General features: G+C 43.7%; 2 protein-coding genes across 6 annotated transcripts; both read right to left on the bottom strand.

The window, feature by feature from the left end:
• Nucleotides 1-56,824: 56,824 nt before the first annotated feature.
• MTR (5-methyltetrahydrofolate-homocysteine methyltransferase) lies at nt 56,825-182,317 on the bottom strand. Of its 4 annotated transcripts, none has more exons than XM_053604812.1 (33): nt 181,216-182,317; nt 168,856-169,070; nt 167,276-167,365; nt 163,688-163,757; nt 161,557-161,649; nt 159,899-160,005; nt 154,145-154,204; nt 152,576-152,670; nt 148,864-148,964; nt 147,494-147,555; nt 146,284-146,351; nt 143,721-143,800; nt 140,484-140,596; nt 137,122-137,262; nt 134,244-134,429; nt 116,537-116,716; nt 113,294-113,410; nt 112,847-112,987; nt 106,760-106,849; nt 105,411-105,563; nt 103,901-104,008; nt 102,622-102,722; nt 91,520-91,587; nt 90,805-90,925; nt 83,152-83,233; nt 71,641-71,739; nt 70,503-70,578; nt 67,730-67,885; nt 66,180-66,376; nt 62,532-62,732; nt 61,513-61,705; nt 59,722-59,834; nt 56,825-59,303 (listed from the first exon to the last, which is right to left on the bottom strand). In XM_053604812.1, the coding sequence occupies exons 1-33, from the start codon at nt 181,238-181,240 to the stop codon at nt 59,217-59,219; spliced, it is 3,789 nt and encodes a 1,262-aa protein (XP_053460787.1). In that variant the 5' UTR covers nt 181,241-182,317; the 3' UTR covers nt 56,825-59,216. The 4 variants fall into 4 exon arrangements, with proteins under 4 accessions (XP_053460787.1, XP_053460789.1, XP_053460790.1 ...); XM_053604814.1 differs by having other exon boundaries at nt 168,856-169,067; XM_053604815.1 differs by lacking the exons at nt 148,864-148,964; nt 167,276-167,365; nt 168,856-169,070; nt 181,216-182,317 and having other exon boundaries at nt 163,688-163,723.
• Nucleotides 182,318-200,692: 18,375 nt separating this feature from the next.
• On the bottom strand, nt 200,693-286,946 carry ACTN2 (actinin alpha 2). Of its 2 annotated transcripts, none has more exons than XM_053604817.1 (21): nt 286,605-286,946; nt 258,375-258,489; nt 256,836-256,955; nt 255,873-255,959; nt 250,140-250,227; nt 248,372-248,450; nt 243,652-243,733; nt 239,350-239,435; nt 238,036-238,128; nt 235,369-235,599; nt 223,794-223,941; nt 221,879-222,029; nt 216,780-216,888; nt 214,825-214,965; nt 212,910-213,092; nt 210,318-210,452; nt 209,179-209,358; nt 208,381-208,527; nt 204,626-204,691; nt 203,417-203,575; nt 200,693-200,910 (listed from the first exon to the last, which is right to left on the bottom strand). In XM_053604817.1, exons 1-21 carry the CDS (start codon nt 286,728-286,730, stop codon nt 200,752-200,754), a joined length of 2,685 nt encoding a protein of 894 aa, XP_053460792.1. In that variant the 5' UTR covers nt 286,731-286,946; the 3' UTR covers nt 200,693-200,751. The 2 variants fall into 2 exon arrangements, with proteins under 2 accessions (XP_053460792.1, XP_053460793.1); XM_053604818.1 differs by lacking the exon at nt 239,350-239,435 and adding an exon at nt 240,524-240,609 and having other exon boundaries at nt 286,605-286,918.
• Between the last annotated feature and the right edge of the window lie 1,412 nt (nt 286,947-288,358).

The raw sequence follows: 288,358 nt of genomic DNA, 5'->3' as shown, positions 1-288,358 counted from the left end.
CCCTGTGCTGCCTCCCAGCACAGCCCGATGCAGGACCGGTCACTCAGGTCACAGCAGGTCTGTGAAGAACTGTACTGAGGCTGCCTTTGCCAAATGACAAATTCTGAGCCTGGATTTTGTGGGATTTTGTCCTTGGGCTTAGTCCCATCTGCCCCTGTGTCTGAGCGCACAGGTGTTTTTAATCTTGTTGGTGGCGGCACTCATATCTTTTTAATATTGCTGCTATAGTTTGGAGGTGGCTTCTCCCCACCAAAACTCACACTGAAATTTGGCAGTGGGGGGAGGGGGACAGCCTCGTGGGAAGTGTTTGGACCACTGGTGCAGATCCTCCATGAATCGCTAGGTGTCGCTCTCACTGCGGTCAGTGAGTTCTTGCTCTGTCCGGAGTGAAGCTTTTTTTTTTTTTTGAGACAGGGCCTCAAGCTGTCGCCCTGGGTAGAGTGCTGTTGCATCACAGCTCACAGCAACCTCCAACTCCTGGGCTCAAGCAAGTCTCCTGCCTCCGCCTCCCAAGTAGCTGGGACTACAGGCGCCCACCACAACATCCGGCTATTTTTTTTTTTTTTGGTTGCAGCCGGCATTGTTGTTTGGTGGGCCAGGCTGTATTCGAACCCGCCAGCTCAGGTGTATGTGGCTGGCGCATTAGCCACTTGAGCCACAGGTGCCAAGCCCAGACTGAATCTTTTATTCCTATTTTCTTAAATGCCACCTATATCTTTTTTTTTTTTTTTTTTTGTAGAGACAGAGTCTCACTTTATGGCCCTCGATAGAGTGCCGTGGCCTCACACAGCTCACAGCAACCTCCAACTCCTGGGCTTCAGCGATTCTCTTGCCTCAGCCTCCCGAGTAGCTGGGACTACAGGTGCCCGCCACAACACCCAGCTATTTTTTGGTTGCAGTTCAGCCGGGGCCGGGTTTGAACCTGCCACCCTCGGTATATGGGGCCAGCGCCCATGCCACCTATATCTTAATGATTCCCAAATTTGGAACCCAGGCCAGACATCTTAATGATTCCCAAATTTGGAGATTTTGACCGGGGCTGGGTTTGAACCTGCCACCTCCGGCATATGGGGCCGGTGCCCTACTCCTTTGAGCCACAGGCACCGCCCCTGATTTCCAAATTTGGAACCCAGGCCAGACTCCTCTAAGGGCCAGGTGTATATACCCAACACTTCCTCTACTTCTCCACTTGGGTAGAATGTGAAAAACAGAACTGAGTCCTGTCCTGCACGCCTGCGCCTCCCTCGCCTTCTCCCTGGTCAGTGGTGTCTCTCTCCACTCACAGAGCGCAGGAGCCAAGAATCCAGGTACCATCCTCCCTCCCCACATCCTGCCCACCCTGACAACCCCATTCGTAAGTCCTGCCAATTCTACACCCAAACAAATCTGGACTCTGCCCACAGTTCCCACCTCACGGCCACCACCTGGCCCCAGCCTCCTTGATCTCCTACAAAAAAGACCCCCGTGGCTGCTCTTGCCCTCAGATTCTCTCTTTCCCACATAATATCCAGAGGTACCTGTTTTTCCTTCTTGAGACAGAGTCTTGCTCTGTTGCCCAGGTTAGAGCACAGTGGCCTCATCATAGCACACTGCAACCTCAAACTCCTGGGCTTGAGTGATCCTCCCACCTGGGCCTCCCAAGGCTAGGATTGCATGCATGAGCCACCACACCCAACAATTCAAATTCTCTAGATTCCTGCCCGATCTGGCCTCTCCCACCATTCTAATCCATCTTTTGCCACCCTGACCCTTGCTCCAGGTTCTCTCAGACTAGAATTGCTTCTAGAAATGCCTCCACCTCTGGTTCCTGCTCTTGCCCAGACTGTGCTTGGCTGACTCCAGCTCTTCCTTCTGGCTCAGCGTCCTGGACATCCCTTCCTCAGAGACACCTCCCTGCCACGCTCAGTAACTCTCTACCCCCCTCCTCTGCAGTTCCGTCCTAGACTCCATCACAGTCCTTATATTTTTCTTATTGCCTGTCTCTCCTTCCAGAATGAAAGTTCCATGAGAGCAGAGACGGGATCTGCCCTGTTCACAGCAGCATTCTCAGTGCCTGGCATGGGAGGTGCCCAGTCCACACACAGACATTGTTCAGTGAGTCAGTGCATCAGTCCCTGACCCTCAGGCCCTCACTGCCGGCTGCCACCAGCCTCCCTTGTCCTGAGCTTGGGGTACAGGAAGTCAGGTCCTTTCAGGAAAGTCTGGCACTGACTTGGAAAGTGATCTCAAGTGAATTACTTTACTCCTCTTATTTTCCATTTCTTTCCCATGAGATACTTTTAATCTACCTCAAAGAACCAAAAATGGAACATGTCACACGCCTGTGAAGCAGGCCGGGCCGTAAACAGAACCTCGTTTTCACGAACCCAAGATGTTTGCTTGCAGCCTCTTCCTGTGCAATGACTGTATTTATTCTAGAATCCGATTTAAGCGAGTTCCCAGGAGGGCCCTGGGTTCCGCTGCCATCTGTGATCCTAACTGCCTGAGTTGGAGCTACGGAGAAGGAAGCAGCCCCGTCCCAGAGCCCAGGGCCGCTTGTTCTTGAGGATTTCCACCACCGAGTCCCCTGTCAAAGCGCTCAGCATTCAGACACCTTTTGGGGTCATTAGGAAGGCCAGGGTCAGGCTGCTGCTGTGCTCCTCAGACACGTCACAGGGTAGATGCTGCTTCTGCGCAGGGCTCTGGGGTGAGAAGGGTCAGTGCTTCAAAAGAGACAGCGTGCCACTTACAAGGCCTCATCAGTAAACTGCAGCTGAGCATGACGGGACATGTCACGCTCCCCAGGCTGCATTTTCTACAGAAGACATTTTTATAACCTTAGAATATCTTCACTACAGGTGGGACCTGCTGGAAAGACACAGGATTGGAAAATGCCATCTGACAACATTTTAATATAAAGATATTTTTCTTCCTTTTCTTCCTCTTTCTTTCAGAGATGCCCTTAGCAGCATAATCCTGCAGGTATTTATGCATGTGTTTAGACCCTTCACCATGACCATGTGAAGTTATGATGCTCGGGCAAGGAGAAGAGGCTCAGCCCAGCAGAGCACCCAGGGAACACCAGGGACGTCAGCACAGCAGGCCAGGGTGCAGGCTCTGCCTCTGACTTCTGGCCTCCAAGTGTGTCTTCTGCTGCTTTGAATATCCATATGCTCTGATGTAGGTCACTCCTGGTTTACCTAACCCAGGAATTCCTGAAACTTAGGAATCTTGGATAAGGTCTTCAGTCTACACGTATGGCTTTTGGATCATGGATTTCAAGTTCCTATGAACTAAACCAGAGGTGTGAGCCCCGTGCGTGTGTGGTGACGTGCTTTCCAATTTGGAATGTTTTTGTTCCTACCCTCCCACACCAAACTCGCTCCATGGAAGCGGTAACCTCTGTTTCCCAGCTTTGTGAAGCCACTTCCAAATGGTGGGTGAGGAATGGATATAACTGGTGAGGTTTAGGTGCTAAGAACAGGTGTTCTCTTTCCTGGAAGATTTCTTCAGAAAAGAAACAAATTTTGAATTCTTGCTCAAAATGAGCCTTTCTCCAACGCCTAGGGATTATAAGTTCACCAATGTGAGCAAATTCTCTCTAAAGAGAGTCAGGTGTCGTGGATCTGTGCATGAGTTCATTGCTCTGACACTCAGCCATGTCTTTGTTCAATATTTATTACTCCCTAAGGCAGAAATCCAGATGCGTCATTGTCCTTAGGAAGGAGAGACTTGGTTTGGACTTCCTGAAAGGTCTAGATACAGTGGGAGACTTTGGATGGCAACAACAAGAAGGAAAGAGGAAGAAGAGGAGGTGAAAAGGCGAGTGTGAAAGAACTCAGCTGGCCAGCCATTTTCCTAGCGTCCAGGAGCTACTGGATGTAGAGGAAGGGAATGTCTGAGTGGATTCCCGTTGGCTGAAGCTGCCCCATCGAAATGCTCTGATGTGGGTAAGCTGCCTGGTCTGTGGACAAACCAAATCCTAGGAATCTTGGACGAGAGATCTTCAGATCTATAAGTAGAGTCTTTGTATCACTTATTTCAAGTTCGTAGGAACTGAACACAATCCATAAGCTGCTCAACCATGAAAGTTCCATGAACGTGAAAATTGATTCAACCATATCCATTGAGCATTGAGTCCATTTTTCTTCAAATACTCTTTTTTAAAAAAAATCTACACCCTTCCCTACGGCCTCCACTGCCCCTCATAACCTGTCCTCAGCTCCCTGCTGACCTTGGGTCACATCGTCCTCCTTGCTCACTGATGTCCACCCACAGTGCCCTTTCTACTCCTTGAACACAACTAAATTTGTACTCACCACAAAATACTTTTCTTGATGTTTCCCTTTCCTTGGATGCTCCTCCCTAGATCTTGATAATTCTGTCTTTCTCATTCAAGTTTTATTCCAAATGTTACTTCTGGAGTTTTTCTTCTGGAAATGATTCTCACACTGGAATAACTAGGAAGGCTGGTAAGAGATAACTGTATCTGCATGGAGGCAGCAGAAAGCTATAAAATCAGTGAGGAATTACAGGTCTGAGAGAGAGCAGAGGCCCAGAGATGAGCCTGGCATCCTTTTCTGCAGAATCGGATGCAAATTCTGAAAGTGGAAGTTGAGGGATTGAATAGAGTTCTCCATAAATCAAGGGAGTGTGGGTTTCAGAGGCTGCTGAGGGCAGGAGCCCTGGCTAATCACCTAAGGTCTCAGTTACCTTGAAGTAAGTGTGAACTGATAGACCAGCCCTTACATGATCTGAACCTTAGTTTCAAAGAATCCAGATCTCTGGCTGAATGAATGGGATCTGGAATTGCTAGTGTTTCTAGCCTAGGTGCCAGCCAGATGCAAAAGTACATACTCTCTGGAAGAATATAACAGCATTAAAGTCCTCGAATTATTTCTCTTATTTTTATATATCCTATCTGGCACTTAATGAAACATAATCAGACATGTAAGAAGATAAGACATGACTAAAAATGGAGAAAAATAGATGATAGAAACAGACTCACAAGGAGTTTAGATAATAAAGTAGACATGAACTTCTAAAGAACCATGATTAATATGTTTAAAGAAATAAAAGATAAGATTAAAATTTTTCATGAATAACTGGAAATCATGCTTAGAAACTGTAAAAGATAAGCCAGTGGAAATTCTAGTATAGAAAAATAAGAGTGAAACAGCCAAAGAGAGAATTAGTAAACTAGAAGCTAGATCAGAAAAAATATATATCTAAGATGAAACCAATAGATGAAAAGATAATAAATATAGAAAATGAAAGACAAAGAAGACACTGTGAGAAGTTCTAACATAGTTGTAACTGGTGTCCTAGATGAGAGGAGAGAGAGACTGGGGCAAAAGTAAATTTAAAGAGATACTACTTAACTGATGAAAATCGCTGGCTGGGTTTTGGTGTGTGGGTACATGATTCTCATAGCAATGTAACAGCTCAAGTTGTTTAGAAGTAGGGGCTTGGTGATGTAACTTCCCTGCCTGATCTATAGTACTGTCCAAAGCCCACCTCAGCTCTTCCACTGTGGTGACCATTGTCACCTCTTCTACCCAGGGCCTCCCACCCCATTGTCTTCTCAGTCTGTGATATTTGCTGGAGCACTCATGACTATCAGTCCTGCCACCCCAAAATTTTGGTCCTTTTTCCAAGCATGGTCAGATTTTACTTCCCCATCCCCTGAAAGTTAGATGTGGTCAGTTGTCTTAGCAATGAAATGCAACAATCATATATTTCCATTTTGGGTGGACACTTTAAGACCCGGTGTTCAGTATAAATTAACGTCTGTTCTTGTCCCTTTGCCTTGGTGTCATGATGGAGCCTCCACAGCTAGATAATTCCTAGATAATCAAAAGAGACAGAGCTTCCAGCTGACCTGTGAGGGCCCATTAGATGCACAAAAAAATGAGTCTGCATTGTTTGAAGCTGCTGAAACATTGGGGTTACTTGTTGCCGTGGCATGACACAGCTTATCCAGACACATGTTCCTCAGATCTGCTTTTTCTGTCCCCTTGTCACCATTCACCTCTTCTATCAATCCGTGTTCCGAAAGACCTTTGCCTTCTTTCTTTCTTTTGGGCAACAGAGTCTGACTTTTCCCTTAGGATCTTTTCTACAATACATCTGTTCTTATGTCCTATTCCTTTTTGCTGAAGGTGGTGATGCTCTTTATTCCCAAGAATGCCCCTTTTATCTTTTTTTCCAGACAGCTGGCAGCTTTACACAGGAATGAAAAGTTTCCAACAAATGACTAAAAATCATGTCCTACGGAAACCTCTTCATCCCTCATCTGACTGTCTGAAGTCTCCCATCCAGCCTTCTCTGAACTCAGGCCATTCTCCCCGCACAGGTCAGATGGCCACTGCAGGCAGACAGAGAAACTTCTCAGGTCTTGTCTGGCAAGACTGCAGCTGGTTATGGATTCAGAACCATCACCTAGCTGGCTGCTGCCATGCTGTAAACAGAAACACAACAGCCTTTGGATTATAATTTAAGAGCTGTATGAAAACTAAGGAAACTATCCTTCTTGCAATGGTGGGATATATGGTGAGCCTCACTTTCCGCGAACAAAGACGGAGCAAAATATTTTGCCTATTTTTTTAACACACAAAATCAGATGCATGTTAGGGTATGCAGGTAGGAAAGGGCATCCCTCTCTGATGAGCAAAATAAACTTCTTTTGTATTTGTATTTTTTTTTCTAAGAGCACTACCAGTGTCTGAATTCAAATCCTTATGCTGTTAAAATATCTGGCACACGCACACACACAAACCTATTTTCTACAAAGGGACAATGAAAGAAAGATTTCTGTCCTTTCCAGGCAAAGAAGGATGAGCCATGAATATCACATGAAGCACAGTCCAGTCTCTTCAGGGGACAGGTGGAGTTCCCGACATCCTCCCCTACAAGCAGCTGATACGTGCAGGGCTCAGCTCCCTGCTTTCTGCCAACAGCGCATTCCATATTCTAGCAATGAGTCTGAATTACTCAAGGCAGGAATCCTGTTCTTTTTGCAGAAAGCTAAAAAGCCCATTTCTCTTTTTCTTCCCCACAATAACACAGCAAGTTGTTTCTCTCTGACTCTCTGCAGTGGGAGCCAGGATTGGCTTCATGGTCCTGAGAAGTGGCAGCCGACCCACCAGGGTGGGTATTTTGTAGCTCTTATTTCCTTGGAGCCAAATAATGCCTCTCCCTGGATTATTCAACAGTTGGCCGGGCTGACAGCTAAATTCTCCAGGCAGAGCTGAAACATCTGCCACACAAGGAACTATTTTAAAAATATGGGTGTTCCTTAGAGGCAGGAAGTTGAGACTGGCTTATTTCTTTGGAATCCAGAAAGAAAATGAAATGCAGTCTGCAGTCTACTCAGTGCCAGCCGCGCTCGTGGGCAGAGCAGGTGGCTGCCTGTAAGTTGGTGTGTGAGGGGTGCTAAGCAGGTTTACGGCCAAAAATATCCCCCCACCACCACATCCAACTGGTCTTAAGATATTAAATCCTTCTTTAGTTATCCTTTGCTTTTAGGGTTTTCTTCCCTTCAGCATCCTCTTTACAGAGGCAAAGAATTTTAGGAGAGGATTATTTATCATTGTCTCCTTATCATGGGCTGTATTTTGTCTCCCCAAAATTCTCTAGCAGCTCAGAAAGTGATGATGTTTGGAGATAGGGGCTTTAAGGAGGTAATGAAGTTAAGTGAGTTCTTGAGGCAGGTCCTAATCCAGTCTGATTGGTGTTTTCACAAGCAGAAAACAGGACACAGAGTGAAGGTTGTGCAAAGACGGAGGGGGACTCAACCTTGCCACTCCTTGAGCTTGGGTTTCCAGCCTTCAGATAGGTAAGAATATAAATTCCTGCTTTTCAAGCCCCCTCAGCTGTGCTATGCTGCTAAGGTAGCCCCAGCAAATGGATATACTCCTTAAAGTAAATTAGTTTGCCCATCATCTGCTCTTTGCCAACTAGTCGAGGTTTGGAATAAAAATAGGAAACAGGCACTTCAAAAAGAGAAAGGTCTGGAGAAGAGGCCCAAGGAATTATTAGTATAAGGAAGCTGAGTGCAGGGGAAGGCAATAGACTGGTTTAGAAGGAAGAGTTAGAGCAGGGGTCCTCAAACGTTTTAAACGGGGGGCCAGTTCACTGTCCCTCAGACCGTTGGAGGGCCGGACTATAGTTTAAAAAAAAACTAAGAACAAATTCCTATGCACACTGCACATATCTTATTTTGAAGTAAAAAAACAAAACAGGAGCAAATACAATCACACCACCTCATGTGGCCCGCAGGCTGTAGTTTGAGGACCCCTGAGTTAGAGACAAGGAAGGAGGTCATTATAGCACTATCACCTGACACTTATGTAGACTTGATGGATTCCAAAGTGCCCTGGTGTTCACAATAGCATCTTATGCTGACAATAGTATTTGAGGGAGGAGCTGTCTCCATTTACAGATGGAACCAGAGACTCAAGAAAGATGTGTGGATTGCTCCAGGCCACCCCCACAGCCTTGGCGGAGGCCCCACGTCATCGGATCCCACTGAAAATGGACAGCTTCCCAAGGTGGCAGGGGCAGGTCCTGTGCCTCTCGCTGGGCTCATCCGTGACACAGCCACCAGCCTGTGGGATCTGGACCTTTCTAAGAACAACAGGCCAAACCACCCTTGAATCTAGCAGTTTTATATTGCAACCTGATACCTTTGGGGCCAGGCCTATGGCTCAGTCCCCCTTGAGGCCCTGGAGACACAGGCAATAGAGCCTTGCCCAGATCAGCAAAATATTTGCTGATCAAACCAATATGACACCCCCTTTATTTTCTGCAAGAACCAGATGTATTAATCCAAAGTACACACAAGGTTTTATCCCAAAACTCCACTAACCTATGCCCTGAAGGTTAAGAACAACCTGGCCAAATCTGTGAGGTTTTCACTGCTGCAAACCTGGCCAGAATTCTCTGTTATTCATAAAAAAAAGTGTCCAGCCTTATTGCAAGACCCCTGTATAAACAAAATAAATAAAACCAATCAAAAAATAACTGATACAAGGAGGCTGCTTCCTAACCCCGCCTGTCTGCAACAGAAACTTGACCTTGACACCCACTTAGGCGCTTTGTGCTGTAACAATCCCTATGAGGGTTCTTTAATGCGGAGCCTGACAGTAACAACAACAAAAGCTACTGATTAAGGACAGGAACCACTTTATAAAAAGAGCGGTATACAGCTTATTAAAGTCACTACATGTTTACACACACCTGTAATGGCAGGTGGCTGTGATGTGGTTTGGGCATGACCCCAATACCTTCTCACTATCTAGCACTGGCCCAGTCTCTTTGAGGGTCACATGCCCAGGTCTGAACTTTCCTCTGGGCTCTGCTGTATCCCTTCTCATTCCGTGAGGCCTAGCCTGGCTTCGTGGATGAGCAGCTGAGGTGGGACCATGCTGAACTTGATGGTCTGCTTGCTCTGTCTTGGAACTCTTAGTTCTTTTTGAATGGGGGGGCCCCATAAATCATGTCAATGGTTCTGAGAGAAGTTTCGCTGCTTTTCTCTATCAGGGTTACTGTATACAATGCAGGGAATTCCCAGCCTGCCTGCGTGTCATTCGGAAGGGCAGACGGGGTATTCTCAGTATGGGAGGGGGACACTAACCTGAACACAGGGACCTCCCAGTACAGCAGGGCGGGCAGCTGCCATCACGGAACCCAAGGGCTGCTGCTAATCTACCATCATGCTTATGGAAACCAGGAGTACCAAGGTCTGGAAAGGAGCCTGGTGACAATGGCACGGCTTCTCCACATCATAGGGTGCAGAAGCCAGAAAGTTCTGTCCAAAATTGGGAGCAAAATTCTCCCCCACCTCACCCTCTCCTGTGTTCCTTTCCACCTCCCCCTGTCTCTCTCCCCTGTGAAGCAGGGGCCAGCAAAAACCTGGCAGAGGAGGCCAGGGACCCAGCCCCCTAGGTTGAGGTTAGGGGCCAGACCTCCATCCCAACTAGGAAATGGGAAGGAAGCTGGAAGCCGGCCTGGAGCTCGGGCCCCTGGCCAATTCCGGCAGACGGAGTGGGGAGGGGAGCCCTGACTCTGTGTCTCTGTGGGGTCCTAGGCACCTGCTGAGCAGAGGTCTAACATCTGCAGGCTGAGCTCCCACTGACCACCAGCAGGCAAGGGCCTGAACCTTTCACAAGGATCATGCTGTAACAGCTGGGAGCTGGGGAAGCCCAGCTAATAGAGCCTAATTGAACAGATTTATGCTAAATCTGGAATTTTCATCAGCGGTCTCTATGGAGCTCCTTATCTGCTCTTATTTGCTGTCGTGTGGTTTTGTCAAAGTCCTAGGATTTAAGATGATGGCTCATCTCCAATGCTCGTGCTCCAGTTTCTCCCTCTGCCGTGGGAGTGAAAAGCCTCTCTCTCTCTCTCTCTCTCTCTCTCTGCTCCTTCTCTCCTCCCTCATTCCTTCTCCCCTCCTGTGTCCCTTTCCACCTCCCCCTCTCTCTCTCCCTCCCCTCCCTGGATCCAGTGGGTAATGAGCACCTCTCAGCCCAGTGCTCCTGGAAAGTCCCCCCATGCCCGCAGAGCTCCCGCACTTGCCCTCCTCCACCACTTGGCCCATGTAGCTGACATGAAACTTGTCCATGGGTTGCCTGGCGGGGCCTGGCTACTTCACTGGTTCCTTTCCACACATGTCCCGTGTCTACCCCAGACACGGAAGCTGTGCTTTGGGGGAGAAGAAATACAAATGGACACACGGGCACTACATCCTGGATTCTGTCTGGAGTTTACATTAAATGACCTCTAAGATTCCTGCCAGAATCTATCCCGAATAACCCTAAACCTGGAGTACAAAAATTTTACCTGAAGACTGTCCAACGTCTAAAACAAGTAATCTATGTACCCACGTGCATCCTGTGACTGAGTCTAATGATAAGTAGACCACAGCTAATGTTTATTGAACACTGACCCCAGGTCAGGCATGGTGCTAATGACATGTTCTCACTCCTCCCAGCAGCCCAGGAGGGATGTGGCAGTGTCCCCATGTTATAGACAAAGATCTGTAGTGCTCATGTGATTCACCAAGGTCACAGCTTGTAAATGAAAGGGCCCAGACTTGACCCCTGCTTCGTATCCATCTGACAGTCCCAGCAGGATGTGAGGACCCTGTTCCCAGACCCTGGGTGGGGAGGCTCTTTACCACAACAAGCTCTCAGAGGTGGGGGTGGCCCCCGGCCTGGAGCAGCTAAGCTGATGGGTTTTCTTCACCCCTGACATTGATAATTCTGACAGTTCATCCCGTTCTTTTTTTTTTTGGCCGGGGCTGGGTTTTGAACCCACCACCTCCGGCATATGGGGCCAGCGCCCTACTCTGTTGAGCCACAGGCGCCGCCCTCATCCCATTCATTTTATCTCTGGGCAGAGCCGCTGCCTCCCAGCCCTGACTATGTGCCCAAACAGAATATTTCCCCGAATCCCCTGGGATCAACAACTCAGAAGGGCACACCTGGTTCACACTCACGCCCACCTTTGCTTCTGTGCGTGCGCACCGGCCTTGGGTGGTATCTGCTGAAGTGGCTCACTCTGGAGGACTAGCTGGCCAGCAGCTCTGCTTTCTATTGATTAAGTCTGATGAGCCGCTATACTGTGGAATCCAATCTCATTACCTTTCCGCGTGTTGCAAGTGGCTTCTAAGTGATTTTCAGAAACTAGGACAAAGAAGCAAGTGTGTGCATGTGTGTGTACACACAGGCATTTATCTTATGTGTGTGCCTGCCCCACCGCGCCTGTCGTCTGGACTATGAATCCTGAAAGTCATCACCTTCAGCTCGCTGGCGCGCTCGCCCACACCCCTGGCTCACATGCCCACACCCCTCCCTCAGTCCTTGTTCCAGGGCTCTTGATCTCCTCTGTCCCAGACAATTCTGCCCATTTGTCCTGACCCAGGATCTCGCCTCTCTGACCCATTAATCACTTTAGTGCCTGAATCACGATCCTGACATCAGGGCAGCCGCATCCCAGGTCTTCTCAGCATCCCACAGGAATGGAAGCTGGAGCGGACGTGCGTAAGTGTTACATTCCAAGTCCTGCAAAATCTATCTCCAGATTTAACCTTCACCCTCCTCCTCCTCCGCTAAGGTGCACCTTAGAGTTAGTCCAGACAACCACGTCTAGAATCAACATTTACTGAGCCCCTGCTGGCGCCAGGATCCAGCAGCCCGCCGGGGTGTAAGCAGAACACGAGCTTGCCCTCAGCCCTGGCTGTGTTCTTCAAGGCCCACCGCACACAGTGTCCTCCCGGGACTCTGCCCAGCGCTGCCGCCGTTCCCTGCTCCTTCTCCAGACTGTTAAAATCATTCTCACCTTCCAAGTCAGCTGTCTACCTGCTGTGACCTTGATCCTAATACCCTCAGAATCCATCCCTTCCTGGAGCCTCAGTACTTGAGCTTGAACCTGGACTTCGCTACATTAATAGCTAGTTGTGTGACTTTGGGCAATTTTCTTAACTTCCCTCAGCCTCAGTTTCCTCTTTCCAAACAATGAGGTTAATAAAAATGCCTCCTAATGTGGTTGTTGAGAAGACTACATGTGATTTTTTTTTACTTAAAAGTATTTAGACAGGGCAGGAAATTATTTCCAGTATCTCAGCCCCGTTTAGGCCATTCTGCTTTCTCCTTCTTTCTGCCTCCTTTGCTCAATTTCAGTTCCTTGAGACCAGGGATGGCTATTATCTTTGCATTCAAGTCGCTGGCAGACAGCTTTGATCAGAGTAGATTTTTTTAAATGTTGACTTAGCTGAGTTCAATTGCTACACAATTATAGTTATGCTTGGAAACTATAAGGTCATTTTACCCTTTCCTCTGCCCTCGACTGGGGTTTTCCTGATTCTAGGTAGGTGAGAATGTGTCCTGCTGATGACTTTTTCCACTTTCTGGTATTTCAAACTGAAGGAGAACTTAGAGATCATTTCATGCAAGGATGACAAATAGTTGTCATTTTATGTGCTGAGCCAAATTGATTAGTAATGGCTTTCTCAAGTGCGGGGAGTACTGTAATTGATTAGTGATGTCTGCTCTTGGCATGAGTTGGGCATCTGGTAATGTGCATGTCTTGTAGTTGCCATTTCCAATTTAGTCCCTTGCTCTCATTTTCATATGAGGAAACTAATGTACGGAAGAATTGAATGACGTACTCATGGCCAGACAGTTAGTATCAGGGTACAAATGAGAAGTCAGGTGTTATGAACCCTAGGTCAGTATTTTTTAAAGAGAATGGAATTTGGGAAAGAAGAAGGGAATCCAATTATGTGTATGTGCCTCATTTCCCTGTAGATCTGTTTCTGCGGGCTGGGGAATTATGTCTTTGAAGCATAGCACAGGAGGGGCAGTAACCCTTTTCTTGGGCAAAGCTGAGTCCTGGGCTTCTTCAGAAAAGGGGCTATCACAGAGAAGTTTTCATGAATCTTAAACTTGTATAAAATAAGATTAAATAGATGGTATTTTTCAATGGGGAAAAATATTCTCTTCCTTATAATGTTGAATTTATGATTTTAATTCAAAATAGAAGCACTGAAAGGATTTCTTGGGGGAAGAGAAAAGCTATCCTGTAAAATACTCCTCCCCCCCAAAAGTTATAGCATTCAGAACCTCCAAAATAAGCTGAAATTTCCAAAGAATTCAGAATACATACCTTATGCTAATAGAATTTAGACTGTTGTGTAATAGATTGTGTAAATACTTAGGGAGAGAAGGGGAACATTGATACACACATACACAGAAAAAGTACTAGAAGGAAAAACCAGACATCTGTTCTCAGGAATCATTATTGTTCTAGCTGTAAACTTTATAGGCCCATAAAGTTACAGCACAACTGAATGACAACTACCACATAAAATATGGCAGGCTTAGTTGGACACGCCTCGTACACAAACACTGGTATGTAGAATCAAGGACTATTACAGCAGGAGAGGAAATTAAACCGTCATTACAGGTGTCCCTAAAAGGTGAGATGACCTACCCGAAGCCACACTGCCAGTTACAGGCAGAGCTTATCCATAAACCTGGGAATCTTCATTCAAAATCTTTCATTTATCTAACATGTATATTAGCATTACATGTATTCCATGGAAATTGGGATATACCATCAGAAGGAAAGTATCCAAGCAATTTTACTCATTTCAAAATACCAGTATTCACATCACCTGAGTTAATTCTGTATGTTGTTAACCTTTCCTTGGACACAGCCAAATAATTTTTATGCACCCACTACTGGGCCCCTGGAAACTCTCCTGGCTGCCTTGCAGATACAAGGAGGAAACAAATTCTAGTGGATTGCCTGTGATGTGCCAGAAGCTGCCCACATATGTCCTAAAACCTCACAATTTATTTTTAAGAAACTGATTCTTTGAGAGAGTCCAAGTCATATGATTAACAAATGATAGAGCCAGGATTCAAAGACAGTTCTTCCCACCTCCAAATGTTGTGGACTTCCATCTTAACTCAAATTGCCATAGCAAAAATATGTGGGTCACTATGAAAGTTTTGAGACAGACTGTGTTATGGTCCATTATTTCACCTCCAAGAAACACAGTGGACAGCGTCCTTTCTGATTCACCTGTGCAAGTTTCAACTTGTTCAGCTTATTGGTGTTGCTGAGAGGGCTTCATTTGTTTCTGTCTGCATAGATTTTACATGTCTTGATTTTTGTGTATCTCAAAGCTTTCCTAATGACCCACGTATCATGGCCTGGGTGGCTTACATAATAGACATTTATTTTCTCAAAGTTCTGGAGGCTGGAAGTCATAGGTCAGGGTACAAACATGGTGAGGTACTGATGAGGACTCTCTTCCTGACTTGCAGACAGCCACCTGCCACCTTCTCTCCATGTCCTCACATGGCAGAAATGCAAGAGAGCTGGGGTCCCTTGCATACATGCACTAATCCCATTATGAGGGGTCCACTCCCATGACCTAATCACCTCCCAAAGACCCCACCTCCGATACCATCACATTTGGCATCAGTGTTTTAACATATGAATTTCGGGGGGGGGGGGAGACACAAACATGCAGCCCAAGATAACTTTTTATAACACCCACAGGGTTGGAGAACATCTACCTTGTTATTTCAGAAGAGGGAGGGAGAGAAAATCAGAGCAAAGTCAGAACCCTGAATCTTTCTCTCCTGCGTGCTACAGCTCTGGAGTCACGAGGTGTGTCCCTGACTGTCCTCTCTCCTGAAGAACTGAGCTCGATCATGGATGGTGGTTAATTTCATGTGTCAACCTGGCTAGGCCACGGTACCTAGATAGTTGGTCAAATACCAGCCTAGATCACTAAGGTATTTTTTCTAGGTGAGACTCTAAAGCACATTGCCCTCCTTAATATGGGTGGGCCCCATTTCATCAGTTGAAGATCTTAAGAGAGAAAGACCAAGGTTCCCTAAGGAAGAAGAAATTCTGCCTCCAGAGGGCCTTCAAATTCAAGCTGCAGCATTAACTCTTTCCTGGGGTTCCAGACTGCTGGCCTGTCCTGCAAATTCTAGACTTCTCAGCCTCTGTAATTGCTTGAGCCAATGCCAATTTCTATTTTGACTCTCTCTTTCTCTCTCTCTCTCTCTCTCTATTCTGTTGCCTCATGAGCAGCTTTAGGTCTGGAGAAGATGTGCCCTCAGCAGTTCTCCTAGGCCCCACCCTGGCCTCTATATGGCCTTCTTGTTTTGGGGGGGTGGGATTTAGGGGAGGAAATCCTCCTACCTACTAGACAAAGGTCTGTCCCCACCTGCTCAGAGCACCAACTGTGAGATGGAGCCACCCAAGAGCACAGGGACCTAGGCTTGACAGTCCTTTGACTCCTCCCACCAGAAGATCTGTCTCTTTGACTGGGGCTTTGGTATCATGCCCCAAACTCCATTTTAACCCTAGAATAGATTTGAACTTCTATTCTGCTATGCTCTGAATATATGTACCTTTCCCCCCAGCAATGCATATGTTGAAATCCTAACCTCCAAGATGATGATATTAAGAGGAGGGACCTTTGGGAGGTGACTAGATAACTCCCTGGCCCCTTCTACCATTAAAGAAATAAGTCAACATCTACAAAGCAGAGAATCTGCTGGTACCTTGATCTTGGACTTCCCAGCCTCCAGAACTAGGAGCCACAAATTTCTGTTGTTGGTAAATTACCCAGTCCGTGGTATTTTTGTTACAGCATATCTAATGGAGTAAGGTGTGCCCCTGGAGAGCAGAGAGAGCATGGGGAGGCCTCTAGAGGTCAGAGCGTGAGCCCAGCTTACCCCAAGGAATATAACTTTACTCAGTCCACATTGTTCATATTTTTCTTTTTGCTAAAAGGGAAACTTCCACTGTGCAGTGTGGGCCACTACGGTGGGTTCCTGGTGCCAATACAGCAACCCCCAGTAAGAGCAAGAGACTGAGACAGACAGAAGAGATTGTGGTGGAATATTTTTTCCACTCCTTAGTTATTTGTTTTATGGTTGCTTAGGGGTTTTGTGAGTTCCTTCTATTTTAAAGTAATCTTGGAGTCCTGAGTGCCAAACCAAAGCAACTTACTAAAAACCTTTGCTTTTTTGGTGGTGCCTGTGGCTCAAGGAGTAGGGCACCAGCCCCATATATCGCAGGTGGCAGGTTCAAACCCAGCCCCAGCCAAAAACTGCAAAAACTAACAGATAATAAAAAATAACAAAAAATAAAACCCTTGCTCTTTTATCTATGAAATACCACTCCTTTTCCCTCTCTTGATTTGAAAGTTATACACAGGCAGTTCCCAGGTTACGAATGAGATAGTTTCTGTAGGTTTACTCTTGAGTTGAATTTGTATGTAAATTGGAACAGGTGTGTTTACCTATTACCTGTAATAGCCTCCAGTGATAAGTGAGAGTTGTACACAGATGTTTGTATTTTGGGGACTGCTTGTAGTCTTATTTCTCTTTTATTTGTGGATATTTCTGTGAAGTTAATTTGTATCTATTTGGTTGAAATTGCCAATATTAGGCCATTTTTTAATTTACAAAAATGGTAATTCCATATGGTTTAAACTGACACCATCTCCCTTAATGCAAGCCAGGAACTCTAGCACACTTGCCACCACTTTCAGATGGACAGACTTCGCGGTACCCACATCCTGTTTCTTTGCATACAACATTGATATTATTGGCAAATTTAGGTGTATATTTGTAATGAAAACCTTTTTTTTTTTTTTTTTTAATTTGGCCGGGGCTGGGTTTGAACCCGCCACCTCCGGCATATGGGACCGGCGCCCTACCCGCTGAGCCACAGGCGCCGCCCATGAAAACCTTTTTTTAAATAACAGGAATATGCTTTACTGACTTTTTCTCACTATTACACCTAATATAACACTTCTTGCTGCTGGATTCTTTTATCTTCTAACCAGGATTAATCCTCTGGTTATTTTTCAGTTAGAGTCTATGAGTGAGAACCTACTAAAGATCTTCTGTGTCTTAAAATGTCTTTATTTCACTCCCTGCTCTTCAATAATCACTCAGCTGGATACAGAATTGTAGATTCACATTTTTTTCCCTCAGACTTTTAAAAGTATCCCCCCGGCGGGTTCCAGGTTTGCCAGTGAGGAATCTGTTGCTATTGCAAAGTTGTATTTTCTGTTTCCAAGATAGCCAAAGAGTCTTTTTTCAAAGCAACATGTTCTTGTTTCATAACCACCTATTTTTACTTCATGGATATGACACCCTCCTTTATTTCTTTGAGGATTTTAAGTTTGCTTTGTAACAATCCTGTTCTGATCATTCTGTTAACTTAGTGCTCTCCTGTAAAGTTCAGTTTGTTGTCTCCCTTTTGTGGGGCTTTTCTCAAGCGTCTGATGATTCCCATTTGCATTCTCACCTCTGCAGTCCATTCCAGAGAGGAAGAGCTTGTTCACTGCCATGCCAGCTTGCTCCAGTTTTAGGGAGGGTAAGGTAACAATAGCCTGGGCAACGCGTGAGGCACACAGGTGGCTCTGGGGTCTTTGCAGTGTAGATAACACACTTTGGGCTCTGCTCTCTCTGTATCCCATGCCCCACTCTCACTGTTCCTATTTAGAGACAAGGACTCTACTTGTCACTGCTTGGTTAGGGGAAGAGAACAGAGAAAAACATAGGGAGAAGTTCCCTGGGGCCTGAGCTGTTAGTCTCAGAGGCAGATGTTCAGACCACACGTCTCACCACTCTGGAGCTGAGCACCGGATCACAGCACCCAGGCACACAAGTGTCCTCTGAGCTGCGCGTGTGCACATGCCTGTGTGTGTAAGTGCACGTGTATGCACCTGTGTGCGTGTGCATGCCTGTGTGTGTAAGTGCACGTGTATGCACCTGTGTGCGAGCGCCTGCCTGTGTATGTATGTGCCCGTGTATGCACCTGTGTGCATGTGCCTGCCTGTGTGTGTATGTGCACGTGTATGCACCTGTGTGCGTGTGCCTGCCTGTGCGTAAGTGCACATGTATGCACCGTGTGCGTGCGCCTGCCCGTGTGTGTATGTGCACGTGTATGCACCTGTGTGCGTGCGCCTGTCTGTGTAAGTGCACATGTATGCACCTGTGTGCGTGTGCCTGCCTGTGTGTGTAAGTGCACATGTATGCACCTGTGTGCGAGCGCCTGCCTGTGTATGTGCACATGTATGCACCTGTGTGCGTGTGCCTGTGTGTGTAACTGTACGTGTATGCACCCATGTGCGTGTGCCTGCCTGTGTGTGTATGTGCACGTGTATGCACCTGTGTGCGTGTGCCTGCCTGTGTGTGTAAGTGCACATGTATGCACCTGTGTGCGAGCGCCTGCCTGTGTATGTGCACATGTATGCACCTGTGTGCGTGTGCCTGTGTGTGTAACTGCACGTGTATGCACCCATGTGCGTGTGCCTGCCTGTGTGTATAAGTGCACGTGTATGCGCCTGTGTGCGTGTGCGCCTGCCTGTGTGTGTAAGTGCACGTGTATGCACCTGTGTGCGTGTGCATGCCTGTGTGTTTAAGTGCACGTGTATGCGCCTGTGTGTTTAAGTGCACGTTTATGCACCTGTGTGCGTGCGCCTGCCTGTGTGTGTATGTGCACGTGCATGCACCTGTGTGCGTGTGCATGCCTGTGTGTGTAAGTGCACGTGTATGCACCCGTGTGCGTGCGCCTGCCTGTGTGTGTAAGTGCACGTGTATGCACCCGTGTGCGTGCGCCTGCCTGTGTAAGTGCACGTGTATGCACCCGTGTGCGTGCGCCTGCCTGTGTGTGTATGTGCACGTGTATGCACCCGTGTGCGTGCGCCTGCCTGTGTGTGTATGTGCACGTGTATGCACCCGTGTGCGTGTGCATGCCTGTGTGTGTAAGTGCACGTGTATGCACCCGTGTGCGTGCGCCTGCCTGTGTGTGTATGTGCACATGTATGCACCTGTGTGCGTGCATCTTTGTGTGATGGAGGCTCCCTAAAGCACAGGACTGCCAGCTGAGGCATCCCTGTATTTCTCTAGGAGATTTCTCAAGTTTCTGAGTATTGTTAAGTTCTCCTTGTTTGGGGCGAAATGCACATTTTTCCACATGTATTTTCCATCATTTCTGTGGCCGTGGTATAGACAGGAAGCTAGTGCAGCGTGTGCCTCCAGTCGTTTGGGGATGCCTGAGGACTATGAAGATGAGAATGGGTGAGCGCACGCTGATGGGACAGACTACTGGTGACAGCCACCGCTGAGAGCATTGCTGTATGTGCACTGTGCAGAGCCCATTTCCACAGGGCTTATAGTCCATGGGGGACAGTCATCCCCATCCACCATGGAGTCGCTTCTGGGGCCAAACACGGCCACTTCTTCAATAGAGCCCAGCCCGGCCTCATCACCTCCAACTTCTAGAAGAACATTGTGACTCTCCTTCCACACTGATTAGGAAGCAGGCGCTGTGCTGAGTCTGAGCGCCTGTCTTCATCACTGGCCGGCTTCCACTCTGGCTCCCATGGTCATCTGAGCTGGCCAGTCGGAGGCTCAGGAGAGAGGAGGGGGCTGCCAGCGTGCAGCTGTGGGGCAGGGTCTAGCTCTGGACCCCCCACTGTACAGGCAGCACATTTTGCTCTGAAGTGCTTGCAACGTGCGTTGGGCTTTTCCCTTCCTTCCCCAGAAGGAAAATGTTCTGGGTTTTCAAAAATGCTTTAAAAAGAAAAGAGAAAGGTAAAAAAGAAAGAGGAGGAGGAAGGAAGGAAAAAGGCAAGCCATCTCTCTCTTCTTTCTCTCAAATCCTTCCCTCTCTGGATGCGTTCGTTGTCAGCCGTGGCAGCTGTTGGAAGTATTTGAGAGCTGGTAGCAGGCTCCAGTGAGAAAACAAAACTCTCTGCTCCTCCCGAGAACTCCATTAGTGAGATATTTCAACTGTGGCTTCACCTGACAGAGAAGAGAAAGCAACCCACGAGGAAAACTCCCATCTCCTTCGAGAGCTGTGAGAAGCAGCTGGTCCTGTTTCTCGGGCCTTGACAACACTTCCTACTCCTTTCCGCCTACAGAAACATTCTGGAAAAAGACATCAGTACACTCAAGACACTACCTCTCCTCCCATGCGCTACCTCACCCAGCAGAAAACAGCCAAATGCCTTTGTCAGAGTTCTTGGCAGGCTGAGAATGTCCTGGGGACAGAAGGGGAACAGAAATCCTGCCCTCGGGCGTAACCAACCTTGTACTCTGCAAAGCCAAGAATACACTAACTACTCATAAGAAGACCATTAAGTTTGGTGCGTCTGTACTCAGAAGTACAAATTTACATAGTACAAATATAGTGCAGAATAGTCTCAAATTTTTTTTTTTTTTTTTGTAGAGACAGAGTCTCACTTTATGGCCCTAGGTAGAGTGCCGTGGCCTCACACAGCTCACAGCAACCTCCAACTCCTGGGCTTAAGCGATTCTCTTGGCTCAGCCTCCCGAGTAGCTGGGACTACAGGCGCCCGCCACAACACCCAGCTATTTTTTGGTTGCAGTTTGGCTGGGGCCGGGTTTGAACCCGCCACTCTCGGTATATGGGGCCGGCACCTTACCGACTGAGTTAAAACCAGCAACGTGAGACAATTTTTGTAGCAGTTTATTTATAAATGTTATACCTGTTACAGATCCATATCAAAACCATGGAGGTGTGTATAATCAGTGACCCTAGAATCCCATTTCAAGGAAGGTGCCCTAAAACACTGATTCAATAGCAAAAAAAAGCCAAGATGTTTGATTATTTGTTGTTAAACTAAAGAATCAATGCCAACTGTGCCACACAAAGGTTAAAAAAGAGAAATTTGTGTACTGTAACATTACTCAAATATTAAAAATGATTATGGCTGGATGCGGTGGCTCACTCCTGTAATCCCAGCACTGGGGAGGCCGAGGTGGGTGGATTGCCTAAGCTCACAGGATCGAGACCAGCCTGAGCCAGAGTGAGACCCTCCCGCCCCCCGTCTCTAAAAATAGCTAGGCATGTGGCAGGCACTTGTAGTCCCAGCTACTCAGGAGGCAGAGACAAGAGGATCACTTGAACTCAAAAGTTTGAGGTTGCTGTGAGCTATGATACCACAGCACTCTACCAAGGGTGACCAAGTGAGACTCTGTCTCAAAAAAAAGATTATGAATGTCAATTATGGAGTTACATGGAAAATGTTTATGATATAATGTTGGGTGAAAGTCAGAAGATGTGTTGGGTTTGGGCCCCATGTTCACAATTTCAGCGAAATATTTATGTGTTATGTAACATATGGGCCCACTAAAAGGGTATCAGAGAGAAATGAAATTACTTTTATTAAAATAGTAGAAATAGTTCTAATAAATGGTGGTAGAAATGTGAATGTTACATTTTTGCATTATTATTATTGCTCAATATTTCATGCACAATTGTCTGATTTCTTTTCTGACTGTATTTATCTTCATTCGTTCTTTTTTTGTTGTTGTTGTTGTTGTGCGTTGCAGTTTGGCCAGGGCTGGATTCGAACCCGCCACCCTCAGTATATGGGGCTGGCGCCATACCCACTGAGCCACAGGACCACCCTTTTCATTCATTCTCTACGAGGTTTTTGTTTCTAGTCCTTATCTTAAACATTTGTTATTGTTATTAAATTTTAAGCCTTTTTAATTTTGTGAAGGCAAAAGGTGGAAACCAAATGAACACATGTGTATGTATAGAGAAAATTAAAAAAAAAGAAAAGATAGTTTACCAGAAAAAAAAATCGTAGAAATGTAAGTAAAGTTTTCTTTTGTTGGTGCTATATTTTTAAAATAAAGCAGAAACATAAAGCAATGAGAATGTTGATGGCTGCATCATGCAAAACAGCCCTTTTAACTCAGATATATTTATTCAGGACTAATAGCTCCTGAAGGACTAATAGTTCCAGGCTGCAGTTCTAGGGCCTGAAGGCAAGCTTTGCAGAAAGAAAATTAAAAAGAGAGATGAGGCGGGGACAAAAGAAGAACTGTGGAAAGGGGAGAGATGGAAGAGAAAATGGTGGGGAAAGATTTCCAACCACCTCATCCTCAGTCTTATTTGCTTTCAACATTTTATCTTACGCTGACCTCACTTCTCAGCTTCCTGAATCAATTTCTTCCTTAAATTAAAAATTTTCCCTGACTTCATATCTGGATACCATATTCTCTCTGCAATTAATGTTACTATAAAACCAAGATCTATGGGTTTTAATTAATTCTCGACCAAAAATCACCTTGGCAAACGAAAAAGCAAAAAGGCTCTTTCTTCTCTCCAGAGTCTTTACCCATCAGTTTTCTGTAATGGGGGTGATATTTTAAAGATTGGTAATACTGTATTTTTTGTCTTTCTTTTTTTCTCTTTTTAAAAAATGTTAATAGATTTAGGGGATACAAGTTAATTCTGTTACATGTATATACAGAGGGTACAGAGAAAAGGTATATGTATTTAAGAAAGGAAAAAACTATTACAATTGTAATACCTCAAGTCACATTTAACTTTTGCAATTACAAGAGGTGTTCAAACATGACTTATATTCATCTTTTGTTATCAGTACATCTACACATTTCCTATGCAGCTCCGTAATTGACATCATAATCATTGTTAAAATTTGCATGACTATATTACAATTTCAATGCTGTTTTTTCCTTTTTTAAAATATGTCTACACTTTTTTGGCAACCTCTCTCTGTACGGAGGTGAAGTCTGGCCCTCTGGTGTAGCCCTCACTTGAATAGTGTACGTTGTACCCCTATATTTTTTTGAGACAGAGTCTCAAGTTGTCACCCTGGGTAGAGTGCTGCGGTGTCACAGCTCACAGCAACCTCAAACTCTTGGGCTTAAGCGATTCTCTTGCCTCAGCCTCCCAAGTAGCTGGGACTACAGGTGCCCGCCACAACACCTGGATATTTTTTGGTTGTTGTATTTTTTTATCATTGTTGTTTGGCGGGCCTGAGCTGGATTCGAACCCACCAGCTCTGGTGTATGTGACTGGCACCTTAGCTGCTTACGCTACAGGCTCCGAGCCATGTACCCCTATTTTTTGTCTTTCTAGTTGCATAACCTTCTTCCTAGGTAATCCAGAGCAACCTTTTGTCTAGAGGCAGAACACAAGTTGAGCGAAGGGGGTGGAAATTGGGGGAAGATTAACAATGTCACAGAAAAACTTCAAAGAGAAAGATTTAATTGATATTCAGCTTTTGACCCATAAAGTGGGATTAAGTTTAAAGGCAACTAGGCTCCAGCTTTAATAAAGATTTTCTAAGTATCACTCCTCTGTGGCATGTTAGCCATCGAGCCTGTGACGGGTCACAGAGTCATCTCCACAATGAAGAGACGGTAACCCATTTACTCATGACAGCTACAGTGTGGGGGTAACTGTGACGTCTGTGGTGGAAGCGGAATATAACTGTTAGGAGTAGAGTTCTGTCCATCCAAACTTCATAGGTTGGAGTCCTAACACCCACCACCTCAGGATGGGACCTTATTATGAGATATGGCCTTAAAGAGGTTAAAACGAAGCCATTTAGGGTAGGCCCTGATGTAGTGTGACAGGTGTCCTTACAAATGGGGGAAATGTGGCTTCAGACAGCCATACGGGAGAGCTCCCCATGAACGTGAAGATCTACAAAACAGGGGGCCGCCCGAACAGCCCCTTCCCAGCAGAAGCCACCCTGTCCATACCTTCATCCTCTGGCCTTCACACAGTGCGTCTCTGCTGTTCAGGCTACCGGGTCTGTGGTACTCATGGAGCCACAGGAAACTAATGCAATGACCAAGGAAAGATAAAGAAAAGCTCTCCCTCCCACCCTGAGGGGCTGTGGGAGGAAGAGGAAAGGAAACTGCTCTTCTTCTCCTCCTCCGGGACTCTGGAAGGAAGCCACAGCGACAGGCTTCTCTGTACCAACCTGGGCTGCTGCTGTGTCAGAGGCATCTGGGCAGCATGGGTTGGCCGGATGAGCTCATCAGAGCCTTCCTCAGTTCAGGGGGCACTTACGAGACCTCAGGGAGTCACCTGGTCTGCAGGGAGGCGGCTGACCAGAGAAGGTCACAGTGGCGGGGACGAGGTGGATTTGCAGGGCTCCAGTAGATGCCCAGACCCAGACCAATGTGAGTTGGGGGTCGGGGGGCTTCACATCTAGACTGGAGAAGGATGAAGGAACACAGTCCCAGCAGGCCAATTCACAAGTCATACAGCTGTAGACCTCAGCTGCAAATGCAAGCAGGTCCCAGGAAGACCAGGGCCCCACTAAGCATCCCTACCACCTGAGATGCGTGCAAGCCTCACCCCTGCTCCATAGACCATCTTGGGGGAGTGAAGGGAGAACATGATTCTGAGGGAGAAAGCACTTTTAGCCTAGAGGAACTGGGCGCAACCAAAAGATCAGATCACACTTAGCTTTAAACCGGGTTGTACATGGCATGAATTTTTCCACATTGCCAAGTTGTATTATGTGTTTAAATCCCATCACACCTACACCAAGTGCTGCATTATTACAGGACTTTGGGGGGGAAGATAGAGGGGGCACCATTCACCATCAGGGTTACTATTTCAATGTAGCAACTTCAGAAACCCCTCACCGGGATGATCACGGTGCGTCCCTCTGTGTTTTCTGGAATATTGGATGTATTTCAGATTCTTCCAACTTTGTCCTATAAGTAGCTTCAGGTAACAGGGTCTCACAGCCTTGAGGAGTGCTAATTAAATTAAATGGCAGCTTGATCCCAACACCACACCTGTCTGTCAGCCCCAGTGGTGAGACTGAGTGGAGATGCAGATGGAAACTGGGCAGTGGGCAGAGCTGTGTGGGGCTAGTTAACGGTGACCACGACCTAGCTGAGGGGGGATGGGTAGAAGGTTTCCCTTCCCTTCCTGGCTGTGTTTGGGAGGACTAACACATCTACACTTCCAGCAGGAAAGGCTGTCAGCCTTAGGTCTTTTCAGATTGAGGATGTGCGTTTTCGTCTATGAAATGTTCGATGCAAACAAACAAAACAGTTCTTTGGACATGAAAGAAAAACAAACAACATGACTAATAGATGCCACATCAGCTTAAGGAGCCCTAGGAGGTACATGGCACATCTCCTGGGTGACAGGCACAACTACAACAGGGGCCTTACCTAACAAGCACAAACATTGTAACCCCTCCTGTGAATCTGAAATTAAAAAAAAAAAAAGGAGTGCTAGAATCACAACTCTTAATAAACCCCTTTCCCTGGAGGGGGACCAAGAATGGTTTACCCATTATTCATGCCCATTTCGTGTGGTCGCTACCAAGCAGTCATGGAGTAACTGCCAAGGCAAAGCGCCTCTCTCAGGGAGGGGCAGAAAAGATGACAGCTGCTTTTCTTTCTAGGCACTCTGGAACTCCCCCAGAGCTGGGCTCCTTGTGGGGTGGAAGAAGGATGTTCAGACGTACAGTCATTCTTCATGGATGATTCAACAGGCACTGACGGAACCTGAGTCATGTGCTGGATGTTATCTGGGTGCTGAAGACACAGCCACTGTACAAAACTAGATCCTTGCCTCTGGACCTTACCCTCTAGTAGAGAGTTAATACAGGAACACATGATATAATATCAGTGTTATGAAGAAAGCAGATTCAGGGGCGGCGCTGTGATTGAATAGGGGAGAGAGAAGTTGCCCTTATAGGGGTTGGCAGGTCATGCCTCTCTAAGTGGTGACCTTTGAGCAGAGACCTGAATCAAGTAGGAGGGTGTGGTGGCTGCATTTACATGTCAACTCGACTGCAGCGCAGGGTTAAACGTTCTTTCTAGCTGTGTCTGTGAGGCTGATTCTAGATGAGATGGGCATTGTTGGACTTGGCAGCACTCTGGGAGGCCGGGGGTGGGTTAGCCTGAGCTCAGGAATTGGAGACCAGCCTGAGCAAGAGTGAGATCTTATCTCTACTAAAAACAGAAAAACAAATCAGGCATAGTGGTGCGCACCTGTAGTCCCAGCTACTCAGGAGTCTGAGGCAAGAGGGTTGAAGTTACTGTGAGCTATGATGCCACAGCACTCAACCCAAGGTGACAGAATGAGACTCTGTCTCAAAAATAAACAAATACATACGTATATACATACATACGTATATACATAAATAAATTGTTGGACTCAGTAAAGCAGATGGCCCTCCTCGGCACAGATGGGCCTCAGCCAATCCAGTGAGGGCCTGAATAGAACAAAATGGTGGAGAAAAGAGGAATCTGCCCCTTTCTCTTCCTGCCTGATTACTTGACCTGGGAAATGGACCTGCTCTCTGCACCCGTGGTTCTCGGACCTTTGGGCTGGATTATACCACTGGCTTTCCTGAGTCTCCAGCTTGCAGACACCAGGTTGTGGGACTTGTCAACCTCCATAATCAAGAGAGACAATGCCTCACAATAACTCTCTTCCCGTACACAGGTGACCCTTGAATGACACAGGTTTGAACTGGGAGGGTCCATTCAAATGCATATTTTCTTCTGTCTCTGCCACAGCAAAACCAACCCCTCCTCTTCCTCTTCCTCAGCCTCCTCATCCTGTAGGTGGTGAGGACAGAGACCTTTGTGATGATCCACTTCCACTCAGAAAGTCCACCTTTTCTTCTTTGTGATTTTCTCAGTAATATTTTCTTTTTTCTAGCTTACTTTATTGTACAAATACAATCTATAATAATACAACCAACGAAATGTGTATTAAATGACTGTTCTTGGTAAGACTTTTGATCAACCATCATCTATGAGTTAAGTTTCAGGGGGGTTAAAAGTTATGCATGGATTTTCAACTGCATTGTGGGGGGCATGAGAGAGGGTGTCAGGGTCCCAAACCCGTGCCTTGTTCAAGGATCACCTATATATCCACCCTCTCTCCTCTCCTCATTCCCCACAGATTTCTTCTCCTTCGTTGTTCGTTCCTCTTATTTTATGTCCTCCTTCCTGCTCACTCGCCCTCCTCCACCTGTACACATTTCTCCCTCCCTCTTGTATAGAAGTGAGCACAGGTGCACCCCTGCCCCACCTGCCTGCCATGGTGTCCTCACAGTGAGTTGAGAAAATTTTCTCTCACTGATGAAGTAAAAACAATAGAGCTTGTGACTCTTATGTCATTCTCAGCTCACACTTATTCTCAGTACCTGCACACACACATCTCCCTTCATGGAATCTTCCAGATGTGTTCCTCAGACGTCCCTTCTTCAAACCTCCTATTTAAAAAGGCCTCAAGGAAGGCTTTGTCCCCACTTTCAGCAGATGAAGTTGTAAGAATCTGAGAAGGAAGGTTGATGGGAAGGCCAGATTCTCTTCCCAAGCCGTGCCCTTGTAATCAACACTGCAAGCTTTAGATTTTCCGGTATCACCCCTTCCACTCTCTCTACCACCTCCAAGCAACGCTAGACAGCAGCAGGAGTGAATCATGAAGTTTCCTTCCATTTCCAAAACAAACTTTTAACTTAGGATGAAGATGAAAAAATATATAGTTTTTCTGAGCCAACAGTGTAAACCAGCTGGACTGTTTTATAAAAACATAACACCCTCTGAATACTGCACTGGCTGATTTGCATGGGACAGGACAAGTTTCTTTTTCTTTCAATCAACTCAAGTAAATATACAACCCTGAGTCAAATTATATCCCCAGGCAGGAGGAGAGATTTTGAAACGTTTTCTTGTTAATTGTTTACCTGAATCTGTTTATGGTTTCTCAGGCAGGAAAGATAGATCATCATATCCAAGTTACCGAAGGGATTTTCAGGTGACGGACTGCAGCTGGAGGTTGGTTATGTGACTTGGGTTATATGGCTCATCCGGTTTTCAGGGTATAGCAGACACGGACTGATTAAGATGGAAATTGATTTGTGTGCTTAAGCATCCCAGACAAGCATTTCATGCTCTGGCTTGGAACAAGATCTTGTTGCTTCTTTGGGAATGCCTAGCTCCTGGTAGATGATAAGGACAGTTCACTTTTGTCACTCTGTGAATGTTGGAGTAAGTAAGTGCTCAACCCACAGAGCCTTGGAGCACATGTAATCCACTCAGAGAGATACTAATCCAGAAACTTTGATGCAACCTGACTTTCCCTGGACGTGCCCTGCTGTGAGGCAGCTGTTTGGGGTGGCTGTACGGGGTCTGAGTTGGAGATCACTCTCAGAGGCTTCCCTTTCTGAGCTCCTGATAAGAAACCACCCAGGGACTCTCCTCCTCTGAGACTCCAATTCTCCCATTAAGATCTGCTCCTCTGCAGTGAAGGGATGGTCCCCATTTTCCCGTTACTATTTAAGTAACCATTTTGTTACCATTTCATTATACCTCAGGATGCAACTTAAACAAGACCTACTCTTTCATCCACCAGGAGCTTACAATCTAGTTTATTAAATTTTAATGACTTTCAACTAGGTAAAATAGTATCCATTCTTTATGGTTTTTGTCAATTATACATTAATTTATCAAATACAGATTTATGAACTAGAAGTTACAGTCTAGTAGGGAGAGAACCTAAAGAAATCATTGCTGGTGCTGTAATAAACCACAGTTCATTTCCACGATACTTCTTAAGGCAATGATCCAGGGAACTCTTTCAGAGGTTTAACACAGAAAACCTAAGGGCATTGAACACTTATGAGGGTGGGAGTGGGATTTAGGGAGAGGATGCTGCCTGAAAGATCTCTTTTTGATTCTGTTCAGGGTTAGCCCAGCCATTCATTGATTATTGGAGTCCTTGAGCAACACCTGTAACCACTCTTAACCACTAATGTTGCTTGGCTAATGAGAGGTCTTGTGGTCCTAGCTTAATGAGTTGAAACAATTCAACCATAATTAGCACATTTATTATTTTAATATGAATCAGTACTTCCAAAACCTCTGAAAAGAACTAATCTTTACAATAAATCAAGCCCTTCCCACAAGCTCCTTCATACTACTAACCTATCTATTTTTTCTTCTCAGAATAAATCACAAACATCCCCCAGAAGGTTCCACTCATGGTCGATTGCAATAGCCAGGATAAAAGTAAGTTTTATTGCAAATTGCTGTCTGAGCTTTGCTGAAAATCTGAAGGCAAGGCCAGGAAGGGCAGATGTCCAGCTAGGATCAGATTCTGACTGATCCTGATGATGGAAGTGTGTTTTTGGTAAAACCAACAATGGTGCATTCTGGCCACAAGTCCTGCCCAACACAACCCGAGGTGCCTGGCAGCCAGGCTTGGGTTTTCACTTGTCCTCACACCTTCATCCATCAGGCTGAGCAGACAATCAATAACTAGTTGCCTAGCAGGATTTTTTAAGGTTATCACTCCCAGTCCTTCCTGTGATGGATGCTTAATGTTGATCAAATTGACTGAAGGTTGAAAAGTTGCCTTCTGCTGAAGATTTGATGAGTTACCACTTTCTGCCACATAGAGAAGTTTCTACAAAAGAAGAAAAATTACTTTTATGGGATCTGCTTTTGCTCTGCAGAAACAGAAATATAGCTAAGAGGCTTAGTGTGGAAATACCAGACAATTTAGGCCTCACCAAGGACTATGCCCGCTGTTGATGGGAAATTCCTCTTGTTCTATGTGTATATTTTAAAAACTGCTATTTCTTTTTGTAGGAAAGGATTTCTAAAAGGCATTCTTTGGAAACTCCAAAGCAAAAAAGGATCTGTTAGACACCTAGGATTTAGTCTTAGAATAATGCTAAGTGAGAATTAACATGTATCAAAAGATATAACTATTCTACTCTATTTTACAATGATTCCCATTTACCCAAGATGTTTCCAAATTCTGGAATTTTTTTTTTTTAATTCATAATAAAAAGAAAAGAGGTACCAAAAAATGCTGGCTTTGGAAATATTCTTTCCTCCTTTCCATATTGGTAACTACTTTCTCCAGTGGTGAGAAACATCTGTAACAAAAGTAGTTTTAGAATTCCTAATCCAAACCACTGCAAAAAGCAACTTTAGTATGTTGAGTTCAGTATTTGTTGGGGGTATTTTTCCCCTCAAGGTAAAATGTGCATACAGTGCAATGAAGAGATCTCAGGTGTATGACTCAATAGGTTTGATAAATATTTGCCTCATAGAATTATGGGTCCCACCAAGATATAGAGAATGTTTCTATTCTGCCAGAAATTGCTCTTTTGCCCTCCTCCAGTAATCCCCCATAGATGACCACTGATCTGAATTCCATCACCATGGAATACTGTGGCCTATTCTTCATATAAACTTCATATAAATGGAATCATGGAACTATGGGTTGCTCTATGTTTGGGTTCTTTTGCTCAATGGAATGACTTTGACGTTAGTTTATACTGTTGAGTCTGTGTCAGTAGCCCATGCTTTCTATTGCTGAACAGTATTCCATTGTCTGCTAGTCCACAATTTGCTCACCCCTATTCCTGTCAATGGACATTGGCTTTGCTTTTGTTTTTATTATGGTAAGAGCACTTACTGAGAGTTGTACCCTCTTAAAAAAATGTCAGGTGTACAATGAAGCATTGTTAAGTGTAGGCACAGGGTTGTGTAGCAGTCCGGAACTTACTCCAGAACTTACTCAACCCGCAAAACCGAACCTTCATACTTGGTGAACAGCAGCTCCCCATCTCCCCTCCCCGCGGCCCCAGGAAACCTCCATTCTGCTCTCTGCTCCATGACTATTTTAGATTCCACGCCCACGTGAGATCATTCCGTATTTGTGCTGCTGTGACTGGCTTCTTTCACTGAGCATGTGACAGTTCTTTCATGTTGTCACAAATGACTGGACTGCCGTCTTTTGATGGACATTGGTTTTATTTCCCTCAGGATTAGTTATTATGAATAAATTTCTCAAAAATATAAATTGGTGCAACCACTTTGGACAATTAGCTGACAGTTTCTTATAAAGTTATATATATCTACCCTATGTATGACCCAGCAATTCCACTACTGGGTATTTACCTAAAGGAATAAAAGTGTATTTATTTACACAAGAATACTTATAGTGATTTTACTTATACTTGGGAAAATCCATCAATGAAGCTATTTAGACTTGAATATCCGGCCTTCAGCTGGAATTCTATTCTTCATCATTAATTCTCTTGAATCTATGCATGAGCACCCACAATTTCAGCGTCTGTCTCTGTTAACTCACAGTAAGTGGATCATCTGTGTCTGCCTTTTCCCCACTGTTCTTGGCATCCTTGGTAAATTTTTTGTGTGTATCTAGTTCTAGATAATGTGATCATCTTTCAGAGAGATCTTATCCTGTTTTCTAGTAAGCAGATAAAGTGGTAGCTGGTCAGGAATTATTTTGAATTTTATTTTTTAAAGATTCCATCTACTTCTCATTTCCCCACACTGGGGACACTGAAGCCCCCCAGGCTTCTCAGCTGAGATCCAGGAGTGCTGACTGAGGCCCTTCTGCTTTAGCAGGTCCTGGATTCCAATACTGGCCTCCCCAGCACTGCAAGATGAAAGAAAACTCTATCCATTACTTGTTTTCTACCTTATTTCAAGAACAATTCAAGTATGCAAAAAATCAACATATCTCAGGAGGAGCAAACAGGAGTTTTTCAGGCACAAATGCACGATGTCTCCCTTGTTATCAGGATCTCAGCTCACCTCCACCCCAAACACGGGAGATTTATCAGCTCTGAATTCCAAGTTTTATGTTTCTGGTCCCGTGAGATTGCCAATATTTCTGCTGCCATCTCTCTTCTTCAGTAGCTTTCTGCCTAGGCCTTCTGCAGAGAATCTCATCTGCCATAATTGGGGGGGGGGAGAATGTAACCCCATGCCAAGTTGAGGAGCATCTGTACCCTAAAAATGTTATTCCAAAGTCTTCTGGTTCACATCGTTTCTGAGAGAAAATCTACTGTCATCCTTCTCTGTGCACAATGTCTTTGCCCCTCTTTGGCTTCTTTCTTCGTTATCACCAGTTTTATTTTTGTTTGTTTTATTTTATTATTTTATTTCTTCGAGATGGAGTCTCACTTTGTTGTCCTTGGTAGAGTGCTGTGGCAGCATAGCTCACAGCAACCTCAGTCTCTTGGGCTCAAGTGATCCTCTTGTCTCAGCCTCCCGAGTAGCTGTGACTACAGGCATGCACAACTCTGCTTGGCTAGTTTTTCTATTTTTTAGTAGAGATGAGGGTCTCACTCTTGCTCAGGCTGGTCTCAAATTCCTGAGCTCCAGTGATCCACCTGCCTTGGACTCCCAGAGTGCTGGGATTACAGGTGTATGGTACCATGCCCAGCCCTATCTCTAGTTTTAAGCAATTTACTTCCAATATGCTTTGGGGTAGTATTTTAAATCTTTCCTATGCTTGACACTTGTCAAGATTCTTGAATCTGTAGCTTTATAATCCTCATCCAATTTGGAAACTTTTTAGACATCCTTTTATTTTTTTGAGTTTTAAAAACAAGTCTATTGGAATGTAACTCACACCATACAATTCACACATTTAAAGTGTACAATTCAATGTTTTATGGTATATTCACAGAGTTGGGTAACCATCACTACCATCAGCTTTCATTACCCCCAAATAAACTCAATATCTATTGGAGGTTACTTCTCATTTACCCCCAACTCACCAAGCCCTCGGCAACCACTAATCTATGTTCTGTCTATACAGATTTGCCTATTCTTGGATTGAAAAAAAATAGAGTCACACAACATGTTTCTTTTGTAACTGGTTCTAACAACCAAATGTATTGTCTAACAGCTCTGTGTCCTACACCCCTGGGATTAAGAGGTCAGCAGGACTGGTTTCTTCTGAGACCTCTCCTGTTAGCTTGCACATGGCCTTCTGCTCCCTGCGTCCTCACAGTCTTACCTCTGTGTGTGTCTGTGTCTTAATCTCCTTTTCTCATATGGATACTAGTCTGCCTGGATTAGGGTAATGACTCACATAATGTCCTTTTACCTTAATTACCTTTGCAAAGATCCTATCTCCAAATACAATCACATTCTGAGTTACGAGGGGTTGGGCCTCAGCATGTGAATTTTGGGGAAATACGATTCAGCCCATAACACTGGGTAATGAGGACATTTGGGGTAAGTTTGAAATTTTCCATAAGAAAACATTTTAATCATGGAAAAAGCCCAAGTGCCCATCGATCCACGAATGGATTAATAAATTGTGGTATATGTATACCATGGAATACTATGCAGCCTTAAAGAAAGATGGAGACTTTACTTCTTTTATGTTTACATGGATGGAGCTGGAACATATTCTTCTTAGTAAAGTATCCCAAGAATGGAAGAAAAAGTACCCAATGTACACAGCCCTACTATGAAACTAATTTGGGACTCTCACATGAAAGCTATAACCCAGCTACAACTTAATAATAGGGGGAAGTGGGAAGGGGGGGTGGGTAGAGGGAGGGGGATCGGTGGGATCACACCTGTGGTGCATCTTACAGGGGTATTTGTGAAACTTGGTAAATGTAGAATGTAAATGTTTTGGCACAGTAACTGAGATAACGCCAGAAAGGCTATGTTAACCACTGTGATAAAAATGTGTCAAATGGTTTATGAAGCGAGTGTATGATGCCCCATGATCATATCAATGTATACAGTTATGATTTAATAAAAAAAAAAAAGAAAACATTTTAACTTTTTTAAAAGAAAAAGAAAATTGGAGACTTTATCTCTTACATATTTACATGGAGGGAGCTGGAACATATTCTTCTTAACAAAGTATCTCAAGAATGGAAGAAAAAGTATCCAATGTACTCAGCCCTACTATGAAACCAATTTATAGCTTTCTTATGGAAGCTATAACCCAATTATAGTCCAAGAAGAAGGGGAGAGAGAGGGAGGGGAGGAGGGACGATGGGTGGAGGGATGGCGTTTGGTGGGATTACACCTATGGGGTGTCTTACAAGGGTACATGTGAAACTTACTAGGTATAGAATATAAATGTCTTAACAAAATAACTATGAAAATGCCATGAAGGCTAAGTTAACCAATTTGATGAAAATATTTCAAATTGTATATAAAACCAGCACATTGCACCCCATGATTGCATTAATGTACACAGCTATGATTTAATAACAATAAGTAAATAATAAAAAAACAAGAAAATGATGGAAGAGAAAAACAAAACTAAGTCAGTGTAAACTACTCCAACAGCTCTAGATGGAAATGTTATCTAGAGCATTTTGTTTGTTTCTAATTAATGGCTGGACAATCCATGGGCTGACTAGCATATTTACATACCTGAGGCCCCTCCACCTCCAATGTCTAAGAAACCCAAAACTGTATCCAATGGGCAGCCAGACCAACGTGGGGCATTAGACAGACCTGGAGTCTTATTAGTTTACCACTGACTTAACTCTTGCTAACATACAATATTGCCATTTAAATATAATCATTTGGGGCGGCGCCTGTGGCTCAAAGGGGTAAGGCGCAGGCCCCATATGCTGGAGGTGCAGGGTTCAAACCCAGCCCCGGCCAAAAATCACAAAAATAAATAAATAAATAAATAAATATAATCATTTGTAATAAGGTGGACATCCTTACCTAGTACAGCAATAAAAGTGTTCCTAATGGTCTATGCCAGGCATGTTCAACCTCTGGCTGAGGCCACATGCTGATTTTGTGAGGATCTTTTTTTTTTTTTTTTTGCTTATCTGTGCCATTCAATATCACAAAAAGTACACATGAACTTTCTTTTGCTAATCAGCTTTCATTACTGTTTGGGTTTTTAATGTGTGGCCCAAGACAACTCTTATTTTTCCAACATGCAGCAAAGAAAAAAACGTTGGACACCCCTGGTCCATAAAAAGGTTGGACACCCCTGGTCCATATCATTGGCACAGGCTGAAATGTTTGAGGAAGGACAATTGAACGTCTCTGTGCTAGGATGAGCCACTACCCACGGACACCAAAGTTAAAATTGTTACTTTTCAGCTTCTTTGGGTTTACTTATATAATTTCTTAATAAGATGCTTCTGAAAGAAACTGTGGGGAGCAGGAGAAAGAGGGAGCAGGGAGGGGTTTGGGGGTCACAGTGTATGGCACACTCTTGAGGGTGGGACACAATTGTACGAGGGACTTTACCTAACAAATGCAATCTGTGTAACCTTTGTTCCCTCAATGAACCCCAAACAATAAAAAAATACAGTTCCAACACATTGTGAACTCAGCTCACCCAGATTGTGAAGGTGAAATAAGATAAACAGCCATGGTTAAGTAAATGAGAGAAGAGTGGTTAATAGTCATGGTCATAGAATTCATAGGGCTGACTTACTTTTCCTGCAACACAGCAACTTCATTAACTAAGAATCCTCCTACCTAAAAACACCTGGAAATGGTGGACAAAATAGAATAAACATCTTTTTATTGTTTGGGGGTTTTTTGGTTTTTGTTTTTGACCGGGGCTGGGTTTGAACCCGCCACCTCCAGCTTATGGGGCCGGCGCCCTACTCCTTTGAGCCACAGGCACCGCCCATAAACATCTTTTTAAATGAGTAACTAAACATGCAAGAAAATAAGAGAAATCCCTGGGAGCAAAGCCACCAATGAAACAGAAAGGCAGAAGTTCAGACTGCTCTGATGGATTCTGCTGAACTTGATGGCTTACAGGCTGTCATTTTAACAGCATGGCAGGACAGGAGCTAAAGCCCTGGCCACGCAGGGGAAAGATGGGCAGAGTTCTTATTTAGAGTCAGGACTCTCGAAGGCTTATAACTTCAATGAACGTGTAAATCAGGGATAACTTCCGCCCACTGGCAAAGAGATGTGACAGAGAGCTTTCTGGTCTCCTCTGTGCTCTATGTCAAATTGCCTTGAAAATCAATACTACTCTCAGAATTCGAATTATGTATCTTTTCTGTCCTGTATTTTCTGTTCAAATCCCCTCTGGTACACCTGATAGAAAGGAATGTCTTAAGGAACTGGCCTTTAACGTAATCCTGCAGAGTTTTAATAGCTAGAGCTCCACAGCACATAACTCACGATACATAATTACAGGATACACAAGAAAATTCTAGTATGAAAGCCATTCACACACAAGTGAATCATCAGAAACCAGAGATTTTACATAACTTGCTCAGAAGTCACATAGCATTTAGCGTAGAGCCAGATCAGAGCTGAAGTCTTGAGGTTCTTGCAAATTATTTTTTCCCTCCAGCAGTCTGCCTTCTTTTCATACAGAAATTCTATCTCTGGAGAATCTTGAGGAAATCTAGGTCTAATTGCCTTTAAAATCAAGATTCCAACTTTGAAAAATGAGCCTGTTTGCCCAACATCAGCAAGTGGGTTCGGCCACTGTGGTTCCTCAAGTCTCCATGTACTCCCCTCTGTGTTTTGGGGAGACTTTTCACCTGAGAAAATGTGTTTAAGATATCTCACTCAGCCCTCTCAGAGTCTGCTGATGAGAACACACTTTCAGAAAGCAATTTGGTTAAACACACCCATGGTTTTAAACGCAATGCTCCTTTGAGTAATTCATTCTGAGGAAATTCTCAGGTAAATGAATAAAGGCTTAGTGTTCAATTATACTCACACTATTATAACCTACAATGCTGGAACATTGGAAATGGCCTAATGTTCTACAAGAAGAAATGGTTACATAAATTATAGTACACATTTAGAATAGATTGTTATATAGGCATATTAAAACTGAGTGGGGAAAGTTGAGTTAAAAATATACATGTATATTGTTCTCAATCACTAAAAAAGCTAAAAAAAAAAAAAAACTAATCTCATGGAGATAGGGAATAGAAAGATTGCAGAGACTAGGACGGGTGTGTGCATGGGAATGAGGGGAAAAAGAGAGCTGGGTTAGTTGCTACGCATACAGATAGAACAAATAAGCCCCAATATTTCATAGCAAAGTAGGGTGACTATAGTTAGCAACAATGTATTACATATCTCAAAGCAGCCAGAAGAGAGAATTTGAAATGTTACCCCACAGAGAAATAATGAATCCTCAAGGTCATAGATACCCCAGATACATTGGCTTGATCATTACACATTCTACGCATGTAACAAATACATGTACCCCATAAACATGTAAAATATTTTGCAACAGGCTCAGCACCTGTAGCTCAGTTGCTAGGGCGCTAGCCACATACGCCTGAGCTGGTGTGTTCAAATCCAACCCGGGTCTGCCAAACAACAATAACAACTACAACCAAAAAATCGCTGGGTATTGTGGCGGGCACCTGTAGTCCCAGCTACTTGGGAGGTGGAGGCAGGAGAATTGCTTAAGCCCAAGAGTTGGAGGTTGCTGTGAGCTGTGACACCATGACACTCTACCCAGGGTGACACAGTGAGACTGTGTCTCAAAAAAACTTTTTGCAACAAAATATTATTTACAAAATTCGAAGGACATAGCATTTCCCTTTTATAAATAAAATTCTTTAAATTTTATATACCTATGGTCTCTTCTGAAAGTTTCAAATTTATAACTTGCTTATTAAAACATATATTCACAAAAATATATGTATAAACCACAAAATACAAATTTGCACCCATTAGGGTGACTAATATTAAAAAAAAAAAACAAACAAAAAAAAACAGGCCAGGTGCAGTGGCTCATGACCGTAACTCTAGCTCTCAGGAAGGCCTAGGTGGGTGGATGGCTTGAGCTCAGGAGACCATCACTCGAGACCAGCCTGAGCAGGAATGAGACTCGGTCTCTGCTAAAACTAGAAAACCTAGCTGGGCATTGTGGCCGGTGCCTGTAGTCTCAGCTACTCAGGAGGCTGAGGCAAGAGGATCGCTCAAGCCCAGGAGTTTGAGGTTGCTGTGAGTTGTAACACCATAGCACTCTACCTAGGGCAACAGAGTGAGACTCAGTCTCAAACAACAACAACAAAAAAAAAAACCCTCAAACCCCAGAAATTAATAAATATTGGTAATGATGTGGAGTAACTAGAAGGGACCCTTGTGTTGTGCTGGTGAGAATGTAAAATGGTGTAACTACTACAGAAAATGATATGATGATTCCTTAAAAACCAAACACGGAATTACCTTATGATGCAGCAAGTCTGAGTCTGTACCCAAAGAGATGAAAGCAGGGATAGAACAGATATTTGTATACCCATATTTACAGTGGTGTTATTCAAAATAGCCAAAAGAAGGAGGCTACCCAAGGGTTCATTACTCGATGAATGGATAAACACAACTGTCTACTTGCCTTTAAAATCAATACTGCTCTGAGAATTCCAACCATAGACCTTTTCTCTCCTGCATTTGCAGTTCAAATGTGTATGACCTTGGTGGTCTGGGAATGCCTTCCCTGAACGATTCACATAAAAAGCCCTCATAAAAAAGCCATCTCTGGCTGATAACACCTCTATATGCCCAAAAGAATAAATATCTAGAAGGACACGCCAACCCATATTATTTAGCCTTAAAAAGGAAGGAAATTCTGACCCAGGCTACAACATGGGTGAGCACTAAGCACATCCTGCTAAGTAAGCAGTCACAAAAGGACGAACGCCATGTGACCCTCTTACATGTGGTGCCGGCGCTGGACAAATCCATGGAGACAGAACACAGAACGGTGGGTTGCTCAGGCCAGAAGGAAGGCAGACTGGAGAGCAGGATGAAAACGCTTCTGGATGGGCGGCGCCTGTGGCTCAGTCGGTAAGGCGCCGGCCCCATATACCGAGGGTGGCGGGTTCAAACCCGGCCCCGGCCAAACTGCAACCAAAAAATAGCCGGGCGTTGTGGCGGGCGCCTGTAGTCCCAGCTACTCGGGAGGCTGAGGCAGGAGAATCGCTTAAGCCCAGGAGTTGGAGGTTGCTGTGAGCTGTGTGAGGCCATGGCACTCTACTGAGGGCCATAAAGTGAGACTCTGTCTCTACAAAAAAAAAAAAAAAAGAAAACGCTTCTGGAGACAGGTGGTGGTGATGGCTACACAAGGTGAATGTACTCAATGCCACAGAACTGTGTGCTTAAACATGGCTCAATGGCAAACTGCACATTAACATATATTTTATCTTAATAAAAAATACATGGAAACATGTGGATATATACATATGCACAGGGTGCGAAAAATGTGTACATGTTAAGAAAGAAAAATCTGTATTAAATTTGTAATACTCAAGTCGCATTTGACTCCTGCAACTACAATAGATGTTCAACGTCACTTACATGCATCTTTTGTTATGAGTAAATATTGAGAATTACAATTTTAATACAGCTTTTTCCTTTCTTAAAATGTATTTTTTGGTGCTCTCAGCATATACAGTAGCATGTCAGTCATATAAAAAAGATGTTGCTAGATATAAAAAGTGATAACTTTATGGTGTACTGGGTCCTTATTGCTGTTGTGTAACAAATGTCCATGAACTTGATGGCTTAGAACAACACATCTTTATTCTCTTACAGTTCTGGAGATAGAAGTCAGACTTCGAGGTGTCAGCAGGGCTGCACTTGCTGGAGGCTATAAGGGAAAATCCCGTTTCGCTTCTTTTTTGTGGTTCCTAGAAGCTGCCTGCATTCCTTGGCTCATGGGTCTTTCCTACATCTTCAAAACCAGCAACGCAGCTTCCTGTCTCAACCATGCTGAGTCTCCCTCTTCTAAGGACGCTGTGGTTGCACTGAGGCCCTGATGGATAATCCATAAAGATCTCCCATTCAGATTGTTAACTTAATCTCATCTTTTGCCTTATAAGTTTATATTAATAGGTTCTGAGGATTAGGGCATGAATGTCTTTTGACTAATGTTTACAATTTTTAAATATTTTTACTTTTACTTTTTTTTTTTTTTTTTCAGTTTTTGGCCAGGGCCAGGTTTGAACCCGCCACTTCCGGCATATGGGGCCGGCGCCCTACTCTTTGAGCCACAGGCACAACCCCTTTTACTTATTTTTTAATAAATTGTGTCTATTTATCGTGTGCAGTATGACATTTTCAGTTTGGATACATTGTAGAATAGCTAAGTCTAGTGAATTAACATGCTTTATCACACATAGTTATTTGGGGAGGGGGGTGCTCTAGATGCTGGAACTTTATTGTTGTGGGGCTCACACAGTTACTTTGTGGTGAGAACACTCTACATCACTCCATTAACATTATTCAACAATATACCATCTGGTTAACTACGGTCACTGTGTTATATGGTAGAGCTCTTGAACTTATTCCTCCTATCTAACCAAAATTTTGTGTCTTTGGACCAACAACTCCCCAACTCCCCCAGCCCTGGTAACCACCGTTCCACACTTTACTTCCATGAGATCCACCCATGAGTAAGATCATGTGCTTGTCTTTCTGTGCCTGGCTCATTTTGCTCAGCATAATGTCCTCCAGAACATGGGTGCTTTGGGGGACATTATTCAGCCTACCCACCCGTGAGTGGGGAGAAGGAAGGAAAGAAGGAAAATGAAAGACAATGGCAGGAAATATAATCAAAAAAATAGTAGTTAAGGGGTTCATAGAATTGTGAATTATTTTCCTCTACATAATTTTTTTTTTCAGACTGTCTCACTCTATTTTGCTGAGTGCTGTGACATCATAGCTCACAGCAACCTCAAACTCTTGGGCTCAAGTGATCCTTTTGCCTCAGTCTCCTGAGAAGCTGAGACTACAGGTACCCACCACGATGCTCAGCTAACGTTTTTCCTTTTTTTTTTTTTTTTTTTTAGCAGAAACAGAGTCTCACTCTTGCTCAAACTGGTCTCGAACTCCTGAGCTCAAGGTATCCACCCACCTCAACCTCCCAGAGAGCTAGGATTACAGGTGTGAGCCACTGCACCGGGCTCCTCTCTATACTTTTATACAGTACAAGCTTTTTGAAATGAGCAAGTTTTATAATGAAAACTACAACTTCTTTTTTTTTTTTTCAGGTTAATGTGAAGGTACAAACAACCAGTTCACAAAATTTGGATTTGTTAGGTAGAGACCATCTTGTAATTGTGTCCCACACTCAAAAGGTGTGCCCTATACCCCTACATTGTGCCCATTAAGTGTGAACACACCAATTCCTCCTCCTCCCTTCTCCCCCTCCCCCATTCTCCCTTCCCTCCAACTTAAAGTGAATTGAGTTTGACTCCTGTGTTGGCATGAATTAGGTCATCTACTGGCTTCATATTAGAATTGAGCATGGTGGATATTTGCTTTTCCATTCTTGTGATACTTTACTAAGAAGAATGTGCTTCAGCTCCATCTACGTCGATACAAAAGGAGTAATGTCTCCATCTTTTTAAGGTTGAATAGTATCCATGGTATACATGTACCACAGTTTGTGAATCCTTTCCTGAGTTGATGGGCATTTAGGTTGTTTCCACATCTTGGTAATTATAAATTGAGCTGCAATAAACAATCTACTGCAAATGTCTTTATGACAAAATGATTTTTTTTCTTCTGAGTAGATGCCCAGTAGTGCGATTACAGGGTAAAATGAGAGGTCTAATTTGAGCTCTTTGAGGATTCTCCATTCTTCTTTCCAAAGAGTGTGTATTAAGTTTGCAGTCCCACCAAAAGTGTAAAAGTATTCCCTTCTTTCCACATCTGTGCCAGCTTCTGCAGCTTTGGGGCTTTGTGATGTGGGCTAATCTTACTGTGGTTAAGTGATATCTCAAGGTGCATTTCTCTGATGATCAGGGACAATAAACATTTCCTCAAATGTTTGTTAGCCATTCACCTGTCTTCCTCAGAGAAGGTTCTGCTCATGTCTCTTGGCCAGTGATAAATGAGGTCGTTTGCTCTTCTTTTGTTGATTGAGTTCTCTCTAGATCCTAGTTATCAAGCCTTTGTCAGATTCGTGACATGCAAATATTTTTTCCCATTCTGAAGGTTGTCTATTTGCTTTAATTGTTGTGTCCTTAGTTGTGAAGAACCTTTTCAGTTTAATTAAGTCCCATTTGTTTATTCTTGTTTTTGCAATTACCACTGAAGTCTTCTTCATAAAATCTTTCCCTAGGCCAACATCCTCAAGAGTTTTACCCACACTTTCTTCTAGGATTTTTATTGTGTCATGCCTTAGATTTAAATCTTTTATCCATCATGAGTCAATTTTTGTAAGTGGTGAAAAGTGCGGGTCCAGTTTCATTATTTTACATATGCACCATTTATTGAATAGGAATTCTTTTCCCTAGCACAGGTTTTGTTTGGTTTATCAAAGATTAGATGACAACTAGAGATTGGTTTCATCTCTTGGCTTTCCATTTGCTTCCTTATGTCTGTCTCTACTTTTGTGCCAATACCATGCTGCTTTGATCACTGTAGACTTGTTTTTGCATCTATTGATGTGGTGAATTACATTATAGATTTGCATATGTTAAAAAAAACCTTACATTGCATCCCTGGTATGAAGCTTACTTCATCATGATGTATAATTTTTTTAATATGTAGCTGTGGTCTATTGGCTAAGATTTTATTGAGTATATTTGCATCAATATTCACTAGTGAAATTGGTCTGTAGTTCTCCTTTTTAGTTGGGTCCTTTCTTGGTTTTGGTATCAGGATGATGTTTGCTTCCTAGAATGTGTTGGGAATGCTTCCTTCCTTCTCAGTGTTTTGAAATAGGTTCTGCAGTATAGGTACAAGTTCATCTTTGAAGATTTAATAGAAATCTGATGTAAACCCATCTGGTCCACAGCTTTTTTGTTGTTGTTTTTGGAAGCTCTTTTACTGTTTCTTCAATCTTGGTTCTTGATATTGGTCTATTCAAGAGATCTATTTCTTCTGGGGTAAATCTAGGGAGAGGGTATAATTCCAGGTATTGGTCCATTTCCTCCCATTGTTAAATTTCTAGGCATAGAGTTTCTTGTAGTAGTCAGAGATAATCTCCTGTATCTCTGTGGTATCTGTTGTTATTTCCCCCTTTTCATTTGTGATTGAGGTTGTTAAAGATTTTACTTTTCTGTTTCTAGTTAATCTGGCCAAAGGTTTTTTGATTTTATTTATCTTCTTTTTTTTTAATTGTTGGGGATTCATTGAGGGTACAAGAAACCAGATTACACTGATTGCGTTTGTTAGGTAAAGTCCCTCTTACAATAGTGTCTTGCCCCCAAAAGGTGTGGCACATACCAAGATCCCACCCCCCCCTCTTTCCCTCTCTCTGCTCTTCCTTTGATTTTATCTTTTTGAAGAACGAACTTTTTGTTTCATTAATTTTTTGAATGAGTCTTCTGTTTTCAATTATATTTATTTCTGATTGAATTTTGGTTATTTCTTTTCTTCTGCTAGGTTTGGGATTAGATTGCTTTTCTTTTTGCATTGCCTTAAGATGATTCATTAGGTTATTGATCCACTCTCTTTCTGTTTTTCAGATGTAAGCATCTAATGCAATAAATTTCCCTCTTAGGATTGCTTTTGCGGTATCCCACAGATTTTTGTTAGCTTGTAGCTGCATTGTTGTTATGTTTCAAGAAGTTAATGAGGTCCTCCATTATCTCTTCCTTGACCAAACTCTCATTCAGCATAAGGTGTTTAATTTCCATGCCTTCCATGAAAGTTTTTGTTGGAGTTGAGTTTCCCTTTAATTGCCTTGTGGTCTGAGATGATACAGAGTATAATTTCTTTCTTTTTTTTTTTTTTTTGGTTTTTGGCCAGGGCTGGGTTTGAACCCGCCACCTCTGGCATACGGGACCAGCGCCCTACTCCTTGAGCCACAGGCGCCACCCATAATTCCAATTCTTTTAATTTTTGAGGTTTGATTTGTATTCTAGGATATGACCTATTTTAGAGAATGTTCCATGGGATGATAAGAACTTATATTCCTTAGCTTTGGGATGGTGTGTTTATGTATGCCTACTAATCCCATTTGTTCTAGGGTCACATTTAAGTCTCTTGTATCTTTGTTTAGTTTCTATTTAGAGGATCTGTCCAGTTTTGCCAGAGGGGTGTTAAGGTCACCAGCTTTATGGTGTTATGGGATATCATATTGCTCAAACCCATCAAGGTCTGTTTCATAAATCTGGGAGCATTTAATTTGGGTGCATAAATATTTAGAATTGAAATGTCCTCTTGTATTGTTCTCTTGACCAGTATGAAGTGACAATCTTCATTTTTCTTAACTTTGGTTAAGCTTAACTTTAGCTTTAAATCCACTGATTTCTAGGATTGCAACTCCTTTCTTCTGACTTCTGTTTGCCTGAAATATTGTTTCCCATCTCTTTACCTCGAGTCTTGTTTTGTCCTTCAAGGTTAGATGTGTTTCCTGGAGACGGCATATGAATGGATTGAGCTTTTTTATCCAATTGGCCACCCTATACCTCTTCAGTGGAGAATTCAAGTCATTTACATGTATTGAGAGAATTGATAAGTGTGGTGAAGTTCTATTCATCTTGTTTTGTGAAAGTCTATTGGTTAGTTTTATCCTTTGTGCTAGCGGGTTTTGTCCTTTAGTTTCTGGGTGTTAACTTTGCTGGTGGTCCATTGTGCAGGTTAGTGTGGAGAATAGGTCTAAGTATTTCTAGTAGAGCTGGTCTTGTTGTGGCAAATTACCTCAATGTTTCCATATCAGTAAAATATTTGATTTTTCCATTGATTTTGGAGCTTAGTTTAGCAGGGTACAAAATTCTGAGCTGAAAATCATTTTTGTTTAAGAAGGTTTAGGGTAGGTGATCATTTTCTTCAGGCTTGGAAAGTTTCAGCTGAAAAATCCCCAGTCACCCTGAAGGATCTGCCATTGTAGGTCAATTGGCACTTACTCCTGTGCTTGCAGAATTCTCTCTTTCATTTTGACTTTGGACAGATTCATGACAATGTGTCTTGGAGATGCTTTATTTGTGTTGAGATGACCTGGGTTTCACTATCCTTCTAAAAGGAATGTTTCAGAATCTTTCGTGAAAATTGAGAAATTTTCATTTATGATATCCTCCAGTAGGGCTTCCATTCCTTTTGGCTATTCTTCTTCTGGGAGTACCTATAATTCATATGTTTGAATGCTTTGTGAAGTCCCATGATACTCTGAACAAATGTTCTGCTTTCTCTCTCTTCTTTTCTGCCTCTTTAAATACCTGGGTTAGCTTTAGAGCTTTATCTTCTGTCTCTGAGATTCTTTCTCCTCCATGGTCTAATCTGTTATTGTTACTTTCTGCTGCATCTTTAAGTTCCCCGATTGACTCTTTTTTTTTTTAATTTTTCTTTCAGTTGGCTTTCAATTATCTTAGTTGGAAGTTTTTTTTTAATTTTCTTATTTATTTATTTAGACAGAGTCTCACTTTGTGGCCCTTGGTAGAGTGCCATGGCATAATAGCTCACAGCAACCTCCAATTCTTGGCCTCTAGTGATTCTCTTGCCTCACCCTCCCAACTAAGCTGGGACTATAGGCACCAGCCACAATGCCTGGCTTTTTTTATAGAACGGGGTCTCACTCTGGCTCAGGCTGGTGTCGAACCTCTGAGTTCAGGGCAATCCACCTGCCTTGGCCTCCCAGAGTGCTAGGATTACAGCCAGCCTGATTGACTCCTTCAATTCCTTAAGTTTCACCATATCCTTTCTATATTCTTCATATCTTTCACCAATTTTTTGGTTCTGTTTCTCCATGTTCTCATCAATTCCCTTTATTTCCTTTGCCATCTACTTTTTAAATTCCCTTTCTGTCATTTCCATTAATTCTTTATAGGTGGAATCCTCTGTAGCAGCTGTCTCATAGCCCTTTGTGGGGGGGGGGTTGCCATTTTTGGTTTTTCATGTGGCCACACCTCCTTATGTGTGTTTTCTTCTTATTTAATTCCCTCTCCTACTTTTTCCTTCTCACTACCTCCTTCACTTTTAGTGGCCTTTAGCATAAAGTGAAAAGGAAGAGAAGGTTAAAGAGCAAGAAGGGAGAAAGAAAAGAAAAAGAGAACGAGAAAAAAGAAAGAAGGGGAGTGAACAAAAAGGATTGACGAGAACAGAAGGAAGACAGAAAGAGAGAGAGCAACAGGAGAAATGATGATCAGAAAGGTGCTATGACCACACCTGCAAATCTAGGCCTTTGGGGGCCTGGCTGGGTGGGTCCCTTGAAGTCAAGAGCTCTTTACCAACCCGGGCAAAAGCAAGACCTCCCTCCACCAAATATAGAAAAAAAAAAAAAAAAAGGATAAGCACTATGTCACAGTGGGGACCTATAATACCGTCTTTCCAAAGGCCAAAGATAGAGGACACCCTAGACCATGAGCTTGTGACCTCCTAGAGGCAGACCAATGCCGTGACCTCCAGCCAGATCAATGCCATGACCCTGCAGCACTGAGAGAAAAGGAAGAACAATAATAACAAATAAAAATAAAGAAAATTAAAAATGCAAGTACAAAAGATGAAGAAATAAAAAAGGGATTATCTTAGCTGGTGAATGAGAAATCTATGTGGGAAAGATGAGAAATATAGAACAATCTCTACCAAAAGAGAGAATAAAGGAGAGAAGCAAAAAAGGAGGAAAGAATAAAAGGGACTGAAAAACTGTAACAAAAATGGAGGCACCCCTGCTATTGAAGAAAGTAAAAATGAAAAAATAAAAATACAACCAGACCAAAAAAAAAAAAAAAAAACTAAGAAAAAAATTGTGAAAAGGAGAAAAAAGTGGAAGAAATTTGTGTGTGTATGTATAAAAAAAAACATACACACACATATTACAATATATTGCCTGGACACCGGGTAGTGTTGTGGAGACAGAGAACACACATGCTGCTTTTGCTATATATAAAATGGCATCTGGAAGCCACTCTCTAGTTGCAGAGGAGATTGGGTCCTGTCTTCTTGACTTATTTGCCCTCAGTTAGGGCCTGGTCGCTTCATCAGCGTTCATCCCTGTGAAATTGGAGTCCTAAAGCTCTCACCAGCTTCCTTAGCAGGCTTGTCAAACAGTGCCCCCTAATAACAGTATGTCCTTCCTGAGGGTGCAGGGTCTGCTCAGCTTACCCCAAGCATGGTTTCCCAAGCTCAGCAAGCATGCCAGAGTTAGTTTGCACTAATACCCTGCAAACTGTTCCTCCGGTGCAACCTTCCTACAGTGGAAGCACCCAGTTGGCAGCCAGGTTGATGGGAGATCCACCCAGCCTAGTAATCAGTCTCGGACACTGAATGCTGTTCGAGTAGCCTCACTCATTTAAACAGTTTAAACTGCTTGCTGGAGCTGTTTAGTCCAAAATCAATAAACTGTAGGACAGCCCTTTCCTGTCCCCAGACCACCTGAGGGCTTGTCGGCCAGCCCCTATCCATACGCAAGCAAGTACTTGCCTTCTGTGTCAGCTCTCCTTAGCTCCAGACCTCCTCGCTAGCTCCTAGAGTCCACCACTGCTTCACTGTGCCCTCAGAGTGATGTCCCTGAGTAAGTTCCCCCACCCAGAGGGGGCTGGAGTTCTCGTTCCCCTGTCTCATTGTGAGGGGCTAGTAAGGAGCTGTTTCTAATTCCCTATCTGGCTCTGCCTCAAAACTGCAACATTTTAAAATGGGCTTTCTTAACACAAGTATAATTTAACATATTTGGGGTGTTTTTCCAAGAATGGAATGGGATCCACTAAACTACCCAGCATGTCTGGTATAATTAATTCTCCAAGTGATTAGAGTAATCCATTTGTAAGATGCTAGTTCTGTAACAGGAACATTATCTATACCCTGTTTCCCCGAAAATAAGACAGCCTCCGAAAATAAGACCTACTTACAGGAAAGATAAGACGTCCCCTGAAAATAAGACCTAGCGCATCTTTGGGAGCACACCTTAAAATAAGACACTGTCTTATTTTCGGGGAAACAGGGTAGTAGTAAAATCAAAGCAAGTTGCCTACCTCTGACTTTGCTCAGGAATGAATCCAGTCAAAATTAAAATAAAATCTCCTTCACAGAGAAGGTTAACATAGAAAAATGCAATGCTACAGTTATGATGATGAGACAGTTGGTAAAACCTAACTCTTCCCTAGATGTCTTCTCTTAACTTGCAGCATGGCCTTGCTATCACTTGTCAGACCATCTGAAGTTTACAGCTCCCTCGGGAAATTCTTGGTCTTACCACAGTTAGGTCTCCTGTCCCTAATCTTCTCTGGTACCACTGGCGTTCACAAGTCTATTTCCACACATTGCCTATCATGGGAGGTATATTTGATGTGGTTTTGTGTTCACTACTTTTTTATAAAGCATGGCTTTGGGGAAGAATTGGAAACATTAAACATTGCCCAAGGGTCTTCATTATTGTTGGTTGAAGACCTTCTTTTTTGGCCAGGCTTTGTGCTGAGCGCTTCCTGTGGACTACAGCACTCAAGTTCTTGCACTGTCCTGTGTGGTGAGTGCTAGCACTGGCGTCATTCACAGAGAAGATGCCGTGCAGAGGCCACCCGCCCTTGGCCACCTGACACAAGAGGGGAGGCATTTATGAGACAATACTGAATACTTTACACACTGCAGCTCACAGGCATGTCTCCTCCTGAAAAAATCAAAGACAGATCTGACCTGGAAGTCCCCTAGTGCAAACGTGAACTTCAGGTCCGACAACTGTGTGTCTGCTCTCTCCAAACTCTGTTTCTGAAACATGCAAAGAAAGTGGAAGAGACAGTTCTTGTCCTTTTAAATATCCTACAACCTAAGAGATAATACACTCTGTGGTGTAAGTAGAGTTACAGAGTTACACTTAAAAATTCAATACAGGTATGACCAAGGAGGGCCAAGTCAAAAAAGTGATAAGAATATGGGCGGCGCCTGTGGTTCAGAGGAGGGTGCCGGCCCCAGATGCTGGAAGTGGTGGGTTCAAACCCAGCCCCGACCAAAAACTGCACAAAAAATAAAATAAAATAAAATAAAACATGATAAGAATAGAGTTCCTCTGAGAAGGATATTTGGGGGTTAGAGGCATTCCTCTTTTCTAGGCATTTGAAGACATAGCATTAGTAGTTTATTTTTTAGATTTATTTATTTATTTACTTATTTTAGAGGTGGAGGTCTCCCTCTGTTGCCCACACTGGTCTTGAACTCTTGGCCTCAAGCAATCCTCCTACCTGGGCCTCGCAGAGAGCTGAGATTACAGGCATGAACCATGGAACCCAGTTAGCCATAGTGGTTTAATGTGATAAACAAAGTTCTTCTATAGATTTTAGTTATCATAAATATCCTTTATGATTGAATAAGAATGTTCTTTGAAGTGAATTAGGGCTTTTTTTTTTTTTTTGCTTATGTTAGTATGAAATTATTGACTCCTTGAAAGTTGTACCAATTTGCTCAAAAAGCAAATTTTTAGAAGAGAAAAAAAGAGGACACAAAAGGGACCCATAATTCAGAGCAGTGACAGGAAGACAAGCTGCAGCTGTAAATCTCAAAAGAGCAGTTTGTTAAATAAATGGTTTCTCTTTGGAAGGCAGATGTTTATCAGCAAATACTTCTCAGAAGCACAGCTTGGTAATCTGCAAGGGGAGATGTCTGGACACTTTTGTTCCCAAAAGGTGGTGATGAGATACGACAGGGGGAAGCTTGACAGCTGCTCTCGGATCTGTGCACGAGGCAGCCCTGAATGTGTTTACGCTCACGGCTAATCACAGACTTTCCTTCTCAGACACAAGATGATGTGCATCTGTGCACACACGCTCACCCCTTACCTGAGTCTCGCACAGCAATAAAGAGTTTACTATTCAGAGTTCTGCAGCTGGACGTTGCCCCAGTGTTTTCAATAGGAATTCTGGTCCAAAGCCAGGTTAAGCCAGAGGAAATGAAGCCATGCTTGCCTGAAAGTCTGAACTGGGCATCCTCAACCTGATACTTACTATTCAATTCAGGTTAAAATCTCCGTGAGGCAAAGGGGGATTATATTCTACGAACTCAGTTGTGAGATTGCTGTTCTCTAATTTACGTGGGTCTAAATTTTTTTTTTTAATTGAGACAGAGTCTTACTTTGTCACCATGGGTAGAGTGCTGTGGTGTCATAGCTCACAGCAACCTCCAACTCTTGGGCTCAAGCGATTCTCTTGGCTCAGCCTCCCTAGAAGATGGGACTACAGGTGTCTGCCACAACACCCGGCTATGTATTTATTTATTTATTTATTTACTTACTTATTTTTTGTTTAGCAGGCCGGGGCCGGGTTCAAATCCCCCAGCCCCAGAGCATGTAGCCGGCACCCTAACCACTGAGCTACGGGCGCCCCCGCATGGGTCTAAATTTTAAAAATAGGAATGAATCTCTTAGTAGCTGCAGCTTGTTGAGAGTATAAAACATTTTGAGCACAAAATACACAGCACATAACTTTTTGGATTGTGTATTTGCATAAAAAGGGTTAAAATACATTCTGTCAATTGTATTGTTCATTTCTTGTAAAGTAAAGGTCTTCCTGCGTTGGAGACTAGGTCCAGGGAGACCAGGTACATGTTAAACATGGGCTGCCTTAAAAGCCAAATAAAACAAACAAAAAACAATGAATTCCCAACAATAAAAAAAAAAAAATTGGAAAAACAAACAAACAAAAAAAATTTCATAATATTGTCCTAGAAAAAAAAAGTCTTGCAAATGTCCTGGAAATGAATTACTTATTTCCTTGAGAGTATTATGACTGTTACCAAGGACTCAGCTGGATTTAGGGCTCTCTTATAAAATTCCAGGCTAATATGAGGGAACATACGATTAGGTTACATTGTAAGGTAAAGTCTGAATTGCTTTTGCTTCCTTCACCCAGGAGGTGTGCCATATACCCCTACGTTGTTCCCGTGAGGTCAGAGCACACAAATCCTCTCCCGCTTCTCCCTTTCTTGAATTTAATTATATTTTTCTCTTGTGTGGGTCTGTGGTTGTTAATCCACTAGTTTCAACTCGGTATTGAGCTCCTGGGAGGCTTGAATGAGACAGATTTAGGGCTCTTCTTAATTGAGCACATAGAGAAAGGGATTCATTTGGTCCCACTTTAAAACATGAGAAGAGTAAGAGAGAAAAGTAAATGTGGAAATCATAAATGCTGCCTCACAGGATTATACTATTCTGTAACTCCAAGTGCTTTTCTCCTTACAAATTAAGTTTTATTATTGTTTGTGACACATTTTTCAATATTTGAATCTATTTTAACCACTTGATGTTCTAGATGTGTTTTTTGTCTGAGATATTTTATCAGAATGTTACTTGCCTGTATAATCTGAAATATGGGTTCTGGGAGTATCCCACTTGCTGTCTCTTAGAAGGTGAGACTTCATTTCTTTGAGCAAAAAGTTCATTTAGCAATGTAGTTATTTCAATATTTATTTTTGTTGCGGAATTTCTGGGGTTCAGCATGTAACTTTGTACATGAAATATATATAAATATATGTGAAAAAAATTTTTGAAACCGGAGGCGCTAAGGGTCAAAATGAAAGGAAGGTCAAAGTTTCCTAACTCCTGGTAGCTGCACTTAGCAGAAGCAGTAAAATCTTGGGAAAGAGGCTTAAAATACGCCTGGGCAATGTAAGATTCCTCCACGTAACACGCAGGAGACCAGGAGATGCCTCTTCTGCTTTTAACTCCGTGGCAGAGGATGAGTTTCAGCATTGAGCACTGCAAGGCACTGGAGGCAGTCCTTTCAGCACAAACTCTGCAGAGAATATTACTACAGATCAAGGTGCCGGCTTGGGCCTAATAAATGCACATATAAATGAACATGAATGAAGGCACAAAGGCCGTATTACGGCAAGTTCCCTCCTGAGATCTCAGCCAAGACAAAAGAAGAGGTGATCTGCCCAGCCAGCGTTTCCTCTGTCTAATTTCATTTGTTTTTTGAGACAGAGCCTCAAGCTGTTGCCCTGGGTAGAGTGCTGTGGCATCACGGCTCACAGCAACCTCCAACTCCTGGGCTCAAAAGATTCTCCTGCCTCAGCCTCCCAAGTAGCTGGGACTACAGGCGCCACCACAGCACCAGCTATTCTTTGGTTGCAGCCATCATTGTTGTTTGGCAGGCCAGGCTGGATTCGAACCTGCCAGCTCAGGTGTATGTGGCTGGCGCCTTAGCCGCTTGAGCCACAGGCACCGAGCCTCCTCTGTCTAATTTCATGACCATTGTTTGGACTCACTGGAAGAGAAGTTTATATGATAGACATATATGGTTTTTCTCCTATTGCTGCAAATCTCAGCATGGCTTTGGTCACTAGGCACCCATCAAATCTACAAAATAATAAAGTTTTCAGATTTTTTACCTGAAGGGATGAATAGAAATGGTCTATACTTGCATCAAAGTGACTGGTAACACACTCCTCCCCCTAAAATGAGCACCCTCAGGCCTCCTGAAGGCTTTATCCCCTCCTGTTTGGTAGGGTAAAATTACTCTGTTGAAGTCATTTCCACTCTTTACCCATTTTTAGGGCAGACATGACCCCATTACTCTTTTCTTCTCCCAAAAGTATGCCCACGAATGTTTGCTATTTATATTAGCAAACCCTATCAAATTCATTCTCACTTCCCCCATCCAGATATCTTAACTTTTCCCCATCTCCTCCAAGCCTACATATTTTTTGGGTAAAAATTTAGAGGTGACATCCAAAGCCAGACCTCACTTTTCACTTGATAAAACCCAATTACTCTGCTTTCTTAAGTCAGCTGCTCCTGCTAATCCGATACAAACTGTCCAAAATTAGTGCTTTCCTTCCCCCTCAATGCCGACAGCATCCAATGACTCAGCCTTGCCAGGCATCAGCCCCTTTAGCTTCCAGCCTTTGTGCTGACAACCTTGGCAGGACACACCCGTGTTTGGTGACCACCTTCTTCAGCATCTCTCATTTACCCTGAGAAGCCATCTCCTTCGCTCAGCACCCCTAGCCCCAGTTTAAACAGTGTTGAGCTTGGCTCTTCCGCCACCAAGCGATGGCAGTAGAAGCAGCTCTGCCATCTGCCGCAATAGGGGAAGAATTTTGGCTTCATCTATATTCCGGTTAAAAGACAGGGAACCCGTTTATCATACACTAGAGGCCAATCTTCAAACACAGTAATTGGCATGATACAAAGTACTTTATACTGAAGTTATACTGAATTTTTTTTTTTTGTAGAGACAGAGTCTCACTGTACCGCCCTCGGGTAGAGTGCCGTGGCATCACACAGCTCACAGCAACCTCCAACTCCTGGGCTTACACGATTCTCTTGCCTCAGCCTCCCGAGCAGCTGGGACTACAGGCACCCGCCACAACGCCCGGCCATTTTTTGGTTGCAGTTTGGCTGGGTCTGGGTCCGAACCCGCCACCCTTGGTATATGGGGCCGGCGCCCTACTCACTAAGCCACAGGCGCCGCCCTAGTTATACTGAATTTTAATGAGACTTGTGGTGACTCAGAAGGTATTGCAAGAATATTGCCATACTTATGAGTCATCATTATGAATATCGGCAATCACTGAAGTGTAGGTTTCAGAAAGGCCACCAATGGAGGCACCAGACTTGCTCCTGTGCGGTTGTTTACTTATATTGGGTAAGTGCAGCAAATCTCTGAATTTGCCTGATTAGCTCCAGAGAACATTAGCTGGCTGCTTGGTGTCTAGTCTGCTGAGATTACTTCACCCATTCAACAAAATTTTAAGTTCCTTCTTTTGAAATAGTGCAGAAGAATGAAAAATACCTAAATCTTGAGGTCCCCATCTCTGGTCCCCCAATCCCATTTCCCAGAGATAAGAATTTCTCCTCTTGGCTCCTGGACTTTTTCTATTTTTTTTTGTAAAGAGATGGGGTTTTGTCTGGCTGGCCTTGAACTCCTGGGCTCAAGTGATCATCTTGCCTCAGCTTTCCGAGTAGCTGGGATGTTATGCTATAGTTGTATACCACCTGCCCAGCTCTTCTAGACATTTTTAATGCATACTAACTAGTATTTCCTTAAGCACACACACAGAATCAAAATATACTTTCTGCTCTGTAATACATAGTTAATTTGTAGTAAGCAAGCCACAAAGGGAGGCAGCTTCCTGCAGGGCTGCCAATATGCCATCGTCATGGGGCAGTAAAGTGAACACCAGTACAGCCACTTCCGGTATGAAATCCCGAAGGTGCTTTGATGGCTTGGTCTCCCTCTGAGAGGGAGAAAACCATCACAGTTTCCCCTCTGCTCATTTAACAAAACTTTATGGAATGAACTCGCCCGTGGCTGGCATGAGCTAGGCTCTGGGGACTCTGAGCCTGGGAAGAGGGGCAGAGCCCCTGCCCTCAGGAAGCTTTACAGTCTGTTCTCCTTGAGAGGGTCTGCTCACTCATTCAAGACAACCTTTACTGAGCACCCATCATGGACCCCACACTATGTTAGACACCATAAATAAGAATATGAAAACTATAACCCAATTATAGCCCAAGAATATGGGGAAAGAGGAAAGGGAAGGGAGGTGCAGGGAGGGGAGGGGGGAGGATGTGTGGAGGGAGGGTGATTAGTGGGATCACACCTACGGTGCATCTTACAAGGGTACATGTGAAATTTACTAAATGTAGAATATAAATGTCTTAACACAATAACTAAGAAAATGCCAGGAAGGCTATGTTAACCAGTTTGATGAAAATATTTCAAATTGTATATAAAACCAGAACATTGTACCCCATGATTGCACTAATGTACACAGCTATGATTTAATTAAAAAAGAGAAAAGAAGACAAGGTTCTAAGCCTGCCTCAAGGAGCTACAGTGTAATGGGGAAATAAACTATTCTCTAACAGCAAGGGCAGTGTGACGTATGCGTGATGGTGTGACGGAGGCAAGAGGGGTCACTTCACTTAGCCTTGGGGTGGAGAGTGTAAGGAGGGGCTAGGAAGCTTTCCTAAATTGGGTGAAATTGGGGTGGGCTCATTCCAAAGGAGACATGAGCAGACGCTTCCTTCGGAGCACAAGAGTAACAGCAGCAGTCGAGGCTTCGGGGGCATGTGAGAGTCAGAAGGTGGAAGGCTTTACCCACCTCTGAGGAGCCTGGCTGTACCCAGGGCAGGGGCAGAGAATGATTCAGGCAGCAGCAAACTGAGACAGGGGTGTAAGGTCCAGAGAGCCACTGTCAGAGCTCTCGGAGGCCAGGAAGCCGTCCTGCCAGTGTTGCTGAGTCCAAAGGAGAAAAGATGAGAACCTGCACCAGAGCAGGGGTAGAGGAGACGGACTTCTGAGATGTTTAGCAGATAAAATCACTAGGGCTTGAGAAACCATTGGATATGAAATTTGAGAAAAAGAGGGGTGTCAGAGTCTGAATGTGTTCCTCCGTCAGATTCCTATGTTGAAATCTAATCCCCAACAGGATGCCGTTTGGTGGTGTCAAATTTTGGAGCTAATTAGGTTGTGAAGGTGGGGCCCTTATGCGTAGGATCAGCGCCCTTATAAGAAAAAGGGATGAGCTATCTTGCTTCCCTCCCACCATGAGAAAACTTAAGAAGTCGAGTATCTGCAAATCTGAAGAACCTGACTTTGTCAGTACCCTGATCTCGAACTTCCAGCCTCTGAAATAAACTGAAATAAATGTCTGTTCTTCATAAGCCACCCAGTCTACAGCGTTTTGTTATAGCGGCGAAGTTAACACAGGAGGGTAAAGCATGACTCTTGGGTTCGCAGTGGTTTTGACTGGCAGATGAAGTCCAGTCTCTCTGGAAGTTAGGTTAAAACATTTTTTTTTTATTAGAATTTTGCACCATCTGAAATCCCTTGTACTGGCACTACCTTTGGCATAAAAGCCTTTTTCTAGCTTAAAATAAACAAATCTTACCTTCCCCTCCAATCTCCTTTAAATGAACCCACGAATCTTCCACACCTCCCATTCAATCTTCAACTCACCGACGTCTGCCAAAGTCCCCCACCATCTCCTGAGGCTGCTCTTGCAAGGCTTGCTGTGAGTGGGGCCCTCTGCGATCCTCTTCCCACCTCTTTGCAGCACCGCATTCTGCTGACCTGCCTTGCAACTCTCTTGCTTTCCCCGGCATTGCAACCCACACTGGCTCCTCTCCCTATTCGCTACACCTGCAGTTAAATTCCACCTTGATTCTCTCCTCTCTCCTGGCTTCCTTCAACCCACACTGGCTCCTCTCCCTATTCACTACACCTGAGTTAAATTCCACCTCGATTCTCTCCTCTTCACATGTTCCACAAGCGATCCCATCCACGTCTTCCGCCTGACCTCCATTTCCACGCTGAAGTGTTCCAATTCCAAATACCAATATTCTTTTTAAATCCCAAAGTCAAGTATCCAACTGTCCATACTCAGGCCAGCTACATCGAGTCTGTCTTAGCAAATGGTTCTGCCAACCCACTCATTCCCTGAAGCCTGGTATCTAGGAACGACTGGCAGGTGCACAGATGCACCCCCACTGCCTTTCTATCTGCTGTCCACTGGCCTAAAATATTCTTTCTTTAAAAAAATGTAAAAAAAGGGCGGCGCCTGTGGCTTAGTTAGTAAGGCGCCGGCCCCATATACCGAGGGTGGTGGGTTCAAACCCGGCCCCGGCTGAACTGCAACCAAAAAATAGCTGGGCGTTGTGGCGGGCGCCTGTAGTCCCAGCTACTCGGGAGGCTGAGGCAAGAGAATCGCTTAAGCCCAGGAGTTGGAGGTTGCTGTGAGCTGTGTGATGCCACGGCACTCTACCGAGGGCCATAAAGTGAGACTCTGCCTCTACAAAAAAAAAAAAAAAAAAAATGTATTTGACATACACATTATGAACAAAATCATTGCACCAGCTTTTGGGTTATCATTCCACTTTGCTTTTATTTTTTACAAAATATTCAATGCAGGTATTAAGTACAGCACATTTAATACATACATAACTGTTATAATAAACACTCGTAAGCTTACACCTAAGAACTAGAACATTCCTCATAACTTGCATCTACCCTATGTTCCTCTCTCATCCCCTCATGAATAATCACCAGGCAAAATTGTGGTTTCTCATTGTTACTTCTTTTTCTTTTACAACATACTTCTATTGCACATGTATGCTTACATAATATATTCTTTGGTTGCTTTCTGAGCTCAATAAAAACCATATGCAGCTTCCTGCAACTTCCTTTCTTCTTACTACTTTCTGAGATTTGTATTTATTGTGAGGTATAGCTGTGGTTCGTTCATCAGTGAGTAGGGCGCCGGCCCCATATACCGAGGGTGATGGGTTCAAGCCCAGCCCCGGCCAAACTGCAACAAAAAAAATAGCCGGGCATTGTGGTGGGCGCCTGTAGTCCCAGCTGCTCGGGAGGCTGAGGCGAGAGAATTGCGTAAGCCCAAGAGCTGGAGGTTGCTGTGAGCCGTGTGACGCCACGGCACTCTACCCTCGGGCGGTACAGTGAGACTCTGTCTCTACAAAAAAAAAATAATAATAATAATACCCCCAAGGATGTTACTCAGCTCTTCTGCCGACAGACATTTTACTTTTTCCAGTTATTAAGTATTGTGATTATGTTACTGTGAACACTCCTGCACGTGCCTCCTGGTGGCCATGTGCCAGAATTTGTTGCCATACAAGTGGGAGTCGGGAGCTAGATCATAAGGTCTGCAAATGTTCGTTCAAGTTTGTAAGGTGTAATTGTTTTCTAAAGTAGCCGTGCCTGTTAAACACCCACATCAATGTATAAATTCCCACAGATCTTAACACCTGGTACTGTCAGAGCCAACTTTTGTAAACTTTCTGGATGTAAAATGGAATTTTAATATGGTCTTAATTCACATTTCCCTGACCATCAACACCGCATATCATTTTTCTATTTGTTTACAAGCTTTCTCTCCTGTGAAATCTTTTCAAGTCTTCTCTATTTTTCTAATTTTTTTTTAATAGGAATTCTCTATATATTATGATTACTAATCCTTTGTTAGTTATTTGTATTGTAAATGACTCTCAAATTGTGGCTTGTCTTTTAACTTAGTGTTTGACTTACATAAGCCCTTAGGTTTAATAAAGTTGATTTACTCATCTTTTCTTTTACAGTTGGTGCTTTGTGTCAAAAGACTGAATCTACAGATCAATTGTGGGAGCTCCAATGCCTTTAATATTCCTATTCATGAACAAAGATAGTTCTTCATTTGTTCCTCCCTGAGTCTTCATCTTCATCCTTCAAATTCCAAATCAGACCTCACCGGCTGCCTCCTCCAGACTGTGTCCACCACCAGCCCAACTAAAGCAGGACAATGTGTCTTCCATGTGTACATTTTTTACATAACTTGTACAATTTTCTTTTCATCCAAGAAAAAGATGGCCTGGGCTAAGTTTGAGCCTTGTGGTTGGGGTGGTGGCACCACTCTTCATTACTGAATACATCGAGAATTTAAGGAGAATAAAATGATAAGAAATAACTAGTGTTATGCTGCCCACCTGCCCAACTCTGCACACGGTATCACAGCTTAGCCAAGAACCTGCTCAATTCCAAAAATGATTAAAAAGATGTTAACCACCCTGTCTCTTTTCTTCCTCAAGGCAAGGGAATATGAAATTATAGGACAAAAATGCTCGGTGAGCATGACTTATTTGACCACTCTGGGGCAAACAGCTTGATTATTTCTGACAAGCAGGCAGCAAGAGAACGCCTTCTGCCAAAGGGAATTCCGCAATCATTTAATCGAGGCTCTGGAAAATGAGGTCTTCCAAAGACAGAGAACAGTGCTATATTTTCTTCCCTGCCAGAGTCCACTGTTATAACCATTTACACTAAAATGCCCCATTTCTCACAGCGTCATTTTGCTACAGGGTCACATCTGTCTATTCAACTGACTTTCAGGCTGTTTTTTCTCACAGGGGGAAAAAAAAAGAGAACTAAGTGGCCTCCCAGATTTAAGGTAAAAATGGAAAAAGCAAGCTGATTTGTTTTGAAATGCAAAAGACCTCTATCTCCAGTTTGTCTCAGTCTGAGCAGGACCAGAGATACCATCGGAGCCCTGCTCTTGACAATCCACTAAAGGACCTGAAAAAACAACACGTGTTTTCCAGAACTATAGGAAGACCCTGCTCCTCACCCTCCTCCCCCCAAACAGTCTTCCAAAACCAGAAGCAGGGGAGTGTCAGCCAGGTACACGTGGAAATTTTGTTATTATTTTTAAGGCACTTTGGATTATATTTCCTTGAAGACCACCAAGTATAGGAAAGGCAAAAAAAAGTTAGTCAGTATCATATCCCAAAATGGGTCCAAGCCATTTCTCAACCTCAGCCACAGACATGTTCTTCCTCAAAGCGTAATCCTCAATCTGTAAAAGATTAGAAGCATCAGATTAAGCCAAAGTGATAAGACATTTTGAGCTGAAATTTCCACAGGATTTGCCAAGAAACATTAAGACTTCTTGTCTTAATAGCAATTTACTGAATTAATTGGAGATATGTATGTTTACCAGGTTGCCCTATTGCAGAAAAACAAAACATAGTCAATATCTGATGCTTAGAAGCTGGCTCTGTGTATATGTGTGTGTGTGTGTGTTGTTTGAATGGGTGAGAGTTAGAATAGGTATAAATGGGTTGAAATCAAATTAAGACATTAACTGGGATAAATTTCTTCATCCTTTCCTCATTTTATTCTCATTTGCATTTATAATATGAGAGGCTCTAGAATTCCATTTCAAACAGGACAGGCATCCAGGAAAGACCCAAACAATGAAAATGCTGACTTACCTGATCCTTGGAAATTTTCCCCACAGCAAAATATTTGGACTTCAAGTTGGAGAAGTAGAGGCCTGACACTGCGGAGGCGGGTGCCATTGCTAGGGACTCTGTCAACTGAATGCCTGGAGAAAGTGACGTGGGGACCCCCATTTACTCGGTGCAGAGCAGCTGGCAGACACCCTGCCAACTCTTGCTGAACCAGTGAATGGAAGTGAACTCACGCCTTCTACAAAGACATGCAACACAGCACGAAAGCTGTGACCACAAACATCTAGCAAATCCCCCTCACGCAGCTAAACAGACAGGATAGGCTTAGCTCCTCTAACCCAGGGGGACAGGCCCAGACAGCTTACCCTTAGCCACCTAAGATGGGTTACAGAGGCCCTGATTTGCTACTAAGCCTGGGCTCTCTCACGTGGGAGCTGTAACCCTGGACATGAGAACTCCAGCTGAACAGTGTCCACTGGCTCTCTGGGGCCCCTGACACGAGAGATGACTGACAGTCAGCTCCAGGGAAGAAGGAACCCACAGTGGTGCTGAGAAAGAAGAGGTGCTCTTTCTTGGGATTTGAAGAATTCTAAGGGACCACCACGGCCGTCTATTCTAAGCCACTCATTTTATGGACAGGGAAATAGCAACACAAAGGTTGAGGGCTTTGCCAAAGGTCCCCCAGCTGGCTTATGAAACAAATGGGACTCGAACCCAGATCTCCTGACGCGGAGAGGGTTGTTTTTGTTGACCCAGTTTCAACACACTTCACAGTTCCTCACGTAAATCTCGATTCCTTTAACTTCATCAGCTCCGATGGCATGCTTTTGGCTAATTCCACTGAAAACTGTGAAGTTAGCCTGGACCAACTCAACCCCAGGAACTCTGTGGAAAGGGCTACAACCGGCACATGGATATGACAAGCCACACAGCCATGAACAATGCTGCTCCGGCCTGCAGGTGCTGAGGTCAGGGGCCTGGGCCCTCATCTCAAAAGGGTACATGCCAACTTCTCAACTGTTAGATTCAACCCACAGATAAAATGCAAGACAAAATTAGGATTACAGAAGAGCGTAAAAGTTAATAACAGTGTAAAAGGAAAGGGAGAAAAGGCTGAAGGAAGGCTGGGTGTCCTGCAAGGTTAGTGCCCAGAGATACCACCAACAGATGTTGGGATAAGAGCATGAGGTGGGTGCTGCTACTGACGGGGAAAGGCTGATCACCAGGAGAGATTAAAGACACTGCCACCCCTGTACCAAGAAACTGGGGCAGGAGAGGCATGGGGTGGCACTGAGTAAGCTAAATCCCTATTTGCTACAGGTAAAGAGAAAATAATTTATAGTGCTAAATCTAAAAATGGTGATGTAAGAATACCATTCAGTAATACATTGTATCAAAGCAAAATAGCAGAGTAGCTACGAGCGTGAAACAGTGAGATATGGGATAATGTAATTATGAGCCCTTCCCTTAAAAAAAAGTTTTAGACGGGGCACGGTGGCTGTAACCCTAGCACTCTGGGGGGGCCGAGGCAGCAGGATCCCTTGAGCTTAGGAGTTGGAGACCAGCCTGAGCAAAAGCAAGATCCCGTCTCTACTAAAAATGGAAAAAAACTAGCTGGGTGTTGTAGCAGGCACCTATAGTCCCAGCTACTGGTGAGGCAAGAGGATCATTTGAGCCCAAGAGTTTGGGCTGCTGTGAGCTCTGACACCACAGCACTCTACAAAGGGTGACAAAATGATATGCTGTCTCAAAAAAACAAACGTTAACCGTAGATCCCATTATGTTGATCCTGGTGTGTCTCCCAGGACGCACCTGTGGCCTGCTCGATGTCAGCCAGTCTCCACATGGACAGCTTCTCAGTGTGGTCGGGCTGGCTGGGATACCCAGGAGCTGGGCGGATGCCCTCATAGCGCAGCCTGCGCAGGTCTGCCACGTCCAACCGCTCGCTGCCGCAGTAGGCCCACAGTTCTCGGCGGACCCTTTCGTGGAGCTCTTCTGCAAAGGCCTTGGAATCCAGAGTGCCAGTGTGCTCAGGCAGAGGTGGGGCCACAGCACCAGTGCAGCCTCCACCCCGAACCAAAGCCAAGCAGAGCAGCCTCCCTCCTCTGGACCACAGCCAGAGGAAACTTGGCTAGAGGGTCTAGTCCGGACCACTTGTCTGTACATTAGCTGCTCGATTTGGGCCTCAACCTGGCTCTCAAGTGTCATACTTAATGATCTGAGATTGTAGACCCTTAGGGAAAGGGGCCGAGGCCATCCCATTCCATGCAGAGAAAGATAAAGGATCTACAGAGGATACCAATATTAGAATAAGGGGCTTGAAATGGAAATCTGTTTTTAATTTTTGGGGTCTTTAGGAAAATGTCACATCATAAAAAGCAAAGGGACAAAAACAAGATATAAGGCAAATAGGTCAAGGTTCTAAAGCCAGGAGCCAACTATGGCATTGCTGAAGGGATTTCGTTACCCAAACACTGATAATGAGAACAGTCTGGGGATTCACGGTTTAAAAATGCATGTAAGGGGTGGTGCCTGTGGCTCAAAGGAGTAGGCACGGGCCCCATATGCTGGAGGTGGTGGGTTCAAACCCAGCCCTGGCCAAAAACTGCATAAATAAATAAATAAATAAATAACACATGTAAAGTTAAAGTCAGCAGCATCCGACTCAAGGAGAAAAAGCAGACAGTGGTTCGAACTCTGAGCTCTGTGCTGGTGGTACAGTGGCTAGGATAGCTGCCTTCTAATACTGAGCGGTATTCAAGTGCCGTGGTCATGGGATCCCCACCCCCCAGGCTCTGTCCCAGCCCCTCAGAGCCCGGATGCCACCTCACCTCCGCCAGCCGGTCCCCCAGCGCCTTGACCATGATGCTGCTGTAGTCGTCACTGTCGTCCTCATAGGCCTTGCTCAGTTCTTCCACCCCAAAGCAGGCGACGGCAAACAGGCCCAGGTAGTCGCGGACACCGGAATGCAGAGGTGCAATGAAGTCTGAGAGGCAGCAGTACGGCTCCGTGCTGGCGGAGTCCTTCTCGGCCTTAAACCCAAGCAGTGGGCAGAGGGGTCATTAGCATGGCCACAGCCCTGGCACACATGGAAAGCAATCTGCTATCTTCTAATGAATACAGGCTTCACAACACAGGGATGTCTGCCAGTTCTATTCACTGCTATATCCCTGGCACCTAGAACAGTGCCTGATACATAGGAGGCACCTAATAAATATTTGTTGAACAAAACAATGAAATGAGATTTTTAAAAAGATATAACATAACATAGTCAAGAAACCAGTTAGTTTGCTTGTTCACTGGCTGACCAAACATTTACAAATGTTTATACCCTGTTTCCCCGAAAATAAGACATCCTCCTAAAATAAGGCCTACTTACAGGAAAGATAAGACATCCCCTGAAAATAAGACCTAGTGCATCTCTGGGAGCACACCTTAAAATAAGACGCTGTCTTATTTTCAGGGAAACAGGGTAGGTGCTGTGCTAGGAACTGGAACCTTAAAGGGTCATATGTTTAAAAAAAAAAAAAGCTTTTCCCCAAAAGTGTTTTCAATTAAGTTGAACAGTATATTCAAACACCGTCCTGTAAACCTACAATCCCCAATCCCCAGGCTGCTCGGCAGGAGGTGAGCAGAGCAGCAGGGAACAAGCGGACCTGCATCTGCACTTACAGCCGGTCCCCAGTGCTCACATCACTACTCGAGCCCCGCCTCCTGCTGGATAAACAGGCATTAGATTCTCACAGGAGTGCAAATCCTATTGTAATGCACTTAGAATCATCTGGAAGTTATACTCTTCCCCCAGGTCTGCTGGAACACTGTCTTCCACGAAACTGGTTCCTGGTACCAAAAAGGTTGGCGATTGCTGCCATAAATGTATACATCTCCATTTTGCATCAAGAGAAGCAGTTCAGCAAACTGCTGGGTCAGTAACAAAACACATGGGCCACGTGCTGCCTGTCACAGTGAACAGATAGCTAAGGACACCCCGGGCTGGCCAGACCCAAATCAAGAGCTTAGCAAGTTTGCTTCTGGATTCTCCCCACAGCCCACGGGTCTATCCTCATCCAAGTTTCACTCTCACCTGATGACTGACTCTTCCCTGCTACTAAGCTGACAAATAAGGTCTTACCTTAAATAATCAATAATATTTGCTGAGACGGTAAAAAGCCTATAACTAATATTTATTAAGTTCTTACTCTGTGCCTGTTCTTGGTGCTTTATATGAATTAGTATTTTAACCCTCAACAATCCTGCAACATAAGTGAAACCCTCAGCTCCATTATACAGACAAGAAAACTGAGGCACAAGGAGTTTGATCTACCAGCTCAAGGTCAGACCAGGGGGCTGATACCACAGCTAATGCTCTTCCTATATATCTGTCCAGCTTAGGACTGATAAATTCATCAACAAGTGGCCAACCCAGAAGCTTCAGAGGATTTGCCAGCCATGGAAGCAAGCACAGCCTAACCAACATGGGGCAGGAAATTGTTAAGTGCAGGCAAGGAGGTGATGGATACGGGCAAATAGAAATGTCCCAGCTCAGCGACATCTGTGCATGAGGAGCCATTTTCCAGGGGTACTCTGCCCATCAACTGTTCTCTGCAAAGAAAAGCCACAGGGGGAAATAAGGCTTCCCTGCCCCACAGGAGAGATGGGTCCCAGAGCCCCACAGTATTTTAGAAGAGAAAGTGATCAGAATCTATTCACAGCAGAAGACTCCCAAGGTACTGAGGCACTGCTGCCAGAATTTTCCAGAGTGTACTGGAGGAAAGCAACTCCTGGATTACATCTGTCTGGGTAGGTAATAAACGTACATTGCCAAGTTCTCCTTTCCAGGAATTATTTAAAAGGTGAATTCGGAGAATTCATTATATTAAATGCCCTAATATAACATGTCACAGACCGCCTGGACATGGATAGTACTGGAAATAAAAAGAGATCAGAGGACTCAGGACTTTAAAATGAAAGACTGGGTCAGAATGGAGGTTTTTGACCATAGTTACACCTGTAAAGAAAAGTCACCAATTCCCTAGGAAGGAGGGGCTGGAACTTCATTAGAACCCCACTCTCCTTTGTATTCTGGAGTGTCCCAGTCTGAGTACATACAGGAAAGATGTACTGAGCCTGAAGGTATACAGTAAGGATTTACTGAGCCTGAAGGTGTACAGTAAGGATTTACCGAGCCTGAAGGTATACAGTAACGATTTACCAAGCCCGAAGGTATATAGTAAGGATGTACTGAGGCCGAGTGCATATGATAAGGAGGTAGCTGTTCTTCTTTAACCCTTTATGGTACCGTTTAAGGGCCCAGATTTAAGAATCCCTTTAGATGTTATGGTCAAAAGATCAGCCATTGTGAATTATATTTTAGTTGCAATTAAAAGTAACATCATCATTTTTGAATGACTAAAACTAAACGGATAAGGGCTAGGTGCAGTGGCTCACGCCTGTAATCCCAGCATTCTGGGAAGCCGAGGCGGGTAGATTGCCTAAGCTCACAGGTTCAAGACCAGCCAGAGTGAGAACCCATCTCCAAAAATAGCTTGGTGTTGTGGCAGGCAACTGTAGTCCCAGCTACTTGGGAGGCTGAGGCAAGAGAATCACTTGAGCCCAGGAGTCTGAGGTTGCTGTGAGCTATGATGCCATAGCATTCTACCAGAGGCTACAAAGTGAGACTGTTTAAAAAAAAAAAAAACTAAACTAATAATTTATGCAAATTATTAAATCTGTTAATGATTCTGGTGAATTCTGGTTCCCATTCTTGATTTTCATAACGGCTAAAGTGACATTCACATTGTCAAAGGTGGGGCCATGAGAGGGAACCTGTTGTGAAGAACCCGTTCTCAGGCTAGGAAGCAAGGCCCACGCACGGAGTCAGCGGCCGTCAGGGAGCGCGGTCTGGCCCTCCGCTCACGCCAGGGAGCTCAGTGCCGCTGCCAGCAGCCCTCCTTTTCTCCTCTGTGAAATGGGAACACAGACTGCCTGACAACAGGGTCATGAGAAAAGTAAAGTGTGGCCTGTTGAGCCCCCTGTCACACACCTAGCACTTGGCTCACTTCTCACCAATGTTTCTTTCCTCTGTCTTCCGCCACCACAGCTAACCAATGTTAGCGTCTCTTGCTTTGGCCTCTAAAAAGCCAGAGAGACTGCTAATGCTGGCACGTGACACCTTGGGCAGCAGCAGCGTTCCTCGCCCGCCCGTGGAGCTCAGAAGCCAACCTCTCACTCCTGCTGCCGGGCCTTGCCTGAGAGGCCCTGCCTCTGACACCTGCCTGCCGCCTTCTCTCTGTCATCCTCATTGAGTGCCTTAAGCTCAGGCCTGTGACTCATCTGCGAGCTCAGGTCATTCGGGAAGAGGTGGAATAGACTCTTACCATTTATACAAAGCTCAGACTGCTTATTTAATTTTCATAGACGTTTTGTTTAGTGCTTAAACCCAAAAGTAGAAGTAGCATGTTGTCAATAAGCCTCCGCACCTGCTGCCTTAATCCGTGAAAGGTGGCAATGGGCTCTGCAGCCTGGGGCATGGCATCCTCTGCATACAGGTGAATATCGTCTTGAACACTCTGGGCTGGCCAGAATCCTACCACACCCCTGGCTTGGAGCTTCTTTTGACTAATCAGTGTGTTCAGCATATTTTGGGCATCATCATAGACCTTTCTGGCCTCTTCACCTATTAGAAAAATATAATAAAAATTAATTTAAAGATGTCAAAAATAACCAGCAATGATGGTTCTTTTTAAAACCACTATCCCTCCTGAGTCATCCTCCCCCTCCGCCCTTCTCAACCAGTGTTCACATTCTCCTAGCTCACGGAGGGGCAGCCAGGGTTTGGAGGCTCCTGCTGAGTGCAGCTCCCACAGTCTGCTCCCCTGCCCCAAGCCACTTAAATTTTTCCATTTAACAAAAGGCAGACAGCCAAGCTGTGGCTATCCCAAGCAGCCTGTCAGACAAAGGGTGAGGAAAAGCAGGCCAGATTCCTCAGTTGCTGACATTCCTCGTGCACATACAACTCTACTGATGTCACAGTGACCCCTGGGGACACAGCAGGGTGACAATGACAAGTGAAGTCTGGCCCCACATCCTCACAGTGGCTCCAGCACTGCATGTGGACAGCCCCCACCTGGATCTGCACAGTGGGAGCCGGACTGCCAGGACACCCTCCCTCTTGGTTTCCGTGTCTGCAGCACAGGGCTGCCTGGCCCCCAGCGAGGGGCTTGTCCTGCAGCCCCTTGGCTGCTCGGTTGTGACAACTCAGGGCAGTGCTGTGAGGACCCCTTGCCACTGCCATGTTCCTAACTACCCTGGACTTCTGAGTCGCAGCATTCTAACACAAAGATCCAAGACCCTGCTGGCAAACTGGCAAGAGGCCAGTTTCTCAGGTGCTTGTGGCCCTAACCCTGTGTTTCTGTGAGTCCACCCCTACATCTCACTCCGACCTGGCTCTACCTGTTCCTCTGAATGGTTTCACATTTTGATTCCATGTCTCTGGAGCTTCTCACAGTCTCCTGCTCAGAATGTCCTTTCCTCCACCGCCACCTCATGTCCTTAGTGTCAGCCTCAGTAACTCCCACTGTATCTTCAAAAAGCAGCTTCAATACCACCTCCTCCAAGAAGCCTTCCCCGGCCTCCCAGACCACATTCTATCTCCTCCTCTTGTGCCTGCAGGAGCCTGGACTCGGCCGGCAGCAGGTAATGGGCAAACACCCGTTACAGCTGCTGAGCCGGCTGGTTGGGTCCTGGATGGCAGGGATTAGACTGTCTTCTCTGTTTATCTCTCATGCCCAGCATAGAGCCCCACATCAATAAACATTTATTTAAAAAAATAAATGTAGTCAATATACTAAGGACTGATCTAGCAAGCTTAAAAACCACTAAGAAGTTGAGCAAATAAACAACATGAAAGCAGCTATATTCTACATAATTCACAATCCATATCCACTGCTCAGGAAGAATTCTTGTCTTCAAAGTCGCAGTGCGACATCTTGAACATCAGAGGCAGGAAGGAGGGACTCACTGAACTAACCTACTGTCTTGTCGTTAAATATCTTGGGAAAGCCTCGGTTCGGGTACTTGCCCCGGAGCTGCCAGACATCAAAGAAAGGCTTCCAGTCAATGTAGTCCACCAGCTTCTGCAGGTCATAATCTTCGAAGACCCGGGTCCCAGTAAACGTGGGCTTCACTGCAAGACAGAAACACGCTTGTCGACCCTGATGCAGGACCTGGGCTGAGCCCCCTGTCAAGGGCACCCTGCCTGAGAGAGGCGTCCTCGCCAGCTCCTCACTGCTCTGCCGACGCCCATGCTCTGCCTCCCTCCTGTCACTCGTAGGAGTTGTTTCGCAAAGAGGACAACTTTAAATTATCTCAGAGGAGTAATTCTGCACTGAATCTTAAATACAACTCTTTTTCCCGTGCAGTTGACGGACTTTACCACCCTTGGAAACTGTTCCCTCAACTCTTCCAGCCCCACCCTAGGCCCAAGAAGAAAACAAAGATCTAGGTTAATCTCCACTTGTACCAGTGAAGACAATGCTAACATAAAGAACACTGCAGAAAGACGGAGAGTTAGCTACAAATAGAAAGTTCCAAAATGAAACAATAATCTGTACTGCCTGCTGATACATGCATAGGGGAAAGCGTGGGGATGAAATCCCAAATTGAGGGTCATTTCTGCAAGAGAGGAAGGAACAAACATGGGACTTCCACTACACGTCTTATTTAAAACAACAAGAGGTGGTGGGTTACTTCTTCAGCTGGCTAGTGGGCAGACATGGATGCTTAATATATTGTTCTTTTGAGTCTAAAACATATAGTTTAAATAATGATGACAAGTTCAGAGACAGACAGTGCTACTGAGCTTTCTGGGACACTGAGGGCTGCAATAACCACCAGCCTGTGTGGGGTTGGCACCCCGGACTCAGGCCTGACATGGCAGGGCCAGGCCTGAGTCTGAGGTGCTGACCCTGCTGCCAGCTCCCACCTGCAACCAGGGAGAAGAGAACATCCCGATCTGCCAATATGGGTGCTCTCGAGCATGAAGAAGGCTCGACAGTATTTTTCTCATTTGACAGTAAAATGAGGCATGAGAGTGAAGGAAAGGTGTGAGCAGCTCCTCGATTCTGCCTGAACACCTCCACCTTTTCATGCTTGGTCGCAGGAGCTCGTTCCTATTTGCTCCCAGCCATTGCGTAGCTACACAGGACAACCCCCTCTTTGTAAATACCCCAATATGCCCATCTCTTTGGTAACGAAGTCTGTGCAGTGCCCTTAGCAGAGAAACTCAAAGTACGTACAGATACGTTCTTGACTAAAGAGTCCTCCTGCCTGTGAGGGCAGGGAGAGGATGCTGCAGAGTGTCAGCAGAGGGACTCTCTCTCGACCACAGTTGCCTGTCAGAGCTAAGAGATGCCTGCGGTTTTACCACCCAGGCCCTTGAGAGAAGACCAGCCTTTCTCCTGGAATCACCTCCCCTTAACTACCCAAAGGCAGGCTGTCCGCAAACACATTTCAGAGTGCTGTACCTCAGGGCTCCACACCCCTCAGGCAGCAGCTAGAGCTCTGCAGTGGCCTTAAGCTGGGGATTAAAGTGGCCACTCAAACAGCATCCCCACTGCTGCTGGGTCCAGTGTTCTCCTGAGAACTAGTTCCCTCTAAAACAGCAAAATATGTTTTGGCGGTCTGACTTGTCAAAACAGACTTGCCCTTGTGTTATTATTCCATTTCATAGTGAAAAATAACAAATAATCATGCTTGGACTAGATGGTGTTTATATTTTTTCAAAGGGCTTCATATAGCATCTTATTTTACCCTCACAGCATTTCCATTAGAAACTGTCAAATGTGGAACAAGGTCAAGGTCACTTAGTGAGTCATAACCAGAAGCCAGGATGAGAACCCCAGCCTCCCGGCTCCCAACATGGCATCTTTCTGCTAAACTGCACCAAAGTCAGCGGGGATGAAATTGGAGCCAAGCACACCTACATTTCCAATTTCATCCTCTCAACTCCACCGAGCACGTGCAGAACACAGATGTCGTAAGCAAAGAAAGCTGTTTTGAGATATTAGCTTGGAAATATGGATTCAATTAATACAATCCAGTTCTGCCTTGGTTTTCCATTTGTGTCTCTCGCCTCTCTGAGCTGTCAAAACATCTCACACATTTTACGAGTGAGTGCCTACCTGAGGCAAGAAAGGTGCCTAGAAATTTTGAAAGGGAAGAAACCAAATAAAAGAAATAAAAAGAGAAGGGAGCACCCAGAGACGGAATGAGAGACAGAACAAGAAACAGGAAACCCAGCTTTGCTGCAGTGTCCCAGAGACGTGTGAAATGGGAAGGCATTCCCTATTTCCAGACATTCCACGTCCGCCCTTGGGTGGGCCTGCCGGCGACTCAGGCCGGTCTCCACAGAGCCTACTTCAAGCTGCGGGAGGCCTGCGCTCTAGCACAGCACAGAGGGAAGAGGGGGAGTTTAGAAGACAGACCTGAGAATCCCAGAAACCTTTCAAGTTAGCAAGTCAGTTTCATCTGTTTCTTCAGATGAAAATGAAGACTAGTTAATTCCCACGTTCATTAATGGAGCTGTCTGAAGGACTCGGAGAGCTGCTACAAGGTCAACACAACAGGCTCAAAAATGGCACCTCTTTCCTTTTTTCAATCATCAAGCTCACTCAACATCATTAGACAAAGCTGAGAGCTACTAGCTGCTGGTTTGACTCGGTAGCCCAAGAAGTGCGACTATCTCCCCAGCACATCCTTAGAGATCACAGTCAGTCTTTCTCTAGTTAACGACCAAACCAGACCTGGGCGAGGTTCAGACAGCCAATCAATATGGAAACCATTTTTTCTGGCTTGACTTAGGGATAAGTATTTCTTCTCCTGTTATAAAAGAAAGAAAAGTTATTTAGTGAAGACTCTTAGCTTTTCCACTACTATTATGAAAAAAGATGTCTAAGAAAGCCAGTAATTGCAAGAAAACAAATGCTTTTACTAATGAAAATCCTTATCCTAAAAATCTTTTCTATCCAACATGGCTCACACTAGCACCAGAATAATAGATTCATGAGCCTTATTAATTAATTGCTGATATGTAATAAGGTGGCTCTGCAGCCTGAATCTGAGGTACTGGAGAGGTCTCTTGCCTGTACTTCTAGAACACTTGAGGGAGGGTGTTGGCTGGCCTGCCATGGACCTCTCTGAGGACCAGAGGGAGACAGAAGAAACTGTTCACTGTGGGCAAACCTAAAGAGAGAACCAACCGCCCACAGCGTCTTGGGCTCGCCAGCACCTCGGAAACAAAACGTCTGTTTTTTTCGTGCTGCTTATCTTACTTCACTTGCCTAGCAACTCCCAAAATTCCACCCACTCCCCCCACTGCTGTTCTGTCACAAGCCCAGAAGGCAGATAACCAGAGAGAAATAGCCCAGTCATTTCTAAAGAGTAATTATGCCTGTTCTCCATGGATTCCCTGAAGCTTATCTAGAGAGGGACAGTTCCTGAAATATTGTTTTGCACAGTCAGTGTTGGGCAGTCTGGGAGAGAGGCTTACAATGGTCCCGTCTCATGTCTCCATTTTCTCCCATTATTTCCTCAAGAACAGGGATCTGTGGGAGTATTTTGGAATCCTGTTTCAGCTCCTGTTCCCCTGCTGGGTAGGAGCTCATGTTTTATTCATTCCCGTTAACTCTGGTATCTAGCACAGTACTTAACACCTACTGCGCATCCACTAACTGTTTGCTGAATAAATAAAATTCATTTTAATATAACCAAAAATTATTTGGGAACTTAGACAACGAAGAAGTCTGACTTGAGCTAGAAAACAGAACTTCTCTCAAAAGACACTAGCCCTTTATTTCCCCAACACAGGTTTTTAAAAAGTCATTAGAAACTGTGGGATCATTTTATTGCCCAAACAAGCAAAGACTTGTTTCTGTCACTCACCTTGAGAGACTCATAATGGTCTTGTCTAATATCTTCATATTCTTCCATGATCTCCTCGAAGTAGTCATCCTTTAGATTTTCATCTAACAGTTGAGAACACTGAAAATGTAAGATGGACACAGAGCAGAGAGCAGCACAGGAAGATGAGACGGGGCAGGAACAGTAGCCAGCGCCTGACTTCCCTCCTCCCCCTTACCACCTGCACTCAGTCCTGCCTGATGAGCTGCACGGGGTGAACACAGTATGCTTGGGATGTTCAAACCCTGCACAAGCCAAAGCAAGGCCTGGCCCTTGACTGGTTCCTGGGACACAGGCCCTTGGAATAATCTGCCTGGTAAGAGCATCATTGTAAACCGGGGCCCATGCAGATAGTTTAAAGTCCGCCTGGGCTCGGACTTTACCTCTGGAGAGGTTGGAAAGTGATCAAGGCAGGCTAGACCTGTGCAGGTCCAGGCCCATGTGACCAATGCCCAGTAGAAACCAGGACACCAAGGCTCAGGGGACTTCTTGGCCGGTAATGCTTCTAATGTTTGTCATGTATCATTAGAGGAAGAATCAAGCACTACCCATATTATCCAACGGGGAGATGACACTTGGAATCTTGTGCCTGGTCTCTCCTGGATTCCTTATTATTATTATTTTTTTAGCATTTTTTTTTAACTTTATTTATTTTTTTGCAGTTTTGGGTGGGGCTGGGATTGAACTCGCCACCTGCGGTATATGGGGCCAGTGCCCCTCTCCTTGAACCACAGGCACCACCCTCTCTCCTGGATTCTATCTTATATGCCTTTTGGCTTTGCTGATTTTAATCTGTGTCTTTTCAGGATAATACGCTGTGTATTTGTTGTATAACAGCGTTTCTGAGTTCTATGTGTCCTTCATTGAACTTGAAGGTGGTGGTCCAGGACCCCGATATCCTGGGTTAGGTACCCCCCTGTAGTGTTTAATAAATACTCTGTTCATCTATCACTGCACATTCCACAGGCTTGTGGTATCAGCTTGTGTACCCACTTGCCTTACTAGAGAGCCATTTGAGAGCTGGAATCACATGTTAACTACCTGTGCGCCCCTAGTACCTGTACATACAAGGTGAATCCTGACTAAATGCTCAAGGATTGAGGCCTAGCTTCACAGTCAACCATGAACTTTCGTTAAAATAAAAAGGAAACCAGGGGCAGCGCCTGTGGCTCAGTGGGCAGGGCACTGGCCCCATATACCGAGGGCGGCGGGTTCAAACCCGGCCCTGGCCAAACTGCAGCAACAAAAAAAAATAGCCGGCGTTGTGGCGGGTGCCTGTAGTCCCAGCTACTCGGGAGGCTGAGACAAGAAAATCCCCTAAGTCCAGGTGTTGGACTTTGCTGTGAGCTGTGACGCCACAGTACTCTACCAAGGGCGACAAAGTGAGACTCTGTCTCAAAAAAAAAAAAGGAAACCAATAATCTGAGAAAATGTGAGGCTATACATCCAACTCTAAAACTAGAATCAGTTAAATGTTATTGGTAACTATGGTTATTAAGTTGGTAAAATAGGTACTATCTAAGCTCAAAATAAAAGTATAAAGAAGAAATGGCTGTGGGGCAGCTCCTGTGCCTCAAAGGAGTAGGGCACCGGCCCCATATGTCAGAGGTGGCAGGTTCAAGCCCAGCCCCAGCCAAAAAATGCAAAAAAAAAAAAAAAAAAAAAAAAATTAAAGAAATGGCTGCTACTGATCACATTTAAAAAAATCCACAGTCCTGCCCCATCCCTGCATTCTCCAGCAGAATTTTTCTAATATATAAAGTCTAGTATCTTCATCTGAAATTGAGGAAGTTAGATTGGATGTTGGCTAAAGCACCTACCAGCTTTAAAAATCTATAATCTGGCTGGCACAGTGGCTCACACCTTTGGGAAGCTAAGGTGTAGGAGGATAGCTTGAGATTAGGAGTTCGAGACCAGCCTGGGCAACATAGTAAGACCCAATCTCCACACACACACAAAAATAAATAAATAAAATTAGCCCAGCCTGTTACCACCTGCCTGTAGTCCTAGCTGCTAGAGAGGCTGAGGCAGGAGGATTGCTCAAGCCCGGGTGTTCAAGGCTGCAGCTATGTTAGTACCTGGGTAACAGACTGATATCATTTCTCTTAAAAAAATAAAGAGGAAGAAGAAAGTTTACAATCCTATGTGAGTTTTCTAAGTATTTCTAATAAAAATCCAATTACCTATCAGTATAAAAAGCAAAATCTCTTCATTAAGGCACATAATCAGAAAAGGCCACCGTGGCAGGTGTAAAAATGGGCTCACCAGATGGTGTTCATGGTCCCAAACACCCAGCCTTACGTTAAACTCACCTCAGTAGAGTCCACATTTAGGAAATCCAACACAGCTCAAGGAAAGCTGAGAGGATATACTTACTCTTGAATTCCCCAAAATAAATTGTAACCAATGTTTTAAAACATTGTTATATCCTGGTAGATTGTCACTCTAAGAAAAACCCAGATGTGCCCAATGACAAAAGAACTGACAACAGCCCAGCCCCGGTTCTACTAGGTAGACAGAACACACAGGACAGTTCACGGGTACTTTCTGCCTCTTCGTGGAGACCCTTGAGCCCAAAGCCACTGTAACAGGCCCCTTTCCTGTCCAGCCTGGCTTGCTTGAAGATAACAATTTCAGGGCCAATATCCGGACTAACCTATACAACACTTCCATTAAAAAGTCACAAAAAAAATCATGCCAACCACTGAGACATATTATAGCTTTTATTTTCCTTCATTCAAAAAGTATTTCTATAGCAATAGCCACACAATGAGAGGGAGTTATACCTTAATAAAATGAATTAAATATTGGGACCACATTTCTCTCTTTCTTTAGGGGGACAGAGTCTCACTTTGTTGCCGCTGGGTAGAGTGCTGTGGTGTCACAGCTCATAGCAACCTCAAACTCTTGGGCTTAAGTGATTCTCTTGCCTCAGCCTCCCAAGTAGCTGGGACTACAGGTGCCCACCACAACGCCTGGCTATTTTTCAGAGAAGGTGTTTCACTGTGGCTCAGGCTGGTCTCGACCCGCCTCCCAAATGCGGGGATTACAGGCGTGAGTCACTGTGCTCAGCCCCATGTTTTTTTCTTAAAGAAAGTAAAGAAAGCCAGGGGAACCCTCAGGTCTGAATCTCCTATCCCTAAGTATAGCTTTTGCTACAGCTTGTTAGAATCTTTCAAATACATGAGACAGTTGCTAAAGCGTGGTCCTGTTCCATGTTCATTTCAGTTAGATCAAAAGACTCTGAGCCAAGGAGCCAATAACCAACTGAAACAAACTATGCTAGTGTCTCCCCTCCCCCCCCACTAACAGTTACCAAAATGATTTATCGATCTGACTTACGTTTGAGTAATTTCAAAAAGGGGCCATTTCTTTATATGAGAAGAGCTAAATACTGCTGGCGGCCTGGCTGAACCAAACTGTGAAGGGTACAAGTGCTCACTCCTCACCCACTGCCTGGCCCTCAGCTAGGCTCCTGCTGCTCTAACTCTCGGAGGCTGTCCCCCTGCTGCTCTAACTCTCAGACGCCGGTTCCCCTGATGCTCTAACTCTCAGAGGCTGGTCCCCCTGCTGCTCTAATTCTCGGAGGCTGTCCTCCAAACGTGGAATCAGGCGGCTCACAGAAAATGTCAGCACTGTGTACGCTAATCACACTAATGGGTCCAACAGCCTTGTCTCCAAGTGGAAAATGTTCAGGGTTGTTCATTAGCAACATTTGAAAATAGCAACAAATGTTAAAAAAAAAAAAAAGAGGTCTATTGGCCACTCAACTATGGACTTGATATACCAGGGCTGTCTGCAAAGTATCCAGACATTGTTAACACTATTAACAGTTTTCATATTACATGGCTAGATACTTTCTGTCATTTGCCTCTATGAAACACAGTCCAAAAATAAGATATAAAAATTGTTTTACAACTCGGCACCTATAGCTCAAGCGGCTAAGGCACCAGCCACATACACTGGAGCTGGCAGGTTCGAATCCAGCTCGGGCCTGTCAAAGAACAATGACAACTACAGCCAAAAAATAGCCGGGCGTTGTGGTGGGTCCCTGTAGTCCCAGCTACTTGGGAGGATGAGGCAAGAGAATCGCTTAAGCCCAGGAGTTGGAGGTTGCTGTGAGCTGTGATGCCACGGCACTCTACCCAGGGCAACAGCTTGAGGCTCTGTCTCAAAAAAAAAAAACAAAACTGTTTTACAATTGAAGTATAGAAATGTGGCTTTATTTGCACATTAGCCTACATCAACAAAAAATTAAAAATTGCAATTCTATAATCCCAATCTGATTTAATGTTATCTTTTTCAATGAAGCAGAATTGTTAAATATTACTGGGAAACAAGTGTAATTAATTTCGCAGCGAATCAGATCACTTGCATTCAAGTCCCACATCCTTTATGGGGTGTGATCTGAGGACAGTGGCCTCTTTGTTAAGATAGGGATAATAAAAATATCTCATGAGGTTATTCTGAGGATTAAATAAAATCATCCATGCAAAGCACAGTATCTAGTGCACTATAATTTTCAACAGTGTTAGCAATTATTGTGTAACTTTCACGTAAATAAACCTACATGTCTGAAAGAATTCCCTCAGAAGAAGCTAAGAAAATGTGGGCACTACCTAGTCCAGGCTGCACGATGCCGCTGGAAGTCTCCCAGATCACAAGGCCTCCTCAGTAACATTTTTTTTTTTTTTTTTTTTTATTGTTGGGGATTCATTCAGGGTACAATAAGCCAGGTTACACTGATTGCAATTGTTAGGTAAAGTCCCTCTTGCAATCATGTCTTGCCCCCATAAAGTGTGACACACACCAAGGCCCCACCCACCTCCCTCCTTCCCTCTTTCTGTTTCCCCCCAACATAACCATAATTGTCATTAATTGTCCTCATATCAAAATTGAGTACATAGGATTCATGCTTCTCCATTCTTGTGATGCTTTACTAAGAATAATGTCTTCTACGTCCATTCAGGTTAATACAAAGGATGTAAAGTCTCCATTTTTTTTTAATGGCTGAATAGTATTCCATGGTATACATATACCACAGCTTGTTAATCCATTCCTGGGTCGGTGGGCATTTAGGCTGTTTCCATATTTTGGCGATTGTAAATTGAGCTGCAATAAACAGTCTAGTACAAGTGTCCTTATGATAAAAGGATTTCTTTCCTTCTGGGTAGATGCCAAGTAATAGGATTGCAGGATCGAATAGGAGGTCTAGCTTGAGTGCTTTGAGGTTTCTCCATACTTCCTTCCAGAAAGGTTGTACTAGTTTGCAGTCCCACCAGCAGTGTAAAAGTGTTCCCTTCTCTCCACATCCACGCCAGCATCTGCAGTTTTGAGATTTTGTGATGTGGGCCATTCTCACTGGGGTTAGATGATATCTCAGGGTTGTTTTGATTTGCATTTCTCTAATATATAGAGATGATGAACATTTTTTCATGTGTTTGCTAGCCATTTGTCTGTCGTCTTTAGAGAAAGTTCTATTCATGTCTCTTGCCCATTGATATAAGGGATTGTTGGCTTTTTTCATGTGGATTAATTTGAGTTCTCTATAGATCCTAGTTATCAAGCTTTTGTCTGATTGAAAATATGCAAATATCCTTTCCCATTGTGTAGGTTGTCTCTTTGCTTTGGTTATTGTCTCCTTAGCTGTACAGAAGCTTTTCAGTTTAATGAAGTCCCATTTGTTTATTTTTGTTGTTGTTGCAATTGCCATGGCAGTCTTCTTCGTGAAGTCTTTCCCCAGGCCAATATCTTCCAGTGTTTTTCCTATGCTTTCTTGGAGGATTTTTATTGTTTCATGCCTGAAGTTTAAGTCCTTTATCCATCTTGAATCAATTTTTGTGAGTGGGGAAAGGTGTGGGTCCAGTTTCAGTCTTTTACATGTAGACATCCAGTTCTCCCAACACCATTTATTGAATAGGGAGTCTTTCCCCCAAGGTATGTTCTTGTTTGGTTTATCAAAGATTAGGTGGTTGTACAATGTTAGTTTCATTTCTTGGTGTTCAATTCAATTCCAAGTGTCTATGTCTCTGTTTTTGTGCCAGTACCATGCTGTCTTGACCACTACGGCTTTGTAGTACAGACTAAAATCTGGTATGCTGATGCCCCCAGCTTTATTTTTGTTACAGAGAACTGCCTTAGCTATACGGGGTTTTTTCCAGTTCCATACAAAACGCAGAATCATTTTTTCCAAATCTTGAAAGTACGATGTTGGTATTTTGATAGGAATGGCATTGAATAGGTAGATTGCTTTGGGAAGTATAGACATTTTAACAATGTTGATTCTTCCCATCCATGAGCAGGGTATGTTCTTTCATTTGTTAATATCCTCTGCTATTTCCTTTCTGAGGATTTCATAGTTTTCTTTATAGAGGTCCTTCACCTCCTTCAGGTATATTCCTAGGTATTTCATTTTCTTTGAGACTATGGTGAAGGGAGTTGTGTCCTTAATTAGCTTCTCATCTTGACTGTTATTGGTGTACACAAAGGCTACTGACTTGTGGACATTGATTTTATATCCTGAAACATTACTGTATTTTTTGATGACTTCTAGGAGTCTTGTGGTTGAGTCTTTGGGGTTCTCTAAGCATAAGATCATGTCATCAGCAAAGAGGGAGAGTTTGACCTCCTCTGCTCCCATTTGGATTCCCTTTATTTCCTTGTCTTGCCTAATTGTATTGGCTAGAACTTCCAGCACTATGTTGAATAGTAAAGGTGACAGAGGACAACCTTGTCTGGTTCCAGTTCTAAGCGGAAAAGCTTTCAGTTTTCTCCATTCAGTAAAATATTGGCTGTGGGTTTGTCATAGATAGCTTCAATCAGTTTTAGAAATGTGCCACCTATGCCTATACTCTTCAGTGTTCTAATTAGAAAAGGATGCTGGATTTTATCAAATGCTTTTTCTGCATCTATTGAGAGGATCATGTGATCTTTATTTTTGCCTCTTTTAATATGGTGGATAACGTTTATAGACTTGCGTATGTTAAACCAGCCTTGCATCCCTGGGATGAAGCCTACTTGATCATGATGAATGACTTTTTTGATGATAAGCTGTAATCTATTGGCTAGGATTTTGTTGAGAATTTTTGCGTCTATGTTCATGAGTGAGATTGGTCTGAAATTCTCCTTTTTGTTTGGGTCTTTTCCTGGTTTTGGTATCAGGGTGATGTTTGCTTCATAGAATGTGTTGGGGAAGATTCCTTCTTCCTCAATTTTTTGGAATAATTTCTGCAGTACAGGAATAAGCTCTTCCTTGAAGGTTTGATAGAATTCTGGAGTGAAGCCATCTGGACCAGGGCATTTTTTGGTTGGAAGATTTTTTATTGTTTCTTTGATCTCAGTGCTTGAAATTGGTCTGTTCAGGAGCTCTATTTCTTCCTGGCTGAGTCTAGGCAGAGGGTGTGATTCCAAATACTGATCCATTTCTTTCACATTGTCAAATTTCTGGGCATAGAGTTTCTGGTAGTATTCAGAGATGATCTCTTGTATCTCTGTGGGATCAGTTGTTATTTCCCCTTTATCATTTCTGATTGAGGTTACTAGAGATTTTACTTTTCTATTCCTCGTTAGTCTGGCCAATGGTTTATCTATTTTATTTATTTTTTCAAAAAACCAACTCCTTGTTTCATTAATTTTCTGAATGATTCTTTTGTTTTCAATTTCATTGATCTCTGATTTGATTTTGGATATTTCTTTTCTTCTACTGAGTTTAGGCTTAGATTGTTCTTCTTTTTCCAATTCCATAAGATCTCTTGTGAGATTGTTGATGTGCTCTCTTTCTGTTTTTCGAATGTAGGCATCTAAAGCGATGAATTTTCCTCTCAAAACTGCTTTTGCAGTATCCCACAGGTTTTGGTAGCTTGTGTCTTCACTGTTGTTATGCTCAAGGAAGTTAATTGATTTCCTGTTTTATTTCTTCCTGCACCCATTCAACAGAAGATTGTTTAATTTCCATGCCTTTGGGTGGGGTTGAGCATTTTTGTTAGAGTTGAGTTCCACCTTTAGTGCCTTATGGTCTGAGAAGATACAAGGTAAAATTTCAATTCTTTTGATTCTGTTGATATTTGTTTTGTGTCCCAGGATATGATCAAATTTTGGAGAATGTTCCATGGGGTGATGAGAAGAATGTATATTCTTTATCTTTGGGATGGAGTGTTCTATATGCGTCTATCAAGCACAGTTGTTCTAGGGTCTCATTTAAGTCTCTTATATCCTTGTTTAATTTCTGTTTAGAGGATCTGTCCAGCTCTGTAAGAGGAGTGTTAAGGTCCCCTGTTATTATGGTATTATCAGATATCATCTTGCTCAGACTGAGTAAGGTCTGTTTCAAGAATCTGGGAGCATTTAAATTGGGTGCATAGATATTTAGAATTGAAATGTCTTCTTGTTGTATTTTTCCCTTGACCAATATAAAGTGACCATCTTTGTCTTTTTTGACTTTAGTTGCTTTAAATCCACATGTATCTGAAAATAAGATTGCAACTCCTCTTTTCTTCTGAATTCCATTTGCCTGAAAAATTGTCTTCCAACCCTTGACTCGGAGCTTTAATTTGTCTTTTGAAGCCAGGTGTGTTTCTTGCAGACAGCAAATGGATGGCTTGTGTTTTTTAATCCAGTCAACCAATCTATGTCTCTTCAGTGGGGAATTCAAGCCATTAACATTTATTGAGATAATTGATAAGTGTGGTAGTATTCTATTCATCTTATTTTGTGAGAGTCCATTGCTTAGTTTTATGTTTTGCATCAGTGTGGAGGTTAGGTTCTGTCCTTTAATTTCTGAGTTCTTACTTTGTTGCTGATCCATTGTGGTGGTCAGTGTGCAGAACAGGTTGAAGTATTTCCTGTAGAGCTGGTCTTGTTGTGGCGAATTTCCTCAATGTTTGTATATCCGTAAATGATTTGATTTCTCCGTCAATTTTGAAGCTTAGCTTCGCAGGGTACAGAATTCTGGGCTGGAAATTGTTCTGTTTAAGTAGATTAAAGGTAGATGACCATTGTCTTCTTGCTTGGAAAGTTTCATTAGAGAAGTCTGCGGTCACTCTGATGGATTTGCCCCTGTAGGTCAACTGGCGCTTACTCCTGGCAGCTTGCAGAATCTTTTCTTTTGTCTTGACTTTGGACAGGTTCATCACAATGTGTCTTGGAGAAGCTCGGTTAGAGTTGAGGCGACCTGGGGTCCGATAGCCCTCTGAAAGCAGTGTGTCAGAATCTTTGGTGATATTTTGGAAATTTTCTTTTATAATATTGTCTAGTATGGCTTCCATTCCTCTGGGGCATTCTTCTTCCCCTTCTGGAATTCCTATAACTCGTATGTTGGAACGCTTCATAAAGTCCCATAATTCTGACAGTGAACGTTCTGCTTTCTCTCTCTTCTTTTCTGCCTCTTTTACTATCTGAGTTATCTCAAAAACTTTGTCTTCTACCTCTGAAATTCTTTCTTCTGCATGGTCTAACCTGTTGCTCATACTTTCCATTGCATCTTTAAGTTCCCTGATTGACTGTTTCATTTCCTTCAGCTCTGCTATATCCTTTTTATATTCTTCATATCGTTCATCTCTGATTTGATTCTGTTTTTGGATTTCCTTTTGGTTATTTTCCACTTTATTAGCAGTTTCCTTCATTGTTTCCATCATTTCATTCATTGTTTTCAACATGTGTATTCTAAATTCCCTTTCTGTCATTCCTAACATTTCTGTATAGGTGGAATCCTCTGCAGTAGCTACCTCATGGTCCCTTGGCGGGGTTGTTCTGGACTGGTTCTTCATGTTGCCTGGAGTTTTCTGCTGATTCTTCCTCATGGGTGATTTCTTTTATCTGTTTCCTTGCCCTAATTTTCCTTTCACTTCCTCTTGCTCTTTAAGTTCTCGTGCCTGTGGAAGTTGTGGGCGGGTTTAGACGGATTGAACACACGCAACCACTTGCCGGTTTTCCACTGTTTTAGTCCTCCTCTTGGGGTCCAGAAGTCTCTCGCTGACTCCCTGTATCCTCTCAGGGGTGATGATAGGCAGATCCCACCAGCCAGAGATGCCTGGAGTCCTATCTCTCCAGACTCACGGTGCCCAGATGCAAGGAAGCTGTTACTCGGCTGCCATCTTGCTCTGCCACTCTGGCGCTCCCTCCTCAGTAACTTTTTTTGGCCTACAAAATGCAAAGGCTACATAGACCTTTTCCAGAGGTTTCCACACTGTGCTCTTTCAGTGAACACTAGGAATGGGACGAAGGGCGGAAGGGGCTACGTGGCTCTTTTCTGTACCACACTGAGTTTCCAGGTGAGATGTCACTTGCAGGGTTCTGCAGCTAAAACCAACTTGGAAACCTCTGGACCACATGGTCTCTGAGCTGCCCCCCAGTTATAACCTATTATTCAGCAAAAACAATGAAACCTGTAACAAGATAGAAAATGAGGCTCCACCAAGGGAGGAAAGCAGGTGACGACACTTGGGCGAGCTACGTATTTATCTGGAGACAAAGTCTCGCTTTGTCACCCAGGCTAAAGTACTAAAGGCCTCAGCCTAGCTCACAGCAACCTCAAACACCTGGGCTCACGCAATCCTCCTGCCTCAGCCTTCCAAGTAGCTGGGATGACAGGCATGAACCACCATGTCCAGCTACTTTTTCTATTTTTAGTAGACTCAGGGTCTCACTCTTGCTCAGGCTGCCTTGGCCTCCCAGAGTGCCAGGATTACAGGAGTGAGCCACAGCACCTGGCCACAAGTTCTTTATTATATTCATGGAGAAACAATTTATTATTCTGGGTTTTAAATATCCACTGAATGTTTTTCTGTCTTTGGGCAGCAGCAGCCAGGCTGTTCTCAAGTGACTGTTCTCTATATCTGTTCTCTATATCTATCTGGATATAGAAAAACACGTAAATAAACCCACATGTCTGGGGTTTTTCAAATCCTCCATTCCTCTTAACTCTGGCAGTGGTCACCTAAGTGCCTTTCGTATTTGTTAAATGGGTAAAATCTCTCTGCCTGGGTTGGTGTCCAGGTCAAAGGTACCTTGGGATCACCCCTGTGTCTGCTGCTCAGCTCTGCAGTGGTTGCTGAAAGGACAGGACTTGGTCACCTGAACCTCCTCCCAGGGAGGCAGATGCTGCAGGGCTCACCACAGGCTGCTGATTTACCTTTCTTTAATAGAAAGGAATGGAGGGCGGCAGTGGGTAGGGCGCCAGCCCCATATACCAAACCCGCCACCTGGCCAAACTGCAACAAAAAAATAGCCGGGCATCGTGGCGGGCACCTGTAGTCCCAGCTACTTGGGAGGATGAGACAAGAGAATTGCCTAAGCCCAGAAGTTGGAGGTTGCTGTGAGCTGTGATTCTATGGCACTCTAAGGGCAACAAAGTGAGATTCTATCTCTCTAAAAAAAAAAAAAAAGAAAGAAAGAAATGAATGGAAATGAGTAGGTCCTGAGTGACACCACGCCTCTTAACACTCTCTCTGTTCTCTCTTTACAACACATCTGACAAGAACATGGTCCCGTACTCACCACCACCACACTCTTGGATGCATCCAGGACGTGGATCACAGGCGCACTGTACCTCGGAGCTATTTTAACTGCTGTGTGGGTTCTGAAAAGAGGGTCAGAAAGAAACACACATCCATCAGCACTGACAGCCCCTACACAACTCTGGTTCAGAATTATTACAGATAATGTGTGTCCACAGTGTTTTCTAGGGACTTACTTACAAATATTGAATTTCAAATTTCCCTTGAAAAACATGAATGACAGATGGGGAAACCAAGCATAGGCTATATAGAAGTCTGTGACAAAATCAGAAAGATCTGTCCTCAGTTCTGCCAACCAGGGACTGAGCCCACAGCCCAGTGCTCATTAGCAGCCTATCTGACCTCAGAGAAGTATTTACCACCAAAAATTTGCCACCAAGGTCAAGTTGAATTCCTTCCTCCAAATGAGGTGAGATACCAGCCAGGGCCCGGGAGGAACCAGGAACCAGGCAGAGGACACAGGACACAAGTGTCACACAGCTGCTCCCCCGTTCATGGGGACACCTGACATTCGATGGCCCCAATCCTACACTGTAGTTAAAGTAAGGAGCCCCAAACCCGAAATTCAACAGAAAATAATACAGACAGGCAAAAGCAAGACAAATACTTTATACTAAGATTGGTTCAGCTCCAAATCCCAAACTTTGTTGCCAAACTTGAAAATGTTGGTATTGAGAAAAAGCACCCTTTAATCCTTAAAATTACCTAATTAACTAAACTGCAAGACAAATTGCTCTCTGATTACTCGACGTTTATAGCAATAGGGCAAGCTACATATCTACTGTTTCATGATAGAACATAACAAATTAAAATGATGATTGAAAAAGAGACCGGCATCCCTTACGGTAGTTGCACCGGAACCCTGGAGATGGGGACGAGTGTGGACTGGTCATGGTTCCACTTGGAGGTGCACCAAGCAGCAGGCCCCACAAAACACGCAGTCCTTTCTCCTCCCCCACCAGTGGCAGCAGTCTTGCCCCAAGTTGGGTGCTTTCGTAATCTTTCCCCTCAACTAAAATGTAGTTTTGTTTGGAATGTTATTCAGAATAAGCTATTACATGAAAAAGAAATAAAGTAGCAGAACATTATGTTTAACACAGTTTCATTTTCTAAAACACCTCCACTCTCAACCTGCCCCAACCAATATCATGCCTAAGTTTAAAAAACACAAAAGGATATACATCAAAGTATCCACGCTAGCTATTGGGCGGTTAGAGGTAAAACTGAAGGTGGGAAGAGAGACTCAATCCTACTTTACGTTCTTCTGAGTTGTTAGACATGTTCTAGTAAGTGTAGACTAAAGAGCTAATTTCTTTCTTTTTTTTTTTTTTCCCCACAGTTTTTGGCTGGGGCTGGGTTTGAACCCGCCACTTCCAGTATATGGGGCTGGCACCCTACTCCTTTGAACCACAGGTGCCACCCTAATTTAAAGCTAATTTTTTAAAACCAGGAGACTATTTTTAAAACACACTCACGTGTGTTTCTGGCTTCTCTGGGCCAGCTCTAGAGCTCTCTCATAATGAAACAGACAAGACCAATAAGACTTCACCTGTTTACAAATTAGCTCCCTTTGTAAATAGCAAGCAAAGGACTAAAGCCTTAAAGCAAGAGAAATGAGCTGTAAGACAGACACGCAGGCATAAACCAGCCTGTGCAAGAGACGTCTCTGGGACTGGGCGGCTGTGGGATAGGGCAGCTGGGGAGCCAAGCCACGGCCTGGAGCAGTCGAATGAACTCCACAGGACTTGTTTTGTGCCCAGGGAGAGCTTAGGGACCAAAGATTGGAAGATACCTTTGGTATTCTGTGAGCGGGGAGGATTTTCAAACAATAGGAAAAGTCAATGTGGAATTTAAATGTCTTAGCAAAATAACTAAGAAAATGCCAGGAAAGCTATGTTAACTAGTGTGATGAAAATGTGTCAAACGGTCTATGAACCAAGTGTATGGTGCCCCATGATCATATTAATGTACACAGCTATGATTTAATAATAAAGAAAAAAAATAGGAGAAGTCAGAAAGAAGATGTGCTTAAAGTTTCCAAACAGAACACAACTCAGACTAAGCTTGCTTTTTCTTCTTCAGACAGTAAACTCCTTGAGTACATGTATATAGCTCAATAAATATATTCATATAAAGTACATATTCTGCAAGGAAGAATTATTTTAAGTCTGATGAAGTGTCATTTAAAGACACTTACATGACCTGTCTCTTAAAGAGAACCAGTACAATTTTAAGTACCAACACAATATTTATTAAGGATTCACAGGTTCTGAGTCAATTCTCTTTGATAATCTTTCGGACAAGGACACTGAGGAGAAATGGATGGATTCCACTATTAATAAATAAATAAAAGAAAAGTGCTTCTTTTCAACATAAAAACTGAAAAGGCTAGATGACCAGAGGCATGAAATTTGAGTTTGCTTAGCCACTAAAAGTACTTCTGGTTTCCTCATAAATAATTTGACATTTGCTTTCCTTATAATTTGATTCCACTTTCTTTCTTCTAAGCTTCCATTTAATGCAAGCTTCTCCTGCTGGAAGACTTTCTTCTGAAGTCTATGAAGACGCAAAACATCCAGAATCTGTCCTGCCCTTCCTGCATACCAAGAGCAAAGGGCTAGACACTGAGGTGAATCTCAAATTCTGTCTCTGGCAAGTCATTCACGGGCACTTAGAATTTAATTAGTCACCTCCCACACTTGTCAAATGGGCCTGGTGGTATTAACCTCAGAAGATTATTTCCAGGCTTGGCACTTATAGCTCAGTAGTTAGGGCATACACTGAGATGGCAGGTTTGAACCCAGCCCAGGCCCACTAATCAACAATGACAACTGCAACAAAAAAAATAGCCAGGCATTGTGGCAGGCGCCTGTAGTCCCAGCTACTTGGGAGGCGGAGGCAAGAGGATCTCTTAAGCCCAAGAGTTTGAGGTTGCTGTGAGCTGTGACGCCATTGCACTCTACCAAAGGCAACATAGTGAAACTCTGTCTAAAAAAAAATGATTACTTTGAATACTATAAATATGAATGGGTATTCTAAGTGTTTATTTCATATCATACATACCCTATTCCAGAATTAATTTGTGGTCTTTTACATAAACATGGCGTGACCAGCAATTAAAATTCAGTGAGAAAAAGGAGAGAAATGGAAAATAAAGATGGGGAAATAAAGACAGAATCAGGAGTAAGGTCAGCATATAAAATTCACTCCATCCCATATACAAGCCTAAACTCTAAGTTTGCCTGTGGCCTAATGCAAAGAGAAAAATAAGTCCCTGAGATGATTCAGTATCTTATTTTCCAGCAATTAAAAAAAAGACTCAGAAAATTAACTCAATGTTTGATCAATATGACTTCTAACAAAGTTTCCAAAGTTATTTTTAAAAAAGAAAACAAAAACAACACAAAAAACTAAAAAAGACATTTTGCAATTATCAGTTATAAATCAGGAAAAAAATCAAAGGCTGACTGCTAGAACTTAGGCCCTTTAAAAGGCCGATAGCTAATAGGACCAGATTGCCATCAATGTTATTTCTAGTTTGTAATACTAAAACTATGCATATTACAGATAAGAGAGTATTCAGTTTTCTACCTGTAGCTAATGGTTAAATAAGGCCAGGTCAAGCATATTTCCACACATATTTCACTCCAGATCAGTAAACTCCTTCAACTTCTCCAAAGATCTACTACCCACTGGACATCCTTAATCCTCTTTGGGATGTCTTGGAGGAATAGTTTCAATTTTGTTCATGCTACAACAGGCTACTGGCATCTGGAAAAGCCATGGGTTATATCCCCTGAGAGATCTGTTTTCATAAATAGGTGGAGGTCCTGAGTTAGCTGTCATCTGTTCAAACACAGCAAAGGGAGGAGCAAGGCCACTGCTGAGTCCTTAACAGGTATGAAGGAAGTAACAAGGGCTCTCGGGGGGCTTCTGGGACTCTTGAAAGCTTTCTCACAGGGTGCCCACCTGCAGCCCACAGGCCACCTGTAGATTAGGTGAGGACTGTTTTGCTTATTTGTGGTATCAGGTATCACCGTGAAAAGTACACACAGACACCATTTCCTCTACTCATCACCTGTCATTAGTGTTTGCTTATTCAATACATGGCCCAAGACAACTCTTATCCTTCCAATGTGCAGCAGAAAAAAGATCATACAAACCCTCACGAGATGATTTTCTCATCTAGATACTAAAGGCATTAACCATAAGAGACTGATATATCTGACTTCATAAAGCTTTTGTTATCCAAAGACATTAAGACAGCAAAAGGCAAGCCATATTAGAAAAAATGTATTTGCAATATATATTTCTGATAAAGGGCTTGTATCTAATATAAATTAAAGGATGTGTACAAATCAATAAGAATAAGGCAGAATGCCCAGTTTTTTTCAAAATACATGCAAAATATACCCAATCGTCAATATATCTATGAAGCACCTGCTCAGCATCATTAATCAGCAGAGAAATGTAAATGAAAACCATAGCAAGTATTACTATACCCACTAAAATGAATAAAATGAAAATGTGGAGTAACTGGAACTTTCATCACTGTTACCATCACTCTGGAAGACTACCCAGCAGAAGCTAATGAAGATGCTGCCTGCGTAGCCTGTGAGCTGGCATTCTGTTTTCAGGCAGAAACGCAGACACACACAGGCATCCAAACTCATCTCATCTCCATAAACATTCCTGGCAGCATAGATTGTTATAAGCTCAAACTGGAAAAACCCAAACGTCCATAGTAGTCACAAGAGTATGAGGTCATAGTACTTCACACAGTGGAACACTACACCGAAATGAAAAAACCCCAAACTACTATAAAAGGTTGAATCTCACAGACAAGATGTTGAGTAAAAGAAGCCCAACACCAAAAAATACACAATCTGACTCCATTCTTCTATAAAGGTGAAATGCAGGCAAAACCAAACTATGCTAGAATAAGGAATAGTGGTTACTTTTTGGAAAAAATGATCGGCTGGGGGAACCTGGTGAGGTTGCTAGGATGCCATTAATGTTCTGTGTCTTGATCTGGGAATGGTTACATGGGTAAGTTCTCCTTTGTAAAGATCTGTCAAGTTGAACATCTATACGAGGTGTGTACCTTCTGTATGGCTGCTATACTTCTATAAAGGCGCTTACTGAAATAAGAGAGATGGGTGAGCAAGACTCCAGGTCTGAGACCTTATCCACTGTCCCCACCTGGAACGGAGTCAGAACAGGGAGGGGGATTATACCGAGTTCTTAGATGCGTGAGGCTGCTGCTCCGGTAACACAGTATACAAGGGGATGGTTCCTGGAAAGAAATGTTCTCTACTACCTTTTATTTTCCAAATAATTTTCCAGAACAGGCATGAAAGAGATGACCAGAAAAGGCAGAGCTCACGAAGAAAGCAAGCACTAGAGAAGTGGAAGAAACCTCAGAAAGTCAGGAGATCCTGCTTTCTGCCTTCAGGCCAAACATATTTACAGTTTCCTGGACGATGAGAATAGGTACTTCGCAGTAACTGACTTCCTATCCCAGCAATTCTAATTTGGTATGTCTGACTGAAGCTGGTAAGAGTCATGAATAGGCTAACTTTGCCAATGATGTATCCTGAGAGGCTAGTCAGGCTGCTTCTGAATGATTTTTTGTTTCTTTTATCTGGTAGCTCTTACCTGGTAAAAGATATAATAGAAGGACTATTTGGTAAAGTTCCAATTTACAGAAGTAGCAAACTTCTGATCTTGGATTTCTGAGTACGGTATCCTATCATATAAAAAGATGCTTATTTTGAAGCTAGCATCACATTTATATTTATTTATTTATTTATTTATTTAATTTTGAGACAGTCTCACTATGTCACCCTTGATAGAGTGCCGTGTCATCACAGCTTACAGCAACCTCAAACTCTTGGGCTTAAGCAATTCTCTTGCCTCAGCTACACAAGTAGCTGGGACTACAGGGACCCACCACAACACCTGGCTATTTTTTTGTTGCAGTTGTCACTATTGTTTTAGCTGGCTCAGGCCAGGTTCAAACCCGCCTGCCTCAGTGTATGTGGCTGGCACCCTAACCACTGAGCTATGGGTGCCGAGCCAGCATCACATTTATATAACTCATAATAAAGTTTAAATATTTATTCATTCTATTGTACAACAGTGGTTTTAAAACATCTTCCACTCTGAAGAGAACCTCCTATCATTCTCTTCATTAAGCTTCTCATCAGTCACCCAAGACCATGGTCATCCAAACTCCATCTGTCAAGGGTTGGTCACATCCCTTGAGGACAACTGTGCACACATCTTACTGCAGCCATGCAAATCCAGCTTTCTAAGGTGAGCAACAGCAGTTACATTATAGAGACCTTCAAGTACGAAGAAAGTTAATGGATAAAAGACATAACACTGTGGCTGCTTGTGAAAATGACCCATACAAGTTCCAAGTTGTAGGACGGCTAATTTTATGTGTAAATTTGGCTAGACCATAGTACCTAGTTTTTGATCAACCGCAGCTTCAATGTTACTGTAAAGGTATTTTTTAGATGTGATTAATATTTTAATCATTAGACTTTGAGTAAAGCAGATTATCCTTCAAACGTAAATGGCCCTCCTCCAATCAGCTGAGGCCTTAACAGAAAAGACTGAGGTACACGTCCACACCCCACTCCTGCAAGGAAGAAGAAATTCCACCTCCAGACTTCTTCACACTCAAGAAATCAACTCTTGCCTGGGTCTCCTGCCTGCAGATTTCAGTCTTATGAGTGAATCCATTCTTTACAAGAAATGTCTTACTCTTTCTATATGTAAACACATCTTATTGATTTTGTTTCTCTGGGCAATCCCGACTAATACAAATGGCTTTACATAGTTGTTTCTAGTGCAAAAAGTACTAGAATACCAGACTTCTATTATATTTTTACATCAGAAAAATAAACTAGATGCTATGGGACCATTGAGTTCAATGCTCCTGCTCGGTATTATTCCCTCCCAAAGCGAACTGTGTGGGGAATTAAAAGTCTAGTATCCATAATTAAGATATCTAAATAGTACTATGATTATTATCCTAGGGAAAATCTGGTAAACTAAATAATGGTTATGTGAACAAATCTGAACTTCTTCCTCTTTACATCTTCAACTCAAAGGTTCCCCAAAAGTTCCCCTTTCAGAAACAACACACCCCCTGCAAGTAATCCTTTAATTCATTCTAGCTAGATGGACTTTCGTCTCTAAACTATTACAAGGCATTTCTTCAAGGGAACCTGTCATTATTCAATCAGATACATGCTTCAAGATAAAGACTGGGCAAAACTTCAAGCAATGTTTTTGTGACAAAAACACAGCTTCTCCACTCAGTTTGATTTCAAGAGAGGTAAGAGTTCATTAGAATTCACAGGAACAAAATGGAGGGTGAAGCCAAAGGAATACAGGAAAAGGTAAGGGGCAGGAATCACAAAGAAGTTTCCTGTAACATGCTCCCAAAGTATTCTAGCTCTTGTCCAAGTGAAGACCAGAAAGTTTACGTTTTTAAGTAATCAAGAGCCAATGTACAAAGCATAAGGGAAACAAAACAAAACAGATTTTATTACTGTTTTTAAACTCCGGCGTAAAAGAGAACTTGAAAGTGAGCACAAAGCTCATTAGTATGACTTACCTCGAAGTGGTGGCCCCTCCAATCAACAATGGAATCTTTATAGCTAACCTCTCCATTTCCTTGGCAACAAAAATCATTTCATCCAGTGAAGGAGTGATGAGTCCTGACAAGCCTATTATATCTATTATTAAAAAAAAAAAAAAAAAAGGACAATGAGGAGGATGAGAGAGAAAGAAGAAAAAAAAATGAAGATTTTTTTTTTAATTTTATAATAAAGATCAAAAGACCTAACATCAATTCCCAATTTTGAATTCTAAGATATTTTTTCTGACTAGGTGATTTCAATTTATTGTTTGCTTTTGGTAGCAGGTAAGATTTAAAACTTAAAGTTCTAACAACACACGTACCACAGTTTTAGGAAACCATGCAATAGAAGCTATCTTTAGTTCACGATTTCCTAGACTCCAACATGTCACACAGTGTTGGGAGAAACATAAAAACTACTCCACGCAGAATACAAAAAGTCGGATACAATGGTTCTTTGATAAGAAGCCTGTCCCCAGGCCCCATCTCAGCACTCCAAAGCAGACCCAGGGTTTTGTCCACCAATCTTAACCCCAGTTGTAAGTGGCAACAAAAGCAGCCCGGTGCAGGAGCTGGCACCTGACTGTCTGCTGCCCCACAGACCCCTATTGGGCTGGGGCTTTACTACTCACTGACAGACACTTAGGGAGATGACGTTTAATGAAATGCCCACAGTCCAGCTGCCCAGTACCTGCTTTGTGGTCAATAGCGGCTTTCAGGATCTTCTCGCAGGGAGTCATGACTCCTAGATCGATAACTCTGGGGCACAGAAAAGACACGAGAGACAACAGCAGAGAACCATCAGAGACAAGGCTAAAACGAATGTCTATGTAAACTGGAAATCACTGAAATGCTCACTCCCAGCGATTATCACCACTACAGCTACCATTTATTAGGTTTCTAATATGCCAGGCACTGTTCTTTATTTTAGTGAGACATAATTCACATACAATTCATTCACTTCAGCAAATCAAAACTACTTTGAGATACCATCTAACTCCAGTGAGACTAGCCTATATCACAAATCCCAAGACCAGAGATGTTGGCGCGGATGTGGAGAAAAGGGAACACTTTTGCACTGCTGGTGGGAATGCAAATTAATACATTCCTTTTGGAAAGAGATATGGAGAACACTTAGAGATCTAAAAATAGATCTGCCATTCAATCCTGTAATCCCTCTACTGGGCATATAGCCAGAAGACCAAAAAGCACATCATAACAAAGATATTTGTACCAGAATGTTTATTGCAGCTCAATTCATAATTGCTAAGTCATGGAAGAAGCCCAAGTGCCCATCGATCCATGAATGGATTAATAAATTGTGGTACATGTACACCATGGAATATTATGCAGCCTTAAAGAAAGATGGAGACTTTACCTCTTTCATGTTTACATGGATGGAGCTGGAACATATTCTTCTTAGTAAAGTATCTCAAGAATGGAAGAAAAAGTACCCAATGTACTCAGCCCTACTATGAAACTAATTTAGGGTTTGCACATGAAAGCTATAATCCAGTTACAACCTAAGAATAGAGGGAAGGGGATTGGTGGTATTTCACCAGCGGTGCATCTTACAAGGGTATATGTGAAACTTGGTAAACGGTCTGTAAAGCTAGTGAATGATGCTCCATGATCATATCAATGTACACAGCTATGAATTAATAAAAAAAAAAAAAAATTCATTCACTTCAAGTACTCAATTCAGTGGCTTCTGTTACTTTATGCTTTTTTTAAACTATGGTAAAATATTCATCTTCTTTCCCACTTTAACCACTTTTAGCTGTGTGATTCAGTGGCATTAACTGGTTTCAATGTTGGGCAACCGTTACCACTGCTTATGTCCCAACTATCTTTTTTTTTTTTTTTTTGTACAGACAGAGTCTCACTCTGTCACCCTGGGTAGGGTGCCGTGGTGTCACAGCAACCTCCAACTCCTGGGCTTAGGTGATTCTCTTGCCTCAGCCTCCCAAGTAGCTGGGACCACAGACACCAGCCACAATGCCTGGCTATTTTTGTTGTTGTTGTTGTTGCAGTTTGGCAAGAGCCGGGTTTAAACCCACCACCCTCAGTATATGGGGCTGGCGCCTTACGGACTGGGCCACAGGCGCTATCCTATGTCCTGACTATCTTACCACCTCAAACAGAAACACTGTAACCATTTAGCAATAACTTCCTCTTCTCCCCTCCCACCCATCCCCTAGTAACCTCCGCTCTACTTTCTGACTCTATGAAATTCACTTTACCTAGACAATTCATATGAATGGGATCACACAGCATTTGCCCTTTTGTGCCTGGCTTATTTCACTTAGTATGTCTTCAACATTCAACCACATTTGAGTGTATGTCAGAATTTCAGTCCTTTTTTTTTTTTTTTGGCAGGGGCTGGGTTTGAACCCGCCACCTCCAGCATATGGGGCTGGCGCCCTACTCCTCTGAGCCACAGGCGCTGCCCAGAATTTCAATCTTTTTAAGGGCTGAATAATATTCCCTTGTAGATATAATGCACATTTGTTTATCAAGGCATCTGCTGGCAGACACTGTGCTCTGTGATGAGAGCGCTACCCTGAGCACCACCTAAATGAGGAAGGGCCCAGAGAGGTTAAGCACTTTGTCTAGTCACACGACTGAATAGCAGCAGAGATGGGCCTTCATCAAAACGCATTATCTCATCCACTTAGGACAATCAGAAATGCTGAGAAGGTTCTCAAAAACTATCTGTTGAACATGGAAGCCAACAGGGAGGATAATCAGGAAGAGTCAGGTCCTGCATGTGAAAACTGAGGACATGGAAATCCGGTTACTTAAGGCAGGGAAGGGACAGGGAGAAAGACTCAAGAAGCAGGTCACCGAGAGAGACGGAGCAAAACTCAAAGGACAGGCTGACTCTGGGCGGCACACGCAAGAGTGAGGACAGACACTGGGGCAGGGAAAGCCTGGCGCACATGCCCAGACAAGAGAATAATGCCAGAGGAATTATTCAATTACTCCTTTAATTCACGGAGGGCAGAGCTCCTGGGACAGAGAGGAAATGGGTGTCTAACCTGGAAAATGTTCTGTGTACTGCGCTTCTATTTTTAATTTAGAGAGTGCTCACAATGTCTGTCATTTTCATGATTTAATTTTATTAAGAGTATTTGTTCAAAGATGTTTAAAAACTTAGAGCATGCATTTTTACTTATTTCATTATGTCAACGATTCTTAAAATGAAATAGGCAAACATGTTTAAATAAGTTTTAAAAGAGGATGCTTAAGAACTACTACAAAACATAATATCAGCTGCTTATCAGAGCTTGAGGAGATTTGCTCCTCCCTATACGGACCTTTTAGATTGGACTTTTAGCCCATTCTCATGTAACTTTTTTTTTTTTTTTGGAGGCACAGTCCCATTCTGTTGCCCAGGCTAGAATGCCCTGGCATCATAGCTCACAGCAACCTCAAACTCCTGGGCTCAAGGGATCTACCTGCCTTGGCATTCCAGAGTGCTAGGATTACAGGTATGAGCTGCCACGCCCAGCACTCATATAAAACATTTTAGAAAAGGTTTTTTTAAAGTAGTAAGCCAGCACATATGGAATCTTCAGTAAAAAGAAAGACAATTTCAAATCCGTGAGTCAGCTTGTTAGCACTATTCTGGTAGCAAAGGAATGCTAGAGGTGTTAATTACATAACCACTGCAGGTTATAACGAGAGTGAGAGGGTACTACACGCTATTTGTTAAGACATATGAACAGAGTCTAGTAACTGGATCTTTTGTTAAACAATGACTAAGCACAGACCGCTGCATACAAAACTAGAGAAAATAGCATATTGCTTCAAAATCAAGGCAAAAAGGCATATGCGTCAAAGTTGATTTTTTCAATGTTTTATATGCAGAGGGTGCCAAAACAATGTGTACACATTTTAAGAAAGGAAAGAACTGTATTAAAATTGTGATACTCATATTTGACTTCCACAATTCTAAGAGGAATGAGATACAATATATAAGATTACAAATGTAATTAGTATATATTGAGTATTACAATTTTAATAGTTTTTCCCTTTCTTAATGTGTATACATTTTTTGTACCCTCTTTATTTTTAAAATTCAATTAAAAACCACCACTACAATGGCAAGAATCATCTGTTCTCACCGCTTTTTCTTGTTTTCAGTGGTGTTTCCCTCAGAAATGTCTTATACGCATGCTTGCCTTATTTTAGGAAGAGCAAGAAGATCATTGTGGCTCAAAGAGAAATGGGGAAGGAGTGAGTTGTAGGTAATGAGTTGAAAGGAGAAGCTGAGGCCACAGCCTGCAGAGTGCACATCAGAATCCCCAGAGAAGCTTTTCCCAAAACCAAATCAACTGAAGGTTGGCAGCTCCCAGGTTACACCCACTGATGGAGGGTCATAGACCCCTGTGAGGGCTCTGGGGTTTACTGAGTGAAAAGAGAAGTCACTGGAGGATTTGAACAGCAGAGTAAGAAATCTGCCTGCGATTTAACAGCTTTACTCGGGCCTGGAAGAATTCCAGGGTAGAAGCAGGGAGACGACTTGGGCTGCTGTAAAAATCCAGGCAACAAATGATAATGACTTGGCTCGGAGCAGAAGCAGCGTGGGCAGTCAGAGGTGGTCAGACCCTGGAAATACTGTGACAGCAGAACTGGTGGATTACGTGTGGGTTATGAGAAAAGAGAGAAGTCAAGATGACTCAAGGGTTTTGGCTTGAGCAGCAAGAAAAATGGAGTTGGCTTTGGGGAGGTGATAAAAGGGGGGGGGTGACAAGTTCAGTTTTTAAAATATTAAGTTTGAGGCTTCTTTAGATAACCAAATATAGCTCTCGGGTAGTCAACTGGATATTTAAGTCAGGAGTTAAGGGCAGCGATCCACATTGGAGATAAAACTGGGACCTATGGGCATATTAGATGATATTAAAGTCAGACGATAGATGACTGAAGCCTGCCCCAGGCCCTGTCACTCTAAGTATGCTCCTGTACCAGCAGCACCAGCATGACCCGGCAGCTCATTAGCAATACAGAACCACCAGCCCAGACCCACCATACTGAATGTGACTTTTAACAAGACCCCAGGTGAAGAGAAGGCACGTGAAAATGTGAGAAGCACTAAGCCAGACAGCAAGGAGACTCAGAAGAGGCCCAAGGGCTGAGCCTCGGAGCATCCCAGAAACCGGAAGAGGAGAGTGACAACCAATGGTCAGTAAGAAGAGGACTGGAGACAGGGAACTACGGGATCTAGGAGACAAGCTTAATTTCCAAATTACCCCATGGCTGACCCCCTCCTTAAGTTGACCTAATTCATGCACCACATGTCTGTATCAGTACAGTAGGCCTACTTCCCTATGATGACCACCTCTGTACGTTGACCAGGTTTCTATAGTCCCTCGGGTGGTCAACTTACAGAGCTTCTGCAGTACTAGCCTGCCTTCAGAGATGTCTTTTGGAGAGACAGTCAAATATGCCATTAATTAGAGGAGCACTTCTTAACATTTCTCACATTTAGAAAGTGATAGTTACGGTATTGGGATATACAACGGAGGTTGCTCATAGCCTTGGCAAGCTATCTAGAACTGAGGCCACAGCTCCAACCTCCAGCAGGGAAGTGGATGAGTTTCTTGGCACATCTGAGTTGAAAAACTGTTGGCAAGTTCTGAAATGGAACACAGTTTGGTAAGTGCTAACGCTGGAGGCATTTACAGCATGCCATGGGAGGCCTAAACTGAATGACAGTTAGAAGTTTGGGGGTGGGGGGTGTCTGAGTTTAATTTTGAAAAACTAAAAAGGTATTAGCTCAGTGGTTCTCAACCTTCTTAATGCCGCGACCCTTTAATACAGTTCCTCATGTTGTGGTGACCCCCAACCATATAATTATTTTCATCACTACTTCATAAATGTAATTTTGCTACTGCTATGAATTGTAATGTAAATATCTAATATGCAGGATGGTCTTAGGCAACCCCTGTAAAAGGGTCGTTTGACCCTTTAAGGGGTTGTGACCCACAGGTTGAGAACCGCTGTATTAGCTAGATGAAGGAAACAGTGGGAAGTCTAAGTAGAGATCAGCATGAAGGTCCAGAATCAGGAGGCACCTAGAAGTTTCTGGGGAACCTAAGGCCTGGAGAGGAGGGCGTGGGTCAGATCTAACCCTGCCTCCCACGCCTGCACCATTCTTCCCAACACCCCTCTCCACTCCCTCTCACCCTCACCACAACCTCCGGTTTCACCCCCCATAACTCCATCTTCCTTACTCTCCCCAGATCTCCCTTCAGCACTTGAGCCGCACTCCATGTCTGCAGGCTGATCCCTAGGTACATTCTCGTATTTTGCCACAGAAGAGACCAAAGAGAATAAAAACAAAAGTTGTGGAAAACAATTGACTTTACAGTCTTTCTAAAGTGCTTAGAACACAGCTATAATTGTATGCATTTAATTTGGGTTACTAATTCTGAAAAAAGTGTAAGCTGCACTAAATGCTTTAGCAAAGGCATCTATTAATACACAAAATTTAGAAAAAAAATATTATGAGGCAAAAAGTCTGATTCCTCTACAGAAGACGTTACAAAGGAAAATAAAACTGTACATTTGGGTCCCATTAAGGTGCCTATCTGCTGTCACTTTGCCTTTTTTGTTGTTGTTCAGACAGAGTCTCACTTTGTCACCCTGGTGGAGTGTTGTGGCATCAGCAACCTCAAACTCCTAGGTTTAAGTGATCCTCTTGCCTCAGCCTCCCAAGAGCTGGGATAGGACTACAGGCGCCCACCATGACACCCAGCTAATTTTTCTATTTTTACTAGAGACAGGGTCTCATTCTTGCTCAAGTTGGTCTTAAACTCCTGAGCTCAAGGGATCCTCCCTCCTCAGCCTCCCAGAGTGCTAGGATTACAGGCGTGAGCCACCGTGTCTGGCCACTTCACCCTTTATTTCTCAGTTAACTAACGAGGCAGCCTATTTGCTGCTCCTGCAATTCACATGCACCACCACCAGATGGCAGTGCCCTACCAGTCCACAGTCCCAGTCACGGTTTCGAACTTGCAGCTAAGCAGTGCTAAATGGGATCTGTTGTTACGTCAACTTTAAAAAATAAAAACAACATTCTTGAAAGTTGCTCCTCCAAAATATAATGGGTGAAAAGCCTTTAAATAATTATCAGTGATCATTTGAGGTACTCAGGAGAAACTGGATTTGTATATCCTTAACTTAAATATAGTCATTTTCCTCACTCAGCAAAACATCCAGTTCAAAACTGTTTTCATGATTCTTTTTTACCCATACTAAGAACCACCAGTTCAAATACTAATATACCTCAGTATACTTTTTACCAGTAAGAACCACCAGCTAAAATAGAAATAAGTCTCAATATACCTTTTACCACATCCACATTTTTTGAAGTACTATATGTACGGTAACATAATTTTAACATTTCTAAGGATATAGCATACTTTTTCTTATAGAAAATGCATGAAGTGTACATCCGTTAAATAGAAAAAGTCCACATTTGTCTTTTTTCTATAGTTAAATATCCTGATAAAAAATATTTCCAATTATAAATTATTTCTTAGGGGGAATGTAGACTATAGGCATAACTCAAAGATATTTTTATAGACCACTGCAATAAAGTTAATACTACAATAAAGCAAATTGCATGATTTCTTGGTTTCCCAATGCATATAAATGTTACGTTTACACTACACTGTAGTCTATTAAGAGTGCAATAGCTTTATGTTGAAGAAAACAATGAGTATACCTTAACTTAAAAGTACTTTATTGCTTAAAAATGCTAAGGCTCATCTGAGCCGTTAGTGAGTCATAATCTTTTTGATGATAAAGGGTCTTGCCTCTATGTTGACTGCTAACTGGTCAGAGTGGGAGTGTCTAAGGTTGGACTGGCTGTGGCAATTCCTTAAAAGTAACTGACTCTTCCTTTCAGGAAGGATCTCTCTGCAGCATGTGATGCTGTCTGACAGCATTTGTCCACAGTAGAATTTCTTTCAAAATTTCTTTCAATCCTCTCAAACCCTCCTGCTGCTTTATCATCTAAGTTTACACAATATTCTAAATCCTTGTTGTTTTACAAATGTTCACACCATCTTCACCAGGAAAAGATTCTATCTCAAGAAACTACTTTTTTGCTCAGTTATAAGAAGCAACTCCTCATCTGTTCAAGTTTGACCATGAAATTGCAGCAATTCACTCAGGCTCCGCTTCTATATCAAGTTCTCTTGCTATTTTCACCACATATGCAGTTACTCCCTCAACTCTTCAGTCAGCTGTGAGGGCTGGAATCAACTTCTTCCAAATTCTTATTAATGTTGATATTTTGGTCTCCTCCCATACATCACGAACGTTCTTAATGGCATCTTGAATGCTGAATCCTTTCCAGAATGTTTTCATTCCTCCATTAGAGGGAATCACTATCTATGACTGCTATAGCTTTATGAAACATAGTTCTTAATAAGACATGAAAATCAAAGGTATTCCATGGTCTGCAGAACGGTATGTGTTAGAAAACACGGAAACAACGTCTATCTTCATTAGCTCTCTTGAGTGACTGGGTGCATTGTGAATGAACTATAATATTTTGAAAGGAATCTTTTTTTCTAAGCAGTAGTTCTCAATAGTGGGCTTAAAATATTCAGTAAACCTGGCTATAAACAGACGTGCTGTCATCCAGCTTTTGCTGTTGCATTTACAGAGCACAGGGTAGATTTGGCATAATCTTAAGGCCCCTCCTAATGGTCAGTGAAAATTGGCTTCAACTTAAAAGTCACCAGCTGTATTAGTCCCTGACAAGAAAGTTGTCCTGTTCTTTGATGTCAGCCCTTGCCTTCCCCTCTCTAGCTATGAAGTCCTAGGTGGCATCTTCTTCCAATAGAAGACTGCTCTACATTGAAAATCTATTCCGTGTCACTACCTCCATCAATCATCTTAGCTAGTTCTTCTGAGTAACTTGCTATGGCTTCTCTGTTACCACTCGCTGCTTCGTCTTGCACTTTGACATCAGAAAAAGATGCCTTCTTTCCTTAAAGCTCATGGACCAAAGTCCGCTAGCTTCAAACTTTTCTTCTACAGCTTCCTCACTTCTCTCAGCCTTCACAGAATTGAAGAGAGCTTGGGCCTTGCTCTGGATCAGGTTTTGACTTAAGGGAGTGCTGTGGCTGGTTAGACCCATCCAGACCACTCAAAACCTCCAAATCAGCAATAAAACTGTTTCTCTTTATTATTTGAGTGTTCACTGGACTAGCACTTTTAATTTCCAAGAATTTTTCCTTTGCATTCACAACTAGGTTAACTGTCTGGCACAGAGGCCTACTTTTTGGCCTGTCTCAACTTTTGTCATGCCCTCCTCACTAAACTTAATTCTTTCTAGCTCTTCATTTGTGGGAGGCGTGTGGCTCTTCCTTTCACCTGAACACTTAGGGCATGGTAGGGTTATTAGTTGGACTAATTTCAACACTGTTATGTTTCAGGGAATGAGGAGATCTGAAGAGATGGAGAGAGATGAGGGAAGGGAACAGCTGGTTCGTGGAGCTGTCAAAAGCCATCAAAGTCAACGTTGTTTATGAGCCGAATAAATACCAGGAAGTAAAGTGACCCAGTACACAAAGTCCTCGCTTTTGAAAGACTCAGAAGCCCTGAATATGGTGGCCACTTGCTAGCTGTGAGCAATCACTGAAGTTCTGTGACCCTCACTTTTCTCATCTTTAAAATGAAACATAACAACTCTGATGCAGGTTTGATAGGATCAAAACCACGAAAAGAAAGGATGAAAGAAACAAGAGGAAAAGAACCAAAACAGACACAAAAACAAAAAAACTAAAACAACAAAAATGATTACGAAGAAAAAGAGCAATTACATAGAAGCCCTGTATAAAGTGTGAAGTGGTAAACAAGTATTAGGGATTAGCAGACATCCCTAGCTGGATGATTCCCCCAGCACACTGGCCTGGTGCTGACACTCAGCAAAAGCACACCTTCCTCCACAAAGCAATCTCCACTTGTCTACTAGCTGACACCATAAAAATAAGCTCATCAAATGCAAGAGTCCATGTGTTAGGAGATACAAGCTAAAGGGATGTTTGAGAGGAAGTCTGCATGTTCACTTATGTTCTTATAAAAAGAAATTAAAGTTTTACCAAAAAAGTTTCCCCAGTTAGACTTATTAGCAAAGATAAGCAAAGCTTCGATGATAAGACAGAGGAACTGGATGTGCTGCAGGAAAGCCTCAGGCTTAATAAGGAACCTTCAAAACTGCAGTTCCAGTAGCATCCTGGAGAAATGTCGCAATTCTCCATGGCCTTTTAAATTGTCTTTACTAAGGGAGAAACACACTCTTAGTATGATTCTCTCAGCTAAGTATCCACTGATCAAAATAAATAATGAGTAAAAACACGTGACAATGATTTCTCAACAAGCTTCCCTTTTAGGAACTTCATCGACAAGTCACTCTCAGTGGCTCCTGTCCCATTATCCAGGTTGAATGTGCACCCTACAGAAACTTCTTTAAAGGAGAAAAGTCAACTAAATCATTATGATGTCTCTAGCACAAAGCTAGGTATACATAACAGACAATTTATAAATATTATTAAATGAACTGGATTTTAACTGATTCTGACAAATACAAACAGAAAACAACATCAGGTTTGAAAAAGTGAAACAACAGCAGAAATATCTTGCGTATTTTAGGAAGTAAACGCCTTATTCAAACATATTATTAGGTAAAATCTCATTATAGCAACCAATCTCCAATATGTTTATATATTTTTTAAAAATAATAAATACATTATAGAATAGTATTCCTCACTTCTAGGACGAGGCAAGTCTGAAAGTAAGTGAGCAGGCAAATAGAAGTGCTTGCGAAAACAAGCAGAGCGAAATCTCACACCTTCCTGACCCTGGTCCTCCACTTCCAGCCTCCCCGAGTGGTTTGTGGCATTTAATTAGCTTGTAGGCAGAGATGAATAAAAATGTTGACAGTAGTGATGGGGCTTAAAGCTAACTGTTACTAAACAGCAAAGAAGAGAATCCTCAAGGGGCACAACTATAGTTCCAGTCAATTCTTGGCTTTTCTATCTAGAAAGAAGTCTGTGACTCAAAAGGATTGCTGGCTGGACATGGACCGGGGAAGGCATTAGTTATATTAGGTTGTTCATCATAAAGAATAAGTTCAAATCTGAGCAGAACATATACTAACTGTAAGTCATCAGTTCTCACATAGAATAACTTTGTTATATTTGTTCTTTATAATGGGATATGTCAGAGCGGGGTCTTACTTGTACAAAACATTCTAAAAAGTAGCTTTATCATTACCAAGAACCACATGGTCCTGCTCTAAGCAAAGTAAAGAGACACTTGTCTACAAAGTCTTCCTCTAAAACTCCATTTAGCCAACATCTCGTAAGAGTTTGGCTCTAAAATCTGCCAGTTAGGCTATGAGAAAAAAGATACGAGGAACACCACTGGCTACGGGAAGGAGCCTGAAGTTCTAGCCGTAAGAGCCTCAGTCCCAACGCCCATTTCCAGGAACCCTCCCAGCTGCTCCAATCCCTCCTGAATAGCTTTTACTACTATTCTTTTGTCCTTATGAAACACATAACAGATAATTACTAACTTATTTCATTTGAAATGCTACTGTGTATGTTCACTGTAGAAAAGTCTGAAAACACACAATGCAAAAAATTTAAAATAACCTCTAAAAATCCACTGACACGCCCTACCCCACACATGTACCTAGTCAAGAATTACTGTTAAAAGCTTTCATTTTTAAAAGGAAAGGGGGTTGAAAGAGGGGACGCCCTAACTTACCTGAAATTATTGCAGCCAAGGACTACTCCAACTATGTTCTTGCCTATGTCATGCACGTCTCCTTTAACAGTGGCCAGCACAATGGTGCCTTGGTAAGGGTCCTGGGAAGCAAGTTGAGCAAGGCCAGGGTTAGTTAAAGCCGATCACTGCCAGAGCCACAGAAGGTCAGCATTCAAGACGACTCAAAAGACAGACCCAGGACCCAAATCACATGCTCCACAAGCAGAATGCTGTAAGCCTGAGCCGTTCAAAGGAGGCCACCACACTGGTGGGCCAAGGGGCTTCAACAAAGATCATGGGTTCCATTATCTCAAAGAACAGCTGAAGTCCAAACACAAAACAACCCCACAGCTGAAGACTATATCCTTAACTGCAAAAAAAAATTTGACAAAAGTATATTAGCAGTTAAGGGAGAGGGAGGACAGAAAGGAAGGAGTTGGTTAACTAGATATACATGCTGAAAAACAACCATAACAGCCCGTACGGGACATTTGATTAGCTTTCCATTTAACACTGTTGTTCTTCATACTGTCAGCAGATCAGCATCCCTCTCCCTCAAAAAAAAAAAAAAAAATCCTCCTACTGGAACCTGTAATATATACATAAACATATACATAATGTAAAAAAAAAAAAAAAGAGGGAGAGAGAAAAGAAAAAAAGACAAGGAAGCAAGAGGAATTTCTATAAACACTACATTTGAGCCACTCACAAACCCAGGTCAATTTAAGAATTCAGAATCCTGAGGGCCAAAGCTAACTGAGCATTACAGGGAGCTAAACAAGGTCAAAAAGTTTAATGATTTACTCTGGTGGTACAGCCAAAAGAATTAAACTGAATCCAGAAGTGGTGTCAAGGACATCTCCAGGAAAGAGAGTATTCAGTTAAGAGTTTTCCAAAACCAAACATTACTCAGTTACCTCAAGGGCAGGGTCAGATCTTTGTAGCTAGTGTCTAGCACAGGAGTTGGCACATAGTAGAAAGGCACATAGTAGAAACTCTGTAAACAGTTAATGAAGGAATGAACTGGTTTTATCTTAAGAGCATGGGCTTTGATTGAAAAATTATGTCTATATTAAAAATTTCACAAAGCCACATTGAAAGGAAAATCCCTGAGTATTGATACTTGGTAGAAAAGGGAAAGATGTTAGATCCCATTTCTCTATTTCCCCTTCAGTGACAAATGCTGCCAAGCCAGACTGCTTGGGTCCCTACCCCACACCTCAACCAGTCTTCCAGGCCAACTCCTTAAAGGCCCACAGGCCTGGATGCAGCGACTTGCCTCTTCCTCGACAGTGCCATTAAGCACTCTGGTTTCTTCTCTTTCTTTCTCCATGAAGGGGATAAGATGGCCAACAGCCTTCTTCATAACCCGGGCTGACTTTATAACCTGAGGGAAAAAAGTAGAGTCACGCATCTTGACCAAACCACAGATGACTCTAATGGCCACCTGTGAAATTCCAGTGCAAATTCAGAATGTGTGCTTGGACCTCGGGCCAGCTACACTGAAGTCTGCTTTTGACAGAGTAAGGAATGAGTGAGGTCCCTGTAGGGAAAGCCAATGAGTGGGGTAGAGGGAAGGAAAACGAGTCTACAAATCCAGTGCAACACGGTCCTCTGAAATTCTGCTTGTTATTCTTTTCTCTAAGAAAAGTCCTCTATCATTTCTAGTTCTACATCTCCAGATTCCAAGCTTCTCGGCTACAAGCTCATGCCCAGCCTTCTCCATCCCAACATTGCAACTCATTTAAAATTGAGCCCAATCAACACAGCGAACCCTATAATGGCATAAATGTATTTATGATCTATGTACAAATGACTTAATAAAAAAATAAAGATAAATAAATAAATAAATAAAATAAAATAAAATTGAGCCCTAAGCAAGAAGGCCTTCTAGTTTCTCAGATGCCTCACCACCGCTAACCTAAGACACGCGACAAGTACTCTTTTTTTTTAATCAACATAATTTAAGTGTGATGCCGAAGTTTAACTATAGGTTCAAGTGTGCTGTGAGATAAAAAAGGTTGAAAAACATTGTGTTAACTGATGTGGTTAGTAGCTGCTGTAAATCAAAATCAGAGCTCCAGTTTTGCTTGAAATACATCATTTAATGTTTCATTATTTAAAACAGTAGTATTTTTCTCAAAGTATGCATCTTTAAAGATGAACACTGGCCAGTCAAACCAAATCTTAGAATTGGTAACTTTACATTTATCTTGGCTTTTATTTTACCTTTGGGGAGAGAAAGAAGCATTGGGGATGAGAAGTGGCCCTATTAGAATATAAATTAGAACATAAAGATAAAATTTTTCAAATAATCTCTAACCTCCACACCACTTTTTTTTTTTTTTTTGAGACAGAGTTTCACTATGTTACCCTTGCTTGAGTGCTGTGGCATCACAGATCATAGCAACCCCAAACTCTTGAGCTTAAGCAATTCGCTTGCCTTAGCCCCCAAAGTAGCTGGGACTATAGGCACCTGCCACAAAGCCCGGCTATTTTTTTGTTGCAGCTGTCGTTGTTTAGCAGGCCTGGGCCGGGCTTGAACTTGCCAACCTTGGTGTATGTGGCCGGCACTGTAACCACTGTGCTACGGGCACCCAGCCTCCACACCACTCTCGAGATAAATTTTTCCCGACTTGATTCCTAAATACATTTGGAGAAGGAATGACCAGATAATGCCTTTGGTCTCTGACCCAAATTAAAACCTAAGAAATATACCCCAAACCACCATTTATTAGAAGATATACCAAAGTTTCAATTAGGAAAATGTGTCCCCATCTTTTGCCAACCTGAGGCAGAAACATTTTTCCAGCTCCAAAAAGATCACCGACAACTTTCATGCCATTCATCAGAGGTCCTTCAATTATATTCAGAGGTCGGGGATATTTTTCCTGGTTTAACCTGGCTTCCTCAGTATCTTCAATAATATGCTTTTCAATGCCCTGCAAAAAAAAAAGAAAAAGATCACATCAAAAAATTTGTTTGAGTCTGAACAGACAATCAAGAATGAAACAGAGATGGTTAACAGCATGGGTTCTAGAATCAGGCTGCATAGGTTCAAATCTGGCTCCTAATACTAATTTTGGCAATTTATTAAGCCTCACTTTTCTCAATTAGAATATTATGACAGTTTTATCACTTGTTTATCTTGAAGATTAAATGAGATAACCCATGTGAAGTGCTTAGCTGGCTTTACTGATGCAAAGTCAATACCACATATACTTCAACAAAACGGTATGTTGTAAATGGTAAATACATAAAATTTTATGTGTTAACTTAAAAATGTTTTTAAGAAGTTAGTACCTCTGTAAAAGTGAGCAATTAGTGAGAGAATAAGGGATGGTAAATTCAGATCCATAATAAACACATTTTGTACTCTAGAGTTTTGACAGATGGTACACTAATAGATGTGTGCAGTGAAATCAGTGTGCTTTCTCACTGTAATGCTGTGGGGGTGGGGGAGGATAACCCTGGGCAAGCCCCTTGGTGAAGTTCAAATCCACGAAGCCCCTGCTGACTTCCCTGGTCTTCACTGACAGGACCTACTTACTCCTCCAGAGTCCCCAGTTTACCGATCCCTGGCTGGGGCTAATAGTTGCATAAACTGAAATCTGTGAATGTCAAAAGGTCTAAGAGTTAAAAGCTAAATTCTAGAGCCCCCCCAAAACTCCAAGATTTTCCAGACTCACAAATGAGGAAAATGAAGCCAAGAGATTACTTTTCTTGCCTAAATTCCAACAGCAGTGGAAGAGCCAGGACTGACTTGCTGACTGATGACATCTTGGTCTAGGACAAGGTTCTCAGTGTTGGCAATACTGACACCTGGGCTGGAAAACCCTCTGGGGTTTGGGGCTGTCCTCTGCACTGTAGAGGGCCGAGCACCAACCCTGCCCACTGGATGCCAGTAACACTTCCCACACACAGTTCCATGCACAGTTGTGAGAACCAAAAATGTCTCTGGACACTGTCCAACGTGCCAGTAGTGCTATAGGCAGGGGGCGGGGAGGACCTCCCCAGATTGCGAATCCGAGGTCTAGGGCATCCCCCTCTCTAGCTGCTGCTGGCACCGCACCTCTAGCAACAGCGTCAGCCAGCCCTGAGGAGCTGCCAGCCCTCCAGCTGGGCTCCCAGAGCTCACCTTCACAAGGGCATACTCCAGGCGTTCCTCGACAGGGCCACTCCGCCACTCGTCGGTCTGGATGACTTTCTTCCCTCCTTTGCCATGAGTCTGAATTGAAATGAGGACCAAGACATGGGTACAACGTGTTACTTACTGAACTGTTTGACAGCAGTAAAATACCAGTGTCTTATTCTTTTATAATTCCAGCCTCTAGCAGAGTATCCAGCATGAAATAGGATCTCAATAAATATATGAGGAAAGGAGAGAGGGAAAGAAAGAGATCCTATAGGATTTGAAGCTTCCATTTTTTTCCTTCCTAAAGATAACGACAAAATATTTCTAGGACAGTAAGAGCAGCTATACTACAAACTCCATGAGCTTTCCAGGCTCTCGACAAGATCATCATTGTTACCCACCAACAAACAAAGACAGGCCAGGACGAAGCTGTGTCAGATATCCTCCTGGAGGAGGGCACACTAAGAGGGGTTAAGACCTCAGCAAGATGCTCTGATGACTTTGCCATTTCTATGGCTGGACTGTATCCTCCCAAAGTATGTGTTGGAAACTTAATCCTCCACCCTCATGAATGGATTAGTGGATTAATGAGGGATGGAGCAATGTCACTGTCATGGGAGTGGGTTTGTTACCTCTCTGGCTCCCTTGCTCTTGCCCTCTTACCATGTGACGCCCTGGGCTGTTATGACGTAGTAAGAAGGACCTCATCAGATGCAGCCTCCAGATCTGTGAGCTAAATAAGCTTCTTTTCTTTATAAATTACCCAGTCTTTGTTATTCTGTTATGGCAACAGAAAACAGACTAGCACAGCTATATAATAAGGGAGCTGGAAAATACACTAAGACAGGTAAGCAAAACAGGGTACACATATCAAGTGCAATATGACCGCGTACAAAGGACTTTTAAGGCAGAAGTGGTCATCATAAAACCCAGGTGGTGAAGGAAGGCTTCAAAGACGCTAGGTCTTGAGAGGAGTGCAATGATCAGGGCACATGTGGTAACCAGCATTGTTTTATTGCTTTCTCTGGCCTCACCAACTGCCCAAAGCAGAAACCTAAGTGTCATCCTTGAATCTCCATTCATTCCTCACATTGTGTCGATCACCTAGTCCTAATGATTCTACCTCCTCAACATGCTTCTCTCTCACCATTTCCATTTTTACAGTCCAAGAACTAACTGGCTTCCACAGCCCAGAAGAACTGTGGGGTCTGATTCTTCTTCCACGTTGTGGCCAGAGGTGCCTTTCCAAAATGCAAATCTGATCAAACCACTCCCTGGGAAGAAATTCTTTATAAGCTCCCTCTTGCTCTCAGGACCTAGTACCAACTTCTTATCATGCCTCCCAATGCCCCCAATCTTCTGATGAAATCCTCATCTTCAGGCTGGGGGTGGTGGCTCACTCCTGTAATCTTAGCACTCTAGGAGGCTGAGGCAGAAGGATCCCTTGAGCTCAGAAGTTTGAGACCAGGCTGAGCAAGAGCAAGACCTAGTCTCTACCGAAAATAGAAAAAATTAGCCAGGCGTGGTGGCAGGCGCCTATAGTTCTATACTCTATATATGCTCAGGAGGCAGAGGCAGAAGGATCGCATGAGCCCAGGAATTTGAGGTTGCTGTGAGCTAGGCTGGGTGACAGAATAAGATCGTGACTCAAAAAACAAAAAGAAAAAGAAATCTTCAGCTTCAGCGTCATCTTCCCTCTTCAGCTTTTGCCTTCCCTGACAAACTGCAGCCATCTGGAACTTTTCCTTATATTCTCCTTATAACTTTTCCTTATCTTCTCCATAATCTTTCCTTCTCTGGACCTTTACATTGTTCATGTGGCAAACTTCATTCAGCACCTACCACGATGACAGACTCTGGCTAGACACAGAAACCCCTCCCCTGGCAGGCACCAGCAGCACCACATGCTAAACCCAGACCACAGCCTGGCTACATCTTCTTACCCTCTCAGATCTCACATTAACCATCACGTCCTCTGGGAAGTTTTCCCTGACCAAGGAAAGTGTCCATCTCAGCGTCCTCCCAGCATCCTCCACTTCCTCCCCACTGGACACACGGGATGGCCATGGCCTCTGTACATTTCTGCAGAGTTGCAGAGTCTGAGAGGGTAGAAGCACATCTCTCTTACTAGTTGGATCCCTGAAGTTCAGTAAAGTACATGACACGAAGTGAGAGTTCAGTAAATATTAGCTGAATCAACTAACTCTGAACAAAAACTGACTTTGCTAGAGTAATGTTTGCTCAGGACGGTAGAGGCCAAGTCACAGGGGGCCAAAAATCTATGCTGTGGGGTTTGAATTTAATTTTCCAGACAACTGCATGAGCAGTGAGAGAAGATACTACTCAAAGTTCTGAAGCTATAGAGTAACATCCAAAGGAGTGTTTTTAAGGAGCCCTCCAAAAGGGAGAACAGCTCATGACGAAGGCCTGGACTCAGAGGTGGGAATAGGAAGGTAGGACAGGACAGACACAGAGCGTTAAGTAACTGACAGTGAGGAAGGAACTGCGGGGCACTCCAAGATTCAGAACCAGCGTAAGTGGGATAATGACAACAAGGGCTCTCACATATTGAAAAATCAAAACAAGACGGTTTATTTAAAAAGAAAAAAGTCTTTCTAATGCTCATATTTCTATCACTTGATACACGTAAACACCATGTTCTATTAGCCACAGACTTAGACAATGGCCTGGGGGATGAAAGTTGATGTGTAGAAAGAGGGCAGAGTGTTCCAACATTATTGAAAAAAGGATCCGGTGCGTTCACAGAAAAATGGCGAAATGTACCAGACTTACAGGGCAGGGAGGGGTCAATAAATATGTGACTCTGGACAGAAGCAGATGAGAATACAAAGGCTGTAAAGATTTCACTAAAGTGTTGGAGGCTGCCATGAATGTAAACTATCTCACCTGACAGGTATACTCCAAACTTGATGAACTTGATTCAGAAAATCAACACTTAAAGTGAAACAGTACCAATTAAAAGCAGCTATTTCAGAAGCAGAGGTGGCATGTCGAGCCTGGCTTAGTCTCTGGGTAGTTATTCAATGGGGAGTTCTCTAAGATGTAAATACAAGGTGCTGCACACCCCTGAAGACTGAAGTAGACCAGATCCAGGCTCTATGGTCAATAAAAAGAAGCTACAAAGCAAACTAACCAAGCAACTGTCACGTGCATCTGGCTACTCCTTGAGAAAACTACTTCCTTTAGAGTTTCTTCTGTCTCCTAGGAGCCTCCTGGTGATGTAGGTTATCAACCCAGATCAGCATCAGGGGGAGTCAACTGCTCCAGAGAAAGCCAAAGAGGAAAGTGAGCTCAGATGGCTAAGATCAAGGGCCAGTGACCTGAAGACATGAGGAACTTTCCCAGGGAAATACCAAGAATATTCTCAAGATCCAGGATCACTCAAGAGCTAATCTGTCCGGAGCAGTGATCCCACCAGTCCAAAGGAGGTGTGACCTCCACTGGGGTAACACTTAATAAAGAAACTCCACGTAAATTATATGGTACCATGACACCTAAAATTTTTTATTCCCCCAAATAACTTATCACAAATCAGTCTGTACCAAACTAGGAGAATGATTTTGCTGAACAAAAAAAGAAAAGAGGGCGGTGCCTGTGGCTCAGTGGGTAGGGCGCCGGCCCCATATACCGAGGCGGGTTAGAGCCCGGCCCCAGGCAAACTGCAACAAAAAAATAGCTGGGCATTGTGGTGGGCGCCTGTAGTCCCAGTTACTTGGGAGGCAGAGGCAAGAGAATCACCTAAGCCCAGGAGTTGGAGGTTGCTGTGAGCTGTGATGCCACAGCACTCTACCAAGGGAGATAAAGTGAGACTCTGTCTCTAAAAACACACACACAAAAAAAGAGAAAGTACATTACTTCCCAAATGTGGGATTAAAGAGCCTTAGAAGATAGAGGCAGTGCCCTTCCCACCATTTGCAAAAATGTATCAGACAGACTTAGACACAGATGTCACCATTTAATGATAAAAAGAGAAAATCATTCTCCCACCACGAAAAATAAAATTCCCCAATCCTTATTTACCTCATAATATTTCTGCTTTTCATGCTTCATTTGTACTCAGTGTATCCTGAGGAATTGCTACAGAGCTGGCAACTCCCAGGAGTTATCAGAGAATGCTTGTTTTGGTGATTAATTCCCTTAATGGCAATGGAGGTCAACTTGAATGTAGACAGCCTCCTGGACAGAGGGCTCAATGTCTTATACTAAGTCCTTGTAGTTACATTAAGAAGAAAGCAATCTTATATGATGGATTGGTAAGCTCTTGCAATTGCTATTAAGATTTCCCTCACTCTGGCGCTGCCTCTAGGAGCTTCTTGGCAGCTCAGCATGATAAATAAACAAAAACTTGTAAACAAAAGCTGAAAGTCAACACAGACCAAGAAGAATGCCCAAGAGAAAACACAGTGCCAACAAACCTTCAATGGGAATGGTCTTACAGACAAGGAGCCCTGTCCTACCTAAGGGAGAGAGCTGAGCTGCTTCCCCGGGCAGATGGGGTAAGGATGAAATAGCACATCACGTCCTGGGTTTAACCAAAACTCCCTGGGATGAACAACTTCCTGATTAGAGAAGCCTGGCCTTCTACACAGTTATTAACCAAGGGCTGCTACCAGGTGGAAGACCAGCTACAACTGAAAACTGAATGGGGTTTAACACCCATGTCTCGATGTGCAAAGAATCAGAAAGGGCTAAACGCTGTTTATGTGAACAGAAATGGTAATGGAAAAATCTAGGGGAGTGTTTCTTATGCAATGAGCTGAGATACAGAATTTGATTATATTTCCAACAACCAAGACCTGAGCCTTTCTCTCTTGGGCTACAGAGACGGCAGATAAGTTTTAAGGAACGGAGAGGAGGGGAATGATCATGTGGGCACAGCCTGGACTCCTCTCGGCTTTGCTGACCCTGAGGCTTCCACAAGCAATTCAGAAATCCAAGTCTTGCCACTAATAAGACTGATAAAACAAGCATGTAATTCGTCCTATATTATCCTATCCTTCTTCCAGAATGTTTTATTACTTTTCTGTGGAAGAGGAAGAGCGAGCCGTTCTATCAGAGTTAGTCATGTTCTAACATGGAAAACATTAACAAAGTTCACAACAGATACAAAAGCATCTACCACTTTCCCAACATGCTTGTGGAAAAAAGGTCTTTCTTTGCAATCACTCTCTTAAGCAGATTAAAATCCCAAGTTATTTTGAGATAAAGAGCTCATCTTTCCTTAAACTGAATTCCAGGAAACAACACTGGTAATAGACAACGTAACTAGGACTGTGCCCAGCATACAATAAGTGGGAAAGAAGAAACTGATTTGTGAATAAGCTATGATTATTTTCATTTTTATCAGTCAAATATGTACAGACCTCAAGCTTTCAACTGCAGGACTTTGCTACAGATGGACCAGATTCTATCATAAATAGCATAAAAACCTAAACATATCAAACACCAAGTAATACTAACACAGCCACACAAGAAAATCCAAAATATCCATTTTAAATGAGTTAGACAAGTATTAAAGTATTAAATAAAATGGAGACATGATCCCAATATACTGGTAAACAAAGATGTTACCAAAAAAGGCCCCTAGGGTATTGTTTTACTTTTGTTAAAAGTGTGTGTGCGTATGTGTATGGATATACCTATGAGTGTGTATTTATTTTGCAAAAAGAAAAAAAATCCCACAGAGTGGAAGGTTATAACAAAATCGCAACAGTGGTTAACTTTGGGTGATGGGATTATGAGTGACTTTCCTTTCCCTCCTCTGTTTACCTACAGTTTGTAAATTTTCTAGAATTAATATGTGTTACTTGGTACGGGAAAAATAAATTTTACATTTGAAAAGAAATGTAAAGAAACCTACATTCAGAACACCAAAGCAAGCTAGGTATGATGTGTTTCTCATTCCTCGTCCCTGCTACGACACCTCTGCTCTTCTCTGCAGACATCTTCAATGATCCAAAGACAGGACTAGATATCGGCTTCTATTCTACAATGAAGGTCTAGTGTTGCTAAGGGAGCCATAAATTCAAAGATAGGAAAAGAGCATCCATTGGAACATTTCCTCTCTACCTGGGCATAGCGTAAGAGCTTCTCAGTGGCTTCAGGGTCTTTATTCCAGATCAGATCCTCACAGAGCTGCAGAAGTTCCTTATGGATATCATCGTACACAGGCAGGTTTCCAGCATTGACTATGCCCATGTCCATACCAAACTGAGGGCAATAAAGAGAAAGGTGAGGATTTCCAAGTGATACCCAAAGCAGTCATCAGCAAACTTTTTCTGTAAAGCGCCAGATAGAAAATATTTTAGGCCACAGTCTCCGTCGCAACTATTCAACCTGCCATTGCAGCATACAAGCAGCCGCAGACAAGATGTAAATGGACAGGAGTGGCCTTGTCCCAACAAAATCCCATTTACGGAAACTGGGAGCAGGCCAAAGTTAGTCTGCAGGCCATGGTTTGAAACCCTTGCCCCAAGTACAAGACGGCTTCAGCAGGGCACACAGGTCTCTCCATACCTTGATCGCATGATAAAGGAACACCCCGTGCATGGCTTCACGAATGGCTTCCATTCCTCGGAAGGAGAAGGACAGGTTGGAAAGGCCTCCGCTTATTCTGGCTCCAGGTAACGTGTCCTGGCAAAAGTTTTAAAATGTGAAGACATTCCCCTATTTTGGCAAAAGCAGCAATCACAATCTCTTAAGCTTAACACAGGAATGGAAAGTAAAAAATATATTAAGTTCTAAGTAATTCGGAGCTTCTTGTTACTAGACACAGACCAAAACTTGCCATATTATGTTGTAACAAAGGTGCTCCTTCATGAATAGTTTTTCCTACTTGGCAAAACTCTACTTTATCTCTGTACATCTACAGTGATCGTGAGAGAGTATAATTGACAGTGAGGGTTCCATAAAATACTGGCTGGGTCAATGCCAAGGAGAGAGAGAGACAGAGAAGCACAGGCATATGAACATGCACCCTCCCCACCCGTCTCAGTCAATGGAAGCACCGGCTGCTAGACTAGAAGGCGTCCATGGCCTAAATTAATGAACTTCCCAGTTCACTGAAAAGACAAAGGGAAATTAAGGTTCCCACCATGCCTTATTTAAGCACCCACAGACATGTCGGATAACAGGAACTCTCATCTACTATTGTTTCGAGTACAAACAGGCTAGCATTTAAGGAGTCAGCTTATGAACCTGCTACTGTGACCCGACTACCCCACTTCTTGTATGTATTGGAGGTATGCTATGAGAAACTCAGGCCTGTGTCCAAGAATATTACAGCAGCACTGTTCATAAAATCCAGAAGCTGGGAACAAACCAGATGTTCACCAACAGAAAACAGGTGATTGTGGTATAGTTACACAACGAAATATTATACATTAACAAAAATGAAAAACCATAGCTTCAGTAAGACAGATAAATCTTTACAAGGAGGTTGAATAAGAAAAAAGCATTAAGAATCTTTTAATTCTATTTTTATTAGGCTCAAAAACAAAACTAAGGTGTATCATTTAGGTATTCAGTCAATTACTATTTTGTAGTAGTTAAGTTCTAAAGTCACCCCAAACTCTAAATTAGGGAATACAGGAACACTGCTCCTAGGGGAGACACATCATAACATTTTTATCAACCTTGTTTCATGTGTGTCAGCTCAAAGACACCTTATTTAATATGTACTGCTAATTTGTTAACATTGAACTCATGGCCCACAGTACCATAACTCACACCTGAACAAAGCGTGTCTAACACATGTATTTTCTCCATAAGGCACATCACAGCTGCCTTACATCTAAAAACACTAGACAGCACTAGTTCTATGCATTTTAAAATAAATTTAGTGAGTAGGTGGCGCCTGTGGCTCAGTGAGTAGGGCGCCAGCCCCATATACCGAGGGTGGCAGGTTCAAACCCAGCCCCAGCCAAACCTCAACAAAAAATAGCCCAGCATTGTGGCGGGTGCCTGTAGTCCCAGCTACTTGGGAGGCTGAGACAAGAGAATCGCCTAAGCCCAAGAGCTGGAGGTTGCTGTGAGCTGTGACACCATAGCACTGTACCGAGGGTGACAAAGTGAAACTCTGCCTCTAAAAAAAAAAAAAAAAAACAATCTGAAGAAAAGCAACATGGGAAGCCCAGGTGGGAGGATCACATGAGCTTAGGAGTTTGAGACCTGCCTGAGCAAGAACAAGATCCCCGGCTCTACTAAAAATAGAAAAATCAGCCAGGCGCTATGGTGGGTGTCTGCAGGTCCAGCCAATCAGGAGGCTGAGACAGGAGAATCACTTGAACCTAGGAGTTTGAGGTTGCTGTGAGCTAGGCTGATGCCACAGCACTCTAGCCTTTTTTTTTTTTTTTCTCCAAAAAAAAAACAAAGGCAACAAAGTAACATCATAAACTTCAGAATGAGAAGAGACACAGGGAGGCATTAGCCATGCTCCATTTCAGGACCTAAGGGACAGCTATCATATGTTCATAATTAATTACTATGGTGTATATTTATGTTTTATATATTCTCCTGTGTATTGTACTTCACAATTGTTTTTTGTACTTCATGACTTAAAACAATGGTTATGTAAAAGGGAAAAAATATATAAGGCCCCTAAATTTCATTTGAAAAATGAACTAAGAACAAATACGTCGAAGTGCTTATCATAGCACAATTCACAACTGCAAAGATAGGGAATCAGTCTGAATGCCCTTCAATTCACGAGTGGACGCAGAAAATGTAGTATATGTAGTATAATACACCATGGAGTGTTTCTCAGCCATAAAAGGAATGAAATAATGTCATCTGCAGGAACAGGGATGGACATGGAAACCAGTATGCTAAGTGAAGTATCACAGGAATGGAAACCAAATACCACGTGTACTCTCTAGTAAGCGGAAGCTAATACATGGGTAGCACTCAGGCACGAAGTGATATAGAGGACGTGAGGAACCAAGAGGAGAGGAAAGCAGGAAGGTGGGTGCGGGATAAAAACCTACCTGCTACGTACAATGAACACTATTCTGGTGATGGGCATGCCAAAAGCCCTGACATAACCATTAATAATTATAAGATACAGCTCGGCGCCCATAGCACAGTGGTTATGCACCAGCCACATACACCAGGGCTGATGGGTTCAAACCCAGCCTGGGCCAGCTAAACAACAATGACAACTGCAACAAAAAACAGCCAGGCATTGTGGCAGGCACCGAAGGTCCCAGCTATTTGGGAGGCTGAAGCAAGAGAATCTCTTGAACACAGGAGTTTGAGATGGCTGTGAGCTGTGACGTCACAGCACTCCACCAAGGGTGACATGGTGAGACTCTGTCTCAAAAAATAATAATAATAATAGCCAGGCGTTGTGGCGGGTGCCTGTAGTCCCAGCTACTCGGGAGGCTGAGGCAAGAGAATCACCTAAGCCCAAGAGCTAGAGGTTGCTGTGAGCTATGATGCCATAGCACTCTACCGAGGGTGATAAAATGAGATTTTTGTCTCTAATAAATAAATAAATAATTATAAGATACTCAGTTAACAAAAAACACTTACACTCTCTTAATTAATATTTTGAAATTAAAAAAATTTTTTTCAAGAATGCAAAAATAATCATAAAATGCATTTTGGAGTTGTAAGCCTCCCCCCTCCAAAAAAACAAGAATGTTAATTATTGCTCAAAGTAATTCAGTCCACAAATGTATAAGTAAACTCTAAGTATTCACTGGACCCAGGTGATAAATTTCAGCCATGTCTTAGAAGAGAGAAAATTGTCATACTTACCTTAATAATTTTTGTTGCATGGATATAATTAACAGCATACAAATTGTGTTCTTCCATCCCAGTACCAATGGTTAAGATATTAGGGTCAAAAATGATGTCATTGGGGTTAAAACCCAGATTATTCACAAGTAGTTGGTAAGCTCGAGTACACACTTTGATTTTGGTGTCTGTTTCTGTTGCCTGGAGAAGGTAGCAAAAGATGTAATTGGAGACAGAAAGAATAAGTGTTATCTATGAAAACAGCACATTTCACTTGCTGAAAGCACTGCAGAATCAACGCTTGAATCTCACAGAAACCAAAATGCCTCACAGCCTCCATTTATCAGGTTGTCTCAGTGGAGGAAATGGATCAAAGATCCCTTTCTGTCTTCACAAATAGGACAGCTATAGTGTCTCCATAAAAAAACAAATTTCACACACAAATATACATGGTATATTAATAAATCAGCTTCTAAAAAATATATGCATATGATAAAAATTCAAACACTACTAAAAAAAAGATTAAAAAATAGGTGTCAACAAAATTTTTTTAAGTGTCTTTCCCTCTCATCTACGTCCTAACTGTTGTCCAGGCACTGCTGCCATCACTTGCTTGGGTCTTCCCACAATAAGAGTCTAAGCAGATTCAAAGAAAGGTGCTCATTCCCCATTCCCATCATAACACCGTCTTAACATGTGCCTCTCATGAGTATGAATTAGTATTACTCTTCAAAATAATGTCCCTACCCATGCCTGTGATCCTAGCACTCTGGGAGGCTAAGGCAGGTGGACTGCTTGTGAGAGCGAGAACCCGTCTCTACCAAAGAGAAAAACTGAGGCAAGAGGATCCCCTGAGCCCAAGAATTAGAGGTTGCTGTGAGCTATGATGCCACAAAACTCTACCCAGGGCAACAGCTTGAGATTTTGTATCAATCAATCAATCAATGTCCCTAAAGGGCAAAACACTGACTCCAACAAAGCTCATAGCCGTGGCTGCCTCCCCTCGTCCTCACCATCTCAGCACACACATCCAATTTGATTTCCCATCTTTTATCCCCTCCTCCAGACCCTGCCCCTACACCTCTGATGTTCCTGAAACCCGCCAAGCCTGTTCCTACCTCAGAGCCTTTCATTTACTGCTGCCACTGCCCAGAACATATGGTGAAAGGTTTTGTGCTGCATGTGACTCAGGTCTGTGCCTGCATGGCCCCTTCTCAGAACCTGCCTTAAATCACCCTCCACCCTTCCTATCCCTCCCATTCTTCAGATCATCCCTTTCTAGAAGCTGTATTAATTTGGCGACTTGTTTATTATATTTGGTTGTTTTATTGTTATCAGCCTCACTGTCCTTGGTCCTGAGTCAACAGAAATTGGCAGGAGACTGAAAAACAGGAAGGCTTTACGGGGGGGTTGGGGGCTGTGCTAAATGAAAGGAAGACAGCACTGGTTAAGGAGCAACCAGACTGGCTGAACAAAGGGCTGGGAACTTTTAAAGAGTAGAAAAGTTTTGCTGCTAGCATTGAAATCATGGCATGTAGAGGCAGAGTTTTGATAGCAGCTACCCATATTCTGTGACCACATGGTGGCTGTCCAATCAGCCTGTCGGATCTCCACCCTCAAGTGTGATTTTTAGCATTCAAATGAAGCAAAAGGTCTCTGAGTGACCAACTCTGGGCTTCACCTTGGCAGTGACCAGTCTGTGCTGGCCTTGACTGGGACGGGGGGACCTCTGCTCTAATGGCTGCCATGTCCTGTTAAAGCAACAGGACGACCTTTTATGGAAGCTGGGTGTTACTCACTTTCAAAGCTTTTGTTCAGTAGTGTAAGCAAATTTAACTGTTGGCCAAAGTCTACCTCCTATACCACCTCCTTACCACGCATCCTCCCCAGCTAGAATGTCAGGCTTGCTCTGTCCTCAGTGCCTAGGGCAGCCTGTCAGTGTTTTCTTCGATATTACTGCCAGATGCATGAGTGTGCTCCTACGCAAAGCATTTCTGAACTTGGTCATGGAAACTATCTTCAGATCAAATTTATAAATTCAACATACAGGTTATTCTAAATGATTTCTGGCTGTATGAAAAAATCAAATCTACTCTTAAAAATGATTGCTTGCTATCACTATGGTGATTTCAAAAAAATAAGTCATACATGATTCTAAAGGTCAATTCTTGATGAATGCAAAAAATTTTCTTGAAAAACAGATGGCCTTACTGACGTATTTGTTGCAGTCCAGTCTTCTGCAGAGATGAGCAGGCGAGGTCGCTGACATAGCTCAAGAATATCTAGTAAGGCCGGGCGTAGCAGCTCACACCTGTAAGCTTAGTACTTTAGGAAGCTGAGGCAGGTGGACTGATTGAGCCCAGGAGTTCAAACCAGCCTGAGCAACAGTGAGACAGCATCTGTACCAAAAATAGAAAAACTAACCAGGCACTGTGGCAGGCATGGGTACTCCCAGCTACTCTGGAGGCTGAGGCAAGAGGATCACTTGAGCCCAAGAGTTTGAGGTTGCTGTGAGCTGTGATGATGCCACTGCACTCTACCCAGGGCAACAGAGTGCAACACACCCACACCCACACACACACACACACACACACACACACACCCCATACTCTAGATGGGGGGATTACAAAAAGAAACAAAAAGAACTCACTTGTCTAGCTTTTTGATCACGTACCTATTTTGGTGTTCTTTTTCAACGGTTTTCTTTGGTCTTGTTTATTGCTCCCTCTAGCTAGTGGGAGTTAGATTTCACCTCCCACTTGGGAAGTGCCCACGTGACTTAGCAGACCCAGAGGCTTGGGGAAGGGAAACAGGGAGTGGACTTTGTAGCTGCGCGTGTTCCAGGCTGTAAGGGGGGTGAAAAGCTCTCACCTTCTCTATTGGGATTTCTTCAACTTACTTCCTCTGTCTTTAGTTAAGTGAAAAGGTTAAGGTTGAGACAGAGATATGTGCCCCCCAAAAAGCAGTCAGGAGTAGGTGATCCACAGCTGTCTCTGGTCTTGGACTTTAAAAGTTCACCCTTCACCAGACAGCCAAATAGAGTTCTAGTCTCTAGTTCCATGGCCCAGCTAAGCTGATTAAGAGAGAAGGCACATGAGCGACCAGTGCTACTAGTATTTCTTAGAAACCCAGTCTGATCAGTAGGTAAGTCCAAGTCTAGTCATTTCTTGCTCTGAGCTACAACGGCTATCTGGCCAAGATGGCAAGTTGAGGTGAGCGTTTGTCACCTATAGGGGAGTACATGAGGGACAAGCAGAAGCATCCTGACAGGACAGGAATTCTTGTCTAGGACCAGAACAGAGTCCTCCACTCTAACTTCTGTGAGGATGACGCCCTTGTCAAATTGCTCGTGCTGCACCTGCTATGCTCCCACAACCTCTGTCTGTTGAGTAAACAAATGAATCTCAGGATGAAAAGAACGCTGGTTTCAGATCGTGTTAGCTTCTCCAAGGATCCCTTGGCTTACTCCTCAGCCAGGGCTAAGACAGACACACTAAGAAAGCCTCGATCACACTTGTGTTTCACAGATCCAGAACAGAAGTTTGGCAGAACAGAATGGGGCTTTCCTGCATTGGGAAAGGCTCTCAACCCTAGCTGCATATTACAATAAACTGGACATTTTGTTTGTTTTTTAATACAAAAACCTCACCTTAGACCAATTAAATTACAATCTTGAGATGAGACCTCAGCAACAGCATTTTTTAAGCCCTTTAGTGATGCTAATGTACAACTAGGGTAGGAACCACAGACACAGGAGGTGTGGCACTTTCTCAGATTGTAGTAGAGGAAAACTCAGCGGCAATCCAAAGGGGCAAGAAGAAAAAAATAAGTGTCTTTTATGACTTTATCAACCAGATTTACTCTTAAGCCCCAGAGAAGAGTGAGCAGTGGGTAGAAGGCTTTATTTAGGAAGCCCATTGCTCAGGTTTTGCTAGACTATCAGACACCAGGGAAAAAACAATATTTGATTTAGTCGTCAACACAGATACTGTAAGAAAAAGACAATGACTAGAAGAAAACTAGATTTTGTTGCAATGCAGCCCAACAGGAGCTGAGAAAGAACAGGGGTAATGCCATGGTTAGGTTTCAGACCAAACTGAACCAGCTGAAGATGGGCCAGACAACTGGAGGAGGCAGAGGACCATCCTGCTGCCACAGAGTCTAAAAAAAAAAAGTGATGGAGAGAGACCCTTGAGCCACCATCAGAGGACACTGAAAAATCAGAAAGGAAAACTAAAGAAAGGGAAGTTCCCAAGAGCAACCATGGCAAAAGACACTTGGGTCACAGGACACATGCTTAGCTCGGAAATCTTTTGAATGGAATTTTCTACCATGGTGAGTGTGTGGACAAAGCAGCCAAACACGTGCAGTAGAGCCTCTGTAAGCTGACCACCCAAGGGACTGCGACACACTGGTCAAAGTGCAGAGGTGGTCAACACAAGGACTTAGGCCTGCTGCACTAGTACGTGCTTGTGGTGCATGTCCGGTCTATGGAAATCAGGTCAACTTAAGGAGGTTTTACTGTATTTAGAAACCTAGAGCCTAGGCAGAAGCACCAGCCACCACAAGGCCAGAGGAGAAGACACGAGATGAAGACAGCCCATGTCAGAAGAACAGAGAAGGGCACTGAGCCAGCGGCATCAGAAATGCAAAGCCAACTTGGACTGCTGCCTGGTGAAAATATGTTCACTGCAGTCTGGGCAGAGCTCATACTCAAGGCAGAATCTGTAACTCACTGTCATGGAGGAAATGGACAGGGCTTCAGACATTACGGAAACAAGACTAAGAGGCAGTCTCTATACAGCTAATACAGGGTCTCAGTTGTGATCTAGGAACTGCCAGTGCTCCCAGGAAAACTTCTGGACTTTTAAAGAAGACAAGACTGTTTCAAATGTTACCGTCTGGGAGAAGATGCAAATTCTGTGGGGAGTGAGATGAAGAAAGATAGGAAAACTCTTAACCCAAGTATCAATCCCCCGATAGAACAGAGGATGGTAGGCTTTGGGGCTTCCACGGAGAGAGTACAGAGCGGGATGTAGCAGGAATGATAGTTCATAGGAACAATAAAAAGATCAAGTAACTGACAGTAGACATATTTTAAACCCCTACCCTGAAATACATAGTCAAGACCTATAATCTATGCTCTAGCTTTGCCTTCCTTGTGGCCCTACAACTGAACTCTGTCCCTGCTTTTCATACTTTCTTGGAATCCAGCAGCCCTCGATTTCTCCTGCCTCATCAGCTCTTTCTTCCACTTTTACCAAAAGTCCTGAAAGCAGCTGAATCCTACAAGGAGCTGAACCCTCTACAAATACTGATCTGTGCAGAGGAGCCCTCTACACAGCCCAGAACTTGACAAAGGAGACTTAAAATACAAAAACCAAACTTGCCCTTTCTCCCTGGGGCTGCCCCATCAGAAAGACGAATGAGTTCAGATAAAGCTGCTGCCCTGATTGAGAACAGGGTTGCTGGGCCAACGAAGCCTGGTTGTGCATATCTGGCAGCACCCCTGTCTTTTGCCTACTAGATGAAGCAGCACTCTCCACCCCACCATAGTCCGAACAGTGAGAAAATCTCTCCAGACTCTGCCGAATGTCTCCTGTAGTGGCAACATCAGCCCCAGTCAGGAGCCATGGGTTTAGAGTAACCATGGTGACCTAGCTGATAAGGAAGTTAGAACCCAGACTCATCTGCAGAGTCATGACCCAGGGCCTGACTGTGGCTTTCTCTAGACACCACGGATAAATGCGATTCGCAGGAAAATCCTCCTCTGCAAAATGTCAAATATGGAGGCCTGAATGAAGTTGCACATATCCTGACTGGGCAAACAACTCTTCTCTTTCAGAAAAAGCAATGCCAGGAGCATGCTGGGCAGTTGTGACATCAAGCCCGGGACACAGGCCAGCTACATCCTCTACTCTTATTTCTGTGAAACAACAGAACACCCCAGGCTGGGAAATCTAGGACCGAGAGCAACTTGAAGGCCTTAATATTTCTCACATCCCTGCCATAAAACTCTACCTATGAAGGTGATCTGGAAATGGCTCTTGCAAAGAATGTAAAATAGAATTCATCTTATAAAGAAAAGCCCCAAACTAGAAATATTCAACCCTATAATCTTATCCAGGGAGTGGTGACCTACCTTCAGCCCCCAAAAGAAAGCCCCTAAAAGGCCGAAATCAATGTCAGATTTCAGCTAAATTCAGAGAAGGTCAGAGGAGAAAATTTGATAACCAATTCCTAAACCTGGGTCAGTTAACTTCTACAAGGTAAAAATCAAGAGAAAACTAAAAAGTATCAACATCAGTCTCCTAAAACTATTAATAGTACTACAGTTTATATGCTACTGGAAATCCAAGACATTCAAATGAAAAACAGTGTCAAGTTCCTCTAAGGTCAATAAAGAGGCTGATTATGAAATAACAACCTAAAACTCACTGATCACTGTGAAAGGAAAATATTTACCAACGAAAAAATAAGGCGCTCACAACAAAAACATAATCCAACACAAAATACCTAGGAATGATCTCGATATTTCCTATTTAAGGAAAACTGTAAAACTCTATTGAATGAGTACTTGGAAAGACTTTCCATATTCTTTAATGACAAATTTAAATATTGGCAAGACACTAATTCTCCACTGTTTTCTACATCAGGATTAACTCTGATCAATATCCCATTGGCAATTAATTTTCTTCAGTAATTGGAAATTTATTTTCGAGTCATTTAACACAGGAAAATGCATTGTATATAATGGATGCAATTCTAGGATGGGATTGATTATTCTTTTATACAGTCTACACATAAGCAAACAAAAACTAATATGATCTATTCTGCTATTGTGTATAATTATCTTTCTAAGAAAACCTCACATCATCAAAAATTATCAAAGGAAAAAATCATTTCAATTAGAAAAGAATTAAATCTAGAGAATAAGTGGTTAATAGTTATTTTTCCCTCACAAATTTTAATAGTAAAGGTATTCTATGTCTTTTTATTTAGAATTAAAAATAACTGTTGACCAAAATTACTAGCAGCAGTGAAAAACACAAAAATGCTTTCTTACTGCCTTTCAACCCGGAAGGCTCAGGGCCAGGCCCCTGTCACATTGCCTTTGACCTTATAGTTTTATTTACTACATGTACACACCCTGCCTGGCAGGGTGTATTTTTTTTAAAAGTTCCAGCAGCAGCTGGCACAGTGGCTCCTGCCTGTAATCCTACCAGTCTGGGAGGCTGGGGTGGAAGATCACTTGAGGCCAGGTGTTCAAGAGCAACCTGGGCAAGAATGAGACCCCATCTATACTAAGTACAGAAAAATCAGCTGGGCATCGTGGTGGGCACCTGTAGTCCCAGCTACTCCAAAAATTAAAGCAGGAGGATCACTTGAACCCAGGAGTTTGAGGTTGCTGTGAGCTACGATGCAATTGCACTCCAGCCAGGTGACAGAGTGAGATCCAGCCTTAAAAAGATAAAAAGCTGCAGCAGTGACTGCCCTTCCTTGTCAGAGCAATTGTGCTCTGCACTCCTGGTTAAGCATCACAGATCTACTCTCAGAGCTGACCTCGCTTCCGTCTTTACTGAGAAAACAGGGAAACAATCATAGATTCCCACGAGCACACTGGGAGCATGCCTGCAGATCTGCAATCTTTATTCTGCCTTCCCTCCTGGACTGTGAGCCAAATGCCCAGCCCCTGACCTAAAGCCAGCCTTCCACTCACACAGTGACTGCCATCTCTGTCAGCTCACGAAGTCATCAATCTGGCAAATGCCCCCTTTCTCTCCTGCATCAATTCCTCCTTCTCTCTCTGCCAGAGTACTTTCAACAACTTATAGAAATGTGTGTGCGCATTTCTAAGCTCATATCCCTCTCCCTTGATTTACACTCTACTTCTTTGCTCCCCTTTATGGCAAAACTCCTCAAAAAAGTTGCCTATACTTGCTGCTTCTATTCTTCTCCTAATCACTCTTGATCCCTCTCCAACAAAGCTTTCATCTCCTTGGAAACAGTACGGCAAGATCACAAATGATCCTATTTCTAAATCCAATGGTAAATTCTTGGTCTCATCCTATTTGATCTATCCACACGTCTTTAAATAGCTGATCATGCCCTTCTCTTTGAAGCTAGTTCTTCACTTGGCTTCAAAGTGAACCCTCTTTTCTGGTTCCCCTCTTACCAAACAGGCTGCTCCAGCAGGACACGGGTGGCTCGTACCTGTAATCGCACCCCGGGAGGCTGAGGCGAAAAGAGGTGAGAAGATCGCTTAGGAGATTGAAACAACCAGCCTAAGCAAGAGTGAGACCCTGTCTCTACCCAAACTAGAAAAACTAGCTGGATGTTGTGGCACACACCTGTAGTCCCAGGTACTCAGGGGGCTGAGCAGGAGAATCACTTGAGTCCAGGAATTTGAAGTGGAACTCAGGGGCTTCTAGCGAGCTATGATATGCCACTGTACTCTAGTCCATGAAACAGAGTGAGACCCTGTCTCAAAAAAATGTGTGTGTGTGTTTGTGTATATACACATACGCACACATCCAAATATCTATCGAGAAACGAGTGACTTGTTAACATCCTCTATTGCTTCTACCTTGGCTCTGACCATCACATCTCATCTGAATTACAGCAGTGAACTACAACAGTTCTGCTTTGTCTCTGATGGACCATTCTCCACAAAGAACCAGTGGGGTTTTACAAATTATATCACATTTATTCCTCTATTCAAAACCTTTCAGCGGTGTCCCAGCTTTTGTTAAACAAATAGGTTAGCAAGGGGCTCAAAGCCCCACGTGACCTGACCTGCTCCCTTCCTGACCTCATATCCTCCCAGTCTTTTCCTCTCTGCTCCAGCAGCCCTGGCCTTCCTGCGGTTTTCAAACAGGAAGAACATGTATCTACTTCAAGACTTCCTCTGCCCAGAACGCTCCCCACATCTTCATATGGCTCATTCCTCATCTCCTTCAGCCTTGTTCTACAACATCGCATTATCCAGGAGGTCTTCCCAACCCTTCTCATGTGAAATAGCATCCCCGCCCCGCCCCGGTGGTCCTGAACCCCTTTATCCTCTGCATTTCCCTCCACCATGCTCAACACCACTCAATATACACATTTGTTTCCTAGGTATACACACACACACATATATATTTATATATTTTGTATTTGTTACTCCCTTTGTCTCTAAGGATATAAACAGCACAAGAACAGGCGCTAGGTTTGATTCTCCGTTATCTCCTCTGAGATTTGAACAGGGCCTGGCATCTCCTGGTGCTCAAGATACAGTGGAAGATATTTGCCTCATTAAAAAGTAACACATTGCTCTATATGTGTGTCTAAAAGGAACATTTAGACAACAAAAAAAGAGCTCTTGGAAAAAGAAATAAAACTCAGTAGAGAGTTTGAAGGATAAATGTAGTGTGGAAATCCCACACAGGGCAAAGCAAAACACCAGAATCGGAAAATAAGAGAAAAAAGACAATCAGGCAACCTGTCCAAAACATCTTACACCTGAATAGTACACATACTGAAAGAGGGTACAGAACAGTTCAAGGCCACTTCTGACAACTGCAGCTATGAATTTCCAAAATGAAAGGGCCTCCTGAGTGCCAACATAATAGACGGCTCACTGCCACAAGCGTTCAGAACACTGTGGACAAAGAAGATCCAAGAAGCCTTCAGAGAACAGAAATACAGACAACACAAAAATTACTCAGAGTTAGAAAAGCACCGGACTTCTTAGCAGGGCCAGTGGAAACCAGCAGACAAGGGAGCACTACCTTGAAAACACTGAACAATTTCAAGTTTGTTCTCCTAGACCCATACAACGGTCAATTAAGGGTAAAAGTAGAATGAAGTCGTTTCCAGACACGTAAGCTTTCAAAAACACTTGCTGCCGTGCTTTCTTTCACAGAACCTACCACCAACTGAGGAACTGCCAGAGAAGGAGGAAATTATTCTTGGAGGAAAACCTAAGAGACAGGCAAGAGGAGCCCAGGAGGAAAGTGAGGGACGTTTCCCAGGGACAGCTGGACAGCTAGCCTACTGAGCAGCCTTTCCAGGTCATACAGAAGAGCTGGAGGGAGAATTCTTCAAGAAATTAAAATGATAGTCCACTTAATATGTCTGCCTACATTGGAGATTTATAGAACTAGGGGACATGTTGAAGGTGAAATACACAGTAAACAAAGCAAACAAAAAGGTAAGTATTAACTTCAGGGAAAACAGGGTGCAGGCAAAGAAAAACAATCAGTACAGGGTAAGACTCAGCTTTTATGCTATTTAATAATGCAGGCACAGAAAATGGTTATAACTAACATGAACTAACATGGTCATATCAGGAGATGAGATCATAAAAGTAAATACATGCAGAGTAGAGGTAGGAAATGGTAAAAAGCTAAATCCTAAACCACCACAGAAGTAAATAAATTAAAAACTAAAACTGCCCCAAATCCAGTAGAAGAAAATAAATAACCAAAATCAGAGCAGAACTAAATGAAATTGAAAACAAAAGAATAATACGATAAATCAAAAAGCTGGTTTTTTGAAAAGGTCAACAAAACAGACAAACCTTTGGCCAACCTAATCAGGAAAAAAAGACTAAAATCTCTAATCTCATCAATCAGAAATAACAAAGACGAAATAACAGACTCCTCAGAAATCCAAAAAATCCTTAATGAATATTACAAGAAACTTTACTCTCAGAAATACGAAAATCTGAAGGAAATTGACCGTTACTTGGAAGCACGTCACCTTCCAAGACTTAACCAAAATCAAGTGGAAATGTTGAACAGGCCCATATCAAGTTCGGAAATAACATCAACCATACAGAATCTCCCCAAAAAGAAAAGCCCGGGACGAGATGGCTTCACGTCAGAATTCTACCAAACCTTTAAAGAGGAATTAGTACCTATATTACTCAACCTGTTCCAAAAGGTAGAAAAAGAAGGAAGACTACCCAACACGTTCTATGAAGCAAACATCACCCTGTTCCTCAAACCAGGAAAAGACCCAACGAGAAAAGAAAATTATAGACCAATATCACTAATGAATACAGATGCAAAATAGATGCAAAAATATTCAACAAGATTCTAACAAACAGAATCCAGCAACATATCAAACAAATCATACATCATGACCAAGTTGGTTTTATCCCAGGGTCTCAAGGCTGGTTCAATATACGTAAATCTATAAATATAATTCAGCACATAAACAAATTAAAAAACAAAGACCATATGATTCTCTCAATCGATGCAGAAACAGCTTTTGATAACATCCAACATCCCTTCATGATCAGAACACTTAAGAAAATTGGTATAGAAGGGACATTTCTTAAACTGATAGAGGCCATCTACAGCAAACCGACAGCCAATATCATATTGAATGGAGTTAAATTGGAACCATTTCCACTCAGATCAGGAACCAGACAAGGCTGCCCACTGTCTCCATTGCTCTTTAACATTGTAATGGAAGTTTTAGCCACCGCAATTAGGGAAGAAAAGGCGATCAAAGGTATCCACATAGGGTCAGAAGAGACCAAACTTTCGCTCTTCACAGATGATATGACTGTATACCTGGAAAATACTAGGGACTCTACTAGAAAACTCTTAGAAGTGATCAAGGAATACAGTAGCGTCTCAGGTTACAAAATCAACACTCATAAATCGGTAGCCTTTATATATAGCAACAACAGTCAAGCTGAAAAAACAGTTAAGGACTCTATCCCATTCACAGTAGTGCCAAAGAAGATGAAATACTTGGGAGTCTATCTAACAAAGGATGTGTAAGATCTATATAAAGAGAACTATGAAACTCTAAGAAAAGAGATAGCTGAGAATGTTAACAAATGGAAAAATATACCATGCTCATGGCTGGGAAGAATCAACATTGTTAAAATGTCCATACTACGCAAAGCAATATATAATTTCAATGCAATCCCCATTAAAGCTCCACTGTCATACTTTAAAGATCTTGAAAAAACAATACTTCGTTTTATATGGAATCAGAAAAAAACTTGAATAGCCAAGATATTACTCAAAAATAAAAACAAAGCGGGAGGAATCACGCTACCAGACCTCGGACTATACTACAAATCGATAGTGATCAAAACAGCATGGTATTGGCACAAAAACAGAGAAGTAGATGTCTGGAACAGAATAGAGAACCAAGAGATGAATCCAGCTAATTACCGTTATTTAATCTTTGACAAGCCAATTAAAAACATTCAATGGGGAAAAGATTCCCTATTTAACAAATGGTGCTGGGTGAACTGGCTGGCAAGCTGTAGAAGACTGAAACTGGACCCACACCTCTCACCATTAACCAAGATAGACTCTCACTGGATTAAGGATTTAGACCTGAGACATGAAACTATAAAAATACTAGAAGAGAGCTCAGGGAAAACTCTTGTAGAAATTGGGTTGGGCGAGTTATGAGAAGGACCCCCTGGGCAATTGTAGCTGCTTCAAAAATACACTATTGGGACTTGATCAAACTAAAAAGCTTCTGCACAGCCAAGAACACAGTAAGTAAAGCAAGCAAACAGCCCTCAGAATGGGAAAAGATATTTGCAGGTTATGTCTCTGACAAAGGTTTAATAACCAGAATCCACAGGGAACTCAAACGCATTAGCAAGAAAAGAACAAGGGATCCCATGGCAGGCTGGGCAAGGGACTTGAAGAGAAACTTCTCTGAAGAAGACAGGCGCACGGCCTTCAGACATATGAAAAAATGCTCATCATCTTTAATCATCAGAGAAATGCAAATCAAAACTACTTTGAGATACCATCTAACTCCAGTGAGACTAGCCTACATCACAAAATCCCAAGACCAGAGATGTTGGCGTGGATGTGGAGAAAAGGGAACACTTTTGCACTGCTGGTGGGAATGCAAATTAATACATTCCTTTTGGAAAGAGATATGGAGAACACTTAGAGATCTAAAAATAGATCTGCCATTCAATCCTGTAATCCCCCTACTGGGCATATACCCAGAAGACCAAAAATCACATCATAACAAAGATATTTGTATCAGAATATTTATTGCAGCCCTATTCATAATTGCTAAGTCCTGGAAAAAGCCCAAGTGCCCATCGATCCACGAATGGATTAATAAATTGTGGTATATGTACACCATGGAATATTATGCAGCCTTAAAAAAAGATGGAGACTTTACCTCTTTCATGTTTACATGGATGGAGCTGGAACATATCCTTCTTAGTAAAGTGTCTCAAGAATGGAAGAAAAAGTACCATACTCACCCTTATTATGAAACTAATGTAGGACCTTCACACGAAAGCTATAACCCAGTTACAACCTAAGAATAGGGAGAAGGGGGAAAGGGAGGGGAGGGAGGGGGGAGGTAGGTGGAGGGAGGGGGATTAATGGGATTACACCTGCGGTGCATCTTACAAGGGTACATGTGAATCCTAGTAAATGTGGAATGTAAAGGTCTTAGCAAAATAACTAAGAATATGCCACAAAAGCTATGTTAACTAGTGTGATGAAAATGTGTCAAATGGTCTATGAACCAAGTGTATGGTGCCCCATGATCATACTAATGTACACAGCTATGATTTAATAAAAAAATAAATAAATAAATAAACTAAAACTGGAATTTGAAGGTAAAGAGATAGATGCTACGTGAATCAGCTTTAAGAGGTGAGAGTGGTTGCCTCGGGATCTAAAGGGCTGAGGACTTCAGTTTTTCATAAAAAGATTTACAAAACTAACTCTAACTCTGATATGCCTTTGATAAAAATAAAAATTACATCAAGAGGACCCACCATACCAGATTAGTAACAGAGATAACTAGATAAAAAAGTTTTAGAGGGACAATTTAACAATGTATATATCAAAATATTAAACACGTACACCCTTCAAACTATTAATCCACTTCTATGAACTGACCTTAAGAAAAATTCTACAAGGGAAAATGGATACACAAATTGGGACATTCATTGATCTACATTCATGCTGCTAAAAAATTAGAGTTCCAGGCTCAGCGCCCATAGCACAGTGGTTATGGCACCGGTCACATACACCAAGGCTGCCGGGTCTGAACCTGGCCCAGGCCTGCTAAACAATGACAACTGCCACAAAAAATTGCCAAGCATTGTGCCAGGTGCCTGTGGTCTCAGCTACTTGGGAGGCTGAGGCAAGAGAATTGCTTAAGCCCATGAGTTTGAGGTTGCTGTGAGCTGTGACGCCACTGCACTCTACCGAGGATGACAGTGAAACTCTGTCTCAAAACAAAACAAACAAAAAAAATTAGAATTTTATTCTATTACAGACTCAGTAAAATATATACTAGAATATAATGCAGCCATAAAAGATGGACTTATAATCCATATTTACTAAGATGGGAAGCTGCCAATAATCTGTTGAGTCAGGGTAAAGAGTTACAGAGTGGCAGGTGTAATCTCATTCTTAAAAAATTTCCCATTTGCTGAACCTCTTCTGCTCTTTTCCTATCATGGCCTCATGGTCTTCTCTTATTTTATTTAGGATTTTAAACGTTTCCTCCTTATGGAGTTGGGCCTTATGAGACCAACTCTTTACTGATATCCTTACCCTGGCTTCTTTTACCCAACCAGTGAGCACAGGCCCTGATGAATGAAACCTGATCTCCCAGGCCTGAATCCCAGTGCCTGCCTCTGCTAGCTATGTGACAAACCAAGTTAGGTAATGTCTCTGGGCTTTAGTCTCCTCACATGATGTACAAAGTTTATATGCTGAGAGGAAAAACTGATTTAATGCTTGCTTTGTATGAATTAAGGTTCAATACATTTTAGTCGACCGGGTGCAGTGGCTCATGACTGTAATCCTAGAGCTTTGGGAGGCCGAGGTGGGTGGATTGCCTAAGGCAGAGCAAGACCCTGTCTCTAAAAATAGCCAGGCATTGTGGTGGGCACCTATAGTTCCACCTACTTGGAAGGCTGAGCCAAGAGGATCACTTGAGCCCAAGAGTTTCAGATTGCTGTGAGCTGTGATGCCACAGCACTCTACTAAAGGTATCTAAATGAGATTCTGTCTCAAAAAAAAAAAAAATACACTTCAATGATCAAAATGATCTCTTTTGTATTCTTCTGGATTGTTTAAAGTTTTGTTATGATAAAGATATACCTTTTGTACAAAATAATACTTTTGTTACAAACAATTTTACCTCAAAAATACAAAAAAAAACAGAAAGGAAAGAGAAAGTACATGTAATTTCACCACTTGTTAACTGTCAATATGTTGCCATCTGAGACTACTCCACCCCTCGGTTGACATCCATAAAATAATTTCTCTGCTTATACACATACATATATCCATTACATACTTTTTTGTTAAATAAAATAGAGATCCTATCACTTTTTTTTTTTCTTTAATGAGATACGGTCTCGCTCTTTTGCCCAGGCTAACAATCTTTCTGCCTCAACTTCCTGAGTAGCTAGGACTTTAGACATGAGTTGCTGTGTCTGGCTAATTTTTCTTATTTTTTGTAGAGACGGGGTCTTGCTGTTCCCAGGCTTTTCTTGAACTCTTGGCCTCAAGAAATACTCCTGCCTTTACCTCCCAAAGTGCTGGGATAATGTCATACCTGGCCTTTTTTCACTTTTCATTATATTGAAGACCTGTTCTAAAATCACCTCCTTCTTTTTAACCACTGTACAATATTCTATGCAGCAAGTACCAAAATTCACGTTTGCTCCTAGGAATGGACATTTAGGATAGTCTCAACTTTTTGCTACCACAGTGCTACCACGAATATGAGCACACACCCTTACATACTCAACCTATTATAAGAGGAGCTTAATCATACAGAATAGATTTTTAAAAACTGTTTTAAATATGATGTATGTATAACATATATATAAAAGTTACATGAGGAATAAAGCATAACGATACAATAATCACTATACACTCATTTGAACTATCATTACATTTGAAGCTTCCCATGGGCCCCATCCTGATTCCATGGCAGAGATACTAGGAGTTGCCATTTAGCAATCTCTGGTTATTTTCCTTCTTGATAAAGGAAATTAATCTAATCATTGATTTGCTTTTTATTTCTTTAATCCTTATAACAGTATTCTCTCATAGGTTCTTGGTTATTTCTTATTTCTTTTTCTATAAATTGCTTACTCATTTCTTTTGTCGATTCTTCTATTTGGTTGATGGCGGTATTTTGTTTTCTGATTTAGATAAACTCTTTGCATATTAGGGATACTGACCCGTTGCTATTACTCATATTGCAAGCAGTACAGTCTCTTTCACCACACAAAGTTTCACATTAAAAAAAATTGTTGTTTTCAATTAGCTGACCTTAACATCAACAAAGTTTTACATTTTCTTTTTTCTTTTTTTTTTTTGAGATAAAGTTGCCCAGACTAGAGTGCCATGGCATCAGCCCAGCTCACAACAACCTCAAACTTCTGAGTTCAAGGGATCCTCCTGCCTCAGCATCCCAAGTAGCTGGAACTACAGGTGCCCGTCACCACACCCAGCTAATTTTTCTGTTTTCAGTCAAGGCAGGGTCTCACCCTTGTTCAGGTTGATCTTGGACATCTTAGCTCAAGAGATCCTCCTGCCACGGCCTAGAGTGCCAGGATCGCAGGAGTGAGCCACTACACTAAGCCACTTTTACAGTTTCAAAGGATCCTCCTTCCACGGCCTCCTAGAGTGCCAGACTTAGAGGAGTGAGCCGCTGCACTAAGCCGCTTTTACATTTTCAAGGGATCCTCCTTCCACAGCCTCATAGAGGGCCAGAATCACAGAAGTAAGCTGCTGCACTAAGCCGCTTTTACAGTTTCAAGGGATCCTCCTTCCACGGCCTCCTAGAGGGCCAGGATCACAGGAGTGAGCCGCTGCACTAAGCCGCTTTTACAGTTTTAAGGGATCCTCCTTCCACAGCCTCCTAGAGTGCCAGGATTGCAGGAGTGAGCCACTGCACTAAGCCGCTTTCACATTTCCATGTGGACAGTCCTACCAATTTTTTTCTGGTCTCCTGAATTAACAAGATCTTTATATCCCAAATTTAGATTAGTATTTTCCTACACATTCTTTAGAATTTTGGTTCTGCACGTTTAGCTCTTTAATCAATGTAGACTTTATTTTAGTATATGGTGAGAAATGGAGCTCTATCTACCTTTATGCCTTATTGCTCCCAGGTGATACCAAATAGCATAGGTGTACAGCAGGTGCTGCCATTTGGGTTTGTGTAAGTCTACTCTACGATGTACCCCAGTAACATTTATTGAATAATTCAGCCTTTCTCTTTGGACGTAAAGACTATTACATATCAAATTTTCATACACAATCATGTGCTACGTAATGATATTTAGGTCAATGACAGCTTGCATATATGACCATAGTCCCCAAAGATTATAATACCATATTTTTACTATACATTTTCTATGTTTAGATACACAAATATTTACCACTGTATTACATCTGTCTACAGTATTCAGTGCAGTAACATGCTATACGGGGTTGTAGTCTAGGAGCAAGAGGTTATATGTGTACCGCACAGCTGAGGTGTGCAGCAGGCTGTGCCATCCAGGTTTGGGTAAGGACACTACAGTGTTTGTGCAATGATGAAATCGCCTGATGATGAATTCCTCAGAACACATCCTGTTAGGTGACACGTGACTCCACATACATGCATGTGTGTGCATAAGGAGAACTATTTCAGACTTCACTCTGCTATCTAGCCTGAGGAACACAAAGGAGCGAGGCCAAAACAAATCACTCACCTGTCCTTCCTCATCAAAAGCCATGACCACCACAGCAGCTCCATACTTCTTGATCTTCCTGGCCTTCTCCAAGAAGTCCTCCTCTCCCTCCTTCAGACTAATGCTGTTGACAATGCATTTCCCTTGGCTGCACTTCAACCCAGCTTCAATCACAGCGAAATTAGAAGAGTCGATGCACAAGGGCACCTGAGACCAGAGGGCAAGAAAATCAGAGAGGCCACAGTCACCATAAAGTCCCTTCCCGGAACACCCAAATAGTCCCGATTTCTTCTTTAGAAAAACAAAATTAGTGTTGTCAGAGATAAAATTTAATACCCTTATTCTCAAAGCCCAAAATACTTAGAATAAATCTCAGTCTTACAAGAGAATGCATGTGTGGATCAGAAATTTCTAACTCAAAGATCATAGCTAAGGATGGAATCAGTGAGATTAGTTTACTCATTCAAGTGCCTAACTCTCAAAATAGGGTTCAGCCAGCCCTGGTCTAGCTCAGGGATGAATGCTCAGCCTCATGCCCATGGGGAGCAGCCCTCTACCAAGTTACTCAAACTCAATCTTCCCTTTAGAAAATCAACTTTCCAGTATAAAAAAAAAAAGGGAGGGGTTTAATATTAGAAAAGAAAATTAGATCTAATATTTAACAAATGCACAGAACTAAAATAAAGGACAAAACTGAAATGCAAGATGAAAGTAGGTTCTTTTTTAAATTTATACCTCTGTTCCAGGAAAGGTGAAAGGAAGGGTTTAAACCGTATTAAAGTGAGACAAAGCAATGAAATGGGGCAGCTGATCTAAACCACATTATTTAAGTAAAGCCACCCAATAAACAATTAAGTGACTACCAGGCAAGGCCCCGTTCAGGGACAATGGTAAGGCAGACAGGCCCCTGGCTTCACAGAGCTGGCAAGGATGAATAATTAAATAATGAATGACATAAAGTGCAGTGAACATTAAAGCACAAAACCAGCACAGACTGCCATGAACGTGTATTTCAGGGGCACCAAATCCAATCTGTGAAGCAGGCAAAGAGCAGAGGGAGAATTCAAGGAAAGCTTCCCAAGGCAGGAAACATTTTCAACTGAGGATTGAGGAATGAGTAGTCAGCAATCTCCTAAGTCACACCCTCGAAGGAAAGCAAAAAAACCCCACGATGCTATTGATTGAGCTTTTTCTTAGCATGCTAGTAATCAAAGGTTTATTAAGAAAAGTCAATTGCAATGACAATACCAGGCCCATGTTTTAAAGAGCCTGGTGACAGTTTGCTGTTCCAATCCTGTTGGTGAAAACACGCTGGTAACGTGTTTTTATGCTCTACCACTATGGTCACAGTTTGGCCCCAAATAAATTTTGGTAATAGGGATCAAAATCAAGAAAGAAAGAGAAATTATTGCATTAATCAGAACACTAACATCTCTTAAGTTATGTGGGGTCCTTCATGGTTGACAGGGCACTTTCATCTTCACAATTCACAAATCAGGCAAAGCAGGTATGACTATCCCATTTTAAAAGACCAAGAGGAGGAGGAGGCCCAAGAGCTCATGGAGTCGCCTGGGTCTGCAAGGTGAGCCCAGGGCACTTCCCACCACTAAGATGGTAAACAGCTGGTTCCGCCTCTGAGTCTGACCGACTTTAAACAAGTCATTTAACTTCTTTCCAATTAAATTCTCGAAATATTTACTCCCACAGTAATGAGGTTTTTTAATAAACAGTTTAAGATATAAATGAAAGATGGGAGTATGTAATTCAGGGCTCACCACAAGACTTCTAAGGTAAGCATTTGCTTCGAAGCCTAACAAAACCCCAAGAACCTAACTTGAAAACTGCAACCCTTAAAGCACCAGGAAGTCACTTTAAAAAAGAACTTCAAAACATCACTCCTCATCACAAATTTAATGGCAGAGAAATGAGGTAAGATTTTTAAAGCTTTCAGGACCTAGCTAAAACTTCTTAAAATGGTGACACAAAAATTATTCATTTTTAAAAAAACAAATGTGATTGCAAGAGGGACTTTACCTAACAATTGCAATCAGTGTAACCTGGCTTATTGTACCCTCAATGAATCCCCAACAATAAAAAAAAAAAAAAAAAAATGTGGGGCGGTGCCTGTGGCTCAGTTAGTGCACCAGCCCCATATACCGAGGGTGATGGGTTCAAACACAGCCCGGCCAAACTGCAACAAAAAAATAGCCAGGCATTGTGGCAGGCACCTGTAGTCCCAGCTACCTGGGAGGCCTAAGAGCAAGAGCTGGAGGTTGCTGTGAGCTGTGATGTCACAGCTCTCTACCAAGGGCAATAAAGTGAGACTCTGTCTCGAAAAAAAAAAAAGAAATGTAAAAGTGACATAATATCTTGTTTTATATTTTTGCCTTAATCTATCAATCCTTCTTTTGAAGGTCCCTTCTAGTAGCAATAAGGAAGAATTAACTGAATTCTCTTGTCTATAGTAAAAATTCCATTTACTGGTTATAGGTTAAGAAAAGAGTCAATTGCAATGACAATACCAGGCCCATGTTTTAAAGAGCCTGGTGATGGTTTGATGTTCCAATCCTGTGGGGGTTATAGGTTAAATATATCCTTCAGAGATGTAAAAAGTGGGTTCTCGGCCTGTCTAGACATCTAAAGAGAATCAATCAATTTTTATGGCCAATCCAGAAGCCTTGGAAACAGCCAAACTGAAGTCACATCTCTCTAAAATCTGCTTCATATTAAAAGGTTCTCATTAGCAGAAAAAGATGACCATCAGAAACCATGTGCTTTCAAACGTAGGAAAACAGAAAACCAGTTCTTGAGTTGACAAATCAGCAGAACAACCGGCAATGTTAAATGAGTGACAAAGAGAGACCAGTAGAGTCCCTTGATAAATATAAACTCGTATAACCTTGGCAATGTCAGGCTCAGAAGCAATAAAGTTGCAAAATCTGGTCATTGCACTCGGACCATCTAGCATGCCATCATCCATGTTGATATCCAATATCTGGGCTCCCATTTCCACCTGCACCTTGGCAACACTCAGGGCTTCCTGAGGGAAAAATGTGAGAGGAATGAGCATTAGGAGATGCTGACTTGAGAGAAGGCTAACAAAAATAATCCCTGGCCCTCCACAGTGATCCTTTCAAATTATAGACGACCCAGCCAGGCTCGCTGACTCTAAGCCTGCTGTTCACCCATCACTCATCACAGGTCAACTTTTCTTACATGTCTCTTCATTTCACTCCTACCATAAATTAGAATCTAAATTCCTCAGCCTGGCTGTCAAGGCTGAGCTGGCCCCATCTTCTTACACAACTACAATTTCTCCACCACCCCCACTGGACCCTTACCCAGCAAAGTCTGTTTCCCCCTCTGTGATATAGATCATGTTGTCCCCCTTCTGAGAATGCAATCCCCTTCCTTACACATTGTTTAAGACCCAAGTCCCATCTCCTCCAAGACAAGACCTTAGAGAAACCACCTAAAACTATTTAACCCTTTAGTATCTGCCAAAAACAGACAAAGTGTTTGTTGCAGGCTGTTATCAGAAGTTACAATCATGAAAAGAAATGTGAGTTAAATAAATCTCAGCAGGATTTTATACTGGAAGGCTTTGCAAATCTTTTAATATGTTACTATACACTACAGCCCTCCCCAAACAGAACATAGTATGTAGCATCTCCGACTTATGACTATTTAAGGAATATCTCACAGGATCAATGTTCCAAAAAACACACTTTGGGGAACACTAATTATTCCACAGTGATCTGTGGCCTCTCAACACAGTATCACATAGCTTATTACCTGATCATTTCTTTGTGACATCATGAGCACTAGTTTATTCCTTCAAATAGTTGTGAAGTGTCTGGAAATCAAGAAAGGTCTTAGGTTCCTCCTACTCTGGATAACTCTGGGGAAAAAATTATATTCAAGACTACTTTCTAACTGATTGATATGGCAGAGACTTTTTGTCTAAGTCCTCATTGTACACTTCACAGTGTAATAAAATAAAGATGTTGTACTGTTTTTCCTTAGCCCAAGAAAATCAAATACAATTTTCCAGCAGTCGTTGTGATAGAACAGACATGTTCTATGGCATATGCCTCAAGAAAACACCTTGTCGTGAGCCAAGGTTGCACGGAGAAAAAGGATCACAATATCTTCATATTAATCTGAAGATTTTTAAAAATAGGATGATGATTAAATTTAGCAAATCAAAAAATGTTTTTCAGTATCAGTAATGATTTCAATGGTATAAAGAATAAAAAGAAGCATAAATCACAATCCCTGTTCTTGAGGGGTTTACATCTACTTGGGGGCATGTGACATAGTCCATAAACTAGGCTCTACCATCAGGCACGAGGGTTAAATGCCAAAAGAAGGGTCTCTACGGACTGAAATGAAGAAAGCAAACTAAGAGGGGGTCTTCAGGTGGTCAGTGGGGGATGGATTGAAGGAAACAGAAAAGCTAGACAGTAAGCAACAAAGGTAACAAGACCCGGTCAGTGGAAATGCCAATATCTGACCTGTATGTCAGAAGAATCACAGAACAGCTCAAAGAGAAATAAGCTCAGAGACATAAAGTGGTTTTCTTGAAAAGGTACAAGTTGAGCAGGAAGACAAGACTGGAACTTCTTTCAGGTCCATGCTCTTCCCATTAACGTACAATGCCGGAGGGATCACTAAGTCATGGAAAGCTGGACTCTAACGAGGAGTCATCCTCCCTACCCCACCCTGCTTCTACTGCCTTTCCCAGAGTTTCCAGGAGGCAGAGACAGTAAAGTGCACGTGATAGACTTAGCTGCATGCACGTGACAGACTTAGCTTTTTCCATTTACATGCTATGAAACAATAGGCAGTTACTTTAACCTCCCAAGCCTCCATTTTCGCATCTGCAAAATGGGGATAACAGTATCTACATCATGGGGTTGTGCAGATTTAATGAGTAATGACATAAGGGCTTAGCACAGAGATGAGCATATAGAAAGACCTCACTAAATGACTTCCAACCCTCTGCATCTTCCTAAAATGCCCTCTGCTCTCAGTCTCAAATCTATCAAACCGAGAGCTGACAGGGACACCATAAAATGAGCAGAAGAATCAAAACATAGAGGAAAATGCTGCCAATTGGAAAACACTCTATGACAATGAAGGATTGCTGGTCACGAACATGAGCACAGGCTGAAGCAAGACTTCTGGAATGTTCAGAGGACAAATGAGGATTGGGGCAGTGGCCAGTTTGATGCCCACGTGACAAGAATGAAAGGATGACCTGAGGAGTTTGAATTTTATCCTATATGCAAAAAAAAAAAAAAAGTCACCTTGCACAATGTTGGAACTGGGGGAACCATGGCGGAAGCGACAGTGGCAGTGGACAGTAGCAAGAATGAAGGGAAGATTGACAGGGAACCTGATCAGAAACCCCTAAGCAGCCAGCCAGGCCCTGTAACAGGCCGGCAGAGGGACTGAGAAGGAAGGTCCCCTGCCCTGGGAGGCTAGAAGGTAATAATTAATAGGTCCATAGAGGGTGAAGAATGGGCCCTTTCCTTGTAATGAAAACTAAATCAGCTCTGATACTGGTTTCTAGAACATCTGTTTCCTAAAGCTTAGAAAGCCTTAAAGTGAAAAACACTGGAGGACAAAATTAATTACCATTAAAGCTGAGACCAAATTCTTCCACTTCTGACTTCATATTTGCATAAGAAAAAGAAATCCAGATTTCCGTGTAGATCCAGGGTCTGTGTAGATTAAATTTTGCTTATCCTCAGAGTGACTGAGCTTCAAAACACCATAGCTAAAAATTTCACATAATTTTCCAAGGCTAGGGACTATTTCTTTCGTTTGTTTATTTCAGTCTGTAGCTAACAGAATCAATGATACCCTTGTCAGTCAGCATTTGATGTGGTCATGAGAAAAGAAATAGAAAAGTCCTTGGTTTTCCCTTTCCCTAAAAGGATTTGTGAGCAGCCAAAATAAAGAACATGCTCAAAAATTTATTTCATGATTAACAGCAACAGCTAGAATGAACCCATCTCATTCCACTTCACACCTCAAATATAGTACTCTTTGACAAATATTGACAATAGCAGCTTTGATTTGTCAAAGCCTCACCTTCCCTCCAACCAGTCTGCTGCAAACACACCTTATCCTCTTCTCACACTTCCTAGCAGCTCTGCTAATCATGCTCTCAAAGGCAGAGAGCTGTTTCCTTTACATGCTTTCTAGCCAAAGCCAGGGCAAATGCCTCCGGGGTCTTATTAAGATGCTCACTTCATAGTTTCCTGCCATGATGAGTTTAGCAAACTTCCTTGATCCTGCAACGTTACAGCGCTCTCCAATGTTAACAAAGTTGGTGTACGGTCCAATCTTGAAGGGCTCTAGACCTTAAAAGGAGAAGCATTTTGAACATTTTCTGAAAATGCATATAGATGACATGAGACAGACAGACACAACTATATTCAATAAGAAAGAAGTTTCTATACCACAGCCCATCTGAGCAGACAGGAAATCTAATGTGGAAACAGGATCACAGCCTTCTCCTCTAGAGATATTCAAACACAACAAAGGCTATTTGTTACAGCTACCTTTACAGATTGAACTTGCAAAAGAAAAATTTCAGTGTTTTATTTTGCAAATATTCCTAAAAGGCTGAACCATACAATCTCTGAGAAAGAAGAAAAACATTATCATCATATCCCTACTTAACCAAGAGTCTGGGACAAAAGCCACGATGGAAGTTAGAATCAAAAGAGGATTGTCTGAGCACTGTCTGCTCAGCTATCAGCTTGAAGCTGGATGAAGCAGCTTTCTTCATCCCACCAGCAGCATGTTCAGAGTTTCCAATAACAAAGCTGAACTGTGTCATAGAGAAGGACCCAGGTTGAAACCTGGGAAACAGGAGTCACTATGGCAGGTCCACAATAATGAGCTGATTCCAGTAAACCAGTTGCTTTTGGTGCCTGTTCACTCACCTGCCAAGGGGTAATAATATCTACTTCCCCATCACATGTCAACTTAGGGGCAAATATCAGATAATACTTGTGGATATATTATACTAAGGTAAAAACATACTGTGTAAATTATCACTACAGAAATGGCTTTGACCTGATTTTTGTTCTATGTGGGAGGGTTGTTTGGTTTGGGGGATTTTTTTGAGATAAGTTCTTGCTCTGTCTCCCAGGTTAGAGTGCAGTGGCATCAGCATAGCTCACTGCAACCTCAAACTTCTGGGTCCCTAGTGATTCTCCTGTCTCAGCCTCTGGAGAAGCTGGGAGCACACACCACCATATATGGCTAATTTTTCTATTTTTTTGAAGAGACAGGGTCTTGCTTTTGCTTAGACTTGTCTGGAACTCCTCCTGGCTCAAGTGATTCTCCCACCTCAGCCCCCCAAAGTGCTAGGATTACAAGTGTGAGGCCCTGCACCCAGCCATCTGAACGATTTTTGTTCCACATTTAAAGCATTAGGAGAAGAGGTCTCCATTTCTAGAGACAGACAGCTTTCAGTCAACCACTTACCTGACTGAACAACTCAGGGCAGCTTCCCACACAGCCTCTGAGCTTATAAAGTAGAGATAGTAAAATATCTGCCTTACAATGTTATTATAAAAATAAAACTGGAAATGTTAATAAGCATAAAATTATTAGCATATGTAATCATAGCTGCTGCCATTAAAAAAAGAAAATGGCTTATGAGTCCTTTGCCAAGGCATTGGATGAGGAAGAAACAGATAGGAAAAGAGGAAAATAATGAATGTAAGCTGCATAATTATAAAACTATTCCAGGATGTTTGTTCACTAAGACTATCACTGCCCACAGTTTGGGCTATAACTTCCCTTCCCATTGGTAATGGTCCCATGGCCCCAGCTATCCAGGCTCATCTCGGGGCAGTCCTGATCCTTGGTCTGACGCTGAGGCCCACATAACAGTCACGAAGGGTGCCAACATTTACATGCTCAATAGTTCTCCTATGACCTTCCTCAAAGTATCCCACACAAAGCACTTCTGGATCTATTATGAAAGTGAAGCATCTAAAAGGAAAACCATACTTCTCTCCAGTTTGCAATTTATAAAAGAACTATTTTAAATAGTATGTTTACTGTCACTCTTAAAATCTGATTGAAGGTGACTGTTAAAGCAATTTAGAAATAGTGCCGGTAATTCAAGCTGAAGAAAAGTAATTCTTTTCCATATAAATTCTAAAGGAAATCATATGTAAATGTCTCTCTTGTTTCAATTTTGGCAAAGTTTAATATTTTCATTGTTAGTGCCTGGTAGAAGCCATGCACAACTTTTAAGTTCTAAGGATGAAATAAATAAACCTCCCAGCTACCTCTGACAAAAGCTGCTCTTTGGGGAGAATGAATAGCAAAAGTCATAAATCCTACTTCTCTTTATCTCATCCTCTGCCTTCTGGAATATAAAAAGTAAAAAAGTCTAGCTTGAAAAGGTTATTAACCCAACTTCACACTCACTCACTGGAATTAATTCTGTGTAATATGTTCTGAGTGAGAAAAGTTAATACTACTTTTGCTGTCTTTTAAGTTTTATTTCACGTTTCCCAGGATAACATAAAAGACAAAAATATTTCAATTTACAGAGATGTTAAATTCAGAGCTGTCAGAGAACATAATTCCACATATATGCTATTTGCAAGTTCTTTAACAATCATCCTCCTTTTGCTTTAAGTTACCATCTAAAATTTCATGAAATGTCAGTTACCCCCCGAGACTCTGTTGGTAAAGGTAATAGTAGTTATTGAAACATGAATCAGTGAATCAGTTAAAATAAAAAATAAAAATAAAAATTTCATGAAAGTATTGAGGTGAATATATGGAATTTAAAGTTATTTCTCTAACAGTTGGCACAATGACTATTTTACTAATGTTCCTTGTTTGAACACCAAAACTCATGATGAAAAAGGGATGCCGTCTACCACACAGGATTGTGTTGTGAACCAACAGAAAATACCACAACTCTTTCTAAAGAGCTGACACATGGCAAACATAAGATTACAACAATAATATTTTAGAACCAAACAAAATTTTCTAGGAAAATGCTGCAGCCATTATTAAACACTGAGCCTTGGCAGTTTGGAATTTTTAATAACTAGCATCAAACTAACAATTAAAATTCAGAGATAGAACCACAGAGCTCTCATTCTGAGCACTAGCTGGGAAAATTACCTGGCTCTCACTTCACTTTTTTTTTTTTTTTTTGCAGTTTTTGCCCGGGCAGGTTTGAACATGCCACCTCCAGTATATGGCGCCAGCGCCCTACTCCTTTGAGCCACAGGTACCGCCCCCCTCCATTCACTTTTACCCTCAACTTGACATCTTCCCATTCCCGCCCTCCACTATAATTCATTAAAGTGCCAAGATAAATATGTATTCTTCTTTAGCCTGATAAGTTATTTGGCAGAAACATCCCTACTGCTTAGAATAAACATATTAAAACATTCTACAAATGGTTTCTGCCATCATGAACACCACAACTTCATGACTTACCAGACAATAACATATGTCCTTCAAAAACAGTGGCAGGTGGAACTCTGGGTTTACAATTTTTCACAGCTTTGGCAATTTCCCTAAGTTGAAAGAGAAAACACTATACCCATTAATTCAAAATAAAATAAATTTCATGAAACTAATTTCAAGCAATGAAATTAAGTCCATTAATGTAACTACACATGTAATTATAAACCTGTTTCCAAATGTGCAGCAACAATTATGCCTTTTAGCTTTCTCAGTAATGCAGAAAATTAAATATCTATAAACTTTAACTTTCACGTGCCTGCCAAGTCGGCTGTGCACTGGCTGTGTTGCTTCTACTTTCAGAGACATGAACCTGGGACTCCGGGACGATGTGCATAAATGCAACAGCAAATCTCGCCCCTTCTCCCCCGAATCCACAGATGTCCCTTACTCTGTTCAAATCCACATACAAAATATGTCCTTGCTTCTTAATAGTTTGACAGACACAAGGCTTCAGGTTTGAGGAGGAGGAGAAGGCAGGAGCGGAGGGCCGAGTGGAGGGAATGGGTCCTGCAGACCTGTTTTCACACACACACAGTAAGGAGGGTACAGAGCCGGAAAGCACTAACGCCCCAAAATGATGACCCCCAAAAATGTGTTTTAGTCATTCACACTTTATCAGCTTTAATGAATCATGTCTTTGATTAATCAGGAAAAATCTGGCTACTCCACCAAATATACCAGCACCAATAAAAACTGCTCATTCTGCTGCTCCCAAATTAGGATGTAGCTGTCTAAGTAAAAGCAAAGTTATACAGAGGTAGATATAAATACAGATAGACAGATATACACATATAAAGATACAGAGATATTTAAAACAACCCCCCCCCTTTTTTTTTTTGAGACAGAGTCTTACTCTGTTGCCCAGGCTAGAGTACCCTGGCCTCAAGCCTAGCTCACAGCAACCTCAAATTCCTAGGCTCAAAGGATCCTCCTGCCTCAGCCTCCTGAGTAGCTGGGACTACAGGCACCCACCACAATGCCCAGCTAGTTTTTCTATTTTTCGTAGAGACAGGGTCTTGCTCTTGCTCAGGCTGGTCTCAAACTCCTGGGCTCAAGGGATCCTCAGCCTCCCAGTGTGCTGGGACTACAGGTGTGAGCCACTGCACCTAGCTAAAATAAAACCCCTCTTTATTAAGAGGGAATAAGTAAAAATCAAAAGAGATAATTTGTGTTCCAAAGACAAGCTATAATCCACGATTCTTAGCTTTTTAATATTATGTAAAAGATGTTTAAAAGAGTCTGTTTACTAAGAATCTATCACAGAAGTCACCAAAAGCAGTGAACTTTGAAGTAATTCAGTACACGGAACCTATTGAACACATCAAAGCAGCCTTGGAATAGTGAGACGATGGACTCAAGACATAACATCACTTTAGGGAAAAACAAACACAAACCATCCTAAACTATGTTCTTGTTCACTGAATCCCAACCTTCCTATAAGCCACAAAAATGTAAGGAATTAACCCATATGTGGCCATGCTCTTGTTTTATTCCTTTCTTTCATATGCTCACTTGACAACATGAATTGACAATTGTGAACCAGGCAAGGCTAAGACACTTCTCTCTACCTCAGGATGCCTGTCATCTGGCTTTGTTTTCCTTCCATGACAGAATTTAAAGGAGGCCTGTATTTGCCCACAAGAAATATGAGCATGGCTCGGCGCTCGCAGAACAGCAGTTACAGCGCCAGCCACATACGCCAAGAGTGGCGGGTTCGAACCTGGCCTGGGCCAGCTAAACAACTGCAACAATGACAACAAAAAATAGCCAGGCATTGTGGAGGGTACCTGTAGTCCCAGCTACTTGGGAGGCTGAGGCAGGAGAATGGCATAAGCCCAAGAATTTGAGGTTGCTGTGAGCTGTGACACCACAGCACTCTATTGAGGGCAACATAGTGAGACTTTGTCTCCCCCCCCTCCAAAAAAAAGAAATATGAGCAGTCCCCTTTTGAGCACACAAATATTATTTGAATATTTAAGAACACAATATCACAGTATCTGGGATTTGTTTTACAGTATTTCAGGGGGAAAATAAGACAAAAAAAGAACAGCAAAACATTGAAAATTATGGCAACAATGCATAATACACATGGAGATTCATTCTTTCATTTCTCTACTTTTACTTTTGGAATTTTTCATAGTATAAAGGCACTTAAGCTTCCAAGGGCTGTCACAGACTGGGTGACTTAAACAACAGAAATTTATTTTCTTAAAATTTGGAGGCCGGAAGTCTGAAATCAGGTGTCAGCAGGGTTGGCCTCTTCTAAGGTCTCCCCCGGCTCAGCCCTTAGAGAGGGCTGTCTCCTCCTGAGTCTCTCCATGGCCTTCCCCTGTGTGCATCTGTCTTCTCTTCTTATGAGGACGCCAATCATATCGGATTAGGGGCCACCCATACGACCTCATTTTACAGTAATCACCTCTTTAAAGACACAGCCATATTCTGAGACACTAGGAGTTAGGACTTCAACATAGAAATTTTGGGAGGACACAAGTCAGCCCATAAAAAAAGGTAAATATTTAGAGGTGGTTATTACCTGATATGATCTGGTGTTGAACCACAGCATCCCCCAACTACATTGACCAAGCCATCCATAGCAAAGTCCTACAATTTAGGAAGAGACAATGTTCCTATGAGTTCATCTGAATTCTAAATTCACCACCACCAATTCAGCATAAAAGCTATCTACTTCCCGGCTATACTAAAAAGAGAGCAAAACACACTTCGCTCTAGAGATCACATGCCCTAGGTATAAGGACGAACACAGAGGACAGGTCAGACACTATGAGTTCACTGCACATTGAAAATTCAGTACATTTATTTGCCCGTGTGATGATAATAAAGATTTTTATACCATTAAGCTGACGCGAATAAATGGGAGATGGATAATACATTTTCAAGTAACAGGTAAAATGAATATCAGCTTTTATATTTTAATTTATTTTTTTTTTAATTTTAAATAAAAATTCAGTTCCTCTGTTACACTGGCCAAGTTTCAAGTACTCCAATTACAACATGTGGTAGCGGCTCCGGAGAGGCCAGCGTGGGTCTAGCGTTCAACCCCAGGCCAGCGAGTAAAGGGCACAGTAACTGAGAAAGGCAAGGAACCAAACAGTCAAAATATGGGCAAGATCATCCACATAAGCTCCACGTAAGAAGTCGAAAACAGCTTAAAAGAGAATGTCTGAGGAGCTCCCAATTCAAGGAATAAGGGGAAGGTGACCGACGGGCTAGTGCGCAGGGCACTAAGGAGCAGTTGTGGTAGTATGGTCTCATGACCTAGGATTAAAAGATGTCAGGTATGGGTGGCGCCTGTGGCTCAAAGAGTAGGGCGCTGGTCCCATATGTCAGAGGTGATGGGTTCAGACCCAGCCCCGGCCAAAAAAAAAAAAAAAAAAGATGTCAGGTACATGGGAGAGAGAGAGAATGATGGAAATGACAAAAGTGGACCAGGAAGACACCCAGTCCACCCAGCAGTTGGAGGGGTGTGAGGGGGGAAAGCTACCACTCGGGAGGGGTGCACAGGAAGCAGTATCTCAGAGCAGAGCCAGCGGCCACTCAGTTGAAAGAGCCAGCTGAGGATGAGGGTGCTGGTAGACAGGCCTCTACCACTGTAACCCAGAGTGCTAACTCGTCTTTGTGATTCAGACATTGGGATTTCTTTCTGAAAAAATTCCATTTCTAATTATTCTAAATCTAAAATACTACCTATCTCTTAAAAGCCCAAGTAGAAAAAGATCTCTGACCTTTAGGTATGTGGCCATGACAGAGGGCGTTTCATCATAGTCACCAAAGGTGTTGGGCAGACCTAAGAAAGGATATTGAAACCATTATTGGAAACTACCTTAACAAATATATATCATATTTTAAAGGCTTTAGGGTAATAGCTACAAAATATAGTATTTATGTTAAATAGTGACTACCAGCAAACACAAATAACAATACATAATATGAACATAGCTTATGAAAATATGAAAATAAGCTTCTTTTTTAATTTGAAAGAAAAAAATGCCCTGCTGTACAGAACAGGATGTCCTTTCCATAATGGAAGTGCTTCCTAGCTGCGTGGGGGTCAGAATGGAAGAAATACTGCAGGTCCTTTGAACTAATGAGTAACTAATCTGTAATTGAAAAACAAAAACAACCAATCTCCTTTCGAATACATTTTCCCAGAAGATGTATCCTCCAACTACCCAGTTTCCTGTTTTATTTATTACCCACTTGTAGTTATCTCTTTCCTAGTGGGAAATAAAATTTACTGTGCATTAAAATGTATATATTTGAAGAAAACAGGCTGGAAAGTGATTTTTAGCCCTAAGTACCTAAGCAGAGCTCAAAAACATTCACAGAGAAATCTGGTTAACGTAAAACAAATTACCAATACTTAATTCTCAAAGAATTGTGTACACGTATCTCCAGAACAGACACACAATAAATTACAAGTCTCAGCTTTTAGAGAAGAAAGTGCTAACAACAGCCAAGATTCTTCTTTTGCTCATCTGCTCATAGAGTGGACCAGAGAAAAGGGCTCCCTCTCCTCTCCTTTGCACTCATATCTTTGGCCACATCCACACTGTCACCAAAAGCAAAGTTCTGGCTGGTACAGGACTAGGCTCATTCCTGGAAGTTACATCTTACTCAGAGGCTTCAGCCTAAGCCAAACCATTTCTTCAGGTGTAAAAACAAACACTGGTCACATCCTTCTGAGGTGTCACTATATACTAAAATCTGCAAAACAAATTCTTTTAATAAAGATCTGTTACGTCACCTACCCATGTCTCGTGTATTTGTATCTCCCCACACACAATGCCCTTGAAGTACACACCAGGGGCCAATCAAATGGTGGCTCACACCTATAATCCTAGCACTCTGGAAGGCTGAGGTGGGCTGATCACCTGAGCTCAGGAGTTTGAGACCAGCCTGAGCAAGAGCAAGACCTCATCTCTAAAAATAGCAAGGTATTATGGCAGGCACCTACAGTCCCAGCTACTTGGGAGGCTGAGGCAGGAGAATCACTTGAACCCAAGAGTTTGAGGGTGCTATGACCTGTGACATCATGGCACTCTACTGAGGGTGACAAAATGAGACTGTGTCTCAAAAAAAAAGAAACACACACCTGCATTGGGATAACAGAGGACATAGGCTGTTGTACATTTTCCAATGGTTTCAATAAAAGGTCTCATTTCAGCTGCACCCAAAGCGCAATTTAATCCAATGCTGGAAAAACAAACAAACAAAAAAAAAACAGATATTAGAAGCATTACCTCTCATTCAAAATATTTATGAATATAAAAGTTACAACAAAGAGAATATATCTAAAACCAAGTGGACAATAAATTTCCTCATTCAAAGCACCTTTACTCAACTACAGTCAAAGCCATCTCACCGAGGTCCCCTATGGCACTGAGTACTTTTGCCCATGTCTCCAACTTCAGATCATCTTAGCTAAAGAATGCCACCTGTAGACATGACTCCTGACATAAGTGCACAGATTGGCTAATGGTAGACTGTGGGACAGAAATGCCAGCACACTAACACTGCTCAAAATATCTGATCTGAAAGCAACACTGAAGGGATAGGAAAAGGAAATTCCTGGGAGTGGAAGGAATATGTAAAAAGGCTCAGCACCATAGCACAGTGGTTACAGCACCAGCCACATACATTGAAGTTGGTGGGTCCAAACCCGGCCCCAGCCAGCTAACCAACAATGACGACTGCAACGAAAAAATAGCTGGGCTTTGTGGCGGGTGAATGTAGTCCCAGCTACTTGGGAGGCTGAGGCAAGAGAATCGCTTAAGCCCAAGAGCTTAAGGTTGCTGTGAGCTGTGACGCCACAGAACTCTACCCAGGGTAACAGCTTGAGACTCTGTCTCAAAAAAAAAAAAAGAAAAGAAAAGAAAGAAATAGAAACAATAAAAAGAAGACACTTGAAAGTGCAGAGGACCAGGACTTGGCTCCTGCTCCATAAGCAGAGTCCCTGCTATCCTACAGTGGGGCCCCTGAGGTCTACCAGAAGTTAAACAGCAACAATGGGAGGTGGACCAAGATGGCAGCTGTGTAACAGCTTCCCTACAACTGGGCACGGTGAGTCTGGGGAAATAAGACTCCAGGCATCTCTGGCTGGTGGGATCTGCCTATACTCATCCCTTTGAGGATACAGGGAGTCAGCAAGGGACTTCTGGACACCAAGAGGAGGACAAAAACAGTGGAAAACTGGCAAGTGGTTGCGTGTGTTCAATTGACCTAATCCCACCGGCAATCATAAGTACAAGCAGCAGTGAGACTGCAAACCGGAGAGGCCTTACCTGTGAACTGTTTTGGTGTTTTTGGACTTGGCACTTGAAGTTGAACTGCCTTGGGGAGAGCTTGAAAAGGAGTGCAGAGAACTTTGGGCATTGTCTAGGGCCCCAGACCAAGCCGGACGGAGCTAATAGTGTTCGGCTGTGGGCCGCAGGGAACCATTGTGAAAGAACTGCCCCGGCAAGCTCCACCCTCAGGGTCCCAGAACAAGGATCAGGCGGGAGCTAGTAACCTAGTGACTGAGCAGTCTAAAGGTGGGGACTGAGCTGCCTTACAGCTGTAACCCTCAGGGGCAGAGTGAGACTGGTTTTGGCACGCTGGATCCTCAGGCTGTTGCCCTGGGTAGAGTGCCGTGGTGTCACAGCTCATAGCAACTTCAAACTCCTGGGCTTGGCACCACCCCGACCTCCGTAAGAGCTGCACCGCGACCCCGACCCACGACCCACTGGGCCTCCGCATGCCCTGACCAGGAAATGCAGGAGCCGCGCAACCCTGCATCCTCCCTCCTCTACCCTCCCTACCTCCACACTGACCCACTCATCTGGCCAGGGACCCTAGTAGCCGCGTGCCCTCCGGAGCCCTCCCTGCCTCTGCGCAGAGCCCTTCTCCTGGCCAGAGACTGCTGGAGCCTTGGGCTCTCTGTGCCAAAGTCACTGGGCACCAGGCACTCCCAGAACCATGCGCACCACCTCCCGCCCTGTTGCTGGATCCAGGTGTGTCACACTCTGGAGCTGCTTCCACAACCAGAACTCCCAGGCTGGGGCAACCCCAGAGGAACTACACAGGGTCACTGCCTACAAAGATCCAGCAACAACAAAGTGATTCCCACTGGGGTCTAAGCTTGGAGAGACACCTCCCTAACTCTAAGGACGGCCAGAGACAATGGTGAAGAACAATCATGAGGTGAAATCAACAGAAAAACTCTGGCAATATGAATAATCAGAGTAGATCAACTCCCCCAAGGATCAATGGGGCAGGCACAGCACAAGATCCCATGCACAAACAAACAGCTGAGATATCAGAAATCGAATTCAGAATCTGGATAGCAAATAAGATAGAATTAGAACTCCAAGCAGTAACCCAAAAGATATCTCAAGAATTCAACGAATTCAAAGACCAAATGACCAAAGAATTTGACACATTGAGACAAGAAGTTGCAGCCCTCAATGATCTGAGAAACACAGTAGAATCCCTCAGTAACAGAATGGAGCCAGCAGAAGAAAGGATTTCTGACATTGAAGACAAAGCTTTCGAACGCTCCCAAACTCTCAAAGAGGAAGAGAAATGGAGGGCAAAAACAGATCACTCTCTCAGAGAGCTCTGGGATAATTCGAAGAAAAGCAATATTCATCTTACAGGGATCCCTGAAAGCGACAAAGTGGCTTCACAAGGCACAGAGTCTCTTCTCCATGAGATTATGAAGGAGAGCTTTCCAGACATGCCAAGAGATTCTGAAATTCAGATAGCAGACAGTTTCAGAACTCTAGCACGACTCAACCCAAATAAGACATCCCCCAGACACATCATAATCAATTTCACTAAAGTTAATATGAAGGAGAAAATTCTGAAAGCTGCCAGACAGAAGAAAACCATCACCTACAAGGGCAAGAATATTAGAATAACTGCAGATCTCTCTGCTGAAACCTTTCAAGCTAGAAGAGGATGGTCATTGACTTTTAATCTCCTAAAACAAAATACCTTTCAACCCAGGATCCTGTACCCAGCTAAACTGAGTTTCATTTATGACAGAGAAATTAAATACTTCAATGACATTCACATGTTAAAGAAATTTGCCAGCTCTAACTAAACCAGCTCTCCAGGATATTCTCAGACCTATCCTCCATAATTAACAGAATCCAACAACACATCAAAAAAATTATACACCACGACCAAGTGGGATTTATCCCAGGCGCTCAAGGCTCGTTCAATATACCTAAATCTATAAATGTAATTCAGCACATAAACAAACTAAAAAATAAGCACCATATGATTCTTTCAATTGATGCAGAAAAAGCTTTTGATAATATCCAGCATCCCTTCATGATCAGAACACTTAAGAAATATTCCACGTTTATGAACAGGAAGACTCAGTATTACTAAGGTGTCAGTTCTCCCTCTACATTCAACGCAATCCCAATCAAAACCCCAGTAGTTATTTTATGAACATCACAAACTGATTTTTTCTTTCTTTTTTTTATTGAGAAGACAGAGTCTCACTCAGTTGCCCCATAGAATGCCATGGCATCATAGCTCACAGCCAACGTCAAACTCTTGGGCTCATGCAATCCTCCTGTCTCAGACTATAGGTGCCCAACACAACCCTTCTACTTTTAGTAGAGACGGGGTCTTTGCTCCAGTTCAGGCTGGTCTCAAACTCCTGAGCTGAGACAATCCACCTGCCTTGGGCTCCCAGAGTGTTAGGATTACAGGTGTGAGCCAGAGCACCTGGCCTCATGAACTGACTTTAAAGCTTATATCTGCAATTCCCAACCCTCCAAAAGGAAGAGAGTCAAAGAAAGATCACTCACCAGAGAGAGTCGGCATGTGACACACTGATGACAAATGCCTCTCCTGTCTGTCCAGAAAGAGTGCGCCCACTTTTATCAACAATCGTTCCTGAAATCTGAGTTCACAAAGTGAAGTGAACAACACAGTCTTAAGTTAAAAATATAACCACAAAAACAATATAAAATGAACAAGCTTTCTTTGTTCTGTTATGAAGAAGAGAACAGCAGAACTCAAACTCAAAAACAGGATATTTTATAAGGCTCAAAACAGACAAATGTCAAGTGACTTGGGGGCGGGGGAAGGGTAGGAAGCCACAGACAGGGAAAAGGGACAGTGACAGAGGCAAAAGCAATAACCAAATCAGCTTTTGAATTCACAGGTCTAGTCCCATTAAAACCACCATTACAAACTGAAAGGCGTACAAGGTAAGAACTAGAGCAAGGGCCCCCAAACTCTACGAACTTAGCTAAAATGATGGTAATAATCAGCCACTGTCCCCTCCTCTGCTTAAGAAAAATCACTGTTCCCTGAAGTCACGCATAGTTGTCCATATGGACCATCATCACCTGTTTGGGACCTAGGGGTAGTTTTGAGATATCTTTCAGGTCCTGCATTCTAGGAATGGACTCACCCAGACCAAGTTATGGACTCAACTAGTCTTGGACACTCTATCCAAGGTCCTACATTCCAGTATGTGACCCACCCAGACACGGCCCACACCAAAGTGGTTCTGCTCTGAAACCAGCTAATTAATAGACCTTGACTGTCTAATCTTCTGCCCACCAAATTGTCTTTAAAAACCTTGTCCCCCAATTCTCAGGGAGGAGTTGAGAAATTCCTCACAGACAAACCTGGCTGGGTGGCAACACCCAGAGATACCTTTCCTGGAGTTACCTCAGGCTACATCCTGACCTCCTGCTGGTAAATACCTGGCTTATCTAATACCCGTATTTTGATCCCCTTCTGTTTTCACCAATCTTAGGACTCTCAAATAGGTCTGCTTACTGAGTTAATAAATTGTTAATAAATTGTCAGTCTAACAGGGGTCCTCAAACTGCGGCACATGAGGCGGTGTGATTGTTTTTGTTCCCGTTTTGGTTTTTTCTTCAAAATAAGATATGTGCAGTGTGCATAGGAATTTGTTCATAGTTTGTTTGTTTTTTAAACTATAGTCCAGCCCTCCAATGGTCTGAGGGACAGTGAACTGGCCCCCTGTTTAAAAAGTTTGAGGACACCTGGATTATTTCAGCAATACGTACATGGCAGCCAGCAGGTAAGGCCATTCCTTCCTGGGCCCTAATGAGACTGAGTGTCATTAAGCCTTTGGCTTCAGAGGAGCAATACAGCTTAGGCTTCTCTTGAACATTCTGCCTGCCACCAACCACTTCTAGATTCATTTTCCTTGCCTCTCTAGAGATAAGATCATTACTGATCTAGAAGAGGTAGGAGGAAGGTGAACAGAGGAAGTTTAAGTAAGTGGTTTCTAAAAGATACCATTAATAATAGTCCTACTCTGAAAGGGGGAAAAACATGCTTAAAATGACAATTATTCATAAAATAATAAATCATGCAAACATTTTAGAACTTACGAAGATAGGCCGGGGAGCATAGTTTTCTTCAAAAAGTTTCTGAAGCGCAAATAAGGCTGCCTATAATGGAAAAAAGGTAAAAAGAACATTTTTATTTCTGAAAGACTGTGCTCCAGGTCAGTCTAACTGCCTGATCGGAATGCACCCTTATTCAAGATCTCTTCAGATAAGATACACATCGAGCTACCTGGGGACAAGAAACTGTCTTCCCTGTAACACATGACCCAGAACCTCATTCTCAAGCATTACATCACACATATTAAAACAAAACAAGTTCTGACTGAAGGTTCACCTTTGAACAAATATTTCCTCTGAGGAAGAGCTCAAGAGCTTTTCTTGGCTAGGCACAGTGGCTCATGCCTGTAATCCTAACACGCCATGAGGCTGAAGCGGGCAGATGCCTTGAACTCAGACATTCAAAATCAGACCAAGCAAAAGTGAGAACCCATCTTTCTTAAGAATAGAAAGAATCAGCCATACATTGAGGCAGGCGCCTAAAGTTCCAGGAATTCGGGAGGCTGAGGCAGGAGGACCCTAGGAGTTTGAGGTTGCTCTGAGGTAGGCTGATGCCACAGCACTCTAGCCTGAGCAACAGAATGAGCGTCTATTGAGGAAAAATAAAAAAGAGCTATTCTTTCTTCCTTCCCTCAATAAAAATTAGTAAACAAGTAAGTTAAATTAGAAAGCTCCTGCCTTCCGCATCTTTTCATGTACGTGGTAGAAATATAACCGCAACAGTGAGTTCAGGTTGGTTTGTAAAGGTGCAAATCTCACGTTACTCTCTGCTGTGCCATCTACGTTTTAAGCTCTGAGAAACAGATCTCTTTCCTTTTATCATTGTATTTTTTGATTCTAAGATGTGAATATTTTCACAATCCATGTCTTGAAACCAGAATGACACCTATAATTAATGTGTATCTTGTCTGTGATGGTTGCTTTTTTCATGGAAAAAATTAAATCAGAAATACCAGAATTTCCTTTTTGGAACTAGATTAATTAATCCTAAAGAGCTCATGGAAAACAAACATGTCAGAATAGTCAGGAAAGTTCTGGAAAAGGAGAGAGGTTAATGAAAAACAATAAGGTCTACCAGGTACTCAGGCATATTTTTTCTTTTTTTTTTTTGAGACTGAGCCTCAAGCTGTCACCCTGGGTAGAGTGCCATGGCATCATAGCTCATAACAACCTCTAACTCCTGGGCTTAAGCAAATCTCTTGCCTGAGCCTCGCAAGTAGCTGGGACTACAGGCGCCCGCCACAACACCTGGCTATTTTTTGGTTGCAGCCATCATTGTTATTTGGTGGGCCTGGGCTGGATTCAAACCCGCCAGCTCAGGTGTATGTGGCTGGCACCTTAGCCACTTGAGCCACAGGTGCTGAGCCTAGAGATCTAATTTTTTTTGTTCTAAGTTTATTTGGTTTTTCTAAGGCCACCTAGTAAACATCCTATTATTCCTAGTGATAGTAATGATGGGCAATGTCATCCTTATCACTCTACGTTCTGAAGTGCATTTGAGTCTGTCTCTTCCAGTAACCTGCCTGCTGATGTGACACTACTTAAAGTAGTGTATCAGAGCCTTAAAATATGCCTGAGTAGGCTCGGGGCCTGTGGCTCAAGCGGCTAAGTGCGGAAGTGCATTTGAGTCTGTCTCTTCCAGTAACCTGCCTGCTGATGTGACACTACTTAAAGTAGTGTATCAGAGCCTTAAAATATGTCTGAGTAGGCTCGGGGCCTGTGGCTCAAGCGGCTAAGTGCTGAAGTGCATTTGAGTCTGTCTCTTCCAGTAACCTGCCTGCTGATGTGACACTACTTAAAGTAGTGTATCAGAGCCTTAAAATATGTCTGAGTAGGCTCGGGGCCTGTGGCTCAAGCGGCTAAGTGCCAGCCATATACACCTGAGCTGGCGGGTTCGAGTCCAGCCTGGGTTCGCCAAACAACAATGACGGTTGCAACCAAAAAATAGCCAGGCGTTGCGGTGGGCGCCTGTAGTCCCAGCTACTTGGGAGGCAGAGGCAGGAGACTCGCTTGAGCCCAGAAGTTGGAGGTTGCTATGAGCTGTGATGCCACGGCACTCTACCCAGGGTGACAGCTTAAGGCTCTGTCTCAAAAAAAAAAATAAATAAATTAGATCTCTATTTCTCACTCCCAAATTTCAGATGCATCATCAGGGAAACCATCCAAAAATGTATGCTACATGTTCTAAAACTTAAAAACTCAAAATATACCCTTAATGCTTTATCCCCATGTTATGCCCCCTTTATTTCTAAACAACACTCTGACTCCTTTCAAATGTAAATATGAATCTCATTTCAGACATTAATATATTCTTCATCTATCACTGTTCTTATTGTCAAAAATGCATACCTGAATTGCTTTTAAATTATAATTTATTTACCAGAGATTCACAAAAAAATTTCTAAAAAGATGCATAAAAGAAAACCCAATAAAAGTGATGTATTAAATATGACATGTGCTTGGCTAGGCGCGGTGGCTCACGCCTGTAATCCCAACACTCTGGGAGGCTGAGGTGGGTGGGTTTGAGCTCAGGAGTTTGAGCCCAGCCTGTGTAAGAGTGAGACCTGTCTCTACTAAAAATAGAAAAATTAGTCGGATGTTGTAGTGGGCACCTGTGGTCCCACCTGCTCAGGAGGCTAAGGCAAGAGGATCTCTTGAGCCCAAGAGTTTGAGATTGCTGTGAAGTATGATGCCATGGTGCTCTACCCAGGGTGACTAAGTGAGACTCTGTCTCTAGTAAATGAATGAATAAATAAATAAGAGAAAGGGTAGTCATCTAGCTTTGGGCTGACAGTAGTTTCCTGCATGCAAGTACCTTAGCAAATGATTTTTTTTAAAAAGTTAAGGCTGGGTGCAGTGGCTCATGCCTATAATCCTAACACTCCAGGAGGCCAAGGCAGGAGAACCACTTGAGCTCAGGAGTTCAGAAGTTCGAGACTAGTCTGAGCAAGAGTGAGACACCTCTACTAAAAATAGAAAAATTAGCCAGCCATCATGGTGGGTACCTGTATTCCCAGCTACTTAAGTGGATGAAGCAGGAGGATTATTTGTACCCAGGAGTCTAAGGTTGCTGTGAGCTAGGCTGACACCACTGAACTCTAGCCTGGGGCAAAAAAAAGTTCAAAAATTCTAAATCTGTGCTTATGCTTACAGCAATTAAATAAAGATGAAAATGTAGAGTACTGGTGGGGGAAAGACCTTTTTCCCTCCCTTTATCTTAGACTGAGGAGTACTCCTATAAGCAGTCTCCCCTCCTCCCCAATAAAACAGAATCTGTAAATTCAACCTAACAAAACTAAAATTCTCCTACATCATTCAAACAACAATGCAACCGTATCACCATCACCACCATAAATAAAGTCCAAAAAACAGCAAACTGGAGGGCAGTATTTGCTACTCATTACTGACAAGGATCTGATTTCCCTGGTAAAGGAGTCGATTTAAAAAACCTACCTTAATGAATCCCCAACAATTAAAAAAAAAAAAGGTCCAAAGGCACAGGACATAAATCGCAAAAGAGAAAATATAAATGGCTCTAAAACTAAAGGAAGATGCTCAATTTCATTAATAGTAAGAGAAACCAGCTCGGCGCCCTCAGTGGTTAGGGTGCTGGCCACATACACGGGGGCTGGTGGGTTCGAACCCAGCCCGGGCCTGCTAACCAACAATGACAACTACAACAAAAAATAGCCAGGCGTTGTGGCGGTGCCTGTACTCCCAGCTACTTGGGAGGCTGAGGCAAGAGAATTGCTTAAGCCCCAGAGTTTGAGATTGCTGTGAGCTGTGACACCACAGCACTCTACCAAGGGCTACATAATGAGACTCTGTCTCAAAAAAAAAAATAGTAAGAGAAATACAAATTCAAGCTATAGTGAGGCATCATTTTTCACCTGCCACATGGGAAAAGGTCGAGCAGTTTAATAGTATGTGGCGCTGGAGAGGGTACTGTGAAATCAGCATTACTGTATTCTGCTCACTGGGGGGGTGCATGTATAAATGAGTACAACCTCAAAGGAGGGTAATCTGGTACTACAGATAAAAATTAACAAAGTACATACTCCTGACTCCTCAATTTCACTTGCAAAAATGCACCCTACATGTGCACATGTGTGCAAAGTCGTATGTTTAAGGATATTTGCTTTGTGCACACACAAACACATATGCTTGTATCTGTATAGAATTTGTCAGGACGCCCTAATAGTAGTAGTTGTTTCTGAGAAAGGAGCTAGACATACCAGGAACTAGGAGAGGGAAGGATATTTACTTTACCTTTCATATATTTATGCCTTTTTTTTTCTTTTTGAGACAGGGTCTTGCTCTGTTGCCTATGCTAGTGTGCAGTGGCATCATCATAGCTCGTGTAACCTCCACCTAGGTTCAAGTAATCCTCAGGCCTCAGCCTCCTGAGTAGCTGGGACCACAGATGCATGCCACCATGTTCAGCTAATTTTTCTGAGAAAATTTTGTAGAAATTTTGTAGAAAATTTCTAATTTTGTAGAAATAGGGTCTTGCTCTTGCTCAGGCTAGTCTTGAACTCCTGACCTCAAGTGATCCTCCCATGTTGGCCTCCCAAAGTGCTGGGATCACAAGCATGAGCCATGGCACCCAGCCTAAATAAATTTTAAATTTAGAACCCTGAGTGAGAAGGGACACTAAGAAAGGGGTTTCAAGGTGGGGGGAGGGATAAAAGGAGGAAAACCAGGCCTGCTGAACCAGGAAGTCTAGAGGGCCCCTAAGAATGTGGGTATAAAGTAAACTAAATAACCAATGACCAATAGAAAGAGCCTATCAAGAGGCACTACTGGCAGGAGGCACAGAGGAGCCAAGGAAAGACTTGTAGCCAACTTCACAGAGTATATAACACCCCTGCAGACCTTTGCTTTCCTCTCTCTCTCCTTTTCTCCTTCATGAAAGGGACCCACTTTTACCTCTTTGGAAGTTCTCCACACTTTCTCTTTGTCCTTCCTAAATAAAATCTTTGTTACCCTGCAACTTGGGGAGGTGACTATTACTGTCTATCCACGCTACCTGTGTAGCTCCAGTTTTATTTTCAGTTTCCACTCACTTTTGCTTTAGGTTACCATCGTGCCGCAGTTGAACTTTCTAGATCAGCACAGTAGTCATACCAGGTCAACTGGGTTTGGGGAACAGGGACTCTCAACCTCCAACAATGAACATGTATTATATTAATTACCTATGCATATATGCATTTGTATTGGCATATATTAAAATACTTACTTTCATAATTAGAAAAATAACTTTTTAAATCCTGAAAGGATAACGTTCTTCAAGTTTTTCTTATGGCACTGGCCTCAGTTAAAAATATCCACAATAGGCTCGGCCCCTGTAGCACAGCAGTTACGGTGCCAGCCACATAACTGGCACCTGAACTGGTGGCGGGTTCTAACCCGGCCTGGGCCAACTAAACAACTGCAACAAAAAAAAAGCTGGGCATCGTGGCAGGTGCCTGTAGTCCCAGATACTTGGGAGGCTGAGGCAAGAGAATCACTTATGCCCCAGAGTTTGAGGTTGCTGTGAGCTGTGATGCCACAGCACTCTACCGAGGGCGATTCTGTCTTAAAAAAAAAAAAAAAAAAAAATCCACAATAAAATGGAGCAAATACAGGAAATTTATTTAACTTTGATAATGGCTATTATCATCCTCTTACTACATTAGGAGATTCATCACAGTCCTCATCCGGATGCCATCCTTTTTCCTTTTTTCTCTTTTAACTCACCTTGGCATTGGCAGTATCAAAAATCGTTTCAATGAGTAAGATATCAACCCCCCCATCCAAAAGTCCTTTGGCTTGGTCTTCATATGCTTCAACAAGTTCATCAAATGCTGCAAAAAATAAATAACACCCAGCACATCAGTCATCAATGTCTACTGAATGGGCCCAGGGTAGATGGAGTCAGGGGCTGGCACTGTGGACTATTCCACAGTTTAAGGACAACACTGCCTTCTGTAAGAAACCAAATCAGGAAACAGTTGGCAGCAGCAGGAGGTAAACTCAATTCAGTGGTTCCCAAACACATGCTACTTCCTGTGTCTCAGCTGGAGGCAGGAGGGAGGCCTGTGAATTTTTTGAGCCACATACTCCACTTCCTCATGTTTAAAATTCATCCCGTACCAGAGGAATGTGAAAAACACGTCACCCTGACTGGATGCGGCTCAGCTGGAGTTGCAATCTCACTCTCTCTGTGGTAAAGGCTGTGGTCCCACAGACTTTGTTGCTCCTCTTAGACAAATTCCATCAGAGAGGAAACCTGTCTGACGGGTAATTTCAGTCTCAAACAAAAGTATTTAGCCACTCCAAGGTAAAATTCTTGTTAGAAACCTCTTGGATTGTTCATCCACCTGAGAGGTCATTCCTCTCTCCATTTCATCTCTCAACCATAAAAGACAAATGCTCAGACATTCAATACAGATGCCTAACCAGCAAAATGATATCTCCTGTACTAGTATACAGTAAGTCCTCACTTAACATCATCAGTAGGTTCTCAGAAGCTGTGACTTCAAGCAAGAAAAAAACCCAACCTTTTTTCTTCATTGCCATAACAAAACCGTGTTGAAGGAAACCATGTTATTCCAGAGTCCACTGCACATTATTTGGCTTAAAGTTGCCATTTCCAAGCCCCTGCTGATGATGTTAAATGACGACTTTCTGTACTTCACCTTAAACAGCCAGCACAAAAGAAGAGGTTTGCTCCTCGCTGTCATGGCTAGACCAAAGCAAACATCGACCACACGTAAGCACGGTACAAGCAACCACCAGTGAAGAAATGTGCTATCGTGACATGCAAAGGTCTATAACCAAAAACCCACACACCGTGCTTGCCTGAACTGTCACCTGCCCAGATCCATTACCAGACGTGCTAACATGACTATTCAGCTCTGATATCTTAATTATTTTTGTTTTGTATAGTCTTAATGCTTAGAAAGTGACCTAGATTTTTTGTCAAATCTCAAAACAAGCATGTTTATACATGCTAGTTTATAGGTTTTATAATGCTAGTAAGTTTAAACACTTTCTAATAAATTTAATGGGGGATACAGTAGACTATTTTACAACAGACTAAGACCTACTATCCATATGTACTCAGCTTCTCAATTTAAAGGTTTATTTCCACTGGTTTTATTTCCACAGCTGATAAAGAAGCACTAACATAACATCACATACATCTAAAACCAAGTTCAAATAATAAAAATAGCATTTAACTTTTTATTTTGATGCCTACTATATTTCAAGCAGTGTTGTAAGCCCTTTATATGGATTAAGTCACCATAACTCTGCAGTAGAGCCTGGCATTGGTCTCATTCTGCAGATTTAAACATTACTGAAGTACAGAGGTATCTGCCCAAGAACAATGATTATATATGATAAATACTCACTGATGTTCCTATAATCTGGTCTTTCCACAGATGGGGACACAGAGAGTGTCTTATTAGTTGGGCCCAGAGCTCCTGCCACAAACCTCTTAATTCCTTTAGGAAAAGAAAAACAAGTATGAAATTTAAATGACTTAACCTTTTTGTTGTCAATCAATAGACTGTAAGATTTTTCCTAAAACACAGTTCTATAATCCTTTGTTCACAACTCTGAAATCCAAAAAGCTCTAAAAGCCCAATTTTTTTCCTGTAGTTGACAACAAAACTTGACCTCTACTAAACAAGAGGCTATTTATAGTCTTTATCTCATTTTAGGGGGATGATTGGTAGTTTTTGTTAATAAACATTTGATCATGGGGGTTTCCCCAGATCTCGCTGAGGAAATTTTGTCATATAGAAAATATACACAAATTATCACTAAGCCAATTCCAATTCAAAGAAGTGAATTCTCACAGATCTGACCTGAAACATTTCAGTAAGCAATCCTTTCCTAACACCACAGCTGTGTTTGGACAAGTTATCTCTCTTCCTATTCTAAAAAAGGCTTAAAAGAGGGCCGGCATTGGCTCATGCCTGTAATCCTACCATTCTAGGAGGCTGAGAAGGGCAGATCACCTGAGCTCAGAAGTACAAGACCAGCTTGAGCAAGAGTGAGATCCTATCTCTAAAAAAAATAGTTGGGCCTTGTGGCAACTATTGTCCCATTTACTTGGGAGGCTGAGGCAAGAGAATTGCATCAGCCCATGTGTTTGAGGTTACTGTGAGCTATCATGCCACGGCACCCTACCAAGGGTGACAAAGTGAGACTCTGTCTCAAAAAATACAAATAAATAAATAAATAAACCTTAAAGGTCATAAACTTAACACAGGTTTGCAAAATTGCCTCAAAGTAGCAAGCATTCAACTTGATTTTTTTTTTTTTTTTTGAGCCATCGCGCCATCGCGCCCAGCCTTAGCATTCAACTTGAAACACTTTCTAGTACAACACTGCAGGCCCTTCACTGGGGGAAAATATTAAATCCAGATTCGCAATTATAAAATCTATAATTTAAATATGAAGCAGATTAAATATTTCTTAAATAACTCTTTAATAATCTCTCCTTTAGGCCAGGCAAGGTGCCTTACACCTATAATCCTAGCACTCTGGGAGGCCAAAGTGGGTGAATTACCTGAGCTCAGCCTGAGCAAAGAGGAGACACCACCTCTATTAAAAATAAAAATAAAAGAACTACCCAGGCATTGTGGAAGGTGCCTTTAGTCTCAGCTGTTCAGGAGGCTGAGACAAGATTGCTTGAGCCCAGGAGGTTGAGGTTGCTGTGAGCTATAATGCCATGGCACTCAACTCAGGATGACAGAGTAAGACTCAGTCTCAAGAAAAAAAAAAAAAACCTCTCTCCTTTAGGCTGGAGTTTAGGTGTTTTAAAATGGCCTAGTAAGGTTTGTTCACTAACATAACAGAAGCCAGGGGTGTTCTGATGGCAGCCAGCCAGAAGGCTAGTTATTTCAGGAATCACTTTGGACATCAGTAGCATAAAGGGAAAAATAAGCAAAAGGCAAATCTTCCCATCTAAGTAAGCCAATCATGGGGAGAAGAGTGGCCTTTAAAAATACAATGGGCACCTGTAGTCCCAGCTACTTCAGAAGCTGAGGCAAGGGGATTGCTTGAGTCTGAGAGTTTGAGGTTGCTGTGAGCTAGGATGCCACAGCACTCTAGCCAGGGTGACAGAGTGAAACACTGTCTCAAAAAAAAAAAAAAAAAAACCCTCTCTCTTTTAGGCTAGAATATCCAAAATAATCAAAACAGACAGCTGTTACTTAACAACCTGATAATGTGCTTCCAAAAGCAAAAAAATCATGTTAGCTCTCAATATACAAAGAAGTCCTGGCTACAAAGTCAGGTCATAACCATCAACAGAAATTCTGAGCCCAAGGCCTACAGGGATAGCATTGATTCAAAGATGTTGAAGCTTGATTATGAAGCTACAGAAAAGTAACTTACAAGCAAGTAAAATACAACGTCTGCAGTGTTGCTCATAAGCCGAAGGTCATATAAGGAAAAACAGCAATAAGGACAGCACATGATAGCTGAGAACATTAAAAGAATCATGTGCAGAAACAGAAGAACGTTCCTCACCTGTCTGGAGAGTGATCTCCTCGGCAGCTTTCCTGGCCACTCCTGCAGAGCACTTGTTCATCTGGTAGGCCTAATATGTCAACCACAAATGTTAGCTGGTCCTTTTCTTTCATACAAAAAGTAATGAATAATCATCTAATACCCAGTTTTATTCAGGAAGAACATGTAGAATGAATTGATCTGAGGTCTCAGTGAAATCTTAGCGAAGAAGGCTTATCAGTCCCAGCTTTGAAAGGCAGTAGGGAAAGGCAAGAATCCTTGGGAACTGCTAGCTGGTAAAAAGAGCAAGCTCTGAACATTTGATATATCAAGGGATAAGCTGATGTAAGTAAATATTCTGAGAATTAAGGAAAATAAAGGACTGAGCACAGTGGCTCATGTAATCCTAGCACTCTGGAAGGCCAAGACAAGAGGACTGTTTGAGCTTAGGAGTTTAAGACCAGCCTGAGTAAGAGCAATTCCCTGTCTCTACTAAAAATAGAAAAATTAGCCAGGTGTGGTGGTGGACATCTGTCATCCCAGCTACTCAGGAGGCTGAGGCAGTAGGATTGTTTGAACCCAGGAGTTTGAGGTTGCTGTGAGCTCAGCGAGGAGGGGGAGGAGGGGAAGGAGGAGGCGAAAGAGGAGGAGGAGAAAAGGAGGAGGGGAAGGGGGAAGAGGAGAAAAAGGAGGAAGAGGAGGGGAAGGAGGAGGAGAAAGAGGAGAAGGAGGAGGAGGAGGGGAAGGAGGAAGAGGAGAAAAAGGAGGAGGAGGAGAAAGGAGAAAAAGGAGGAGGAGGAGAAAGAGGAGAAAAAGGAGGAAGAGGAGGAGAAAGAGGAGAAAAGGAGGAGGAGGAGGAGGAAAAGGAGGACGAGCAGGGTAAGAGGGAGGAGAGGGGGGAAGGGCGTAGGATGAGGAGGATGAGGGCAAGAAGGGAAAAACAGAAGAAAAGAAAGGAAAAGAAAAAATATATAGTAATGCAAAAAGCATAGGCTTTAGATTCAAGGATGAGCTCTGTCACTGCCTGGCCAGGAAGTTCCCATAGCAACTTTCCCAGGCCTTGATTTCCTTCACTGTACAATTACTGGAATCAGTAGCTCTGAATTTTTGTAGATTATTAACCTCTTAAAAATTTAATAAAGAATAATGACCCCACTCACCAAGAAATCAAAAGCGCATATATACACAGTGTTTACTATGATGTGAAGAGGCTCATGGCCAGGTCAGGAAGCCCTAGACTTGTGATTTTCAAGTTCAATTCCAATTCTAAGACACACAGATCCTATGTGTCTTAGCTCTTTATATACAGTAATTTAAAAAACATAGGGGTTGGCAAACTATGGTTCATAGGACAAATCTAGCCCACTACCTGTTTTTGTAAATAAAGTTTTATTGGAATACAGTATGCCCATTTGTTTACATATTGTCTATGGCTGCTTTTGCAATACAATCACAGAATTGAGTAGTTGCAAGAGATTATATATAGCCAACAAAGCCAAAATATTTACTATCTGGCCCTTTAGAAAAAAGTTTTCCATAGCTGGGCGTTGTGGCGGGCACCTGTAGTACCAGCTACTTGGGAGGCTGAGGCAAGAGAATCGCTTAAGCCCTAGAGTTGGAGGTTGCTGTAAGCTGTGATGCCACAGCACTCCGCTGAGGGCGATAAAGTGAGACTCTGTCTCTAAAAAAAAAAAAAAAGAAAGAAAGAAAGAAAGAAAAATAGTTTTCCAACTCCTGCTCTAAAATAACGTGAAAGTAACTAGAACAGTATTTCATTTTCCCTTGATAACCCAAATGGTGCTCGGTCTCTCAATGCCCCAGTGTCATGAGAAAAGTATGTGCTGGAGCACTTGGGAGTACTTACATGAAAACAGAAGCATCCAGAAATATCCACATAGAAATGACAACATCAGAATTTACCATGTATTCCCATCATTGAACATTTTACAAAATTTAAATATGGAAACATCATGATGATTAAAAGGAAACCAAATCTTCCATCCATACCTATTAGGATGGCTATTATCAAAAAAATAGAAGACCAAAAGTGTTAGCAAGGGCTCAGCACCCGTAGCACAGCGGTTATGGTGCCAGCCACATACACCAAGGCTGGCAGGTTCGAACCCAGCCCAGGCCGGCTAAACAACAATGACAACTGCAACAAAAAAATAGCCGGGCCTTATAGTGGGTGCCTGTGGTCCCAGCTACTTGGGAGGCTGAGGCAAGAGAATTACTTAAGCCTAAGAGTTTGAGGTTGCTGTGAGCTGTGACACGACAGCACTCTACCAAGGGCAACATAGTGAAACTGTCTCAAAAACAAACAAAAAAACAACAAAAAAAAAAGCGTTAGCAAGGATGTGGAAATATTGAAACCCTTATTCTCCACTGATGGGAATGTAAAATGGCACAGCCTCTATGAAAACTAGTATGGGAGTTCCTCAAAAAACTAAACGTAGAATTACCGTATGATCCAGCAATTCTACTTCTGCCTATATATCATGTACACAAAACAACTGAATGCAAAGACTCAGATATTTGAACACCCGTGTTCACAGCAGCAAAAAGGCAGAAGCCACTCAAATATTCAACAACGAATGATAAACAAAATGTGGCATACATATAATAGAATATTATTCAATCTTTAAAAGGAAGGAAATTCTGGTCAAGTACAGTGGCTCACCCCTGTAATCCTAGCACTCCAGAAGGCCAAGGTGGGTGGATTGCCTGAGCTCACAGGTTCGAGGGCAGCCTGAGCCAGAGTGAGACCCGTCTCTAAAAACAGCCGGGCGCCTGTGGCCCCTGCTACTTGGGAGGCTTGAGGCAAGAGAATCGCTTGAGTCCAATAGTTTGAGGTTGCTGTGAGTTATGATGCCACGACACTCTACTGAGGGCAACAAAATAAGACTCATCTCAAAAAAAAAAAAAAAAAAAAGAAGGCAACACCGATGAACCTTGAAGACACTATGCTAAGCAAAACAAGTTAATCACAAAAGTCCAAATATACTACGACTGAACTTATATGAAGTCTACCATGGTCAAATTCATAGAGACAGAAAGTAGAGCATGCTATGGGCTGTGGGGTGGGTAGGAATGGGGAGTTATTTTCTAATGGGTACAGAGTTTGTTTGAGAAGATGAGAAAGTTCTAGAGATGAACGATGGGGATGGTAGCACAACACTGTGAATGTACGTAATGCCATTGAACCACATACTTAAAAACAATTAAGATTGCAAATTTTATGTTGTATGCATTTTGCCATAATTTTTTTTTAAAAGAAGGAAAGCTACCACTATCAAATCTACCACTCGATACCTACAAAGGGCTCACAATACTGTGTACATATAGCCAATGACTATGCCTGTATCAACAGCTGCTGCATAATCAGCATCATTTTATTTGATTATTACTTGCCCCTAAAATAAGCCAGCTGGAAAATGAATGGGCTGCGGTGTTCATAAGCAGAAGAGGTTCAAACTGTTTTCCATCTCACCACAACAGGTAACTAGACACTAGCTTGACTCTGCAGCTTCTCTGGGCTTTTTCACCAGCAACTACCAATGCAGCAAATGCTCGTGAACATCTCAGATAACTGGAAAATGGAATTCTTACCAAGTGTTCAAGGCCATAATCAGCTTGGGCAATACTGGTGCTGCTAAAAGTATTTGTCTCAATGATATCCGCCCCAGCCAGCAAGTATTCCTGTAAAAAGGATAACACTGTCAATTCTTAGGCGTTTCAAAGTTCCTGTCCCCCAACAATAAACATGTCCTTTTATCACCACCACCGCACCATCTTTTGACCATTTATTAAGGGTAAAGCTAGAGTGCTCTAGAGAGGCTAGAGATGCAGAAAAGTGTAAGAATTTCACAGCAAGGCATGTGTTTTATATATCTAACCACAGAACTTAAATTCAGACAAAAGTAATGAAGTTGTATGAGTTTAATCAAGCTCTGAGTCTCACTTGAAAATATTATAGCCCTACCTCATAGGGTAGTTGTATGCTAATTTCAAGATAACAAACCAAATATCTGGCACATTGTGGGCACTAACAAACATTGGTTCTGTTCTTTTATCTTCTCTCTGCTTTAAGAACTGCACTCTCTCTGACATCTCAAATTCTGACCACAATTTTTTCAGCCCACATCTGCCAGTCCCACTGAACCAGTTCTGCACCCTTACTAGAAGCTTGAACACTTAGGGGTCTACTCTTCTTCCTATTTGAAAACCATCTTCCTGGCTTCAATCTCAATTTGACCAGAACCCTGGACTCTCACGACCACCTAGATTTTCCAAAAGTAAGTAAACTCGGTCCCTCCTAAAGTGATGAACAATGTTTGCAAAACATCTGGGAAATTAAACCAAGATATATGTATTCCTAAATACAGTAAGTCACAAACATTCTAAATACCATCAATAGGAAAATAGCTAAACAACTACAACATATTCATTTTATTACAAGCTACATGACAACTAAAAAACACTATGTATATCTACATATACTGACATGGAAAGATCTTACAAAGTACGGTTGAATAGGAAAGTAAAATAGAATGATATGTAAAGCTTGACACCATAATACACACACACAAACAGCACTGTGAGTTTTCCACACATATTCACCCACATATACTTATACACAAAGGCATAACAAAATAATCTGGAAAGACACATACCAACTAACACCAGTGGTTATCTCTGGGGGAAATAAACTGCAATCTGGAGTATGATCAAATGGGAATTTCTGCTTACCTGTGGCACCTGGAAGATGAACTTCCAGTGTCTAGAACCGTGGGAAATATTGTGTACTTGTTTAAGCCACCCAGTCTATGGCAATTTGTTATAGCAGCCTGAGCTAAGATATTACCTTTCACTATTTCTTCATCAGGGCTGTCCTACTGACTTAAAATAAGATAGTGAATGTGAAAACTCTGATCTGTCCAGAATTTTATGGTTGTTTTCACTGGAGTTTAAACGCCTCAAGGGCAAAAAACTGACCTTACTCATATCCTCCTCCTGAGTCCCCAACAGGGTACATGACAGCTACTTGGCATCCAATACTTGCTTTCTGAATGAATCACCTCTATCTTCCGTATTCTCAGGAGCATTTGGCAGAGCAGTTATCCCTTAGTACATGAAACAGCTTGCATAATAAAGAAATGAATGTATATAAGAACCCGGGAATACTCTACCTTATGAATTTGGCAAATGATATCAGGCTGAGTTATACTTAAAATGTCATTGTTGCCTTTCAGTGGCCTGTCATGATCTTTAAATTCTTGACCTTGAAAGTGTTCTTCACTTAGCTTGTGACGCTGGATCATGGTCCCCATCCCTCCATCTAGCACCATAATCCTCTTCTGCAGAATGGCTTCAATCTCATCCCTCAGGGTTTTCTTTAGACCTGCTTTAAAGAAAAATGAAAATCTGACTTCAAAGAATAAAAGGTTAAAAAAAGATGTGTACAGGGGAATTTAGAGTGATTTATAATAAATCACAAGAGGGAGTAAATGGAGTTCATAAAAGACACACTCATAACTCTAGAATATTAGAAAAATGTTAACCCAGGTTCTCATTAACTCATAACAATGTCTAAAACAGGGCAGCGCCTATGGCTCAGTGAGTAGGGCACCGGCCCCATATACCGAGGGTGGCGGGTTCAGACCTGGCCCCGGCCAAACTGCAACAAAAAACAGCCGGGTGTTGTGGCAGGTGCCTGTAGTCCCAGGTACTACAGAGGCTGAGGCAAGAGAAGCGCCTAAGCCCAAGAGCTGGAGGTTGCTGTGAGCTGTGACGCCACAGCACTCTACCCAGGCAACAAACTCAGACTGTCTCAAAAAAAAAAAAAAAAGTCTAAAACCCTAAAAGATTGTACATAGCATAAAATTACTAGTGCAGCACCAAACCAAGGTCAAAGTAGGCTGTAGCTATTCTTTTTTAAGAGAGGCCACAATGAGCCAGTGATACAAGGCTAGGCAAGGGTGTGAAAGAGAGTCCTCAGAGGTCTCTTTCCTTGGTAATTCTATGCAGATGCTCCATTAGCAGGATTTTTATGGATCAAAAATCATCAGAAATTCCTAACTGCCCTTTAAAATGTTAGTTTTGACTGCCTGCCTCCCGCCCCCAGTGCCAGCACTAATAACAGCCTGCAAATAGAGTTTTACTTCTGCTCCATCTGTGAGATAGTAACTGGCCAGCACCCTCAACTTCTCAATTCTCTCCACGCTCCTGGACTTCTAATTCCAGGCCCTGAAAAGGACCCGATGCTTACCCCTTCCAATCCTACTTTCTAGTTTCTAAGATCTACCAGAAAGTTACAAAATGGCGCTGACTGGAGTCACTAAGTATTCATGTTAGCTGGACATGGTGGCTCACACCTGCAATCCTAACACTCTGGGAGGCTGAGGCAGGTGAATTGCTTGAGCTTAGGAGTTTGAGACCAGCCTGAGCAAGAATGAGACCCCTTCTCTAGTAAAAATAGAAAAATCAGCCAAGCCTTGTGACCGGCGCTTGTAATCCCAGCTACTCGGGAGGCTGAGGCAAAAGAACACCTGAGCCCAAGAGCCTGCTGTGAGCTATCACAAAGCCATGGCACCCAGGGCGACAGAGATACTGTCAATAAACAAATAAATAAATAATTCATACCTTTTTTTTTTTTTTTTTTTGAGACTGAGTCTCACTTTGTCACCCTTGGCGTCACAGCTCACAGTAACCTCAAACTCTTACGGTCAAGTGGTTCTCTTGCCTCAGCCTCCGGAGTAGCTGGGACTACAGGTGCCCACCACAACACCTGGCTATTTTTAGAGACGAGGTTTTGCTCTAGGTCAGGCTGTTCTCAAACCTGTGAGCCCAGTCGGCTGCCTCAGCCTCCCAGAGTGCTGGGATTACAGCCGCGAGCCACTGCGCCCGACCAACAAGTCATAATGTTGAGTCTCTTCTTCTGTTCACCTCTTCTTGACTTCCTACAATATTTCTCACATCTGTTGTCCCAACTTCTGCTTTCTTTTAGCATTAAATCTTTTCTGTCCTTCTCACTCTACCAGTGATCTCACCCAGTCCTATACAAAGAAGTGTTTTACTGGAGGCTCTACAAATTCACACCCTCTCGACATCCAAGTCCTCTGGCAGATGGGCTCACTCCATCTCCGTCTCCCTCCACCTGAGGGAGAGCACATGACCGCCAAGCCACAACACCTCCTACTACTCCCCTCTACCCCTTCCCACCTCCAGCAGTTATACCTTTCTGCCCACTATTTTTTTTTTCTTTTTTGAGATAGTCTCAACTTTGTCACCCTCAGTAGAGTGCATGGCATCACAGCTCACAGCTACCTCAAACTCTTGGGCTTAAGCGATTCTCCTGCCTCAGCCTCCCAAGTTGCTGGGACAGGGGCCCGCCACAACACCCAGCTATGTTTTCTTTTTTGTTTTGTTGTTGTTGTCTGCAAGGCCCGGGCTGGATTAGAACCCACCAGCTCTGGGGTATGTGTGGCTGGCGCCCTAGCTGCTGAGCTACAAGCGTCGAGCCCCACTATTCCTTCTTATTTGTTTGTGATTTTTTTAGCATGTGTTCTGTGTGTGCTTTATTTCCAAGTGTGGAAAACCCACCAATTCCTTCTCTTCCTGATCTGACTTTCTCCTCCATTACTCTCCTGAAACTGCTTTCAAAAGTCACCCAAGATCTTATTATCAAAAAACACCAGGCCCCAATCTTCAACCCGGAGTTCAAACTATGCAGCTGATATCACTATCTAGAATACACATCTACCTCTCAATCTACCGTTCAAAACCAAACTTGCTATATTCCCTGCCTCATGTCTCTATTTCTATAAATGGCAACACGGTTCCCAGAAATATAACCTTAAAAGCTCAGTATTACCTAACTCCTTATTCTCCTTGATAACCTGCATCTACTCAGATCCCAAATTTTATAAATTTGGCCTCCAAAATGCCATTCGCACTGGTCCCACCACCTGCCCCCAGAGCCAACCCCTTTCTTCCAGCCCTTCCCACACATGCTAACCACCACAAATCCACTGTGAGCTTCAGTTTGCATCCATGCAAATAAGATCATAGATGTGGAGTAAATGATCAAGTGTCCCACAAAGGTAAGAAATTGTTGCAAGAGGGCAGCGCCCATAGCTCAGTGGGTAGGGTGCAGGCCACATGCACCCAGTCTGGTGGGTTCGAACCTGGCCCAGGCCAGCTAAACAATGACAACTGCAACAACAACAACAAAAAAAATAGCCAGGTGCTGTGGCAGGCGCCTGTAGTCCCAGCTGCTTGGGAGGCTGAGGCAAGAGAATTGCTTAAGCCCAAGAGTTTGAGGTTGCTGTGAGCTGTGATGCCTCAGCACTCTACCAAGGCAACACAGTAAGAAGTCTGTTTCAAAAAAAAAAAGGAAACAAAAGAAATTGTTGCAGGAGCTGGCAATTGAAACCCAACAGACACTCACCAAAGATTATAGGGGAAGGAATTTTATTTGCCAGTGGGGAAACTACGTAGGCCATCAGCCTTAAAGTAAAAAGCCCCCCATCAGCTCAGTCCCTGTCCTTTTATTGGACTCACAAGTAGACAGACAAAGGAATTACCACATTATTTCTCACTGGAGGTGTGAAATCACGCACAGGATTTACAGACGCAGAAGCAAGCAGCAAGTGTTAGTTTCAAGGACCCAGGAACTAAGTTTTACAAATTCTTAAGGGCTGGGCTACCACGGGGAGGACCTTGCAGGAGTGTCCTTGGGCTTCTCTGAGAAGCCTTGTTTTTTTTTTTTTTTTAGACTTTACTTTTCCCGGGTATCCTCCCTCAAAATTACAGCCATACTTGGTCACGCAGTGTTCCAATCCATCCATGCACCTGAGGAAGAGCACACGATCGCCACAGCCACAACATCTCCCATCCGTGCACCACTATCAGATTAATCCTCCTATAGAACAATTTTAAAGCAGTTGCTTCCCCTGCTCAACATTCCTTCTGTGCTCCCTGAGAGTGGAGCAAAACTCAAGTCAAATGAGGCTGGTTCTAAGTTACTTGAACTCCTTGGAGGAAAAGACTGTCTAAACTAACTCATCTCCATGCCTAGCAAGAATAGTGCCTGGGACTTAAATGTTCCATAAACATTTCCTTAATTGAGACGACCAAAAAAAAAAAAAGTGAGGGAAAATGAGAAAGAGACGGCAAAGGTCATTTAAAACCCAAACCAGTAATGCAAGAGTATTTGTAAGCTGGCTCTGAGTACATGCTTATAACCCTGCCTTGTCTTACTGTCCAGAGACTCAGGAGCACAACATAGGATCAGGGGCCAGGTGGTGGCCAAAGAGCTATTAGGCTCCAGGAAGGCTATTCTAGTAACCTGCAGGGGAAATCTGCAATATCCAGTATCTGGTTTCTTTCCCTTTTTTTTTTTTTTTTTTTTTTGAGACAGAGTCTCATTATGTTGCCCTCAGTAGAGTCCTGTGCCATCACAGCTCACAGCAACCTCGAACTCGTGGGCTTAAGCAATTCTCTTGCCTCAGCCTCCAGAGTAGCTGGGCCTACAGGCACCCACCACAACGCCTGGCTATTTTTTTTGTTATAGCTGTCATTGTGCCCAGGCCAGATTCGAACCCGCCACCCTCAGTATACATGACTGGCACCGTAACCACTGTGCTACAGGAGCCAAGCCTCTGGTTTCCTTCCTAAAGGACAATATGTTTCTCCTTTCCAAAGCCAGCTCATTGGCCAAATGTGTTTATTGAATTTGTAGATGAGAGAAAACACTTCCTGATAAAGGAACCAAGGTTAAGATTCAATGATCCGATCAGTAGTACTTCAAGTACCAAAGGAAATAACTTCTTGGGAAATACAGAGAAAATGCAGGAATTAGTGAAGCATGTACAACAGAAAGACTGATGTCATTAGGGAGTGGGCCAGTCGTTTCAAGCTACAGTCAACAAAGCAAATTTAGAGGTGGCATTAATTTGGACACTCCCCAGACATGACTGACTATCAGCTACCAAGCACTTAGAGTTTGATATGATTAAGCTAATTGTGGCAGGGTAAGAAAAGCCTAGAAACCTGGATTTTAATTATAGCTCCCGTAAAGAGGTAGGGAATTTTTGACAAGATTTTGCCTGTTTCAGGAAAATGGGGAAACACTACCATGCCTTCATCACCAGAACTATGATAATAACATGAGATCATATGTGAAGAGCTGGGGCTCTCAGGTCACACCACGAAATGCATGCTCGATATATAGTAAACATCTAATAAATGTAGGCTACTCCTATTATGTTGTCACTATATAGCTAGGATTGAAACTCTAAAGATTGCGCTCTGTATACTACAAAGTCCAGTGAGCTGTGAAAAAAAATCATGTAAAGTGGGTGGAGCCTGGCTCAAAGGAGTAGGGCACCGGCCCCATATGCCAGAGGTAGTGGGTTCAAACCTAGCCCCAGCCAGAAATTGCAACAACAAAAAAATAAATAAATAAAAGAAATATGATGTAAAGCCTAAAGCTCTCAGTTGTTCATACTAGGACAAAAATGGCCTTATTTGCTGGACAATTTTTTTTTTTTTTTTTAGAGACAGAGTCTCACTTTATCACCCTCGTAGAGTGCTGTGGTGTCACAGCTCACAGCAACCTCCAACTCCTGAGCTTAGGCGAGTCTCTTGCCTCAGCCTCCCAAGTAGCTGGGACTACAGGCGCCTGTCTCCTGCTGCAGCGCCCGGCTATTTTTTTGTTGCAGTTTGGCCAGGGCCAGGTTTGAACCTGCCACTCTCGGTATATGGGGCTGGTGCCCTACTTACTGAGCCACAGGTGCCACCCTATTTGCTGGACAATTAAATGGAGGCACTTCAAATGAGGAATGAGAAGACAGAGGACTAATCCTCAACCTATATGCCAAACTGAATTCCTTTCCTAAAAGGATATAGCTGCAGTCCACACCAACTAAAATAAGATTGTGTGAGCTTAAGTGGGTGGCTGAATCATGAGACTGATGGGAGCACGAGGTGTAGTGGGGGATAGGGGGTTATAGATGTAAAAGTTCATGTTCAAAAGATATTCAAACTTTCTAGGGGAAAAAATGCAATCTTTTCCACAATGATATATGTGGAGCTTCTTAAGACTCAAAAAGCCCACTAATTATTTTAAAAATTAATTTGATTATATAAAAGCTGAGAATTTCTGTTAAATTAAGGTCATCATGGGCAAAAATAATAGATGATGTATTGGAAAAAGAGTTTTCAATGTCCCAAACTAAAAGAGACTAAAATCTAGATTGTACAAGAACTCCCACAAATCAATTAAGAAACCAAACAGAAAAATAAACAAAAGATATAATCAATGGAAAGGCAGCTGAATAACCAACCAGCAAGTATAGGAAGAGATGTTCAAACTCATTAGCTATCAGAGAAATATGAGGGTTTTTTTAAAAAAGTACCACTTTACTCACAGTAAATGGGCAATAATTAAGAATATTGAATAATGCCAAAGAAAATCTGAACCCTCAAGTATGCTTGTTGGAATGTAGACCAACACAGCCAGTCTGGAGAGCAGCCTAGCAGAACTTAGTAGAATTAAGTATGCAGAAAACCCAGCAATCTCACTCTGGGGTGTATTTTCCAAGAAGTCTCATATAGATCCATTGCAGAACACTTAAAAGGATGTTCGTAAGAGCAGGCAAGCTGGAGGCAACCTTGGGAAATGGCTTGGGAAATGGATGTGGCTGATGCTCCCCATAGACTACATGTTGATAGCCAGACACACCACAGTAACATAGCTAGTTCTTTTGTTAATTTTTTTTTTTTCCAACAAAGTCTTACTATGTGACCCTGGCTAGAGTGCCGTGGCATCACAGCTCATGTGTGAGCCACCACACCCAGCATTAGCTAGTTCTTAATGACATGATATTAAGTGAAAAGGTTAGAAATGATTAACTACCAAGTTACAATTTATATAAATTAAAAATATGCACACAGTCCAGGCACGGTAGCTCATGCCTGTAATCCTAGCACTCTGGGAGGCCAAGGCAAGAGGCGCACTCGAGGTCAGGAGTTTAAGAACACCCTGAACAACAGTGAGACCCAATCTCTTCAAAAAATAGAAAAACTGTGCAGGGGGGTTGTGTGGGCACCTGTAGTCGCAGCACGCGCACGCGCACACACACACAGAGACTAGAATCCACAAGGAAATGTACAAACACATGGACATATGTAAATTAGGCTGTCTATGGAAACAAGAACTGTGAATGGAAAAATACAGACAAAAGAAAATATACAATGAAACACATATGAGCAGGAACTATATGGATTCAATATAAAACATTGTATTTTTTATGATTCCACATTATCCACATGCTTATTTTTCCTTTAGAGGATAAGGTAAGATTTCCCATTTAGAGAAACTAACATTTGTTGGTGTAAGTGTTCACTGCTCCTATCCCATACACGTATTACACCCCATGCCCAGCTTTTCCAGAAGGAGGTTGTCTTTCACTGGCTTCTAATTATCATTCTAATTCACTGGCTTTTAATTACCATGAGAAATTTCTCAAAAGAATAAGTCACCTTGACAATTCCCCTTTCCCTTGGCAAAGTGCCCGTCTATTAAAATGTTGCTCGTCCATGAAAAACAACATAAAGTACAGTTTTTATCTGTACTCAGTTCATTAAGCCTAGAACATCGTGGATATTTTACTACTGAATAGTCAGGTACGAAACAGAGCGGATTCTAATATCTTTCATAGTCTCTACAGGAATATATAGTTTTGCAGCTCCCCCATCTAACTGACTAGTAATAACATCATCTTAGAAATACAGGTATTTTTGGGTGGTGCCTGTGGCTCAGTCGGTAAGGCACCAGCCCCATATACCAAGGGTGGCGGGTTCAAACCCGGCCCCGGCCTAACTGCAACCAAAAAATAGCTGGGCATTGTGGCGGGCGCCTGTAGTCCCAGCTACTCAGGAGGCTGAAGCAAGAGAATCACTTAAGCCCAGGAGTTGGAGGTTCCTGTGAGCTGCGTGAGGCCACAGCACTCTACTGAGGGCCATAAAGTGAGACTCTGTCTCTACCAAAAAAAAAAAAAAAAATACAGATATTTTTATATTTAAGATGTAACTGCAGTGCGGAAGACAGAGATCCCAAGGAATGCTTTTGACTAGTAAGCATAAGCAATCACACAGTATTTTCCCCAGTTTGAGCAGACCTACCCTATGTATTTTGGGTTTTTCCTGCCACTAACATTTTATTTGCTAGCTAACAATATCTTGATTCACAGCATGTATGCCAAAGAATAAACAAACATGAGATGAACTGGTTAAAGCAACAGTCAGATGTAAGGTAGGTAAATTAGGTTAACACCAACTAGCCTAGGCTAGGCACAGTGGTGTACACCTGTAATCTCAGATGCAGGGCAGGCTGAGACCAGAGCATCACTTGATTCTAGGAATTCACAGACAACACAGCAAGACCCCATCATCCCTTCTCTTAAAACAAACAGAACAAGCCTCAAGGAGGACAAAATGAAGGCATAAACCCCAGGATATGGATGTCAGTGATAAATTTCAGTGTCAAGAACACACCTCCTTTGAAGATAAAATGACCCCCTATAGACCTGATTTACTTAGGACCCCCCTTCCACTGTGCTAACCGGGTTATGCACACAGGAAGGAAAATGCATTTTTATTTTCTGCATTATAATCATGATTTCAGTGCTTTCTCAGCAGTTTCATTTCTTTATTAAAGATGATCTTAACACCAGGCATGGTGGCTCACACCTGTAATCCTAGCACTCTGGGAGGCTGAGGCAGATGGATTGCCTGAACTCAGGGGTTCCAGACCAGACTGAACAAGAGCAAGATTCTGTCTCTAAAAAAAAAAAAAAAAATAGCCAGGTGTTATGGCGAGTGCCTGCAGTCCCAGCTACTTGGGAGGCAAAAGAATTGCTTGAGCCTAAGAGTTTGAGGTCGTTGTGAGCTGTGAGGCCACCGCACTCTACCAAGGGTGACAAAGTAAAACTCTGTCTCAAAAAAAAAAAAGAAAAGAAAAAGATGATCTTACTACCACCCTACAAGTCTCTTGAAAGATACTTCACTTTCTAATTTCCACCAACTTGCTACACTTTATAGGAATTTCTTTGTGCATTATTCCATTTTTTAAATATATATCTTCTCCCTCCCCTTGATTTTAATAAGCCTGAGAAGAATTAGGCTGATATCAGACCACTGTGTCATTTATTCATTGGGTTTTTTTTTTCCCTTTTCAAGATATCTTTATTATGGAAAAAAAATTTTTTTTTTTTTTAGACAGAGTCTCAAGCTGTCGCCCTGGGTAGAGTGTCGTGGCATCACAGGTCACAGCAACCTCAAACTCTTGGGCTAAAGCTATTCTCCTGCCTCAGCCTCCCAAGTAGCTGAGACTATCACAATGCCCGGCTATTTTTTTTTTTGTTGTAGTTGTCATTGTTCCGGGCTGGGTTTGAACCACCAGCCCCATTGTGTGTGGCCAGGACCCTAACCACTGAACTACAGGCGCCAAGCCCATGAAAACATTTTTTATTATGTCTACACTTGAGGTGGATAATTGACTTGCTTTGTAATGTCAGAAAGTACAGTCTTTTACCTGAAACATTAAATATTGGACTAATCCTGCAAATATTTTTAATTACTCATAGAGCTGTGTTCATTTTTCATATCAGTATCTTTTGATTAAAAAAAGGAAGCAATCAAGCAATAAAGCAGCCATATAAATATTTGGAACAAGTAACTACATAATACCAAATTAAACTGGATAATATAGTATCATTTATTCATTTTTTCATTAATCACTCACCAATTAAGTTACAGACAACATGTATAATGCTAAACAATGATGAAACCAAGAAATCTTTAGATGTGGTTAAAATTTTCCCACAAGTAGCCGGGTGTTGTGGCGGGCGCCTGTAGTCCCAGCTACTCGGGAGGCTGAGGCAAGCGAATCACTGAAGCCCAGGAGTTGGAGGTTGCTGTGAGCTGTGTGATGCCACGGCACTCTACTGAGGGCTATAAAGTGAGACTCTGTCTCTACAAAAAAAAAAAAAAATTTTCCCACAAGAAGCATTTGTCAGCCCACCAGCCTCCTTCCCCAGGGGGCACAACCATGGTCTGAGGCCACGGGCATTTAGCCTTAAGGCCCAATCTTGAGATTTCAGAATCCTCACTTCTCCATTAAAAAGTTTCATTAAGGGCTCAGCGCCTGTAGCCCAGTGGCTAAGGTGCTGGCCACATACACCAGAGCTGGTGGGTTCGAATCCAGCCTGGGCCTGCCAAACAACTACAACAAAAAAATAGCTGGGAGTTGTGCCCAGGCGCCTGTAGTCCGGCTACTTGGGAGGCTGAGGCAAGACAATCACTCAAGCCCAAGAATTTGAGGTTGCTGTGAGCTATGACGCCACAGCACTCTACTGAGGACAACATGGTGAGACTCTGTCTCAAAAAAAAAAAAAGAAAGAAAAAAAAATAAAGGCCAGCTGCAGTGGCTCACACCTCTACTGCTAGCACTCTGGGAGGCCGAGGCAGGCTGATGGCTTAAGCTCAGGAGTTGGAGACCAGCCTGAGCAAAAGCGAGACCTGGTCTGTAGTAATGATAAGAAAAATTACTCAGGCGTTGTGGCGGGGGTGCTGAGGCAACAGGGTCACTGGAACCCAGGAGTTTGAGGTTGCTGTGAGCTGTGACAGCACAGCACTCTACCCAGGGCAACAGAGTGAGATTCTGTCTCAAGAAAAAACAAAGACAAAACAAAGAAAGAAAGAAAAAACAACGCTTCATTAAGAAAGGACACTAGTAAGTAACTAAATTTTTTGGAAGTTAAAACTTTACTATAATCCCAACACAGGGATTGCTTTCATAGGGAAAAGCAAGAATACATCTATAAGGTCTTTTCTAGGCCGAAGGCCCTGGTTCAGAATTCCTTAAGGGACCCTAGACTTGGTTAAACTCAATGTGGTGCTAAACTACAGAAGACAGACTTGGAGGAAGAGGGGGAGATCGTCTGTATCCACTCACTCACCAATTTTCCTTTTATTTTCTGTAAAAAGATCACTCACTATTCAAAGTAGTCTAAATCTTCACAGGCATTTCGCTGCAATTCAAATGAAAGTGAAAATCACATTTCCTCTTATAAATTAAATAAGAAGGGAGAAGCCAGAGATTATGAGTAAAAAATATTATACAAGTAACTACATAATAACCCTATGAGAAGAAAGCTCTTATTTTATAGCAAGTAAAGTCAGCCAATTCCTCTACTTTTTTTTTTTTTAATTTTGTCACTCTTGGTAGAGTGCCATGACGTCACAGCTCACAGCAACCTCTAGCTCTTGGGCTTAGGTGATTCTCTTGCCTCAGGCTCCTGAGTAGCTGGGACTACAGGTGCCCACCAAGATGCCCAGATAGTTCTTTTTTTTTTGTAGAGACAGAGTCTCACTTTATGGCCCTCGGTAGAGTGCCGTGGCCTCACACAGCTCACAGCAACCTCCAACTCCTGGGCTTAAGCGATTCTCTTGCCTCAGCCTCCCGAGTAGCCCCAGATAGTTCTTTTTAGTAAAGGTGGGGTCTCATCCTTGCTTAGTCTGGTATTGAACTCCTGAGCTGAGGCAATACACCCGCCTGGGCCTCCCAGAGTGCTGGAATTACAGGTGAGAGGCAGCGTGCCCCGCCAGTTCCACTAGTTTCAAGAACAATTGTACCAGTCCTGTTTAGGAGAATCCTAGAATAAAATCTGTTAAAGTTCCTTCTGAATTATGAATTTAATATTCCCCCTCCTCCTAGAGCTGAAAATCCTCATTCTGGGATGGGATAGTTACTGTTCTGTACTTATTAGCAATTATTTTGTTTCTACATCTCCTACCTCACACGTTTGAGGAACCCGTCCATAAATTACAGTCAGGGATGACCTTAGAGACCCAGAGTTCATTACAAAGCCGAAATTAGATTCAGTTCTTGTGCTAAACTTTTTCTCATGGTTGATCCCAGAACTACTGACATCAGTACTGAATACTACTACCCGTCTCAACTGAGCAGCTGGAGACGGAGCCTGCTAACTCTATTTTAACAGTGATTCTATGCACACTGGAGTTTGCAGAAGCGTGCATACAGGCAGAAAATAAAAGTTCGATGTAGGAGTTTTAAACAGTTATCTGAGTTTTCTCATCTGTCAAAGAGCTTGAACTTTCTTTAGCAGTAGGAGCTCAACAAACGTTTACTAAGAACGTTACACCGTGCACAACCTCCACAGGCTCCCGCTGGAATATACTGCTCCCAATTGCAAAACGCAGTTACTTTCACGCTAGGAATGTGTTTCGGAGCACGGAAAAGGAGCGCCCTGCGGGTTTTGCTATTTGTTTGCCTAGGGAAAGGTCAAGGAAGCAGCGGAGCCAAATGCTGCTCCTGGGCTTAGTTCTAAAGGTGCCGCCCACTCTCGGGGAAATCCCGCCGGGCACCACCCAGAACTCTGGAGAGTAACCCTAGGGATTAAGGAGCCACAGCGCGAGTCCATAAACACAACCGAACTACGCAGACAGGATCGCAGCGTTACCGGGTTGCGACAGCGCGGGTGACATGTTGCCGAGCCTCCTCCTCGCGCTGAGGGCACGGCGGGGAACACGCGATCTTCTCAGGTGACGGCCAAGAGCGACGCCAAGCAGCACGCAGCAAGCCTCCAAAAGAAGGCCGGGCGACCTTCCGACTCCTCCCGGAGGCCCGGGTCGCGAGGGGGGACTGAGGGCCCAGGGACTCTGCGACGTCCAGGGGTCTCGGCTGGGGGTGGGCGCCGAGATGACAGGTAGACGCTTGGCGCCACAACTGCTCGAGCACGTGCTTCCTCCCTGAGAGCCGGCCTGTCCTCGGCGCCGGCCTAGCGGCCAGACACGCGACAACACAGGTGGAGTCACGCGAGGGCGCGGGAAAGGACTCAAGAGAGGACCCGGAGCGAAAGACAAGGTGACATCCGGCCCTCAGCGCCTTGGAGTTTCAGGCAGCTCAGAACGCGGTTAGTCGGGAGCCCAGTCTAGCCTCAGCGAGAGAGTCCCGCCCCCTCCTGCCTCTGATTGGGCAGTAAGAGCTATTCGCTGTCGTATTGGCTGTCGATCGCAACCAGTCGCCTCAGGTTTCGCCGCTGAGCTCTCTGGGAGACGTAGTCCCGGTTCTCACGGGCCCGCGGAGGTTTTGCTCGCCGCTGTGCCTGGGATCCGGAAGTGCGTCGCGAGCGGCGCCGCGTGGGTGAAGTCGCGGCGCCAACTTGGAGATGCTCGCTGTCAGCTGCATGGTGTCAAGATCCCGAAACTTAAAGTCAGGAAGCCGCCGACAGTTCCGTTTTGCTATTGACTGGCGCTGAGCAAGAGACTTAGCCTCTTAGTCTGCGTACGCTGTAAACAAGAAAGGATAGGATGGCAGTAATTAACTATTTTTTACAGTTACACTAGGGGATTAAGTGAGATCTTGTGAGTTTATGAAAATTCAAATACGTATACAAGTGTTAATTTTTCCTTATTGACGGTAAACATATATTGAGCACCTAGTGTGTGTCAGGCATTGGGCTACACCCTAGAAATGCAAAGTCAGACAAGCTACATAGCGCCCCCCACCTCCTTCCTGGAGGAAGAACTCAAAACCTAGCTAAGTAATTGAACAGAATAAAAGAATCGTTTAGTGTGCTTTGAAAAACTTGCACTGCTCAAAAGGATGGGGAAAAGCTTTAAAGAAGGTGGGTCTTGGGTGGCGTCTGTGGCTCAGTGAGTAGGGCGCCAGCCCCATATACCGAGGGTGGCGGGTTCAAACCCAGCCCCGGCCGAACTGCAACAAAACAATAGCTGGGCATTGTGGCGGGTGCCTGTAGTCCCAGCTACTCTGGAGGCTGAGGCAGGAGAATCGCGGAAGCCCAAGAGCTGGAGGTTGCTGTGAGTCCTGTGACGTCATGGCACTCTACCGAAGGCGGTAAAGTGAAACTCTCTCTACAAAAAAAAAAAAGAGAAAGAAAAGAAGGTGGGTCTTGAAGGTAGAGTGTGTGTCAGATAAGGTTGTTCCAGTTAAGAGAAACTTTGGGTACAACACAGCACTTTAGAGAATTTGGAAATAAAAGACAGGTCAGGTGCCGTAGCACACGCCTGCAATCCTAGCATTTTGAGAGACAGAGGCAAGAGAGTTGCTTGAGCTCAGGGGTTCCAGACCAGCCTGAGCAAGAGCCAGACCCTGTCTCTTCTAGCCAGACGTGGTGGTGGGCTCCTGTAGTCTCAGCTACCCGGGAGGCTGAGGCAGGAGAATCACTTGAAGCCAGGAATTTGAAGTTGTGAGGTAGGCTGATGCCAGAACACTCTAACCCAGGCAACAGAGTGAGACTCTTGTCTCTCCTCCCACAAAAAAAGGTAAAATAATCTCCAGTTTAAGCTGGCTGTAATTTGATGAAAGATAATCCTGATAAAGAAACACTGTGTTCCTCAGAAAATGGGTGGGAATGGGTATTGGTTAGGAGCAGAAGCACAGAGAAGGGAACTCAGGAATGCCCATGTTGTTAGCGGGATCTTTACCCTTGTTTCTCAGATGAAGGTGCAGCTAGTATCTTTAACAGAGACAGGATGCACCAATCTTCAAAGTCATCCAACAATTGCCTGGATAGTGAGCTACTCCTTCTCCAGTGAGAGTCAGACATGTTGGGATTACTGTTTCCATATTCTGCATAACACACTTGATGTAAAATTAAGAACCCATGCAGACCTGGGGCAGTGGCTCACACCTGTAATCTTAGCATTCTGGGAGGCTGAGGCAGGTGGATCAATTCAGCTCAAGAGTTCCAGACCAGCCTTAGCAAGAGTGAGACCCCATCTCTACTAAAAATGGAAAAGCTAGCCAGGAATTGTGGCAGATTGCTGTAATCCCAGCTACTGGGGAGACTCAGGCAAGATGATCACTTGAGTCCAAGAGTTTGAGGTTGCTGTGAGCTATGATGCCGTGGCACTCTACCCAGGGAGACAGAATGAGATCAAGAGTCTCATTCCGTCTTTCTGTCTCCCTGGGTAGAGTGTCAAAAAAAAAAAAAAAAAAGGAAGAAAGAAAAACTGTAAAGTTAATTCTGTAGTCTGTTAAATTTTGGAATATTTTTATTAGGAACTAATTTAATTTCAAAAAAATTGAAATCTCTGGCATTGTGCAAGTTTCCAAAATATGTAATATTGACAGGAGAGTTTTAGAAAATTCAATAAAACAAGTGTTTATTGAGTGCCTAAAGCAAATAAGCACAATGTCAGGTGTTTTGTGGAATACAAAATGCTCAAAATAGTATTTCCTACCCCAAAGAGCCTGCAATATATACCAACAAAGAATAAGACAGATAAATAAGACCAATAAATCAATAAGACAGAACAGATCATAATAAGGGGAATAGGCCAGGCATGGTGGCTCACACCTACAATCCCAGCACTTTAGGAGGCCTAGGCACGAGGATTGCTTGAGACCAGGAGTTCAAGACCAGCTTGGGCAACAGAAAGACCTTATCTCTACAAATAAAAATTTTTGTTTCATTAGCGGGGCATACTGGCGGGTGCCTGTAGTCCCAGCTACTCAGGAGACTGAAGCAGGAGGATCATTTGAGTACAGGAATTTGAGGTTGCAGTGAGCTGTGATGACACCACTGCACTCTAGCCTGGGCAAAAGTCTGTAGATAGATAAGAATTAAGTACCGAGAAGCATTCATAGAAGGAGATAGGCTTGAAGTATAATATTAAAAAAAGGGAAGGAAGTAAAAAGGACAATCTCGATTTCAGGTAATTTTTTTTTTTAGAGACAGAGTCTCACTTTGTCACCCTTGGTAGAGTGCTGTGGCATCACAGTTCACAGCAACCTCCAGCTCTTAGGCTTAGGTGATTCTCTTGCCTCAGCCTCCTGAGTAGCTGGGACTACAGGCACCAGCCACAAAGCCCAGCTATTTTTTTGTAGCAGTTTGGCGGGGGCTGGGTTTGAACCCACAACTCTCGGTATATGGGGCCAACACCCTACTCACTGAGCCACAGGTGCCGCCCCTATTGCAAGTAATGTTTTGAAGGACGCATGTGCGTAGTAGACATTCTAAGCTCAGCCATATATACAATGTCTTTCTTCTGGTCACGTACATGAACAACTGGCTGGCTGCCTATGAAATTCATGAATGAGAACATTTTGCCCCTCATAGCTTATTGCTGTGTTGTGATCACAACTTGTTCCCCTCACAGCTTTTTGAAAGACACATTTATTGAGATATAATTTACACATTTAAAGTATAAAGTACGTTGGATTTTTTTTTTTTTTTTTTTTGAGACAGAGTCTCATTCTGTCGCCTTGGGTAGAGTGCTATGGCATCACAGCTCACAGCAACCTCAAATGCCTGGGTTCCAGCCATCTTCATGGCTCAGCCTTCTGAGCAGCTGGGACTATAAGAGCTAGTGTTTCTATTTTTAGTAGAGATATGGTCTTGCTCTAGCTCAGGCTGTTCTCAAACTCCTAAGCTAAGCTCAAGTGATCCACCTGCTTTGGTCTCCCAGAGTGCTAGGATTACAGGTGTGAGCCATTGCACTTGGCCTACATTATTATTTTTTAATTGTGGTAAAATATATGTAATATAAAATTTGCTCTTTATTTACTTTTTTTTTTTTTTTTTTAGAGACAAGATCTCACTATGTTACCCAGGCTAGACTCAAAGTCTTGGGCTCAAGCAATCCTTCTGCTTCAGCTTCCAAATAGTTAGGACTACTATTTTTAAGTGTATATTCAGTGGCATTAATTATATTCAGAATGTTAGTCATCACCATCTCAAACTCCTGATCTCAAGCAATCCTCCTGCCTCAGCCTCCCAGAGTGAGCCACTGTGCCCAGTCTAATTTTTCTATTTTAGTACAGCCTAGATCTCTTGATCAAGACTTGATCACTCAAGCAATCCTCCAGCCTTGGCCTCCAAGAGTGCTAGGAGTACAGGTGAGGCCTGGCCCTTGATTTCAGTGTTTTGGGGTATGTACCTAAAAGTTAGAATTGCAGGAATCTATGGTAATTCTATGTATAGCTTTTTGAGGAACTGCCAAACTGCTTTCTATGGTGGCTGTACCACTTGCACTTCTACCAGAAATATATGAGGGTTCACATTTCCTCACATCCTGACCAATATTTGCTATTTTCCATTCTATTGATAAATAGCCATCCAAAGGGTATGAAAAGGTCTTTCACTGTGGTTTTCATTTGCACTAAACTAATGATTAGTGATATTGAACGTTTTTTTCATGTGCTTACTGGCTATTTGTAATATTTTCTTTGGAGAAATGTCTTGAAATCCTTTGTTCATTTTAGAATTGAGTTGCTTGGTTTTTTAAATCCTTGTAACACTTAGTATTCTCCCGCAGGTTTCTTGGCTATTTCTTTTTTTTTTTTGCAGTTTGGCCAGGGCCAGGTTCGAACCCGCCACCCTCAGTATATGGGGCCAGTGCCCTACTCACTGAGCCACAGGCAGCGCCCCCATAAAAGTTTTTAATTTTGATGAAGGCCAATTTATCTATTTCTTTATTGCCTGTGCTCTTGGTGTTGTATCCAAGAAATCATTGCTCAATCTAATGTCAAGAAGATTTTCTCCTATGTTTTCTTCAAAGAATTTATAGTTTTAGTTCTTTGGTTTAGGTCTTTGATCTACTTTTTGGGTAATTTTTCCATATAGTTTGAGGTAAGGTTCAAATTTCATTCATTTGCTGGTAGATGTCCAGTTTTTCCAGCACTGTGTTTTGAAAATATTTTGTTTTCCCCATGGAATGGTCTTGGCACCTTTATATGGAATCAATTGACTATATATGTGAGGGTTTATTCCTGGGTTCTCTATTGTATCCTGTTGATTTATATGTCTATCTTTATGAGTATGCCAGTACCACTGTCATGATTATTGTAGTCATGATGTATAATCTGTTTAATATGCTGCTGAATTCAGTTTGCTAGTATTCTGTTGATTATTTTTTGTATCTATATTCATAAGAATATTGATCTCTAGTTTTCTTTTAGTGTCTTTTGGTATCAGAATAATGCTAGCCTCATAGAATGAAGAAGTATTCCCTTCTCTTCAATATTTTTGAAGAGCTTGAGGGAAAAAATCGCATTAATTCTTCTTTAAATGTTTGGTAGAATTCACTAGTGAAGCCATCTGGTCCTGAACTTTTCTGTGTTGGGAGGGTTTTGATCCAGTCTTCCTACTAGTTATAGATCTGCTCAGATTTCTATTTCCTCTTAAGTCAGTTTTGCTAGATTATGTTTCTAGAAATGTGTCTATTAGTTATATTTAAAGTATCCAATTTATTGGTATAACACTGTTGGTAGTATTCTCTTATAATTATTTTTATTTCTATAAAGTCAGTAGTAACAACCCCAACTTTCATTTCTGATTTTAATATTTGAATCTCCTTTTTAGGATAGAGCATAGTGTTAGTAGTGTTAATAGTGTTAGGCACTAGGGACAGAGTGCTCTGGGAATAAACCAAGCATCACGGCTGGCCCTGTGTGCTAAAAACAATACTCACTAGACACAGCATGGTGTCTCAGCTCTCAGTCACATTTAGCAGTGTTAAGAAAAAGACAAGATAGGGTGGCACCTGTGGCTCAAGGAGTAGGGCACCAGTCCCATATGCCAGAGGTGGCAGGTTCATACCCAGCCCCGGCCAAAAACCACAAAAAAAAAAAAAAGAAAAAAAGAAAAAGACAAGACAGAACTGCAGGAAATGAAGTGTGTTAACAGTTCAATCATGCAGTTAAAAAAAAAAAAAAAACTTGTTTTTTAACCTTGACCCTCCGTGGCACTGATGCTTGCCACAGAACTGTGTTGTCTCATGCCTGAGATTTCAATAAAGGCCTGTGAGGAATATTGGGAGGGGCCACACCCTTGTCTCTGCATGTTGGGGGTTGCCGGTGTCAGCCTCCCCAGGTCCCCTCAGTTCAATACAAACGGACTGAGTGGGTGTTATTAATTTGTATTGAGTTGCGCTGACACTCCTTTTTTCCATAATCAATCTAGCTAAAGGTCTATTTTGTTGATCTTTTCAAAGAATTACCTTTTGGTTTTGTTGATTTTTCTCTATTGTTTTTCTATTTTATGTTTTCTCTGTCTTGATTCTAACCTTTATTATTTCCTTTGTTCTGGTAACTTAAGGTTTAGTTTGCTCTACTTTTTCTAGTTATTTAAGGTATATGGTTAAGTTATTTATTTGAGAATTCCCTGTGTGCACTTAAGAAGAATGTATATATATTCTGCTGTTGTCGGATGTTGTGTTCTGTATACACCTGATAGATCTAGTTAGTTTATTGTGTTGTTTGAGTCCTCTATTTTCCTATCTCTGTCTTCTTGTTCTATCAATTATTAAAATTGGTATAGCAAAGTCTCCAACTGTTATTGTATTTATTCATATTATATTTCTCTCTTTAATTCTCTCAATTTTTGCTTCATGTATTTTGGGGCTCCTTTTCTTAGATGAGTTTATCTTTATACTCATTAGAGTTTCTCACAAGATTGAAATTTTCTCACTATGTCACATAATGTTCTTATTTGCATCTTACACATTTTTTAGCTTAAAGTCTACTTTGACAATAATAAAACCCACCAGTTTTCCTTGGGTTACAATTTGCATGAGGTATCTTTTCCCATCCTTTTGTTTGCAACCTCTTGTGCCCTTATATCTAAACCAAGTCTCTTTTAGAGAGTTTAAAACATATCCAGTTTTCCTGCCCAATCTATTAATCTTGCTTTTAGTAGGAGAGTTCAATCTATTTACATTTAATGTAGTTACGTATAAAGGCAGAATAAAAGGCTTTCACCATTTAGCTAATTGTTTTTTCATTCTTGTGTGTTTTTGTTACTCAATTCCTCCATTACTGCCTTTTTTAAAAATTGAGTTGCGGGTGGTGCCTGTGGCTCAGTGCATAGGGCGCTGGCCCCATATACCGAGGGTGGCTGGTTCAAACCCAGCCCTGGCTGCTGAACTGCAACCAAAAAATAGCCGGGCATTGTGATGGGCGCCTCTAGTCCCAGCTGCTTGGGAGGCTGAGGCAGGAGAATCGCTGAAGCCCAAGAGCTAGAGGTTGCTTTGAGTCCTGTGACATCATGGCACTCTACTGAAGGTGGTAAAGTGAGACTCTGTCTCTACAAAATATAAATAAATAAATAGAAAATGCTAAAAAAAAAAAAAAATTGAGTTGCTTTTTGTGGTATACCATTTTTACTCCCTACTTTTCATTTCTGTATATTTTTTAGTTACTTTCTTTCTCTCTTTTTTTTTTTTTTTTTTTTTGGTTTTTGGCCGGGGCTAGGTTTGAACCCTCCACCTCCGGCATATGGGACCGGCGCCCTACTCCTTGAGCCACAGGCGCCACCCCTTTTTTTTTTTGAGACAGAGCCTCAAGCTGTTGCCCTGGGTAGAGTGCTGTGGCATCACAGCTCACAGCAACCTCCAACTCCTGGGCTCAAGCGATTCTTCTGCCTCTGCCTCCCAAGTAGCTGGGACTACAGGCACCTGCTACAGCACCCAGCTATTTTTTGGTTGCAGCATCATTGTTGTTTGGAGGGCCCGGGCTGGATTCCAACCCACCAGCTCAGGTGTATGTGACTGGTGCCTTAGCTGCTTGAGCCACAGGTGCCAAGCCTACTTACTTTCTTAGTGGTTACTTTGGTAACTACAACTAACATCTTAAACTTATAACTATCTAGTTTGAATAATACCAAATTAGTTTTTGTTTTGTTTTGTTTTTGAGACAAAGTCTCACTCTGTTACCCTGGGTAGAGTGCCATGGCATCACAGCTCACGGCAACCTCAAATTCCTGGGCTCAAGAGATCCTCCTGCCTCAGCCTCCCAAGTAGTTTGGACTACAGGCATGTGCCACCACACCCAGCTAGTTTTTCTGTTTTTAGTAGAGACAAGGTCTTATTCTTGCTCAGGCAGGTCTCTAACTCCTAAACTCAAATGATGCACCCACCTTGGCCTCCCAGGGTGCTAGGATTACAGGTGTGAGCCACCATTCCTGGCCCCAAGTTAGTTTCAAAAGTATACACTATGCTCCTGTGCTTCCTTGTCCTTCCTCCTTTATGTTGCTGTTTTCACAGACTATACCTTTATAGACTGTATGTGCACGGATATAGATGTTTAATTGTTGTTTATTAAACCTTGGCCTTTTTAATAATCTAGGAAAGAAGAGAAGTTATAAACCAAACCAAAAGTACCACAATAAAGGGCTTTTCATTTGCCTATGAAGTTACCTCCTAGTTTTCTTTAGTTTTTTTCTTACATTTCCAAGTTACTAGCTATCATTCCTTCATTTAGCCTAAAGGACTTCCTTTACTATTTCTTACAGAACAGGTCTAAAGGTTATTTTGTTTATCTGAACAATTTCATTTCCAGATAAACTTTCATTCTTAAAGGATGGATTTGCCACATATCGACTTCCACGTTGCCAGTTTTTCCTTTCATGACTTTGAGTACATCCCCATCTGTCATCCATCTGCTTCAGTGGTTTCTGGTGAGAAATCAGCTGTTAATCTTAATGAGATTCTGTGCATTTGACTCTTTATTTCTCTCTTGCTGCTTTCAAAATTCTCTCTTTGTCTTTGGGTTTCAACTATTTGACTATAATGTGCCTCTCTGTGGACCCCTTTGGGTTTATCTTGCCTGAAATTTGCTGAGTTCCTGGGATATGTATATTCATGTCTTTCATTACAGCATGAAAATTCTCAGTCATTATTTCTGCAAATGTTTATTTTCATCCCTTTTTCTCTTCTCCTCCTCAAATTTCTATAATCTATATGTTGGTACACTTGATGGTATCCAGCAGGTCTCTTAGGCTTTGTTCATTCTTCTTCATTCTTTTTTCTTTCTGCTCCTCAGATTGACTAATGTCAAATATCTTCAAGTTTGCTGATCCTTTCTTCTGGTTGCTGAAATCTGCTGTTAAGTCCTTTTAGTAAAGTTTTCATTTCAGTTATAATTTTCAGCCCCAGAATTTCTGTTTGGTTCCTTTTAATCATTTCTGACTGTTTACCAATATTCTTATTTTGTCCATACATAATTTTGCTGATCTTCTTTAGTTCTTTGTCCATGGCTTCCTATAGCTCATTTGAGTATACTTAAGATAATTGATTTAACATCTTTGACTAATAATTCCAATGTCTGGACTTCTTTGGGATGTTTTCTGTTGAATTCTTTATTTTCCACAAATGTGTCATACTTTCTTATTTCTTTGTATTTTTTGTCAATTTTTTGTTGAGAACTGAACATTGTGAGAGTTTCAGAATTAACTCTGAAATACAATTCTCCCACTCTTCAGAGATTGCTGGATTTTGCTTTGTGAGGGTTGAAGCCATTATTTTGTGATTATATTTGCAAATTTTGCATTCCTTATTGTCTGTCAAACTTTGCCAAGGCCTTTGGGAGAGGCAAAAGATGTTTTGGGCTATTTTATCACTGGTGATGAAACCTGGGTATACCAATATGACCCTGAAACAAAGCGTCAAAGCGCATGATGGAAAAGCCTGTGAAATAAATAAAAGAAAAAAAAATTTTTTTTAATATTTTTATTGTTGCAGTTTGGCTGTGGTTGGGCCCAAACTCACCACCCTCAGTATATGGGGCCAGCACCCCACTCACTGAGCCACAAGAAGGCACCACCCAAAAGAAAAATCTTTTTAAAAACTTCAAAGTAAGACAATTGAAAGCCAATTAAAAGCAAAATTCCAAAAAAAAAATTTAAAAAAAGAATGAATGGGTAATGAATGAGTTGAATTGGGTACAAATGTCATTCTCTTCCATGATGAAAATGCAAATAATATCAGTTGAGACAAAAAAAGAAATGTGAAAATGTTCAGTAAAATCTAAAATACCATAAATGTAGCTAGACAGGTCATGCTAAGGAACAACCATGCGAGGAAGCTGTCCACACATAGCCTAATACAGCTAAGCTGCTGTAACAGAGACCCTGAATATAGTGGCTAAAAAAATATAGTGAGAGAGGAAACCCGAGAAGGGTGAGGTCTAGGAGAACAGGTCTTCTCAAGGAGACCACAAGGATACACCTGCAGGGTCCTCTGCATGGTGACTCAGCTCTTGGGAATTTATAGACTGAACTTCCTGGAACTTGGAAATTTCCACTTCTGTGAAATCCTGTAGTTCTATGGGGGCTGTAGTTCATCTCCCACTTGATTCAGACTGGCCAATGAAAAAGGTACCTATGGCTTGGAACTTTTTGACCGGAAATAAAAAAAGAGAAAGACCAAGCCAGTTGGGGTGTACATCCATTTCAAATTCTTCTATGCTGTAAGCTCCGCTGGCTAAAATAAAGCCCTTCCTCTTATAAACACAGTGTTTGGGTGCTCTTTCTCTCTGTTGGGCCTCATCTTCCTGCAACAATAGAAGTTGGTTTTTCTTTCTTTTTTTTTTTTTACTATCGGAATGACTTTATTTCAGTACACTGGGCCCCATCAGGCAGGCAACATGGTTGGTTTTTCTTTCTATGTGGCAGTCTTGGGGTGAGCTCAGTGGGACCAGGCTTTTCGGTGGTAGCTGTGCCACCTCCTGACTTACTGACATTACACCTGCTGTTTTTTGCATAAGGACTCCTTGTTTAATTTAATGTAATTGGGAAAGGTTGAGGGGAAATTGTTAACTTCAATACACCTTTACCAACACATTTTAAAAATTAAAATGCTTTTATATTATCATGTGCTTTAATTATATTTTCATCAAAACATTGGAGCTACAGATTTAGGTAATAGGAAAAAATGGAAAACTTCCCCCATGTACCTAATTACCAGTTTGTCTAAACAATTAGCTAAATTAGCCTTACTTTCTGCCATCAAAAATATATGACTTCATTTTACAATTAAAATAAGCTGCTAACACATTTTCAATAACAGTATAAAAACCACCGAGAAATAAATAATGCAACAAATCTTGTAAAAATGGTTAGGATTAAAATGATGAGCTAATGTAATTAAAATTTTCATTATGTAAATTTTTCTCATTTATGCAATATAGGTAGTTACAATTTTTTTTCCTTTTTTTTTTTTAAGACAGAGTCTTATTTTGTCACCCTCGGTAGAGTATCATGGTGTTATAGCTCACAGCAACCTCAAAGTCTTGGGGCTCAAATGATTCTTTTGCCTCAGCCTCCCAAGCAGCTGGAACTACAGGCACCTGCCACAATGCCCCGCTATCTTTTTGTTTTTTATTTTGAGACAGAGTCTCACTATGTCACCGTGGGTAGAGTGCCATGGCATTATAGCTCACAACAACCCAAACTCTCGGGCCTAAGCGATTCTCTTGCCTCAGCCTCCCAAGTAGGTGGGACTACAGATGCCCACCACAATGCCTGGCTATTTTTTGGTTATAGTTGTCAATATTGTTTGGCGGGCCTGGGCTGGATTCAAGCCCAGCAGCTCTGGTATATGTGGCTGGCACCCTAGAAGCCGAGCTTATTTTCTTTTTTTCCTTTTTTTTAGCAGGCCCGGCCAGGTTCAAACCCACCAGCCCCAGTGCATGTGGCCTGCGCCCTAACCACTGAGCTACAGGTGCCCAGTAGCTACAATGTTAAGTCATTCATGAAGCAAGGAGAATGCTAAAAAGAATGGTATTCCTTTGGTAAATGTGTGTGCATATGTGTAAAAGCACATGTAGTGAGAATAAGAACGGGAGACAGGAGTCATGTAGTCACATGTAGGAGACAGGCAGACAGGCTGAGGCAGACACAACACAGCAGGTCTGTTCACTCTTGGCTCCTTGGACCTTCACCTCCTGTCTCCCATTCTTATTGTTCTGTAAATTTAGCTCCCATCCTAAAGATGCACATCTTGAGTAGTTTAGATGGATTGATTTAGGAGATTAACTTTTGTTTTTGTTTTTTTTCCAAGACAATCTCAAGCTGTCGCCCTGGGTAGAGTGATATAGCATCACAGCTCACAGCAACCTCAAACCCTTGGGCTTAAGTGATTCTCTTGCCTCAGCCTTCCAAGTAGCTGGGACCACAGGCACCTGCCACAACGCCCAGCTATTTTTTGGTTGTAGTTCTCATCGTTGTTTGGCAGGCCCGGGCTAGATTCGAACCCGCCAGCTCTGGTGTATGTGGCTGGCGCCCTAGCTGCTAAGCTACAGGTGCCAAGCCAGGAGATTAACTTTTGAATTGGAATGTGGTAATAGGTCACTGAGTTATGCTGATTATTATTTAAAATAAGGGTTAATGTGGTCTTTGCTTTGAACTTTTATATATAAAACTGTGATTTTAGAAATGGAAGAACAGAACAGTTTAGGGGATACTGCTTTTAACTGCTCTCCAGAATTGCCGCCTTCTAACAAATAATTTGGTGGACCTGTCACTGGTCTTTGCATATTGGCTGCCAATGACAGGTAGCCATACCCTCTTTGTCTGGTAACATGTGCTGAATGCTGGTATTTAGTAATTATTAAATAAAAATGATGTATAAAATTAAGGAACAAGGGCGGCGCCTGTGGCTCACTGAGTAGAGCGCCGGCCCCATATGCCGAGGGTGGCGGGTTCAAACCCGGCCCTGGCCAAACTGCAACAAGAAAATAGCCGGGCGTTGTGGCGGGTGCCTGTAGTCCCAGCTGCTCGGGAGGCTGAGGCAAGAGAATCGCTTAAGCCCAAGAGTTAGAGGTTGCTGTGAGCTGTGTGACGCCACGGCACTCTACCCGAGGGCGGTACAGTGAGACTCTGTCTCTACAAAAAAAAAAAACCTTCTCATGGAAGAAATGCCAAATCTACCCTGTTTCCCTGAAAATAAGACAGTGTCTTAATTTAAGGTGTGCTCCCAAAGATGCGCTAGGTCTTATTTTCAGGGGATGTCTTATCTTCCCTGTAAGTAGGTCTTATTTTCGGAGGATGTCTTATTTTCGAGGAAACGGTAAAAAAAGCCATGTAAAAAGTTATTGCAGGTTTTATTTAGTTAAAACTTGAAAATGGTCTCAGAGCATCCAGTGACTGGCCTGTGCGATTTCCTAATCAGCTACTGACACTTCCTAAGGAACATTCTTGAGAGTAGCTGAAAAGAATTGCTTATGTTTAAATACATGAAAAGAACAAAAAAATCCCATCAAGGCCAAACATCTCCCATTTTTAACGTCACAATTTATTCTTAGCAGAAAAAATGATTCAGACCAAAAAATATGGGAAGTTTTAGGGTGGGAGTATGATGCCTTGATTAAGCACCCAATAAGCTATTCCCCAAAATATCTCAATTACCTCTTTGTTTGGAGCCCTGGAGGTTTTTGCTGTCCCGGTCAATGCACCTTAACAAGATCGAGATGGGTAAGGGATGCACTCTTCTTTTATCACCCAACTGCATCATGGTAGGGTACACTTTTGTTTTGAAAAGCAGAAAGGTGAGTGTACAAGCACCAGGAACGGACAAGCACAGGTAAAGCCGAAGACCTACAAATGCATTAAAAGCATCTGTCTTCATGCAGCGCTTAGACATCCTGACATGTTCCTGGGTCCAGTAGTCTGCTGGAAGCCCACCACCCTAAGTCATTTGTCAGTTTTAATTCTTCTCTCTCCCCTCTCCAGATGCCAGCCTGTTCCTACCTTTTCCCATTCCTGTGGGTGCTAGTCAGTAATAGTCAGACTCACACAAGCACACACAGCATTGCTGTTCACTTACGCTTCCTGCCGCTCACGAGCAAGGTAGGTGGGATGAGGGTAGGACAAGGCCCTGCCCCGGTGACGGCTGTCCGGCAGGGACAGCAAGGCCCAAGGAGCTGCAGCTCTCAAGGCAGAGATGAGTCTGTGAAGGTGAGGCTGAGCCAGGGAAGGCCTCACAAAGGGGAAAACAGAAAACTCTCAACATCCGAAAGGACCGCAAGAAAGATGAAATTTTGGCATTTTGGAAATAACACAGCTCAAGAAAGGATGGGTCTGAAGTGCTTGGGGGAAGCTAGCCAGAGAAAAGCCTTATTCACAAAAGACGTTCATTTACGAGTTGGTTTCTTTGCATGTATTTACTTATCTCATTAGGAAGTCACAAAGCAAAAGATCAGAAGCCTTTTATCCAGTGAGAGTCAAGCTAATACGTTCCTTTTGGAAAGAAGTTTGGAGAACACTCAAGGATCTAAAAATTGGCCTGCTGTTGGATCCTGCAATTCCTCTACTAGGTGTATATCTAAAAGACCAAAAATCACTTCGCAAAAAAGGTATTTGCACCGGATTATTCATTGCAGCTCAATTCATAATAGCCAAGTCATGGAAGAAGCCCAAGTGCCCATCGACCCATGAATGGATTAATAAATTGTGGTATATGTATACTATGGAATACTGTACAGCCTTCAAAAAAGATGGAGACTTTACCTCTTTTATGTTTACATGGAAGGATCTGGAACATACTCTCTTGAATAAAATGTCTCAAGAATGGAGGAAAAAGTATCCAATGTACTCTTCTATGAAACCTACTTATATTTACTCACACTTTCTTATGAAAGATAGAACACAACTATAGCCCAGGATAAAGGAGAGAAAAGGAGTGGGAAGGGAGGGGAGGGGAGAGGTTTGACAGAGGGAGGGTAAAAGGCAGGACCACACCTATGGAGCATATGACAAGGGTACAAGTCAAATCTGTCAAGTATAGAACGTAGATGTTTTGGCACAATAATCAAGTAAATGAGGTGAAAGCTGTGTTGTTTGGTTTGATCTAACCACGTCAGATTGTATAAAAAAAAATCAGCACATTGTACCCCACATATGCATGAATGTATTCATGATCTATGTGTATTTGACTTAATAAAAATGAAAAGATCAGAGCCATTGAAGAGTAGTTTTGATTGTCTAGCACAACGGTTCTCAGATCACAATAGGCTAATCTGAAAAGACTGGGTCCTGCCACCCCATGCCCTCCCCATTCTGATTTAATGGGTCTGGGATAGAAGGTCAGGCATCAGCAGTTTTAAAAAGGAACCTTGGTGAAGCTAATGTGCAGGCTGAGTGGAGACACGGGAGAACCAGACGAGAGGGAGAAAGTGTTCCAGGCAATGCCTGAGGGTCCTTTTTATGGCAGCCTGGGCTTTGAACACTCAGAAAGGGGCCTGGAGTAGAAGATAAGCAGTTGACAGGGGGAGGGATGGTGCTGAACCAACATTCAATCTATTTTTGATAAGGGTTGCCCTTCTTGGTTTTGCCATGGGTTACCTACCTCATTTCAAAATTGTGTTATTAAATGCTGACCATAATACCATGTTCACACTGAATATGCATAGGGTCTCCTTTATTCCCTCTGGGTATTTTCAGAGCAAATCTTTTCCTTCTCTGATAGCTTGGTTTTCTGTGTATCTGCCATTGTGGTTTCCTGGAAGTTCCTAGCCAAGCAAAAGGATTTGGGGGTGTGCCTTGGTGAACTCCACGCATTTCCTGTTTTACCCACAAGGAAATCCATATTGTGGTGGAGGTAATTTCTAACTGACCTGAAGTCCCCAAGGAATTCACAGCTAGATTTTTTTTTTTTTTTTGAGACACTCTTAGGCTCAAGCAATCCTCTTGCCTCAGCCTCCCAAATAGCTGAGACTATAGGCACCCACCACAAAGCCGGGCCAACTTCTCTATTTTTAGCAGAGACAGGGTCTTGCTCTTGCTCGGGCTGGTCTTGAACTCCAGCACTCAAGCAATCTCCCTGCACTGGCCTCTCCGACTGGTAGGATTATAGATGTGAGCCAGGGAACCGGCTAGGGATTCTGACAAATCACGACCGCTCCCAGGTCTCACCTCAGAAAGGATGGTCTGTCAGTAGCTTAAGAATCAAGTTACTAATTAATGAGATTTCACATGAAATATGAATGCCTCAGAACAGTATGATCATTGTGTGGGCTCGGGAAGCCTGCGAAAGCTCAGGAACTCAGTGGAACACTTTGTGTCTCCTTGTCAAAGAATCCAGAGAAACTGTGGGTGAATCTTTGTCAGGCTGGTACCAACTAGCAGCTTCCTAAAATACAAGTTTCTGTGTAGCATTCAGAGCACTATTTCATGAACACAGATGGAGCAGGTACGCAGCAGGCAAGAACACCAAGCCAAATGTCAAACATTTCAAGATGAGCAACCAATGGTTCAGGAGATTGCCCCCCATTCATATTGCCCAACTATTAAGCTTCTCATTAAGGATTTCTCTAATTGCTTGAATGTTTTGATTATCCTAATCCAGAAGTTATTAAAATCCCCCGGAGCTTTTAAAAAATAGAGATGACTAACCAGGTCTTGACCTTCACAATGTGAAGTTCTGGGATTAAAGCTAGGTGTGCATACATTTTGAAAATACCTACCAAGGATTCTGAATTGATCTCCTATTTAAAAAATCCCTTCTTAATCTGTTCATCGATCACTTCTAAGTAGTTCAACCTTAACTCTCCATGTTAAATTCACCCTCTTACCCAACAAGCCAGTCTCTAATTATTTAAGAAAGGCAAATATATGAACGCGAATGTTTTCTTCATGATGGAAACTTGAAGTGAGAAAGTTTGTGATTAACCAAAGCAACTGGTTATTCTTTGAAATAACAAACAGGGATTCTTTTTTCTTTTACAAATTAAGTTTAATTGATCCGTTTCCGGAATAAAAATAACTCCTTAAATGATAATGTTTATTTTTCAGAGTTTATTTCCTTTCTTCATTTATTGGTAGATAGTTATTGATCCATTCTCTTGCTGAATGTTGCCCAAAAAAGGAAAAATTTAGGTAGATGAGTTACCCATACCCATCCTAAAACACTACAAATCCTCAAAAGAAGAACAACTCCTGGTTTTTCTTTAATATTTATGGCTGGAATATAGCACCTGGTTGAAATAAAATAAGGAGTCAAAGTTCATCTAACCACCTTCCCAAACATGTTTGGCATTAAGCTCAAGGACTCAAATATTTTGGGAAATCTGGAAACTACCAACTACTTAATAATGAAGAAAATGAAGTGAACTTTTATCAAGGTTGAATGTTCTATTATTTTTTTTTGGTGGGGGGACAAAGTTTTACTCAGTTGCCCTCGGTAGAGTGCCGTGGCACCAGAGCTCCCAGCAACCTCAAACTCTTGGGCTCAAATGATCCTCCTGCTTCAGTCTCCCAAGTAGCTGGGACTATAGGTGCCCACCCCGATGCCCGGCTAGTTTTTCGACTTTTAGGAGAGCTGGGTCTCACTCTTGCTCAGGCTGGTCTCAAATTTCTGAGCTCAAGCAATCCACCCGTCTTGGCCTTCCCGAGTGCTGGGATTATAGGCATGAGGCACTGCACACAAAGCATTATCGAGCTACCAGTTACAAAAGGAAATAATCACATTTCCAGCTGTTGGAAATGTATAAAAATCTGAGTAAACAAACTGTAGGTAACAATCACATCACTGCATCTCTCATAACACTTTAATTGCTGTTTGCAACCGTTTTTGTTTGTTTATAATCCATTTCCTGATCATTAAGGATTCAGACATAAGAAGAGAACTCCTGCTTTATGGTCTACAAGCTGTCAACAACCTGGAAAAACAGAGGGGGGAGCTGCAGCAGGTTGTAGCACGAGTGAAAAAAATGAATGAACCCTCAGCAGATCTCAACATGGTAGGAGGAGCACGCACGGCGTCCTGTCGGGAGCAGGGCTTAGACACTGAGCCTGACTCACGACTCGTCAGGTCACACTCTCAATCTCAGGGGTGAAGACACACTGAGCACTAGCTAAAACATCTAGTAATTTCTACTACACAAAAGCTATATAAAGGTCCTGCAAAAGAAGAACTTACCTCCACTGATGCTGAAAACTAGTCCTTTCCTATTAACCTAAAACTAAAGGCCTAGAAAAGTCCTGCCTGTTGAAATAAAATAAGGAGTCAAAGTTCATCTAACAACCTCCCCAAACATGTTCGGCATTAAGATCAAGGGCTCAAATATCTTGGGAAATCTGGAAGCTACCAAGGCTGCAGTAGACTGCACGAGAGCCAACAGTCCCGTGTTATGAGTAACACCTGTTTATCCAGAAACAGAGCACTGCTACACGGTCATCTCTTGAGAACCTGTAATAACAAGCTCTAAATAAAAAAGGCACAAGAACCTGGAATCAATCAATAAATATATACTAAAAAAACTCATTTTATCTAGTGACTCCACTTTTCTTTCTGGCAATTAACCCCGTTTATGTCGAAGTTGAAATTTTTGAATTTTTGGCATGACTTTTTGACAAGCTTCCAGCACAGAAGTATCTACAGCAGTGACTGACTCTGCGCCACGTGATGACAGGCACGCTCAGGAGGCAGACGTGTGAAAAACCAGAGCTCGGTGGTGACCCTGAGCAGCAGGATATGTATAAACAACTCCCACAGCGCTGCCACCCCTGTAATGAGGAATAAGTGGGTTAAACCAACTTCCACATCTCCTCGGGTCCCTACTCTGGAGGATAAGGCATCAAAACTCACTGATCAGACTATCTAGTCCTAAATAATGAAGAGATGACTATAAACTCTCTTTTAAAAATTGTAAATATTAAAGCTCTTGTGGGTATTTTTTTAAATTTTAACCCCTGGCAGTTCCATCTCAATATTAAATTCAACCAAGGACACGACAGTACCACTCATACTTAAGTTGAGCTAATCTTCAGATAAGCAAGAAAATACAACACTAGATTGCCAAATATATTCTCCAAGGATGAACACCTAAGCATTTTAGAGTTGTGAAAATTTTTTTAAAAATATCAAACATTTATTTACCAATTTGTGGCGGTTTTTCCCTGGTCTTAAATCTTGGGTATTTAGGATTTTCACATTTTTTTCACTTTCCTTCTGTCCCTAGATTTTCCTAATTTGACACTCAAGTAATTTGCTTTGTTTAATCAAAGAAACAAAGCAACCTGGTATTTCATTACATTTAGCTAAAAATTCAGAAATAAACCTATTTATGAAGCACACTATGTCATGTACTATAGAAACTTCATTTTGGCTGTGTTACGTTGCTAGCAGTTATTGAGCTACAAAACTTTTATTTTCTGTCTTTTAACTTAATAAAGCTTTTTAACGTTTCCAGAAACAAACTGTGACTTCAGCTTTTATTGCGTTCTGATGGGGTCAATGATTACAGAAGCTCAGCATCACAGATCGCTCTCCCCGTAGAGCGCAGAAGAGAATGCGGTGTAATCCAGGGCGCCAGGCACGCTGCCCGGGCCGGTATAGGTGGGCATCCTCTTGATGCAGTACTGGGCCTGGTCTGGAGGCAGCTCCCGACGCAGCTCCTCTGCCAGGATGTATGGCTAGAATAAAGGCGCACGTTTGCCAAGTCAGTTGTAGAAAACATCAGAACATAACAGCTTTAATACTTACACATTTATTTAATTTTTTAAAATTTAAAATTTTTTTAGGGAGTCTACTGAGTATGGTACCAGACAACCAACAAAGACCTGAATTTTACTTGTAGACTCACATACACAGAGTGAGCTGGCTGGCAGGATATGTAATGTGCTTCAAGGCCAAAGGAGCATTATAATCGACATTTCTCAAACTGAGCCATAATACAAGGATAAATACAATCTGAATTTCATACCAAAAAAGCAAAGGGAGAGTTGGTGTATGTCACACGCTAACCAGAACACACAGAGATAAAGCCTGGGTGACAGAGTGAGACTCTGTCTGGAAGGGAAAAAAAGGTATATGTTGCATGTGTCTAGAAAAAGGGAGTCATTTTCTTACCCCATTTAGTAAAAAATTAGAAATGAGTTGCTACTGGAGAAAATCTCTCTAAAACTGGAGACATTTAACAATGGAGCTTTTTTATTTATTTTATTTATTTATGTATTTGAGACAGTCTCAAGCTGTCGCCCTTGGTAAGTGCTTTGGCATCACAGCTCACAGCAACCTCAAACTCTTGGGTTCAAGCGATTCTGTTGCCTCAGCCTCCCAAGTAGCTTGAGACTACAGGCGCCCTCCATAACACCTGGCTATTTTTTTATTTTTTAATTTTTTTTGAGACAGAGCCTCAAGCTGTTGCCCTGGGTAGAGTGCCATGACATCACAGCTCACAGTAACCTCCCAACTCCTGGGCTCAAGCAATTCTCCTGCCTCTGCCTCCCACATAGCTGGGATTACAGGTGCACGCCACAATGCCCAGCTATTTTTTGGTTACAGCTATCATTGTTTGGTGGGCCTAGGCTAGATTCGAACCTGCCAGCTCAGGTGTATGTGGCTGGCACCTTAGCCGCTTGAGCCACAGGTGCCGAGCCAACACCTGGCTATTTTTTTTGTTGCAGTTGTCATTGTTGTTTTAGCTGGCCCAGACCGGGTCAAACCTGCCAGCCTCGGTGTATGTGGCCAGCACCCTAGCCGCTGAGCTATGGGCTCCACCAACAATGGCAGTTTTTTAAAATGTTGAATAGAAAATAGGACAATTCTGGTAAAAACAGACTGGCTGATAAGACTCAAAATAAGTAAATCACAAATATTACATTATAATTTATGATAGAAATATTTTGGTAAGGTTGAATGAGCCACAGTTTATTATCTCCTAAATCAGCTGAGTTCTGCCTCCTCCACACCCATGATAAATGATACATTTGAAAACAAATGTATTATTTTTAAGACAATTAGTCTTGCCTGATTTAAGGTAACAAACCTGGCTTTGCTGATGTGTTTTGGCACACTAACTTCCTTGGGATAATGTTCTTTATCCTTTAGCCAGAACACAGGGTAAAATAATCCTATCCTGAACTGAACTTATTTATTTATTTATTTTTTGCAGTTTTTGGCGGGGCTGGGTTCGAACCCGCCACCTCCGGCATATGGGGCTGGCGCCCTACTCCTTTGAGCCACAGGCACTGCCCTAAACTGAACTTATTTTATAAATAAACAGAGGTGTTTATAAATGGAGGGGAGTGAAATTTAAAAATTATGAACTTGCAATTAAACTCCTACTTAATTTCTAGGCTATATGAAATGAAAAGCTTGCCTTTGTGTCTGGGCCTCACGCCGAGTTTTTATAGATGGGACAGTAATGTATATTTTCAACCCCATTTTATATTCCAGGTTGGCAGAAGTAACTCAGAAAGAAGAAAAAAAGTTTTGTTTTTGAGACAGAGTCTCACTCAATCACCCTGGGTAGAGTCCCATGGTGTCATAGCTCACAGCAACCTCAAACTCTGGGCCTGAGCCATCCTCTTGCCTCAGCCTCCCAAGTAGCTGGGACTACAGGCACCTGCCACTACATCTGGCCTGAATTTTTTTTTTTCTCTTTTCTATTTTTAGTAGAGACAGGGTCTTGCTCTTGCTCAGAAATCCTGAGTTCAGGGTATCCACCCGCCTCAGCCTCCCAGAGTACTAGCATTACAGGCGTGAGCCACCATGCTGGGCCAGCTTGCCAGTTTGTTAATGACTGAATGGCTATATTTAATTTTGCTTAAGAGGCTGGGCACAGCCAGGGTCTTTGATCCTTGGGAGGTTCCCAGTTCCCTCATACCTGAGTTGTTTGGTTTCTTCTTTCTGAGTCACTCCTACCAACCTCGAATGTAAAATGGGGTTGAAAACATACACTACTGTCCCAGCTATAAAAACTCAGTGTGAGGCCCAGGCACAGAGGCCAGCAATGGAATGCCGTGTTTCTCTGTTCTGGGAATACCACTGTTCTATCTCTGCGCTGCTTCTGAATTCAGTGAGACACTGTACAAAATGTTCCAGTATAACAATGGCTTTTGTTTACAACTGTTTCTCTCTCTGTTAGAACGATGCAGGGACTACTACTAAAGTAGAAGAAAATCCGTCAGCACAGACCTTATCAGAAGCCAGGATCCGGAAGGAGGCGATGACCTGCTCAGCTGTGTCGGTGTCACCCGTCTCTCTAGTCATGAAGTCAATGAAGGACTGGAAGGTGACCGTGCCTTGTGCATTGGGATCAACCAGGGTCATAATACGGGCAAATTCAGCTTCACCCTGTGGCGAGGTGGCAAGACACATGTACTCAGTAATACCCAGCTCTTAACAGGGCCGTGCTCATTCCTTTCCTTACTGACGTGCAAATTCCTCCATGTTTGAAAACTGACACCGTACCTGAATTTCCCTTCAGTCTTTGGAAGAGAGTTCCCTCAGGTGTGACTTACGTTTACCGCCATCGAACAATTTTAAAAGTTGCTGTGGTATTGACTCAGAAGCCCCTGAATGTCAGAATTCTTTCCTGTCTGGGACCCGCTGCGGCCTTCATGGATTACATTGCATAACACAATTACGGAGAAGTAGGTCAAAGTGAGAATTGGGCCCTTATCTCAGATTACAGTTGAAAAAGCAATATTACTAACGAGAAGGCGGTGTAGGCTTTCATGATTTAGTTTAAAGTTTGAAGGGAATCAAAGTACGTCATGCTCAAAATACAAATTAATGGGTAGCAGAGAAGTGTGGAACTATCACAGCCCATGGAAAAAGTTTTTCTTAGCTGTTTTATTACTAACCATTTTTTACATTTTAAAATAGTACTAAAGGAAAACACACTTTATAAATCACCAGGATACTGATTCTAAGAGGGACTTAACCTAACAAATGCAATCAGTGTAACCTGGTTTCTTGTACCCTCAATGAATCCACAACAATAAAAAAAAAAAAAAAAAAAGAAAAGAAAAAAAAATCACCAGGGTACTAAAAGCCACTGAAGTATATATACTTTAAGCGGGTGAACTATAGTATGTGAATTATATCTCAAAAAACCTGTTTAAAAAATCATCAACAAAGCTTATGTTCTCATTTCCTTTACCAGAAAAAACAATAGGATCAATTACTGAATAAAAATATATGTTCCAGTTCTGTGAAATTATTTTTTTTTTGTGAAATTATCTTTATATAGTAATAGTCAGACCTTCAAAAATATCTTATATAATGAAAACGAACCAGTCCCAAATGGAATACCTGACCTTAAGCTAATCATCTCCTATCATGTAAATCCAAGCTCAATAAAATAACAAATCTTGGTAAAATATCAAACTTCTGTCTTACCAAATCATAACCCATGGAAATCAGGCAGGCTCTAAAATCCTCATGATCCATCAGGCCGTTCTTCCTCTGTCGACAAATACAAAGGACAGAGAGGTGAGAAATAGAGATAAGATGAGCTCTGTTTGACCAACTGAATGAGAATCTTGTAAGAGAAGGGCACTCTGAGCTCTGCCAAGGTCATAAATGTCACCACTGACTTACAGGAAGGATGAAGCTAACACAAGGATGTTATAAAATAGTTCCTTAAGGGCGGCGCCTGTGGCTCAAGGAGTAGGGCGCCAGTCCCATATGCTGGAGGTGGCGGGTTCAAACTCAGCCCCGGCCAAAAACCACCAAAAAAAAAAATAGTTCCTTAAAAAGGAAGAAGAGGCTGGGCTCAGTGCCTCACACCTGTAATCCTAGCACTTTGGGAGGTCAAGGCAAGAGGACTGCTTCAGCCCTTCAGCCCAGGAGTTTGAGCTTGCAGCAGTGAGCTATAATGAGACCTCTGCACTGCACTCCAGCCTGGGGACAGGATGAGACTTTGTCAAAGAATAGAAAAGAAAAAAAGAGCAGAGCAGATAAGGAAGAAAAAGAGAGGAAAGACACGGGAGGGAGGGAGGGAGGAACGAAAGAAGAGAAAGAGGGACTGATGGAGGAAGGAGGGGGGGAAGGAAAGAAAAGGGGAGGATTGAGACGAGACAAAAAAAAACTCCTTCAGGAAAGCAGCAGAAGGAACTGGTCAGGAGCTCACTACTGCCACTTGCAGATGACAGACAGAACTTGTCCTAATATTCTGAGAGATGATTTGACTCTCCCAATGGCTCCCCAGGACCTCTTCTCCCGTGTCCTCACAGCTTCGATTTTCCGTGTCACCCTCTCCATAAAGCCCCCACATCCTGTTGTTGAGCCCTGTCAGATTTCTGTCTGAACTAGCCTTGGATCTGCCTTCTTCATTCCCACAGCTGCTGTTCCTCAGCCCAGAAGTTCATGCTCCCCTCCCCCACTCCTCCAAGAGCCTCTGCTCACGTCCCTTCCCCTCCTCCTTCCCGCCAGTCTCTCTTGCATCTTCATGGGCTGCCTGGCACATTTTTCTGAACCGCAGCTCTGGTCACGTAATGCCCATGCTAAGCTCTAACTCTCTGACGTCTGTAGAAGCCCCCCATTCACATCCTCTGTGGCCCCTGCCATTCCGTGACTATTTAAAGAGAAGATGAAGCAAAGTGAATCCATATTCCTGACACTCCTTCCTCCCACTTCACCGTGAACAAACTCTGTTTCTTCCCCAAGACAAAGAATCATTAATGTTTAGTTTAGACAAACTTTCAATGCAGCAAGTTCTGCATTGTTCTCCTTGGACTTCTGTTGCAAAAGATGGTCTCATCACCTTGGATTCTAATCACTAAACCTTGTTGCTCTAAAACAGCCCCAAGTGAGAGATTTCCTTCAACAAGCCCAGATGGATCTGTGCAGGTGGGAAATCGTTTCCCTCCAGGGAACAGAATGACTTGGACTTCAATGAATGAAGTCAGCTTTTTTGTTTTGTTTTGTTTTTGAGATAGTCTCACTTTGTTGCCCTCAGTAGAGTGCTGTGGAGTCATAGCTCACAAAAACCTGAAACTCTTGGGCTCAAGCGATTCTCTTGCCTCAGCCTCCCAAGTAGCTGGGACTACAAGCTCCTGCCACTACGCCTGGCTATTTTTAGAGATGGGGACCAGACAAAAATAAAAACTCATTCAGGAAAGCAGCAGAAGGAATTGGTCAGGAGCTCACTACTGCCACCTGCAGATAACAGACAGATGATGCGGCTCTCTCAGGTCCTGGGTTGCCATCTTTGTTGCTATAGAGTTTCGGTAGGCTGTTTGTCTGACCTGGTCTTTCTCAGTTGGGAAAGCTGTCATCCATTAGATTTTTGGATGAAGCTGAGCTTGCCACATGAAAGGGCCACAGGCCTGGTCTTGCTCAGGCTGCTCTCAAACACATGAGCTCAGGCAATCCACCGGCCTCAGCCTCCCAGAGGGCTAGGATTACAGGCATTAGCCACCCTGCCCAGCTCCAGTGAAGTCAGTTTTACAGCAAGCTTCATGTAATTCAGTTGTGTTAAAACAGTAACTTCAAAATCCACCTTTGTGTATAAAACTTCAGTCATGCCTCACATAGCTTCCTGATCTGAATTCTGTCTGACCCCTATAATAGGCCCAAATCTGATTGGTCTAGTCCAGACACCTTTTAAGGGCCATTTATTGACATCTGGAAATCATAAACATGGTACTGTACAAAGTAATCAATATCTCTTTTTTGAGACAGAGTTTTACTCTGTCATCCTTATTAGAGTGCTGTAGCATCATAGCTCACAGCAACTTCAAACTCCTGGGCTCAAGTGATTCTCTTGCCTTAGCCTCCTGAGTAACTGGGACTACAGGCTCCTGCCACAATGCCAGGGTATTTGTTTTTTAGAGACAAGGTCTCCGCTCTTGCTCAGGCTGGTCTTGAACTCGTGAGCTCAGGCAATCCACCTGCTTCAGCATCCCAGAGTGCTAGAATTGCAGGTGCGAGCCACCATGCCTGACCATAGTATCTCTTTTTAGTGATCTTTAACAGCTGGAATGTGGCCTTGAAAGTCATTTTTAGCCATATCCTTACTAAACTGGGAGTTGCCTTATAAAGAACTGATTTTGCTCATTGGTGTTCAAATTAGAATACTAAATAATAGTTTTAACGCAGTACTTAAACTTTTTTAATTAAAAAAATTTTTTTTAGATATAGTATCTTGTTCTATCACCCAGGCTGGAGTGCAGGAATGCAGTCATAGCTCACAACAGCCTCTAAGCCTGGGCTCAAGTGATCCTCCTGCCTCAGCCTTTCAAGTAGCTAGGGGTACAGGTACTCACCTCCATACCCAGCTAATTTTTAATTTTTTTTTAGTGGTGAGGTCTTGTTATGTTGCTCAGGCTGGTGTTGAACTCCTGGCCTCAAGTGATCTTCCCACCTTGACCTCCCAAAGTGCTGTGGTTATAGGTGTGAGCCACCACACCAGGCCAGTATGTCTTTACTATGAGAATTATCACCATTTTGTTGGTGCATTTCTTTAAAACACATCATGAACTGATTTTGTTAATTAAAAAAGAAAACTGAGTTTTATATGCCTTTTTTTTTGTAGTTTTTGGCCGGGGCCAGGTTTGAACCCACCACCTCCGGTATATGGGGCCGGCGCCCTACTCTTTGAGCCACAGGCGCCGCCCCTGAGTTTTATATGTTGAAAGAGTAGGTTAAATTATCATCTGGTACTTTACCTGGACAGTTATTTAAAAAAAGAACAACAGTTTTGTATTTCAGTCTTTGGAAAATGACCTAAATCCAACAATCATAAAAGGAAAAACTTTCACTCAGAACAAATAAAAGCTCTGACGGTGACTCCAAATGCATTCTCATCAACACATTAACTGCCATCTGAGTGGGAGAACTGACACATCTCTTGACTGATCTTGACCTAATAAAACACTGTGGCCTAAGGAAAAAAAAATTTTCTAGTGTGGCAGTCAACGTGTTAAGGGGCTGCATGAAACGCTACCCGAATCTAAACTTGGTGTCACCTTGAACAACATCAGCACTTCGGGCACTCTGTTGCAGTGACTATTTTCCTTTGCCATTAATCACTCTGTTTCCCTATGAACTTTGTGGGGCACTGAGACTTAAAAGGAAAGCATGCAGATTACTTTAGACACCCCGTTTCATGTCCCCAGTGTTGCCATTCAAATAAGCAGAGAGGGTGGTACCCTGTCGAAGTGGTTGAAGGAGGCTCTGAACTCATTCATCTGCTCCTGGGTGATGCCCTTGGCGTCCCTCATCAGGATCTGAGTCTCCACCTCGTTGATGGTCCTGGCGATGGTTGTCAGCAGCAGCTCCCATCCGACACGAATGTGCTACCAAGGAGAAAAGGGAAGATCAGCTCCAGGCTTTCCTGCATGTCAGTTTTGCCTCTTCGTGTTCGTAACAGGAGAGCTGACTCAAAGGGCTTATGACAGATTCCCCTACGTTAAAAAAAAAATTCTGCTTTGTCATTTTTTGCAGGATTCTTTAGTGGAAAGTACTCAGAAGGGAGACCAGGACTTTAATAAAGACAACTAGCACTTGCTAGGTTAAGTACACTATCCACATGGTGTATGTGTCACGAAAAATATTTTCCCCTTTGCCAAGTAGCAGGGTGTGGGTCCTGGGTTATACCTGAGGCCAGTCAGGATGACCGATGAGGCCAAACTGGCAGAAATGCAACAGTCCAGTTCTGGTACTGTCTTTGAAGAAGTGTAATGAACTCACTGTGGTGATGAGAGTTACGATGTCTTCGCTGCTGCTACTGCTAACTTCCACTTAGTGCTTGACAGCGCTCACAAAGCTTCTACATACGGTGACTGGAAAGGCTTACACAAGAGCCCTGACTTTCATACTTGTAGGGCTCAATGGCAGCAAAGAGAGACAGGGTGTGGGGAGAAACCCTGAAGAGGTAACAGGGTCACCATGAGATGGAACTAGAGTGTGCGGGCCTGCTGGGGCAGGGCGAGGTCGGGCTGCCGTACCTCCATCGTATAATTGGTGTGCTTGTTGTCAAAGACCAGGGCCTCCTGGATGAGCTGATGGTCTCCCTCCAGCTTGTCGATGTTGTTCTTGTAGTTGATGATGTTGTGCTCATACTGCTTCAGCTGGTTCATCTGGTCTTCCAGGGCGCCTGTGATCTGGATGGAGCTCCGGGCAATCTCCTGCCGGGGGAAGCAGGCACACAGAGAGAAGCAAAGTGAGCTGGCCTCTGCGGGGGGGCGTCATCAGGCTGTGGCCAAAGTCCTACGGCTCACTTTTCTCAGATGAAGTGGGACACAGGTGGTATCACAGGACAAAATAAAGTCTAGTTTTAGTCTGTCTAGTGGGAATGGGAAAAAGTGAAGTAAGATCGAAAACAGAAAAGTTAGAGGTAAGAAGTGAGTCCTTTCTGGGTGGCGCCTGTGGCTCAGCAGGTAGGGCGCCGGTCCCATATGCCGGAGGTGGCAGGTTCAAACCCAGCCCCGGCCAAATTAAAAAAAAAAAAAAAAAAAAGAAGTGAGTCCTTTCAGCCTTCTTGACGGGCAAGGGAAACTCTGTCAGGCACAGCTGCCCTGTTTTGGAGGCAGCTGGTGGGGGCTGCATGGCAGAGCTGCCAGAGAGATCTAAGACCACCTCAGGCTCCTCCATCAGAAGAATTCCTTATATTTTTAGGTGTTCTCCCCTTTAAGAAAAAAGTTAGTATTTTGCCACCAAGACATAGGTAGAGTGAGAAAAAAGTTGGCCAAAAATTGTCTCCTGGCTGTGCCTGGTCATCAAATATACCCAGACATCTGTGTCATTCCAAGACCACCTTCCCTGAAATGTTCTGAAAATGCAAAGTCCTTGTGGGTCTTCACATGTCCTTCTCCTTAGGGATGGAGGGTTTTTAGGTTCTGCAGAGGCCAAAGCTGAGAAAGACAAAATCCTCTCCCCAGCCCTGGCATCCCTCCCTGTACTCTGCCTGGGTGCACACTGCCCACAATAGCCCAGAGGCTGGACAAAGTCCCTCATGGGGCAAAATGCACTCTCAAATGACTGAGTCAGGCTGGCCAGACGTGCAGCATAAAAAAGAGCTGCTGCTTCTCAGCAAAAGGACTCACTGCGAGGACCCCAGTCAGCCCTGGGAAGGGTGCTGGCCTACCTCCATCTTGTTCTGGATCCAAGGCCCAACGGCATTGGCCTGTGCCGCAAACTGGCGCCTGAGACGCTCATTAGCGTGCTGGCGAGCCAGCTCCTCCTGCAGCGACTGATCACGGACGGGCACCAGCTGCTTCACCTGTCAGGGCCCAAGGACAACAGGGTCAGAGGCCAGCTTTGGTCTCACAGGAATGACCGCAGCACGCAGTAATAGTCCAAGAGTAGGGGTCGGAGCGGGGAGGGAGGAAGGAAGGAGGAAGGTGAAGGGGAAGAAAGAGAAGGGAGAGGAGGTGGGGTGGCGAGAGGCAGCAGAGTCCCTGCTTGAAGGACTAGAGAGCTCACTCTGTTTTGTTTTTTTCAAGGGTTGGTTTAGTGCAGTGGTGTCACTCTGGCTCACTGCAGACTCAAATTCCTGGGCTCAGGCAATCCTCATGACTCGGCCTCCTGAGTAGCTGAGACAACACGCACAGGCCACCATTCCTGGCTATCAACCTAGCTCTGACTGCCACCTAGTGCCACCAAGTGCCTACTGAAAGACCAGCAGAGTCAAAGGGTATTTTAGAGCCTGCATTAGGGATAGGGACCAGTCCTCCATCCACGCTTTAGAGCAGCAGCCCTGTGGGGGCTGGGTCCAGACTGCAGAGGAGTTACAAACTTGGATGAGGGGAATTCTGACATCTTTATTTTCACCATCACTGACTGAAAGTTTGCATTTTCTTCAATTATGAATGTGGGCATCCAGCCTGCAGCATGTTTACCAGTCCCTGGGGCTTTCACAGCAGAAATCTCAAACACTCTATGTACCAGTGGCGTTATCGCTTGCCCCCTGCAGTATCACGTATACTCAGCACTACTTCAAATGATAGACTTGCTTTTAGATCTCGGTTTTATATGTGTTAACAATGAAGCACATACATTACTATATCCCAACTTCAAAAAATGTTTTAATAACCACATTATGGTTATTAATAATGTTTCCTTTGCATTATTAAATATTCAGTATGTTTCCTTTGCATTATTAAATATTCAGTATGTTTAATATTATGAATTTACAATTATTACCAGACTGCCAAAGAGGTTCCTGACACAGAAAAAGTAAAGAGCCCCGACTGGGTTCACGAGCTTGATTCCTAGACAACGTCTGCCCGCAGGAGAGTGCTTCTACCTGCTCTCCATTCCTTTTGTGAATTACGGATGCTATGTCTCGTCTCTCTTTGAACAGATGGGGGCGCTATTTCAAATACCATTTTTTGTATCATCTGCAAAGCTGTTGCTAAAAGCATTATTATTGTGTCCCTTTTATAAAAATCTATTTGCTTTATGACTTACTGATGGGAGAAAAGTTTGCCTCACTTTAAGAAACGACATATTTCCTTTTCTCCAAGAAAACCAATTAGCTCAGCCTGTCTCTTTCCCTTCTCACTTTGGCTGTCAGGAAGACCACAGCTCATTTAAAGCTCTGCTGCACTCACTCACTCACTCACTCACTCCTGTCTCTCAGAGGAATACTCTTCTCCTCTCCCCCCACCTGCTTTTACCTTTCCCACTGTTCAGAACTAACTTGTTGTGTGTTTTTAACGTAAGCCACTTCAACACCACACGGTGGACTTACTCAAGGACTACGTTTTAGTATACTCAGTGACTAATTGTGCTATAATTTCAACCATGAAAAGAAATTCCTCTTAAGGATGAGATGAGAGGACTCAAATGATCCCATTTTGACTATAATTAAATTTGTGGACAGTTTCCCAGAAATAAAAAGGCAGCAAGTCAGTAGCAGTACTTTCATTCCCCAGATGCAGTTTCCTAAGCAATTTTTCTGCATTTAAAATTCATGTACATTTGGGATGTGTCCATCTCATATTCTAAAAATCCTTTAAAGTAGTACTACAGGCAAGTTGAAAGAACCAGATTTCTAGTTGGGTTTTTTGTTGCTGTTGTTGGGAGACAGAGTCTCGCTCTGGCACCCTGGGTAGCGTGCCGTGGCGTCACAGCTTACACCAACCTCAAACCCTTGGGTTTGAATGATCCTCTTGCCTCAGCCTCCCGAGTAGCTGGGACTAAAGGAATCCGCCACAACGCCAGGCTAGTTTTAGAGACAGGGTCTTGCTCTTGATCAGGCTGGTCTCAAACTCCTGAGCTCAAGCAATCCACCTGCCTTGGCCTCCCAGAGTGCTAGGATTACAGGCGTAAGCCACAGCAGACGGCCTCTAGTTGGGGTTTTAAAAATAGTTTCCCTTATTAGTATAATAATCTATATTGATTTTGTCAATACTTGTAAGATTTTCTTTAAGAAAAATAATCTCCACTTTCTTTCCCCATAACTGTAGAAGCTGTTGAATGGCTCTTAAGAGGTTAATGCATTTCATCTGTGAAATGTGAGCTGAAGGAAACTCTCAATCACCCTAAGTCCCCAAGCTGTTAACCCCTTCCCTTGACCTGTGTTTCAAGAACACCCCCAGCTGCCCACCTTGTCCCACTTGGCACGGATGTCATCCATGGTGACAGTGCTGTAGGGGTTGCTCAAGCTGATTCTGCCCCAAGCTGTTAATCCCTTCCCTTGACCTCTGTTTCAAGAACACCCTCAGCTGCCCACCTTGTCCCACTTGGCGCGGATGTCATCCATGGTGACAGTGCTGTAGGGGTTGCTGGAGCTGATTCGGAGGTTGTAGCTCTGAATCACCTTCTCCACCTCGTTCTGGATGGCCAGGATGGACTGCCGCTCTCCATCCGCCTCCGGCAGGGTGGCCTTGAACTGCTCGTGGGCAGTGATCAAACTCTACACAGAGACACAAGTGGGGAGAATCCAACTGACTCAGGGTTCATTCCATAGGCTTCAGGGTCCCTTCTACACACAGAAGGAATATCCTGCCTTTTCTAATTGTAGTCATCTTGGAGGAAAATAAATTCTGGATGTTTTAGAAAAACACTTTGGTGCACAGAAGCTAGTTTCTTGAAAATGGAAAGAAGGTAACATTATAACTACTTAATCAATGGCCATTCATCCAATGTCTTTAAAAAATACTTTTCTTGTAAAAAATCATGTTTCTTTATATTGTTTCTGATCCTCAGCTATTGTTTAGGTCTTACTTTCTTCTAATAAACAGAACTTGACTTAGCTGCTCTTTCTAATAGCCGGGCCGTGATCCTACTAAGCGCCTTGCAGTTGCTGCCTGTCTACTACCGACAACCAGGAAGCACATCCCTGCCCCAAAAAAGAAAAGGTCACAGAAACCAGCTCTTTCCCATTTACCAAACCTACTCTTGGACCCCAATGTTTAGATGGCAGCCCTGTAAGTCCAGCTGTTCAAAGACCTCACTGCCTTGTGGACCACCTACCAATGTCCAGCTCCTTGTTCTCTTTATAAGAAGGTGTTACAACAGATGGGCTGTCAGGAGACCTTTCTAGAATTTGTTTCCTTGCAAACAATGTGACTTCCAAGACAAACTTAGAGGTCTCATTTATCCCCCAAATAAACTGTTTTTTAGATTGTTGGGCTGTGCATAGGACTGTTTGCAAGAAATGCAATCAAAGCTTCTTCCAGAAGATAACTCCAATGTTCAGGGAAGTAATTTCTTTCCTCTGAACCCTGCTAGACTATTTCCTGGTAGGTAGGCATGGATTCAAATCCCAACCTTCAATATTTGATGATTTATCAATTTTAGAGAAAAAAAGAATAAAAAACATTGGGTCCTGGCTGTCTGACAGTACCTTTCCTCTCTAACATTGCTTCGTAGAAGACTTATTTACAATTTTGAAGTCCCAAGAGAAATTATAAGCAGAACATTTTGGATTGGTGGTAGGTAGAAGGTAGGTGCCAATTTGTTCTTTCTTTTCTTTCATTCTCTCTTTTTTTTTTTTTTTTTCGAGACAAAGTCTCACTCACGTGCCCTGGGTAAGAGTGCCATGGCATCATAGCTCACGGAAACCTCAAACTCTTAGGCTCAAATGATCCTCTAGCCTCAGCCTCCCATGTAGCTGGGACTACAGGCGACTGCTACGGCGCCCAGCTATTTTAGAGATGGGGTCTCGCTCTTGCTCAGACTGATCCCGAACTCAAGCAATCCACCTGCCTCAGCCTCCCAGAAGGCTAGGATTACAGGCATGAGCCACTGCGCCCAGCGTGATTTATAGTTTATGTTTTATGATCTGGAAAAATTCTGTAGCTCTAAATAAACAGTATTATGTACACATATGCAAAGTAACTCAGCAGCCAATATACTTATAACTTTCCATTAATAACTCTAAGAGCATTTATGTCTACTTTGCTCAATAATCTAGCTTCCTTGTTTTAAGAACAGACCCCTTTAATTATGGTCACCATTATTAGACTGACATTATTAACCTGTTTGCAACAAAGAATGGTAGACATTTTTAAACTAAGGTATAAAGAGTGATGAGGGCTTTTTAGTCACATTATTTTCTTAGTTTTAAAAAAGCCAACAACCCTCCCACCCCCCAAACCAACTCATTTCTAAAGCTTAAGCATAAATAATTCGGGTCCAGTTACCTGGATCTCCTCAATGCTGTGGACGATGAACATGTCCTGCAGATCCTCCATCGCACCCTCCATCCAGTTGTTGAACGGAGCTGCTCTCTTGGCAAACTCTAGGTGAAGCTGATCAATGGTTTCTAGCAATTTCTCAGCTCTCTGAAGATGATTTAAATGAAAGCAAGCATTATCAGAGACTAATAAAAAAATTCACTGAAAACGTAAGTATGCATCCCACAATAATGAACATTATCTGAGACTTTTTAAATCATATTAGCATGTGTCTCCAAAAGATTACCCTCCACTCAAATGATCAGACTGAGCCCTGTGGGTCTCTGGGGTGCCTTGTGAATTGAAGGATTTAATAACATCCACAGTAGGCTCATTTTTAAAGTACCTAAAACACCTTGTTACATGCTACTTTTCTGAAAGCTGAGAACCCACATACAGCATATCGTGACTTGCTTTCTTCTAAATTAGAGCAATAGTCTTCAACTTTTATGCCACCAGGACCAGTTTCATGAAAGAAAACTTTTCCAGCGGTGGGCTGGGGGGAATGAGGGCTGGGAGACGGAGCTGAGGTGGTGATGTAAGCTACGGGGAGTGGCTGTGAATACAGACGAAGCTTTGCTCACTTCCTGCTGTGCAGCCAGGATCCTAACAGGCTACAGACCGGAACCTTTTTGGCACTAGGGACCAGTTTCGTGGAAGACACTTTTTCTACAGGTGGGGTGGGGGAGTGGTGAAGGGCCAGGAGGCAGAGCTCAGGTGGTGATGCTGTGGGGCCAGCTTCCTAAAAGGCTTCGGACAAGTTATGGTCCATGCAGAGTTAGAGGACCCAATACTCCAACCACAGCAGATGACAGAAAATTCAGAGTTTCTTCCACATGCTGTAGTCAACAGTGTGCAGAGAAGGTGTGCCTTTCCCAGAGTCACCTGCCTGAACAAAGACAGACCGAACTATAGTTTCATGTTCTCAAATCCTCATCCAGGATTTAGCACAGAGATCACCTCTTGCCTTTATGGGAACAAGAAAGCACAAAGTTTCAAACAACACGAACGACCTGTGCTTGTTTCCTGTGGCAGAGATGGTGGAGCAGACAGGGACAGCATTCCATAGCTGTAAATCTTCCATGATTAGACCCATCTTCTTCCTCCTGTTCTAAAGTGACTTGTACATCATTCTCTGTCACATGCCTGGTCCTTCGACCTCTCAACACTTCTTTCTTTAGGCAGATATTTAACAGCCAATTGGCATCTGGGAAGCTTGCTATAACACAATTTAAAAGTTTCACCAAAATCAGGGTGAAAGGATTCAGGAAACTGGCAAATCACTTCTTTCCTTCACATTGTAGGGGTCTTACTTGGATAGAGATGATTAAACACCGGCTACTACCACTATTTATCAAGTTTTGTACTCAGATAAGGCCACACCTACTTTTTCTTACTTTAACACTTGCTGTCCCGTTCTCTCTGCACATCTCAAGTTAGGTTCTTCCTTATTTCCTGACTCCGACACAGCTCAATTTACTTATCCAGAAGGACTTGGAAATTCACTGCAAGTTCTACTTAATACAAAGGGGGTTTATACCTTTATCTCACACATTTGCATTGCTTTACATTCAAAAGTCGATTTCCGGGCGGCGCCTGTGGCTCAACGGGTAGGGCGCCAGTCCCATATGCCGGAGGTGGCGGGTTCAAGCCCAGCCCCGGCCAAAAATAAAAAAAAAAAAGTCGATTTCGCTGCTGTGTGGATAAACTATACCACAAAGCTACCCACTTTCCACTCTCTCTTTCTCCCGTATTTCATGTTTTCTTTTTTCTTTTTCCCAACCAATATGATCTGTAGAAATCCTACTTTCTTAAGGGGCTCCTTTCACTGCACAATCTGTTTAACATCACAGAAAAACAGAAAATCAACACCAGGAACGTCATTAAAGATCTCATGTCAACAGGCGGCTTCCAGGCTTCACCTCCAAGGCCTCTCTCCTCTTCTGAGTAAGTGTCCCCAATCTGTCCCACTGGTCACAAATTTTCTGGCACCGATCATTAACATTCACGGCGTCGTGATAGTCCAGTTCACTATTAAAAGTGAAAATAAATAAAGATTAACCTTTCCAGATGATAGGAGGGAAAATGGGCTCAAAAGAAACAGGAGAATGAAAAAAAAAAAAAGCCAGGTATGGTGGCTCCCGCCTATAGTCCTGGCCCCCTAGGAGACTGAAGAGGGAAGATCTCTCTTGAGGTCAGGAATTCCAGACCAGCCTAAGTTAGAGAGAGAACTCTCATCTCTACAATAAACAGAAAAAATGAGCCAGGGGTCTTGGTGCACACCTGTCGTCCCAGAGTGCTCCCCTACTCTGGAGGCTAAGGCAGGAGGGTCCCTTGGGCCCAGGAGTTTGAGGCTGCTGTTAGCTATGATGACACCATAGCACTCCAACCTACGTAATAGAGCCAAAGCCTATCTTAGAAAAAAAAGAAAACAGGTCTGACAGAAAATTGAGAATTGGCAGGGTATTCCAGGGTTTTGTTAATTATCACCATTGCAAACATCACTCTTCTCAGATACACTGAAAGAAGAATTCATAAAACTCAGACGGGGTCGGGAGTGATGGCTCATGCCTGTAATCCTAGCACTCTGGGAGGCCCAAGCAGCTAGACTTGGGAGACTGAAGCAAGAGGATCGCTTGAGCCCAGGAGTTTGAGGTCGCTATGAGCTATGACACCACAGCACTCTACCCAGAATGACAGAGTGACACTCTGTTTCAAAAAAAAAAAAAATTGGAATATAAATGTCTTAACACAATAACTAAGAAAATGCCATGAAGGCTGTGTTAACCAGTTTGATGAAAATATTTCAAATTGTATATAAAATCAGCACATTGTACTCCATGATTGCATTAATGTACACAGCTATGATTTAATAAAAAAAAAAGAAAGAAAAAAAAATACATTTCTGCCTGGTCAACAGATTTCTAAATGGAGAGAATCATTTTCTTTCTTTCTTTTTTTATTAAATCATAGCTGTGTACATTAATGCAATCATGGGGCACCATGCACTGGTTTTATATACCATTTGACATATTTTCATCACACTGGTTAACGTAGCCTTTCTGGCTTTTTCTTAGTTACCGTGTTAAAACATTTATATTCTACACATTTAGTAAGTTTCACATGTACCCTTGAAAGATGCACTGTAGGTGTGGTCCCACCAATCACCCTCCGCCACCCATCCTGTCCCCTTCTCTCCCCTCCCCTTCCCCTTATTTTTAGGCTATAATTGGGTCATAGCTTTCATATGAAAGCAGTAAATTAGTTTCATAGTAGGGCTGAGTACATTGGATACTTTTTCTTCCATTCTTTTTATTTTTTTTTATTTAAAAATTTTTCTTTTATTTTTAATTTCAGCTTGCTTGTTCATTCTTCTTCATTTGAAGTACTCTTTTTTCTTTTTGTTCATTTTCTTCTTCCTCTGGCGATGCACTTTCCCATTGCCTCCCCAGTAGCTGGGATTACAGACGCCCACCACATCATCCGGCTGTTTTTGATGTTGTTAGTAGAGACAGGGTCTTACTCTGGCTCACTGCTGCTCATACTGGTCTTGAACCTCTGAGCTCAGACAATCCACCCGCCTCAGCCTCCCATAGTGCTGGGACTACAGGCGTGAGCCACCACGCCTGGCCTTTTTCTTCCATTCTTGAGATACTTTGCTAAGAATATGTTCTAGTTCCATCCATGTAAACATGAAAGAGGTAAAGTCTCCACCTTTCTTTAAGGCTGCATAATATTCCATGGTGTACATATACCACAATTTATTAATCCATTCATGGGTCGATGGGCACTTGGGCTTCTTCCATGATTTAACAATTATGAATTGGGCTACAATAAACATTCTGGTACAAATATCTTTGTTATGATGTGATTTTTGGTCTTCTGGGTATATACTTAGTAGGGGAATTGTAGGATCGAATGGCAGGTCTATTTTTAGATCTGTAAGTGCTCTCCAAATATCTTTCCAAAAGAGAATCGCTTTCTTCTTAATGCTTCGAGCTAATTTCCTCCCCTCCACCCCGTTTTCTTGCAGAGGCCCTGAGAGAGCTTTATATTTAAGTGGCAATTGTACCTGTAAGTAGAGCCAACTCTTTGACCTGAAGGACAGTCCTGTGTGCAGGGCTGCAGCCACAGAGACTGGAGCATGAAGGAGAAGGGAAGTGTCAGCTTGCACCCCACAGTGTCCTCAGCTCCTCGTGGAGGGCTCTCAGACTCACCACTAGAGTCTGTGACTTTATCTAGTACAGATGGACTTCAGAAATGGGGCAGAGCAGAGGCCTCCACACCAGGACACCACTGGCATGACAAGATGATGCTGATTCTGGCTGAATACCTCCTTTTCCTTCCCAGACCATCCTATGCATCCTACCTGCATCTCAGTGAGGCGAAGTCATTTGAACTTAACATTAAAACAAATAATTGGGTAGAAGGTGAACTTAGTATCTCCAGGGATAAAAAGGTTGAATCCTGTGCAAAACTTTAGGTAAGATGTAAGTCAAGGATCACAGGAGTTTAAAGATGTTTTCAGGGGACTTCAACAAGAGTCTGGGAAAAGATGATTTTCAAAAAGTCCCCTCCTACCCTACAACATCTACTTCTTTGAAACTTAAGTTTGTCTATTTCTTTTTGCAACCTTAAATTAAGGCAGTTGTTCATTATAGGTCTGTTTTTCTTGAGTAACATCAATTCATGCTTCCTGAATTTAGCTGCCTCTATTACTGAATAAAGGGGCTGCGTACGGTCGTATCTATCCACGTATGTTGCACCAACAGCAGCTTGGTTTGCTTTTTTCTTTTTTTTAAGACAGAATCTCTCTCCATCATCTTAGCTCTCTGCATCCTCAAGCTCCTGGGCTCAACCAGTCCTCTTACCTTAGCCTCGCTGAGTAGCTGAAACTATAGGTGCACTCCACTAAGCCTGATCAAGCTTTCTATTTTTAGTAGCAATAGGGCCTTGCTCTAGTTCAGGCTGGTCTTGAACTCCTGATCTCAAGCGATTCTCCCGACTCAGCCTCCCAGAGTGCTGGGTTATAGGAGTGAGCCTCCTGGCCCAAACAAGCAGCTTCCTACATACAAATACACTTCACTAGATTGAGTCAAAGTCAACTTTGACTGAGGTTCTTGTGCTTATTTGTTATAACCAACAAAACAAAACTAACCAAAACACACCAGCAGTTTGCATAGCCCCAAATACAAAACAAAAAGCCTATACCTCTTTAAAATGCAAATATTAAAGAGAAAAAAGACTTCTCCAAAAAACAAAAACCTAGGAATCCTTCTAGGATTCTTCTATTCTGTGAGGGTGAGCATTGGTGTCTCCAAGTGATCTTGGAGGGTATCATTTCTCTCTCCTATCTCTCCTCATAAGCAATGGCTCTATATATATCTGCTTTCAAGGAGCTGGAGTTTTTATAACTGTGCCTCACCTTTTTATGCACTTTAAGAATTGCACAACATTTTATTTGTTATTTCAGGACAGGTAAAAAGGAAAAGGTTGTTAAGATGAACACAGATTTAAATTCTGTATGTGGTTCATTTCCTGACCATGTGAAGAAACAGGCTCTGGGGGTACTAGGAATAATTAAGAGTAATATAAAATTATTACTTAAATATTATAGGAAACACTGAAAACCATTCCAAATTACTCATGGAGCATAAAATACCTTGAGTTTGGTATTAAAAAAAAAAAGAGTTTCTTTTCATCTCCTTATTTGTAACTGTTAATGAGGGAAGAAAAAGCCAACATTCAAGAATTAAGAGGAGTGAGACCACATCAGGCCACGAATGCCGAGCACAAACTGGATGTGAAACCACAAGGGCAAGTCTACAGGGACCAGACTGCAGCACTGGACACTCTATACAAAGGCCCCGCCTGGTAATTACGGGGTTTGCTCTAGTCACAGGGAACAACGTGGGAGTTTTAAAATGTAAGACATTGAAACAAAATTTTATTATGCAATTTTTAAAGTTACCACTATGTGACAGGCTCTAAAATTTCTACAGATGTGTTAGTGATTATAATGGGTAGGAAATAAAATTTTGTATTTATCAAAAGGGGGAAAAGGCCTTTAAAAAGCTTAGAAATACCATAAGGAGGCCTCTCTTGTCAAGGGTGGCCACCTCCCGTGGCTCACACTGCACAGAGTAGGGACCAAGAATGTCCACTCGGTGCTTAATCCAGCCGCCCAGCCTGACCTCCATCATCACACTAATTCTTTTTTTTTTTTTTTGACACAGAGTCTCACTATGTCACCCTTGGGAGAGTGCCATGGCGTCACAGCTCACAGCAACCTCAAACTCTTGGGTTTAAGCAGTTCTCTTGCCTCAGCCTTCCAAGTAGCTGGGACTGCAGGTGCCCACCATAAAGCTCAGCTATTTTTTGGTTGTAGTTGTCATTGTTGTTTGGCAAGCCCAGGCTGGGTTCGAACCCCCAGCCCTAGTGTACGTGGTGGGCACCTAGCTATTGAGCTATAGGCGCCGAGCCCACACTAATTCTTTTTTGTGGTTGTTTCTTTGAGACAGAGTCTTGCTCCATAGCACAGGCTAGAGTGTCCTGGCACCAGCCTAGCTCACAGTAACCTCAACTCCTGGGTTCAAGCACTCCTCCTGCCTCAGCCCCTCAGAGTGGTAGGTTTACAGGCATGAGCCACGCCACTGGCATCCAAAAAGAGGATGAAAATGAAACAGCAGATATTAAACGATAAAGAAACGCGAGGCCCTAACACTTCGGGCAAGAGGTGTGCTGGTGACCTGTAATTTGTGCTTGGCTTGTGGGGTGGCACCTGGGCTGGGCTTTTCTGTAACCCCAAGCTCTGTAGCAGAGCTGCCTATGCAGGGGTGCATGAGGGTTTATGGTGCAGCTGGATGAGAAGAATCCTGGGATTCTACCACCACCAAACCCCAAGCCAAAGTCAGTTTATACACTTAAAAAAAAACAAAAAACGAGAATCCCATGGCAAAGTGCTCCCCACACTTGGAACAGGCAAGGCAAGGCAGGCCCCCCTCAAGGGCTCAGCACATACTTGAGCTCCTGTGCGATGGCCGCGATCTGCTCCACGCGGTCCTGGTGTGCCGCCAGGTCACTCTCGAATGCCTCGTGCTTCCGCAGCAGAGCTCGCACCTCTGTGAGCGATGCTGACTCATAATCCTTCTGCAGCAAGGTCTGCTCTTTGCCTGCAAAGGTGGTGGCAAGAAGGATGAATACACTGATGACACAGCAGCTGCTTCCTGCCAGCCACGTTCTCAGCTAAGGGCACAGGGTTGAAGCTGGAATTCAGAATGTTATTGCTAGCGATGTCCTCACTCCTCTCCATTCTAAAAATGCACGTCTACAATCGCAGGCGGCAGGCAGGGCAAATGGAGAGTGTTCTGAAAAACAGACCTGTATTCATCATCCTAAGTAACAGGTATCTGATTTCCTAGGGTGACGCTCAGGTAAGTTAGTCATTATTCACTCTCAAGAACTAGAGGGGAATGCTTAGTTAAAACACTTGTGCTGATGGGTGGAGGGAGAGCACTTGGTGGGACCACACTTACGGCGCATCCTGCAAGGGTCCATGTGAAATTTACTAGGTGTAGAATATAAATGTCTTAACACAATAACTAAGAAAATGCTGTGAAGGCTATGTTAACCAGTGTGATGAAAACATTTCAAATTGTATATAAAACCAGCACATTGTACCCCAGGATTGCATTAATGTACATTAGCTATTTAATAAAAACAACAAACAAAGAACACTTGTGCTATACCTGCCTGCCCACAGGTTCCACCCCATCCCCATTCTCTTTATTGAAAACTATTATTTTGTGTCATTAAATGTAATTTATGCTTTGTTTTTCCTAAAATAAACCATAGATATTTTCCTCTCTGAACTTCCTTTTATTTCTCCATAAATATTTCTTAAAACTAGCCACTGCTATGGTTATAATTGGATCTACACTTATTCCCTAGCTAACAACTAGTAAGAATTTAATTCTACAAAGCTGGAAATGGAAAGCAAATGTTCACATACTTAATGATAACAATGTAGCACTTACTATGTGCCAGATACTACTTTAAATGCTTCATAAATATATGAATTAACCTTTGTAAAAATCCTAGGAGGGAAGCATTGGTGTTATTCCTACTTTGGAAAAGACGGCGTGGCACCAAGAGGTTATGACCTCAACCAGGGCACACAGCTGCCAAGTGTCAGAGCTGGGACCCCAACCTGCCTGGCTCTAGCACTCACGCCTGTACCTACCTGTCGGTGCAACATCAAAAATCAAGCAATAACAGAGTAAAAGGGAATCCAGGGATGAGGGGAAATCTCCCCAACCTCCCTCTAAACAGATTATTATGTGATGGGGAGGATGTTCTTCTATCTCAGGCAGGATGACTATGTAGCCCAAAACCCATACAACCATTATCAGTGCTATGGAAACAGGTATGTGTGTAAGGCCTGAAAGAAGTAGATGAAAGAAAGAACTTAGATTACAGAAAGTGATACCCTGCATTCTTTCCTTCCAATCAGATTTTCTAAGATTTTCTGTGATCTTTGTTTGTGGCATAGAATACAAATTCTCCTGGCAGCAGCTGGGGGCTGGGCCAGGCCAGGCCGTCTGACCCACAGCTGGGAATAAACAGGTACTGGTGGAATCAATCAAAAAGGACAGAAGGCGGGAGGCATTACGTAGGTAAGTGTGTAAAGAACACATTTTGGGTGCCTATTTTGTGAAGAAATAAATTATATGCTTGATTAGGAAATAAATGTTCATGCTTACCTCTCGAAGAAACTTAGCACTGGGAAAAGAACAAAGGGAAAGATGCGTCGGCAACATGACAGACACCAGCGACAGAGTTGGTAAGGACATGTCAGGGCTCTGAGCACAGCTCAACTCTGTTATTGTATTTTATTTTATTTTTCAAAACGACCAATTCCTGTCCTCTCTGCTTACCATACGCCCAGGTCTCGTGCGTTGAGGCTTTCTGCCTGAACTTCTCAGCCAGGTGTTCCAGGCGCTCCAGCCGCCGTATCTCATTAAGCAGCCACTCCTCGTACCCCTTCTCGGCCTGCTCCAGCCTCTGCCAGGCACCAGCAATGTCCTGGGATGGTTCAGGAGAACAAGGCACAGTTGTCAGACCCTGGCTTCTTGGGCTTCTTCTATAAATCCCTCAAGCTATGCGACCCCCAGGGTTTTCCCCTTTTGTTTTCTTTTCCTTGTCCCTCCCCCACAAATAACCATTCAACTATTTTGGCTCCCAAATGTCTTAATTATCACTGGAAGCTTTTAAAAGTATCACCAGCTGACTTGCTACTTCTGCAGATGTGGAGGGTTGACACTTTCTGGCTATAAGAAGGTAAAGCCCCAAAATGATTCAATTATAAACAGCTCCTATTCAGTGACTGGGCTGAATCCACCCAGCCAGGCAGCCATCAGCGACTTTTACTGGGCATCCAGCACTTGTCAGTGGGAAACTGTAAGAGTAAGCGACACTGGGAAGTTCCCGGCCCTCAAGCGCTGTCCTGATCATTAGGGGAGATGGACAATAAATAAGCAATTAAACAAGTTCGCTTAGGAAAATGATAAATGCTACGGAAGAAAAACAAAACAGGTTCAAGCAATACCAAGAGCCCCGCAGGGTGGTCCCTCTACACGGGTTACTTAAGAGAAGACCCTCTGAGGAAGTGACATGTGAGCTGAAAACCCGATGACAGAAAAAGCCAATTAAGAACTGGGGGGTGAGGGAACAAGCTTAAAGGCCTGAGGAGGAGATGTGCCAGGTGTGGGGCCAGAGGGACAGCAGGCCAGCTTGGCCACGCTGGAGGGAGCCAGGACAGAGGAAGTAGAACACCAGGAGGGACAGCAGGCCAGTGCAGCCACGCTGGAGGGAGCCGGGACAGAGGAATTAGAACACCAGGAGGGACAGCAGGCCAGCGCGGCCACGCTGGAGGGAGCCGGGACAGAGGAAGTAGAACACCAGGAGGGACAGCAGGCCAGCGCGGCCACGCTGGAGGGAGCCGGGACAGAGGAAGTAGAACACCAGGAGGGACAGCAGGCCAGTGCAGCCACGCTGGAGGGAGCCGGGACAGAGGAATTAGAACACCAGGAGGGACAGCAGGCCAGTGCGGCCACGCTGGAGGGAGCCGGGACAGAGGAAGTAGAACACCAGGAGGGACAGCAGGCCAGTGCGGCCACGCTGGAGGGAGCCGGGACAGAGGAAGTAGAACACCAGGAGGGACAGCAGGCCAGCGCGGCCACGCTGGAGGGAGCCGGGACAGAGGAAGTAGAACACCAGGAGGGACAGCAGGCCAGCGCGGCCACGCTGGAGGGAGCCGGGACAGAGGAAGTAGAACACCAGGAGGGACAGCAGGCCAGTGCGGCCACGCTGGAGGGAGCCGGGACAGAGGAATTAGAACACCAGGAGGGACAGCAGGCCAGTGCGGCCACGCTGGAGGGAGCCGGGACAGAGGAATTAGAACACCAGGAGGGGACAGCAGGCCAGTGCGGCCACGCTGGAGGGAGCCGGGACAGAGGAAGTAGAACACCAGGAGGGACAGCAGGCCAGTGCGGCCACGCTGGAGGGAGCCGGGACAGAGGAAGTAGAACACCAGGAGGGACAGCAGGCCAGTGCGGCCACGCTGGAGGGAGCCGGGACAGAGGAAGTAGAACACCAGGAGGGACAGCAGGCCAGTGCGGCCACGCTGGAGGGAGCTGGGACAGAGGAAGTAGAACACCAGGAGGGACAGCAGGCCAGTGCGGCCACGCTGGAGGGAGCCGGGACAGAGGAAGTAGAACACCAGGAGGGACAGCAGGCCAGTGCGGCCACGCTGGAGGGAGCCGGGACAGAGGAAGTAGAACACCAGGAGGGACAGCAGGCCAGCTTGGCCACGCTGGAGGGAGCCGGGACAGAGGAAGTAGAACACCAGGAGGGACAGCAGGCCAGTGCGGCCACGCTGGAGGGAGCCGGGACAGAGGAAGTAGAACACCAGGAGGGACAGCAGGCCAGCGCAGCCACGCTGGAGGGAGCCGGGACAGAGGAAGTAGAACACCAGGAGGGACAGCAGGCCAGTGCGGCCACGCTGGAGGGAGCCGGGACAGAGGAAGTAGAACACCAGGAGGGACAGCAGGCCAGTGCGGCCACGCTGGAGGGAGCCGGGACAGAGGAAGTAGAACACCAGGAGGGACAGCAGGCCAGCGCAGCCACGCTGGAGGGAGCCGGGACAGAGGAAGTAGAACACCAGGAGGGACAGCAGGCCAGTGCGGCCACGCTGGAGGGAGCCGGGACAGAGGAATTAGAACACCAGGAGGGACAGCAGGCCAGTGCGGCCACGCTGGAGGGAGCCGGGACAGAGGAAGTAGAACACCAGGAGGGACAGCAGGCCAGTGCGGCCACGCTGGAGGGAGCCGGGACAGAGGAAGTAGAACACCAGGAGGGACAGCAGGCCAGTGCGGCCACGCTGGAGGGAGCCGGGACAGAGGAATTAGAACACCAGGAGGGACAGCAGGCCAGTGCAGCCACGCTGGAGGGAGCCGGGACAGAGGAAGTAGAACACCAGGAGGGACAGCAGGCCAGTGCGGCCACGCTGGAGGGAGCCGGGACAGAGGAAGTAGAACACCAGGAGGGACAGCAGGCCAGTGCGGCCACGCTGGAGGGAGCCGGGACAGAGGAATTAGAACACCAGGAGGGACAGCAGGCCAGTGCGGCCACGCTGGAGGGAGCCGGGACAGAGGAATTAGAACACCAGGAGGGACAGCAGGCCAGTGCGGCCACGCTGGAGGGAGCCGGGACAGAGGAATTAGAACACCAGGAGGGACAGCAGGCCAGTGCGGCCACGCTGGAGGGAGCCGGGACAGAGGAATTAGAACACCAGGAGGGACAGCAGGCCAGTGCGGCCACGCTGGAGGGAGCCGGGACAGAGGAAGTAGAACACCAGGAGGGACAGCAGGCCAGTGCGGCCACGCTGGAGGGAGCCGGGACAGAGGAAGTAGAACACCAGGAGGGACAGCAGGCCAGTGCGGCCACGCTGGAGGGAGCCGGGACAGAGGAATTAGAACACCAGGAGGGACAGCAGGCCAGTGCGGCCACGCTGGAGGGAGCCGGGACAGAGGAAGTAGAACACCAGGAGGGACAGCAGGACAGTGCGGCCACGCTGGAGGGAGCCGGGACAGAGGAATTAGAACACCAGGAGGGACAGCAGGACAGTGCGGCCACGCTGGAGGGAGCCGGGACAGAGGAATTAGAACACCAGGAGGGACAGCAGGCCAGTGCGGCCACGCTGGAGGGAGCCGGGACAGAGGAAGTAGAACACCAGGAGGGACAGCAGGCCAGTGCGGCCACGCTGGAGGGAGCCGGGAGAGAGGAAGTAGAACACCAGGAGGGACAGCAGGCCAGTGCGGCCACGCTGGAGGGAGCCGGGACAGAGGAAGTAGAACACCAGGAGGGACAGCAGGCCAGCGCGGCCACGCTGGAGGGAGCCGGGACAGAGGAAGTAGAACACCAGGAGGGACAGCAGGCCAGTGCAGCCACGCTGGAGGGAGCCGGGACAGAGGAATTAGAACACCAGGAGGGACAGCAGGCCAGTGCGGCCACGCTGGAGGGAGCCGGGACAGAGGAATTAGAACACCAGGAGGGACAGCAGGCCAGTGCGGCCACGCTGGAGGGAGCCGGGACAGAGGAATTAGAACACCAGGAGGGACAGCAGGCCAGTGCAGCCACGCTGGAGGGAGCCGGGACAGAGGAATTAGAACACCAGGAGGGACAGCAGGCCAGTGCGGCCACGCTGGAGGGAGCCGGGACAGAGGAAGTAGAACACCAGGAGGGACAGCAGGCCAGTGCGGCCACGCTGGAGGGAGCCGGGAGAGAGGAAGTAGAACACCAGGAGGGACAGCAGGCCAGTGCGGCCACGCTGGAGGGAGCCGGGACAGAGGAAGTAGAACACCAGGAGGGACAGCAGGCCAGTGCGGCCACGCTGGAGGGAGCCGGGACAGAGGAAGTAGAACACCAGGAGGGACAGCAGGCCAGCGCGGCCACGCTGGAGGGAGCCGGGACAGAGGAAGTAGAACACCAGGAGGGACAGCAGGCCAGTGCAGCCACGCTGGAGGGAGCCGGGACAGAGGAATTAGAACACCAGGAGGGACAGCAGGCCAGTGCGGCCACGCTGGAGGGAGCCAGGACAGAGGAATTAGAACACCAGGAGGGACAGCAGGCCAGTGCGGCCACGCTGGAGGGAGCCGGGACAGAGGAATTAGAACACCAGGAGGGACAGCAGGCCAGTGCAGCCACGCTGGAGGGAGCCGGGACAGAGGAATTAGAACACCAGGAGGGACAGCAGGCCAGTGCGGCCACGCTGGAGGGAGCCGGGACAGAGGAATTAGAACACCAGGAGGGACAGCAGGCCAGTGCGGCCACGCTGGAGGGAGCCGGGACAGAGGAATTAGAACACCAGGAGGGACAGCAGGCCAGTGCGGCCACGCTGGAGGGAGCCGGGACAGAGGAATTAGAACACCAGGAGGGACAGCAGGCCAGTGCGGCCACGCTGGAGGGAGCCGGGACAGAGGAATTAGAACACCAGGAGGGACAGCAGGCCAGTGCAGCCACGCTGGAGGGAGCCGGGACAGAGGAATTAGAACACCAGGAGGGACAGCAGGCCAGTGCGGCCACGCTGGAGGGAGCCGGGACAGAGGAAGTAGAACACCAGGAGGGACAGCAGGCCAGTGCGGCCACGCTGGAGGGAGCCGGGAGAGAGGAAGTAGAACACCAGGAGGGACAGCAGGCCAGTGCGGCCACGCTGGAGGGAGCCGGGACAGAGGAAGTAGAACACCAGGAGGGACAGCAGGCCAGCGCGGCCACGCTGGAGGGAGCCGGGACAGAGGAAGTAGAACACCAGGAGGGACAGCAGGCCAGTGCAGCCACGCTGGAGGGAGCCGGGACAGAGGAATTAGAACACCAGGAGGGACAGCAGGCCAGTGCGGCCACGCTGGAGGGAGCCGGGACAGAGGAATTAGAACACCAGGAGGGACAGCAGGCCAGTGCGGCCACGCTGGAGGGAGCCGGGACAGAGGAATTAGAACACCAGGAGGGACAGCAGGCCAGTGCAGCCACGCTGGAGGGAGCCGGGACAGAGGAATTAGAACACCAGGAGGGACAGCAGGCCAGTGCGGCCACGCTGGAGGGAGCCGGGACAGAGGAATTAGAACACCAGGAGGGACAGCAGGCCAGTGCGGCCACGCTGGAGGGAGCCGGGACAGAGGAATTAGAACACCAGGAGGGACAGCAGGCCAGTGCGGCCACGCTGGAGGGAGCCGGGACAGAGGAAGTAGAACACCAGGAGGGACAGCAGGACAGTGCGGCCACGCTGGAGGGAGCCGGGACAGAGGAAGTAGAACACCAGGAGGGACAGCAGGCCAGTGCGGCCACGCTGGAGGGAGCCGGGACAGAGGAATTAGAACACCAGGAGGGACAGCAGGCCAGTGCGGCCACGCTGGAGGGAGCCGGGACAGAGGAATTAGAACACCAGGAGGGACAGCAGGCCAGTGCAGCCACGCTGGAGGGAGCCGGGACAGAGGAAGTAGAACACCAGGAGGGACAGCAGGCCAGTGCGGCCACGCTGGAGGGAGCCGGGACAGAGGAAGTAGAACACCAGGAGGGACAGCAGGCCAGTGCGGCCACGCTGGAGGGAGCCGGGACAGAGGAATTAGAACACCAGGAGGGACAGCAGGCCAGTGCAGCCACGCTGGAGGGAGCCGGGACAGAGGAAGTAGAACACCAGGAGGGACAGCAGGACAGTGCGGCCACGCTGGAGGGAGCCGGGACAGAGGAATTAGAACACCAGGAGGGACAGCAGGCCAGTGCGGCCACGCTGGAGGGAGCTGGGACAGAGGAAGTAGAACACCAGGAGGGACAGCAGGCCAGTGCGGCCACGCTGGAGGGAGCCGGGACAGAGGAAGTAGAACACCAGGAGGGACAGCAGGCCAGTGCGGCCACGCTGGAGGGAGCCGGGACAGAGGAAGTAGAACACCAGGAGGGACAGCAGGCCAGTGCGGCCACGCTGGAGGGAGCCGGGACAGAGGAATTAGAACACCAGGAGGGACAGCAGGCCAGTGCAGCCACGCTGGAGGGAGCCGGGACAGAGGAAGTAGAACACCAGGAGGGACAGCAGGCCACTGCGGCCACGCTGGAGGGAGCCGGGACAGAGGAATTAGAACACCAGGAGGGACAGCAGGCCAGTGCGGCCACGCTGGAGGGAGCCGGGACAGAGGAATTAGAACACCAGGAGGGACAGCAGGCCAGTGCGGCCACGCTGGAGGGAGCCGGGACAGAGGAAGTAGAACACCAGGAGGGACAGCAGGCCAGTGCGGCCACGCTGGAGGGAGCCGGGACAGAGGAAGTAGAACACCAGGAGGGACAGCAGGCCAGTGCAGCCACGCTGGAGGGAGCCGGGACAGAGGAAGTAGAACACCAGGAGGGACAGCAGGCCAGTGCGGCCACGCTGGAGGGAGCCGGGACAGAGGAAGTAGAACACCAGGAGGGACAGCAGGACAGTGCGGCCACGCTGGAGGGAGCCGGGACAGAGGAAGTAGAACACCAGGAGGGACAGCAGGCCAGTGCGGCCACGCTGGAGGGAGCCGGGACAGAGGAAGTAGAACACCAGGAGGGACAGCAGGCCAGTGCGGCCACGCTGGAGGGAGCCGGGACAGAGGAAGTAGAACACCAGGAGGGACAGCAGGCCAGTGCGGCCACGCTGGAGGGAGCTGGGACAGAGGAAGTAGAACACCAGGAGGGACAGCAGGCCAGTGCGGCCACGCTGGAGGGAGCCGGGACAGAGGAAGTAGAACACCAGGAGGGACAGCAGGCCAGTGCGGCCACGCTGGAGGGAGCCGGGACAGAGGAAGTAGAACACCAGGAGGGACAGCAGGCCAGTGCGGCCACGCTGGAGGGAGCCGGGACAGAGGAAGTAGAACACCAGGAGGGACAGCAGGCCAGTGCAGCCACGCTGGAGGGAGCCGGGACAGAGGAAGTAGAACACCAGGAGGGACAGCAGGCCAGTGCGGCCACGCTGGAGGGAGCCGGGACAGAGGAAGTAGAACACCAGGAGGGACAGCAGGCCAGTGCAGCCACGCTGGAGGGAGCCGGGACAGAGGAAGTAGAACACCAGGAGGGACAGCAGGACAGTGCGGCCACGCTGGAGGGAGCCGGGACAGAGGAAGTAGAACACCAGGAGGGACAGCAGGCCAGTGCGGCCACGCTGGAGGGAGCCGGGACAGAGGAAGTAGAACACCAGGAGGGACAGCAGGCCAGTGCGGCCACGCTGGAGGGAGCCGGGACAGAGGAATTAGAACACCAGGAGGGACAGCAGGACAGTGCGGCCACGCTGGAGGGAGCCGGGACAGAGGAAGTAGAACACCAGGAGGGACAGCAGGCCAGTGCGGCCACGCTGGAGGGAGCCGGGACAGAGGAAGTAGAACACCAGGAGGGACAGCAGGCCAGTGCGGCCACGCTGGAGGGAGCCGGGACAGAGGAAGTAGAACACCAGGAGGGACAGCAGGACAGTGCGGCCACGCTGGAGGGAGCCGGGACAGAGGAAGTAGAACACCAGGAGGGACAGCAGGCCAGTGCGGCCACGCTGGAGGGAGCCGGGACAGAGGAAGTAGAACACCAGGAGGGACAGCAGGCCAGTGCGGCCACGCTGGAGGGAGCCGGGACAGAGGAAGTAGAACACCAGGAGGGACAGCAGGCCAGTGCGGCCACGCTGGAGGGAGCCGGGACAGAGGAAGTAGAACACCAGGAGGGACAGCAGGCCAGTGCGGCCACGCTGGAGGGAGCCGGGACAGAGGAAGTAGAACACCAGGAGGGACAGCAGGCCAGTGCGGCCACGCTGGAGGGAGCCGGGACAGAGGAATTAGAACACCAGGAGGGACAGCAGGACAGTGCGGCCACGCTGGAGGGAGCCGGGACAGAGGAAGTAGAACACCAGGAGGGACAGCAGGCCAGTGCGGCCACGCTGGAGGGAGCCGGGACAGAGGAAGTAGAACACCAGGAGGGACAGCAGGCCAGTGCGGCCACGCTGGAGGGAGCCGGGACAGAGGAAGTAGAACACCAGGAGGGACAGCAGGCCAGTGCGGCCACGCTGGAGGGAGCCGGGACAGAGGAAGTAGAACACCAGGAGGGACAGCAGGCCAGTGCGGCCACGCTGGAGGGAGCCAGGACAGAGGAATTAGAACACCAGGAGGGACAGCAGGCCAGTGCGGCCACGCTGGAGGGAGCCGGGACAGAGGAAGTAGAACACCAGGAGGGACAGCAGGCCAGTGCGGCCACGCTGGAGGGAGCCGGGACAGAGGAAGTAGAACACCAGGAGGGACAGCAGGCCAGTGCGGCCACGCTGGAGGGAGCCGGGACAGAGGAATTAGAACACCAGGAGGGACAGCAGGCCAGTGCGGCCACGCTGGAGGGAGCCGGGACAGAGGAAGTAGAACACCAGGAGGGACAGCAGGCCAGTGCGGCCACGCTGGAGGGAGCCGGGACAGAGGAAGTAGAACACCAGGAGGGACAGCAGGCCAGTGCGGCCACGCTGGAGGGAGCCGGGACAGAGGAAGTAGAACACCAGGAGGGACAGCAGGCCAGTGCGGCCACGCTGGAGGGAGCCGGGACAGAGGAATTAGAACACCAGGAGGGACAGCAGGCCAGTGCGGCCACGCTGGAGGGAGCCGGGACAGAGGAAGTAGAACACCAGGAGGGACAGCAGGCCAGTGCGGCCACGCTGGAGGGAGCCGGGACAGAGGAATTAGAACACCAGGAGGGACAGCAGGCCAGTGCGGCCACGCTGGAGGGAGCCGGGACAGAGGAAGTAGAACACCAGGAGGGACAGCAGGCCAGTGCGGCCACGCTGGAGGGAGCCGGGACAGAGGAATTAGAACACCAGGAGGGACAGCAGGCCAGTGCGGCCACGCTGGAGGGAGCCGGGACAGAGGAAGTAGAACACCAGGAGGGACAGCAGGCCAGTGCGGCCACGCTGGAGGGAGCCGGGACAGAGGAAGTAGAACACCAGGAGGGACAGCAGGCCAGTGCGGCCACGCTGGAGGGAGCCGGGACAGAGGAAGTAGAACACCAGGAGGGACAGCAGGCCAGTGCGGCCACGCTGGAGGGAGCCGGGACAGAGGAATTAGAACACCAGGAGGGACAGCAGGCCAGTGCGGCCACGCTGGAGGGAGCCGGGACAGAGGAAGTAGAACACCAGGAGGGACAGCAGGCCAGTGCGGCCACGCTGGAGGGAGCCGGGACAGAGGAAGTAGAACACCAGGAGGGACAGCAGGCCAGTGCGGCCACGCTGGAGGGAGCCGGGACAGAGGAATTAGAACACCAGGAGGGACAGCAGGCCAGTGCGGCCACGCTGGAGGGAGCCGGGACAGAGGAAGTAGAACACCAGGAGGGACAGCAGGCCAGTGCGGCCACGCTGGAGGGAGCCGGGACAGAGGAAGTAGAACACCAGGAGGGACAGCAGGCCAGTGCGGCCACGCTGGAGGGAGCCGGGACAGAGGAAGTAGAACACCAGGAGGGACAGCAGGCCAGTGCGGCCACGCTGGAGGGAGCCGGGACAGAGGAAGTAGAACACCAGGAGGGACAGCAGGCCAGCGCAGCCACGCTGGAGGGAGCCGGGACAGAGGAAGTAGAACACCAGGAGGGACAGCAGGCCAGTGCGGCCACGCTGGAGGGAGCCGGGACAGAGGAAGTAGAACACCAGGAGGGACAGCAGGCCAGTGCGGCCACGCTGGAGGGAGCCGGGACAGAGGAATTAGAACACCAGGAGGGACAGCAGGCCAGTGCGGCCACGCTGGAGGGAGCCGGGACAGAGGAAGTAGAACACCAGGAGGGACAGCAGGCCAGTGCGGCCACGCTGGAGGGAGCCGGGACAGAGGAATTAGAACACCAGGAGGGACAGCAGGCCAGTGCGGCCACGCTGGAGGGAGCCGGGACAGAGGAAGTAGAACACCAGGAGGGAAAGCAGGCCAGTGCGGCCACGCTGGAGGGAGCCGGGACAGAGGAAGTAGAACAGCAGGAGGGACAGCAGGCCAGTGCGGCCACGCTGGAGGGAGCCGGGACAGAGGAATTAGAACACCATCAGCAAAGCAGAGGGGACGGGTGTCCGACCATATAGGACCTTGGAGGCCAGGGTAACAAACCTGGATTTTACTCTAAAGACTTTGCGAAGTCACTGGAGGGTTTTGAGATGAGAGAGGACAGCAAGATTGGATTTATATTGTTGAAAGATGACAGAGACTTTGTATGGGGATGAATTTTAGAGGGAGAGCCAGTGCAGGGCCCAAGGAGAGATGATAGTAGCTTAGCATGGGCCAAGGGCAGTGGGGGTAAAGAGAAGGGTATTAGGGGTATTTATTTAAAATACGTTCTGGAAGAAGAGCCGATGGGACTGGCTGAGAAACTGGATATAAGAAAATGACAGAAAGGGAAGAATCGAGGACAAAACCTGGGCTGGAGGACAGTGATGCAATTTACTAGTATAAGGGAAACTTTGGGGGCTCTTTTGGACAGCTAGGCTTAAAAGCTTTTGAGACATCGGGGTGGATATATGAGCCTGGAACTCAGGAAGAAGTCGGAGCTGGAGATGTAAGATTTGAGAGGCAGCAGCCTGGGTAAGATCACCTGGAGGGGGGCAGGAGCAGGAAGAAGGCCCAGCACCGAGACTCGGGAGTGATGCAACGCTAAGTATGGACGGAGAAGGCCCCATCTTGAGCAGAGGTGGAGGCGGCCTCACCAGTGATGGAGGAAGAAAGCTGGAGGCCAATGCAGGACAAGTCTCAAGAAGGCAATGGGCTCTAGGCCAGAGATACTGAGAACGTAAAACTAAGTGACGACTGAATCGCCAACACGGAGCCATCGCCAGTGCCGAGAACAGCAGCAGTGGGAGTGGGCACAGAGTTGAGGTTACTGCAGGTTGGAGGGAAAAGAAGTGAGGAGTGAGGATGAGGGAATCGCTAACACCGAGAACTGTTTCAAGATGTTTTGCTGCGAAGGGGGCCAAGAACCAGCACGGTAGCTATTGGGAAATGTGGAGACGTAGGTCTTAATTTTTGTTTGGGGAAACAGAAGATCTTGCTTCCCAATGAGAATGATTCAGTAGAAAAGGAGAAAGAGATAGCGCAAAAAAGTAAATGGGAGGTAAATATAGGATTCAGGCCTGGTGAAGGCAAACTGGGCAGGTTTCAGCAGCCAGGAAGAGAGCTGCCTGGTCTAGACCCTGGGAGATCTGGTGGGGGAGGATGAGGCAAGGTCAGGAGGAAGGGAAAAGAGAAGGAGGGCCAGTCACTCAGCCTGCCCTGCGCAAGCTGCCACACACCAATGGCGGTGGAGGGAAGGACCACACAGTGGGAGGGAGAAAAGTATCAAGAATGAAGCGGTTACATGGCCAAAATGATACTCACACAACTGAAAAGCTTCCAGACAGCCATGCCTCCTTCTGACCCAGATCAAGCAGCTTTAGGAAGAAAAGAGGGCGTGCCTCTTGTTACTCACCGACACCATCTTGCCCTCCGAGGGCATGAAGGCGGGCCGGTTGCTGATCCGCAGCTTGGTCTGCAGCGTGTTGAAGTTGATCTCCAGCTGGCATTTCTCCTGCACCTTGGGGGGCTTGTGCTTCCGGCGGTAATCCCGGAAGTCCTCCAGCTTCTTCTGCATGGCCTGCATGGTCTTCTCAGGAGTCCGGTTCTCTAGCCAGGGGATCGTGCGACGGATCCATTCCAAAAGCTGCTCCCAAAACAGGAAACATACTGCTGAAAGCATCAGCAAACTGTTCCAGTTAAAAAATAGAGGCATATGATAACTGGGAATGGATTAGCTTAATATTCCTAAACTTACTGGAATGTGGTTACCATACCCCTCACTCAAAGAGGGGGGAAGGCACTGCACAGGGTGGCACAAATGAAATCTTCAGGGTCCCCCCGGCTGCTGGGATCCCCCCAAAGATAGAATACGCAGGCCAAAAACTAAAAGTCAGCACACAACGTGGTGTTTTACAAAAATGGGACATTTACAAGACACTCAGACCAGACATTAGCAGACAAATGCTGGATGAGTTTTCAAATTAAAAGAAAAAAAAAAAAAAAAAAGAAAGAACAAAAAAACCTAACATGGTAGAAATGTAGTTAATAAATTCAGCAAATTGGGTTCAACTTACAACGCATTTTTAAAAAATAAGCTTGAATCTAGTGAACGTATTTACTCTACAAATCTAAGCCTGGCACTCACTCAATGCCAAAGTATACATTAACATCTAGCTTTTAAGTAAATCTGCAGTGAAAATGGCAGTGAATTCCAAAGGACAAACTACTACTCCTTCTCTTGAAGAACGCCTACCCAGGTCTTAGAAATGACTGCTGAAAACGTCATCATTTACATTTCTGTCTACTGATCACCTGGGAAATGACAGCAGATTAAAGGAGAAAATAATTACAATGGTGACATATCTATAATAGTCTAAAGGTTGTGGGATCAATGAAGGACCAAGTAAGTAAAGGAAGGCTGGACTTACCAAAGATCCCTGGTCATGCTTCAACCCTGAGGCTTATAAAACTATCAAAAAGTGAATTTTTGTTTGTAAAGAGATGGGATTTTGGTCATCCAGGCTGGAGGATAGAGCTGGCATCACCATACTCACTGCAGCCTCACACTCCTGGGTTTAAGGGAGCTCCCATCTCAGCCTCTCAAGTGGCTGGCACCACAGGTATGCACTACCATGTTTGACTGATTTTTTAAATTTATTTTGTACAGACAGGGTTTTGTTGTTGCCTAGGCTGGTCTTAACTCCTGACCTCAAGTAATCCTCCCACATTGACCTCCCAAAGTGCTAAGATTACAGGCAGGAGCCACCTCACTTGGCCCCAAATAAAATTTTTCTATAGCAGCAGAATGAAAAAAAATTCAGTATCATTAGATTGGACTAATATGAACCACTATTTGGGGAGATTTATTCCAACTGTCCTGATATTTTTCCCAGTACAGACTAACGATCAGCTAAATTAAAAGTAAGAACAAAAATTATTTGGTCTTAATGTAGACCACATTTGAGTCCAATCTGGAGAGGATGCGGCTGTGGACCTCACTTATCCCAGCACTGTTTTTCCTACTTGTAGCAGGGAAAACAATGCCGAGGTAGCGAAGAGTTGTTTATTTGCTATTTATGCTATAATAAGAACAAAAAGAGGACACCACAGAGAGTGCTGTTCTAACCAAGAATCTGGCACTATAGAAACCCAAGTTCTTGGGGAGGGGGAGGGCTGTATCCTCCCCAGATGTGCCTGCGAAACCTCCCCACACCAGGACGGGCAAGTTACTGGGACCCTTCTTCTGTGCGTGGAGCCAGGCTTCTGAACAGGGACTGTGTCCCACGTGATGTCAGCAGCCAATGAAGCAGGAAAAAGACCATGTGCAGGCACTCCCCAAGTTATGAACACCCAGCTTATGTACAGCTCACACTTACAAACAGGGGCCCTGACAGCAAATCCCTGAGTTAGCAATATCTGACCAATGTATGATTCACACTTACAAGCCTGTTACATATAAATTCAACTTAAGAACAAACCTACAGACCTATTTCGTTCATAACCAAGGGACTGCCTGTAATGCAATGCTGTCTAGGGCCATTTGACACTGGAGGGGCAGAGCTAAGCATAGAATCACATTCTGCTATCTTTTTTTTTGAGACATAGTCTCACTTTGTCACCCTTGGTACAGTGCTGTGGCTTCATGGCTCACAGCAACCTCAAACTCTTGGGCTTACATGATTCTCTTTCCTTAGCCTCCTAAGTAGCTGGGACTAGAGGTGCCTGCCACAACACCAGGCTATTTTTAGAGACAGGCTCTTGCTCAGGCTGGTCTTAAACCGATGAGCTCAAGCAATCCACCCACCTTAGCTTCCCAGAGTGCTAGGATCGCAGCACATTCTGCTGTCTTAAAACCTGCAAACTCTCTGCTTTGGGATGATTGGGAAGACCATCAGGCTTACGTCTGTACCAGTGATTAAGTTATATTCCTACAAGATGAACAAGCTGGGAGATCAAATACATTTTCCTACTTTCAGCCTATCTGAAATGAAAAATGCAAAAAAAAGAAAAAAACACGGACAATCCATTTTCACCCCCGGGGTGGGTGTGGATGGTGAGTGTGGTCACCAGGTTCCTTTACCTCACTTGCTAGCCTCTCATATTCTTCCATCAGCCTCTCATTCTCTTGATTCACAGCAAGAACCTTACATATCCTGTTAGCCGCTGTCTCAGCCTGTAAAACACAATAGGTAAACAGGACAGCCCTGGTGCTGGGCTGCACACACAGAACATGTCAGGGGACGAGGGAGACGGAGGAGACGGCGTGCTGTAAACGGTGCTGAGTCAAGGTCAAGGTGGGGTAAGACTGAGGGCGCGGCTTCTTCATACTCTGCGGCATTTCACACCATTTTTATTACAGTTTTCACACAGACACGGTGGGCTGATTATACTGTAGGGAATAACGGGGGATACCATTGTCTGAAACACAAGCTTTGTAAAACGTCAAGCAAGTTAGTAACGGAAACAGAAACAGCAAGGAGACCAAGATCGTGGCTCTCTGAAGTCTCCACTGATCTCGTGACGAGGGGGAGGAAACCTCTGGAGTAAAACTAGCCTTTGCAAATCTAAGCAAAAATGACTGGGTCCCCAAAATGAGACCTGTCAGGAAAGTATTCAGCCATTGTTAGTACTAAGTATGGCTGGCTACTTTCTGGACAGCCCTCATAAACAAACACATATTCCAGACTATCTCCAAGCTTCACTTCCAAAGTCCCAACTGGTCTGATGACAGGCCTGTTGTCCAGGCATTTTCTACTAATGGTCTTTAAAGTGATCACAGAAATAATACCTCCTTTGCCCACCCCGGTCTATCTGGATTCTCCAAGTATGTAAAGTGGCAAGAATGCAGAAAGATGGGGGCATCCTCCTACGAGGTTCCTCAGGCTGTCTGTCTTGAGGGATGTAATTCTTTTCTGAGGTTCTAACACACAAAAATTCTAATAGCCCTCTTACTATTTTACTTAAAAGACTGGCCTCGAAAGATGTCAGAACAAATCAGTGAACAGTAAAGGCAATTTCCTGGCAGAGAAGAACAAGAAGTGGGCACGGGCAAGGCCGGCGTTTCTCCTCATCAAACTCTGTCCTATTCCACGTGTATGGCTCAGCTCTCATGACACTTGGTTTGTTTTTATCCCAAAGCACAAAGCTTTTCCACAATCAACTAAGAAAGTAAAGGAAATATCTTAAAAGAAAAATACATAAAAACACTTCAGAAACTAAGGTAAGTTAAAGCTGTTTTAAAAACAAGTATTCACAGTTTAGAACTTGCCACATTATGTTATTATTACAAAACACTTAAAAAGATTTCTAGGTAAGATGTGAAGCGCAGAGACCACACCCAGGCACACACGACGGACACGGATGCAGGACAGCTGATGGACAACGCGTCGAGTACCTGCTCCGCGCCCGCGAAAGCGTGGTAGAAGCAGGAGACGTAGGTCATGATGGCTCTCTCATCGGGTTTGGGGGTGTTCACAATGTCTGAAGGGGGAGAAAATAACACCGGACACAGACACACACAGACGAGGAGGAGAAACCAGGGGACAGGGGAAAGAACAAATTGGTTTACACTGACCGATTTCTGTGTGTTTCATAGGCCCACAATGCTGAACCTCAGCCAGACCACGAGGCGTAGCAATGATGTGTGAAAAGAATGGTTTGAATCGGCATGTTTCTTTAATGAGCAAACTGAGGGCTTGTTTTCTCCTCACCCCCTTGATGGGTTTTTAAAAATGCATTCATCTGGGCACCCGTCTGCTGCAGACCAGAGCTCATCACCCCTTCCGCGTGACTCTCATCCTTTGACCCTGCCAGGGCGTCTGGCACTTCTGCTCTGAGCAACACTCACAGGTCACTCTGTAACATGGTGGGAACATAACAGGGCCACACTGTGCAGTTTCCATCCCCACCCTCATAACTGTTGGGGATTTCTGCTCTGTACCCTGCCCTGGCCTGTGTGAGCACAAAATTCCTTAGAGAGGACAGGTCTTTTAATATCCTCTAGAAATACTTACCACGATGCTTACAGAAGTCCCTGAGAGTGATAGAGAAAGAGAGGGGCGTGCATGGCTCACGGTTATGAGGATCGTGCTATTATTTGTGCCTGTTGCCCAAATACCAATAAGAAGACAGAAAATAGAACCACATGAACCGCTGTCTTTTCTTCCTCCAGCCTGGCAATGCTATTTTTTTTTTTTAATTAGATTTTTAACCTTGTTCATGAGTTTGTGTCAATGGACAGAATGAAGTTAAAACTATCCCTTGTAATTCCCTATAGTAAAACTCAGTCTGGGTTTGTAGAGCCTATTAACAGAAAGGATGTGGGGCTGTAGAATTGTATGGAATCTTCCAGAAAACAAACATGAACAGCATACCACTGCAAGAACAGAAAGCGAGTTTCAAAGAAAACTAGACTGAAGAAGACAAACAACTGCCTCCTCAGAACCAGATGGGCCTCCTTACTCTGAGGGGAGAAGGAAAACAAAAAGAAAAGAGGAAAACAATTGGAAAAAAAAACCAAGACACAGAAGGTGAAGGGTGAGCGGTGACTCATGTTTTAACATCCTCACCTTCTGTGCACCAGCAAAAGCATGATAGTAACAGGAAACATAAGTCATTATGGCTCTTTCATCGGGTCGGGCAGTGCATACTAAATCTGTGTGGAGAAAAGAAGGTTAACTGCTTGGACGTTCTAATACCAGCAGGCTTGTGCTAAGTGCTTCCGTGGAGAAGTCAGAGGCACGCGTCTCCCCCCCTCGCCCCCACACACTTCTGTTGTAAAATCTTGGCTCAAATCAAAGAAGTCACACCTGCAAAGTCATTACTGTCTGTGCGCTTTTAGGAACTGACAAGGGAAATAAAGGAATTGCCAAAGAGAAGGGCATGGCTAGCCCAGAAGTGCCCTAAACTAGCAAGAAAGGCACAACCATGGTGGGAATCAGGCCTCCAGAACTCAAGAGAATGCCTGGGCAGCACGTTCCCAGGGAATGTCTATCAGGGCACACATGGAGGGCCCCAAGCCCCGAGGCCAGTAAGATCCCTGTGTAAGGCTACCCAGAGCACAGATGCCCACAGATCTAAACCCAGAGCTCACTTCAAAAAGGGTTCCTGCAGGACAACAGGAAAACAATTTTCATAACCTCTTAAAAGCATGGATAGTTAAGTTGAGAAAGTGTTTTTCACCAGTTTTTATTACAAATAACAGTTCATGGGGCAAGTGGGCTGATTAACCCCTTGCAAATCCCCACTTAAGGTTGAGAAACCACCAGGAATGACAGAAAGTCAGGCCCACAGCCCAGGGGCAGAAGGCAGGATTCACCACGAGGTGTGAGCTATCTGAGGAGAGTGGACTGGACATTACAATAAAAGAGCAGCATTAACAAGAAAATGTTCAGACAATGCTGCAGTGATGGTTAAGCCTGAAGGCAGGTGGCAAACACACAGAAGGAAGGCACGGGTTAAGTCTGTCGGGGAGTCACATCCCAGCACGCTCCACACGCAGGGCAGCCAAGTGCACAGCTGTTCGCCAGAAGACTCTTACGAGGAATTACTCCACAAAGGTAACAATGCAGCGTATGAATCTTCCAAACCATTAAAAGGGAATCATGACGAAAGTAGTAAGAGGCCGGGAAGAGGAAATGAACACAGTGCGGATGCGTCCCATCTGCCTGGAGGGACAAACAGAATGGACGTGTCCCAGACCAGGACGCAGAGACCAAGGAAAAACAAAGAACTGAAGAGCACGCTGGCAGGGCCAGAGCAATGCGGACGGTGACCCAGCTGGCTATAACATAAGGGAGTGTTTAAATAAATATGGAACCCCCCTTCAATTTTAGGATATCAGGGAGGCATTAATAAACTGGAAGACAAATTTATCAAATGTTGCTTATATTCTCCTCTCCTGTATCCTGGCTATTAGTATGAGTGGGAAAACTCTGGGCAGTTATTTATTGTATGGCAATATAAGGTGAAAGGAGAGACCACACACATATTAGAGATGACAGATGGACAAAGAAAAAGAGAAAATTTTCTATGTTCCTACTTTTCTATTTTGTTGACTTTTTAAAGAGTTTTTGAGAAACTGTAAGTAGAATTCTGAATAATGTGTTCAACTATTTAGACCCAACAATACAGATGCCTGATAAAATAGTTAAATTGATAAACGGGCAAAATTAGAATCCTAATTGAAAGGGTTTTCTGTTTGTTTGAGATAGAGTCTCACTGTGTCGACCGAGGTAGAGTGCCATGCCATCACAGCTCACAGCAACCTCAGACTTAAGCGATTCTCTTGCCTCAGCCTCCAAAGTAGCTGGGACTACAGGCACCCGCCACAACACCAGGCCTTTCTGTTGTTGCAGTTGTCATTGTTGTTTAGCAGGCTTGGGCCAGGTTTGAACCTGCCAGCCTCGGTGTATGTGGCCGGCACCCTAACCACTGAACTACGCGTGCCAAGCCAATAGAAAGGTCTTGTATCTCCCCAAAAGGTATGTCTAAGTCCTATTCTGTGGCACCTATGACTGTCATCTTATTTGGAAGTAAGGTCTTTTCAGATGTAATCAGGCTAAGATGTGGTCATACCGGCAGAGGAGGGGCCATACATCACATAACTGTGATTTAGAAGATACAGAAATAAGGGGAAAGGCCATGTGCAGACAGAGGCAGAGACCAGATTGACACTCTACAAGCCACAGAATGCCGGGAGCTTCTAGAAGCAGAAGAGGTGAGGAAGGATCCTCCCCTGGAGGTCTTGGGCCCTGTCAGCTTCTTGATTTCAGATGTAAAGCCTAGAGAGGTGTGAGAACATAAATCTCCGCTGTTTTAAAGCACTTGGTTTGTGGTAACTTACGACAGCAGCCCTAATACAACCACCAGAAACAAGGAGAAACAGGAGACTGACGACTGACTATACTCAAGTCTTTCACTTTTCCCCATCAATGCTAATTAGTAAAAGCAATGATCACTGGGGAGCAAGGATAACAACAACAAAATAATACATGAAGTTCCTGGAGGGCAGGATACACATCTCCCGCAGTGCCTAGCAGAGGCTTGTGTTCAGGAAACGTGTGTTGAGTGATCAATGAATCCCAAAGAAACATCGTGAGTGAATGGTGCACACGTATCTGTGCTTTACGTGGTGTAGGTACAGCTCACACGAATTCACCACAGAAAAAGGGCAGCCCCAGAATGAGTGACGCTAACGTAAAAAATACACAGAAGGTCCTTCAGATCTAAACTAAATTTAATTTAGACTAATTAAAACCGTGAAATGTCCAAGTTTTGATGGTACATTGATGGTTAAATGTTCCATATTCTGTATCTCAATTCTGTAACTTCTGGCTGGAACAAAGAATGTTTTCCCTTAAATCGGTCACACAGGGGTCTGTTTGCTAAACCTGTCTCTACCTGGTGAAAAAAATAAAACACAGGAAATCTTTCTCTTGAAAACTATAAATGAAAGCATTCTGTTTCTTAGCCAAAGCTGAACTTTTTACCAAATCTTTTCACTACATAGGTTTGGTTTTGGACAGGATTAAAAAAAAAAAAAATTCTTTTTAACAAATGATATATGAAACTTCTTTCCATTATTCAGTGACAGAAACTTGTTAGGAATCCTAAGTTCTTCAGATGTAACTTACTATAAAGTTTTACTAATGTACGCAGTTGACAGATTCTTGAGTAAGCACAATTTTTATCTCACCTTCGGCATCCAGCATTTTAGGGATGTCCAGGTGCTTCTCTGCAATTTCCATGGCCAGATTAATATTTCCTACGGGGTCATCCTGTATGAAAACCAACAAAACCAGTTTTTTTTTAATATATTTTGAAACAGGATTTATGAATGATGTTTTCTATTCACCCCACTTTGGGCAGGATGCACTCCCACCCACACACAATCTTAATAGTGTAAGTAACTTACCTGTTTCCAATCACTTCAAATGTTTAGGGAAACATCAAAAATCACAGAAGCCACACAACCCATGCACAGTTCACAATTTACAAAATGTGAACAAAAGGTTTAAGAAAAGCACTGAAAGAAAAGAACACCCTCAAAACATCAGAGCTTATTTTCAAGCCTATAAATAGCAAAATCTAAATCATTCTGTAAGAAATCATGAAAATACATTTTCCAGATTCAGAAGGTGATCTTGGAGAATGTTTACTACAACACCCTGATTTTAAATAAAAAACTGAGGGATAAAGAGACGAAAGAAAAGTGAAGAAAAGTGCTGCTGGGTGAAACTTCTAGCTCAGTAAAAGAGTGTTGTAAGACAGCTACAAAGAGCAAAAGTCATGTCTCTAGGATATTAAAGCAAGAAGGAAGAATAAAATCTTAAAATTGTAAGTGAATTAGTGAGATGGTTGTTCTTCAGATTACATTTATCTTCCACTAGAAGCCTGGTTAAATATATATAACATAATAAAATAAACGTAAGTGGAGGTGTGTAACTAAAATACTGAAAACAAAGAGCACGTAAGATTTCTTGTTTTGATCTATTAGAGAAATTAACTATTCTGGGTTTGAAATGGGATGAGGGGTAAGATATAAAAATCAAAATTAAAAGTAGTGTTAGTCCAAAGATGACTCCCATGAATGTTAACAGCAAAGCCTTTTCAACATTTTAGAGACTGGAATGTTTTTCACCAAGCACAATTATTTATATGGTGAAACATTTAAAAAGTGCAGGCTTCAACATATTCGCAACACTCAATGAAGAAACCAAAGTCAGCTTTCTGGCCTCACAGAGTATCAATTATTTCAAGCAAAAAAAAAAAAAAAAAAAGTTTTAATTAAATGTTGTTTTGACGAAGCATACCACCATTGATTGGAAGCAGTCGTATCATTAAATGAACCTTAACCTGCGTGTTCACACAAATGTGTACGAAGCCAAATAACTGAGTAAAAGTTTCCTTTCTTCAAAACATACAGAAGAGAGATTTCAGCATTAAAATCACATAGTGATGATTCTGAGCCTTTAACTTAAAGAGATAAAATGTGGCAACTAAGTATTTCCTAGTTTAGCAAGTGGCCAAGTGACCTTGGACAGGATTATTAACTTCCTACCTTCTTCATCTGCAAAACAGGCATAATAGAAGTACCCATTGGATTACTGTGCATCGTGAAGATTGAGTATGTGTGTATGTGATTTTAAACAAATATGTTTGCTTTAAACAAATATGCTTGAGTTAAACAAATATGTGTGTACATACATATGCATTTTGTTTGTTTTTTGGGGGGGGTTTGAGACAGAGTCTCACTATGTCACCCTCGGTAGAGTGCCATGGCTTCACAGCTCACAGCAATCTCAAACTCTTGGGCTTAAGGGATTCTCTTGCCTCAGCATCCCAAGTAGCTGGGACTCCAGGCGCCTGCCACAACACCTGGCTATTTTTTACTGCAGTTGTCATGGTCATTTTGGCTGGCCTGGGCTGGGTTTGAACCCACCAGCCTTAGTGCATGTGGCTGGAGTCATAACCACTGTGCTATGGGCGCCAAGCCTTTTTTTTTTGTTTTTCTTTTTGAGATATAGTCTCACACTGTCACCCTTGGTAGAGTGCCATGGCGTCATAGCTCACAGCAACCTCCAACTCCTGGGCTCAAGCAATGCTCTGGCCTCAGCCTCCCAAGTAGCTGGGACTACAGGTGCCTGCCACAACGTCCAGTTATTTTTAGAGATGGGGTTGTGCTCTTGCTCAGGCTGATCTCGAACCTGTGAATTCAGGCAATCTACCTGCCTCATCCTCCCAGAGTGCCAGGATTACAGGAATGAGCCACCGTGCCTGGCCACATGCATGTTTATTTATAACAGTGCCTGATCCGACACCATGAAAGTATTAGTTGCTATCATATTATCATTGTTTTCCACCTCTCTTAGATGGCCAATTACTATAGGTCAATTGTTTTGTAATAGAAACTGACCATAATAAACTACTAATGAAACTGGGCCTACCAAGTAAAATCATTTTGCAAATGAGATAAAGATAATTTGAAAAAAATGTATACTGTCCATATTTGAAACATTTCAAAGTAACTCAGGGGATAAGAAAATATAAGCATTGAAAAGCTGAAAGAAGCTCCATTTCTTAAGCAAACTTATGGTATTACAGTCCTTTTTTTTTTTTTTTTAAAGAGATGAGGGTCTCACTATGTTGCCCCGGCCAGTCTCTAACTCCTGGGGGCTCAAGTGATCCTCCTGCCTTCTGAGTAGCTGGGATTATAGGAGTGAGCCATCATGCCCAGCTTAGCATAGTAGTCTTAATCTTTAAGAAACAAGAAAATTCAAGCCGGGCACAGTGGTTCACGCCTGTAATCCTAGCACTCTTTAAGGCCCAGGAGGGGGATTGCTTGAGCTAAGGAGTTCGAAACCACCCTGAGAAAGAGCGAGACCCTATCTCTACTAAAAATAGAGAAATAGCCAGGCATTGTGCTGGCACCTACAGTCCCAGCTACTGGGGAAGCTGAGGCAGGAGGATCACTTGAGCCCAATAATTTTTTTTTTTTTTTAGACAGAGTCTCAAGGTGTTGCCCCCTATAGGTAGAGTGCCGTGGCGCCACAGCTCATAGCAACCTCAAACTCCTGGGCTTAAGTGATTCCCTTGCCTCAGCCTCCCAAGTAGCTGCAACTACAAGTCGCCTGCCACAACACCTGGCTATTTTTTGGTTGTAGTTGTCATTGTTGTTTGGCAGGCCCGGGCTGGGTTCGATCCCACCAGCTCCAGTGTATGTGGCTGGTGCCCTAGGCGCTGAGCAACAGGCACCAAGCCCTAAACCCAAGAATTTGAGGTTGCTGTGAGTTATGACGCCACAGTACTCTACCTAGGGTCACAGAGTGAGACTGTCTTAAAAAAAATAAAATAAAAAAGAAAATTCTTCATGTGCTACCCTGTAGTCCACGGAGACAGGCTGGGGTGAGAAGGTGGACAAGTGATAACTGAGCAGGTAGCAGGGGCCAGAGCACTCGTCTTACACCCCCCACGCCACACAGGTGAGGGCAGCATGCAGCAGGCCGGACCCCACGGCCACACAACCCACGCCACACAGGCGAGGGCAGCATGCAGCAGGCTGGACCCCACGGCCACACAGGTGAGGGCAGCATGCAGCGGGCCGGACCCCACGGCCACACAGGTGAGGGCAGCATGCAGCCCGGACCCCATGGCCACACAGGTGAGGGCAGCATGCAGCGGGCCGGACCCCACGGCCACACAGGTGAGGGCAGCATGCAGCAGGCCGGACCCCATGGCCACACACAGCAGCACCAGGGCACCTGGCCGGGCCGTGCACAGCGTGGCCACTCTCAGCCCGTAACCTGCACATGTCCTTATTTCTAAGGGAGCACAGATCACAGGGATGAGCACAGTGCGGCCGCTCTCAGCCCGTAACCTGCACATGTCCTTATTTCTAAGGGAACACAGATCACAGGGATGAGCACAGTGCGGCCGCTCTCAGCCCGTAACCTGCACACGTCCTCATTTCTAAGGAAGCACAGATCACCCACCACCAGATTCAGTAGGGGCACTGATTTCTTTGTCCATCACAGATGATATTTTAAAAACTCATTTCAAAGAAAGAATATGAATACTATGCTGAGACTTAAACACACTAAACCTTCTGCTTAAAGGAGAATTAGAAGTTTTCTAAGTTGATTTTTTGGGAAAAAACAAAGAAACAAACAACGACAAAAAAAACCCAAACCAAACCTAAAAACTTCTTTTCTAAGGGTGCAACTAGTATATTGGATCAACAGATAGTTATGAAGTATCCTTTGTATAAGAAACAAAGTTGATTCTGAATAAATATATACGCAACTAAATTCTCCAGAAATGGTAAAGGAACTAAAAAGTCCTTGAGTATTTGAACCTTTTTCTCTCCCCAAAATATAGGCTTCACTTTTCATATTTATAATACAAAAATATAAAATCTCTTAAGAAACATACAGAAATCCTTCACAGTAAATCAAGCCAAATCAAAAAACCTTTTTTTTTTTTGGAGACGGTTTCCAGCAGTCACCCTGAGTAGAGTGCCATGGCATCACAGCTCACAGCAATGCTCTTGCCTCAGTGTTTCTATTTTTAGTAGAGATAGGGTCTTGCTTTTGCTCAGGCTGGTCTTGAACTCATGAGCTCAAGCAATCCACCTGCCTTGGCCTCCCAGAGTGTTAGGATTACAGGAGTGAGCCACCACCCCCGGCCAGCAAGATAAACCTATCTTTACAGGGGCAAAATGAAATGACTTAGTTTGGGGTCCCGTCCTCCCTCATGATAAAGTGTGTGTTTTCCTGGCCACCCTTCATCTTTCCACCAGGAGAAAAATGCTTTTTTCCCGGGCCGTCTGTGCTAGTTTAGTGCTGATGTGCTCATTCTCAGGATGACATGAGGAGACACACGGTGGGCACACTGCATGCCAGGCCACCCAGAATGACCTTGTTAAGCTTTGAGTAGTCAATGAGGTCGGGCCGGTGTCTGTGGATGAGCGCACAGAGTCCAAGGCCATCTTTCCAGCTTCACAACCGTCGAGAAGAACAGGAACACACGTTAGTGGAGAGAAAGCAGCAGCTGGATTCTGCACTTGGTCGGGCCTCAGCCTCCTTCTGTCTGACGTCCTCCTCACCACACCCACAGCGCCTGTGTGCTCGCCCCCCACATGCCCACCCCATGGGGTCCCCTCTTCTCGGGGTCTGCTGCAGACGCCCACCCCTTACTCCTGTTTCCCGTTCCAGGGTCAGCCCAGCCCCTCTGGAGACCTGCTCTGTTTCTGGCCCCTGGCGAATCTGTGCTGGCACAGACAGGGACAGGAGAGGTGATGCCTGTCACTGCTCTCTCTGCTCTGCCTGTCCCCAGTTTCTCTTCACTGTCCTGCAAGCCTCAGTCCTGGTGCCATCCCCCCACCCCAGGTCTGCACAATGAACTAACAGAAGAATGTCTACCCTGACAATGTCCAGAACATTCCTCCTCCAAGAGTTCTTGGGGAGGACATTTCAAAAGTCTTAGTTAGCTCCTAGGTACTCTCCTGTTTTTCTTCATAAGGTTCTTTACTAATTTTTTTTTTTTTTTAAGGCAAAGGCACAGGTGAGAGAGGGCAGGCAATTAGCAGGGCGGGTACTGATGCCTAGCCTGCTCCCCCAGACGCCAGCACCAATCCCTCTTCCACGGCACTGGGCTCTGAGCTTGCCGGTGACAGCAGGCTCAGTGAAGTTCTGTGCCTCAAAGGCTCAGTGGCAGGAGACCCAGAGGGGAGTGTCACAGTACACTGTTGAAATGCCTCGGGCCAAATTGGGGGCCAAAAAGAAAAGCAGGAAGGTGAGCAGAAGCCACTCTGGTGCTCTGACTTGATCACTGGCAGAAGGTCCCAGCCCCTGCCGGCTCCTTTCACCTGCTGAACAGTCCGCCGCAGGGACAGGGAAGGCTCCTATCTGCCGTTTGTACTCTCAAGGCTGGCTCAGTGCCAACACTTGCTGGACATACTAAGAATATTTGTCTAACTAGAACGTCCCCAATTTTTCACTATGGCTCATTCTTACACTTTCTTCCTCTAATTACCCAGGGCCAGCGGTGGGCCCATTTCCATTCATAGGTTAGCCACCATCCAAAAGGTGAAAATGTAGTAAACCAACTCTTCTAGGGACATATAATAATCTGCATGAGAAAGAAGATGGAAGCAAGTGACCAAGTCATGCTCTCCTAGGACGACTTCTGGATTCCATTAGTCCCATTTCCTATGATTTTTCAAGTGTAATTTTCCAACTTATCACGAATTTTGGCAGAGGCAAGGTGGTAGAGGGGGGATCTTCCCGCTTGCTCTGGGGCAGAGGGGTCAGGAGGAGAGCCTGAGGGTACGCAGACGCTGCTGAGGCCTCCCCACCTCTGAGAGGCAACAGGCATTCCTGTGCCTTCCCGCAACCCCCAGTGAAGGCTGATGAGGGGCACTCTCACAATCCCAAATTCGGAAGAACCCTGCTGGCACTGCATACCTTTCACTTATAAACACAGGCCTGTCCTATCAGCACCTCGAAACTTACATCCCAGGTTTTCTTTCCCTTGAGAGACTCCAAGCATCAAAAATTCTCTACCCCTAGCTTCCCTCCATACATAAAATGCCTCACAGGAGGGAACACTAGTGTAAACGACTGTCCCCCCGGTACCCAGAGGTCCCAGGGAGATGGTGAGGACCCTGAGAGCCCAGGTGCTTACCTGGTATGGAAGTTCTGAATGTTCACATTTCTGTAAGGAGCGGTTTTCCTCTGACACCACAGCAGCAGACCCTCTTTGGCAGATGTTTCTGTAATGACAGCCAAGAAAAACGTCCACAGGGAAATATTCGCTGGCTTAGTTCATCCAACTGCTACTTGGTTTTGACACAGACTTCCCGGGCAGCCGGGTCACCAAATCATCGTCTCTTCTCACTGACTCTGCAAACACACGGGAGCTGGAGCCCTGATCCCAGGGACTAACTTCTGATGACACCTAAAGGGCTTCATGAGGACAATTCAGGAGGCACTGCCAGTTCCAAGAACAATAACAAATACTAAAACCAGACTTCAGGGTAATTGGTAACTTTTTTTTTTTTTGGAGAGACAGAGTCTCACTTTATGGCCCTCGGTAGAGTGCCGTGGCCTCACACAGCTCACAGCAACCTCCAATTCCTGGGCTTAAGCGATTCTCCTGCCTCAGCCTCCCGAGCAGCTGGGACTACAGGCGCCCGCCACAACGCCCGGCTATTTTTTGGTTGCAGCTTGGCCGGGGCTGGGCTTGAACCCGCCACCCTCAGTATATGGGGCCGGCGCCTTACCGACTGAGCCACAGGCGCCACCCTTGGTAACATTTTTTAAGTAAAAATAATTTTTTTTTGAGACAGACTCTCACTCTGTCATCCTCAGTAGTGTCACAGCTCACAGCAACCTCAAACTCTTGGGCTCAAGAGAGCCTCCTGCCTCAGCCTCCCCCAAGTAGCTGGAACTACAGGTGCCCACCACACACCCAGCTATTTTTAGAGGCGAGGTCTTGCTCTTGGTCTTAAACTCTTGAGCTCAAGGAATTCACCCACCTCGGCCTCCCAGAGTGCTAGAATTAACAGGTGTGAGCTACTGCGCCTGGCCTAAAAATGATTTTTCAAAATGTGACGGTACCCCACTGTGTGGGGACACTGGGGATATCTATTATCCTGGACCAGAGAATATGTGTCCAATTTGAAAAGGAGGACCATGGAAGCTGGCAGGGAGCTTCAGACCTCTCCCCGCCGAGGACTGACAGTGTCCTGGAAATACTAGGAAAGTATGACCAGGTACAGTCTCTGACTAGAGTGATCTGATGGGACAATCGAATCCTTTGTATTAGCTTAATATTTACTGCATACAATCCTGAAAATAAACAAACATATAGAAATGCAAACAGTCTACAGTGTAACCCACACCACAAACGTGTGTAGTTGATGACAAACCTATTGTTCATCTTGTTTATAATTCATACTCTTTAGTAAATGAAGTTAACAGAGACTACCGTATCTCAAATATATTCCCTTCCCCAGTGATCTCATAAAACTTTAAAGGTTTTACTTGTAAATTTCAGGTTTGGCAGCTTGAGTTTTGACCAAGTAAAATACAATCACCACCACCTGTGGTGGCCATGAAACCGTGAGGCCAGGCTTCCAGTGGCTGCTGCTGGAAGCACAGGGCAGGCAGCTGATGTGCCAGCTGCAGCCCCAAATGCACCCCTGCATTCCCACCAAGGCCCCAGGGCTGGGGGTGGGCAAAGAGCTGGGTCACCCCTGCCTGACACAGGACCCTTTTCAGAGAAGCTGAAATAGGACACTTCGTCAGCCTGGCTGAACCCATCTCAGAAGTGCACTGCAGTCTGAGACCTTTATTCCTCAAGCGTCCTCCCTTCCCTTCCTTTGGTCAGGGGTCCGCCAGCAGTGTGGCCTGGAAGGCTCCTCAGAGATCCCTTGCTCCCTCCCTTTTACCCCACACAGGCATTTCCCTAAGAAATTTCTTGTACTCCTGTTATGGACTGAATGTGTGTGTCTCTCCCCCTCCCCCATCAAACTCATATGTTGAAGTCCTAAATCCTAATGTGATAAGTGTTTGGAGATGGGGCCTTTGGGAGGTGATTAGGGTTAGATGAGGTCAGGAGGGTGATGCCCTCGTGATGGGATTAGCACCCTTGTAAGCACAGAGACCAGACAGCGTGCCTTCTGGCATGTTCTCCCTCACCCCGGCCCCTACCATGTGATGACAGAGCAGAAAGCCAGCCACCTGCAGAGCAGGAAGAGGGCCCTCCCAGAACCAGACCCTGCTGCACCCAGATCCTGGACTCCAGCCTCTCAAACTTTGAGGAAACAAATGTCTGTTGTTTAAGCTACCCAGGTTATAATATATTTTCTATGGAGGCCCAAGGAGGTTAAGACAACTTCTAATACATCTTGGTACCTGCTTCTTGGAGGATCCAAAATTAAATCCATCTAAATAGCTCCTCAAAGCCACTTATAAGACCCAGGAATGTGCTTTATATATAAATGTTAACAGTTTAGAAAGTCCCTGAAAGCACACAGACTCTTAACACCGGGGCCTGGCCTTCATCTTAAAGTTGATTTTTTTCAAATCAAAATAAATAATTTCTAATTTTCTACTTTAGTTCAAACTTTTCTTTGACTCATAACCCAGATGAAATACACACACCCCCAAATTTTCATATACTGTAAAAATAATTTTACTAACTCCTATTCATGTCTCTTCTCTAGAAAATTCCTGTTAATGAAAAAAACTGAAATTTCTAAGACTTTATTAAAATATTAATTGGCAGAGATGTTGAAATATGAAATTCCATATCTAGTTATTCTGCTATCTACATATAACTGCCTGTTCAGTCCTGACCGCTGTGATTACTAAGAACAACACCAGGAGGAAATAATAATTATTATTATATTGTTATTAAGATAATAACAATTATGTTCTTATATTTATTAATAACATAATTATTTTGTTAAAATAATTAATATTGTGTTAAAAATAATAAATATAATAACACAATTATATTGTTATTATTATTATTTTGAGACAGAGTCTCACCCTATTGCCACAGGTGTCAGCCTAGCTCAGAGCAACCACAAACTGTTGGGCTCAAGTGATCCTTCTGCGTGAGCCTTCCCAGAGGCTGGGATTACAAGCGCCGGCCACAGTGCCCAGCTCATTTTCCTATTTTAAGTAGAGACAGGGTCTCACCCTTGCTCAGGCTAGTCTTAAACTCCTGAGCTCAAGCAATCCTCCGCCTTGGCCTCCCAGAGTGGTAGAATTATAGGTGTAAGCCACCAAGCCCAGCCAACACCAGGAGGAAATTAGCTGTATTTGATAAAGCTTAAGTGAAACCCACCAGATCAGAAAAATAAACAAGACTACAGTAGAGATCTACTAAATCCTAAAATTGCTTCTGAATTTTAGATTTACATCGAGTTTCACCTAAATGTATGAACACTCTTAGGCCATGAATGTCAAACGAGATTTTCTCCTTATTTAATTGCTACTACTTCCAATCAAAGATGGCCTTCCTCTACCCCACTTCCAAGTCCATTTTTAGGCTTTCAACAAAAGCTTAACACGCCTGTGTCAATCATGTACATAACTGGAATAACCCATCCCTGACAGGTGGAGGGGAAATCTGAAACACGGCCATTTGTCACAAACAGGTCCACACCCAAAACCTTGATCATGGGTGTAAAAAGCATGTGATAGACCAGTAGCGTCCTTCATCATTCTATCATGAAAAACAGCAGACACCCCAAGAACTGCCATCTACTTCTACCTGAACTGCCTCCAACAACAGATATGTGAATTTTCTATTTTCTTTCTTGGAAGAGACCCATCATTTTCTGAAGGAAACTGGCTCCTCTAAGAATTTGGTTTTAAACAATATCTTTTTATATATAGTATCCATCATCAAAACTAAGTTGATTTTTCTTGCGACTTACAGAAATTAAGTAAGGTTGTTAAAAAAAACCTTATATAATAAAAATTATTCCATAAAATGAAAAAAAAATAAAAATGTAAGGCAGCAAACTAACACTACCGCCTGTGTGGGATGCTGAAGAAAATTGGCTTGAAAAGGGGTGCCTACACTGCACTTTAGCCTGGACAACGAGCAAGACCCTCATTCAAAAAAATAGTAATAAACAAATAAAGCGTGGAAAAAAAAAAAAGAAAAGGGGTGCCTAAATTACCCCTTTTTCTGTTTAAATTTTTAAGTTTGTGAGAAGTGGATTAATATATCCTTTTGTGACATTTTACAAAATCCTGTGATTTGACTATCTTATTTTTGGCCTGTTAGTAATTTGGAGGGGACTCTAATGAATAATACCATCCACAGCTACACTCGAAATAGAATTAAGTTTTATATTCATATCACCGCTAATTTAAAATCTGTAAACAGTCGTAAAAAACCCGAGGTCAAGTTCACCTCTGTAATATTAGTGGAAAAAAAGATTTGCTGGTCCAGCAAAATGCAATAGTGTGAACAAGATTTTCTAAAGAAGTATTTGTTCTTTAAAGTAAGTTTAACTATTTAAATATTCCAATTTAGAAATATATAAAAACTGAGAAAATTATTAAAAATTAGTATTTTTTAATAAAGCAGGAACTTTTAGGAAGTATCTTGTTCATTTCAATAGCAAAAAGGAATACACTTCAATAAAACTATATTATGCAAAAGTTCTCAAATTCAGACTATTTATTATTTCAAACTGGCTGTCATTCCTGAGCCCGAATTATTGAGATTTTAATGTCATTATATCTTAACTTTGATTTTTAGATGACATAAATGTGTCTTCAGCGCTAGAATATTCTATATTCACTTAGGCTAGAATAACCTAAGTGAATCAGAAGATCCTTAAGAGGAAATATTGCAGATTTCACGTCCCCTGGCACAATGGTAGGCAAAATTTGCTCTTGATGAATAACTAAAATCACTTAAAATTTCCAGAGTCAGAAGGCACTCTGACCTGGTTACTTGTTAGGTTACAAAGTTAGGAGAAGCCAACTAGTTGACAATTCAGACTGTCTTAAACATATTCTGCAGTTATACATTCTGTAATCTGAAGGCTAAATAGGCAAAGTTTTAATTTTAAGAATGTCAATTTGATGCTTTTCAACAGTGCTGAATTTATCAAAATATTTGGGAGTGCAGTGGGTGTGAAAGACGAAAAGATTTTTATCTTTGGTGGCAGTGCCAAGGATTAAGATTTTATTACAATGCGCCTGTAGTCCCAGCTACTCGGGAGGCTGAGGCAGGAGAATCGCCTAAGCCCAGGAGTTGGAGGTTGCTGTGAGCTGTGTGATGCCACAGCACTCTACAGAGGGCAATAAAGTGAAACTCTGTCTCTACCAAAAAAAAAAAAAAAGATTTTTATTACAATGATGAAACAGTTGTTAGGCCAAGAGACACACTGGCACTAGAGATTTTGTTGGAGAAAAAGAAGGAAGAGAAAGAAAAAGAATGGAGAGAGACAAATGAACCAACTTGGGTTGTAATATATTATTCTTTCCATACCTGGGAAAAAAAAAGTGTTTCAGTTGTGAGCCTAAAGAACTCTGCATAGCTGTGAATTTACTAGTATAACCAACAATCAAGAAGCTTACTTTTATGGTGCCCCATGATCACATTAATGTACACAGCTATGATTTAATTAAAAAAAAAAGCTTATTTTAAAAGCTTTATTTTATTCAATAAAGGCTTATTTTAAAAAGCAACTTCTGTTCAGAATACATGCTCACATTTTCCAAAATGATTCCACCCCCATGAATGAAACAGTGTTGCCAGGGTCTTTTCCTGCACAAATATCAAATTCATGAAAACCCAACTTACAAGTCTTTCATTCAACAACCTATTCAGATTTTAATTTATAAGTTCAATTTACAAATTATACAATGAAACTTTTACCTTCAACTGAAATATCCTGAATAGCAAAGCGAAGGATGATGGTCCAGATCATACCCAGGGTCATTTTCACATTGCCGTCAACAATTTCTGTAGGTTAAGAAAACAACCAATCAGGGTGGCGCCTGTGGCTCAAGGAGTAGGGCACCGGTCCCATATGCCGGAGGTGGCAGGTTCACACCCAGCCCCGGCCAAAAACCACAAAAAAGAAAAAAAAAGAACCAATCAATGTAAAGATAACATAATCAGTGCATAACTTCTTTCCCCATGTATAAATTTTTACTTCAGAGCTATTGGAAAATATACATATGGAAAGACTAGTTTATGTTTTTATAAGCATCACAATGTGTCTGGTTATAAATATGGTATTCATAACCAAATGTCTCCAGTTTAAACGAATTCTGAGTTAATAATAAGCACAAATCTTGCATATGCATTACCACTGAAAACAACCCAGGAGTTTCCAAAGTTTTAAGACTGCATGAGCTATGGTTTTAAATAATCAAATGAAGAGAAGACAGTCTCATCTTTATCCTGATCCTCCTTGCTGCACTCCCCAGCTGGCAGGCTGCAAGACTCCGTGGCTGTACACTGAGCAGTGACACACAGGTTGTCTCAGCTCCTGAAGACCTTCCCCCCATTTACAATCTCCCAGAGAGAACACAGAGGCCACTTCCTTCCTGTTATTTCTTATTAAGAGTCATTGAGATGGGTAAGTTCTTTCTCCTTCCTATAAATGGCCTGAAGAAGACAGTGTTATATGCGAATCTATTCTTTGCAAATAACCCTCCCATTCATGGTACTGTTTGTTCTCATTTCTATCCACCCAGCACCTCACAGAGAGCCGGACACAAGGAGGACGTGGTAACAGGTGGAAGGGAAGGGGGAGGGGAGAATCCAAGTCTAGGCTGCACCTCTGCTCTGAGCTCAGTGTGGCAGGCAGGGTCACCCCACAACACCTCTTACCTTCTGCCCCAATGGACACCAGTTTCACCCCTTTGCTGGCTATATAATCCAAAGCTTTGTTGACATTAGCAATTTTGTGGAACCGCATTTTTCCTCGGTCAGGTTTGGGCAGCCTTTCCCCTGATGGATGAAAAGAGAATAACGCAGACATAGAGAGAGTGACCTCTTGATGCAGAGTCAAGATGCCAAAATTCAGAGTCTATGCTTTCCTTTTAAATGGAAGTGGTTACATGACTATTTCTGGTGTGTGCTTGGTTTCCCTAAACCAGGGATCCTCAAACTTTTTAAACAGGGGGTCAATTCACTGTCCCTCAGACCGTTGGAGGGCCGGACTACAGTTTAAAAAAAAAAACTATGAACAAATTCCTATGCACACTGCACACATCTTATTTTGAAGTAAAAAACAAAACGGGAACAAATACAATTCCCACCACTTCATGTGGCCCACAGGCCGCAGTTTGAGGACGCCTGCCCTAAACCATAGTAAAAAGGGAACATTAACCTAAAAACACCTGTCAGGATCTAACGGGTCATCCGAGAACCACACTATTAAGGCCACATGCTTTTCAGATCTGCAAGGAGAGTCCAGGTTGACCCCTGATCCAACTTAAAAAAGAGTAAACAGGGCGGTGCCTGTGGCTCAGTGAGTAGGGCGCCGGCCCGGCCCCATATACCGAGGGTGGCATTCAAACAGATGCTTGCCTACTGATTATACATAAACCTGGCCCGGCCAAACTGCAACAACAAAAACATAGCTGGGCGTTGTGGTGGGCACCTGTAATCCCAGCTACTCAGGAGGCTGAGGCGCGAGAATCGCCTAAGCCCAAGAACTGGAGGTTGCTGTGAGCTGTGATACCACAGCACTCTACCAAGGGCAAAAAAGTGACTCTGTCTCTAACAAACAAACAAAAAAAGAGTAAACACAGAAGCTGGTTAGTGTCCCTGAAGCATTCCATTACTGGCTAGCTTGAGAGGAAGTGGGATGCCTAGTTCAAATCACGGGGGGCTGCCAGTGCACCTGATCAGGAAGACACATGGGATCAGGGCAGATCAGCCCCCACCCCTCCCAGTCACACAGCTCCAAAGATGAGCCCTTCTCTGGTCCAAAGTCTGAATCAGCCAATTGAAATTCAGGGTGAATTATAAACTCGCTGGGATTTTAACTGCTATGTGCACACTTACGCTTGCATGTGCTTTGGATACAAGATGATTTCCGGAATAGAATACACACTAGTTGGACCAAGAGTAGAAAGGGCATCACGGTAGGTATTCATGTACATGTCATTTTTTTCTTCTCTTACTTTGAGGTAGGTGGTATAAACATGATTTTACTAAGTCAATTTGAAACAGAATTCACTCCTTTTTTAGAACAGAAAAATAACTCCAGGTAGATGCTCTCTGGAAAGGTTTTCTTTGCCAATAATATCATGCTCTTGCCCAGCCAAATTCAGAGGGAACTTCTGATGCAGTCGTCTTCAAACAGATGCTTGCCTACTGCTTATACGTAAAAAATACAGGACTGGGTATAGTAGCACCAACCTGAGATGACTTCCAAAAGCAGCATGAGCTTAAGGCCATTCCTAAAGTCTTCTTCGATGTTCTCAATCTGAGTGCCAGCCTTCCTTAGGTGGGAGTTACACCAGGCGGTGAAGGTCTGCAATGAAAACCAAATGCCACTCAGCACAGGCCCATTAGTGGTCAGACCCTTACACATGCTGAGGAGTCTAGGAGGCTGGGGCTTCTCGGGCCTTCTAGAGAAAGCAGTATTTGATAAAAATAAGAACTGGAAACCCAAAAGTAAGAATTTTGTACAACTTCCTCTGTGGAGACAAAAACTCATTTATTTGATATTCCAATCTGAAGCATTTATGCCTTCAGTTAAAAAAAGGTACCACGTTTCCACCTATACTGTCACCTTCTGCAAACCTCTTACTTGGTAGGAAAGACAGACTAAATCAGGACGTGCTTATTCCTTGCCTACAATAAAAATGCACTTGCTTGCAGAATGCATGAGTGAATAATGTTTAAAAAATGTTCAAGGCCGGGCATGGTGGCTCACACCTGTAAATCCTAGCACTCTGGGAGGCTGAGGCGGGTGGATTGCTTAAGCTCACAGGTTTGAGAACAGCCTCAGCCAGAGCAAGATCTCATCTCTAAAAATAGCAGGGCATTGTGGAGGGCACCTGTAATCCCAGCTACTTGGGAGGCTGGGGCAAGAGAATCACCTGAGCCCAAGAGTTGGAGGTTGCTGTGAGCTAAGACGCCATAGCACTCTACTGAGGGGGGCAAAGTGAGACTCTGTCTCAAAAAAAAAAAAAAAAAAAAAGTTCAAAATGTCTTACTGTAGAGCAAACGGTGGGAGATATGCAGCCGAAAGGGGTAGAGAAGGGACCCATAACCACTAATTATCTACGACTAGCTTATACCGGATGAACAACAGTTTTAAGCTAGTAACTAAATCAATTAAACAAATTTGCAGCATAGTCAATTGTTTTAAAAATAGTTTTAAAACCTCCTACTGGCAGATCTAGGCCCTGGACTGGACAGATCCTAGATTTCAAAGACACAGCCCTGCCCTGGAAGCGCTCACAGTTCAGCTGTGTTAACAAATTGCAAGCACGAAAATGAACCACAATATTAAGTGGCATCCAAAGTCATTCTGTTTATTTTTCAAGCTTCTTTTAACTTGGCTTCCACTTGTGTGCTATTTCCTGCCAAAACCAGATTGGAAATGCTTCTGGCAGCTGTTGGCTAAGAATGCAAACTGTCCCCTCATCTCACAACAGCTGCTGGGCAGAGGAACAAAGTACCTGTCACGTCAAAATGGGAGGCGGGGGACACACAAATAGGGTTTGTGTCCTAGAGGGGAAAGTCGACCTATCAAGGATAGGCTGCGTCCAAGTAAGACCACAAAAAGACAAAGTGTTCGTAAGAAGGATTTTCCTGAGTAGTAAAGAGGATTTTGAAATCTTATTAATGGTCGCTCATTTCAAAAAATATGTGATGGCATTAAATTCAAGGACAGAAAGAAAATGTAAGCATTTTCTTGGATTTACAATAATAAATTTTACCAGGAAGAGCCTAAATCAACCACTATTTTTTCTAAAACAAATCTAAGCCTTTAGTTAGGTCTAAGCAGAAAAGATACTCTAAGCCATATTTAGATCTATATACTTGAATGTGATAGGCTCCAGCCATAGTGGTATTTTATAATTAAATAAAGTTAAATGAAATGAAAAATTTAGCTCCTCAGTTGCACTAGTCACTTAAGTACTCAAAGCCACATCCAATTAGTAGCTGCTGTGTTGGGTGGTGCAGATTTATAGCAAAAAACTTGGATAGTGCTACTCTAGATAATTAAGTGGTGGTTTTTTTGGGTGGGTAGGGGGTGGGGATGCCTTTTGTTTGTTTGTTTTTGAGACAGAGTCTTGCTCTGTCACCCAGGCTAGAGTACAATAGCATCATCATAGCTCCCTGCCACTTCAAACTCCTGGGCTCAAGCGATCCTCCTACCTCAGTCTCCTGTGTAACTGGGACTACAGGCATGCTGCCCTGATTTTTTTTTTTTTTGCAGTTTTTGGCCAAGGCTGGGCTTGAACCTGCCACCTCTGGCATATGGGGCCAGTGCCTTACTCCTTTGAGCCACAGGTGCCGCCCATGCCCTGCTGATTTTTTTATTTTTAGTAGAGATGGGGTATTGCTCTTGCTCAGGCTAGCAATCCTCTTGCCTCAGCCTCCTAAAGTGCCAAGGTTATAGATGTTAGCCACCACGCTGGCTGATTTTGGTTTGTTTATTTGAGACAGAGCCTCACTCTGTCCCCCTAGGTAGAGTGAGATGGCATCACAGCTCACTACAACCTCAAACTCCTGGGTTAAAGTGATCCTCTTGCCTTGGCCTCCAGAGTAGCTGAGACTACAGATGTGCACCCCCACGTCCAGCCACCAGTTTTGTTTCTTAATGGTAAGATTATTGTAAGAATCCATTACTTAAATGTTAATTTTGCATGTCCAGTTTTTGAATGGGTAATACATTTCCTTGTTTCCAAATTCAACTGGTACAAAGGGTATGAAGGCCAAAGCCTTCCTCTTACCCTTGTTCCCTACCTACCCAGTGCATCCCAGAGAGAACAAAGGTATCAGTCTCCCGTACATCTCTTTAATGATATCTATGCATACCTAAAATGCACAGACAGGCGTATCTTTTTCTAATCTCTTTCACTCAAATCATAGTAAACACACTGTTCTGCACCTTGCTTATTGTATCTACTTAAAAAATACAGCCTAGGGGGCGGCGCCTGTAGCTCAAAGGAGTAGGGCAGCAGCCCCATATACCAGAGGTGGTGGGTTCAAACCTTGCCCCAGCGAAAAACTGCAAAAAAAAAAAAAAAAAAAAAAAATACAGCCTAGAGATCATTCCATATCAGCTCAGATCATTCCTCTTCAGGGCTGTGTAGTATTCCACTGTGCTATATATCCCATACTGTATATAACTAGTTCCCTGTGGATGAACATTTAGATTGTTCACAGATTATTTCTTACAGTAAAAAATATCCAAGCCCTCATCTTGAACAAGTAAAACCATTTTAAAGGTTGTCTTTTTTTTTCAAACTGACCATACTGAGACTAACCATATATCTGATCATTTGGGAAAGGCACAAGAGAAGAGCAGGATGTGATTTTTTTTTTAAAAAGTAATTGACAGGGGGTGGCGCCTGTGGCTCAACGGGTAGGGTGCCGGTCCCATATGCCGGAGGTGGCGGGTTCAAGCCCAGCCCTGGCCAAAAATAAAAAAAATAAAAAAATAAAAAAATAAAAAAAAAAAAAAGTAATTGACAGGGGGCAGCGCCTGTGGCTCAGTGGGTAGGGCGCCGGCCCCACATACTGAGGGTGGTGGGTTCAAACCCGGCCCCGGCCAAACTGCAACAAAATAAACAGAAACACTTTAATTTAAAAAAAAAAAGTAACTGACAGAGAAAATATAATGCTATGAACATTTATAGAGTAGTTTTTATTTAAATTCTACTTAAAAACGGGCAAACATTGCTGATGCAAGTCACCATACCTTACTATCACATCACTTAAGTCTCTTCATAATAAAAGCATCAGAAGCACTTTTGCATATAACCCCAAAAGCTGCTCAGGAAATCCAGGTAAGCTTCCTGGCCACCACTGTGGAATACTGTGAAAGTCTGTTATATCCTACCTTTTTATAGGTATAGAACAATGAAGGTAATTTACCATAGGTGATTATTTAGTTGTGCAAATCTAGAGAACAAATTTAACCTAAAAGGTCAATTTATTTAGTTGAGCTAAGCCTAATAAAGTTTCCCTTTAATGAGCACCCCTAAGAGCCAACAAAGGTGGTAACTAACCAACTTAGATGCTGAAAAAGGACTCCAGCTGTTCTGTGATAACAGCAGGCAAAGAGGCCAATGCAGCCTGAAAAGGAGTGTCAAGCTTTACTTGCTTATACGTGTGAGTTCTCTGTGGATTCTGGTTATTAAACCTTTGTCGGAGATATAACCTGCAAATATTTTCTCCCATTCTGAGGGCTGTTTGCTTGCTTTACTTACTGTGTTCTTGGCTGTGCAGAAGCTTTTTAGTTTGATCGGGTCCCAGTAATATATTGTTGAAGCTGTTTCAATTGCCTGGGGGGGTCCTCCTCATAAAATACTCGCCCAGACCCATTTCTTCAAGGGTTTTCCCTGCACTCTCTGCTAGTATTTTTATAGTTTCATGTCTTACGTTTAAATCTTTAATCCAGTGAGAGTCTATCTTAGTTAATGGTGAAAGGTGTGGGCATCTTACAAGGGTACATGTGAAACTTAGTAAATGTAGAATATAAATGTCTTAACACAATAACTAAGAAAATGCCAGGAAGGCTATGTTAACCAGTGTGATGAAAACGTGTCAAACGGTCTATTAAACCAGTGTATGGTGCCCCATGATTGCATTAATGTACACAGCTATGATTTAATAAAAAAAAAGAAAGAAAGAAAGAAAGAAAAGGGGCAGCACCTGTGGCACAAAGGAGTTGGGCACTGGCCCCATATACCGGAGGTGGCAGGTTCAAGCCCAGCCCTTGCCAAAAACTGCAAAAAAAAAAAAGGAGTGTCAAGCTTTATTAGAATGTTTAACTTTTATTCTATTTCCTGCTTTAATTATCATGGCCTAGGGAGACTATTCCTGCACCTCTCCTAATATCTGTGTTTCTGTGTAAAGCTGTTGAGATAAAAAACAATAGCAACAACAAAACCCTACCCTGTGACCACAGTCTTCTTAGTGAACCTTCTTGCTGTCTGAATTACAATAGGCGTCTTGAGGGTCTGTGAAAACTAAACCTTGGAGAACTCAAATGAGAATAAAGGTAGGTCCACATAATTCTGGAGGAGGCACCTTAGTTCAAACCAGATTACCAAACAGATCTTTTTAAAGGAAATGTTGTTCTATTAAACCAGGCACAGACCATTGAGGAAAGAGGCCAATGTCTCCCCAGCCCATAGCTCAACCAGAAGTTGCACACTTGAGACCCCACACCTCCATTTTTGCTTTCAACTCACACCTTCCTCTATCTTTCTCCTAGAAAATAGCTTATTCCCTCTCCCTCTGCACCGAGGCATAAACAAAAATGCTTTTAGCATCTTGAAAATGGGCACACAAAAACGTCTCAGAACAGAAAGAGGACCAAGATGGGAAACAACAAAACCATCTACCCCCAAGAAAGACAGACTTATGTTTCTAGTCCTTATCAACTGCCAGAGAAGTTAGTACAGCGCCAAGGGCTAACAGTGCTCAAGTCAGAGAGAAGAGCTGACGGGCAGTGGAAGCATTCTCACGTATGCGTGTATATATATGTGTGTGTGCGTGTATATGCGTGTATAATTCCTTAGACTAGGGGGCAGATATTAGGATCTCTCCCCTAAACATAAGCAATCACAACTACAGAGCCACTGCTGGCGACGGGCAGTCTGTAGGTGCACTGTGCCTCCCCTGCCCTTGCAGGCCTTCCCTGGACACAGATGGAAACTCCACACACAGGGAGCAGAAGGCAGGAGGGTAAGGCTGGGGTCTCAGGACTTGTAGTTGTAATGCTGCTTGAGGAAAATATCAGTTGAAGAAATTTCCCAGGAATACCTGTAAACAAGACTTATTAGCCCCATTCAGTGGTGGGAGAGGCTGCTGTGTCTCCTATGAAGGACTTACTAGCAAAGTCCCTAGTTCACAAGACCTGTAAAACTACTGCCCTTCTCAGAGTGAAATTATGCAACACGACAATGTGCTTAACAGCAAAGAAAGTACCGCGGTCCTTACCGAATTGTTGAGGAAAGCCGTGTTATGCAGCTGCTACACATTTGTATTTGGTTTAACTAAACCTACAGCCATATCTCCCTGTATCACTGACCATTCCACAGGGTGAAGGTAGAAAAGACTTTTTAATCAAAATTAGCTACATCTGCTCTTATTTATGTTATTCCTCTTTGACCACACACTGTGCCTAATTCTACCTGGAAAAGACCATTATGGGGGTACACAGATAGGGACCAAAAGGAAAAAAAAAAAAAAAAAAATCGATCATGAGTCTGGCATGGTTTTCTGAATGTAAGTCCATTTCATCTCCCGCTTGATTATTACTTTTTTTTGAGACAGAGTCTCACTCTACTGCCCAGACTAGACTGCCAAGGCCTCAGCTTAACTCAAAGCAACCTCAAACTCCTGGGTTCAAGTAATCCTCCTGCCTGAGCCTCCCACGTAGCTACAATGCCCAGCTAATTTTTTCTATTTTTTTGTAGAGATGGGGTTTTGTTCCTACTGGTCTCCAACTCCTGAGCTCACCTGATCCTCCCACCTCAGCCTCCCAGAACGCTAGGATTACAGGTGTGAGCCACCACGCCGGGTCCTGATTCTTTTAGCAATAAGGTTCTAAGGCAGGGCTGAATCCCGTAATCCCAGAATCGTTATCATTTCATTTCTTCAAACAAAAATTTTGGCAACGTATCTATAAAGTTCCTTTATATTTCTTTACCCAGCCTTTTCTCTTTCTTTTCTCTTTTTTTTTTTTTTTTTTTTAACAGTTTTGGGCTGGGGCCGGGTTTGAACCTGCCACCTCCGGGTACATGGGGCCAGGCCCCTAGTCCCTTGAGCCACAGGTGCCGCCCCCCAGCCTTTTCTCGAATAATAATTACACAAAATACCCATTTCAGATCATATTTCTTGAAATGGAAACTCATTATAGACATGGGGCTTTTTGAATAAAATGAACCCTGGGCTCTAACAAAGGCTGGGATATTCAGGCAAAGATTGAGCCTGAAGCTCTGGGAAAGGCAGGGCTGCTTTTAAGCCTAATAATTGTAAGACAGCATTGTCGGGTTCTGGGGCACTGTCAAAGTTCTCTGTGATGCTAAGGTTGCATATCATGTACTTCCTCCAGGGAGTCGAGACCTGAAGAGGCCCACTCTGCCAATTCCAAGGCTGCTCTGACACCCGCTGTGGTCTGCGGCCTGGGGTGGGACAGGAGAGCCACGGCCATAGCAGCAGAGGCAGTGGTCCCCGAGAGGGAACAGGGAGGACAGGTGGAGCCAGGTCCAGCCGGCGGTCAGGGCTCAGAAGTTGAAATCTATTTCTGACTCTGACACCATGCAATTATTTGTCCTTCACGCCCTGATACTCTCCCAGCTATAAAAAAGGAACAGTCACTGTCATGATCAGCTGTATGAAATCATTCAAAAGGTTATGGAGAAGATAAGAAATACAAAAGTAGGCTGGCCGACACTACCTGCGTCAGGAGGGTGCTAACGCCCTCTCACGGAAAAGCACTGAAAACCACACTCTATTAAGCTGCTTTTCTAAAAATGTTCCATTTTGCGTTCTATTTACAACAATTACTTTAATAGTGTCTTCTTTTCCACCTCACAAATTCCCAATCTGGCAAGATTACTTCTAATTGTTTTCCTGGTTCTTTCCAAATATTGGAGAAGTGAGGGGGCTCTAGAAAGCGGGATATGTTTTTTAAATCTCTGGTTAAAGCAGAAAAGGAAGGTCAAAGCGGCTTCTCTGAAGTGAATGTGATTTCCGCATTCGCATTAAGAAAGGAGTTTGCCCTGACAGAGAGAGGCCCAGCCCCCTCACAGGGTAGCAATTCCTGCAGTCAGTGTGGCTGGGAAAAGCAAAAGGCACCGGTTCACTACAAAGCGTCTCAATCCCCTCAGCCACACAAGCTGTAAACCATGTACATCTCAGAAAATGCTATAAATGCCCAACCCATCAGAAACCAGCATTGTGACCTTAAATTTAAGTGTTCAGACACTGGACCATCTTGAAAAACATAGGAACGTATTGCTGTCCACACTAACACCAAGGAAGTTCCCCGGACCCAGGAGCCACTCACAGTGGTGACTCACTTCAGCATAGTGAAGACTGAACCAACGTCGGACTCTGAAAAAATTCCAAACCTTCAAGGTTACCAAAACGCCCAGACACACCTTTACATGAGCCACACAAAATTCTTCCAATTTAATTAAAGCAAGGATTATATAAATGAAAAAATGTTGAAGATCTTGCATGTGCTACCATTAATTTCTGGCATCTTCTGTAAGTCCATTTGAGGCCCTAATGCTCTCATAACTTACATCTAACTGCACAGCGGGCAGCCCTTTCATTCCCTACCCACAAATCTCTGCTGAGTCTCCAAGATCCTGTTTGATAACATGGTATGTGAAGTTCAGCTTCGTAATCCTTGAAGAACAGCAGCCCTTAAACCTGAAACCTGGCTTTATGACCAGTGTCTGGTGGAGCAAGTCGGCTCATCTCCCCATGACTTGTTCCTTCCTCCAAGAAACGCATTGTTAATCTAATTCAACTACTCTGCTGTGAAGTATGATGGATTATTTTGCAAATAAAAATGCCACAGTAGCACAAAGGAATACCTACCAGTGATGGCAACTGAGAGACACTTGAGGTGCAGTGGGGCTTAAACTGAAAGAGAATTAACTCATTCTGCTCAGGTAGGGCAAGACTGCTCAGAAAAATAATGACAGCCTGTACATGCGATGTAAGCCGACTTGAGCATCGGAGCTATTCTGCCTCCGATAACTAAGGACAAACATGCTGTTGCTTAGCACAATTCACAGAATGCTGCCGTACAGACAGAAAGGGGACGCAGGAAGGTCTGTGATCCAAGAACCAGAATATGGCCAGTTCTTCTCTTCCAAATTTATAACAGGTATTCACACTGCTGTTCAGAAAACAGAGAGCATCATTAGCATATCTTCAGATCCTCTGGCTGATGTTCAGAATGTCAGTTTTTGCTAAAGACCAAAAAGTATTTTTCCTATGCAATTAAAAAAAAACCCCACTTATTACTAAGGGACAATTAAAATAATGGACAACGTTCGAATCAGGACTTTGTTCCTAATACCCAAGGTTCAAACAGCCTTGAAATTAACTCTCGTCAAAAGGCAAATCCCTCGGCATTCTGCTGTAAGGGGAAGACCCACAACTGGTTTCCCAGGCTTTTCTATGTCTGTATGCAACATATCATCAATCAAAAACCCCAAAATGAACTTAGTAGCCTCGAATTCTGATATATTCACCTCTACCACCACTCGGAGCACCCAGCTCTCCGCAAGTGCCCTGCATTCACACATTAAGCTAGTACCTACTCAAAGTCTCAGTACTTCCAAGTTTAAATTGCGATGATTTGTCATAAATAAATTGAAACCTCAACAACACCAAATGTTGCTTTGAACTTGAGTTTTAGAGACACTCATCAAGACAAATTTAATTAACCAAAGACACGGTTCAGTATTCCTAAGCACCATCACCACCACCTGAACGTTCTAAGAAATGCTAGGCTACTCCGGAGGCTGAGGCAAGAGAATCGCTTAAGCCCAGGAGTTGGAGGTTGCTGTGAGCTGTGTGAGGCCACGGCACTCTACCAAGGGCCATAAAGTGAGACTCTGTCTCTACAAAAAAAAAAAAAAAAAAAAAGAAATGCTAGGAAAAGTATGACACACGTGGAGAGATTTGAGGGCTGGACAGTGCTTGGAACATAGTGACAATCACTACATGATGAATAAGATCTTAAATCTGTCAGACTTTCTAGGATAGATCAAAAAGGATGGCAGTCAGATTTCTGTTCTTCTAATTTTGTCAAGGTGCTCAATCAAGTAGTAAGCCAGATTTTTTTAATAAAAAAAAATTTTTTTTAATTGAGAAACAAACATGTGTACCTGCTGTTCAAGTTCCAGGCTTTTAAAAATTATTATTATCATGTCAAACTTAACTACGAAATCACTAAATGTTAAGAAAGACTCTGTAATCTTGCCCCAAAAAAAGAGAAAGAAAGGAAAAGTAACAGGCAACCTCATAGCTGAGGGTTTCTAAAAATAGAGACAGGCTAATGGATGACACTTTAAGTGGATAGGTTAAAGATGGCACTCCCAGCACTTGAAAAGATAGTCTTATCCGGGTCTGGTTTTAATCAGAAATTCTCAACTGTGAATTTCAGGCTTCAACAGCCAGGCTCACAGGCTGACTTCCATTTAGTCCATGCTCCTCAGAATACAGAAAGAGAAAAGAGACGAGATAAGCTCTGAGGCTACACAATGGGGAAAAAAATGCTTTTCTGGTTTTTAACCAAAGCCACATCTCACCCTGATTAATTTCAGTTAGAGGAATAATGTCTTTTAAATGTAGAATCTCCCCCTATGACTTCCAGAAAGGGTAGAAGCTATGGAATTTGGAAAGGAGAAATGGCTAATAAGGCTACTTTACACAAGGAAAGATCTGTGCTCCAAAAGAAAACCTGGGCATTGTCCACAAGCAGCGCTTCTAGACTCTACTGCGACTCGAATGTCACCGGCAGCAACAGCAACACAAAGTAATCCCATCTGCAGACATGCGAATGGATTCTCCGCAGTACTGGAGTCCAGGGACAACTACTTCCATGTGGACGTTCATTTCAATACTGCAGATCTACAAATGTGTCTATTTTTCATTTGCTTTTCTGGGATTGGTTATAAAGCCTCATCAGTTTTCTCATTAATTAGTTCAATAACATCTTTACCATTCTTCTTTATATTTGCACGACAGTCATGATTTTACTTTTATTTGAGAATTTTAACACTTAGTTTGGGTCTTTCTTCTAAAAAGAGGTCAACATTCCAGTATGCCAAAATATTCACTATTCCAATCTGAATGTTATTGCTCTGTGAGTATGAGATATATAAATTTATGTTTTTATCCACCATCCCTGGCTCATCACTCCCACAGCCCTGGTTACATTCTTTGTTCTAACACTGGGGTGCTTTAGGCTTCAGAAGCCAAGACCTCAGAGAACAGATTCTCTCTGACCTCCTCCTCTCCTCCTTTCATCTGCTCCTTTCCTCCCCAGATAGGACTCTAATCTTCTCCCTGCTTTCTGTCTTGGAGCTGGCCACCAGGAAAAGAAATTCTATGACCTGTCTTACCTGACTGTAGGTCATAAACACATTTGAGGGGCCCTGCGCTAGAACCTGAAGGAAGGCACACTTCACAGAGAGGCCAAGGACAATCTGAATGAACAGGCCTTGCTGGGTTTCCCCACTCAGCCTATCAGTATCAGATCAGGCCCTTTTTGTCCAATTACATTTCTACAGTTGTCATACTTTGATCACGTCTATTCAATAAACTCCATAAAAGGCCCAAGAGGATGGAGTAGAGAGAGCTTCCAGGGTAGCTAACACGCGAAGGTTTCTGAAGGGCGGTGCGCCTGGCGTGGGCGTGGAAGCTCTGTGCCCCTCCCTGCACCCCATGTTGTATATCTCTTCATCTGTAAACCAGTAAACATTAAGTATTTCCCTGAGTTCTGTGAGCTGCTCTAGCAAATTAATTAAATGAAAACAGGGGCTTAGAGCAGCGCCTGTGGCTCAAAGGAGTAGGGCGCTGGCCCCATATACTGGAGGTGGTGGGTTCAAACCCAGCCCCAGCCAAAAACTGCTAAAAAAAAAAAAAGAGGGGCTTGTAGGAACCAAAACTTGAAGCTGGTCGGTAAGTTCTGGAGGCCCAGAATTGCAACTGGTGTCTTACAGGACCGAGCCCTCAACCTTTGGGATCAGAAATTGGAGGACATCCGACTGGTGTTCACTGCAGATTTGATTGCTTGCTTGGTCACATTTGGTCCCAGAAGTCTTTTGTGTTTGACTGTTGTGGTGTGAGAGAAGAAGAAAAACAGTCTGAATTTTTTCCATAGTTTGGATGAAGATAAATAATAATTAACACACAAGAATGATACATAGAACTAACTAAAGTCTTTCATATGCTGATCTTAAATTACTGCATGCTGCCTTTGTCCCTGAAACCAACACCTGTCCTAAGGCTTTCCATGTTGCATTTTTATGTGCAATTCTCCATTTAAAACCCAGCATGTGTCCTCGTGTTCCCTCTTACACTGATCACCATAAATAATACTGGGATTGGGTTGAACTATTTAGCATTTCCCTCTATTTCATAAAGATCTTATATTTATCAAGAAGCCAAAGTATTTCCATATGTTAATTTCCTCCCTGCTCAAGAAAATTTCTACAAACACTTTATTACCACTTTCAGGAGTCCTTATTACTCATTCTCCTAATTCTTATTTTTCAGCTGCAATTAACTTATTTCTCCCTCTCTATAATCATCAAGGTAGAATTAAGCAACACAGCAAGGGCATCAGACATTTCTGAGCTGTGTGGATTCCTGACGCTAGTTTGCAATTCAAGCGAGCTCTATTTTAATTCCAAGGGTTGTTTTAAAATTCTTTTTTTTTTTTTTTTCCTTTTTTGAGATAGCATCTCACTCTGTTGCTTGGGCTAGGGTGCTGTGGTGTCAGCCTAGCTCACAGCAACCTTAAACTCCTGGGTTCAAGCGATCTTCCTGCTCAGCCTCTGGAGTAGCTGGGACTGCAGGCACCCACCACACAACCCAGCTGGTTTTTGTATTTTTAGTAGAAACAGGGTCTCACTCTTGCTCAGGCTGGTCTCTGACTCCCAACCTCAAGGGATCCTCCCATCTTGGCTTCCCGGAGTGCTAGGATTACAGGTGTGAGGGACTGCACCCAATTACAATCTTGAAATAAGATTTTAATAATTTTTTTAAAAATGATACAGCATTCTTTCTTTTAAAAAGAGTTAACAAATGATCTTGAGGAAACCCCTCATTTTAACTGTTAAATTCAGAAGAGTTAAGATGAGATTTTTCTTCCCGAACTATTTTAGGGTTGGAAGCATATGTTCAAGTAACCAAATCAAATATCTTTAGAATCAAAGCCTAAGTCATTTTTGCTCTAAAAGGTTAAAAAAAATAAGTAAAAGGTAATAAGCTCAAAGAAACACATCAAAGCTATCGCTGCCTGGTCATCCAAGCTTGAGAATTATCTGAGCCAGGAGCCTGACTTAGCCACTAGCTGGATGCTCTGTGGGGTCACACCTGCCTCCCACAAGCTGGCGCAAACGACAAGGAGAATTCCTTGGTAGACTCTCTGGTAAGCAACCATATTAAGCCTTACATATGATTGATCCTGAGCTATGTTTCCCAAAATAACTTGTTCCCTTGGAGCCTGGGTAATTATGTGCAAGACGTGGCTCTGTGACAGGGCATACCCAACTGTTGCTCAGTTTTAGGCAATAGCAGCATTTATGGTACTTCCCTCATTCTCTTCCTGAGGGTGAATTCAAAGCTTAAAGAAAAGCACACTGATGTTTTGCCCCTCAGCCCATCCGGCAACTGGGGAAGCAGCTTGTACTACACAGACAGCAAAATAAATATTCTTTAAGTTCACCACACTGCTACTATTTTCAGGGACCCAAATAAATGGCTGCCTACACACCAAGATGAAAACGTTCATTTAGAATGAAACAGCTCTGGGTAAGGCGCCACGTGCTCTGCACTGGTGTCCCACACCAGAGCACAGTTTTAAGTAAGGCACAGCCCACGGTCAGGTGCATCTATAGCTTTCCTCCACACACACAGGAAACTCCGGCTAGCACACGCAACCAAAATGGGAAAGCGGGGCATTTCCAAGGTTCCTACCAACTCCATACTGGTGGGGATCAGGCTGGCATTTCCTCCATCAAGAGTTCATGATCATGGAAAGCACTCATGAAAATAGGTAAAGTCTTTGCACCCTTAGCCATTTCAGACGATTAAATATGACACAGGGTGTCCCCAAAGCTACCACACATAGGGAAAATGGGAAATCATGACTAAATGTACCTTTATTTATAAAATATTCATTACAAAGTTTTATTAAAGAGGTGGCCAACATGTAGAGAATATTTTATAAATATTCTGTAAAATTTTGTAATGAATATTTTGTAAATAAAGGTATTTTTAGCTACAATTTCTCATTTTCCCTGTGTATGATGCTTTGGGGACACCCTGTAGTATAAAACACATGAACACATAAAACAGCATAAAGCCAACTAACAGGCACCCAACAAAATGTAAATGCTGGTTTTCTCTTTCAAAGTTATGACTTTTTAAAATTTCTTACCTATATCGTCTATGATGAACATGTATTCCTTAAGCAGTTACTCAAAAATATAACTTGAAAAAGTAATATGGGAAAATAGATATAATTTGTTAAGCTAGATTCATAAACTATTTTCTTTGCCCTTCCCTGGTTACCTGTAATTATGCTAACTAGCTTTAACTTAATTAATCCTCCATATTCCTAACAGTGGGGGCAGAGGGGAGGAACGACTTCTAATAAGTTAGATATAATTCAGCAACCTTAGATTTCTGAATTTAATTGCTTAGATTTCTGAATTTAAGCACTACTTCAAGACCTTTTTAAAGTTTAGCACTAAAACCCCTATTTTGACATCACATTTTAAAATCCTCATGGCGAAGGTACACAGTGTCCAAGTCCTCGGGCTGCAGAACAGAAAAATCCTTTGGAATCTTTGATATCCAGTTACCCATATACCAGTTACAGCAATAGAACCCACTGTCACACACCAGGTATGTCTAACACTATTTTTCCTGCTTCCCTACCAAGCCCTTAAAGGACACTAATGGTGACAGCCCCACCTGTGTCTATTAGAAAAATGAGAGAAAATGTTATATTAAACATGACTTTATCACACAGTAAAATACGTATCCAGATTTCACTCCCAGATTTTCAAGTGCCTGAATGTAGAAATAAATTCTTATAATTTTGAGAAAAGACAAACTGTTAAAAGAAAAAATCTATAGACACCTGACTTTGGTCACTGGTTAATTAATATTTATTAACTCTTGGTTTTGTCAATGCGCAAAATAAGCATAGTACTGCCTGGCCCATATTAATATCAAATTGTCTGAAGTATAATAATAGTATAATAGTTATAAAACCACTTACACAGCATATAAAATACCAAAAGTATAACAGCCATGGACATTTCAGAAGGCAACCTGGCCCCTAACAGGCCTCCCTGAGCACTGGTAGTCCACGGTCACTGGTAGTCAATGGGTACTGGTAGTCCCATACTCTCAAGTCACTAGGCTTCTCCCATAGCTGCCTGCAAAGTCTGACCTTCTGAAAAATTCATGAACTGAAAGGATTCAGAATCACTAAATTTGGTATATAACATTTATAAAAGTATTAGAAATCTCACCTCACCAATATTTGCATTTTTAAAATTCAGAAACAAGGGTGGCGCCTGTGGCTCAGTGAGTAGGGCGCCGGCCCCATATGCCGAGGGTGGCGGGTTCAAACCCAGCCCCGGCCAAACTGCAACAAAAAAATAGCCGGGCATTGTGGCGGGCGCCTGTAGTCCCAGCTACTCAGGAGGCTGAGGCAGGAGAATCACCTAAGCCCAGGAGTTGGAGGTTGCTGTGACCTGTGTGACGCCAAGGCACTTTACCGAGGGCAATAAAGTGAAACTCTGTCTGTACCAAAAAAAAAAAAATTTTTCAGAAACAAGCCACCACTTTGAGAAGAGGCATACTACCCTACATATAAATCAACTGTGTACCAACACTGTTCCAACCTTTCCGTGAGATTGCTTTGCGTATCTCCTGAGAATAGAGTGTCCGCAGTTTGTAGTCTCAACTGGGCCGATTCTGAGAGTCAAAGCAGACGCTATTTATAATTCCTCTGGGACAACAGCTACGAACCCACCTATCCTGGGCAAACCTGAATGTAGGGTCACCCTACCTCTAAAATTATTCCAACCTCCTTCACCATTTCATTTCATAGAGTTCCTGAGATATGAAGCAATTTGCCCAAGGTCACAGGGCTACCACAACTGCTCATCCTTTAGGGTTAAAACAAAGTGGTCTGGAAATGCTGTGTGCAGGCATCCCTCTCCTCAATACTTTTCTGGGGCCACCCTGGAAACGCATGAATCTAAAAGGGCAAAGGCCTGCTCTGCGTCTAAATGAAATCCCGGGAAACAGTCTTGGCAAGACAGCCCCTAAAAGTTACCTTTCCTGAAGAACCTTTTCAATGTCCATTCTGCTCCTTCCTCTGCTGTACTCTGGGTAGGGATGGTAGAGGTAATAAAGATGCAGAAGTAGGAAATTCAGCATCCTCAGACAGTATTCCCACCCGACTCAAATTCAAGCTCACCACTCATGGCAGTTAACAGCAACGGTCAGAGGACTTCAGAGAGGACTAGTTCAACAGACCAGAGAGAGGGGAGGATCAGCCCACAGGATCAGTGCGCAGTGGGAGGGGAGGAGAGCCTTGCCTGCAGCATGCCCCCCATCGGTATTGACCTGACTCATTGGCACACACCATGGTTAACCACCCATATATTCAGGATATTAGAAAACTTCCCCTTCCTCTTCTCCTATTAAGCCTGAAATTCATCAGAATTAGACAACAGGTTATTGCCTCAACAGTCTTTAGAGGGGTCCTCAAACTACGGCCCGCGGGCCACATGAGGCAGTGTGATTGTATTTGTTCCTATTTTGTTTTTTTACTTCAAAATAAGATAGGTGCAGTGTGCATAGGAATTTGTTCATAGTTTGTTTTTTTTAAACTATAGTCCAGCCCTCCAACAGTCTGAGGGACAGTGAACTGGCCCCCTGTTTAAAAAGTTTGAGGACCTCTGCATGAGAATGAGCCATGGAAAGGTGAGTCTCGGCAATCTTTAGTTTTTAGAAATAGACAGTTACAATGTTAAGGGAGTGAGAAATTATTAAGAGAATTTAAAGTTTATGGGGCATTAAAGAGAAATCATTATCCTACAGGTCGAGCAGACCTAGGTGACTAGGCGTGGGGAGGCATCCAGAAGTGTGGGGCTTTGGGGAGGAGAAAAGACACCCCTCAAACACGGGAAAGCCAACAAGGAAGGACCCACTGGCCCACTTGGCAATTCTGTTTCCTGCCACTTTCATTCATAGTAAAGCATTCGCTGACCACTAATGTTTTCCCTTTTAGAAGTGAGCATCCCCTGTTCACGAAATACGGCCCTTCCTTAGCCAGTTGGGTTCTGAGGAATTCGTTATATTTGCACTACTTCTGTGTAAATTGGAAATTTCCCATACTATAAAGTTAAATAAAGAAAAGCAGGATCTTTTCAAGGGTTAAGTGAGTGGTGCCATTTTGAAACGTGTTCGGCCCACTCCCTCTGGAGCACTGAGGGTGTTGCCATAAAGACACGGCCCCACAGGAGGAAAACTCCCATCAGCACTCTGCCTCTCAAAGTCTCATTCTGTAGATCCAGAGGGGAGCTGACCAAGATACTCAAACATCCTGAACTCGGGCTTCTTCTTAAGCTGCATCAGACACAGGAGCATTAATTCCAAAGATGTGCCCTTCATGGCATGGCCTGTAAAACTCCAAGAGGTTTACCTGGCGTTCCCTGTGGTCCCTTTCTTCCTACTTTGGCATTTCTGTTGGACAAAGCAACGGCTAGAGCCTGACTTGAGAGAAACTTTGAATGACAATATGGACCATGAGATAAAATTCAGTTTTGTCATTCTCATTAGATATTCCCAGTTGTACTAGGTTAGAAATAAAAAAAAAAAAAAAAAAATCACAGACACACACACCCTTCAAAGGCAGGAAGTTTTTGGTAAATGAAAAATTAAGAACACCAAACCCTTGGTTTCTGCTCTAAGTTGCTGGTCACAGATCTGAGCAGAAAGCAACAAAACAGAATAAGTTTAGTGGTTAAAAACACGGCCCTTAACCAGCTTAGATCTGAAATCCAACTCTACTACTTATAGATGAAAAATATGAAATAAAGTAATTAGCAACTCTATGTTTTATAAAATTTCAATTGGGAGATAGAGCCACATCTTCATAATTCAGATAAAATTCTGTACATGTGTTCCAGCTACCACCTCCCACCCTTCACTACTGTTGGGCAAGTTATTTAACTTCCCTAGTTAAAAAACGAAGTCAATTACACTCATCTTCCAAGATGGCTGTGAGGCTCAAATAAAATAATACATGAGGTTAAAACAGCGTCTGCAAATTCTCAATAATGACTGCTTTTCTGCATTACGCAGTGAACAGTGTGACTACAGGCATAATAAAATATCCTTTTAATTCACTGACAAAAATCTATGTGTCAAAATGGATTTTACTGTCTGATTGGAATTTTTTTTTTTTTGGTTTTACTATTACACTAAAAAAAAATTTAAAAATCCTTCTGCTCTTTACATAAAAAGTGAAAATATACAGTAAAATATCAGCCGCCTCATATTTCATAAAATTACAGTAACAGAACAGAAACAGTACAGGCTGTAAAATGTACAACTTCAGGTTTGCATTATTCTAACATCCCTCCCCCCACAGCCTAGCCCAACCTGACCCTCACGTGGACTCCTGCCTTCCCTCCAAAATGTGTTTGCTTCAAAATAGAAAACTGTCTTTCACTGTAAGTAATCTCTGAGCTGTTTACAAGTCTGTATATGTACCAGTTTTTATGACTGCTATTCTCCAAAGTCCCAAAATGTCTATAATACTTTTTAAAACCTTAAAACAAAACACCTAAATGAGGACAATAATTCATTTCATTGCCTTAATTTTATAAATGATAAAGCAGAAAAAGAAAAATATGTCTTGGAGTTAAATTCTACATTTGGCGTGTTATGATGAAACAAATTCTATCTTTTAAGGAAACCTCAGAAATTCTCAATGAAGTCTTCCTCCGTAAAGCAGCCTATCGTGGACTATTCCAAGTGCAGAACCATGTCACGTCACAGACTCCAGCATACCACACCATAAATACTTTCTTACAGTTTTTCACTTCCTTTGAAAATATAACTCATCTCGGGCGGCGCCTGTGGCTCAGTGAGGAGGGTGCCAGCCCCATATGCCTAAGGGTAGCGGGTTCAAACCCAGCCCCAGCCAAACTGCAACAACAACAACAAAAAAAAAAAAAACAGCCGGGCGTTGTGGCGGGCGCCTGTAATCCCAGCTGCTTGGGAGGCTAAGGCAAGAGAATCATGTAAGCCCAAGAGTTAGAGGTTGCTGTGAGCCGTGTGACGCCACAGCATTCTACCCCAGGGCAGTACAGTGAGACTCTGTCTCTACAAAAAAAAAAAAAAGAAAATATAACTCATCTCATGAGCTAACAGACATTCCATTTCACAGTTCCAAAGCCATGGGATTTCTGTTCCTGCAACTTAAAGCAACTCAAAATGCCAGATTCAGGCTGACTGGCAAAGTTCCAACAGAATACCAAGGTAAGATTTCTCCAGAAAGAAAACTGAAAGGTGGCTTGACAGGTCAAGTGGTGCCAGGTTAACTAATACATGCATGTTTTCATCTAGAAGGCAGGGCTTCCCTGTTCAGTCAGCTAACGTCCCTGCTTCCTCTAGGAGTCCCCAGTCTTAGCTCACTCAAGCACCTTCTGGGTAAGATCTCCTGCCACTTTGCCCTCCCATTGCCTGTACACAGACAAGGTCCACACAAATCTCTAGTCCTGACCTTTCTCCTTTATATTTCCATTGGATATCAAGCACTCAATCCAACTTCTACAAAGCCCAAGAGCCCCCTTCCTCTTGCAAATGCATACCACAAACATTAGAAATAAGCCTAGAAATGATTAAAAGTTGATTTTACACTCTGGCTATTTTGCAGCATTGGTCAAGGGCCTTAAATACACTGGGATGATAGTAGTAAAGTGGCTTCATGAGTTGAAACCTAAGAAGTTGCAATTTGGGGAGGTCAAAATGGTCAGCATGGAGATTTCCATATAGTTCTACCTTACATACAAAATCTCTCAAAATTTTTATAATGGGCAATGAGATTACCTGCCTTCTAAAAATAATCTTTCGGGCAGCGCCTGTGGCTCAAGGAGTAGGGTGCCGGTCCCATATGCCGGAGGTAAGTAAAAATAATCTTTCCATCTTGTTTGACTATAAAGAAGTAACAAAAGTTCCAGGTGGGGTGGCGCCTGTGGCTCAGTTGGTAGGGCGCCGGCCCCATATACCAAGGGTGGCGGGTTCAAACCCGGCCCCGGCCAAACTGCAACCAAAAAATAGCTGGGCGTTGTGGCGGGCGCCTGTAGTCCCAGCTACTCGGGAGGCTGAGGCAAGAGAATCGCTTAAGCCCAGGAGTTGGAAGTTGCTGTGAGCTGGGTGAGGCCACGGCACTCTACCGAGGGCCATAAAGTGAGACTCTGTCTCTACAAAAAAAAAAGTTCCAGGTGACTTTAGAAGATAGGATTTCTTATTTGCCTTCACCTATGCCAAAATCATAGCTTCATATTAAATACTGCTCACATTGCCCCCAAATAATCTCATATTCACCTATTTGTCCATTTGGTTCTCATGATCACTGAAAAAAATGAGTCTTTTCTAAGATAGCACATCTTTTTTTTTTTTTTCTTGCAGTTTTGGCCAGGTCCGGGCTTGAACCTGCCACCCCCCAGTATATGGGCCAGTGCCCTACTCGAGCCACAGGCACCGCCCCAGATAGCATGAATGAGGACCTACTTTCGATGTGTAGAATTTCTAAAGATTATGACTAACAAATTTACCCCCTAGCAAAAAACAAAACATGACAAACCCAAATTATGCTTCTTGGCCTAGGACGTGGCATCTATCTAGACTGTGTATGCTGACTCTTTCCAAGTATAACACACACTCTTCAGATTCACTTGCATCTATTCTCCATTTTCCAATTCTACTACTTGGATGTTATACCTTCAAAAAAAATTTTTCCCCATGTTTACATACAAAATCACAAACTAAAATTTTTACTTATCTGAATCATAAATGAATTTGGGATTTTCTTTATTAAATGGGTGAAGTTTTCCAATATACAGAAAATAATCATTTCAAATAAAATTTAGGTTACTAGAACTATTTTCATAAATAAGGGGATACATTTTATTATATTAAATCTGCATGTTTTTTTTTTTATTAATTCCAGGAGCTCTAAATTCCAAATCTGTTTTTAAATAAGAAACTTACCTCTGAAGGCTCAGTCTTAAAACAAGAATAAGTCAGAGAACTCTATCATTTTAGAGACTTGAGGAAGCACTTTAAGAAAACATTTTTTAAAAACCATTAAACAACTGTGAGTGGCATGTTAACACATTTGTAAGCTCACGGCATGACAAAGCTGTTCACAAAGTTTTACTTGTTAAAAATCAAAGTTTTTTAATTAAAAAATTATACTAACTTTTTTTTTTTAGAAACATGATTCATAATTTTTTCATTCAACAAAATTCAGTGTGGATTGTGTGCAGCAAGGGCCACAGGGAAGCACAGAGACACAGGCAGCACCAAGTGACCCAGGTTCTAGAAGGCAGACCTCTCAGAGGAGCAGCTGCCAAGGTGGGGTCTGGGTATGAAGTGAAAGCATCAAGTCAGACCCTGGAGGTCAGTTGCAATATTCAGCAGGTTTGGATCTTAAAGAATCTACAGGGGATGGGGTAGGGGATGGGACTGATGACAGCACTAACTCAGGCCTGGCCTCACAAACCACCGCAAGAAGTTTAGACCCTCTGCTGAAGGCAACAAAGAACCAGAGACACTTTAAGCAGGAAAATATCATGACTAGGTTTGTGTCTTACAAAGATCATTCTTGCCAGCATCATAGAGAAAAGGCTGATGACAAGTATGATCCGTGGAAGGTGACAAAACAGGAGGCCGCCACCCTCAACCTAGGCAGAGAACAGAGTGCCTGAAGGCCTTGAAGGAGAGCGTCCCTGGACCCCCTGGAAGTTGGTGACTGATTGGCTGTGGTGTGGAGAGAGGGTAACTCCCAGTTTGATGGCTTGGGCATCTGGAAGAAAGACTTCCATTACCAGGACCATGAACCAAAGGAAAACATTTGGTTCTACTTTCAGGCAGCCTCGAGCCCTTTGTGCTTCTAGCCAGCCTTTTCTACCTCTTGAACTAGGCTGTAAGCTCCTTAAGGGTCAGGGAGGTATCAACCCACCCCCACCCCACCTCACCCCTAGATGGACCATAATCAATGTTTGCCAAATGAATGAAAGAACAAACAAGAACAAACAACCATGCTTGTGCTCAGTTTCTATTTTGCTCCTCAATAGGGCTACAGGTAAAAACACTTTCTAGTTTCCAAGCTAGAAAACTATGGAGAAGGGGATGGGGAGTGGGGTGGGGTAGGACGTGTGTGCTTGTGTTCAGATATGTTTGTACAAAAAATTCTACTTAGACTTCTTTAGAAAGACCAAATTCTCACACTTAAGATTTTCCTCCCTATTAAATCTGTCTCGCATAGTAGTTAGCAAGCTTTCCTCCCCATCTTTGCTTTCCGTCCTTTCTGGAAGAATTAGCCCGGTTCCCAGGGAAACGGTGGTAGAATTCTGACTGTCCTCCAACGTTTTCCCTGTGAACTCCTCTGCTCATCACGGGAGCGCCCCCGCCCACCCCGGAGCGGCGCCTTTTCCGTAGGTGTCTCCCAGCTGCAGCCTGACTGCAGCGCTTTCTGACAGTTTTCCCAGGCTGCGTTAATTAAGTTTCCCAGTGAAGAGTTAGATTCCTCCTCCCACGCTCATGGAAAATCTTTGGGGCTCAAGCTTTTTACTTGGTGAATGTGGCTGAGGGGTAGGGCAACCCCAGGACACATCGCAGTGCCTGAGACAGGATGCAAAGACAGACGGATTTTTCCACCTTGTCACTCCTGCACTTGTGAATCCCCAAGCAAACCAAGTGCACATCTGTAATAGTCCCTCTGGGGGGAGCTTCTTAGGGCTCATGCAAGATTCTGCCTCTCCCTTTTTCCTTTACACTCTTCTCATCAAGAACTTTTTTTTTTTTCCATCAAGAACTTTCTCTGGCCATCAGAGAATATCTGCAACTCCAGCCCTCTCACTGAGCAATGGCCTTGGTGCCACCAGACTCACCACCTCAGCACCGTGGCTCCTTTTCCTGCACTGAATAATGACACATCCTGTAAATATTTAGCATGTAGACACATCTCCCAGTGGATAAACAGACTCTCCTCATTAGTTTGTTTGTTGCTTGTCAATACAACTGTCTTGAATTTAAAATCCAGGAGCTCTAAAGGGGAGAATGGTATCTACTTCACTGGACTCTACAATGGCCAACTGTGGAACATCGTGTGGTTATTTAACACTTCTTATAATCCCTCCTGATTACTCTCAAATTGATGCCTTCCTCGCCCTCATTCTAATCCTCACCACTTTATCTGTATATTTCCATAATGGTCCTTTGCCTGAGTCCCTCAGCCTCAGGCCCCTGCCTACTTGAATTTATCCTGTAAACAATACCAGTACTTTAAGCAGGGGTCTTCCTAGCTCAAAAAACCTCAGAAGGTCTGTGCTGTTTACAGAATAAAGTCCACTCTCACCCTGGTAGCCCACGTCCTGTTTTATCAATCCCAGTTTCTCCCTAAACTTGAATAGGCATCTTTAGTTTCAGTTAAACCCATCTCCTCTTTACAGAGGTTCAAGCTGCAGACACATCCAAGAACACAGGGCTGGGCTTCAGGAGACCAGGATTCCGGTCTGGCCACTGTGGTTAATCCCTCCTTCTACACTTTTACCTCTCCATCAGAGGGTGAGTGACAGGGTCCCAAGAAATACTGGATGTAAGGATGTTTCAACAGTGGTTAAGTAAATACTGTGTTCTACTTAACCAGTCCTTCCTCCCTTGCCCCCCCAAAACCCACACGACAGGATTTTCACAATATTTCTCTAGCCAGCAATGCTCCTTCCCTTATCTCTCCACTCAGCCAATATTTAGTTACTATTCAAATTAAGGTTCAAGTTCTACTCTCCTGTGAGTTCTTTCTTCCTTATTTTTCACCCAAAATGATTTTCCTTATTTCGCTTTCTATAATTGTTACTTACTTGTCTGTCTGTGTGTGTGTCTGTCTATCTATCTATCTATCTATCTAGACAAGGTCTCATGCTATTTGCCCAAAATGGAGTACAGGGGTGTCATCACAGCCTACTGTAATCTCCAACTCCTGAGCTCAAGCAATCCTCCCACTTCAGCTTCCAGAGGAGCAGGTGTGTACCACCATGCCTGCTAATTTTTTAATTTTTTTTTTTTTGTAGAGATGGTCTTTGCTATGTTGCAGAGATGTATTTTTGCTATGTTGCTCAGGCTGGTCTTGAACTCCTGGACTTAAGGATCCTCCTGCCTTGGCCTCCCAAAGTGTTAGGATTACAGGCATGGGCTACTGTGCACAGCCTAATTTTTATTCTTTATATAAGCATCTGGTAGCTGTTATTAAACAATTTGTTATGTGTAAGTGTTCCAATGTATAAATCTTATCTTTAAAAATGTACCGGGGAGAGGAGACTGGGAAGCTAGTGTTTAAGGGGTAGGGAGTTTCAGTGAGGGATGATGGAAAAGTTCTGGAGATGGATAGTGGTGGTGGTTGTATAATAATGTGAAAATACGTAACGCCACTGAATTGTACTCTTAAAAATGGCAAATTTTAAGTTACTGTGTATTTTACCATACTAAAAAAATATATCAAGGACCAAATGTCATGCTCCGTCAGCCCTCACAAGTACAAGCATAGCACTGATTACTATTAGACCACACAATAAAATTATCAAATATTTGCTATACAGAGATGATAATAATAATAATACTGGAACATTTACAGATCATTTTACAATACATAAAGCCCCTTCACCAAAAATCATTTTAAACATTTGATCCAAATAAAACCCTGTGAATTAAGAAAGACAGGAATTTCTCTTCATTTTATAGACGAAGAAATTGAGACTTGAAAGGTTTAGTGCAGTAGTTCTCAACCTTCCTAATGCCAAGGCCCTTTAACACAGTTCAGTTGAGAACCACTGGTTTAGTGAGTCAAGTGCAGTCAGCAAATACCAGGCAGAGCTGAAATTCACCTGGTTCTTGTGACTCTATGAGAAATTTCTCGAGGTTTTTCTTAATTGTTTTTGTAGGAACAATTAGCGCTTTTTCTCTCTGGAAATATTCACTTAGGAGTATGTTTCATTAGGCAAGAAAAGCCTGTGCCCTTAACCAGCAGCTGCTCCCCACTTAAAGGCTCCCCGGCTCTCTGCTCATTCCAGACCCTGTGCACAGCTGGCCCCATCCATCCATGCTGGGTGACCTGACATGGTAACCATCAGCCTAATCCAGACAGAGAGGAGGTGCTCCAAGGTAAACCAGGCCATCTAAACTAGGAAGAGTGCAGGAGAACTCAAATTTCTTTAGCGACTATTACAAAACAATCAGAACTCTTGGAAAAGTTTATCAATCATCTCCCAGGTGTCCTCAAACCTTTTAAACAGGGGGCCAGTTCACTGTCCCTCAGACCGTTGGAGGCCCGGACTACAGTTTAAAAAAAAAAACTATGAACAAATTCCTATGCACACTGCACATATCTTATTTTGAAGTAAAAAAACAAAACAGGAACAAATACAATCACACTGCCTCATGTGCCCGCGGGTCTGCAGTTTGAGGACCCCTGCCGAGGTAACAACCCATTGTGTATTGAAAGGTGTATTTCATTTCCTTAAAAGGCCTGTTCTAAGCTCCCAGCTAGTTGAGGACAGTGCCCTGTGCTTGCGGAGATAGCACACATATTCAGCATTGCTGTTCGGACAAGTCACCTCCCAATTAGGCTTCAGTTGAGGCAAAGGCTCAGGGTGTTCCCTGGTTCCTGGAGAAGCTTGCTTCTAGATACCGATACTCTAGACATTTCAATAGTCCACTGCAGGGAACCCAAGTTATTTGGAAAGTGATATCCCTAAATGGTAAAACAGTCTCTCTAACTCCAGAGTGAGCCTCATTATTTCAGCCTTTTAAAATGTCCTGTCTGTAACACTGCAGGAGTTTTTCTTCTCCCCATGAGTTGTAAAATGCAATCTCTTTTATAGAAAACATAAGTATTACTAGCCTTATTAACTAAACACACCCTGGAAAGAGGAGGTGGGCCCTTTGAGATGCCTATTCATAGTCGCGCTAATAGACTATCTTCTGGAATACCTCCTCTCATAAAAACCACTACTACACTATTACAGAGTCCTAGTGCAGCAAGGCCATTCCACACGGGAGAGCGAGGATTACCAAAGTCCATGACACTCTCTGAACTGTAGATATAATTAGGCACCACAGCCATTATAACGCTACACAAGTCCTCGTGTGCTACTAGCATCTGTTGACAGATCTCATACCCAGCATATCACTGAAATGGCAAGTGTGGAGAAGGTAGCCCACAATAGAAACAATGGCATTTTATCCTTGTCCTGTTCCAACAGTTTGTCTCATAGGACATAAATAGAGGCCACTGCTCTGGCTGCACTGAGCTCACAGTTCAATATTATTTTACTGTCTTAAGTTCTACACCAAAAGAATCTTCAAGATCTGTTCAGGTCTGTATCCTCATGTACTTTTGGGTTTTTCTACCCAACATTCAAACTATCTTAAAACAAACAAACTGAATTCTCGCTTTAAGCTCTTTAGCATTACTTTGAACTGGGATCAAGAAATACATCTTTTTAAAATAATATAGTTTACTTCAAGTGCTATACAATTATAATAGTGTAGTCAGAACAGGAATCCCAACCCTAAAAAAATTACAATACCATCTATCCAAAAATATAGCAAATACATTAAAATATTGAATATGGAATAAGACATAACAGTAGCTTCTGGAAATGGGTATTAGTTCCATCCTGCTACTGTATTGTTCTTTAAAATATCAACAGAAACCACTGTGATTATTACTTTTTAAAATGATGGGCAGACTACCTGTCCATTTCCTTTGCTACTTTACCATTCCTTATAAGAAAAAAAGCAATCTTTGGGAGTTTGTTTTAACCCATGAAAATGTAGTGATCAAAATTCGGGGAAAATTTAAGACAAAATCATTCATTCATAAAAAATTAAAGACACTTTTTAACTTCTTGCTGACTGATGCTGCATCAACTGGCCCAGATGATACATTAGTACTCCGCACCCATTTGCTTCCTTCACAGAAAGTCCCTAAAAAACTGCAGAAGGTTTTGAATTTTTTCTTTATAGATTCAACTTCTATTTATCACCTCCACTGTCTTGTTTCCAAGAAAGGTAGAAATGGTAGAAGCCTCAGGAAACTAAGGCAGAAATTAAAATGTAGCTAAATTAGAGCTTTAAAATAACAACAGTAAGTGGTATTTTAAGTGAGGTTAGACAAGAAAAGAGACATCCTGATGTAAAAATAGTGCTTGGTTACTTGATAATTATCCAAACACTCGACCTCTTTCCTTCCAGCTAACATTTTGTTGGAAGAGAAGTATGGGATACTACTTCACTGTCATACACTTAGTCACCATATACTATCACACCGTCACCTGTAGTGGTAACTACGCAGCAAATCTCATGCGCACTTATCCACTTAAAAGCATGCCCTTAGGAGGGAAATCCATCTTGTCCCACCTGTAGTGGTAACTACGCAGCAATTCTCATGCACACTTATCCACTTAAAAGCATGCCCTTAGGAGGGAAATCCATCTTGTCCCATGCCCAGAAAAATTAAGGATAAAAAAAGCACAGAACACCTAGCTTTTGCCATGACCCTATTATCATAAGGCAGGGTTAGCAGGTTTCTGGGGCCATGCCTGACCCAACCAAGGCTCTGTGCCCAATCTAATAAGAGGACAGAGCCTCGGGGTGAGCATCCCTGTTTATTCTAGCCAAGGGGATCAAGAAGAAACCTTGAAACAGTGGAATGTTCCATTGGGCCTCCAGAGAGTGCCAACCAAAATGGGGAGGGAGCTTTTAGAAACTGGCTGACTCTTTTGTCCCTGTGTGCTTACCTCAATGAACTATAAACTATAAATAGAACGTGAAATAATTATTACTTTATCGGTAAATGTCCACTGCTCATACAACATCCTTTCCTAAGGAACCCAGCGCATTTAATAAATGACTTTAAGTGACTCTGGGAGGCAGCCCTGTGAAAACTGGAATGAAGGTGATGCTCATTTTACCTGTTTTATTTGGGAAGAAAGAGGCGAGGGGAAAAGTGGACACAACAGGGTCAAGAGGGAATACTCAAGGCCGCAGACTGACCAGAGACCCTGAGATTCCGGTCTAATGGAACTTGTGAGAAACAAAACACATTCACACAGTCCTGTTCTCCCTTAACACTTTTCAGTTTGTAACCTCTTAGGTGACTGACACGCGCGCGCGCGCACGACGCCCAGAGTCCTGCCTGTACCCGGACACGGTCTCCCTCCTCATGGGGTCCCCGGGGCTGCCGGGACGCCGGACAACACACCACCTCCACAGAGCGCCCCCTCGCCCCGGCCGGCGACACCCCCGGGCGGCGCCCCGCGGGCACGGGACACGCGGCCACACGCCGGCCCGCAGACGGCGACACGGGCCCCGGCTGACCTTCCTCTGCTGCTTCTCCCAGGCCGGGTCCAGCAGCAGGTCGCGGTCCCACTCCTCCTCCTGGACCATGTACTCATCTTCGTCGTAGACGTAGTTGTACTGCACGCCGGGCTCTATCTGGTTCATGGCGCTCGGTGGCCGGGCTGCGGCGAGGCGCGCGGGGCTCGGACGGACAGACGGGCGGGCGGAGCGGCACGCGGACCGACGGGGCGCGGGGCGGGCGGCGAGCGACCTTCTAGCGGCTCCTCTCGGTGGGGCACGCCTGGGCGCTGGGTCGGGGCGAAACACCAGCTGGGGCCACAAGCGGCTGCCGCGCGCCTCTTAAGAGCCGCGCCGCCGGTCACGTGGCCGCCCGGCCGCGCCCCGCCCCCGCCGCGCGCCGCCCCGCCCTCGGCCCCGCCCCCGCCGCGCGCCCCCCCGCCCCGAACGCTCGCCCGCCGGCCGGGGCGCGGGGCCTCCGCCGTCTCCGCGGTGTTCGCGGCCACCGCTGCACGACTCCGCCGTGACGCCGCGAGCGAGGCCTCCGGGAACGCGCGGAGGGGCTGCCGGCCCAGCCAGCCCACGCCGCTGCCCACCCTCGGCTCCCTTCTGGCGGGCGGCGCGGGATGACCCGCCTGCGCCTCGATCAGAGTCCTGGGGGGTGGGAGAACGTGGGCATCTACGGAGAGGGTCCCCGACCACCCCCAGCAAACCCGAGTTTTCCAAATGTCGTTTGCATATTCGTGTTTTCCATGTATTTCTACATATTCTATTCTTTAATCCTCTCTCTCTCTCTGTCTCTCATAAAGTTTAAAAGACACAGAATCCCTTCTTTCTTGCCTCCCTGCCCCCCCCCGGGGAAATCAAGGCAAAGGATGGGGGTCAATCATGTTGAAATGACAGGAACCAAATCAAAGGCAGGAAGTGTCAGCTCTCACCCACCAGGAGTAAATTTAAGAGAACAGATGAGCAGCCAGCTGTGTGTCCATCTTCCAGGTGTAAGTGGCACTTAGGCCTTTTCACCCTGGTGGGGCTGTCTTCCTGTTCGTTATCAGCTATGCCCCCCCACCAGGAAGCAAAAAACAAGGACCCTGGGAAAGAATAGGCTGAAAATTGTAAATCAAGTATATATTAAGCACCTACTGTAAATCAGGCTCTGGGTTAGGCATCAGATGTGATCAGGCTCTGGGTTAGGCATCAGGGGTGCCTAACTCCAATTTCTATCAGAACTGAATAAAAGTTGCCCACAGATGCTGCAGAATTATTTGTGATTCAGGAATACTAACTTTTTGTTTGTTTGTTTTTCATACAGTCTCACTATGTCACCCTCAGTAGAGTGCAGTGGCATCACAGCTCACAGCAACCTCTAACTCTGGGGCTTAAGAGATTCTCTTGCCTCAGCCTCCCAAGTAGCTGGTGGGACTACAGGCACCCGCTGCCCAGCTATTTTTATTGTTGTTGTTGTTTCATTGTTTAGCAGGCCAGGCCGGGTTCCAACCCACCAGCTCCAGTCTATCTCCCCAGAACTTGAAGACATGTTTCAAGCTGAAATTATGCCTGGATTTATTATTGTTCCTTAGATTCCTTCCTTCCTTCTTTCCTCCCTTCCTCCCTTCCTTTTTTGAGATGTAGTCTGTCTTTGTCACCCAGGCTAGTATGCATTGCCTTCTGTGGCCTGGAGCTCCTGGGCTCCAGTGATCCTCCCACCTCAGCCTGCAAGTCATTAGGATTACAGGCATGTTAGCCACACTGTGCCCTGCTTTACAAAACATTCT

Source organism: Nycticebus coucang, chromosome 10 (assembly GCF_027406575.1).
Source record: "Nycticebus coucang isolate mNycCou1 chromosome 10, mNycCou1.pri, whole genome shotgun sequence".
In the NCBI taxonomy this organism is placed as follows: domain Eukaryota; kingdom Metazoa; phylum Chordata; class Mammalia; order Primates; family Lorisidae; genus Nycticebus; species Nycticebus coucang.
Note: the sequence above shows the minus strand (reverse complement) of the source record. Positions and strands in the feature narration are given on the sequence as shown.

Bases quoted from the DNA above. Each gene is read 5' to 3' on its own strand.
- MTR (XM_053604812.1), bottom strand. From the start codon at position 181,240: ATGTCACCCGCGCTGTCGCAACCCG. The intron at 169,071-181,215 runs GTAACGCTGCGA...TTTTCTTTAAAG, and splicing joins ACCCGCGCTGTCGCAACCCG to CAGGTCTAAAGAAAACCCTG. The intron at 59,835-61,512 runs GTGCGTCCTGGG...CACTTTCTCCAG, and splicing joins TGACATCGAGCAGGCCACAG to GCATTCAGTTGACAGAGTCC.
- ACTN2 (XM_053604817.1), bottom strand. From the start codon at position 286,730: ATGAACCAGATAGAGCCCGGCGTGCAGTACAACTACGTCTACGACGAA. The intron at 223,942-235,368 runs GTGAGTAACAAG...GAACCATCCCAG, and splicing joins CGGAGGGCAAGATGGTGTCG to GACATTGCTGGTGCCTGGCA. The intron at 200,911-203,416 runs GTCTGTGCTGAC...CCTTTATTCTAG, and splicing joins GGATCCTGGCTTCTGATAAG to CCATACATCCTGGCAGAGGA.